This window comes from Cibotium barometz, chromosome 13 (assembly GCF_041138505.1).
Source record: "Cibotium barometz isolate CiBa-2024 chromosome 13, ASM4113850v1, whole genome shotgun sequence".
NCBI lineage: Eukaryota > Viridiplantae > Streptophyta > Polypodiopsida > Cyatheales > Cibotiaceae > Cibotium > Cibotium barometz.
The window spans coordinates 58,415,030-58,703,387 of NC_141058.1; the positions used below are offsets into that span (position 1 = coordinate 58,415,030).

The 288,358-nt window shown below is 43.4% G+C and overlaps 2 protein-coding genes, 1 long non-coding RNA gene and 1 pseudogene across 7 annotated transcripts; 1 reads left to right on the forward strand and 3 right to left on the reverse strand.

Annotated features, from left to right (window-relative positions):
- Positions 1-92,803: 92,803 nt before the first annotated feature.
- LOC147632877 (uncharacterized) lies at positions 92,804-220,123 on the reverse strand. 5 transcript variants are annotated; one of them, XM_086807784.1, is made up of 10 exons: positions 219,818-220,122; positions 219,398-219,444; positions 161,776-161,830; positions 161,569-161,663; positions 161,244-161,351; positions 161,060-161,124; positions 160,753-160,943; positions 109,758-109,844; positions 93,220-93,324; positions 92,805-93,135 (listed from the first exon to the last, which is right to left on the reverse strand). In XM_086807784.1, exons 1-10 carry the CDS (start codon positions 220,085-220,087, stop codon positions 93,073-93,075), a joined length of 1,086 nt encoding a protein of 361 aa, XP_086663910.1. In that variant the 5' UTR covers positions 220,088-220,122; the 3' UTR covers positions 92,805-93,072. The 5 variants fall into 5 exon arrangements, with proteins under 5 accessions (XP_086663912.1, XP_086663910.1, XP_086663909.1 ...); XM_086807783.1 differs by having other exon boundaries at positions 161,060-161,115; positions 161,196-161,351; XM_086807785.1 differs by having other exon boundaries at positions 161,060-161,115; positions 219,818-220,121.
- Positions 104,007-106,007, reverse strand: LOC147632878 (uncharacterized). Its single transcript, XR_015267244.1, has 2 exons — positions 105,500-106,007; positions 104,007-105,314 (listed from the first exon to the last, which is right to left on the reverse strand). It is a non-coding gene; the product is annotated as an uncharacterized LOC147632878 (long non-coding RNA).
- Positions 220,124-231,542: 11,419 nt separating the features above from the next.
- Positions 231,543-232,723, reverse strand: LOC147632879 (photosystem I reaction center subunit IV, chloroplastic-like). The gene is made up of 3 exons (XM_086807788.1): positions 232,307-232,723; positions 232,151-232,216; positions 231,543-232,036 (listed from the first exon to the last, which is right to left on the reverse strand). Exons 1-3 carry the CDS (start codon positions 232,520-232,522, stop codon positions 231,935-231,937), a joined length of 384 nt encoding a protein of 127 aa, XP_086663914.1. The 5' UTR covers positions 232,523-232,723; the 3' UTR covers positions 231,543-231,934.
- A 51,061-nt stretch (positions 232,724-283,784) lies between these two features.
- Positions 283,785-288,358, forward strand: part of LOC147632880 (uncharacterized) — a 7,210-nt pseudogene continuing 2,636 nt past the window's right edge.

Here is a 288,358-nt window from a genome sequence, read left to right on the forward strand (position 1 = left end):
GGTGCTTAAGAGGCCATGGAAAATCCCACTCTTCCCCATACCATCGTACCCAAACATGCTCGGATGGTGACCAAACTTTGCAATAATGTGGAGGGGACCCACCCCCACCTGCTTGCAAAGTTTAGTCCCCATCGGAGCATGTTTGGGTTAGCAATTAGCATCCAGTGTGGATTTTTCAAGTCTCTTAGTGCTTGAGAGGCCATGGAAAATCCCGTTCTTCCCCATACCATCGTACCCAAACATGCTCAAATGGTGACCAAACTTTGCAAGCATGTGATTGATACATCATAGGGGCAACTCATTATTACACAAAATGGATGGAGGTAGGAGCTCTTTAGGATAATCAGACAAAATCCGTGGCTAAATTTTTGGACGAGATGATTATGACCGGATTGGATGACCCATCGAGTTGGTTCGTGATCAAGGAGGACACTTTCTCAATAAAGTTATTCGGAGTTTAACAAAACACCACATGGTCATTCATAAGAAGTCCACGGTATACTATCCTCAAGCTAATGGTCAGGCGGAATCCACCAATAAGGTGTTGCAGAAAATTCTGAAGAAGGTAGTGAACAAGCATCACATGGATTGGGATCAAAAGATACACTCGACATTATGGGCTTTTCGAACAGCATATAAGGTGGCTACAAGTCTTACACCATTCTCTCTAGCATACGGGCTAGAGTAATCGTACCTATGGAATTCATGGTCCCCATTCTATGGGTTGCAGTTCAAGAGTGTCTTTCTTTAGAAGACTCCTTGGTGCACCGGTTGGACTAACGTATGGTACTAGATAAGCACAGGATGCAGAGCTCTTGGAGTGCAGAAGTCATCCAGCAAAGATGGAAGCTTTGGGTAGGTTGTAACACTAAATACAAAATCTTTTGATATTGGTGATCCGGTGTTGCTTTTCCATTCCCGAATGGGACCTCGCTAAGTTGGGCCATACTAGATTGTGGCAGAGCTAGACAGTGGTACATTTGTTTTGGTCACCCATGATGGTGTGACCCTACCCAAACCAATTAATGGATTTCAACTAAAGCCATATTATGGACACATGCACGATGCTCACGAATGGGCAAACATTACATCCGGAGGTACCACTCCTATCAAGAATCCGATATGCCTTTTGATTCGAGAATGCCTAGCATCTCACGCGATGGCCTTAAGTCCCTGGATAAAGCCCCACCAGCATGTGCCAGGTCACCATTTTAGTCGTGTCGCTTCCACGTTAGCATCCTTTGCCACATGGCATTTGCAGGGAGCTGTGTGGATGGCTTGGCAGCTGTGTGCCAACGTTTTTGGCTAACCAAAGGCCTTAGTGGTCGATTTTACAATTTCCTTACGGGAACTCTCGAGAAAAACTATGATTGAATATTTAAAGCCTTGGGTTCTTCTAGGAAGAGTGATGATAATTCGGATTTGTGGTTGGATTTTGTGTTAATTTCTCCGAGGGTTTGCATTCTCATGATATGTGGTATGTCACACATTTATGTAAGAGATGTAAAATACCGAGATGAAGAGACTTTTCTCTCCATACCACTCTAGTGAGTCTTCCTTATGAATTTTATTTTATTTTTTAAGGCTCTTTCAATTTGTTTTAGTATGATTGATTCAAAATTTTCACTTTTTAAAGCCCCTTATGGATTTGGATTTAACACGCTCTTTCTCTTTCTCTCTCTAAATCTAGTTGGATTTAATTTTAAAATTTTGAAAACCCTCATAAATTTGACAATCTTTGGCTCATGCGCACGCACACACTCACTCTAATTGGAATTTGGCACAGGACATCGTGGACTTGTTTGTGGTAGAGGTCGAGGCAGTTGACGATGATAGCCCACGTGTGTCAGTCTTGCAGTGGGTAGTTTTAATACGTAATTTTATCATCAGAAGTTAGGAACCGACACTTGGAGAATCATCAAGATGTGAAGTCTTGTACACCAACACCTCGGACCGCTCAACGAGACGATCTACACAGTAGGCGAATGCCTAGGCTACCACTGTCTCTACTCATGGTCCCCGCGTGGTCCCACCCTGCATCCCAAGTCACATCGATGATGGGCATTCTCTCCTTCTATCGTGGACAGGTCGGCGAGTTTGACAAGATTGCTCGGTACAATCCTCACACACAATCCAACAGACGACATGCCTCAGCTCTATTTGCCACGAGCATGGGCAAGGGGGATCCATGGTGGAGAAGGTTTGGGGGTCGCATCTTGATGCGAGGGGCGTTGATCCTGGTAGCGACGTGCAGCAAGCGCAAGTTGAGTAATCTCGGGCCCAAAGTAATCTTGGACCGAAAAGTAATCTCAGGTTGGGCAGGCGGGGACGGCGAATCTTTTTGAAAAATAAAGAGAATTGAATGCATTGGTATAATTTTGAAAAATTTGAAAAGAGTGTCCATATTTCTTTAAATGATATTTATTAAACATCATTACAAGGACCATAATGCTAGCCGCCACTAATAAGTAATCTCAGGACAATAGTAATCTCGCGATAAAAGTAACCTCGGCCCATCGTAATTTTGGAAGGACTTCATTGACATTATAGTCTCTCTCTCTCTCTCTCTCTCTATAAATACAGCCAATACATTACAGAAAGTAGAGAGGAGAAGAACATTCTATTATCTTATTGGAACTAAAGTTCAAACTACCACTTGCATTAATCTGTCAAGAAGGTATTTCTCTTAGCTTGATCTTTCTAATACATTGAGCTATACTTTTGGTTACAAGCATTGCCAAAAAAACACTTTGTTTTGACATGATTTGATCTCCAATGTGATGTGCATTATCTTTAAATAATTTATAGTTTAGCATATTGATCAATTTAATAATGAAATTCTTTATTTTGACATGATTTTATCTCCAATGTGATGTGCATTATCTTTAAACAATTTATAGTTTAGCATATTAATCAATTTGATTGTGTATGTATTGATAATGTAGTCTTAAATGTCCATAGCGATGGATTGGCTAGTTGGAGATGAGGATAGTGTTGATGCAAGTAGTGATGATGCAAGTACTGATGATCTAAACATTGAAGACCAATGTCAAAGTGGTAACAACCATGACACAACAAAGTTGGTGGAGCGGCTATGACAATATATCAAATACACTCTCTTGGAAGCTCGTATAAATCGATCCATTTTGGATTTAATTCATACACTTGTGGGCGATTAAAAGATTGGTAGTCACATAGGTGGAACCTTACTTGGACCAAAATGTTGCACCAAGCGCATTGACAAACCTTACACCAAGCATCTTCTCATGACATAGTAAAGGATCTGCAGATTGTACTTGCCTTGGGCTAGTGGATCCAGCAATTACTTTCACAGCCCGAGATTAAGTAATCTTGGGTTGTGAAAGTAATCTCGGACTCCCAAGATTACTTTCACAGCCCGAGATTACTTTGTACACAACATATTGAGCATCCACTTTAATACAAACATATTGTGATCACTTATTGGCATAAGAGTACTGTGAGATTCCTTGGTACTATGAGAGTACTTAAATCTCATACAAAAGATGTCGAATCTCATATAGGAGATGTAGAATATCATAAATAAGATGTGGAATCTCAATGACCGTCTCCCCAAACACTTATGGAAGAATATAAAACCCAAAACCATAACTTGCTTTTGACAAGATTACACAAGCCATGACTCATACAAAAGATGCAAAATCTCATACAAAAGATGTTAATCTCATATAGAAGATGTAGGATGTCATAAATAAGATGTGGAATCTCAATGACCATCTCCCCAAACACTTATGGAAGAATATAAAACCCAAAACCATAACTTGCTTTTGACAAGATTACACGAGCCATGACTCATACAAAAGATGCAAAATCTCATACAAAAGATGTTGAATCTCATATAGAAGATGTAAAATGTCATAAATAAGATGTGGAATCTCAATGACCGTCTCTTTTACAACACTTATGGAAGAATGTAAAACCCAAAACCATAACTTGCTTCTGACAAGATTACACAAGCCATGACTCATACAAAAGATGCAAAATCTCATACAAAAGATGCAAAATCTCATACAAAAGATGTCAAATCTCATATAGAAGATGTAGAATGTCATAAATAAGATGTGGAATCTCAATGACCATCTCTTTTACAACACTTATGGAAGAATATAAAACCCAAAACCATAACTTGCTTTTGACAAGATTACACGAGCCATGACTCATACAAAAGATGCCTACTATCTCATACAAAAGATATCGAGTCTCATAGAGAAGATGTAGAATGTCATACAAAAGATGTCGAATCTCAATGATCATCTCTCCATAAAACACTTATGGAAGAATATAAAACCCAAAACTATAACCATAACTTGCTTTTGACAAGATTACACGAGCCATGACTCATACAAAAGATGCAAAATTATCTAGCAACATATGACCGTCTCATATAAGCACCCACATCATCATCTAGCAACATATGACCATCTTATCTACTGTCGCATGGCCGTCTCCAACATACAAGTTTAGATCCAGGAAGAGGAGATGTTTAGTTTAAAGTTTAAAATGATAGACCTTAGCATTATGCATTTCTATTTGGGGATTGATGTATGGCAAGAGTCAAATGGAATCTTTATTTTTCCTAGCAAAATTATCCAAGAGAAATTTTGAAGGCGTTTGGCATGGCTGAGTACAAGTCAATGGTTACACCCATGGAGGTTGATACGGAGTTATCTATGGAAAGATTCTTCTCCACTTGTGGATATGGAGTGCATGAAGTTACTGGGGATTTTGATCTTTCTTTGCAACACACCACCTATAATATCATCTTTGCAATTAGTATCCTTAGTAAGTTCTCAAATCACCCCCAAGAGAACTAGTGGAAGGTAAGGATATGGGTGTTTAAGTACATCATATGTACCATTGGGGCAAGTATGGCATCACTCATACATCGAGAAATACCTTGATTAAGTGTTTACTGATGAGTGGGTTTGGAATTATATCCTAGCTAAGCAAGAAGTAGCCTAAAAAATGGCCAACCTACAATGGCTAGCCTATAGTGACACTTTCTTCTACAGACAGGCTAAAGGCATCATGCTTTGCTTTATGTGAAGTAGTTTGGTTGAGAAGGATTTTTGGAGACATGGGTGTTACTCAAAAGGGAGTGACAATGGTGTTGTATAACAAACAGAGTTACATGGCAATCACCAAGAACCCAACGTTTCATGCTCCCACAAAGAACATTAAGATACATTATCATTACGTGGATGGAGAGGTAAATCTTGTCTACTACCCAATGATAGAGAATTGTGTAGATATTTTCATAAAGACTCTTGGGAAATATTTGTTAGAGTGCCATCTTCATTGACTTAGTGCTATACCAAAGATGTAGTTCACATCTATAGGTGAACATTGAGGAGTGTTGAAAAAGAATTTTCTCAATGCTCCACCCTCGTGTTGTTATTGCAGGTGATGGATGTGCTCTATTTTGTAAGGCTATCTATATGAGGAGCAGTTGTTATGGTGATCACTTGGGCACCCAAGCCATGTAAACTTAGAACTCTACCAAGTAGGATGCATACTTGTGTAGGCATGATTGCATCAACTCCCCATGCATGGGCTACATATTTTTCAATGTGGATGTCTTAGCCTATTCTTAGTTAAGATGGACAACTTCCATGTCCTGATCTCACAAGTTACCTACAAGATTGATGTCCTCCCATCATTTGTCAAATGCATACTATTGGGACCTCCACGGGTGGCCATGAACTTTGTTGTTTCTTCAACCCAATAAGGAATTGAGGCTACATCTCACATGGAGATATTTTTCCTTGGTCATGTAGTCTCTAATGGAATCTCCATCCTCTTTTTTGAGGTTATAAATGACTCCATCTTGTTCTATTGGGACATTGTTCTCAAGTTGCATGGCCCATTTGAGGGTCTAGATGAGCTAAAAATATAAGCTTCTCGGGTATGGTACCAATGGATAGATGCTTTCTTTATAAGTATTGGCCTCTCTAAAATCCCATCAAGCATAAATTTGTATATTTTCTTTGCAGGTACATGATCCTATATGTGGATGACCTCATTATGATGAGGAACCATGAAGAGAAGATCCAACATACATAGAAGATGTTGAGTTTAGAGTTTGAAATAATAGATCTTGGGCTTTTTCATTTCTATTGAGGCATGGAAAGAGTCAAATGGAATCTTCATACACATGCCCAACATGTGCATAGAAGATCCAACATACATAGAAGATGTTGAGTTCAGATCTGAAATTATCTTATAGATTATTGTTATCGTGAGGTTTGGGTCATTGTACTTGCCTTGGGCTAGTGGATCCAGCAATTACTTTCATAGCCCGAGATTAAGTAATCTTGGGTTGTGAAAGTAATCTCGGGCTCCCAAGATTACTTTCACAGCCCGAGATTACTTTGTACACAACATATTGAGCATCCACTTTAATACAAACATATTGTGATCACTTGTTGGCATAAGAGTACTGTGAGATTCCTTGGTACTATGAGAGTACTTAAATCTCATACAAAAGATGTCGAATCTCATATAGGAGATGTAGAATATCATAAATAAGATGTGGAATCTCAATGACCGTCTCCCCAAACACTTATGGAAGAATATAAAACCCAAAACCATAACTTGCTTTTGACAAGATTACACAAGCCATGACTCATACAAAAGATGCAAAATCTCATACAAAAGATGTTAATCTCATATAGAAGATGTAGGATGTCATAAATAAGATGTGGAATCTCAATGACCATCTCCCCAAACACTTATGGAAGAATATAAAACCCAAAACCATAACTTGCTTTTGACAAGATTACACGAGCCATGACTCATACAAAAGATGCAAAATCTCATACAAAAGATGTTGAATCTCATATAGAAGATGTAAAATGTCATAAATAAGATGTGGAATCTCAATGACCGTCTCTTTTACAACACTTATGGAAGAATGTAAAACCCAAAACCATAACTTGCTTCTGACAAGATTACACAAGCCATGACTCATACAAAAGATGCAAAATCTCATACAAAAGATGCAAAATCTCATACAAAAGATGTCAAATCTCATATAGAAGATGTAGAATGTCATAAATAAGATGTGGAATCTCAATGACCATCTCTTTTACAACACTTATGGAAGAATATAAAACCCAAAACCATAACTTGCTTTTGACAAGATTACACGAGCCATGACTCATACAAAAGATGCCTACTATCTCATACAAAAGATATCGAGTCTCATAGAGAAGATGTAGAATGTCATACAAAAGATGTCGAATCTCAATGATCATCTCTCCATAAAACACTTATGGAAGAATATAAAACCCAAAACTATAACCATAACTTGCTTTTGACAAGATTACACGAGCCATGACTCATACAAAAGATGCAAAATTATCTAGCAACATATGACCGTCTCATATAAGCACCCACATCATCATCTAGCAACATATGACCATCTTATCTACTGTCGCATGGCCGTCTCCAACATACAAGTTTAGATCCAGGAAGAGGAGATGTTTAGTTTAAAGTTTAAAATGATAGACCTTAGCATTATGCATTTCTATTTGGGGATTGATGTATGGCAAGAGTCAAATGGAATCTTTATTTTTCCTAGCAAAATTATCCAAGAGAAATTTTGAAGGCGTTTGGCATGGCTGAGTACAAGTCAATGGTTACACCCATGGAGGTTGATACGGAGTTATCTATGGAAAGATTCTTCTCCACTTGTGGATATGGAGTGCATGAAGTTACTGGGGATTTTGATCTTTCTTTGCAACACACCACCTATAATATCATCTTTGCAATTAGTATCCTTAGTAAGTTCTCAAATCACCCCCAAGAGAACTAGTGGAAGGTAAGGATATGGGTGTTTAAGTACATCATATGTACCATTGGGGCAAGTATGGCATCACTCATACATCGAGAAATACCTTGATTAAGTGTTTACTGATGAGTGGGTTTGGAATTATATCCTAGCTAAGCAAGAAGTAGCCTAAAAAATGGCCAACCTACAATGGCTAGCCTATAGTGACACTTTCTTCTACAGACAGGCTAAAGGCATCATGCTTTGCTTTATGTGAAGTAGTTTGGTTGAGAAGGATTTTTGGAGACATGGGTGTTACTCAAAAGGGAGTGACAATGGTGTTGTATAACAAACAGAGTTACATGGCAATCACCAAGAACCCAACGTTTCATGCTCCCACAAAGAACATTAAGATACATTATCATTACGTGGATGGAGAGGTAAATCTTGTCTACTACCCAATGATAGAGAATTGTGTAGATATTTTCATAAAGACTCTTGGGAAATATTTGTTAGAGTGCCATCTTCATTGACTTAGTGCTATACCAAAGATGTAGTTCACATCTATAGGTGAACATTGAGGAGTGTTGAAAAAGAATTTTCTCAATGCTCCACCCTCGTGTTGTTATTGCAGGTGATGGATGTGCTCTATTTTGTAAGGCTATCTATATGAGGAGCAGTTGTTATGGTGATCACTTGGGCACCCAAGCCATGTAAACTTAGAACTCTACCAAGTAGGATGCATACTTGTGTAGGCATGATTGCATCAACTCCCCATGCATGGGCTACATATTTTTCAATGTGGATGTCTTAGCCTATTCTTAGTTAAGATGGACAACTTCCATGTCCTGATCTCACAAGTTACCTACAAGATTGATGTCCTCCCATCATTTGTCAAATGCATACTATTGGGACCTCCACGGGTGGCCATGAACTTTGTTGTTTCTTCAACCCAATAAGGAATTGAGGCTACATCTCACATGGAGATATTTTTCCTTGGTCATGTAGTCTCTAATGGAATCTCCATCCTCTTTTTTGAGGTTATAAATGACTCCATCTTGTTCTATTGGGACATTGTTCTCAAGTTGCATGGCCCATTTGAGGGTCTAGATGAGCTAAAAATATAAGCTTCTCGGGTATGGTACCAATGGATAGATGCTTTCTTTATAAGTATTGGCCTCTCTAAAATCCCATCAAGCATAAATTTGTATATTTTCTTTGCAGGTACATGATCCTATATGTGGATGACCTCATTATGATGAGGAACCATGAAGAGAAGATCCAACATACATAGAAGATGTTGAGTTTAGAGTTTGAAATAATAGATCTTGGGCTTTTTCATTTCTATTGAGGCATGGAAAGAGTCAAATGGAATCTTCATACACATGCCCAACATGTGCATAGAAGATCCAACATACATAGAAGATGTTGAGTTCAGATCTGAAATTATCTTATAGATTATTGTTATCGTGAGGTTTGGGTCATTATCAATGTTTGGTAATTTTATAAAGACACGGGCATACGTTATACCATTGAACATTAGTGTACTCCTCTTTCAAGTTCTTTGAAGAATGCATGAAGTGAGATGCTGAAGTCTTCTTTTGATCCATTCCATCTATCACTAATCCTAGGCATACTTCCTTGTAATCCAAGAACTTTTTTTCATGTATCTTACAAGTTTTTATCTCTCTATGCGTTGTTGTTCTTAATGAATCTTTAAAGCATGTTGAATGGGATCTGTAAAAAAAATATCAAATACTTTACACATATTGAATAATATAAATGTCAAATCAAAAAGTCATCCATGGCCTTTGCATTCTCATGCCTTGCCTTTAGTTTCGCACAAATCTGATATACACCCATCCTGGACTTTTTAGGATTTTTTAAGTGTGAAAAGTATTTTCTCCAAATACAAAGAAAAGATAGAAAAGAGAGAGTGTTCTCCTAGGGTATCTTTGAATGTTTTTATGTACAAATTATATACTTCCTTCTTAGTGAAAGTACCAGGAAGATGATGAGTGAAGCTAGAATTTGGGATTATTTCTCCATGCAACATCACAAAATTACCCAACCATTGTCACATGAAACAAAATCATGGAGTTTCATGTGAAACAAATACGATGCTTAAATACTCAAAACTTGAAGATGTTAATGCTTTTTGAATCCTTATGTTCCTAATTGCATAAACTTTTAAAAATGCATCTTCAACAAACAGTGATGGTAGAAATAGTATACTTTGGTCAAGAGCTACCAAGTTATATAGATGTTTTCAACAACATATTTTGTTGAGCTCTGCTAGAGAAAACAATATTTACCTTGCATCCCTAAATTTTGAATATCTTGACTTTCTTAAACAATTCTTCCCACAACAAAACAATTTATGTGTTTCTTATTGACTACTTTGATAGCATGCATTGCTTTCATGATTACAGTGCTTCATTTTTCCCCAAATAGCTTCCTATTTCATCTTCTTCATTGTCACTTTGTGTTAGATGAGAAAGCCTCATACCTTGATGATTCTTCCTATGCGAAGTTTGGTTAGACTTCATCTTCTTCTTGTTAGGTGAATTTGAAAGGAGAGAACCTTATTGACTTTGGGACTTCTAAATCTGATTCTAAGGATGAGATGAATGAAACGTAAAGATAATATATATTAGAATTGATGTCATGAATGAATTCCAACCATGCCATACCACCTTGAAGAGTGTGTTTGGGGACATAACTTCTTACTGTGAAAAAAACTCTACAAGCTTGATGTAAGAGATCTTCACTCAGTTTTGAAATATTGTAAGTGAAAGAGACACAATGAGTAATTAAAGTATAAGGTTTTCTCAAAATTTAATTATCTAAATATTAATAATTATAATTATAATAAACATTTTAAACCATTACAAGCAAGGACAAGGCTTTATTTTCATCACTCACGAGTGGAGTATTGAGCTCAGTGGGTTCACTTAAAAACATGTAAGTCTACTACGTGTGATCATTAGGAGGGTTTTTTAAAACCAAGATTTTACATAAATCTACTTACATAAGGGAGTTTTAGATGACATTTTGAAAAAAACCCCATAAATTTATAAAGAAACACGAGTCATTTTATTAAGTCAAAATTCACCAAATTAAAAAAAATTTAATACAGCCCCTCGAGGTATTGAGCTCTCAAGAACTCTAGAGCTTGTGTAAGGTCATCTAATCTATTTCAAGCCTTTTCAAAATTTTCAAGTATTTAAATTTTTTAATTTAAGATTTTCAACCTTTAATAAAAGTTTATTTTTTAAATGTATTAAAATTATTTAATTCATAAACTTTTCACAACATTGAGTGAGATCAACATGACTGAGGCGACTGAGTTACCTTTGGAAGGTTCTAATGAAAACCCAGACAATCAGACGAGCAATAGGAAGAGGGTTTGCAAGTTAAGTTTTCCCTCCTTTAGTGTCCAATCTGAGAGAGAGATATGGTGGCTTGGGGCATTTGAAGTGTCGAAGGAGACACATGAAGTGTTCGCTTGGATGTTTGATAGGATACCATGGATTACCAATGTCATGGTGTGGAGATGAGGGAGTTTGGAGGAAGATGCGAGAAAGTTTATACTAATATTGGATGGCTTAGAGATGCCCTAGAGCAAGCTAAAAAGGTAAGAGAGGAGATTACAAAAGAAGAATGGAAGTATGCAAGGGGATGTGACTACCATGTAAGAAAAGATATTTTATTTTACTCATATATATAGTATTTTGATAAAGTTAATAAAGTTTTTTAAAAAACTAACATATGAAGTGTTTTGATTGTGTTGTACCATAAAGTATATAACACAATGTGGTCAAAAGGTTGACATTTCCGCACTTAACATGTGGACTCTAAAATAATCACATTTGATTGTGGTGTAATTGCAAGTTTTGAACAAGATAGTCGAGCTAGTAGAAGAGATAAACACATTGTAGCAAAGAAACTACTTGACTATTGTGGAAATTCAAGACATCTTGGAGAGCTTTCAAAGTGTTCATTTTTTATGTCAAGTGGTTCAAAGTTTGGTGTATAGAGGTACTCAAGCAACCATGAAAAAGCATCCAAGTGGATTTTTTTATAGCAATTGACTCGACCAAGTTATGGCAAGATGCTAGAGATACATACGTTCTACCCACAACATTGGGAATAAGTTTGTACTCCTTATAAAATTGAGATGAATTTTGATACTAAAAATGAAAGTCTTAGATATTTTTTAAATATGTTTCGTTTGTTTTTTTCTTTCTAGATTGTATTTCATCCCAACCAAAGAGATCCCAATTAGTGGTATATAATACAAGTTCGAACCGAATATTTTAAGATCTAGATATAAGAAGAAATACATGATAGATCAATGGAATATGCAACACACAATGAGAATGAAGGGGTGAACCAAAATCATTTAGAGTTTGAGGAATGCATAACAAATAAAGATCTTCTACCTTTGATTTTAATAAATGAAATAAACGAGTCAATATGCAATAATGATGATGATGATGCATCTACCTATTCTTCAACTAGTGGAAAAGGACTTTACATTAATATAGGGGCTATAGAAATAATGGAATTAGAGATAGAACAATAGACATGTACGGATTTATTGCAAGATGGCATTGATGATGGTACTATGCAAAGATATAAATCACTATATACTTTCTACATATTGATCGGCTTGCAATATTATGCCTTTTGTTCTTTATTATAAAATGTAATAAAGCAATAACTTTTAGAATAGGTTTAGGAGCATGGTCATGGACTCAAGTATAAAAGGGGGGGGGGGTTCATGGACCATTAGGGTATCTTTTGGACATATTATGATATTTGGTCATCTTGACTCTTAGAGCCTTATGGTTTTCATACCTTGGCTTATGGAAGGCTATTTCCATCCTCTTGGTGAGAGGTTAACTCACTTAAGCATCATGGTTATTGTATAAGATTATCTCTTTAATCTTATATTAATCCATGGTGATTATCCCATATCTTAGCTTTATGATCACTCTATTTTATTAAAAAATTATGTTTGACATATTTATATGATAAATTTTTACTAAATGTCTTTGTGGACTTCATTTGGAATATTCTATTTTTTTTCCAATAGCACTTATAGCGGCGATGTTTGTAAATGTTGCTTGCTCAGTGGCACTTATAGTAGTGAAACGTAAACCATCACTGAAACTTCAGTAATAAGCACCACTAATCCCTCATCTTGTTGTAGTGAGAGAATGTTCGGTCTATGTTTGTGATTCTTTATGGCTTGAAATGTGAATAAGGTAGAGGGTCAAGATTATGTGATAGACACTATTTCAAACGGATTGATTTGTGACACTTTTTTTTATGGTTTTGAACATATAGAAAATCCTCAAAAGCATCGATATGCACGTCGAAAAAAGCGTCGATGTCATACCGCTCAATGAGAGCGTCGAAAATATCTTATTTTTTCGACACCTATATCGACGCTTATTTCGACCACGGGTTTCTATGAAAGCAACAATGCATTTTCATATGCTTATTTTGACACTCTTAGCGACACATATTTCAATGTGTGTTTCGACGATGATATCGACAAATGTAGGTATTTTTTTATAAAAAATAATGGTACACCCAAGTGCAGTCTTGCAACTGGGTGTACTTGTATACCATTATTACAAATTACATCTATATTCTGTACTGAAAAGTTATGAAATGGCAATTTCTATTAACAAAAGTTACAACGCTCATAATAGAGACGATCAAAAGTACACAATTTAAAGAGGCATAAAGCCGACAAAAAGAAGCACGCCACTGAGGCCCGACTCCCGTACATAGCTCCTAATCATTAGTGTTATCCTCAGGGTTTGGCACTGGCCCCTGCAAAAGAGTATTCAAGAGTATGCAAATGAAAAGTAAGGAAAAATTAATTGATGAGTGAAAAATGGAGATTTACCAAGTTCACCACATTCGTCCAATTCATATTCTGGCCCTCTCACTCAAGTTGCTCAAGGAGAGCATACGTCCCATACACTAGGGCATACCTTTCCTCCGCATCAGTTTGCAACACAACCGACCACTCATGATGAGCAGGCTGAAAGTATGAAGCATGAGTACTTATTTTTTTTAAATGAGATGCCCATTATTCCACAAAAAAGTGAGTGATATGTGTATTAACATTTACAATGTAGGTGTGGAAAGCATCCCAACCACCGCTTCCAAGATGGGAGCTCCCTATGCTCTCCATTTGCTTCGCTGTGGCCTGCTCCTGCTGTTGCTTGTATCTTTGGAGATTTACACGGTGCTTTCTACACTCCTCTTCCCAAATATCTTATGAGCAATTCCAAATCTTTTCTCCCCCTGACTTTACCTTACGTGTGATGTCGCTGCGCCAGTGCTTCATCACATTCATCGTGTGATCTTTTATCCATCTAGGATGGACCTCTTCACTATGTGGTGCTGGGAAAAACTCACTTTTGACTTGATTCACGACTCATTCCTTCTTGGCCTTATCAAGTTTATGCCATGTAGTCATGCAATCATGAGAAAAGGCTACATGGCATAACTCATGGATTCAATACTTCATCTCGTTTGCCAGCATTGTCTAAGACCACATTTTCATCCACTACTTGATAGCGAGAACAAGCTAGATTGGGGGTACCTGGATTTGTGTCGAAGCGACGAGATGAGAATGAGCGTGGTGTCCCCTCACTAACTGGTAATGGGTGGGTGCTCTAATGCGCTGAGGGGAAGAAGCATCCGTGGAATCACCACCACGGCAACAACCCAAAGAACAATCTTGTCTACAATCTCCTATTTTTTTGGATGATGATCTCACGAGGATGCAGCTTGAGCATAGGAGAACTTGCATGCCACGAGTCTTACACGCGAGGAGAGAAGGCAAGAAGGCCTTCTATCGAGATGGTCGGGTCATCATTGATGGCCGGCCCATGGATTAGTGGTTTGGGGCCTATGGTACATAGACCAGGCCACTGACAGTGATACACATGGCAGTATGGAACTGTAATGGTTCACTATGGGTGCAACTTGGGATGACTGGAGCATGTTATGGTGGGGAGAGACATCATACTTCTAACAGAGACACATCTGAGCCCAGAGAGAGGGCTACCTCCAGTAGAGGGATTCCAGTGGGAGTCGGCATACAGGAGGACCACACGCCAGGGTACCTCGAGAGGGTCGGGAGGAGTAGCAGTTCTATTCAGACGGGAGCTACAGGGGAGACTGAGAGTGGTAGCACAGGATCTAGAGGCCAGATACATGTGGATCAGCTTACAGCTCTCACAGGACAGGGTTATATACATAGCTCTATGTTACTTTTCTCCATCAGGATCCTCCTATGTCATTACAGAGGACATGCCACAGGAGGAGGAGACAGGAGCCTCGCCATACACTTGTCTGTCAGAGGAGATTATGCATTATTCTACACTAGGGGAAGTATTTCTTACAGGCGACTTCAATGCCCACACACAGAGCAGACAGTGTGAGGTGTATGACTATGATGACATGGAGATCCTCCACCCTGTGGATCCAGAGGAGATGGGGGCTAGTCGAGCATCAGAGGACACTGGACCAGACAGAGGACATTATGGGGACCACTTACTAGAGTTGGGAGCCAGGCATCGTCTCGTTATTTATAACGGAATGCTACAGTGGCCGGGATCAGGAGGGCTGACATGCTTCCCACATGGGGGTCATACACGGACCAGAGGCACGGTGGTGTAGTCGAGTGTGCTGTGGGTGGGGTTTGTGTAACCTACCGTGGAGTATCCGAGAGCGTGGCCTGTGTAGTGGTGGGCTGTGATGGTTGTGTAGAAGTGCCAGCGCCTCCCCCAAAGTAAGCTTGCACCACCATAGCCCTTTGCTTAGGGCTCATCTGTGACATGAAATGGTGAAATTGCTATGGGGACATCAACTGTGGTGTAGGGAAGTGGAGAGGTTGGGGCTATATGCGGGTGTGTTGCTAGGTGTATGATCCATGGTCTACACAAACAAAACAAGAAGAATGTTTAAAGCTTAAACAAAAAAGGCAACATGTAGCATAAGGGCTTATGCGTAAGCCTATGCATAAGGTCTTATGCATAAGTCTATTGGATAATCCTATATGCATAAAGGCTATGCATAAGGGCTATACATAAGGACTACGCATAAGGGCTATTTCATAAGCCTATATGCATAAAGGGATATGCATAAGGGATATGCATAACCCTTATGTGTAAGCCTATTGCATAACCCTACGCATTGTTAAAAATAATCCAAACATAAACCCAATATTAAAGCCTAAGGTTCAAAGGTTATTGACCATGTAACTTAAGCATTGTAAAAGGCACAAGAATCCACTCAAAGGGGTGAGAATTAGGTGCTCTCCTCTATAGAGAATCAAATAGAAATATGAGGGCAGTGCCCACCTACATTCTCTCCACCTCTCCACATTCCTCTCCACCTCTCCTAAAATCAAGCCACCTCTCCTATATTCAAGGATGTACTCTTGGCCTATAAAAAGGCACCTTTGGGAATGAGAAATCAATTCAAGTGTTTTGATTCATACCCTCTTCATGCTTGTGTAATTAGTTTAATCATATTGTTAATCATCCTCTAGTGATGGCATACATGTGCTTTGATCCACCATAGTTACATGATTCTTTCAATTTTCTTTCATGGTATCAGAGCTAGGCCTTCCCTTGGTACCTTAATTACACTCATCTAATCACCCTTTCACAATATCATCAATAGATTATTGAGTTTTTATCATAAACTTAATCTAGCTCCTCTTCCCACCACAGCACATACGCTGCTTGGAGGCCTTAGATCTCTATGCATACTTGATCATTTGCTGATCTACAACTTGGAGCCTCTTCCCCACATCAATGTGCACAGGCGTGATAGCTCAATTGGTGTGAATCCTCACGCGCGGCTGTAGCATTCCCTTCATGTGCATGTTTTCTGCATAATACCACAGTAAGAGAAAAGTTTCAATTTGCTCAATTAATCTTTGTATAATTGGTTTTTTGAGACATTCAAGCTGCAGATATTCAATTCATGTGTTGCTAAAGCCTCATATAGCCTCACATCAAGCTTTCCCTCTTATTTGGTACTCTATTTGAGCACTCCAAGTCAGGGTACCCTCTGCACATGCCAATAGTGAGCTTATCTCAAAAAAACTAGTAATTAATCCTCATAATTGAGGTGACCATTGCTTGGTCTAAACCAACATTAGAGAGTTGCTATTGATGTTTATGCAAACTTTTTTGACTCTTACTCTCATTCCTTACCCTACTTATACCCACCAAAAACATATAGTTTTCTGCATACAAAACAAGATGCTTATCTCAATGTAATTGGGGTTATGGGATAATTAATCTAAAATTGTAAGAGATTAGACAATGCTCTGGGTTCATCTCAATGGTAAGACCTTCTCATGGCTTCATCTAAAACTCCATATAAGTTTAATGGCCAAGTTTTCCACACTTGGCAAACCAAAATTAAGGGGCATTTAATGAAGAAGAATCTATGGAGCCTTGTCAAACCATAACCTGATGGAGATGAATCTTTTGCTGTTACTACCAGAGAAACCACTGCTGCATTGCAAGCCAAAGATGAGCAAGCATTAGGCATCATAATCATTGCACTTGATGATGGTTACATTCATTACATTGATGATGATGATGACACTGCTGCAAAGGCATGGGACACACTTGAAAAGATCTTTGGTGCTAAGGCTAAACACTCCAAAACTAGCCTTAAAATGCAATTATACAAGCTTAAAATGGAAGATAGTGAAGGTGTGGCTTCACTAATCAATAGAATTAAGAGTCTTATGACTCAACGTGTGTATACGAAGGCTCCAGTCTCACTGAAGAAGATGCCATTCACATACTGTTAAAGGCTATGCCTTCAAAATTCAATCAAATAGTCATCGTGCTTAAAGAGAAGTAACCCATTCCTTCTTTGGAAAGTTTGATTAACTCCTTTCAGGAAGAAGAGAAGATGTGGGTCAAAGATGAGTTTGGAAGTGCCTATTCTGTCTCCTCCAACAATGTGAAGAAAAAGTGTGCAAGCTATGGAAGAACAAATCATCTTACTAAATACTGCTTCACCAATAATCCATGTGTGTATTGTGGAAAGACAAACCAGCCATCTCAAAGGTGCTACCTCAAGAAGGATAATAAGAAAGGAAAGGAGAAAGTCAACATTGTTGCATAAGAAACCAACCTTGCTCAAGTGTGTGAAGATGTGGATGACTCTTATGCCTTTTAAAACATTATCTAAGTCTTGTAATGGCTATGCCTTATGTTTGTGGCAACACTAGTTGTTGAGTAAGCCTTGTTGTGTTGTTGGCTTAACTCTTTATTGTGTATACCCACTAGTTGTTAATCCATACCTTGAAGTTTGTAAGAGAAGAGTACACACATCCTATGCTGTGATTAAGGGGGAGACTCTGTCTCGTTGTATCAAGGAGGATTTGTTGTTAGGCAAAGTCAGTCATAAGTCATTATGTTCATGTTTGCCTTATAGGGGGTGTTGGAAATAAGTCATTATGTTTTCCTTATAGGGGGGTGTTGGAAATAATCCCAACATAAACCCAATATTAAAGCCTAAGGTTCAAAGGTTATTGACCATGTAACTTTAGCATTGTAAAAGGCACAAGAATCCACTCAAAGGGGTGAGAAGTAGGTGCCCTCCTCTATAGATAATCAAGGAGAAATATGAGGGAAGTGCCCACCTACATTCTCTCCACCTCTCCACATTCCTCTCCACCTCTCCTAAAATCAAGCCACCTCTCCTATATTCAAGGATGTACTCTTGGCCTCTAAAAAGGCACCTTTGGGAATGAGAAATCAGGTCAAGTGTTTTGATTCATACCCTCTTCATGCTTGTGTAATTAGTTTAATCATATCTTAATCATATTCTACTGATGGCATACATGTGCTTTGATCCACCATGGTTACATGATTCTTTCAATTTTCTTTCATGCATAAGGGCTATGCATAACCCTACGCATAAGGGCTATGCATAACCCCTACGCATAAGGGCTATGCATAACCTAACCCTAATTCCCGACACCCAAGGATGCGAAAACACAAAAAGAAGAAGCATATATAAAAAATAAAAAGAGGGCTTACCTCTTCTTTGAGAAGCCGTATGAGTCCGATAGCCTAAACGCTTGATAGTTCAAGGAGTTTATAAACCTACAAAAAGAGAAGAAGCATAAGCCTAAATACTAAACCCTAAGCCTTTACATAAACCCTAAACCCTATTGCATAAGGGCTATGCATAACCCTATGCATAAGCCTTGTGCATAATCCTATGCATAAGGGCTATGCATAAAGGCTATGCATAAGAGCTATGCATAACCCTATGCATAAGGACTATGCATAAGCCTATACACATAAGGGCTATGCATAAGCCTTGTGCATAATCCTATGCATAAGGGCTATGCATAAAGGCTATGCATAAGAGCTATGCATAACCCTATGTATAAGGACTATGCATAAGCCTATACACATAAGGGCTATTGCATAAGCCTATATGCATAAAGGGTTATGTATTAGGGCTATGCATAACCCTATTGCATAACCCTATGCATAAGGGCTATGCATAACCTAACCCTAATCCTAGCACCCAATGGTGCAAAAACACAAAAAGAAGAAGCATATATAAAAAATGAAAAAAGAGGGCTTACCTCTTCTTTGAGAAGCCGTATGAGTCTGGTAGCCTAAATGCTTGATAGTTCGAGCGTTTATAAAACTAAAAAAAGAGAAGAAGCATAAGCCTAAATACTAAACTCTAAGCCTTTACATAAACCCTATTGCATAAGGGCTATGAATAACCCTATGCATAAGCCTTATGCATAAGGGCTATGCATAAAGGCTATGCATAAGAGCTATGCATAACCCTATGCATAAGGACTACACATAAGCCTATACACATAAGGTCTATGCATAATGGCTATTGCATAAGCCTATATGCATAAATGGTTATGCATAACCCTTATGTGTAAATTGCATAACCCTACGCATAAGGGCTATGCATAACCCCTACGCATAAGGGCTATGCGCATAAGATTATGCATAAGGACTATGCGTAAGCCTATTGACATAAGGTTATGCATATGCCTATATGCATATGCCTATATGCATAAAAGGCTACGCATAAGGGCTATTGCATAAGCCTATATGCATAAAGGGCTATGCATGAGGGTTATTTCATAAGCCTATATGCATAAAGGGTTATGCATAAGGGCTATGCATAACCCTTATGCATAAACCTATCGCATAACCCTATGTGTAATCCTATATGCATAAAGGTTATGTATAAGGACTATGCATAAGCCTATACTCATAAGGGCTATGCATAAGGCTATACTCATAAGGGCTATGCATAAGGCTATGCGTAAGCCTATTGACCTAACCCTAATCCCTAGCACCCAGGGGTGCAAAAACACAAAGAGAAGAAGCATAAGCAAAAAATGAAAAAAGAGGACGTACGTCTTCTTTGAGAAGCCGTATGAGTCCCGTAGCCTAAACGCTTGATAGTTCCGAGCTTGAATAAACCTATAAAAAGTGAAGAAGCATAAGTCTAAATATTAAACCCTAAGCCTATACATAAACCCTAAACCCTATACCTATACATAAGCAAGAAACTTGAAGCTCTATGCATAAGCTTCAATCTCTTTGTCTACGCTTGAGCCTTTTGCATAGAGCTTAAGCATAATGCTTAAGCTATGCACAAGCTTTAAGCTAGATGCATGCATGCTTAAATCTAAGCTAATTCTAACCCCAGCACCCAAGGGTGTAATTATCAACATCAAAGCAAATGAACAAACAAAAACAAGAGAAAAGTGAAGAGCTACCTGGAATCTCAACAAATTAGAAGCTGCAAAACAAACATACAATTAGAAGTTGCATATATTACAGACAAAAAAAAAACTATAACTAGAGATGGATGGGGGAAGGGAGAGGATACAATTAGAAGCTGCATATTACAGAAACAAGAAAGGGATAGGGGAAGGGGAAGGGAGAAAAGTGGGTACCTTCAATTTTTTGAGAGGAAGGGTTCCTTGTAGTTTTCGAAAACACTAATAGTAGTGAGGCGCCGCAATTCTGTTAGAAATCCCTAGCATCGATATAAGCATCAATATATGTGTCGATTACAAGTGTTGGTACGCGTGTCGATACAAGCAACGCAAAGTTTCACAAAGTTTTATTTTGACGCTTATATCGATGCCCGATTTCAATGCGGGTTTCTCGATGTCTATTTCGATGCTTATATCGATGTAGATATCGATGCCCACTTAAGTTCATTTTTTAGATCCTTTTCACATTCAAATTTTGAATTCTTTGCAACCCACCAACTTTCCATAAAAAACAAGAATATACCGATTCATCCATGCATGAAGTATAAAAGAATATCCACCTCCCCCTCATTTTTACCCAAATTCACATGCATATTCAAGATACATGGAACCTGTGATGCGTGCTATGAATCTTTCAAATTTTGTTAATTTAGAGAGAAAACATTGTGCCCATGCAATCATTGTTGCAAGTACCAAGTCACCCGACGTCGAAGAATTTGCAACGAGTATTCCAAAAAATGGGGCATATTTCTAGTAGAGCACTTGCAACATCTACTTATTGGCCTCAATGTTCTCTCAGACACAACAATGAACCGGTGGATATACAACCTAAGCGGAGCAAAAGAGCAAGGCAACCTCGATGGGATTGGAACACGAGCAAGCTTTTATGGACTCAGATCAAGTTATAGAACATGACATGGCCGACATGATAGATGCCATGCACGATACAAGCCACGGAGTAGACGATCATGAAGTAGAAGACATCAGACGACGTGTGGAGTGTGCTTCTCGCATCGAGAGGAGAAAGAGCTACGTAGGCTTGTCCGTCTACCACTTTACCATGGAGCACGTGTTTCAGTTCTCCACACTTGCCTCTCTATATTGAACTTACAAAATCAATATATGGGTGGTCTAATATACGAGCGTTTTAAAACTTATGGGGTATGTATCCCTTCCCCTCTCTATGTTTCACATGCTTCCATGAATGAATGTCTTGTGTTTCTCCTTTACTATTCATTCAATTATATCATATAGGTTATTGAAGAATCAAATTCTACCAAAAGACAATGAGATGCCTTCGGACCACCGTGCACAAAAAAAATCAATGTTGCACTCCATAGACATGGAGACTAACACACACCATGCTTGTCTAAATGATTGTATTCTCTTTCAGCATGAGTATGCCAATCTTCACGAGTGTCCACAATGTGATTCATCGAGATATAGGCAAGATGTCCAAGGACAAAGGGTCCCTGCTAAAGTCTTACGACACTTCCCTATCATCCCACATATTCAAAGAATCTTCAGATGCAAATCCATTGTATCTTTAATGACTTAGCATCGGAACATATCGAAGAAGAGAAGTGGGTGGACTTTGGGAAAGAGCCTCATCATATTCATCTTGGACTAGCAATGGATGGAGTCAATCCATTTCCCTTACGAAGCTCATCATGGAATACATGGCCCATTTGCCTCGTGAACTATAACTTGCCACCATGGGCATCTTTTACTTTCCTTGATAGTTCCAGGGAAGTATAAGGTTAAGAACATGGACGTCTACTTGGCTCCATTAGTTGACGAGCTATGCACGTTATGGGATGGTATCCAAGTTCATGATGCATCTAAGCATTTTGGAGAAAGAGATGTAACAGTGCGAGGAATACTTATGTGGACCATGCATGATTGGCCGGGCTATGGAGAGTACTCTAGTAAGTTAATTATTCTAAGATTTTGTCATCTGATTTAATTTCACGATTTTGATCATTTTGTATTATTTGCATATCTTATCACAATGATTAGCATGTTTGGCAGGGCTTCCAATACCTGGTTATAATGCATGCCCTATATGTGGGCCTGGATTAGAGGCTTGGTACTCAATAGCTTTGAGGAAGGTTGTCTATGAGCGAGGGCCACAAAAAGTATCTCCCTGACAACTATGAGTCGTGAGACAGAGATTTCTAGGGAGGCCTCCTCGTATGCTAAAGCCAAGTAATTGGAGGAGGGAGGGCATGGGAAGTGGATCCAAGTTGTTCACCCCCCATAATGAAGCGACTATCCATCTTGCATTTACTCCCATACTAGAGTGATCTTTTAGTCAATCATCTTCTTGACCCTATGCACAGTTTCAAGAACATAGCTGATATGCTTTGGAAAACCATCACAAGTGCTAAAGAGAGCAAGGCACAAAGGGATGATCTACAAGAGGTGGATCGCATATGCAACAAGTATGGGCACAGAGCAGATCTGATAAGAAGGTGATTCTCCCTAGAGTACCTTGGGTCTTAACCAAAGAAGAGTATCAACATGTAAAGAAGTGCATAAGTGAGTTTCATACTCCCACTGGTTGTATGCATTGCTTGAAGGGAGCTCACAAAGGATGAAGAGCTTAGTGGCTTGAAGTCTCATGACTAGCACAAAATCTTATAGTTTGTGCTACCAATAGCCATTAAGGATTCCCTTGGCGAAGACATAAGAGCGACAATATACACGATTAGTGCAGTGGTACAATGGATATCAAAGAAGGAGATCAGAAGAAATACGTTGGAAGCAGCTCATCTAAACTCCATTGAAGTAGTTACAATGGCGAAGAAATTCTTTCCAACAAGTTTCTTGACCATTCAATTGCACCTACTTGTTCATGTGGTTGACGACGTTGCTATAGCAGGTGTTGTTCATAGTCGATGGATGTTTTTCCTCGAGAGATTTATGAAGACACTGAAAGGTTTTGTTTGTCAAAAAGCTCGACCTGAGGACAATATGGTAATGGGATGGCTTGTTCAAGAATTTCTTGTATACATAACATAATTTCTTAGTACGTCAGAACCTGATATGCCACGATTGTGAACACAAGAAGAAGAGGATGATCGGCTCGTTCTAGGGAAGAGCCTCAAGGACCATGGCTTTAGAGAACAATGGATATGGCATTACAAGAGAAAATTAATAAATTTTTCATCCCCAACTCAAGTGCTATGGAGAAATGGATTGAGAGATATAGCCTAGTAAAGAGGGAAAGAGACCGAGATTGTTTGAATTTTAGAAAGAGTCAACAACTAGAGCATTGCCATACCCAGATTCACTTGCTCAACTTCTAGAATTTCCTTCTAGTAGATGGCTTCAGCAAATCATACAACAAGCAAAATAGAGTGGCGAGGTTATAAGCGACGAGGAGGAGGAGCTTACATATGGTTGTGATTACCATGTAAGTGAGTTTTTTATATGTACACAAGAAACCGTAAGACATAGTTTTGTATAAGTTTTTATTCTTGATACAATCTCATGATCTTCTTTTGCTTTTCGTAGTATAGCAAATTTGGTGCACTTTGGTCACGCAGTCAGTGGAGCGAATAGATAAGAAGAGAACAACATTTGATTGTAGTGTGAAAGCAAATTTCATGCGCACGAAATTCGTTCAAGTGCAAGTGATCTAAGTAGTGAAGTTGGCATGCTTGATTACTGTGGAACGATACAAGAAATTATCAAGATTGCATTCAGAAAGTTTTCTATGTTCATTTTTGATGTGAAGTGGTTCAAGAGGTAGTGACTCAAGGACCACAAGCAACCATACGCAGAGATAAGAGCGGATTTGGTAGACTCCACAAAGATATGGACAAACCAAAGGGACACATTTGTGCTACCAGAGCATTGTGAGCAGGTCGTCTTCAAGGTGGACCTAAGAGATCATAGGTGGTTGTTTGTAATCCAAATTGAGCCACGCAGTAAACAAATATTTGAAGATATAGAAATTTCAGATGAAGTAGAGGTTGAGGAACCCACTCAAGAAGCACAAGAAACAGATATAGATTGAGTTGAACAACTAAAAGAAAGATCAAATGAAGGTATAGTAATTCAACAATTACTAGCACTTGTACCAAAAGCAAACACAATAACTAATCTGGAATTCAAAGAAGAGATAAAAGAACAACTTTCAACACACAACCACCTCTAATGCTGCCTGAAATAGAAGAGGATGATCCGAAGGCTACACCTATTGACGAAGATGCAAATGGAGAGGTATTTCTAGAAATAGATGTATTTGGAGCCATGGATCTAGCTGAGGATGAGAGAGTCGATAATGAGCTATAACACTTTATCTCAATTTTATTTACCAAGAAATACTTGGTTCTTGTCAATGTTTTCTTTTTTTGCACAATTATTTTTTAAAGAATTTTAAAATTAAAAATTTAAAAAAAATCAATGCCTATTTCAACGCTTATTTCCAACACTCATTTCAACATTTTCTTCGACGTTTATATCGATGGCGCATAAGCTCTTGATATCAAGCGTCGAAAATGGGTCATCCTGTAGTAGTGAGACAAAGCTAAAATGATAGCAATTGATGTGGTAGCACTCATGATGAGAGTATCATATGTGAGAAGAGAGGGATGATCATGTCTTGATCATCACAACTTTGACAACCATAATAATGATGTGCAGCTACGTGTGCGCGACAAACTTTTTACCTTAGAATTATACCCATTTAAATATCTATATATGTTTTGTACATCACACACGCATACACACACATATATACATGCACACAAGCATACATACATGCATGCATGCACATATACATGTATGTGCATACACACGCACACATCACACACACGCGCGTATGTGCACACACATGCATGCACACACACACACACATGATGCATGGTTGATGTACAAAAAATAAATATGTATGTACATTGGTAAATTGTGTGCCAAAAAGTAAAAATGTGTGTGTGTGTGTGTGTGTGTGTGTGTGTGTGTGTGTGTGTGTGAGAGAGAGAGAGAGAGAGAGAGAGAGAGAGAGAGAGAGAGAGAGATGCTTGTTGTTTTGATTTTTCACACTTCTTGTGTACAATGGGTTTCAAGTTTATCTAGGACTTAATTTAAATGGTTAAGGTTGTTTTCATGATGTCACTTCACATCTTGTGTGTGTGTGTGTGTGTATGCGCGTAGAGAGAGAGAGAGAGAGAGAGAGAGAGAGAGAGAGAGAGAGAGAGAGAGAGAGAGAGAGAGAGGGTGAGGGAAAAAAATGCAAAATTGACATTCTAATCATAGATCACAACCCAAAATAGATGAGAAACTATTAGGAGCATGAGAAAGTTAGAAAGGGGAGAGTGTGAGAGAGATGGGTCGGCAACAAGAGATTCATAGTTGTAGCAAAAGAAAGTGTTAGCAGTCGCAATACGGCATTTATAAAGATTGATGGAAATTTCTCATATTCATTATGTGAATGTGCTTAGAACTAGGCCTATAGTTAATAATCAAAGGTTCATGAAAACTTTGCAAGTCCATTAATGGCATAGTGCTCGGCCTTAATTCAAATTGCTTTTGAAGGGCAATAGAGCTAGGCATCCACTTTGAAGGGTAATTCCAAATTGCTTTTGAAGGTTTAATGCACCTTGTTGTTGCAGCTTAAACACATACATTTTCTTTTTCTTTTTCTTTTTGAAAACTTGGGTCCTTGTTTGATTGGTGATATTTTCGGTCACCCTTTGTGTGAAGGGTAAATCCTCCTTCAAGGTTTGCATGAGGAAGTTGGAACTTCTCATGTAGCCCTAAAATGAAGGTCTCATATTATTAATCATACATTTTTAATTAAAGAAATTGGAAGGATTTGTTGTTTTGAATATGCACCCAAAACATTTTTCAATAATTAATTAGTTTGGGAGGAAGCACAAGGAAGATGGGAAATGGAAAGGCTAAGGTTTTTTGACATTAAGAGATCGGATTTTGTAGGTGGGGGGATTTCGTGAAGGCACACATGGTAATTAATTCTTTTTTTGGAATTTAATTCTTTTTTCGGATTTGACGTTCTCTTTACAAGTTTGTGTCTATCTGTCTCTTTCTCTTTTTTTGTCTAGTTTTTTTTGCACGCATCCGTGTAGGAAGGGCAAAGAGGGGTTCTCTCGCGCGTATACCTGGCATGCAGCATTCTCTGTCTCTCGTTTTTCTACAACGGTTATCCTTGTATCCTCTGCTGAGGTGTGCAATAAGGGTGGAGGGGGGGTGCGATGAAGGGCGAAAGGGGGTGCAGTTCACTGTAGAAGGGACGATCCCTTAACCTTAATGGAGGTAATATTAATTAATGCCCATGCGTAGAGGGCATTAATTAATACACCATGAATAAAAGACTGAATATACACCAAGAATAAATTCAGTCTTTTATAAATACACCACGAAAAAAAGGGGGAAGGAAATTTCTTGTATAATGAATAGAAAGACCCTTCGATTTTTTTTATAAAAAGCGCAGAATTATATTATAATGTAAAGGAACCAATTACATGCTTCGAATTTCAAAATAGAAGGTTAGAACACCTTTGTTTCCACCATGTGGTGGTGGTTGGTTCATGTATGTGCAAAGTGAGTGTGAACGTCATGGGCCGATGATCTGGTTCGTGTAATGAGGCGCGAGGCCTGTACATGTACGCCAAACCGACAAAAAATTGCAACGGGTAGCTATAGGCTATAGCTATATATATATTCTTCTGGCTTGGCATTCATTGGGCAAGTTGTTGGCCCCCCCGTCTCTCTCTCTCTCTCTCTCTCTCAGAGTCTCTCTCTCTCTCTCTCTATCTCTCTGAGTGTCTGCGGCAATGAAAGGGTCCACGCAAAGGCAATAGGGACGAAACACGCCGACGATTTTAGGTCCTGCCAACCCTCAGCCAATCGGGCGGCCGCGTCAGGGAGGGAAGCGGGTAGCTGTAAAGCTTCAGCCAATCGGGCGGCCGCGTCAGAGAGGGACGCGGGTAGCTGTAAAGCTGCTCGCTGCACCCGCACGAATGGCAGTAGGCCACGTCAGTGCGGACAACTTGGGCAGCATCTCCGCCGCTCGTTGCTTAGAAGCTATAATTTCTGATGATATAATATGATCTCAGATAATTTCAAAAGCACTGGCACTGCCTAGCTGCTGCGCTACACTTTTTCCTCTCGCGATAAAACTAGGAGTGGGTACGTGCATAGATCAATGTAGCGCTGCAGATCCACGACGCTCTCCCGTGAGGCTGTGCTTCTGCTAGGCCTCTGAAGGACTTTTGTCTTTGCCAATGGTCGTTCGAGAGTTTGGAAGTTGGTCCCGGTCGCGTTGTGCAGCCAAGGATGACTTGCCGATAGCTCTGCATATGCAGGCTGTGTGTAAAATGTATTATTATGAGTCTGCGGAGTTGCTTTGTGGGCAAGTTGTGCTTGGCTACACATCCTGACTGAACCTGCTTTTCACCTCTCGAACGTGTCGCACCTGAGACTGCCGAGTATATGCACCCCAGGAGACGTGCCACGGGGGCGCCTCTACATGCACTGTTTCTCCGCCAGTCCTCGCCTACAACGCTTCTGCAACGCTCCTTTTGTTCGGAAAGTGTGTATGGCCCTACCCTAATCTCTTACGAAATGAGCTTAAGAGCATGCCGATTTCCTAGTCTTTTACGTCCTTCTACTAATCGCCGATAACCATGTGCATGCATTTCCATCATGCTGCGGTAATATAGTTGCAGGTTTTGAAGTCAAAGGTCCTTGCTGGCTCATTCTAGAACTTGGAAGTCTTGCCGCTCACTAAGCACTCCTACAATGATGTTCTTAAAAAACCAGAAACACTCATATCAAAACGACGTACGGAAGGTCATCAAGTTGAAGCCATCGCCAAATTAAAGGCCAATAGTTAACATATTTCGTATAGATTATGGCAAGGGTTACAGGTACTAACCCTCAGGTAGGAACTTGTTTTCCTCGTCGCTTTTTGCCAAACGCAGTTGAAGGTCTACGCTAACTTTCAATTTGAAGGCCATATAAACTATGTTGACCCTCAATATAAACATATGTATATATGTTTATCTCTGAAATTCTGAGAAATTTTGAAAATAGTGGCCTTGTTTATTTTCTAAGTGGCTTTCTCTAGAAGGTTTGAAGGGTCTGAAGGCTTCAAATTTCAGCATTGCTTGTGTGGGATTATTCTCAGAGCTGTTTCCCAGCTGAATATATGTATTAGATACATATATGTATATACACATTGTGTATCTAATACATGTGTGTGTATATATGATAAAATATATATGTATATATATCAACGTTTATGTAATATATACATGTATACACACACACACATATATATATCCCAAAAAATTAGTGGCCATCAAGGAACATGATAATAAGTACACTTATGTTGTCATGCTTGACTTTACAAAATGTGTTATCCGTTATTCAAAGGCTCAAATTATATCTACACGTACCTACATCAAGGAAAAACCCATTGACATAAATATAAAAACTTGGATATGGAAACACGTGTTGCTTAGATATGGAAGTACTTGTTGTTGCCTAGTCATTAGATGAGTTAATAGAGCTTTGCTTAGAGTGTCTTGACACTAGTTTGGTAATAGGACAGAAAACTGTCCGTGGACATATTTATGTCCTCATTATTGACCAACTTTATGGAATCATTTCGAACACACGGATAGTGAAAATCAATGTTTTCTTTTTTCATATCATCAAGTACATATAGTGAAAGAAAATTGGGATTTTTAAGGATCACATTAGTTACCTCTAGGCTTTTCAATTTCTTAAGAATTCATAGGCTAAATTACAATCATAATGCAGAGCTATTTGGACTATATTTGGATCAAACGCTTTAATTAGCCAATTTCTCATTGCTTTTCAAAGTTTTTAGATGTGCATTGCTTCACAAACAGATATATGGTGTAATACAATCCTTCTTAGACTTTAAAATTAATTAGAACTCCAAAATTTAGGTCTCAATGAAAATTTTAAGGTACTTAGCTCTCTTTATAGAAATATTAACTTTGAGGATTTTTACATGTTTTATAATATTATGCTTTTTGGTGCATTTTGTGAGAGCTAATCACATATACACCTATCCTTTTAGGCACTTTGTTTTAGATAAAAGTTTACAAATTTTGAATTATATTCATTACTATAGAATAAGAGACCACTTCACGCATGTTTAAACATCTCCTAAGGCTTTAAGTGGAATATCTAGTCATTTTATATAGTAATAAACATAATTTTCATAAGTTTCTCACTAGATAATCCAAATGTAAGCAAGAGTTCATATATGGTGTTTTGTTATTAATGCAGTTTTGAAAGTTAAGGCCATCACCTTGTTTCTAACTAAATTGAAATGTTTAAATATGTATTCTTGATGGATTATTTTAGTGGAGATATTGATTTATTAGTATAACTAAAGTAAATTACCATATAATCTCACACTATTATTGTATTTTGGGTGTCAAAGACTTGATAACTAAAAAGAGATTCTAAGAAGGAAATTTGAAAAATTAATTATTAATGTAGTATTTTTTTTATCATCATGAAAAATTTACATCTCATCTCTTAAACACTATGTAAGCTTGAGGAGAAATTTATAATGAGTCGAGATTTTTTTTTTCTTACAGGTATGAACCCACTTTGTAAATTCATAACATGTTTGGATTATAGTGCTAGATATACCTCTACTTATAGTGATTTTTTTATATTTAAATTTATTTTAGTAATTTTCTAAGGTTTGCCACATTCATGATGACATGCCTTAGAAGAGAATCGCTAAATACCACTCCCATCAGAAGATATGATTTTTTTAGCAAACCCCTGAAAAGACATATTTATGTCTTGCTGAGCTACCAAACTAGTGTTAACCAAGCATCCATATTGTAGTTGAGCCCTTTATCATAAGGCTGAGTCTAATTTAAATATCAATTTATTGGTTGTTTAGGTGGGCGGATATATTGAAGCATATCTTTATCACTTTAATTCAAAATAAAAGATATAATTATCAAAAACATATGGAATGACCACACATTAAACCTAGAAATTTGTGTGTGAAAAGTGTACAAAGTGGATAACTTAGCATCGCTTATGTGTAATTATGTATGTTTCAAAGAAAAACTTATCATGCTAGAATTATGTATTAAATCATTTAGTACAATGTGGAAATATTTGAAGTTATTCAACATAATGTTCCCATCATACAAGGAGCATGACTAGTGAGACATTATCATTATCAAATGAACTCAAAGTATTTTTAAGGAGGAGATGTATAAACTTGGTGTTCTAGAGATTTCGTCTATGCTATTGAGCACAATGATGCCAAAGAAGAATGGAAAGCCACCAACAGCTTATGTGTATTTGAAGAAATTCAATATCACTATACAAAAAGAGATGTAAAGAGATAATTATCTACTTCCATATGAAAACATGTGCTAGAAAAGAAAAAAGGAAAAAGAAGCTTACAACTTCTAAGATGGCTTCCTCTCCAATATAAACACTTGTATCCATTGCCTTAAAGATCAACATAAGATATCATTCTCACTATAATTTGGGGAACATATAGGGTTGTGTATTTTGATACAATGGTATGACATACACGATTACAATAGGTATGCCTATAGTTGAAACATGCCACATACAATGTTCCACGTTCAAAGTTAGAAGCCTACTTGTTGGTAATAAAATAAAATCATAATGGTACACTCGCATAAGTACAAGCTATACATTATACTCTTCCAATGGTGGTTCCATGGACATTTCCTAATGGTACACATATGATTGAAATTGTATGCTACAATGAACTAACTAAATAGCTCGCTAAATAGTATGTAGTAAAACTTTCTATCTATCTAATAGTCAACATACCATTATAAAAGCGGGGCTAATGGTCCATGTAAAAATACAATGGGACACGCACGATTGTAGGAAAATTTAAAACTGGGCTCCTAGAATATAAAAGTGGACTCGTCGAGGTGTCCTAAGGAATGTTGCATCTGACATGTCATAACGCAAAATTTTTAGTGACAGTAAATCACTTAGACATTATAATAACATATCGTCACAGATTTTGATTAGCAACACTAAAAGTATCACAAGAGATATAAATTGTGTCATTAAGAGTGACATTATTAGGCACTAAAAAAGAAGCCTACACTATCTTACAAGGCATTTGTTTATGGTATTTCGATATAATCTCTCTCTCTCTCTCTCTCTCTCTCTCTCTCTCTCTCTCTCTCTCTCTCTCTCTCTCTCTCTCACCCATCATCTCTCTTCCTTGTGCTCTCATTGTTTGCAAGCTTAGGCTCTCTCATTCACGATAGGCTCTCATCAACTTTTCCTCTCCATGGAGGTGGCTTTCTTTATAATTACATGCACTTTATTTATTAAATGACTAAGAATTTTTGTTGATATAATGAAGGGATCTAACCAAGCTGAGATATGGGAATGGATCTAAGACATAACCATGAGAAGCCATGTGTTAATCCACACATGAGGGATCACAAGCCAGCTCCTATGAAAGCCAAGGTCCACTCATCATAGTGAGTAACATGGAAATACTACCACCATGAATCCACCAAAGAAGCACGAGCTCTAAGAAAAGGATGATCAAAAAATAATCAAACGTAATAAGGTGTCAAAAAGATATCAAGTACATAGGCCATGTGCCTATTATAGTCCCAAGGCCATATGTGCCCTAATCCCACATGTATAGAGATGTCCTAAGCGTACAATGTGGAAATATTTGAAGTTATTCAACATAATGTTCCCATCATACAAGGAGCATGACTAGTGAGACATTATCATTATCAAATGAACGCAAAGTATTTTTAAGGAGGAGATGGATAAACTTGGTGTTCTAGAGATTTCGTCTATGCTATTGAGCACAATGATGCCAAAGAAGAATGGAAAGCCACCAACAGCTTATGTGTATTTGAAGAAATTCAATATCACTATACAAAAAGAGATGTAAAGAGATAATTATCTACTTCCATATGAAAACATGTGCTAGAAAAGAAAAAAGGAAAAAGAAGCTTACAACTTCTAAGATGGCTTCCTCTCCAATATAAACACTTGTATCCATTGCCTTGAAGATCAACATAAGATATCATTCTCACTATAATTTGGGGAACATATAGGGTTGTGTATTTTGATACAATGGTATGACATGCACGATTACAATAGGTATGCCTATAGTTGAAACATGCCACATACAATGTTCCACGTTCAAAGTTAGAAGCCTACTTGTTGGTAATAAAATAAAATCATAATGGTACACTCGCATAAGTACAAGCTATACATTATACTCTTCCAATGGTGGTTCCATGGACATTTCCTAATGGTACACATATGATTAAAATTGTATGCTACAATGAACTAACTAAATAGCTCGCTAAATAGTATGTAGTAAAACTTTCTATCTATCTAATAGTCAACATACCATTATAAAAGCGGGGCTAATGGTCCATGTAAAAATACAATGGGACACGCACGATTGTAGGAAAATTTAAAACTGGGCTCCTGGAATATAAAAGTGGACTCCTCGAGGTGTCCTAAGGAATGTTGCATCTGACATGTCATAATGCGAAATTTTTAGTGACAGTAAATCACTTAGAAATTATAATAATAATATCATCACAGATTTTGATTAGCAACACTAAAAGTATCACAAGAGATATAAATTGTGTCATTAAGAGTGACATTATTAGGCACTAAAAAAGAAGCCTACATTATCTTACAAGGCATTTGTTTATGGTATTTCGATATAATCTCTCTCTCTCTCTCTCTCTCTCTCTCTCTCTCTCTCTCTCTCTCTCTCTCTCTCTCTCACCCATCATCTCTCTTCCTAGTGCTCTCATTGTTTGCAAGCTTAGGCTCTCTCATTCACGATAGGCTCTCATCAACTTTTCCTCTCCATGGAGGTGGCTTTCTTTATAATTACATGCACTTTATTTATTAAATGACTAAGAATTTTTGTTGATATAATGAAGGGATCTAACCAAGCTGAGATATGGGAATGGATCTAAGACATAACCATGAGAAGCCATGTGTTAATCCACACATGAGGGATCACAAGCCAGCTCCTATGAAAGCCAAGGTCCACTCATCATAGTGAGTAACATGGAAATACTACCACCATGAATCCACCAAAGAAGCACGAGCTCTAAGAAAGGATGATCAAAAAATAATCAAACGTAATAAGGTGTCAAAAAGATATCAAGTACATAGGCCATGTGCCTGTTATAGTCCCAAGGCCATATGTGCCCTAATCCCACATGTATAGAGATGTCCTAAGCCTATGTGGTTAGAACCATGCCCTAGTGCATGTGCACCCTAAGTTGTTGCTTCATTACAAATCATCCCCTCCTACTACAATGATTTCATCCTCGAAATCAAAGGGTGGTCGTGTACAAAAGAGACATATATAAAAGGCCATATTTAAAAGGCTATATGCAAAAGCCAAAATCAACCATACTGGGTGTTGATGTCAAAGAAAATGGATGCCAAAAACATGAGTCGTGCGATGTTGACACCAAAGTCATATGATCCCTAGAATCACATGAAAAGGGACCTCTGGGGATCATATGGAAAGGCAAGTGGTAGGCCGTTAAAGATGAGGCTAAGGATATGCCACACCTAGATCGAAAGGAAATCCAAGCCGAGAAAAATCCAAAGTAATGGCTCTCCAACTACCTGGGTTAGATGGAAAATTTAGAGAACCAATATCACGATGATGAGGCTAACTTTGCTCCTTCTTGGATCAAAAGGAAATCCAAGGCATGTGAACTCCAAGACAATGGATCCATGATGATCCAGATTAAGATAAATAACCACTATAAATTATGAAGCTAGCCATGTGTGAATACAGCGCACTGAAGATATCCACAAAATGAACTTGTAACTTGTAGCTGGAGTGTCAAACCATGCTAGCACAAAAGAATCCTCATGTAGGTAAAGACTTGAGTATATCGTAAGTTCATTTGAATGTCGTACCACATAATCATCTACCACAAATCTCAAATGACATATGATACACCCAAAAATGAATGTCCCGGCTTCAAAGAAAATAGGATCATGTTGACAATCATGGAAGCTAAAGGAACATATCTTAAGTATAGTCAATATCATGCAAGAGCAAATGTGAACTAACACCATCATCTCTACTGTATTAATTTGTGTCTTAGCATGATCTAAACCATGCACCAAATCATGGTGTAAAAATCCCTCTATGTGTGTGTGATCCTCTAAGGTAAAAATATGATCAACAAGATCACCATAAGTGTCATCATCACTAAAGACAGACAATGTATCCATGAGAAATAAATGAAATCACCCATGAAATCACTAACCATGGAATCCCCAAGGTTACTTAAGTCATTCTCATAACTATGCTCTATCTCCATCAATAATCGATCTAAGAAAATGTCTAAGTCAAATGCAAAACTCTCTAGATCCAAATGTATAATCCTGCCTCCCCTACAAGGTCTCACCATAGTAAAGTCATCACTAACCTCATGGTTAATACCTAACTCCTCAAATATATGCACTATATCCACACATGATGTCACGTAAACCATGAGAGCTAGTAGTAGTGATATCATGAATGTCCCCACATGTGAAAGTCCTATAAGAATAGTGTAACACATCTAACACAAGAAACTCATGTCTATGCTCATAGATATTCCATGATTCCCCATGCAAAGTATCACTAACCCCGTGAGCACTAATGGATGTAATGGATGCAACACTAATCTAATGTTGGTCCGCACAAAATCATCAAATGCATCCCTATGATCCCCAAGAAGATAGGAAGGCCTAGGCATATCAAAACTCATAATGCTCAATGTCATCCCTACTTTCAAAATCATGCCCACATGATCTAGCTAACACACATCACTATCACATACATCATCATGTGCATATCTATGACTATCATCATGTGCACTAATGTGTGATACATCAATATCATCGTATGTTTGTGTGATATATCATCATGTGTATGAGTATACAATACATCATCATCATCATCATCTAGATCCGTGTTGATGTAATCTACACCATCAGAAACATAGCCATGGTGGTTCAAGAGTGTAGGACACTCATACAAGTCACCAAAATAAAGCTCATCCTATGTGAACAATGCTAAACCATTTGTGTCAAGGTAACCAAAAAATGAGTCGATGAAGTCGTTGTGTGTAGACCATTTGGCACATATGTCCTCATTAAAAGAATGCCTCAAATGACTAGGCAACAAACCTGCAATCTCAAATATCCAATAATGGCATGAGTATGCCACCTCATCATAGCATGAATTAGGCAAGAGGGTCTAGACGTCTAAGCCTCGAAGTACCAAAAGTATGTGTGAACTTGGTGAAAGATATGTGAACCATGACACAAAATGGCAACTCAAATATCAAGCATAGAGCCATGAAGTAAATATATAAGTGACCCTCCTAAGATCAGGATCTGAGATGGTAACATAGTGATGTCGATGACGATGATGGTGTTTAGTGTGTCGATCATAAGGAGAATAGAGGTAATAAGAATAACCCATTGTGTGTGAGAACACCACCCAACACATTCAAAATGTATGAAAACACCACCAAACACAAAACATGTGAATGAGGTCTACAAAAGCCGCCAAAATGTGCGAATCAAACTTGCAATGCACTAAGCGAGGATAAACCCTCACACCACACAAAGGCGAAGCTACGTCTGACAACATTTACTATAGAGGAAGTGTGAAAGGATAAGAGAGAGGGGTTAAATGTGAGTAAATGGTGGTGGGGCTAGGGTATGAGAGACCAAATTTGGCAAGGGTTTGAATGTGTGAATTGTGGACAATAAGTATGAACAAACCCAAGTAAACCCTAAGGCCTAACGATTTTTAAAAAAAATTGTTTTCCTTCATCTTCGTTCGTGTAGTGGCCACTTTTGAGAGCTCAATCACTACGCTCAATTATGCGTGTGATTGAACGGTTTGAGAAAGAAGTTGTGGGGGTGATGCGCCAGCATGTGACGACAGCACCAAGTTTGGTTCTTTGGCCATGCCTTCTTCTTTTTCCCCCCCATGATGTCGTTGCCAGAGAATTAGTAGTGTCTCCTGTTACAGTGTTAAGAGATCCGTTTGAGAAAGAAGCTACTGTGATGGTCGATGTCTCCTCCCCTTGCGCTCACCCGCCACGCTGCTGATCGTTGTCTTGCCTTGAAGTGATATTGTTGATGACTCTTTTTTTTTTTGGTATTAAGCTTTTATGTAAATTTGATTTTGCAACTCTGCTACTAACACTTTGTGTGCAGGTAGGGAACCCCGAGCAACACTGGTTGTGCACTACTGCGTACACCAAAAGGGTTGGGTTTAACTCCCAACAAGGTTGACAACTGTTTCTGCACTAAAATCTGTCAATACTGCACACTTGTATCAAAATGTCTTTCAAATGCATTTTGCATAGCATTGTTTGTAGTGTGCTTGGTATTGTTGATGAATCCTTTTCTCATTGCTTACTCTATTTAGTATCAAGCTTTAATGTAAATTTTCTCCCATAACTTTGCTACTAAGACCTTGTGAACAGGTAAGGGACCCTGAGCACCAGTGCACCGGGGCACCGGTTGTGCACTGGTGCTTACACCAGAAGGGTTGGGTTCAACTCCGAACAAGGTTGGTAACTATTTTTGTACTAAAATGTGTCAATATTGCACACTTGCATCAAAATGTCTTTGAAATGCATTTTGTGTACCATTGTTTGTACAAAACTGCTCTCTTAATTGATAACATGCACCAAACACTATTCGTCCATTGTTTTTGTCCTTTTTGAACCTTACTTTCGTCCATTGTGTTTTTTCCTTTTTGAACCTTTACAAACTTCGCTTATACAACAAAGTTGTCTTTGCAAGGAAATGAACAAAAATTGTAAAAGAATGGGAGATTGATCACTTACTACTATAAATTTTCACAACACCCGTGTCTAGGTAAAGATTTGTAATTTGATCAAGCTTTCCATTACTAAAACTATTGTAGACTATACATCTATTTTCTTGACTTTTCTCTTCAAGAGTTGTAGAAAAAGCTCTAAGAAACACCAAGAAAATCTTCGTGAACTTTCTTTTTTCTCTCCATCACTTAGATTTCTATCAAAACCTTGTACAACAATCTTCTTCTTTCAATACTTCTCCAGAAGCTTTAAGAAAATGTTGTTTAAGCTTTTTTATTACAGTTTGTCCCAAGATTTAATTATTGCACTCTTGCCACCACCATTGCAAATTTTACAGTTTGTCCCAAGATTTAAGTATTGCACTCTTCTTTTTGCAATGCTTCTCCAAAAGCTTAAAGAAAATGTTGTTTAAGCTTTTTTGTTACAGTTTGTCCCAAGATTTAATTATTGCACTCTTGCTGCCATTGCAAGTTTTATATATGTACACCCATCTTCTTGTAAACTTCACTTTGCATAGTAAATTTTGTTAAAATCTACAACAAGACTGTCAACTGCACATAAATCTACATAAAATCTTCAACAAAATTGTAATCTTCACATAGATTTGCTTAAATCTACAACAAACTGTAAACTTCACACATTCTTGATAAACTTTGTATCAAGATTTGTAGAGCTACCACCAATTTCTTACGAACTGTCAAGAATCTAAAGAAACTAGGAAAATGTTGAAGAAACTTTAGGGTTTATATATAAATTTAGCAAGAAGAAACACTAATCCAAGTAAATCTTGCATTATTGTCAAAGATTAGGGTATTAAAATTTGTTGTAAATCTATACTCAAAATTAAGGTTTGCTAATCAAGATTATTACGCCAATGTTAGTAAAGAAAATTAGCATAAACTCAAAATTTAAAATTTGTTATAAATATATACTCAAAATTAAGGTTTGCTAATCAAGATTATTGAGCAAATGTTAATCTAAAAAATTTAACATAAACTTAAAATTTAACTTTTGTAAACTAATGTTAACCCTAATTCTAAAATGATTAACCTAATCAACTCTAATCAAATATCAAAGATCAAGAACACTCAAAGAAATGAATGTTCAAAATCTATAGAAACCCCAATCTGAAAATGATTTTAAGTACTCTAATCACTCTCAAATCAAAATACCAAGATCAAAGCCAAAAGCTCTGATACTAATGTAATGAAAAGAGACATGGGAATGGATCTAAGCCATATCCATGAGTATCAACCAAATAAGCATGAGCTCTAAGAAAAGGATGATCAAAAAGTAGTCGAAGGTAATAAGGTGTCAAAAAGGTACCAAGTACATAGGCCATGTGCCTATTATAGCCCCAAGGCCACATATGTATAGAGATGTCCTAAGCCCACGTGCCTAGAACCATTCCCTAGTGCATGTGCACCCTAAGTTGTTGCTTCATTATAGTTACATTATTTTTCAAATATATATCCATAAATAAGATCTTGTTAATATGTACAAAAAAATGAAAGAATATAGGGCAAGGAGCACATTGACTATGTGTATATGTATATATAGAGCAAGGATCACACTGACTATGTGTGTGTATGTGTGTGTGTGTGTATATAATCATGCAAATATATATAATATCAGTGGGAGCCTCTGATTTTATATTCACGTGATCACAAAATTTTTTTTGTTAATAACATACACATAATATTTGTTAGTTTGTATTTTTCCAAATAATAAACTTGTTAATTTATATAAATATGTCTTTTACCCTAGTATTAGAAATAAACTAGAGATGATCATATTACTTACAAATCACGTAATGAAGTTGCGTTTTACCACCCTTACCTAAGTGGCTAATAATACCACTCCTCAGTCTCTCCTCTACCACTCGCTCTGTTGATTACTATGTAATTATTTCCTCCAATACTAAAGAATAATCCCACAATAAACATACGTGCATAATTTGATCATATACCTAAGGTGCTATCTTGAGTCCATGTTGTGAGAGCTATACTCGTAACATGTATCCGTGCAGAGATATGTCTTGAATCTCATCATAGTAGAGTGAATCACAAGCATAATATTTGGTAATAATGCATTTTTTAACAATACACTTGCTAATTTACATAAGTATGACTTTTAATTTAGTATTATAAATATCACAGTAGAGTAGGATCACAAGCATAATATTTGGTAATAATGCATTTTTTTAAAACAAAACACTTGCTAATTTACATAAGTATGACTTTTAATTTAGTATTATAAATAAACTAGGGATAACAATTTTACTTACAAATCATGCGATGAAGTCGCGTTTGACACCCTTGGCAAGATGGGTGACAATATCCCTCATCAACCTCTCCTCCACTGCTCGTAGCCTGCTAATGAGTCCACCTTTTCTTGCACTTGAACTCATCTCTCATATGCCTCCATGTATTGCTCTGAGATCAAGGGGACATGTCATGACCTTCTTCTTTTGAGCATTCTTCCTAATTCAACAATGATAAGATTTTATGTTAGTATTATGTTAACCGTCCTCACGACCGAGGCGACGAAGATAATGACAAAAGCGTTTCTCTGCTCGAGTCTTAGAGATGAACCGTCCGACCGAGGTGATGAAGCTAATGACAAAAGCGTTTCTCTGCTCGAGTCTCAGCAGAGATGAACCATCCTCAACGACTGAGGCGAAGAAGCTAATGACAAAAGCATTTCTCTGCTCGAGTCTCAGAGGTGAGCATGCTCATCTCTGACCCTGGCTCAAAAAACAAAACAAAAAGCATTGTGATTAAAAAAATAAACTATAAATATGCTCGTTGAGTATTGTGAAAGCAACACACAATGTGAGCAAAAGAATTGTGCCCAATGACATGAGTATCACTCACCCAATGAGACAAGTTTAAGCCTTGATGGAAAAAATCTTATAAGATCTCTGAGGAAGATTGTTGTACGGATATATACTCAAATTCCTATTGATATTTTTCATCTTATATATACTCGGTAGATTCCTATTTATCTTTATTTTATTTTGTCAACACATTAACATTTCATTCCATACATTACTCGAAATTTTTTTTTAAATGTAAAGATGTGTGAGTTTTTACATGTTGTGTGTGTTAAAATAGTATGCATGTTGAGATTCATATGTGTGGTTTGAAAATGTAAAGATGTGTGAGTTTTTACATGTGTGTGTTAAAATAGTATGCATGTTGAGATTCATATGTGTGGTTTGAAAATGAAAAGGGCATACAACATTTTTCTCCATGACATGAAACACACATTCATCTCCATGCATTATTTCCTGCATAACATAAACTGTAGTCCACTCTTATTTAAATGAACCCCAAGGATGGCTTCACTTTCACTATTGTCTTCCATGAGCACCCAAGTGGAAGTTAGTCGTAACTACATTCATAAAAAGATTCCACTCCTACGAGCTCAAATAGAGATAAAAGTTTTAACATTTAAAAGAGCGCAACAACGGTTTTGAAATCTCTAACTAAACTATATTTTTATTGTGGCATACGTGAGTTAATTCCAAGGCATTCAATTGGTGAATTTACATGAGAGAGAGAGAGAGAGAGAGAGAGAGAGAGAGAGAGAGAGAGAGAGAGAAAGAGAGAAAGAGAGATGTAATACAGGTATCATGCCTACGAGTTGGAAGATTGGGCTTGTACATTTATTGCCTAAAGTTCCATCCCCAGTTACGCCAATGGAGATCAATCACATTGATGGAGGCCATGTATTTAAGATATTTGCAAAGGTCTTGGCCAACATATTATAGCATTTTCTTCCTACTTTGATTCATCCAAGGAAATATGGATTTATTAAAGGTTGGAATATTTTGCATAATATACTGAATGTACAAATTGAAATTGATTATGCAAGGGCTTCAAGGCAAGAGGTGTTTATGATTCAACTAGATATTGAAAAGGTTTATGATCACGTTAGCTGGTCTTTTCTTTCACTCATAGCTTATGCAAGATATGGGATTTGGCCCTCGCATGTCTTCTTTGATTTATACTATTAGCCAAGATGCAGTGGCTAGGGTTATGATTAATGGTGGGGTGACTAAGCCCATTCATTTCACAAGATCGATCAGGCAACAGGGATGCCCACTTAGCCCTCTCTTGTTTGCAATTGTTACACATCCAATCTTATCTCGATTAGATAAGCTAGTGGTGGATGGTGAAGCTCTAGGGCTTACTGTTCTAAGTGGAGAGCAGATGGTCGGCCAAACATTGGCAGATGATTCTTTCATGTTTCTTAAGGCTCAAAGAGATAATGTTCAGAAGGCTATGGTTGTTCGGGATACTTTTGGTCTTGCTTCAGGGTTCTACATTAATATGCATAAATCTACTCTGATAAGTTGTACCAAGAGCGGTTTGCTTGGTTTGGGATGGAATGGGAAGGTCATACAAAGGGGATGCACCACACACCACTTGGGTTATCTGATTGGAGTTCATGTTGATTTACAAGCTTTGTTGGCATGGATTTCTACAAGGATAAATGATAAGTTTGTGTATTGGAAATCTCAAGGTTAGCCTATGCATGTTCGGCTCAAAGTGGCACAATCCATTATGATTAACATGATATCTTTTTGCTTGCCTTTATTGCCATGGATAGGTAAAGCTTTGCATCAAATACAACATAAAGAGCAGGAAATAAGCCAGTGCAAATGTGGATTTCTTGGGAACATGTTACTACTCCGAGTGGAGGGGCAACCCTATTAGATGTCAGATTACATATGGTCGCTATTGCAAGATATGTGTGTATCTTAAGAGCCATGGGTGGTAATGGCTAAGGCCCTCATAGAGGAGGTCACACTTGTGCATGGTAATACCAAGATTTATGCTACATGGTGGGATGTAGTGAATGGTTCCCATAGGTTCGAGTGGTGGCTTCACCTCTCCTTTCTCATTTGATGATCTCATGGAAGGAACTGTTGGCACACACTAAATCGAAGCCTTTAGATCAGCGGGTGGTTGCAATTGAATTCTATGGGCAAGTGAGGTGCTGGCTACTTCACGACTTCTGGACTGGCTTGAAAAACTTGTTGAGCGGCCAAAATTCAATAGAATGGCTCGATTGGGACTAGTGAGGAATATGGATACTTTGTTGCCACACGTAGAGACCGCTTATTGTGTTTTCAAAACATCCGTCTCAATATTTTCGGGTTCCACATGGATATGTATAGTTATGGGAGAAGGTGAGGGCGGGACTTACATCGTTTAGTGATATTCCTCAGTTGGAGGATCAACAACCTTGGTTAGATTGGGCATTTAGAAAGCCTCAAGATATTGTCCAGCGTCGTACAGCAAATAAAGTGTACCAAATGATGGTGAAAGATAAGCGATATCATTGAGAAGGCTAATAGGGTATGGAACATTAGGAAAAGTAGGGCGTGGTGGAAGGAAGTAATCTTACAGGGATGGTGGTCTAAGATTCCATATCAAAGGAAGGTGTTCCTATAGTGCATGCTAGTTTGTTAACCCATGGCGGACATTGCGACATACTATATTTTACGTCATTAATTTAAATATTCTGAGTCATGGGCCGGGCTTGTCGGCACCATATGTTAAGGATGAAGGGATTGGGTGATCGCCGATGAGAGGCGCACCTTGGATATCAGTAGGATAAGGGTTAGGGTCGGCCGGCCATGTATGGGCGCCCAAGTGTGAACGGCCAAGTCACCTATATGAGTCAAATGTAACCCTAAAATCCTCATTCTCATGTGTTGTGAATAGAAGAGTGCTCTTGCCTTATCTCCTTGGTTTCCTTCTCCTGCGTGTGTGTGAGAGAGAGAGAGAGAGCGATCAAGCGCACTGTGTAGCGGCACGGCGAGACGGCTGAGAGGCGGTAGAGCGGCGACGGCGGCTCCTACTTCACGGCTGCGACGCGGGAATCCTTCAAGGCAGCAGTTAAGCGGTGAGTGACACACCCTTTGGCATTCTGTTTGAGCTTCCTTCCCTGGTTGTATGCTTGTAGCCATTCGTGGCTCGCATACGGTGTCTGGCAAGTCCCCAGCTACGACCTGTGCGGCAAAAGCGCACATTTTTGGCGCCGCTGCCGGGGAGTTGCCCTGCACCAAGCTCCAGTTTGCAGCTCGGTTGCTGCTGCGTGAAGTTTAATTTACACTACTGTAGGAAAGGTGTCTGTGTTGCTGTTGTGGTGTTTCTGTGGTTTTCAATCTCTGTTTCTGCAAGTTTTCTTCTGCATTCCTGTTTCTTTTGTTATATTTTCGCTCCGCGTGTGGGCGTACGTTCTGTTATCTGGTTTCTGCGTGTGAGAGGGATTTCTGAATCCCCAGATCTGTGCGGTGTGTGCGAACTGCACCGCGGCCAAGGCTGAACCCTGAGGAAACCCTAGGAAACTTATCTCACAAAAAAAAAAAACAGAAAATAAAAAATAAAAAAATTATAAAAAATAAAAAAAATTAAATTTTATTTTCAAAGAAAGAACCAAACATGTGGAGAGGAAAGATTTTCTAATTGGAGAAAAAAATTTTGAAAAGAAAGAACCCCAATTGACCCACGACCCACGACCCACGACCCCGGCCCCGGCCTCGGTCTCGGTCTTTTGATATATATATATAGGAGAGTGAGCCTCCATAGCTTTCTCTCAAGTGAGAGCTTATGGGAAGTCGTGCCCTATATGTAGCCCACTCCCCAAGGAGTAAAGTGAGCATGTGGGATAAAGCCCTCACCCTTTCCTCCACAAACAAATAAGCTTTTGCCCTTTCCCCCCAAAGGAAACGGACTATTTTGAGGATTACAGGAGCTCTAGATAGGCGAACACGGTGCTGTAAAGCACACTAGGACCCTTTAAACGATACGCTCGTTTCGAGCTATCACACGCCCTAGTCCAAGTTCGACCGTAAGTAAGGGGGTCAAAAACGGGTTAAAAACAACACAAAAACAAGTAAAAACGGGGTGCGAAACACCTAAGAAACCACTTGTGTGAGTTTCAAGGGTAGTTACCAACGCACGTAGGGTACCCACGTCACATGTATCTACGTTCTGGTCGGGTGCTAGAGCCTGAACCACTAGAAAGCGTTTCAGTCTACGCAGGCTCACACCATCCCTCCACGTTGGCATCTTGGCCTTCGGCTGGAACCCAAGGGAGTGCAACCCAAGATCCACGAATAGTGGATAGTGACTCATCCTCCGACTCAGAAGCCATGGAAGGGCACCCTACCAAGAACCCTGAGGAGACAAGCCAAAACATGCCAGTGTGGGTCCCACAGCCCGAATCTAGCATGTTTAGTCGTTTAATAGAGACCTTTAGTAGAGCTACACGCTCTGAGCATGCGACAAGCGAAGTAAATGAGGAAGGAGGGATAGTAGATTCGCCATTCACATCTTATGTGGACCCTACCCTCCCAAAGAGTGTCCATGTGGATATTCTACCCACTTCGTTCAATGAGGGCCCTACTGAGCTACCACATTCCGATGCTCCTCCTAAAGTAGAGGTTCCTAGGAGCCAATCCATAAGAAGTGACATTGCGTCCACTTCAAGAGAACCGTTTGGCACACCAAGTCTGGATGGGATATTTCTCAATGAAAATTGGGAATATGATCTACACACAGAGACTCTAACGGACCTATACACGGGTTACACATATCATGTAGGTTGGTTAGAAGTCCTACGATCTACATCTAGCGCCACTAATCTAGAGGAGCAACAACACATGATATGTGAGGTGATTCATAGAATTATCCAAATTGAGAGGCAAAATAGGGGAGTGAACTTAGTTTCCACTGGCCCTATGAGATTTTTGGATACGGGCAAGGCAAAACAACCAACCCTATCACAATTGGAGACTCCCTCGGTGAGTCCCATAGACCCTTCATATGTTGTTTCGCCTGGAGTCTCAATGCAGGTTGAGCCCACGAGCAGTAACTTTAGCTTTCCAACCTTGGCTCAACTTTCCATTAGGGAATCTGCAATGCCTACCCCAATGATGAGCATAGCTGAAAGTGCACCTGTTGCCGCTGTAGTTAGTACGACACCGCTACCTAGTGGAACAGTACCTACAACAGTGCGTGCCAGTGCCTATCGGCCTTATGTACCTATTGTTACTCATGCTCATGTAGCTCCTACGCCTCCTAGTATGCCAATGGCGTATGCTCCAAGACCGCCTTATCATAACCATTATCCAAGGGGAGCTAGGCCTAGTCACATATCATATCCTACGTCATTTGCCAACCTACTCAGACCAACGCCAACTCCTATCAGCCAGGCTATCCCAGAAGTGCCTCCACCAACTATGCCTGCTCACCTAGGTGATCTCGCAGCGTTTGCTCAGACGATCGGACGATCTATTGCGGAAAACATGCGGGGTATGCCTGAGAGAGAACCTAGAAGCAAGGCAGTACAAGTGGCTAAGCTCACTCAAAACTTCAGTGGTAACGAGGATGTTAGGAAGCACATTGAAGTCTTTGAGCACGTGTGTGATTCCTTGGAAGAACACAATGAGCTGCATAAGTGTAAAGCCTTAGGCTTAACCTTGAGTGGGAAGGCCGGAGATTGGTATCGAACCTTAAGGGTTGAAGAGCGCACTCACTACCCCACTCTCAAGAGATTGTTCTTGAAAGAATACATATGTGAGGGTGTGCTTTGGGGAGTAGCATCTCAACTCCAAAAAGCTGAACGCGAGGAAGGGGAGTCAGTGAGAGACTTTATAAGTCGATTGAAGCATCTAAATTCTCGCTGCACTCCCGATGAACGCTTCAATAACAACCAACTCCTCGATAGATTCATCCGAGGATTGCGCCACGAGGACATTTACAATGGCCTAGTCATTAGAGGTCTTACAACGTGGGAAGCAGTCACTGCCAATGCAATCCAGTTAGAAGACAACTTGATGATTGCAGGTAAAAAGGTGTCTTCAGAAACAAAATCTGTTAGTTCGCAAGTATCTGGGCACGAGCCAATGACGGTAAAACCTATTGCCAAGGAGCCCAAGATATCTGAAATGTCTGTGACCGACCTTACTAAGGCTCTCCAAGAATACTTTAGGGGTAATCGAGCTCCTCAGAATAGCCATATGTACCCAAGGAGAGAGCAACAATGGTGTTCGGTGTGCTTAGGACCACATAGCACGAGTGAATGTCCCACATTCAGAGTCAAATTCAATGGGAATTGCAATGCATGTGGTAAGTATGGCCATCAATCTAAAGATTGCCTAACACTTAAGCGAATGTTGGCAAACCAGGCACCACTAGCTTGGTCAAACACACCTCAAGTACCCGCGCTAATGCCTGCACAACCTATCGAGCAACCGTCACAGCACATAGTTCCAAGGAATCCGAATGTAGTCCAGTCTGTGCCATTACCACCGCCAGTGCTAGGACCACAACCTCCACATCCAAGGATTACCCCTGTAAACCAGATGGGTTGTGAGTCACATAGTGCATGTGGGGATTATGAAGAGGAGATAGACCCCACTGCTCCATACGGGATTGATACGTTTGAAATGATTCCCCAGTACTACATGGAGGATCATTTCGGGCAAGTCAAGCCTGTATATCAAGCGGCTGCTCTTGCCACAAGAGGGCAAAACCTTAATACCATGGCGAGGAGACCACCTCTTCAATGTTATGAGTGTGGTGGACCGCATCGTGTAGCGGAGTGCCCTAATAGGTTACAAAAGATCGCTACTCAGATGCAACCAAATCAAGGGAGCACATCGGGAATGCCGGTACTTACATGTAATTGTTGTGGCATAGATCATTTGATCGCTCAATGTCCACATAATCCTAATGCACCCAAGATTACGCCATTGAATTTGGTTGAGGTCACCAACCAAGCACGAAGAACCACACCCGTTGTACCCGCGAATGTAGTTACACGGTCAATGCTTCAAAATCAAAACTACATTCTTGAAGAGAGGGATACTGCATCAATCGCTCAGGCAAAGAAAAAGAAAACACGGCGAAAGAGATCGCTTAATGCCACAAGCTCCAAGCCCAGTTCAAAGACTAACATAGGGACAGGAGACGACCCCGTGTATATGAATGATCCTGAAGACGATTCTGATTCAATAGAAACCATGGGGACCAAAGCCACTACCTTAAGGGAGGAACCCACACGGGAGCTCAATGAAGGAGAATCAAGCGAGTACATAAATAAGGGGAAACAGAAGGAAACTTCCTCGGCCCCACAACCAAGTCAGTTAATGCCCTCTCGACCACCCAAACTGACTGAGACTCCCCAAGACAAGCCACGTGGGCCAAAAACCCTCAAGAAAAAGATTGGAACTTACCCAAACCCAGTTGAGGAGATTGAACAAGTACAACACTTAAGGGGTTTGGTGGAAGAAACACAAAGAGAACTGGAGCCAAAGCCGAGAAAAATCAAAATTCCAGACACAGTGTTTCCTACGCAAGTTCAGCCTCACCGGAACCATAAACCGTTAGCTATACCTAGTATCATTCGGGAAGAAAGTGAGGATAGGACATCTGGAAGTGGGCAAACACCCTTCTTGCTGGAAAGAATGTTTAGTGAGGGAATGCCTGACCCCATCGAAGAGGAAGTGATTCCATCTTCACCAGTCCCTAGTCAAGGGGCGATGTCTCGAAAAGTACCGTTGAATGTGTCTAAGCTAATGGATTTCATGTCCTCTGAGATCAGAACCACGATCATATCCAAATTATACGGAGATCCTGAGCTATTCTTAGCTCTTCGGGCATTTCTCAATGGAGAACTAAAGGCGGGGCTACCACAATTTGCAAATATGGATAGACCCAACACACTTCAAGATGAAGGGGAGCATTGGGATCTACAACCCAACTTTGATGAAGATTCGGTCGTGGAAATACCTGTGAACAAGTTGGGACAGTACTTTGAAGGTGATGAATCTAATGCCACCCTCCCCATTACTACCAAGGGATTAACTCTAAAGGGAATCCTTGATGGTGGTGCTGGAGTGAGCATTGTGACTAAAAACTGTTGGGAATCTATGGGAAGGCCTCACCTCGAAGTCACAAACATAGTGGTTAAGATGGCAAACGGAACCATAGCTAAACCTATTGGAATGTTAAGGGACCTTAAGATCAAGGTCTTGGGATACAAGGTAAAACATACCTTCATTGTAATGGATTTCTCCAAGCATCCTATGTCATATCAAATGATCTTAGGACGTCCTTTCATGAGGGAAGCACAAATGGTGCATGACTGGTCGAAAAACCATGTCTACCTACAATTCCAGGACTCTGTCATTCGAGTTGATCTTGAGAATGGTCGTGCACATCCTTTAGGAAGCAAGGTTATCATTGATAATCGATCGGATACCACTATTCACTCCGCCCCATTAAGGTATTGCTATACATGCAAAAAAGAGACTGATGATGGGAAAGATTCTCCTTATATGGATGTCCTACCGGGTATGACTGAGTCGGATAACGTGGATTGGGTACACCTAGCGGCAACCATAGACACATGGGGAAATAGAGGCACAAGTTGGGTAACACCTGAGGGGCAAGATATGCCACCGTTAGTGCCAATAAACATGATAGGTGTTATGCACATGACTCCTGATGGCGAGAACGTGGAAAACTCCACCGACACTGAAAGTAGCGAAGACTCTGACCAATGCAACTCTGAGTATGAATCTCAAGAAGAAACTGACCCTGAGCCTGATGGAGAAAATGAATCAAATATTCACCCAAATGTGGAAGCAAGGTGCTCAAGGCCTAGGACAGTGGCCTCCTGCAGTTCATCCGAAAGTGAAGATCGACCAAGTGAGTCCGAATCGGATAGAAACAAAAATCAAAAACTTGGTAAGAAGAAAACGAGACATAAGCGCCAACGCTATCGAGCTAATGTACGAACTGCAATAAACAAGGAAAGATCCACTGCAGAATGGCTTAGTTATGTAGGAGCCATTGATGCTCATCGGAAGATAGCGGATAATTGGGGACAATACCTCCAAAGTGTCATGTGGTGTATTCCGCAACCTCATGACGTCGCCCAATTAGAAATCGAAGAGAAGCCGAAACTAAGTCGTACTGCAAGAAGGCGGCAAAACCAAGAGTTGGCTCAACAACAAAAGGAAGCGGAATTGAAAGAAAAAAGTCTGGCACAACAAGAACCAGTAGACTTACACCCCGCACCCGAGCATTTCAAATCATTCACCACAGGGGAACGTAAAGTAGTCTACACAAAAGCCCAACGAACGCCTACCAATGGGAGTAGCGGTGTCTACGATGGCCCTGCGGTAGTTAAGGAGATAGACTTAGCAGATCCGGGTGATGAGTCTAAACCAGTTTATATTGCTCAAGACCTCACCAAGGCGGAAGAAGCTGCACTTACGAAGCTTCTTAAAGAATTCAAGGACATATTTGCTTGGACATATCATGATATGAAGGGTGTTCCACCCTCGGTGGTGCAACACACGATTCCAATGATTAGCACTACTAAACCAGTCCAGCAACGTCCCTACCCAATGAATCCTAAGTACGCAAAGATTGTACAAGAGGAAATTGAAAAGCTGGTAAAATGTGGATTCATATACCCAATTGAGCACTCAGAATGGGTTTCTCCGATAGTCATCGTGCCAAAGAAGAATGGGAAACTCAGAGTGTGCGTTGATCTCAAAAAGGTTAATGCAGCCACTAGAAGGGATCATTACCCCTTGCCATATTCTGAACATGTGCTTGAAAGAGTGGCAGGCAAGGAGGCATATAGCTTTTTAGATGGGTACTCGGGTTACAATCAGATCACAATTGCAGACGAGGACCAAGCTAAAACAACATTTATCACGGAGTTTGGAGTGTTTGCCTTTCACGTCATGGCTTTTGGCCTGACCAATGCACCTGCAACATTCCAACGATTGATAAACACGGCCTTTAAGGAATATCTAAGGGACTTCTGTGAAGCTTTCTTAGATGATCTTTGTGTTCATTCCTCTTGGGACGAGCACTTGATGTGTTTACGAAAAATATTTGAAAGGTGTAGATTATATCGAATCTCCTTGAATCCTTTCAAATGCCAATTCTGGGTTAAACACGGAGTTATCTTAGGGCATATAGTGTCCAAAAATGGGATTTCCACTGATGAGAGTAAAATCAAGGTCATTCTGGAATTACCCCCACCCACCAACTACAAGGGAGTCCAACGCTTTATGGGCCACGTTGGTTATTATCGAAGGTTTATTCTCTTCTTCGCCGAGATAGCTCGACCATTGTATAAGCTTCTCATCGAGTTTATTTGGACCGAAGAATGTGACCGTGCCTATGAGCTATTAAAGAAGGCCTTGGCGAGTGCTCCAATCTTGAGAATGCCTAACTGGGATTTACTCTTCCATGTGCATATTGATGCATCAAACTTTGCTATTGGGTGTGTGTTAACTCAACCTGGAGAACACAAGCTAGACTACCCCATTAGCTTTGCCAGTCGCCAGTTGAACGATGCTGAGATGAACTACACCACTACGGAGCGAGAAGGGTTGGCAATGATATATGCAGTAAGGAAATTTCGTTATTACCTCCTTGCCACCAAGTTTGTTTTCTATGTGGATCATCAAGCATTGTTGTATCTGGTAAACAAACCATGCTCCACAGGAAGAATCACACGATGGCTATTGATTCTTCTTGAGTTTGATTTCACGGTTGTTGTGAGACCTGGCAAGAAACATGTTATGGCTGATCATTTGTCTCGCATACCTAATGGTGAGGCTCCTACGGGGGTTGATGATGACTTACCTGACACTTCCCTGTTCATGGTGGAGACAATGCCTGAATGGAGTGAGAAAATTGTTAACTTTTTGGTTAATGGCTTTCCACCCAAGGAGCTTCGTAAAGATCTAGCTCGGAAGCTGATCAAAGAATGCGAACCCTATTGCCTGATAGCCGGGACTCTTTATAAAAGAGGAAAGGATGACGTTCTTAGGCGTTGTGCCCGAGAGGATGAGTATCTATACATTTTGCAAGAGGCACATATGGGCGTAGCCGGTGGTCACTTCTCTGGAGACTTAACTGCGCGAAAGATCTTACAATCAGGGTATTGGTGGCCCACTATGTTCCAAGATGCATCACTCTTTGTGAAGGGTTGCGATGAATGCCAACGATACAAGAAACCCCAGAGGAAAGACCAGATGCCCCTACATCCGATCAAAGTAAACCAACCATTTGAAAAGTGGGGTTTAGACTTTGTAGGTCCAATTAGCCCAGCGGCCCGAAACACACAATCTCGCTATATTATTGTGGCCACTGACTATATGACCAAATGGGCTGAAGCGAAAGCGACACGTAAGGCAGATGCAAGGACAACAGCCAAGTTCCTCTTTGAAAATATAATCACACGATTCGGTTGTCCTTTTGAACTTGTGAGCGACAATGGTACGCATTTTATAAATGAAGTGATTAAGGAGCTCACAACAAATTTCATGATATCCCATCATAAATCTACTCCTTACTATCCGCAAGCGAATGGCCAAGCCGAGAGTACCAACAAGACTTTAATCTCTGTTTTGACAAAGACAGTTGAAGCTCATCGCACGGATTGGGATCTAAAACTTACGACAGCTTTATGGGCCTATCGTACTGCGTACAAAGTGGCTATTAATTGTACACCATTCAAAATGGTATATGGCCAAGAAGCAGTCATGCCGTGGGAATTTGTCATTCCAAGTCTTCGTGTTGCTACTCAAGAGGGTTGGGATGGTAATCCCTTAGCAGAACGTCTGTATATCCTTGAGCGGCTAAATGAAGAAAGACAATTGGCTGTATACAATGCCCTTGTGGAGAAGGATAGGAGGAAAAAATGGTTTGATCGCCATCTAAAGGACAAGGACATCAAGGTTGGGGATAAAGTCCTGATGTATGGAGTGCGAAACGAAAAGAAGAAGCTCAAATATGCTGGTAAGGGACCATATAGAGTATGTGAAATTACCCCGCAAGGTACCATCAGAGTGGAGACTCTCGACGGAGTTGAAACCATTGGATTCCTTAATGGGAGTAAATTCAAAAGATACTATGACCCCCTAAGCCAGGAGGAGTTACATGCAATCCATCAAAAGAAGGCAGCTAAAGAACAAGCTGAGCTTAAAAAGATACAAGCGAAAGTCGAAGCCAAAGAACGTCAACAGCGTGCTAGGCGACAACGAGAAGCCAACTTGGGAATTACGCAAGTATTTTTCGAGGAAGCAGAGGAGGATGCACTGGAATCTGACCCACCTCTAAGATACCCAATTGAGTTACAGAGTCCTTACGGGGAGGTGCTGTATAATGCATTATTGGATACAGGAGCTCAACATAATTTGCTATCATATGGCGTGTGGTGTCAACTAGGAAAACCACCTTTAACCAAGAGTTCTATCCAAGTTCAAGGAATCAACAAGAAGAAAACCCCTGTATCAGGAATTCTGCACACTCCGGTTGCCTATGACAAGGGAACCATAATTCAAAGCTTTTTGGTTATGCCTACTGGTACCATGGGAGGGACTGTAATCTTAGGGCGCAAATGGATGATGGCCACCAAGTGCAATATCGATTGGGCAACCAGACAAGTCACAACGCAAGAACCAACACTAGGTCTGACCGCTCAAAATCCCGCACCTAAGTCATCCACTCAAATATTAGATAACGAAAAATCACAAAGTCCAGTGGCAAAACCATCTTTGATTGTTGGCCACCCCTCTAACGCTTCAATGCCAAGAGTGGAAACAGGCAAGGTGGTCCCTAAAGCTTCACTTACTATGCCAAAGAGTACATACAAATGGGTCCCCAAAGCTTCGTTAACAGCTACTTCCCCTGCTCAATCTCGTTCAGCCACCAAGAAGCCTTGTAAAAGGAAAGCAGCTACCCACCCGAGAAAGGGCAATGTAACATCGCGATGGATCCCTAAAAAATTATTAGTAGCCCAAGGGTACTACGAGGGGAATGACCAGATTTGGGTCCCTAAACATAAGGTGAATCCCTCTACATCACCTGTAAAACCTTGCAAACCAATTGTTGCCACCCCAATGACAATTCAAGACCGTGGTAAGGGAAAGGTAACAGAGTGCTCCGCACCACTTCCAGAGTTAGTTTGGATTCCCAAACGATATCGATCATTACCACCTAGCTCAGGAAGGGGGGAGCCACATGAAGCTTCTAGCTCCTCATGCCAGGCACACACTCATATAGAAGTTTCTACATGCTCTACACCTACTCTTGTCAACACCCAACAAAAAACCGATGAGCCTACATCTCCCCTTGTAATAGTATCGATGGAAACCATTTCCTCCATTCGTCAATGGGAGCGTACACTACCATCTTTGCAATTGGATGTGGCCACAAGGGTCATAAAAAGCTATCTGCCCACATCACAACCTATGACCCGCTGGACAAATTGGTTCCAAGAGGCTGCAACATCATTGCAAATAATATGATCTACCCAAGGAAAGGGGGAGCATGTACTCACGCTCGACATTCTAATGCTTCCTCCTTAACCTTCTCCCCTGACCATGTAATTGCCAAATTCAAGGGGATGTATATATATAGCTTCATACATTATAAAAAACAAAAAAAAAACAACACAAAGAAAAGAAAAACAAAAAATAGTAAAAAGAGCAAGAGCACAAAAAGAGGATAAATATCCGTATACAATCAAGAACTAGATTGACCTGTCTCACAAACCTACTGATGCTATATCTGTGTTTGCAGATATGGCAGATGCACGATCATCATACACTTCATCCACTCCCGCCTTTGATGAGAGGTATCATCTGTACCTTTCTCAGATATTTCACTTGTGCTATCCTGTAATTGAAACTGAATGGGATCATATAGATGTATTAGCCAGAGAGGAAAATGTTGAGGAATTAGAATGGCTAATTCGCCTATTAACCATGACTGACCCCTACTCCGTAGAGGACATATCCCCGATAGCCCAATGCTTTCCTTTTCCACAAGATGACTATCCTCGCATGGTTACATTCTTGATGAGTCTATGTGGATGGGAAAATGAAAAGGAAATATCTGACAATGATGAATGGACGGATGAAACTCATGGCACTACTGAGGTTGATTTTATTTATTTGGATGATGCGGATAGAGGCTTAGCCTTAGGACTAGAGCCAGGACTCTACAACATCCTCTTACCGTATCCTCAGTAGTAGTGTGGTGACTGGTAGGTAGGTTAGTGTTTTCAAGTTTTTTCTAGTTTAGATTCTTTAAACGAGTCTTGAATTTTCACACTGATGTGCCTCTCGAGGTATAGTGCTTGTTAGTTGATTGTACAGGTTAAAAAGTTTGAGGTGGGTTTGCTTCCAAGTCCAGAGACTGCGGCAACGTTCATCAAAATGTATCTACATCAAATTGCAAGCTGTCTCGTCAAATCAAGGAGATCTCCAATTACAGGTGTAATTCTTCCATACCCACTCTCTTTCGTTTTTACTGTTCAATCAATTGCATAAACTATAATGCATGACCACATGGAAATTATCAATGTACTACTTAGTTTTTGAAGTTGCTTGCATGCTAGTGTAAATCATTAATGAGCTTAACTTTATTGGAAATATTCCTAGGCAGCATGACGTCTTTAGTTAACCTTGGAATACGATTGTCTTAGGTCTAGGGTCAAACCATCTTAATGTTTGAACACCTGGCTGTGTGTGTGTTGACCTCTAGGACATAGATTTTACCCCTTGTCGAAAAGATGTAAGAACACATTTTAGTTCAGGAGCGAAGATCAAAACAAACTTTTTAAAAAAAAAAGCCTACAATAAATGGCAATACAAGTCTATGATGTGCTTTAATGTTGGCCTATCGCCTTATTGATACTTGGTAGGCGAGGAGTATTCTACTCCAGACCGATGCCTTGGTTGGTAGGGGGTAGCCTTGCCTAAAGTGAGCTAATAGATTCCTGGATAATGCCTTGTGTTAAACATGGTACCAGGATCGATGTTAGTTTTGCCTTAGGAAGGTCGCCATTGTGTATAAAAATTGTCATGTGCAAAAAAAAAAAAAAAAAAAGGCAAAAGGCTCCTGTAACTCTGATGTTTCTTGTGTCCCTAGGCTCGTGGTAACTACTTGTTCTTAGAGTAGACATAGTATGGTCATCTGTTTATTTATTAAGCTTGGTTATTTTCCTTGACTTAGGCCAGTTATAAACCTTGATTAACCTTTGACACCTTGCTAACTCTTGAATTCCTTTCAATAATTTTAAACTCCTATTAATTTGCTACACTAGCTCACTCATGTACCCTTAAACTAAGTTCTAATAGCATCATCCATTGTCGTCTCACACGCTTGAATTTATACACTTTATATCTTTTGAATTCCAGCATACCTTCACTCTACTTCCCTGTTTTGCAGACGGTCTACCACAACAACCCTCTCGAGCTTACCATACCATAGCTTCCGAGGACGGAATCTACATCAGGAAGGGGGGCATGTTAACCCATGGCGGACATTGCGACATACTATATTTTACGTCATTAATTTAAATATTCTGAGTCATGGGCCGGGCTTGTCGGCACCATATGTTAAGGATGAAGGGATTGGGTGATCGCCGATGAGAGGCGCACCTTGGATATCAGTAGGATAAGGGTTAGGGTCGGCCGGCCATGTATGGGCGCCCAAGTGTGAACGGCCAAGTCACCTATATGAGTCAAATGTAACCCTAAAATCCTCATTCTCATGTGTTGTGAATAGAAGAGTGCTCTTGCCTTATCTCCTTGGTTTCCTTCTCCTGCGTGTGTGAGAGAGAGAGAGAGACAGAGAGAGAGAGAGAGAGCGATCGAGCGCACTGTGTAGCGGCACGGCGAGACGGCTGAGAGGCGGTAGAGCGGCGACGGCGGCTCCTACTTCACGGCTGCGACGCGGGAATCCTTCAAGGCAGCAGTTAAGCGGTGAGTGACACACCCTTTGGCATTCTGTTTGAGCTTCCTTCCCTGGTTGTATGCTTGTAGCCATTCGTGGCTCGCATACGGTGTCTGGCAAGTCCCCAGCTACGACCTGTGCGGCAAAAGCGCACATAGTTGGAGGACCATTGGGGGACCAGTTTGCGAAAGTGGTAGATTGCTTCTAGTAATTGTGTGTTTTGTACTACATGCTTGGAAACATGCCCACATCTTTTCATTTCATGTCCGGTGGCAAAGAAGGTGTGGGATTTCCTTTCTCGTGTATGGATTCCATTGACAGATAAGCCCGTAATAAAGAATAAATACTGGATTTTTGGCAAGATTTTGAATGGGTCGGATAACCCAAAACATTCAATTTTCTTTCATTTTCTCAGGTGGATAGGTTTGTAGCATATTTGGTTAATTAGGAATGCCTTTATATTTGATGCAAAAGTTAGTATTACAGCTCACATAAGTCATATAAAAGCGCTACTATTGTGGCAAGTCTCTTCCTTGTGGTCAGCTCATTTGGTGGAGAATGACATGGCTATATATTGGATGAGGGTACTTTGAGCTAGACCTGTGGTTCAAAGTAATTAGTGAGGGAAAGCTACTCATCACATGGCAGCCATGTGGCCATTTGCAAAGTAGTTTTTGGTAATATATCTTCTATTACGAAAAAGAGAGAGAGAGAGAGAGAGGTATTAATGTCGGTAGAATGCAACACGAGGGCATATACGACCAACGATGGGACTTAAACTCGGGTGGATCATGGCCTTTATAAGGGCCCTCGCACTAGCCAATCTGCCCCACTTGTGGGTGGCAGAAAGGTAGTGTGAGAGTCCTCTTTTATTACACACACACACACACACACACACACACACAATGGGAGAGAGAGGTATTAACATCTGTAGAATGCAACACGAGGGCATATACGACCAACGGTGGGACTTGAACTTGGGTGGATCATGGCCTTTATATAAGGGCCCTCACACTAGCCAATCTGCCCCACTTGTGGGTGGCAGAAAGGTAGTGCGAGGGTCCGCTTTTATTACACACACACACATACTATGGGAGAGAGAGATGGGAGAGAGAGGTATTCACGTCCGTAGAATGCAACACGAGGACATATACAACCAACAGTGGGACTTGAACTCGAGTGGATCATGGCCTTTATAAGGGCCCTCGCACTAGCCAATCTTCCCCACTTGTGGGTGGCAGAAAGGTAGTGCAAGGGTTCTCTTTTATTACACACACACACACTATGGGAGAGCGAGGTATTAACGTTGGTAGAATGCAACACAAAGACATATACGGCCAATGGGTGGAACTTGAACTCGGATGGATCATGGCCTTTATAAGGGCCCTCGCACTAGCCAATCTGCCCCACTTGTGGGTGGCAGAAAGGTAGTGCGAGGATCCTTTTTTATTACACACACACACAAACTATGGGAGAGAGAGTTATTAACGTTGGTAGAATGCAACACGAGGGCATATACGACCAACGGTGGGACTTGACTCGGGTGAGAGAGAGAGAGAGAGAGAGAGAGAGAGAGAGAGAGAGAGAGAGAGAGAGAGAGAGATGTAATTTTATTGCTTTTGTTTTAAATGTTTATGAACCAGATGATATAGATGAAGTAGTCTTTAGAGATCTAGACCCTCATCATAGAGAGAGAGAGAGAGAGAGAGAGAGAGAGAGAGAGAGAGAGAGAGAGAGAGAGATGTAATTTTATTGCTTTTGTTTTAAATGTTTATGAGCCAGATAATATAGATATCCTGACATCAGAATGCTTATCGAGAATACTAATCAACATTCTAGCAGCTTAGCATATTGATTAGCCAAAATATTACAACATAGGGATGACATAATAATTAATATGGTGTATGATTATATTTTTGATAGCCACAAAATGTAAAACTTAAATGGGATGAAAACCAACAAACTTGGTTTAAAACTATGAGCTAAACTAAGCAAAAAAGAAAGTGAGGCCGATAAGCATAGGCATGACCTTTAATGAAGAAAGCCTCAACACTTGTTTTCAAAAACATGTCAAATCAACTTAGGCAGTACCATTAATGAAGCAAGCTCAACACTTGTTTTCAAAAACATGTCAATCAACATAGGCAAGACCATTAATGAGAAGAGAGCCTCAACTCATATTTTTTAAAATGTGAAACTCTCAGGCCAATGAACACACTTTTAGAGAGTACTCTATTTCGTGACGGTATGAGAATGGCATAAATTCTTGAACGTGAAAATTGAGATCTTTTTACATATTCCCATCAACAAGATTTCAAAATGTGCATGGGATACATTCTTAAACATGAAAATTGAGTCTTTTTATAGACACCTATCAACAAGATTATTGCCGAAAAACAAAGTGTTACCAAAGTCAAGATCTAAGTCAAAGTTTAAATGTTAGAGGTACACATCATCGTCGCCTCTACTGAGACAGAGAAATCAACTGAGCGCTCAACTTGAGGGAGAGAGAGATGAAGAGTCCTATCAACAAAACAAACAGAGCCAAAAGCACACTACAATGAATGACCATTTTATAAAATGATCCAAAATTCCTATCTCATGGGCCTTCATCCCTATTTATAGGTTTTCTCCAACTAAATGACCATATGCTACTTTTTACAAGCTTTTAGTGTATTATTTAACCCTTCATTACAATCCATCCCTTCCTACAAAGATTTTGTCCCCAAAATCATGACACTTGCAAATGATACAATTTCCAAAATCATATAAAAAGATTCTATGCCAACCACCATAGCCATATGCCCATGACCAAGGCAACCATTCCATGTAATAGACTACCAAAGTAGTAGCTTATCTCATCACTTCCAAGTCCCTTAAGCATGTCTTCTAAGCTTCATGTGTGCCCACATTCATAAGCTCTTCATGTGTTGTAATTTCCTGCACACCCCAAAACAACATCCAACTAGAAGCCATAAAGCGTGCCTATGATCATCACCACGAGGATCACCATCAGCCAAAACCCCAAATATATGGTTGTAAATCCCATATACCCAATCCTATATGAGCATAAAAAGAGCTTAAAATTGCATGTGTATCATCTATGCATCCTACCAAGCCATCTCTTCATGATAAGCATTCAAATAGAAAGCATGTGTCTCCAAATGTGAACTTAACAAAATTTCCAACGAGTTGCCAATTCCTGTAAACGCCTCAAAATCACTCTAAATCAACAAGAATGTGTCAGAATACGTAGCGGAGATGATGACCAAATCCGGGAACACAAGAGCAAAAACACAGGCAAAAAAACAGCACAAGAGAGAGAGAGATGTAGGCGTGTAACTCTGCTCTATATACACAAGAAGATCCCGAGAAATGATACAAATAGTGGTATGGGGCTGGGGGCCTATATATATGCCCCCACATCAGCAGCCGGCCTGCTCTGTAGGGCAGCCGACTGGACACAGGAACCTCACGACTGGATAAAACATAGTCAGCCAGCATCAAGATAAGTCGGCCAGCAGTAGCAGGAGAGTCCCACAACTCATGAGGTGCAGTCGGCTATCTCACAGATGCAGTCGGCCAGGCTCAGTGTCCACCTACCGCTACAGGGCTGCCTCCCAAGCCATAAAAAAATGGGAAAAAATAGGGAAAAAATGCGAGGAGTGAGGAAAAATGATAAAACACCTGATAAGGGCGGGCACACCCACAACAAAGGCCCTAGTGTATAAATCTAGACAGGAGATGACTTCTAACACCCCCTCTCAGCTCCTTGGCTGTGTAACCAACCAGTGGGAGCTGGGGTGCCACTTGCCACCTGCCTGGCTTTCCGAAAGGTCCCCGTGGAAAGAACATCCTCAACAACTGGAAGTTCTATGTCCCGAACACTATGAGACATCAGAGCATAAGTGACCTGTTCAGCTTCCTCTGACTCACGAACACAAGAACTACCAACATCAGTACTAGAAAGTTCCTGCCAACTGCTGCCATCTACTGGTAAGCTATCCACCATCTGGTCTCGGAAAGCCTGTACCTGCAGCGTATCCACACTTAAGTGGCCATTACCAGACTGCCACTCATCACAACCCTGAGGACCTGGGAGAGAGAGTGCTGAAAGCCTGTGAACTCCATTCTCCACTCCACCTTCCCAAACCACTTGGCCTGTTACTTTGTCTCGGAGAGCAACAAAATGCTCATCAAACTCCACCCATACGCCAGTCTTGCAAACCTGATGCACTGACAACAGATGAAAACCAAGTGCCGGAACATACAACACCTCGGAGGAATGCTTCCCCCCTCTGCCATCGGGAACTATCTCCATCCTGCCCTCACTGTGAACTGGGATAGTGGACGTATCCCCAGTAAGAATATGACCAGAAAGCCTGCAGAGATCCTGTAAACCGGAATGGGAAGGAGTCATGTGCCTGGAAGCACCACTATCGAGAATCCACTCTCGAGTATCCGTTGTTTGCAGAGAGTCCTCCAATCTCCTCCCTGCCTGAAGAAAATGAAGCATCGGTGTCCATCACCTCCAGGTGCACAAAAGCCGGAGTCTTCATGATTGCTGCTGAGGAGTCTTCACCCTTCTCGTTCTTCTGTTTGGGACACTGCCTCTAGTAGTGGCCTTTCTCGCCACAATCATTACAGGTCCTCTCTGCCTTCAGTTTCTCGCGGTCAGCGTCGGACTTCTTCTCAGATGAAGAAGACTTCTCCGATGAAGCCTCCCCTTTGTCAGAGTTACGGCCTTTCGACCGTTGGCCAGTTAAGGCCTCCGAACCTCCACCCTGAGGAGGGTTCGTGAATCGTTCCTCTTGGTCCAGGACCATGGGCACAAGCTCCTCCCACGTGATGGTGCTGAGCCTGCCACCACTGGTAATCAACGACGAGTAAAATGCTGAGTACGAAGAGGGCAAATGTGACAACAACGTGATGGCCATGTCCTCTGACGATATCTCCTTCCCAGCCTGAAGAACTTCCTGCTGAAGAGCCTGCAGCTTGTTAATATGCTCCCGCATCGTCGACGACTTTGCAGGGCTCATAACCCGTATCTGTTCTTCCAAGGAAATCCTCTTCATGGCCGATACCCTGTTGTAAAGTGAGGCCAAATGCTGCCATATACCTCTGGCCAGTGTCATGTGCTTGACATGATTGATTACCTGTGGTGTGCAGTTGAGGAAAATAAACGAACGGACCCTGGCGTTAACACGATCCCACATCTGTGTCTGAGCCTCCCAGTCCTTTCGGATCGATGGTAACTCTCCTTCCTCTACTTCCGGCCGTGGAACACCAACAACGACGAAATCGACGAGGTCGTAAGACTCCAGAACAGATTCCATCATCACCTTCCATATGCCGTAGTTACTCCCATCCAACTGACAGTCCACCGGGAATGTGGGGAGTGTCGAGATCTTCACATGTCTCTCGGCCATCTCAAACAGATCTGCCATTGTGGGGATGTACTCTCAAAAGGGTGGGTGGGTGGGAACAAAGAAGAACTGATACCTGCAAGTGGCTGTCCAGCAAATCAGCCCGCCTTCCTCTTGCTTCTCCTCTTCCCGAATTGTCCAAAACAGTCCACCAATCAGCCACAAAGCAGTCCCCCTCTTGCTCACACAAATCCCAAGACCTATCTAGAGCCTAGGGCTCTGATACCATGTCAGAATATGCAGCGGAAATGATGACCAAATCTGGGAACACAAGAGCAAAAACGCAGGCAGAAAAACAGCACAAGAGAGAGATGTAAGCGTGTAACTCTGCTCTATATACACAAGAAGATCCCGAGAAATGATACAAATAGTGGTATGGGGCTGGGGGCCTATATATATGCCCCCACATCAGCAGTCGGCCTGCTCTGTAGGGCAGCCGACTGGACACAGGAACCTCACGACTGGATAAAACACAGTCGGCCAGCATCAAGATAAGTCGGCCAGCAAGAGAGTCCCACGACTCATGAGGTGCAGTCGGCTATCTCACAGATGCAGTCGGCCAGGCTCAGTGTCCACCTACCACTACAGGGCTGCCTCCCAAGCCACAGAAAAATGGGAAAAAATAGGGGAAAAATGCGAGGAGTGAGGAAAAATGATAAAACACCTGATAAGGGCGGGCACACCCACAACAAAGGCCTTGGTGTATAAATCTAGACAGGAGATGACTTCTAACAGAATGAGCACATGCTCTTGCACATAAGCTAAAGATTTCCATGTTGATTCATATTTAGGTAAATCTTTTCACTTGATGAGGAATTCTTCAATGGTTCGGTGCCTCAAAAACTTGTCTTTTTCCCACTACCTTCTCTGGTATATATTGGATCCCTCCCTCCTCATCCACAGGAGACAACTCCTCTACTGCTTGAAGATCTTGTCCCACATACCTTTTGAGGTTGGATACATGGAACACATTATGCATCCTTGTAGAACTAAGTAGTTGGAGTGCATAAGCCACTTCTCCCACTCTCTTAATCACCATGAAAGGCCCATAGAACCTACGTGCAAATTTGTCGTTAAGTTCACCTTTGAGAGATTAAGGTCTTGACTTAGGCAATTTCAAGAAGATAAAATCTCCTTCTTTGACTCCTCATGCCTTCTATGTACATCGGCATAAGACTTCATCATATCTTGTGCCTTCTTCATGTTATCCTTGCATTGTTGCAATAAGCCTTGCAATCTCTCCAACTCATCCTTGGATTGAGGATTGACGTCCTCTTTCACCACCATTAATGGCACATGCACTTGATATCCATAAAGGGCATCAAAAAGTGACATACCAATGCTCAAATGAGAGGTGCTATATTAAAGCCAAATTCAACCAAGTAAAGCTACTTATCCCAAGTAGCTTCATTATCATGGCAATAATGCCTCAAGTATGTCTCTACCCATTTATTAACCCTCTCCATTTGCCCATCGGTTTGAGGGTGTTAGGCGGTACTTGGGGTAAGCTTTTTAGTGCTCATGCTCTCAAACAAACTTCTCCAAAAAGACCCCATGAATTTTATCTCTCTATCACTCACAATTTGTTAAGGCATCCCATGTAGCTTGAACACATGTTCCATAAATTGATTGGCCACTTGGGAAGCTAAAAACTGGGTGTTGATTGGAATAAAATAAGTGGCTTTAGTAAGCATATCCACCACTAGATATATGTAATTCCATCCATTCCTAATAGGAGGCAAACCGGTGATCAAGTCCATAGCGATGTGAGTCCATTTGCCTTGCGGAATAGGCAAGGGATAAAGTAAACCACTTGGCTTACACCTTGACATGACTCCCATAGATGTATTGATTCCACTTCTTAATTGCATGTATGATGGCCAACATCTCTTGCTCATAAACATGGAAAGACCTTTCTTTGTTGGTGAGCTTCAAACAACCCCAATTCCACTACAACAAGGCATACCAAGATAGGGGTTGCAGTGAGGATTTCCTTAAGTTCTTGGAAGAATCTCTTTTCTACTATTGCATCCCAAAAGAGGGCCTTTCTTGAGCCTATCGATGTGAGCGGAGCAGTAATAGATGCATAGTGCTCAATGAACCTTCTATAAAAGAAAGAAAGCCCCAAAATTCCCTTCAATTGAGTAGTGTTGGCTGGAGTAGGCCATTCCTTGACACATTTCACCTTCTTTGGATCCTCCTTGATGCCTTCATGACTCACAATGTTCCCCAAATACTCCACCTCCTCCTCCATGAAAGAGCATTTACTCTCCTTGGGTGTCCTTTGATGGAATTCTTATCCAACACATAAATGCTCCTTCTTAGTCTTATTATAGATGAGAATGTCATCAAAGAACACCAACACCCATTTGTAGAGGAAGCGCTAAAGTGCCTTATACATGAGTGCTTGGAATATGGCGGGAGAATTTAATAATCCAAAGGGCATAACCATAAAATGAAATAGCCCTCTTTCAGTGTAAAAAGATGTCTTGGACTCATCTCCTTCTCTCATTCTTATTTGGTGATACCGGGATTTGAGATCTATCTTGAAGAAGAACTTGGCTCCCTTGAGCTCATCAAGTAGATCATCAATTCTAGGTCTAGAATAGCACTTTTTTATGGTAATCTTGTTAAGATCTCTATAATCAATACACATCCTATATGTTCCATCCTTGGCTCCCTTGAGCTCATTAAATAGATCATCAATTCTAGGTCTAGAATAGCACTTTTTAATGGTAATCTTGTTAAGATCTCTATAATCAATACACATCCTATATGTGCCATCCTTCTTCTTCACCAACAACATGGGAGAGGCGAATGGAGATTGACTTGGTTGTACAAACCCCATCTCCATGAGTTCTTGGACTTTCTTAGCAACCTTCTCTCTCTCAAATCTAGAGAGCCTATAGGTTTGTTTATTGATCGGTTTGGCATTTGGCTGGAGATCAACTACATGATCAACATCCCTCTTAGGTGGTGAACACTTGGTGAGCTAAAATACATCCTTATACTCCTCCAAAAGGTGAGTTATCTCTTTGTCAAGGGGTTGTCAACCTTGACTTTTAACATCCTTGATGAGTTGCAAAACATAAATAGAGCTCATACTCTTCATTTCCCTCTTTAATTGCTTGGAAGTGATGAGGGAAATCTTTGAAAATCCAATTCCCTTGAGTGTTACAAGATGATCACCCCATCATGCCATAAATTTCATGCCCATGTGAGAGAAGTCTAATGAGATTTCCCCCAAAGTGCTCAACCAATCACACCCCAATATCACATCAATAGGCCCCAATTCCAACATGATGTAGTTGGCTTGCATAGAATATTGGGAAGTGAAGATTATGGAGATAGAAGGGCAACACATAGTAGCAACATCATTCTCTCCATTTGCCACTTGAACTCTTAATGCATATGGAAGTTCCATGGGCTATAATTTCAGATTTTGGATGGATTCTATATTAATAAATCTTTGTGTACTCCCCAAACCCAGCAAAATATGGACCACTCTTCCAGTGCTAGTAGCATGTAACCTCAAAGTAGTGGTTGGCTCCCTTGCATCCTGCAAGTAATTCATGTGATATGGAATATATGTGGGCTAATTCACCACCATGGTCAAATGAAAATTCATGATCCTCCATAGAAGGAAACTCTTCCACCACCTCCTCATTGGCAAACCACATAAGCATCCTCTACCACATCATCATTTTTAGCAATGCCTCTTCCATAGAAGGAAACTCTTCCACCACCTCCTCATTGGCAAACCACATAAGCATCCTCTACCACATCATCATTTTTAGCAATGCCTCTTCCATAACAATCATGTTTACATTGGCCTTCTTGCCTTTGCACACATGGTTTTTACTCCACTTTTTCTCGTATGTAAAACATAGCCCTTTTTTCCTTAACTCTTAATATTTGAAGCATCCAATTGTCTTAACTTATTGGGAGTGTATGTGGCCTTCTTGTCATGGCCCCTTTGTGCCATCAATTTGACCATGAAAGTTGCCTATTCTTGGATGCCCAACCGCATACACTATTGGAAACTTGGGTATGAAAGAGGTTTGTGTGGAAAATGAGGTCTTCCCATTATTCCATGTGGTAGTAGATGGCCTTTGGAAGCTCTTGTTGGCTGAAATTTGTTAAGCCCACATGTACTTAGGCTCGTAAAGCTCTGTAAGCCTCATTACTTCCTTCAAAGAGAGTGGTGTTTGCGCCATCACATTCGCCTTGAAGAGAGGATCCAATCCATGGGTGAACTTCTTCAACTTCATATGAGCCTTCACCACTAAGTTCTTCCACATACATGGAAAGCTTCATGAAGCTCTTAATATAATCCTTTACCATTCCACTCTTTTATGGGAGTTCATACCATTGTTCCTTGTATGCATCAAGAACCAATGGTGAAATGAAAACTAAATTCATCTCCTTTTTCAACTCTTTCCAAGAGCTTGGTTTGTTTCCTTCCTTCACCATATGCCTCCACCATTGATGTGGGCATAGTCTTCCATGTGCAATGACGCAAATTGTACCTTGTCTTCCTCACTCTTTGGGCAGAGCTGAAAATAGGTTTCTATCTTCATAACCCAAACCTCCAACTCATTGAGGACAGAACCACTTCCCTTGAATTTAGAGAGTGTAATTTTATCATTTATGTCCTTTTTGGAGTATTGGAAGAGGGATCATCCTTGTGGTTTGGAGACTATTTTGCCATTAGTTGAAAGGGGATAGGAATTGAGAAAAATCTTTGTATTCCTTTTTTATGTAAAGAGGTAGCTCCACCAATGAGCATGGGCAACCCTTTGCATATTTATGTTCTCATTGGATTGCAACCCATCACTCCCCCCAGAAGCCTCCTCTTCAACATTTATGGGTTGATTTGCATTATGTAAAGAGGTAGCTCCATCCAAAGAGCACGAGCAACCCTTTGCATATGTATGTGCTCATTGGATTGCAACCCATCAATGGGAAAAATATTTGTATTCCCTTTTTATGTGAAGAAATAGCTCTATCCAATGAGCATGGGCAACCATTTGCATATGTATGTGCTCATTGGATACAACCGGTCACTCCCATAAGCCTCCTCTTCAACATTTATGGGTTGATTTGCATTAGTATGCATAGGAATCCTCTTTGCTGACCCAATCCCCAATCCATTGCCATACGATTCATTAGATGCAAAATGTGGCCTCCCATTCAAGTATGAAGGACGAGACTGAAATGATACATTCTTTGGAGCTCCCACACATGGAACTTCCTTACATCCACCATAAAGCCTCTATGTGGAGTTCCTTCATGGTAGTCTCATGAGAGGTTTACACCCATGGCTACTTGCCTTCCCTTTGAGTAGTTTGACCACCATCATGTGTAAGCATCTTGCTCTCCATAGTGTCAAATTTTCTTGTCATAGTAGCATTCATGGTTTGAATGCTATGGTTGAGGGCATCCAATTTATCAACTAGCATATGCATAAGCACCTCATTGCAAAGGTTTGGAGAAGGATGTTCCTCCGTGCACATCATCATCAATGTCTCTTGAAGCTTGTGTCAATGCATCCTTATGCAACCATGGTACCATATCTTCCATAGTGTCCTTCTCTTAGTCTATAATCCCTCATACTCCATATCATCAATGGAGTGGAAAATCTTTCTTAGTCTTCCTTTTGTCTTGTCAACCATGGACATATTTCAATCAAGTGTATGAGAGTGTATGGGAGAGTTGTCACTGTAGCACTTGTGCTTGCCAATCTCTCGGCCAAGACTTCTCACCCCCTTACCAATGTTTTCTTCCGATGGCAAGGGTTGAGGCTAAGTCTTCAAACCAATGTGCCTAATCCCCTTCATTACCACTCTTCCATGGCACTCATGGCAAGGAAGGTTCAAGCAAACACTCCCCCTTGCCCTCTCCTCCAATTTCCAAGATACATCTTACACATTCACCTAGATTATATTTAACCTAAATCAATGAATGAATTGCAAGAGTATGGTAGGGTGACTCACCAATTAGTCACAATAATATTATAGTGTAATGGAAGTACCCAATGGAATCAATATTATAGCGTAATAGAAGTATCCAATGTGCTTAATTCAATCCAAAAATCCTAATTTTTGCGAAACTCTAATTTTATGCATGAAGGCCAATAAAGTTTATGCGTATGAGGGTGGATTATAGCATGGTTAACACCCTTATGAAGGAGGTTCAATCCAATTTAGTCTAGAATCCTTAATTTTCACAAAACCCTAAATTTCTTTATGAAATTGATTAAAATCTATGTACATAAGAAAGAGAATGGGATCATGCTCTATGAAGGAATTTGTCCAATTTGAAGGAAAAATGCATAACCCCCAAATCTTGACCTAAATTCAAGAACTTCCAAGAAACCCCTAAATCCCATTTTTCTTCATGCCTTCATAGGGTAGGGTGTTAGAAGCATATAGAGGCCAATGGGAATGAAGATTTAGGAAAATGGTGAGCAGAAATCCTAATTTTAGGAATTCTTTTCTAGAATCTTGAAATCCCTTCACCATATTGCTCTATCTTCAAGAATAAAGCATGTATAAATAGAGGAAAGCATGGAGAAGAAGATTATGGTGTTAAGTTTGTCCAAAACCAAGTAGAAAACCTAACTTTTTATACAACACCCAAATCTTGAAAGAGACATGAAATCTCACCATTGAAGTTGGCATTAAAGTTGGTAAAGCACTTCTAGAGGTTCCAATGTATTGATTAGAAGCACCATTCTTCATCATAGATCATGTGGAGCACACCAACATCACTATACTCCCACAGATTTACACACGCAACGACAACCTCAAGGGTGGAAATTGATGGTCTTTCAAATCACCCTAGCCATTCTTTGTGTTGCTTAACTCTTGCCCAATGTTATGTGCACATTATATGTGCATATACTAGGAGGCTAGCCCACCCTAGGCATGTGAACATGGGAGCATGGGAACATGCTCTAGTGGGGCAAGGGTCAGGTCTAACCTTGGATTGAGGTTAGGGTCAGGCAACCAAGGGTCACACATGGAAATGGAGAGTCAAGAGTCACTTGAGGACCCTCCTATATATAATAGGGACATGGGGCATTCTCAAGGGATGTTCTCTTGTGTAGAGCATTGTGTCTACTCTCTTGCCATTTTAAGCTATAGCCAAGTGTTGCTAGAGTGAAGTCATATCTCTTGGTGGTATGGGACACTAAGGTAAGATACGTGATACTTCATTGTATTTATGTGTGCACCCTTAGGCTCGGAGGTGGTTGGGTGGATGAGTATATACCTGGTTCATGCATGTTTATGCATAGTTATTAGCTAGAGAGATCTTTAGGGTTTTAACAGTGGTATCAAAGCTGAATACTTGAGGATGGGTCAATTATACCAAGTAAGTCTCCTTGGGGTGCACCAGTTCTCTTGGTTAAGAAAAAAGATCAAGGTACCTGGCAAATGTGTATTGATTACAAACGTCTTAACAAAGTTACAATTAAAAACAAATACCCATTGCCTAGATCAAATGATCTTATTCATAGGTTGCAAGAAGCTAAGTATTTCATAAATCTTGATTTACGAACCGGTTATCATCAAATCCGTATTGCAGAGAAAGATGTTCCTAAAATTGCCTTTAGGACACGTTATGGCCATTATGAATTTTTAGTGTTACCCTTTGGTCTCACTAATACACCGATAAAATTTCCAACAGATAATGAATTTTTAGTGTTACCCTTTGGTCTCACTAATACACCGGCAAAATTTCCAACAGATAATGAATGATATATTTCGAGATCTATTAGGAAAATACGTGGTGGTTTTCTTAGATGATATTTTGATATACAGTAAAACTTTGGCTGAGCATGAGAATCATCTCTTAAAGAGGTTCTAAGAAGGCTCAGGAAGGAGAAACTGTATTGTAAATTATCTAAGTGTGATTTCTTTAAAAAAGAATTATTATACTTGGGTCATAAGATCTCTCGAGATGGCTTAAGTATAGATTTGGATCGCATCCAAAAGATTTTGGAATGGTCAGTTTTACGTACAGTCAAGCAATTAAGATGTTTCTTAAGTTTCGTGGTATTTCTTCAAAAACTGTTAAGGATTATTTAAAGTTGATAGTACCTTTTACAAACCTTCTTATTAGGGGTAAAAATAAGAAGTCTAATTCTCCGATTAAGTGAAATGGAAAGCTACAAGAAACTTTCGATACTTTGAAATATAAAGTTCGAGATGCTCCTATGTTAGCCTTACCAGATCCTAGTAGACCTTACATTGTAGAGACCAGACTAGATACCCTGTTCAGGAGAAAGAGCTGTATGCAATTATTTATGCTTTAAAGACATGGAGACAATATCTCTACGGGTTTGAATTTATGGTCTTGATAGATCATCAGTCTTTACAGTTCATTTATGATCAACTGGTCTTAAAAAGGTAGAAAGGCTAGATGGGCTGAATTGATGCAGGACTTTGATTTCATGATTAAATATAGAAAAGGTAGCTTGAATAATATTGCTGATACATTGAGTCAAATTGGTGAAGTTAATGAACTTAGCTTCACAAAAATTACTTCTAACTTGTACAATTCACACAAGGAAAAATGCAATACAGATATTTTCTTTGAAAATATTAGAATTTGGCAAAATCAAGGTCCAACTCTCACGTAGATTAAAACCTGGTGAAACAAGGAAAAGCCAACCAATTTTTTTCAGAATGGTCTTTTATTCTGAAATAATAAGGTTTGCGTACCGGATGTGTCGGGAATTAAAGTGAGGATCCTATTTGAGTGTCATGATGCACCATCGACAAGGCATCCGGGCATACAATGTACCTTGGCTTTGGTTAAAAGGACTTTTTATTGGCCAAAATTGAAAGATTTTGTTCAGAATTATTTGGTCAAATGTCATCAGTGTCAGATTAATAAGGCAGAGCGCCTTAAATTTGCTGGGCAGAGCACCTTAAATCTGTTGGGTTCTTACTTCCACGTACCAGCAGGGGTCATGATGCCATGTCAAGGAAAAGCCAACCAATTTTTTATTCAGAATGGTCTTTATTCCGAAATGATAAGGTTTGTGTATCGGATGTCCCGAAAATTAAACTGAGGATCCTATTTGAGTGTCATGATGCACCATCGACGGCAAGACATCCGGGCATACATCGTACCTTGGCTTTGGTTAGAAGGACTTTTTATTGGCAAAAAATGAAGGATCTTTTTCAAAATTATGTGGTCAAATGTCATCAGTGTCAGATTAATAAGACAGAGCACCTTAAATGTGCTGGGTTCTTACATCCTTTGGATGTTCCATCTAGAAAGTGGGAAAGTATTTCCATGGATTTCATTACGGGACTTCTACGTACCAACAGGGGTCACGATGCCATTTGGGTAGTCGTGGATAGATTGACAAAGATGGTTAGATTTTTTTCCACAAAGATAAGAGTTAAAGCTTCGGAATTGGCTTATGAATTTGTCGAGCAACTGTTTAGACTATATGGTCTACCTTCTGATATTGTGAGCGATCGAACTAAGTCACGGCTCATTTTTGGCAAGAAGTTTTCAAGAAATTGGAAACTACATTGAGTATGAGTTCCTCTGATCACCCGCAGTCTAATGGGCAAACAAAGCATGTGAATCATATTGTTGAGGATATGCTTCGTGCATGTCTCTGAAAAACCATCGAGTTGGAAAAAAATATCTTCTAATGATGGAATTTGCCTATAATAGTTCTAAGCATTCAGATATTGGTTATAGTCTGTTCATGCTTATATATGGGTATCAACCCAAGGCACCTGTTGATGTCAGTCTTAAGGGCATCGAGCTTGATGTATTGAGGGATTTTAGCACCGTTTTATGCTGATAGGGAACGCTCACCTCAGTATTTTGAGCCAGGGACGTTGGTTTATTTGAAACTTCCTAAAGATTCTCAAACTTTGTCAATAAGAAAGTGCTTAAAATTATCTCCTAGATCTTGTGGTTCATTTTGAGTTATATGTCGGATCGGCACGGTTGCGTATGAATTAAAACTACCTCCACATGTTAGAGTTCATCCAGTCTTTCATGTCAGTAGACTGAAAGAGAAGCTAGGAGGTGAGGATAACACAGTTACTCCTCAAGAATTCGTTGAAGTCGAAGATTTGTCTTATGTTCCACATGAACCTAAAAAGGTACTTGAATTCAGGAAAAGGAAACTTCGTAGTCGCCTAATCCCTGAGGTTAAAATTAAGTGGAAAGACAAGGAAGTTGAGGATTCGACTTGGAAGTCAGTTGAGAACATTCAACGCAGTTTTTCTTTTCATTGTTGCAAGAGTGCAATGTTTTGAGAGAGGGGAAGTATGTTATGTGCACATTATATGTGTATATACTAGGAGGCTAACCCACCCATGTGAACATGGGAGCATGGAAACATGCTCTAGTGGGGCAACAGTTAGGTCTAACTTTGGGTTGAGGCTAGGATCATACAACCAAGGGTCACACATGGAAATGGAGAGTCAAGAGTCACTTGAGAGCCCTCCTATATATAATAGGAGCATGGGGAATTCTCAAGGGATGTTCCCTCTTATGTAGAGAGCATTGTGTCTACTCTCTTACCATTTTAAGCTAGAGCCAAGTGCTGATGGAGTGAAGTATCTCTTGGTGGTATTGTGACATAAAAATTATCTTTTATTTTTAATTTTGTGCATATTTTGATGGTTTCTCAATGGTAATAAGGTGGAAGCTTGTCCAAGAAGATTGCGGCGCCCACAATGGAATAACGGCGTGGTGATGCGGCGGCTTGGCGGCTACCCCGATAACAACATTCTATCTTCAAATATAATGGTTTTACTGGATTTAGGGTGCACACATTGTAAATGCCACAAGTATGCTTGATAAATACTTTGGTATGGTAGATAGGCTAGTGATGTGGAAAATAAAAGTGGGCCTTCATGCTCACATGGATTTTAATTGTATTATTAATATGGTATTCACCATAAGGCTACAAGTTGGGGAGTGTGGAAGGCATGTGGAGGAGTGTGTGTAGGTGCATAATTGGGAAAGATTCTTCTAGAATGCCTACATGGAAGAGGAGAATTCCGCCATGTGTAAGTGGGATCTCCACCTACATGCCACTTAGACTTGGCTATTATCTCATCACACTCTCAAAGTCAAAAAGTCTTCAATTTAATAATCAATAGAAGACTTAGCCTAAGAGGACAATTGATGGTGATATCTACCCTTATGTCACTGAAGAGTTGAAGTTTTTTATGTTATAATTTGTAACAATGGAAGAGAGAGTGATTCTCCACCTATAAAAGGAGCCCTCCTCTCCCTTTCAAATCAAGGAATGAGCCTCCTCAATTGAGCATTTTGTGTCATTGCCATTCTCTTATCTTTCAAACCCCTATTCAAACACTCTCTTTACATGTGAATGTCTCATTTAGCATTAGCTCCTCATGCTTAACCCAATTTTGGACCTCTTTGATGATTCATGATAAGTGGGATAAGAAGTTATTATCTTAGCGAGCCTGTGACTTCTCAAGGTAGCCCTTGCCTTATTGCCGCCCTCCTTTGGAGATACCAATGGTTTTAGCGGTAGTGAGCATGTGGAAAGACTTTGGGGAACATAGGTAAATCTTTACGATTATCCGCTGAGCAATGTTAACCCTTACCCTCTAGCTTGAATCATGAAGGAGATGAAAGGCAAGAGGCTATGTGAAAATTGAGGTTTCATGCAAAGAGAGAGAAGTGCAGTTTTTGTGGTCCAATACCCAAATTTCAACCGGTAATTACTCATCACTCGGGTGTTGGTTTCTTAAATTGATCATATGGCTAGGAAGCTCTTTCTATGCTCTTTCCACTCATGTAACTAATTTCTTAATCCCTTACTTCATTGATGATCAGAATTTCTCCCAAAGTTGCTAATTTTTAGGTGAATTTTGGCAGTTTTATAGTCTTGTAGTAAAATGCTCATAACTTTTCACTCGGTTGCCCGTTTTTGGAAGTTTTTATATGGACGCGAAGCTCTCTTCAAGCTCTACGCATCTATATAATCCTCTCTTGCACAGCCTATATGGATTTAAAACTGCAATTCTCTATGCATCTCTGTTTTTATAGATTTTGGCCATTATTTCTTCTTAATCATGATTAATTCCTCCTAATCTCTTATCAAAAAGCAAACCCCATGTGTCTTATCCTCTTGTAAGTGATTGCTATATTCATTTTCTTTAATATGTTCCGTCCAAAAATCGCCCAATTCGAACGGATGAACCTTACCAATATTCCTCGTATGTTTCCGTTCACATAATCCTGAGTCGGAAGATTTTCTTCCAACAAAGAATCGCCCTCTTGTTTGGAGCTGCAAGACTGGTAGAAATTCTTGCTTCTCCGGAGCCTTTCATCTTTCCTTCCATGAATTATGATCTCACCTTTGATGTGTATATCTTTATCTTAACTTAGGGAGAGAAAGGGAGGTGAGGAGGCTGTGAGATTTCATACAAGTGTGTTTTGATTCTGAGAAGTGACCGAAGTCCAAACCCCAACTTCGTGTCACAATATGGGACACTAAGGTGAGATATATGATACTTCATTGTATTTATGTGTGCACCCTTGGCATCGGAGGTGCTTGGGTAGATGAGTATATGCTTGGTTCATGCATGTTTATGCATGGTTATTAGCTAGAGAGATCTTTACGGTTTGAACACCCAATCTTAACCATGATGTTTGGCAAGTATTTAGAGTGTGTGTGGTGAGCTATGGCCATGGAAAAATCATGCAAAAGGAGGGAGAAGATGAAATGTGAGAAACAAATCTCAATTTTTGGTCCATTATCTCAAAAATTTGATCCCTCGTCTCCCAAATTTAATCCACAATTTGCCATAATGGTTTAAATCTTGCCCAAAGACTCAAGAAAACATAAGGTAAGATATGTGATACTTCATTGTATTTATGTGTGCACCCTTGGGATCGGAGGTGGTTGGGTGGATGAGTATATGCCTGGTTCATGCATGTTTATGCATGTTTATGCATGGTTATTAGCTAGAGAGATCTTTACGATTTTAACACCCAATCTTAACCATGATGTTTGGCAAGTATTTAGAGTGTGTGTGGTGAGCTATGGCCATGGGAAAATCATTCAAAAGGGAGGGAAAAGATGAAATGTGAGAAATAGATCTCAATTTTTGACCCCCTACCTCAAAAATTTGATCCCCCGTCTCCCAAATTTAATCCACAATTTGCCATAATGGTTCAAATCTTGCCCAAAGACTCAAGAAAACATAGCAAAATGACTTACCATCAAATCTAACCACAATCCCCAAGATATGCCAAAAAATCCAAGAAAATTCAAAAACATGTGCAAAAATCAAGAAAGTCTAAGAAATCACATGCATATGCTCATTTGTTAAAAAAATATTGCCAAACATGAAAAGTAAACTCCCATGATCAGATTCAAAGCTCTGATACCAATGTAGCCATGAAATATTAAGAAAATAACTATGGAAAAGAAATACAAGGAAACCATAACCATGTCTAACATTTGCAAGTGCAACCATCATTATCATGTCTCGTGATATGCCAGGAGAACCAAACAAGAATTCAAATTGGATCCCCATCATTAATTTTTCACTAAAGAATATTCACTTTTGCACACTTCATGCATTCATGAGAATCTTTGATCGATTGCTTAAGTGCCATATCGATTATGCATTCACAATGCCTACACAAGAGAGGAAAGTTGCTGCCCTTGGTAAATTAGAGCATCTTTTGAATTCTCTGGACTGCGATGGCGAAAATGTGAAAATTGGAGTGAATAAGCAGGCCTCTGGTATGTCATACGAGGTTGCTCAAAAGGTCTCCCCATGACTAGATCAAAGGCAAGGAGATTTCAGGAGAAGCCAGCAAACATAGAGAATTCAAATAAGACTTGGGGACTCTAGAGAGACCTGGTGCAATCACCACAAATGTAGATTGTCCAATGCCAGCTCTTATAAATATACGCAAACAGCTTTGGATAAATTTCAATAACATGGTTCGCATTATGAATCAAAGTAGCACAACTGCCCAAGAACGAGCATCATTCCAACAACATATCATAGAATTCACCAAAAGTGTGCTAGGTGCTTAGGGAGAGAGTAAAGTAACACACTATATGGTAAGTTGTACATTGAAAAAATAAACTGGTGTTTTAACCTTGACTTTTTCTAATTAAATTCTATTGTCATGTATACAGCACATAGTTTATGCGCATGGTGCGTATTTCATGAACAAGTATGGATCGCTCGACATGTGGAGTACCCAAGGGATAGAGAAATCACATTATAAAGCAAGAGGGGTTTATTTCAAAAATACAAGACATGGAGGTGGAGCTTCTGTAGGAGAAACACGTACAAACTATCTACAAGAGATGTTCAATTAGTTTTATCGCACAACCTTTGGAAGGGTATTGGTTAGGGAGCGGGCCCAACAATCTAAGCTTGCGCAAGAGGCACGCAAGGCTGCAGAAAGTCATGCTCGGCTTGAATGGTTACAGACCAATGCTCCCCATAGGCATGGTGCTTGGCGTGCACAAATGAAGAGACAAGGGAGGCGTTGGGTTGTGCACGCACCAGCATAAATCTAGATGTAATAAGGCTAAGAAAATAAGTTTAGTTAGATTTTTTTTTCCCTTAAAAAAAAACTATTAATAGTTCCTTCTCTCACTTCATTTCCATTTCACTTTTTTAGAGAGCTTGAGCTCAAGATCTACGTAGACACCCACGTAAGGACACCAACACATCACCACGTTAGCATAGTCGTACATGGATATGGCACGCACCAAGAACACCACATGTGTTACCATGCCTTCACAAAACACAGTGCAAGGCACCCAACAACCACATACTGCCGACACCACAGAAGAGAGTGACCCCTTGGATTCTAGGACACGCCCAATGGGATCACCAGAGTCCAACCCTCCTCCCACACAGCAACACCAGCGCACACACATGTAGGCCCTTTTAGTGGGAGGAAGCATGTGAAGAAGAACCCACAATGCAGCCACCAAAGAGATCAAGACAGAGAAGCCAATGATGAGCAGTTCGACAAGGTTGGTGAAAACATTCCTACATTGCGCAGCACCATAGGTGGCAAGACCCTACTACCAGGACAGGGTCCCCTACCTACTCGGGAGGAACTTAATACACAGGTACCACAGCAACAGGAGGAGGAGGATTCAGACTATGAGAGAGACCAAGAGGAGGTTCCTGCAAGTGCGCGCTAGTGTAGAAAGGTCAAGCTCTTCAAGCCAAGGAAGTCCCAACCTCGCCAACGCACTAACACGACACAGAGAGCTCCAAGGAGAAGGATGCGCCAAGGGCATAGGGCTCTACAAGAAATCAAGTTTTATCAGAGGAACACTAAGTTGCTCATAAGAAGAGCCCCTTTTGCTCGCATAGTGAAGGAGATTCTCCAACGATATAGAACAGAGTTCCGTGTGCAGGGGATTTCCCTTGAAGCATTGCAAGAAACCTCCAAGGCTTACCTTGTTGGGCGTTTTGAAGACACCAACCTCCTTGCAATACATGCAAAGAGGATTACCATATCTGCCAAAGGACATACAACTAGCTCGGTGCATTCGAGGCGAGCGAGACACGATCTAGAGATCTTAGATGTTAACCTTTTTTTTGAAGCAACTCTTTTGTTTCAAACCTCCCTTTGTAACAAGCCTATCTGGCTTTCATTTGTAACCTTTTGATAATTAAAATTTTAAGTTTCTCTTACAATGTCTCGGCGTCATCATGTTTGTTTAACATGGAGTGTCTATCATGTGCCAGTTTGTCACCCAAGGCATCAAAAATACTCTTGGAGGGCTAAGGAAGCTGCGCCGCCAGAACAGTGCGAATTTGGCCTCTGTAAAACGGCGATGTAGGCTCAAAATTCGCACTATTCTGGCACTTCACCCCTAGCCACTCAGAATCATTTCTGATGCATTTATAATGAAGTTGAGCACACTAATTGTGAGAAACAGTAGTTTATAAAATAAAAACACCTTTAATCATGTGTAAAAATATAGTGTTTATCATCCAATGCATCAGAATTGCTCCTGGAGGAGGACTGAGGAAGCTATGCCAGAACAGTGCGAATTTAGGCTCTGCAAACGACGGTGCAGGCTCAAAATTTGCACTGTTTTGGCACTGCTCCCCCAGCCACTCAAGATAATTTCTGATGCAAGTTGAGCACACTAATTGTGAGAAATAACAGTTTATAAGATAAAAACATCTTAAATCATGTGTAAAAATATAGTATTTATCATCTAATGCATTAGAATTGCTCCTGGAGGACTGGGGAAGCTATGCCAAAACAGTGCGAATTTAGGCTTTAAAGCGGCAGTGCAGGCTGAAAATTCGCATTGTTCTGGCACTGCTCCCCCAGCCACTCAGGATCATTTTTGATGCATTTATAATGAAGTTGAGCACACTAATTGTGAGAAATATTAGTTTATAAGATAAAAACACTTTTAATCATGTAAAAATATAATGTTTATCATCCAATGCATCAGAATTGCTCCTGGAGGACTGAGGAAGTTGTGCCAGAATAGTGTGAATTTAGGCTCTGCATCGGCAGTGCAGGCTCAAAATTCGCACTGTTCTAGCACTGCTCCCCTGGGCACTCAGGATCATTTCTGATGCATTTATTATGAAGTTGAGTACATTAATTTCTGATGCATTTATTATGAAGTTGAGTACATTAATTATGAAAAATAATAATTTATAAGATAAAAACAGCTTTAATCATGTGTAAAATTATATTGTTTGTCATCCCCAATGCATCAAAATTGCTCCTGGAGGACTGGAGAAGCTATGCCAGAACAGTGCAAATTTAGGCTCTGCAAACGGCGGTGCAGGCTCAAAATTCGAATTGTTCTTGCACTGCTCCCCCAGCCACTCAAAATCATTTCTGATGCAAGTTGAGCACACTAATTGTGAGAAATAACAATTTATAAGATAAAAACATCTTAAATCATGTATAAAAATATAGTATTTATCATCTAATGCATCAGAATTGTTCCTGGAGGACTGGAAAAGCTATGCCAGAACAGTGCGAATTTAGGCTTTGCAGTGGCAGTGCAGGCTGAAAATTCGCATTGTTCTGGCACTGCTCCCCCAGCCACTCAGGATCATTTTTGATGTATTTATAATGAAGTTGAGCACACTAATTGTGAGAAATATTAGTTTATAAGATAAAAATACTTTTAATCATGTAAAAATATAGTGTTTATCATCCAATGCATCAGAATTACTCCTGGAGGACTGAGGAAGTTGTGCCAGAATAGTGCGAATTTAGGCTCTGCATCGGCGGTGCAGGCTCAAAATTCGCACTGTTCTAGCACTGCTCCCCTGGACACTCAGGATCATTTATGATGCATTTATTATGAAGTTGAGTACATTAATTTCTGATGCATTTATTATGAAGTTGAGTACATTAATTTCTGATGCATTTATTATGAAGTTGAGTACATTAATTGTAAGAAATAATAATTTATAAGATAAAAACAGCTTTAATCATGTGTAAAATTATATTGTTTGTCATCCCCAATGCATCAGAATTACTCCTGGAGGACTGGGGAAGCTATGCCAGAACAGTGCAAATTTAGGCTCTGCAGCGACGGTGTAGGCTCAAAATTCGAATTGTTCTGGCACTGCTCTCCCAGCCACTCAAGATCATTTCTGATGCAAGTTGAGCACACTAATTGTGAGAAAGAACAGTTTATAAGATAAAAAAATCTTAAATCATGTGTAAAAATATAGTATTTATCATCTAATGCATCAGAATTGCTCCTGGAGGACTGGGGAAGCTATGCCAGAACAGTGCGAATTTAGGCTTTGCAGCGGCAGTGCAGGTTGAAAATTCGCATTGTTCTGGAACTGCTCCCCCAGCCACTTAGGATCATTTTTTATGCATTTATAATGAAGTTGAGCACACTAATTGTGAGAAATATTAGTTTATAAGATAAAAACACTTTTAATCATGTAAAAATAGTGTTTATCATCCAATGCATCAGAATTGCTCCTAGAGGACTGAGGAAGTTGTGCCAGAATAGTGCGAATTTAAGCTCTACATCGGCGGTGCAGGCTCAAAATTCGCATTGTTTTAGCACTGCTCCCCTGGACACTCAGGATCATTTCTGATGCATTTATTATGAAGTTGAGTACATTAATTTCTGATGCATTTATTATGAAGTTGAGTATATTAATTGTGAGAAAAAATAATTTATAAGATAAAAACAGCTTTAATCATATGTAAAATTATATTGTTTGTCATCCCCAATGCATCAGAATTGCTCCTGGAGGACTGGGGAAGCTATGCCAGAACAGTGCAAATTTAGGCTCTGCAGGCGGCGACGGTGCAGGCTCAAAATTCGAATTGTTCTGACACTGCTCCCCCAGCAACTCAAGATCATTTCTGATGCATTTGTAATAAAGATGAGTACAGTAATTATGAGAAGCAATAGTTTATAAGATAAAAACAGCTTTAATCATGTGTAAAATTACATTGTTTGTCATTCAATGCATCAGAATTGCTCCTGGAGGACTGAGGAAGCTATGCCAGAGAACAGTGCGAATTTAAGCTATGCAGGCAGCGGCGGTGCAGGCTCAAAATTCGCACTGTTCTGGCACTGCTTTCCCATCCACTCAGGATCATTTCTGATACATTTATAATGAAGTTGAGTACATTAATTATAAAAATAATAATTTATAAAATAAAAATATCTTTAATCATGTATAAAAATACATAATTTATCATCCAATGCATCAGAATTGCTCTTGGTGGAGGACTAGGGAAGCTATGCCAGAACAGTGCGAATATGGGCTCTACAGCAACGGTGCAGGCTCAAAATTCGCACTGTTCTAGCACTGCTCTCCCAGCCAGAATCTTTAATCATGTATAAAAATATCTTTAATCATGTATAAAAATACATAATTCGTCATCCAATGCATCAAAATTGCTCTTGGTGGAGGGCTAGGGAAGCTATGCCAGAACAGTGCGAATTTGGGCTCTACAGCAACGGTGCAGGCTCAAAATTCGCACTGTTCTAGCACTGCTCTCCCAGCCACTCATAATCATTTTTTATGCATTTATAATCAAGTTGAGTACATTGATTATGAGAAACAGTAATTTACAAGATAAAAATACCTTTAATCATGTGTAAAAATACATTATTTATCATCCAATGCATCAGAATCGCTCCTGAAGGACTGGGAAAGCTATTCTGGCACTACTCCCCCCAGGCTCCCAGGGTCATTTCTAATGCATTCATAAAAACATTGATGATACAAACTAAAAAAAACAATGATATACTTAATGAAAATAAGTTTACAAAAATTGTATTGTATTCATAATAAGAAATGATACATCATCTTTACAAAAGCTTTCTTACAATATTGAGCTTTCTTCTCTTGTTATTGGACAGAGTGTGCTCAAGGAGTGATTGGACTATTTCTTGAGGATCCTCTATGCTTATGCTTTTGGCTATACCTATACGAGCAAGAAGCCCTAAATCCAGAACCAAAAACATCGAAGGCAAGGGATTTTTTAATTAGAACTAGACATTTGGTGCTCTGTGCACCTTAGAGAGGGCTTTCAAAAAGAAGAGAGTGAAGGCAGATTGAGGGGTGTAGTCCCTATGGATAATGATGATGGCATCCAACAGGAAGTCGACCAAGATAATGTGCCAACGCAGCATCATGTCCATGGACCTTGGCCTGGTCTCTGCTACCGCCGCCTCTCCCAGCAAATGCGTCAATTTTAACCACCCTCTGCAATCAAAGAAAAAATCAAAATATTTTCCTATACATAATTACAAATGTTTCTAGGTTGTAAAAGGTCGATTATTACCTCTTGCTCAATGTCTTCTTTTGCCAAAGTGTTGGTGGGGATAGAGAGGTCAATCGAGGACTTAGCCTCATCCTTTTTTGGTGCTTTGGTCTCCTCCATTGCTCCAGCAGCAAGGGTATCCTTTTCTGCCTCTAGCTTGTCTTATAAGGTTGTGAATTCCTCCTCTGGAACTAGGGCTTGCTCCGCGGTCTCAACCACAGTTTCCTTGACCAAAGCAACTATCTCTACGATAGATTCTCCAAGGGGTAATATAGCACTATCTAGGTGAGGACCGAGGTTGGACGTATCAAGGTCCACCTCACATCGTGTGCATATAATGTCCAAGCATTGATCCATTCTCAAGCCAGCTGTCTTTTCAAGGTCATGAAGAAATGAGTATTCTTCACCTTCCACCACAATGGTGCTCAAGAGATTGATCTCAAGCTCTGGCAGCACCTTGCTCTCCTGTTGTGGGGAAGATGGCCCTGCATCTTCTACTACAATGGGTTGTTCAGCTGTAGATTGTGCACCCTCTGAAAAGTGCTCTGATGCAAGCTGCTCTTCTACACCAGCACTCGTTCCTACTGCCTTCACTTCCTTGTCATCCCTCAAATACCCTGTCACAACTGCAATGCAGGCATCTCTACCTCCTCATCCGAATCCTCATCTCACTGATGAGGAATGCAAAAGTGGCGAGCCACGAGAGGAACCTAGTTCCTAAATTGCCCTTTCTTAACCTCTTCACCTCTTGCTTATTGAAGGTGCAGTAAGCTCCTGCGAAGATGCAGATGTCGATGAAGCGTTCAAGGCGCTGGATGTAGGCGTGGGCATATTGTTGAATGTACTTAAGCAGCTCAACAGGCACCCATCGATCATTGGGGTAATGGGGAAAGGAGATGGAGTGGAGAGCCAAGTATTGCTCCATGTATGCAATCTACATCTCATAATGTTGGGACGCAAGGGCGAACGACTTTTCAAAGTCGACTTCACGAGAGAACATGACAAAGAGCTCGCTCTTGCCCACCCACGGGGTAGTGGAGAGGAACTCACAGAAGTTGTCAAAGTGGGTAGCCATATGAATGCAAAGAGATAGTGTGAGCTTGTGCTTGGTTTCTATCGTGTGAAAATGAGAAAGAAGGCACCTTTGGCTATTTATAGTTAAAATTTAAAGTTTCGTCTTTTCACACTAGACCGCTAGACAAAAAAATTACAGTTTGCAAAAATATTAAGATTTCAATTAAATAAAGATTGGTTAAAAAAGAGCCTGCTACAAAATTACATGCTTGTCATCTAATCTAAAATTGTTATAATGTCTTCATTTTTTGTCCCTCTTGTGACATTCTCTTCATGTTGATCTCCATCTCCTTGTTGACTTGAAAGCTTGTCATTGCCTTCACCTCGATCCTGAAACTCTTGCCCCTCACGTGCATCAAAACAGAGGCTATTTTTCCATATACTCAGTTCATCTTCAAGCTCTTCCACATGCCTTATATGTGTTGGTAGGGCTATGCACCTTGCTGCTGAAAATTCAAGGTCCCCCATTTGCCACGATTCTAAGACCAAAGTTGTCTCCTCCTTACGCTTCCCAATCTGTAAAAATATAGAGTGGCACAATAACCAGAAAGTGTAAGGGTTAACTCTAGACATGTAGTGGAATCAGATATACCTTTCTTCTCATCAACTTGAAACTTGACTCTTCCACATTGTCAAAGCCCATGATGCTAAAGTGTTGACGCAGGTCTGCTAGGCTCTAATGCTTTTGCTTGCCTGCCACTCGCTCAATCCATCCATTTTGCATCATCACAGCTACCTCAATAGGCATAATTTCTTCTTCTGAGGCTTGAAGTGGGATCCATGTCCCATGCTTTTGCGTCCATCTTTGGTAGTGCAGACGCATGTATAAAATAGAGCGTGCCTTCAAGAACCTGAAAGACACTATAGAATCTACTACTTTGCACTCGTACACATCACCTTGATGTGACCCCTCATTAACCTCCCAACCCTCTCCTAGTAATCCTTGAATGAGGTCAGACCGTACCTCCTTACAAATATACAGTATTTTTGTTTGGTGCATTGACATGGAATTGAACATGTGCATAAAAACATGTAAAGGACAAAACCAATTTAGCCCTACTGACTTACATGCCTTTGAAAACTTGAGTGATGTCTTGATATCACTTACTATCTTAAACTTTAAGCATAAGATGGTCCAAGCATCCGGTTTGGGCCATTCGGGATTGTTAAGAGGGGAGTTGGGGATCTCTTCTAGCTTGCCAAATAAACCTGGTTTTTTATCTACAAAATATGAGTGAGAAAAGATAAAGATTTTGTTCTATACAAGATCACTTGGGCTTTGAGATACAAACATTGCCTCTCCAATGGATGCATGCATAGCATAGAAAACTCCAGTAAGGCTTTGTAGTGGTTAATCCTCAACATAATTAGAGGAAAAAATATCTGCAGAGAGACATAAGAAAATGGAGAATCATAAGAAAATTTGAAACAAAAAATCAATATTAGCATGTTGTTAAAACTGTGTTTATGTTACACTGACAATTTGAAGTGAATGTACAGGTCTCCAAGGGTATATACATGTTACACTATGGCAACCAGTCCTTCCTTCTTAGTATGCTTGAAGCCTTGTAGCCGCCCCTTCCAATGATGTAGCATATTCCCCAATTGACTCACTCGATGTGGTCCCTTAGAGCTTGGCTACATGTAGACCCAAGCCCCAACCCTGAATCTTGTTGGAGCCCAAACTCCATTCTCATCTCTTGTGTTATGCAGCACAAGCTCTTCCACCTTCTCCCTAGGTCTTCTCACATTACTAGAAGAGGCCATGGTGATAAAAAAAGAGAAGAAGGGAAAAGAAAAGCTTGTTTTACAACAGAAGAGTGGAGAGGAGAGAAAGTTCAGGGTTTTCAGTGCAGCAATGGAAAGCTTAAAAGAGGGTTAGAGTTTGAGAATAAGCTTCTTGAATTTAGGGTAGACTAAAGGGAGATAGAGTTTTTGCAACAATGGAGAGGGAGGGAGCTTGAGAGAGAGAGAGAGGGAGATTGAGAGGGAGGGAGCTTGAGAGAAGGAGGGAGTGCTTGAGGGGATGGAGTTTCTACAGCAATGAAGAGCTTAGAAAAGAAAGAAAGAGGGAGAAGGAGCTTCACAAGGAGGGAGAGCTTGAGAGGTATGGAGTTTCTGCAGCAATGGAGAGCTTAGAAGAGAAAGAAAGAGGTTCAAAATAAGCTTTCCAAACCTAGAGTATATTGGGGGGAAGTTTGAGAGGGAAAACACACTTTTGGAAAAAATTTGAAAATTTTCAATTTTAAGGGTTTTTCATCTGCGCGATTCTAGGTGGGGGGACCTCTAAGTTTGGGCCCAAGAGGTAGGGGGACAAGAGTAATAATTAGGCCCCATTAGCAAACCAAAGCCTAGGCCCCCTAGGGTCAAAGAAGTCAAAAATGTGCACCCAACCCTCTTCCTATTGGTCCATTCCTAATCAAAAGTTAATCCAAGAGGCCCTCTTTGGGTAGAAAAAATTCCTAATGAATTATCAATCCATTGGGACAATCGTTAAAAGCATGTTTTGAATCCGCACTTGTAATATGTGCCTCTAGATTAAATGACAATGGGATTTGACCTAGATTCAAGAATAGAGTTAGGTTATTTGGTACGATGGCTCTATGAGGACATTCAGCAATATGATACACACCCTTACAATGAGAACATTAAAGAGGTGGCCTATGTAACATGCTATTGAAAGTCTCTCACTCTCTTTGTTGCATCATAGCTTCGAACAAGGAACCATAGTCAATGAATGGGGATTAGTTTGGATATCCATATGAATCAAATTGCTCATATGACTTGTAGCCCTCCTGTCTGGACACTCGGATCCACTCACAAAGTCACTGAGTATGGTTGAATCAGTGCGATTTCAAGAGGAACCAATATCAAAGGTGGGTACGGTTGTAATGAAGGCATCTAACCAAGCTGAGATTTGGGAATGGATCTAAGGCATATCCATGAAAGGCCAAATGATAATCCACACATGAGGGATCATGAGTCAACTCCCATGAAAGCCAAGGGTCCACATCATGGAGAGCTGTAACCTAAATATGAAAAGACTACCATAATTCAACCACCATGGAAGCATAAGCTCCAAGAAAGGTCCAATGTATAATGTGTCAAGTGATATCAAAAAGGTCATAAAGTACAATAGTCCTAGGGTTAGTCCTAAAATCCCCCTTCTAACAAACCATCCCCTCCTACAATGATTTCCTCCTCAAAATCGAAGGGTCATTGTGCACAAAATAGACGCATATAAAAGGCTATATACAAAAGCCAAAAACACCCATAACTAGGTATCGAAGCAACGAGGGCAGATCAATGCTTTACGAAACATGAGTCATGTCAAAGTCGCATGACCCTCGAAATCAAATGGAAAGAAAAATGAGCTGCCGTCAAAAATGAGGCTAAGGATATAACCGCCCGAATCAAACGAAAACCCAAGCCAAGAAAAATCCAAGGTAATGGCTCTCTAACTACGTGGGTCAAATGGAAAGTGTGGAGAACCAATATCGATGATGAGGCTAACTGCTCCCGCCTAGATCAAAAATAAATCCGAGGCATGCGAACTCCAATACAATGGTTGTGTGATGATCTGAATCACATGGGAAAGATAAGGAACTACCGTTGATTGTGACGAAGATAGTCGTGTATCCTCCAAGATCAAATGGATAGGCATGGTACACATCAACAGACTCTCAAAGTTGATGTAATGGTAGTTCTCAGGTCGAAATGAATGCTTGAATCTAAGGAAAATCTCACTAGCCCAACCTTTTTATCATAGTGAAAATCCATATCCCAAAGTACCCACCAAGATAGCTCAAAACCCGTGATCAGAATACTGACAGATCCAGACTCAAAAGAATCACTGTGTAAGCCAAGACTAGGATGTATCACAAGTGTATCTGAATGGCATGCCACATAGTCATCTATCATACACTTAAATGGCATATGATGCACCCAAAAATAAATGTCTCGCGGCCACAAAAAAATTAGGATCATGTCGACAATCATGCAAGCCAAAGGAACATATCTCATGGTCGACCTTGTGCAAGAACAAATGTGAACCAATACTGTCATCCACCACTATATCAATGTGTGTATGGGCACGATCCAAACAATGCACCAAATCCTCATGTACAAATCCCTCTATGTGTTTGTGATCCTCCAAAGTAAAAATATGATCAACAAGATCACTATAAAAGTGTCATCATCACTGAAGACTGACAATGTATCCACACATACGAGATAAGTAGAGGAATTCCCAAGTTCACATCCTCATAAGAAAATGTCTATGCCAAATGAAAAACTCTCTAGATCCATTTGTAAAATCATGCCTCCCCTACGAGGTCTCAACACAGTAAAGTCATCACTACCCTCATGCTCAATGCCTGACTACTTAAATATATGCACTATACCCACACAAATCCTACTAGTTAAGCTATGAGAGCTAGTAGTAGTGATATCATGAATGTCTTCACATGTGAAAGTCCTAATAATAGCCAAACACATCTAACACAAGAAACTCAAGCCTATGCTCATAGGTATCCCGTGACTTCACATACAAAGTATTACTAACCTTGTGTGAGTACTAATGGATGTAATAAATGCGTCACTAATCGAATGCTGGTCCACATGATCATTAAATGCATACCTGTGATCCCCAAGAAGGTAGGTATGCCTAGGTGTATCAACACTCGTAATGTTCAATGTCAACCTTGCCCTCAAGATCATGCGCACATGATCTAGCTCACAAACCACTATCACATACATCATCATTATGTGCATATGTATCGATGTCATCATGTGCATATGCATCATTATCGTCATGTGCACGTGTGTGATGCATCAATATCAACATATGTGTGTGTATCATACATCATAATGTGTATAAGTATACAATACAATACATCATCTGAATATCATCTAGATCCATGTCTATATAATCTATATCGCATCAGAAACATAATCATGGCGACTCAAGAGTGTAGGACACTCATACAAGACACCATAATAAAACTCATCCCATGCGAACAATGTCAAACCATCTGTGTTGAGGTAACCAAGCAATGAGTTGATGAAGTCTCCGTGTGTGGCACGTATATCCACTTCATTAAAAGAAATGACTTAAGTGACTGGGCAAAAAACTTGTAATGCTCGATGTCATCCTTGCCCTCGAGATCATGCCCACATGATCTAGCTCACATTCGTAATAATGCTCGATGTCATCCCTTCCCTCAAGATCATACCCACATGATCTAGCTCACATACATCATCATGTGCATATGTGTCCATGTCATCATGTGCATATATATCACTATCATCATGTGCATGTGTGTGTAATACATCAATAGCATCATATGTGTGTGTAATACATCATAATGCGTATGGGTATACCATTTGTCGTCATCATCCATATCCATGTCAATGTAGTCCACACCATCAGAAACATAATCATGGTGACTCAAGAGTGTAGGACACTCGAACATGTCACCAAAAGAATACTCGTCCCATGCGAATAATATTGACCCACATCTATGTCGAGGTATCCAAGCAATGAGTCAATGAAGTCACCATGTGTGGAGACCATTTTTGCCATCTTAAACATATCTCCACCTCACCGAACAAAGCCACGAGTGGCTAGGTATCAAACCCTCAAGCTCGAACATCCAACAATGGCATGAGCATGACACCTTGTCATAGCATGAAATCGCCGAATGAGGATCGAAGGGTCTAAGCCTCTAAGTGCTAAATGTGTGTGTGTGAACTCGACAAACAAAATGTGGTCCAAGATACAAAATGGCGAGTCAATGTAGCGAGCATGTAGCCATGATCATAGAGCATGAGCACGTCTCCCATGATCTCAAAGGTCTCAAAATGATGTCAATGACAATGATGGTGTGTAGTATGTGGATACAATGATGATCTTTGTTGCTTCTTTAGCACCATATATCACGTGCAAAAATGCAACAATGCAAGCCAACTTACTTTCAAACTTTTCTTCAAGATGTTTTTGCATGACTTGCCACCAAAGCCTAAGAATACACTCTTCACTGACCTTAAAATCTTCCCAGTCAATAAGACCTTCCATGCTGTTGTGGTTTCCCAACAGGATCAGCATTCTCATGCACAATAGCAATAGGCACATCCACCTTCTTCAATCTACGTTGTGTGTTGTGCTTGCTTCCTGTACCCATGACCCGGCTAAGGAGGCAGCCAACTTCACTTCTTAGGTTATCAATCTCTTGCATTAATGGCCTCTAGAACACCTTTAGACAAGATGAAGCCTTTACTTTAAACTCAACATCTTTTGTTTTTCATTTCTCTACTTAGCCAAGCAACATAGTCATGGCAATGACAACATTACCTTTTTATAGTGGCCTCAACTATGCAAAATCTATGGCCAACAATAGCCTTTTATGGCAACCTCAACTATGCAAAAGCTATGGCCAACAATAGCCTAGAGCTCTTAAGCTCAATGATGGTGCAAATCTGACAAGCGATGGTGACTCCTTTCGATGAAGCTTCTTTGTTGATGCTCTTACCACCACCCTGCTCCTCCAAGAACAACGTTTGCTCATTTAGATGCTTATTATGAAAATCGTTTATTTGCTTGCTGATGATATTGAAATATATGTATTAGAGGTTCTTGCTCAAGAGCCAAGTGTTGTATATGGATTTGTTGTTGTTGTAGAAGCTTTTGATAAGTTGCCTTTAACACAAAAGAGAGATGTGGGCACTAAGCCTCCATCTGTAGAAGCTTTTGCTCAGTTAAATGAGATTGTTACTTCTTCAACTCCCTTATGATTCAAATCGACTGATCTCTAAATCAAATCCTCTTTGCACATCCTCTAGTTTGATTGCCAAGAGTTGTATCTTGTGGCATAGCCTAAGTAGCCTTTGTGTTTGTCATCCTTTGCTTATTCTTTGATGGTCTTGGTCCCGATTCAGGATGTGATAGTGTATGTTTATCCTCCTGTCTATCAATTCTTCAAGTCAATATCGCTATAATTGAGCAAGCCAAGGATTCCTTACAGATAGGGTAAGAAGAAATTCTAGCTTAAGTTTGCAACTTAAACACCAGTTGAATCAAGTTTGAACACATCTGCACAGTAATCTTGTTGTAAACTAAAACAACATGTAACTTCTTGAAGAATTTTGACACAAGTTGAACATTTCTATATATATCTTCAAGATTTACACTACACCAAAATTTGTCAACTATACACACTTGCACCATGATTTCTTTATGACAGATTAGAGTTCTAAAATCTGTTGTAAATCTATACTTGAGATAAAGGTTTTCTAATTAAGATTATTAAGCAAATGTTAATAAAAAAATTAACATAAACTCAAAAATTTGACTGTTGTATATTATTTTTAATCCTAATATAAGAATGATTAACCTAATCAACTCTAATCAAAGATCAAATAACAAGAACACTTAATGAAATGACTCCTCAAAATCTGTAGAAATCTTAATCTAAGAATGATTAACCTAATCAAGTCTAATTAAAGATCAAGAACACTCAAAGAAATAAGTATTCAAAATCTATATATAAAAAACTTAATCCGAGAATGATTAAGTACTCTAATCACTCTCTAGTCAAAATACTAAGATCAAATCCAAGAGCTTTGATACCAATGCAATAAAGGAATCTAACCAAGTGGAGATTTGGGAAGGGATCTATGCCATATCCATGAAAAGCCATGCGATAATGCACACATGAGAGATCATGAACCAACTCTCATAAAAGCTAAGGATCCACTCATCAAAGAAAGTAGTAACCTAAACATGGAAAGACTGACTCAACCTTAGAAGCATAAGCTCGAAGAAAGGTCCAAGATATAGTATGTCAAATGATATCAAAAAGATCATAAAGTACAATAGTCTTAGGGCTGGTGTCTCTTATAGTCCCAAGGCCCAAATTTCCCTAACACCACATGTGTAAATACCCCTAAGCTCCATCTGTCTACGCCCATTCCCCATGTGTATATGCATCCTGAAATCCCTGATACTAATTGACATGAAGATGAGATATGAGAGATCAACATGAAAGCTTGCATGTAATTAAGATGATAATTAGATACAAATCCATAGTACCTAAATAATTTAGCCTCTCACCAAGAGAATGGAAATAGCCTTCCATAAGCCTAAATCTATGTAAAAAGGCTCCAAGATTATCCAAAGAACCAAAAGATGAAAAAATAACAAAAGGTATCAAAAGGTACAAAGTACATAAGCTATGTGCCTTTTATAATCTCAAGGTCACATGTGCCCTAATTTCATATATATAGAGATGTCTTAAGTCCATGTTCCTAGAACCATGTCCATGTACAAGTGCATCCTAAGTTCCTAAGTTGTTGCTTCATTACAATGGCATTAGTGGCGGCCAACATATATCTCTCAGTCAATGGTTTTGATAAATAAGCATTGGATTATGTGCCGGTTGGTATAGACAATTAGTCTGGTGTCCTTGACTAGGACTCTACCACAATAACACTCATCAAAGATATAGTGTCTAGAGTTGTAAAGATGGTCATGAAGCCTCTTGTTCTTAAGACCGAACATAAATCGATAAATGAGCGGTAAGACATCCACGGACTGGTCTCATGTGGATATACATGGTTCTAACAATGTAGCCGTGCATTGTTTTACCCTCCTCTTGCTTGAGGTTATAGATATGCTCCATCTCGCTCCATTGGGCTAGAGTCCCGCAATGACGGTGTATCTGAAGACCTTATAGCTGGCCTTTTCATGTGAATTTAGAGACCAAGCCGTCTTCTACATATGCAGTGGAACATAAAAAAATGGGTTGCACAAATACCTCTTTTTCAAGGTTTGAAAAATTTTGCCCCATGGGATCGGATTGTGTGGTTTCCAATGGCGTTTATTCCATGCCAACGTGACTGTGAGGCCGTGCTACCCTTAAGTCGAGGTCCTAGGACCAAAAGGATGGGTTGGTGTGGTGGGTCCAAATAGGCCTGCAATTCTAATCGTCAAGCTGGAACGATCGACAAGGTGCTATGAAGTTATCTTTGGAGCTGAATGCGAGTGAAGATTCTAAGTGAAAATCGTTGCCTCGAAACCCGTCTCACGACGTCAGGCGGAAAACAACACAGCCATCCAAGGAAGTAGGCATGATGCGATGGGCATCTACCGTAGTAGCACAGGAAGGAGGAGACGGGGCAACCCGCAGGGCCCCCTTCCAACCAAAAAGGTCTCCCAACGAGGTACCTGTTCTACGTCCAAGGGAGGAATAAGAGGCGACTCAATTAGGGAAAGCAGCGAATGTTTTTTGGTGAGACTAATATTTTCGTATTTTTAACCGTTCTGTTTTTGTTTAGTCTCTCAAGTGAAAAAATGCTAATGTTTTTTTTTTTCCTGGGGAGGTTCCTCTAGATGCTTTAAATGTTTTAAAATTCTGATAACTGATGTGTCAAAATTCTATGGCTTTTAAATTCTAGTTGTTGCAGATGTGCTAGAATTTTATTAGTTTTTTTTATTTTTAATATTCTAAATCCTGAGTTGGCATAGTTTTTTTCAAAGTAGTGATGATGTGTCAGAACCATATTCATCACATTATTCCTTCAAAATAATGATTTGCTAATTGAATGACCCTAGAACAAGCAATTGAGGGTAGGCTTCGCGGAGCGATTTTGCCATGGAGTCCTCCAAGCAAGGACAGACTAGAACATGCTCGCCGACCCCCCAATACATGTGCCCCTCCTTTCCTTGCTCTCGCCAACTCTTCTCCCCTTGCTCACCTTGTCCATCTCGCCTTGTGTCTGCCTTGCTATCACCATTCTACCCACCGCCCCTATAGTCCCTTCTGCCCTTTATTGGTACCTCAACTTCTCGCTGCCTTTTTCTTCTCACTTTCTCTTCCTGCCCTCCCCCCCTTCCTCTTACATCATTGTTTCGGGGTTAGGATTGCTCTTAAGGGTAGTGTGATTTTGATGCACAGCCCATGCAAAATTATGGGCATGATTGATTTTCAAAGTACATTTTAATTTTTTAGATTTCTCAATTCAAAATTACACATTGACTTTCAGTGTACCGAAAGTTTTGCAATTTTTAATCCAAACTTTGTCATATACATTGATCAATGCCAATGATGGCTTCTTTCTCCTCCCCACCCCCCCCCCCCCAAAAAAAAAAAAGAAGAAGAAGAAGAAGGAAGCAGTTGATTCATGTGAGTGACGCAAATTGAAGTCCACGCGTCCTTGAGATGGAGGTTGTTACCCCAAAAAGTGAATTATCGATAATAGGAAGGTGTGCCCTACAAGACCTTAACTCTGGTATATAATGCTGTCTGAATTAAAAAATCATGATGCCAATCATGATGCCCTCACAGTTCTCGAGTCTGGTGAAGAAAGCTGCTATATGATAGCTGAGTATCCTTAATTTCAATCACAATGCAATGGTTGCACTTATTACGTCAACCCAAAGCATGGCTTCCTCCAATTGTTTCTTCTGACTCACCAACAACAGCACTACCTTAGCGACAGACTCTATAAGCTGATATGCAACACCAAAATGAGCAGGAAAGCCACAAACCTGCTCCATTGTATTCTGCAGGGCTATAACGGCAGCTGCTCGTGCCTCCTGTTGCTGTATAGAATTAGCTCCCCATACTGTTCCAATATGTGTTTGTTCCTCATCCTGCCAGTACATGCCATCAACCTTTATCTCATATCTACAAGTCATAAGCCACTTTGAGACAATCAACACGCCATTTAGGCAGAAAAAGCATTCCTCTAATGTCAGAGAACTCGTGTAACCTGTAAAGAACATGGTTTGATGTGGCCAACTTGCTGACTCCTACATCAAAACCCTGATGCCAACTTCAAAACAATATCCTCAAACGACAGGCCCCTTAGCAACTAACTCATTCTGCAGGTTTCTCAGCGGCCATACAAAAATCGCACCCTAATTATAGTGTGAGAATCTGCTCAGTACCATTATTAACCAAACCCTTATCCAGAAAAGTCCTGCACTACTTCTGGCCCGATTGCCCTCTGCAGACAGACAAGACTTGTGACACAACCCCCATGTTTGGCTGAAACCGGCCTCTGATAGAAAACCAGAGTGCGGTAAGAGCTAACACCCGTCCACTTGTAGTCTAGATGAAAAACAAAACACAGATTGGAGCTAGAGTGCCCAAATCTGAATACACAACGACACCTGTTGGCCCCAAAGCTTGGCGCCCCTTGCGGTATTTCTTTATTCCATTAAAATAATATGTATGGCTGAGTACAACACAAAAACCAGCCAAGAGTTTACACCTGTAGTCCAATCTGACTGCCCACAAATCCTTCTCAGCACAGAGGATCTATGCACACAGATCTGTGTCTTCAAGCAACACACTGTGCCTCCCTCTGATCAGCCAAGTTCACAAAGCAGGCCAGCCATGGGCATACATCTGGCATAACTCATAAGCATGATACATCTTCTCAGCTCAACATACATATGCTGTTCAATCCCTGTCTTAATCTCTTGTCAATCTGCCATACTCCTCCTCTCACAAGGAGCCAGATAACACATACCTGTAGCAGACATCAAGCAATAGAAAGAGAGATAGATGAACAGAGTCAAGGCTTACCAAGTTCAGCTCGTGAAACAACACTGGAGGAAGCAACAGCACCAATCTGTGCCTGCAGGCACTTGAATCCACAATCCTGCTTCACACGTGTGCTTGCACTTGCCTGTATCTTCCTCCTGATGCTCACTCCTATGCTGTCCTTGTAAAGTACAGATCTGAAAATCAGCACTGTACTTGATTGTACCGCCTCGGGATGCGTGCCAGGCGTTGTACTTGCAAAAACAGCCTGCTGTCCACTTCTGTACCTGCCTGAATCAGCATGCACAGGTCTGTCCAGCACCTGTAAACACTTCTGCAGCAACTGTACCTTCTGTACCTTGCTGCCCGTACACTGTACGGCAGCCGTACCAGGTGTACTTGCTGAAAAACAAACTGTGCAGCCTGCACAGGTCTTCTGCGCAGCCCAACCAGTAGCTGTCCTGTGCGCCGACAGCAGCAGAAGAGAAAGAGAGAAAGAGAGAGTGTCTGGCCCTGGCCGTACAGTGCTGTACGGCTGGTTCCACTCAGAAAAACAGCAGCCAAAACTGTTCTACAGCAGTCGCCTCCTCCTCCTTGCTTTTCCACGCTTGTTCATCATGCGCATGAGGGAAAGCTCCCCTTTTACTACACGATTCCCAAAAAGGGAAGAGAGAGAGAGAAGAGAGAGAAAACCTCCTTCCCAATTTAATCCCTAGGGCCCCAACTTAATAAGTTCCCTAGGGCCACTAAGGCCTAGGGGCAACTTTAATAAACATTAAAAGTTAATGTTTTAATGTTCCCCCTTCACACCTAGGGTTGTCCACACATCTTTAAACACTGTCCGGGCACCCCCCATGTGAATCATAAAATATTCTGACCCTGCAACCACCATGCCCACACTTGTCCTGCTCCATTTTCACAGGGCCATGACATACCCCCCTCTTGAAAGATGGCAAGCGTCCTCGATTGCATTCTGGTGATGCATCAAAATATCCAAAGTGAAATATACAATATGGCAAGATCAGCGTCCCAATCTCTCTGAGCCATACACATGTATCAATATTCACTGCAAACCAATGGCATAGTAATAGTCCAAGTTGTATACCACTGTGAACCATACATATCCACAAAAATTTCCGTGTGACTAGTACACATATATCATAGAAGTCCCATAAACAGATGTACTGTCAGCCTCAGTACCTTCGGATGAGATAAAATCTGCACCAAGCAACCTCTAGATGTCATCTGAGCCTGTCTGTATCAAGGGAGTGGAGGTGCTACCCCCCTCTTGAGCATCAGGTAATGCTCCAGACCCATGCTCTGCTGAACCTGAATGAACCACAATAAGAGTCGGCTCTAACTCAAAGGCATCGAGATAAAGCTGCAAAACCTGAGGTGAATCTGTTAAGTCACCTTCCTCCATCCACTTCGCATCCATCGGTGAATAGTTCTTGAACTTCACAAGATAGCGACGGGAAACTTTACCTCGTACCTTCCTTTCTTTATGTGCCAGTATCTGCTCTGGAATCAGAACCTCATCAAGTTCCTCAACTTCCGGCTGAGCCTCATCTGATACATCCTCAGGCACATCCCCACGGAAAGGTCTAAGAAGACTCACGTGAAAAGCATTGTGAATCCTCCAGTGATCTGGTAACTTCAAACGATAGGTTACCTCACCAATCTTTTCCAAAACCTGAAAAGGCCCATAATATCGCATGCTCAACTTAGGGAATAAGCGCTCTTTACCCTTCATCTTCTTGAGTCTAGCCTTTTCAAAACGCAAAAGAACCCAATCACCCAATGCAAACTGCAAATCACGTCTGTGACGGTCTGCGGCTTTCTTTTGCTTCTGCTGAGTTTTCTGGAGGGCCAACTTAACTCTCCGATAAGCTTCATCCAAGCTCTCCACATACTGATCAGCCTCAAAGATCTTATCCTTTGTATGCAAAATGGGCGGTACCTTCTTCCCTCCTTCTACAATCTCAAAAGGCGCCTTGCCTGTCGAGCTATGTACAGTGTTGTTATATGCAAACTCCACCAAAGGAAGATACTTTTCCCATTGTTGCTTGTGCTCTGACACATAACACTTGAGAAGATCCAACACTGTAGAGTTAGCCTCTTCTGACTGACCATCTGTCTGTGGATGAAATGACGATGAAAACTTGAGAGTTGTACCCATGTTGTCAAACAACCCTCTCCAAAACAAACTCGTCATCCGTGGATCACGGTCACTAATGATAGACGTAGGCAAGCCATGATACTTGAAGATGTTCGCCATGAACAACTTCACCATATGATCCACTTTAATTGTCTTCCGCACGGGAATGAAATGTGCCTGCTTACTGAACCTGCATATGATAGTCTAGATGCCATCATTTCCCGTTTGTGTCCGTGGAAGATCAAATACAAAATCCATGGCAATGCTCTCCCAAGGTCTATCCGGAATAGGTAAAGGCTGTAATAACCCTGGTGTCTTCTGACGGTCAAACTTTACCTTCTGACATACGATGCATTGCCTCACAAAGGCATCAACATCTCTTCGCAAGGTTGGCCAATAAAAGAAAGTCTCCACTGCTTTGACCGTGGCGTCAATACCTCTATGACCTGCATACGGTGGAGCATGACTTTCAATCATAACCTTGAGTCGCAATGGCCTGGTAACACACAGTCTGCCATGCATCAATAAAAACCCATCTCTGAGAGTGTAATGCTCATGCCGCTGACCCTCAGACATCTGATCATACAACCTTTCAAAGTCCTCATCATGGGCATACTGCTCTTTCATTTCATCAAGCTCATGATGATAAGCAAGTGAAACTGCAGAGACCTGTGGCTTGCGTGACAAAGCATCTGCCACTACATTCTTTTTGCCTTCCACATGCACAATCTGGAAGTGAAACATTGACAAAAAGTTTGCCCAACGCATATGCTTCTCTGAAAGCTTAGTCTGCGTGAGGAAGTAACGCAAGGTCTGATGATCTGTCTGTACAGTGAAATCAGCCCCAAGCAAGTAGTGTTTCCATGTAGAAAGAGCGTGAATTACAGCCAACATCTCTTTCTCATACACCTGTAAATGCTTCTCAGCATCTTGCAAAACTCTACTCTCATAGGCTATCACATGTCCCTCTTGCATGAGAACTGCACCAATGCTACTTCCACATGCATCACACTGGACAACAAAAGCCTTTCGGAGGTCCGGTAACACCAATACTGGGTCCGAAGTAAGCTTTTCTTTGAGCTTTTTGAATGCTGTAATTTCCCGATCAGCCCATCTAAACGGAGTTGCTTTCTTCGTCAAAGCATGAAGAGGTGAAGCAATTTCAGCAAAGTGCCGTATGTAACGCCTGTAATAGGAACACAATCCTAAAAAGCTGCGTCCATCATGCACGGTCCTCAAAGCTGGCCAATTAAGTATTGCTTCTACCTTGGCTGGATCCATACGGACTCCATGACCAGACACAATATGCCCCAAGAAATGTATGTCCTGCAAGAAAAACTCACTCTTCTTGCCATTAACCACCAATCTATGGTTTCTGAGTTCTGCAAACACAATGGCCAAATGCCTTCTATGCTCTTCCTCAGTTTGGGAATGCACAATCATATCATCAAAGAATGTGCCCACAAACTCTCTATGAGGCCTGAAAATCCTGTCCATCATTCTATTAAATGTGGCAGGCGCATTTGTCAAACCAAAGGGCATAACCAAGAACTCATACAACCCAAATGTGGTTCGGAATGCTGTCTTATGCACATCCTCAGGTCTAATGCGTATCTGATGATACCCGCTTTTCAAGTCAATACGACTAAAAACTGTGGAGCCCTGTAAGCGGTCCAAGATGTCATCGATCCTCGGTATGGGGAATCGATTCTTGATGGTATTCTTATTCAGCGCCCTGTAATCTATACACATGCGCCAAGAACCATCCTTCTTCTGCACTAAGAGCACAGGTGAGCAAAAGGGTGATGAGCTAGGCTGAATCAACCCCTTATTCAATAGCTCCTGCACCTGACTCATAATCTCTTCCTGTTGGGCTGCACTAACACGATACGGCGGTCTATTCGGTGGAGTACTACCAGGAATCAGATCTATGGCATGATCTTCTGGCCTCTCAGGAGGTAATTCTCCTGGCAATGACTCGGAAAAACAGTCTTGAAACTCACTTAAGAAATCAGCCCTGTCCTTATCTAACATTGACAAATTAGACTTAGACTCATCATCCTGTGCATCCTTTACATAAATCAAGTACGCGGAAAGATGCTTTTTCATTACTGATGAAATCGCCGAAGCGGATACAATAGGAACAGATTCCCCTTTGAGTTTTACATCCAATACATGCTCTTTCCCTCTATGAGTCAGAGTAATTTTCCTGTTGTAAGTATCACCGCATGTACCCTGTGGCACCATGGCATCCCCAACAAAACATCACAGCCATCCAAAGGCATGATGAAGAACTCGCTGTCCACATAACCCTGCAAATGAAGCCGAAGCTTCCCAATGATAGGAGTAACGGGTTCTGCATACCCTGGACAAGCCATATTAGCCTCATGTAGCGGCCCCATCTCCTCTGCGCGAATCCCCAATCGGCCAGCCAAATCTGGTGAAATGAAGTTGGCTCTAGCACCTGTGTCAAAGAAGATCAAAGCATTCTGATCTCTCACTTTGCCCCATGCCCTGCACAACTCTGTAGCTTCACCACTTAGCTACTCCCCCACAAGATCAGGAACTAAGCCCGCAGAAGGCTTTTGTTTCTTTGGCTTGGGCTCTCCTTTATTGTCAGGGTCCTTCTTGGACGTTCTTTTGGGACAATTGAATGACATATGCCCCTCTTCAGTACAGTAAAAACACTTTTGAGCATCTCTCAAAGCCTGTCTTTCCTCAGAAGTCCTTTTGGGCATTGGCAACTTCTTATACTTTGTCTCTGAAGACCCTTTAGCATCACGAGAAACATGCCCAAATTTTTCAGCTTTCTTGCCCAATTTCTTACTGCCCTTAAACCCAGATGAACCACCTGTGAGTAACGCATTAGCTGTCATAGCATTTTCAATCATCTGTGACATGTTCGTTACTCTTGTCTTTATACAGTAATCTCGTACCTCCTTGGGCAGCCCACAACAATACTTCTCAACCTGCTCAGATAATGGCACGGCACGATAAGAAGTCACTGGGAGTAGAGCTTCCCAAAACTTCTTGTTATAATCCTCCAAACTATCACACTTTGAAGCATCTAGCTTGTGCCATGCGGTCATAACATACACCTCAAATGTAGATGTGAGCCATACGGAAGAGAAAACCTGTTTGAATTGAACCCATGTGGTGGGTGCTATGCCCTGCAAAAGAAGAGTAGACCACCACTGCAAAGCATTGCCCTTGAGAAAAGTGGCAGCTTTCCTCACCTTGGAGGACTCTGTGTAATTCCCACCAGAAAAAGCAGCATCAAACTGCTGTAAAAAGGTAAGTGCCTTCAATTTATCCTTGGCCCCACTGAAAGTGTCAAACTTCACTGCAGCTCCCCCTTCCTTGTAATCCTTCGCCTTTCCCATAGGCGTTAGATTATCATAGGGAAGTGGTTTTGTAAGATTGCTGCCCCCAACATTCATACCCATCATTGGGTCAACATTTCCCATTCCAACACCAGGCATACCATACATCCCAGCCATGTTTCCATACATTCCACTATGCATACCTGGCTGCATGCCACCAAACATATTGCCTTGCATCCTAGGTTGCATGCCTCCAAACACATTTCCTTGCATACCGGACTGCATACCACCATACATATTCCCTTGCATGCCAGGCTGAAAATTGGCTCCAAAAGGCCCATACATACCCATGCCTCCCTGAGGATAACCCCCAGTCATGGATTGAAACACCGAGCCACCACCAAAGTACCCTGGATGCATGTTCTGCTGAGGAATAGGTGGCTGTCCATAGAAGGAACTCTGTGGGTTAGCACCAAAAGCATGCTGCATGTTCGGAAACTGGGCAGGAGATGGATCCTGTGGAGTGGTACCACTATGACCTTGAGAAAGATTCTTCGAACGAACCTTCTTCTTCTTTTTCTGGGGCTCTGTGCGAGGCTCTATGCGAGATCTCATAAATTCAGCAAATCTCTCACTCTGAGTGAGCTGCATAAAAGTATCCATAACACTAGCCAAGCGATCTTTGAACCGAGCATCATCATCCTCTTTACCATGCACATCTTCTGGCTGTGTTACATCCTCATAAGGCTCAACATCTGCAGCATGTTCTCCTGCAAAAATATCCTCAGATACATCTCTTTCAGGAGAAGTCTCTTGCTCTTCTTCTTCTTGATAGAAGTACTCTTCCTCTGTATCAGACATGATTGCTGAATTTTCAGCGATGGCTTTCTCCAAAACAACCACGAGCTCACCCCCTTCGGAAAGTTGATGATTGGTCCCGGCAACGGAACCTTGAAACCGGCCTCTGATAGAAAACCAGAGTGCGGTAAGAGCTAACACCCGTCCACTTGTAGTCTAGATGAAAAACAAAACACAGATTGGAGCTAGAGTGCCCAAATCTGAATACACAACGACACCTGTTGGCCCCAAAGCTTGGCGCCCCTTGCGGTATTTCTTTATTCCATTAAAATAATATGTATGGCTGAGTACAACACAAAAACCAGCCAAGAGTTTACACCTGTAGTCCAATCTGACTGCCCACAAATCCTTCTCAGCACAGAGGATCTATGCACACAGATCTGTGTCTTCAAGCAACACACTGTGCCTCCCTCTGATCAGCCAAGTTCACAAAGCAGGCCAGCCATGGGCATACATCTGGCATAACTCATAAGCATGATACATCTTCTCAGCTCAACATACATATGCTGTTCAATCCCTGTCTTAATCTCTTGTCAATCTGCCATACTCCTCCTCTCACAAGGAGCCAGATAACACATACCTGTAGCAGACATCAAGCAATAGAAAGAGAGATAGATGAACAGAGTCAAGGCTTACCAAGTTCAGCTCGTGAAACAACACTGGAGGAAGCAACAGCACCAATCTGTGCCTGCAGGCACTTGAATCCACAATCCTGCTTCACACGTGTGCTTGCACTTGCCTGTATCTTCCTCCTGATGCTCACTCCTATGCTGTCCTTGTAAAGTACAGATCTGAAAATCAGCACTGTACTTGATTGTACCGCCTCGGGATGCGTGCCAGGCGTTGTACTTGCAAAAACAGCCTGCTGTCCACTTCTGTACCTGCCTGAATCAGCATGCACAGGTCTGTCCAGCACCTGTAAACACTTCTGCAGCAACTGTACCTTCTGTACCTTGCTGCCCGTACACTGTACGGCAGCCGTACCAGGTGTACTTGCTGAAAAACAAACTGTGCAGCCTGCACAGGTCTTCTGCGCAGCCCAACCAGTAGCTGTCCTGTGCGCCGACAGCAGCAGAAGAGAAAGAGAGAAAGAGAGAGTGTCTGGCCCTGGCTGTACAGTGCTGTACGGCTGGTTCCACTCAGAAAAACAGCAGCCAAAACTGTTCTACAGCAGTCGCCTCCTCCTCCTTGCTTTTCCACGCTTGTTCATCATGCGCATGAGGGAAAGCTCCCCTTTTACTACACGATTCCCAAAAAGGGAAGAGAGAGAGAGAAGAGAGAGAAAACCTCCTTCCCAATTTAATCCCTAGGGCCCCAACTTAATAAGTTCCCTAGGGCCACTAAGGCCTAGGGGCAACTTTAATAAACATTAAAAGTTAATGTTTTAATGTTCCCCCTTCACACCTAGGGTTGTCCACACATCTTTAAACACTGTCCGGGCACCCCCCATGTGAATCATAAAATATTCTGACCCTGCAACCACCATGCCCACACTTGTCCTGCTCCATTTTCACAGGGCCATGACATTGGCCATAGTGAAGCATTGGTTAGAAACCGATCTTATTGCAAGTCACTCCATGTAGGTTTAGGATAGTGACCATTGCAATTACACAACTGCCGGTTCACTTTACATGTTGACTGCCAATGAACAGCCTATGGGCACTTGTGGGAAACGGGTTGCCCACACTCAACCGCCAGATAGTTAAAAAATCGAAGTGCGTTAACGGCTAAAGTCTTTTGGTTCTTCAGCTGTTCCATCTGCCTCTCAATCATCATGCAACATGTGATCCTACGAGGAAAGATGTTGAGTGTTCTACTGTGATAAACACAATTCTTTTAATGTCGCTAGATCCTCCTATTTCCAAGAAATGGTGAAAGTGATCGCAAACTTTGGACCCTCTTATACTCCATCTTTAAAGACCTTGAGGACCTCTTTGTTTGTCAAGGAGAAAAGAGTTCATTGATGCAGCTGTACACACTGTTATATTGGGTTGGGGAAACAATGGGTCTGTTATATACAGAAGCTTAGAGAAATCTTTTACTTGTTAAACATGCAGAGATCACAACTGAATTTCGCAAGAGAGAGAATGACACAGGATTGGGTCCCAATAGCCCTCACAAGGGCCCCCACCCTGTATTTTCTTGTATTGATGTATGAGAAATGTAAGGACTGACCTTAGGGCTGTAAACCCTGATTTGTACTGACCATAGGACTTGCATCTAACCAAAGAGGAGGAAGGGCTGATGCAGGCCAACCTCATGTAGCCTCGGTAAAACAGGTGTGGGTACTTGCGTTTTTCTCCTGTGGGCTGTGAACACCTGCATTTTGGTATGGGCTCATTCATTAGGCTGGTCATGGAGTAGAGAAGACTTCGAAAGGTTATTAGCTGGGTCCGCGCCACACGTGGCCGATTCCCCTTTAGCCTTGGGCACCCTGGCCCCCTTTTTGGGTGGCCAAAAGGCTACCCACAAACCTTTCCATGCACTATGCCCAATGTGTGGTGTGAGTAGTGTACCATATAAAATGGGTTTGTACCCACCAAGACTCTAACTCTTGACAATCACCAGGCACGCAGGACGCTACGACAACATTACATGATACAAGAGGGTAAGGGCTGGCAAAGAAAATGTGACGCTTCATTATTTCGTATAAATATTTTTTTTCAAAATTCATGTTGTAAGAAATGTGTAGAATGCTTTGTTAGGACATCTAACGTGTTTTAACAAAATTGTGTTGCAAGAATTGTTTTGGTTTTAGTCATGTTCAGGTAGTTACCATTTTCGTGGGTGAGTTTTGATTAGGTTAGAGATGGAATTAAAAAAAGTTTTGTATGAGAGAGTTTTTTCATTTTATACATAAAACAACTTTGCTCAAGTGAAAATTTTGTGATTCTCATTATTTCACATCCGTTTGGTGACTCCAAAGTGGTCTTTGAGTGATTTTGTGCTAAAAATATGCCTACGTTTTCGTGTCGAGACATTGCAGGTCCTAAACAGAGGTCAACGACAAAGATTTAGCCTCGTATGAACAAATACAAAGCCAAAGAGGAGGATGAAATGTTCGAGATGAGCTATTGAGCATCCTCATTCGGATCACCGAGGCACGAATGGCGTACCATGAGAAAGGATTGTTTTCCCATTGTTTTTTTTTTTACGTATCTCATGGGAACGATGATCGCGTGTGAAGAAGGCTCCCCGAACACGCTTTTCTTTTTTAAAAAATGAAGGGCTACATCGCCAAAAATATGGCATACGGTTCAAGAAAACTCAAGCAATGACTAATTTTGGCTTTCCGCGAAAAGAAGAGGAATACACAGAAAACCGAAGAAGAAGAAGATTGAGAGTGCGAGTGAGAGTGTATGTCTGTGTGAGTGTGAGTGTGAGTGCAAGTGCGAGTTTTTTATGAGTGAGAGTACGAGTGAGATAGCTCGGGGGTGGTCGGGTGGTTTGAGCTTTACACAAGAGTCCTCCTCTTGTTCTCTATTGTATGAAAGACATATATAATCTAAGACTCTATTCTCTCTATTTGTGCAAGTTCTATATTTCTTGAATTGTATTGAAATATTTGAGCCGAAGCCTCACAGAAAATGCCTGGTGTCTGACACTTGTTTGGTGTAGTATGTCCATGGCATCCAAGTGCCGGATACATGTGACATCTCCTCCTACTTAGCTTATTTATGGGACTGTATTGCTTCCAAGTTTTGGGCTCCCCAATATATCCACGGCCGGCCGTGTATTGTAAATATGAGGCCATGTATATAAGATATTTTGGAATAATGAGAAAGATGCAATTCTGAAGGTCACTCTGAGGATCACGTGTGATTCCTCGCCGCTCTTCACATTATTCCTCAAAGCAAGTGTGTCCACCAAAAATAGAAAAAGGAATATTTGATCATAAATTAGCACAGTATGGATTTGGAGAACTAACCGTTCTGTGATTCTACTCAAATCACTTCCTCAAAGTCGCCTCCACTCATGAAGGTTCTTTTCTTTTTTCTTTGGAGCACATACTGACTGATTCACTACAATGTGCACCTGGTAGTTGGAGGGGGCTTGAAACTTAATAAGTGAATCCTGTTTGAATTTAGGCTCTTCAATGAATACCCCTGAGGAATTCCATGATAACTAGTAGCCCTCTTCTAGCAAGAAAGCAATGGCCACCTCTCTTGGAGGAGGCCTAAAACTTGATAAGTGAATCCTATTTGAATTTAGGTTGTTCAATGAATACCCCTAAGGAATTCCATGATAACTAGTAGCCCTCTTCTAGCAAGAAAGCAATGGCCACCTGATATTGAGAACCTAGGTTATGATACCACTGTAACGGCACGGGCACCCTAGTAGTACCAATCCTAGATTGAATACACTTGCAATTGAATGAGAAATTTTACACTGAAGAAAAGCTAACCTCTCTCAACACATCACTGGAGCCAGAACGAGCCACCCCTCCCTTAGGACAAACTTCATTCCAAGGAGTATTTCTTTGGTACAACTACTAGGGTGCTCTTGCACCAGATTTCCAATACATGCATGAAAACGATAACAAACACTTTCCCTGTTCCCAAACCGTCAGTTACGGAAGAGAAGTAAATATTCTCCCAAGTCCATGACAAAAGGAAAAGAAAATCAGCAATATATCACACCTGAGAGGAACTCACAAGACCACATGCCAGTCTTTCTCGTTGTAATGGAACCAACCATAAGCTTTTGCCTGCTGTCCTTCTTTTCAGCAACAAGTCCCCCAAATCCTCAAAATCTGCACCAATATTACACGAGCTCTTGACAAGTAATGGAACCAGTCGTACAACAGGTACAGAATGGTACAACAAGTGCTGAAACACAGCCGTACAGAAGGTACAGATTCATCTAGAAGGCGGCTGGGATCCACCGTACAGCTGGGCCCTTGCAAAGAGAGAATGGATCGCACAGAAGAGTCGTTACCAGGAGGCAGGTTCACAGGTACGTATGACTCTCTCTCTTTCTCACCACCGTCCACTTTGTTATGCTGGCTGTTTCCTTGCCTGTGCTTGCTCACAGTCACCGTGTGATGCTCTCTCTCCTTCCTTGTGTTGCAGTCACGGCTTGGCCTTGTCATGTGACGCCTCCACCTTGAGTTGTCGGGTGTACAACGACTACAACGTTGTACAGCAGATACAGAATGGTACAACAACCAGGATAGGGCCGTAAAGCAGGTAGAGAATGCTACAACAGGTACTGAAAACAGCCGTAGAGCAGGTACAAAGGATGGAGCAGTCCTACAGTCGGCGGGCCCTTGAAAAGAGCAAGGAAACGCACACCAGAGTAGTCGCTAGGGAAAAACGCCGTACAACAAGCTTCCGTTTCATCATGGCGAGAGAAGGCCCTGTCGACTTGTCGCTTCACCAATTGCTCTACCGCACTTCACCAATTGTTCACCAATTGCTCTACCGCACTGTCTTACTTCCAGCTCTCACTCTCATCCGTAAAGACGCTGCTTGGTACAAATAAAAAAATCTAGCATTACAAAAACAAAAACAAAAAAAAATTCTTCTTTTTAGATGACGGCTGGCAACTTCTCCACGACTCCTTAATGTTAATTTATTAGCCCACTGCCGAATATTGTTAATAATGTCCACCTTCATTTGAATGAATGTAAACACAAAAGATTTTAACTTGGTCACCTAAAAGTATACCAACTTTGGCCTCATTTCACATGCTTTAATCCTTGAAAAATGGCATAAATTTGTCAACAAACAACGGCACTGCATTGGGGATAAGAAGTATGCAATGCTAGGCGTCCCCGGCACTACCAATCCCTTCGCACATCCATGCAAACAGGACACGAAAACACGTCATTCTCTAGCAAAATCCACTAATGCATTCACATGCATCCATGATTTATGCATATCCATACAGGATGGAAATCCCCCATTCTCAATACTTGTACTCTTTTGGACACCCTGGAATCTCAGAGTCGTTTCACACTGGAACATGCCCAGATTGGTGACACAGCCAAGCACGGGCAGCCAGTGCTGCAACATGTACACGTTGGGCAGCATATGCAGACCTGGCAGATTCCACCTGGGCAAGGGGTGCACAGCCACCAGCTGTGGGCAGCACACATAGGCTGTTTCGGGCAGAATAGCCTGCCTATGCAAGGCCACTAGACAAGCCAGGGGCCACCTGTTATGGGAAAAGCCAGGAGCAGCCTGTTATGGGCACAACCAGGAAGGCTTTTCAGGTTGGCAGTTATGTTGCAGCGCATAAAAAGCAGCACAAACCACTAGATGGCTGCATGTGTTGATGCACAGGGTAGCTGGCAGCAAGCTCAAGGCAGCGGGAAGTGAGCTGAACAGTGGGGCTGAGACCTGTGCACTACTAGCTGGAGGCGGCAGCAGGATCTTGAAAAGCTGTCCATACAGGGCAGTGCTCTAGAGAGAAAGCACATGATGGAGAAAAGCTAAAGCCAAACTTGGAGTTGATCAAGTTTAGAGAGAGGTTTTTTTTGGTGTTAAGTCGAAAGCAATTGGATCTTTGTAGCATGATCTAGAAGAGGAGTCTTACACTCGACTAAGTAAGAGGCAGTACACTCGACTAGATGCTATGGATGGATATCCAGATCTAGGGATTTCCTTACATAGGCTTGTCTTCTTATGCATTCACGAGGACCTGAATTGAACAAGGAGAAAAGTATGTGACATCTCAACAAGCATAGGATTAGGGCTAGGGGCATGTGCTAACCTAAGATTAGCATTTAAGGCTTAGTCAGGGCGTGGGGACCTAGAGGCTAGCAAGAAGAGTTCTAGATTGACTAAGAGCTTAAAATTAATAGCCTAGGGCTAATAATGGCTAAAAGCTTATCAATAAAGTATGAAAGCTTTTTTTTTTTAAAGAAAGCGCCAATAATACCAGGTTATTACTATATAAGTGCCCTTGGGATCACTTATTAGACATAAGAGATCAAGTAGTCACGCAATGGCCTAAGGCTACCACTGTTGGAGCACACAATAGGGGAGGCGTCCTGTGCGTTGCATGTTCGACAGTTGACAAACCGCTTTGAGATGAGGGCGATCCAGGACAAGAAGGAAGCGTGTAGAATCTCGCAGCCATGGAGCTGCAAGGTGGTGGTTCAGCCTAGTGATATGGGACGCTAGGTTGGGGCCATTTGTACCAAGAAGGCTTGCGGCAATTAGACCTCAGGCTCGGGGGCAGTTCAAGGCACTCAACCTACGGTTGGGTGATGAGTCCCTAGTCACAATCCATCACGGTCATGCGATGCATATGACGATGTCGGGTCTATATAACCTCGTTGGGGTTTCGGTTCTAGGTCACATAATCCTTGGGTGTGGTGTATGGAGACCTTAAAGTACAGTCTGAGTGGGAATTTGGAAAAGTATCTTCCACAGATTGAGTTCATTTAGAATAGTCATAAGCAAGTGACTATTGGTTTTAGCCCATTTATGCTTATGTAGCGTTATCAACCGAAGTCACCCCCATTGTCGTAGGGCTACGAGGATCAAGTTGCAAACCACAGTAGATTTTTGCAAGATATGCGAGATATGCTGAAAGTTGCAACGAAAAGCAGAAAGAGTGCAAGGGATCGCGCTGAGCATTACACTAACCAATGACGCACCCCGAGAATTTTACAGGAGGACATGTGGGTGTATCTTATAGTCCCAAAGGACTCTTAGATGCTAAGGAGTGGCAAGTATTACAAGTTATAACAGTAGTAAGCATGCGACTATTCGTTTTAGCCCATTTATGCTTATGTATCGTTATCAACCGAAGTCCCCCCATTGTCGTAGGGTTACGAGGATCAAGTTGCAAACCGTAGATTTTTTGCAAGATATGCTGAAAGTTGCAAGGAAAAGCACAAAGAGTGCAAGGGGTCGCGCTGAGTATTACACTAACCAATGAGGCACCCTGAGAATTTTATGGGAGGACATCTGGGTGTATCTTAAAGTCCCAAAGGACTCTAAGATGATGAGGAGTGGAAAGCATTACAAGTTTATCTTCTCGATGTTGTGGTCCTTACCAATCACAAAGAAGACCAGTAATGTGGCTTACAAATAACCACTACCTCTTGAAATCAAGATTCATCTAGTATATGCTTAATTGCACAGGGCCTGTTAGCCTGAGGGCTTTATAGTGCCCTCTCTCTAGTCACTCTTCCTAGGTGTCTGGTGCCAAAAGGAGATAGAGAGAGCAAATGCCTGGTGCAGAGAGCAAGAACCATGCTTTCAATAACAGACAATATATAGGATGAGTCAGCAAGTTTTTTCTTTTTAAGTTCGGGTAGATTCTGTGGAGAATGTATGGAACTAGTTGTATGGACAATACAGAAACGATCTTACCACTCTGTACGGTAGAAAAGTGGAGTAACAAATTCTCTCAGTCTAATTACCGAGCCATTGGAAGCTGCATCTCGTGTTTCACTTGAGCAATCCTGTGGTAAACCATGTGCAAAAGTTACTTTTTCTGCCAGATGGGAACGAGCCTAAGCTGGTAGATGATGGAGGTAGGTCTACTAGAAGCTTCGATTCCTTCCTCGTGAGTTTGAACAAGGATCTCAAGAGAAGGACCTTCAGTACCTTCTTAAATTCAAGGGGCATCCACTACAACACGTCATGTGGTTGCACAGAGAGCTTGTACTCTCAAAAGTGTTACAGTTTATATATATATATACCTAGATGAATCCAGGAACATGCCCAAATTCACCTTATAAGAAAGTGCAATTTATAACCTCATGGTAGTTATCCACAAGACAATAAACCATCAACTCCATCATGCATAGTATGGACTAGATACTACGACACCCCCGCTAACGTCATCAGTGCCCAATAGTGGGTGTAGAACTTGGTATCAATATATGCTCCCATACACACCCCCCACGCACACATACAACAGACATTCATACATAGGTATTCGAGTGTGATTATGAATCTTCTCTAGTCTTCCATTGCTTCTACCTCTCTATTATTCTCGTGCACCTCAACAAATAGACCTTACACTGGAGTATAAGAACATTCCAAAGTGACTTTGGCAAATGTATTTCGGCCTATACAGTTTTGAAAAAAAACAAAAACCAAAAAAAAAGGCCGAGGAAAAACACTTGGAACAGTGTATAAAGTTACGAATATCTAGTTCATGACCACCACTCTTCTCGCAAAAAAAAGACCATTTAAAACGGATACAATACATTGCTACATATCTCACTCACTTCAAATGCTGGCAAATAATACTCTAGCTGGCACTGCAAAGCCTTCAACTGCAGCGACCTTTCCTTGCCATCAGCAGCATGTTGTGTCTAGCAAGAAGCATCAAAAAAATTAACACATAAGAAATAAGGGAAAGATATTGTAGACATCGTACTTGTATTAGTACTATGGTATTGCCTGCATGAGGCTCCATGCATTGAATCACCAAAATATCAAATTAAAGCATAATCTACATAAATAACATCACTTGTCTAAAGATCCCAATATGTGCACACACACACACAAAACCACATATCACCAAAATATCAAATAAAAGCACAATCTACATAAATAACATCACTTGTGAAGATATCAAGATGTGGCATACACACACACGCGTGTGAGCACACATGCACGCACGCACTTTTTTTTGTGAAAACAACGCGCACACGCACACACACACTCGTGTACATCTACACACACACACACACACGCACACACTTTTTCTTCATAATTCTTATTTTACCAGTTGGAAACCTCGTTGCAAGGTGAAAACCCACAAACAAAACATCATGATACAACTGAGGTCCCTATATAGGGCCCATGGCATTGACTGCCTAGAAGCAGTCAAAGAAGGCCATGTATTGCTGATCGTCTATTTGATGCAAGTTTCAGCAGTCGTGTAGAGACTATCTCAACAAGCGTCAGAAGTAGGTGTATTGATCCAGAGGAATACGTCCAAAATGCATCTGATTTCTTTTTTCCCATATTGTCCACAATGCCTAAAAATTAGTCCACACAAAGAATATCCCAAAGTTGGTATATCGTTGTGGAATCCAAGCAAAAAGCCAGAATGTCTTTCCAAAATGAGCTCTTGGGAATCGCGTACGAAGACGCCTTAAGAGTTTGTCCAAGAGTGTTGGAAATTGGAATTAGGGTTAGGGTTGCAACAATGCACACACACAAGATAGAGAAGCTTGAGAGCACACAAACTCACTAGACTAGAATGAACAAATGTGTGCCAGATACAAAAGATAAGTACACACCCCAAAATGAGTAGATAAGAGGGTGTACATATGCACGGGTTAAAAAACCTCATAGTAGTGAGGAAAAAAGTACCCCAGTGGTCCTAAGTGTGTTCACACACATCACTATCATATAATGCTAAAAATCACCCCTGGAGTGATGATGTGAACATGTACAACGTATGGCCGATCAATCCTGAAAACGCAGTAAGCCCAAAGCTTTACGAAAAGCTTCGAACTTTTCACGAGGAAGAGCCTTTGTGAATAAATCTGCCATGTTGTCATGTGTAGGCACATAGACCAAGATAATCTCTGCTCCAAAATGTTTGTTCTGTCATAAGGTCAAGTTTGATCGACAAACACCACCAAGATTATTGCACCCACTGAATGATCTATGGGAGAATATTGCTATGGATTTTATCTTTAGATTGCCAAAGTCAGGGAATGATGGTATATGGCCCTTTCAGGATACCAAGAAGATCAACCATGTATATCATCACTTGGACCTTTCAGATCATTGGAAGATATATAATGTTTTCCATGACAGTTTATTGAAACCATGTGCAGGTTATCCCCACATGAACTTGTTTTGAAGAATCCACCAGGGGTGGAAGAGCCAGAACACATTGTGTTTCATTCTGTGAGAAAAGGAGGAAAGACAGTGGTCAGAAAGTTCCACTTGGAATTCAAGAGTTATTCGCTGTTGGACGTGATATGGATGCCAGAGGAGTACTGCTAGGACTATCCAGATATACTTCGAGCTTATGAGCATTGAGGAAGTGGTTGGTCCAATGTATTTGAAGTACAGATATGGATGTCTTGTGATAAAGACAGATTCAAGAGGGAGGGATTGTGCCTCTAGCGCTCTTCACTGTATATATATTGGACTGGAATTGATCATTATTCTGCTTATAATGGTTATTTAGACACGCTCTAGTTTGGGTGGCAACGATGCCCTATAGCCCAAGGAGCAATGGCAGATATATTGGACTTCGCAGTCGGATGGTCATTGCGACCAGATGGCCGAGATGGCTGTATTGGATTTCACAGTCGGGCGGTCATTGTGACCAGATGGCCCAGATGATTGTATTGGATTTCACAATCGGGCACTCATTGCGACCATATGGCCCAAATGACTGTATTAAATTTCATAGTCGAGCAGTCAATGCCAACAGATGGCCCAGATGACTATTGATGAACTCTCGGGCGGTCCTAGTGACCAGATGGCCTTGAGGATAGTCCGAGCGGTCCTAGTGGCCAGATGGCTCAACACGGTTTTTTTTTTTTTTTTTTTTTCCGAGAAAAGATCCTTTCATTAGTTATGTAAAAAACGCCCGTAGGGCTACAAAAGATCTCTCCTGCTCCTAAGAGAGAGAAGAGCAGTGAATACATCATGGCAGCCCGGGAGACTCTCCCTAGGTGCTGCAAAATACAAGCATCAGTCTAAAGAACTGAGCGGCTAAATCATACAATAGGGGGGGGGGGGAGAGCCAAACAGGTGGCCTGTAGTGCCAACGGGGGGATCCCGTGTGTAGGGTGTAGAACGGGCCGCAGCGCCAAGTGGTGTGAAAGGCCTGGCGCCGTAAGATCGCCTCATCCGAGTCTCCCCGGATGCGGTCGTACTGTCCTCGCAGGGTGTGGATCAACTCCTGCCAAATCCCCCGAACAGTCTCTGCTGGTGGCTCTAATCTCCCCTCAAAGGCCGTAAAGCACCGGGCCCTCCAGGTGAACCAGATGGTGAGGCTGCTGAGGAGCTCCCATCGTAAATCCCTCTCCTGTGTCCAGCTGGCGGACGAGAAATCCGGTGCCGGAACCAGGCGAGGCTGGCCCCTAATAAATCTGATGGCCTGACTGCCCTGCTCCATCTCATAGCCCATAGCAGGCCCTGACGAAGTCGACCAAGCAGCGGCACCCCACGTAAACATACCCTCTGGAGAGAGGGGGGCCAGAATACGCAGCATCCGCAGCCAAATCTGCTGTGCCTGAGGGCAGTCCCAAAGGCAATGTCTCTGTGTCTCCATAGGGTGGCCGCATCTGACGCAGGCCGCCGGAAGACCGCTGTAAACAAGCCAAGTGCCAACTGCTGAGCCCCTGTGGGCGACCAGCCACTGAAAAGCCGAGATCCTGCGGGCCTGTCGACTAGCCCAGAGCCGAGCCCAGAAATCCTCCAGGAACTCCTGTGATAGTCCCTGCAATCGCCAATGCCCCGCTGCCGCTGGAGTAACCGTCCTCCTCGCCGTCAAAATATGCCGTCCCAGCCGAACACTGTACTGGAAAAATGTGATCTCTGTGGCCTCAAGGGATGCATAAGGATCATGCCACTCGTACTCTCCGGGGTCCCACTGTAGCCGGGCCAAGGGGCGCGCTGCATATGCCCATATACGCCAATCCGGGAGCACGTCAGCAGGGTCGGGGTCAATATGCCACTTCCGAGAAGCGGCAGCCACTACCCGAATCCTCTGAAAGGTGCACTCTGCAACCAAAGGCGACTCCACCTCCACTCTCTGGAGTCGGCCCTCATCCTGAATCTCATAATAGAGGCATCTGCCATCCTCAGTGCTAGCTCTGACAGCAATCAGGATCTCCAACTGTGTGAAGGCACCCATCCACCGTGGGGCCACTGGCTCGAGAGGTGTGAACCACTCCTCTGTAAGTGCCTCCTGAATATCATCCCTCATAATCAACCCCCCTCTGAAGTGACTCAGCCTCTCCACCTGGGTCTCCTCTGGTAGACTGCAGAAAGCCTGCCAGTCTCCAAAACTACGAGCTGGGCCTGCCGCTAAAGGTCCCCAGGCTAGACGAGGCCGAGAACCCAGCATATGACCCTGCTCTGTACGAACCGCTGGGCTCCAGATGAGCGGCTGCCTGGCCCGCTCCTCAACACAAGACGGAGGCCGCTGAGAGAGCCCCGGTCTCAGCAGCTCCCAAGCTCTCAGGATACTCAAAGCAAATCTGTCCTCCCATCCTCTACTGAGGCCTGTCCTCCTCATCTCTATGAATATCCAGCGAATCTCTGGTGCCCAAGTACCCCCTGCAGGAGGCGCCCGGGCCTGCAGTCGCTGCAAGAGGAGCTCTTTCCAAGGCTCAGCGCCTGGAAGCAACCCCCGAACAATAAGCTTCCCCAATAAGGCTCTACTCTGATCGACTGGATCTATAATGCCCAAACCGCCCTGAGCCAGCGGAAGTGTAATAACTGCCCATGCAACCTTTGCCCGAGCTGGCTGACCGTCCCGCCCAGACCACAGAAAGTTCCTGATCAGCCTCTGTACCTGGCTGATGCAAGAGCTCGAGAAAATCCAGCAAGACGTAATGTACCACATAGTCGCTAACAGCACCTGATTTGCCACCACCACCCTTCCAGCCAAGGATAGTCGAGCTGTACTCCAATACAATAGCTTCTTCCGAATGCTCAGAAGAAGCGGGGCAATCTGCTGCTCAGGTGACAAATCGAGGCCAATCTGGCATCCCAAATACCGCACTGCTGTGCCGGGAGGAATCCATCTAAAACCGGGGTCCGGACTCCATGCCGGAGTGGGAGCACTACTGATCCAAAAGGCCACTGTCTTGCGCCAATTGATCAATGCTCCCGAAGCTGCACTAAAAACCTGGAGCGACTGCTCTGCCCGAATAAGATTGGCCTCTTGGCCATGCAAAAATAAGCCCGTGTCGTCTGCAAACTCAGTATCAAGCAAATCCTCCCCCCGGACTGGGAGCTGAAGTCCTCTCAAACCAACCTCCTCTGCCGTCAAATACATACTCATAGCCTCCGCAAAGAAGAGAAAAAGGAAAGGGGCGAGAGGACACCCCTGACGGACTGATCTGGTCAGCTCAAAACTCGGCCCCCGACCTCCTGCAATCAGCACCTGGCTGCGAGCTGTGGAATACAAAGCTGCCACCCCTCTGATCCATCCTGGCTCAAAGCCCAGGCGTAGCATAGTGCCCTCTAAGAATCCCCAATCAACTCTATCGTATGCCTTCTCAAAATCGAGAAGCATCACGACCAAGTCCTCGCCAAGAAACCTAGCTCGGGCCGTCGCCTCCCAGAAAGTAAAGATGTTGTCAAGGATACTGCGCTCCTTGACAAATCCTGTCTGAGTAGCATGAATCAACTCCCCCAGGAAGGGCTGGATCCTCAAACTCAAGGCCTTTGCCAAGACCTTGTATACAGTATTGAGGATCGTAATAGGCCTCCAATGCCGAATGTCATCCGATACTCCCTCCCCCTTGGGGATAAGATAGATCAAGCCCTCTGAAAAGCTCTGCGGCATCACCCCAGTGTCCAAAACATGCTGAAAGCCCCTGCGGAGGCCTGGCCCCAAAAGGTCCCAATAGCGCATAAAAAAGGCCGGCGTCACTCCGTCCTCCCCTGGGCAACTATGTCGCGGCAGGACCCTCAAGGCCTCGGCAAGCTCAATCTCTGACAGAGGCGCACCTAGAACTGTGCGCATATGGTCTGTGACCCTCCTCTGCACATGGGCCCACACAGTCTGTCTGCATACATCTCGATCCTCAGTGGCTGGCTCCGCTGAAAGCAAGTCACGATAAAAGGCAGTGGCAATGGCTCTGATCTCCCCGAGCTCAGTAGCTATCGATCCATCCGGTCTACCAAGCTGGCGAACCCCTGCTCGCGCATGACGGGGTCCAGTGATCTCAAAAAATTCCCCAGTCACTCTATCACCAAGCTGCGTCCATTGAGAGGCCTGACGACGATAGTAAAACTCATGTCTCTGCTCCTCTGCCTCTCTAACCTCCTGGCGTGCCTGGCTCAGCTGGGACGCCACCCACTCACATGCAGGCTGCTGCTCCTGAAGGCGCTGTAGCGAAGCAAGGCTGCGTCTCAGCCTTTGCTCCCGCTCGCGAATCTCTCCCAGTCGTGTCAAAGCTGCAGCGTGTAGAAAAGAGCTAAGATCAATGAGTCCCTGGGCACACTGGCCCGCTGCATCCTGGTCAGAGCACTGACTATCATGCCAGATCCTCTCAATGTCCTCAGCGAGACTGGGGTCTGCAAGTACCCTCTCTGGGATCCTCAACTGCAAGCTGGGCTCCCGTGTCCCCTCCTCCAAAGTCAGTATAACTGGCGCATGATCTGAAAATGAGGTGCCAGCAAGAATGCCGACGGAGCCCCCTCGCTCCCCCAACCAATCGCCCACATAAAAGCGATCAATCCGAGATAGATTAGTCCCTCCCTGCCGGCGATCCGACCGAGAGAAACTAAGACTGTCCTGAGACCGGGAGAAAGCCCCATGCTGCCATGCATCAGTGATCCTCAGTGTCATACAAAACCGGTCCCAAGCTGCAAGCTCCGTGCCGTGCACTGTAACATGACTGCCTCCCACCCTATCTGCCGGGTCCTCAAGCATGTTGAAGTCTCCCCCAACACACCAATGTGCGGCCTCTGGCAATGCATCCGTAACCTGAGTCCAGAACTCTGCTCTGGCACTAGCATGATTGGGCGCATAGATGTTGAGCACACCCAATAGCTCATCATGCATCCTCAGAATGACATACTGTGCTCTACCAGGCACAATGATCCCTCGATCCACAATGGCCTGCCGCCATGCATCTGCAATAACCATGCATACTCCTCCCTGTCCACCCAAAGGACCAAACCCTGCAGACCAGAAAGTGTCCCATCTACCAGGCATCACCGAACCATATCTCCGGATCCTGCTCTCACCCAAGTGGTGCTCCTGCATCATCAGAATGTCAATGCTGCCACCAACCAGGCATCTCTGTAGCTCCTGCCTCAAGCAGCCTCGATAGCGTATAAAGTGTGCTCCGCCAAGGCCCTGTACATTCCATGAGATGATCCTCATGGATGTCCTACTGAGGTGGATGCTGTCTCAGCCGTACGGCGAGCCTTCGCAAGCGGCTTGGATGGAGAGTAGTCCCCATCCGAACGGCTGCGAGTCTGCCCACCCGGTGTACTGCAAGAATCCCGGATCAGGCGCCAGTGGCTGTGACCCATGGCGACTGCCTCCTGCTCTGACATAGTAACCTTGTGAATACTCACATATCCTGGGTCGCGTGCCAAATCTGCAACTATGCGCACGACCAAATGCCGAATCCCGGATGTATCCACACCCCCGGGATCCAAGACAAAATGAGCCAACTCCCAAAGTCGGCCTAGCACATCTGTAACCTCCAAATCGCTCATGTGATGAGAAAACTCAACTGCCTGAGTCTTCAACGTGCTGAGAGCGAGCTCTAGAGTCCACTCCCGGTCACAAGGTCCACATAGAGGGAACGAGAAGGCCACCGCTGAGTCTAGTGCCTCCTCTCCGCGGGCCGGAGGTATCACTACATGCACTCGGATGGGTGCTGGCTCATGGGGGCCCTCTGCTCCAAAAAGCCGTGTGAAGGTATAATCAAACGCCGCCGAACGCTGTCGAATGCCGAGGCGACTCAGCCGACTGCGGATAGATGAAATCCGTGAGGCCCTAATCGGCATAGGTCTCCTCTGTGATGCTCGAGCGAGGTCAGTGCTCAGCGCCCTCCGGACTGCAGGTGAGGGAGCTGCCAGGACCTCCCGGGAAGGCGAGGCGGGCGGAGGGGGAGGAGGGGGAGGCGAGGGAGGAGGAGAGGGAGCCGCTGCCGAGACCGGAGCGGGGGCGGGAGGAGGCGATGGTGGAAGCGAGGCGGTGGGAGGGGATGGGTGTGGGGGAGGTGAAGGAGGGGGAGCTGGCATCTCCTGGTCCTCGGTCGCTGCAGGGGTCTCCTCCTGAAGGGGAGCAAATCTGTTCCTCACGGGAACCCAGTGAGGCTGAGACTGTGGCTGCTGCTGCTGCAGCGGTACCTGGGCGTGCTGCTGTGGCTGTCTCCCTCGACGGCGCCCCTGTCCAGGCTGCCACTCCGAGGTCTCTGTGGCCTGAGCAGGTGTCCCTGAGGCAGCCTGCCGAGCCGAATCTGTGGGCGGGCCATCCGTGGCCTGCTGCTGTGGTGAGGGCCGAGGTCTCCTGCGAGGGCAGGCCTTGGCCAAATGAACAACCTGCCTGCAAATGAAGCACTGGTTCGGGAGCCCCGAGAACTCCACTCTCTGATCGATCCACCCCCCCCCTATCCTAGGTAGCTGAATGACCTTAGGAAGGGAGGAGATATCAGATACCAACACTCTGACCGAAGGTAGCCCAGCTGCTCGGGCCACCACTGAAGCTGCTGAGGGGCCCGTCTCAAGAACCGAGCCCACCAATGCTCCGAGCCTGGAGAGGAGCGGAAGATACTCCCGGCGGAGACCAGGGAAACAAACTGTAATATGGAAGAGGCGCTCTCCCTGCTCCGCCGCAGCTGGGTCAAATCCATGCTGCCAAGGCCTGAAGAAAGCCCGAGCACCCCTGATATCCAGAGGACTCATGGCAAGGACCTTGGCAACGCTCTGGGCGGCCTCGAACTCGATCTGATAATGTCCCCGGCCCAAGAGCTGTACATCAAGGATCTTGCCCACATCTGCAAGAAGGCGAGCCTGAAGTAGATCCCTGATCTCCCCTCTGCTGGGGCGAGTGCCGACTATACGGCAGATGGTGGAGTGAGCCTGAAGGCGTTCCACCTCTGCGGTGAGGCTCGCTTCCTCTTCCGGCGAAAGAGAAAGCCTGATGGGGATGACCTCGGGGGCGGGCGAGGGGGCTGCGGAAGAGTCCCTCTGAGGCGAGGCGGGAGGAGTCTCCATCAGAGTCTGAAGCTCAAGTGAAGGCGAGGCGAAAGCGGAAAACCTGCAAGAAGCGGGCTGCACACCAAGAGGCGGAAGAACGGATGACGAAGAGGAAAAAAACAAAAAAACCCCCAAGGGGTGAAAAGCAGCACGACAGAGGAGGGAGGGGGGGGGGCGGCGAAAAAAAATGGGAGGAGAGGCCCAGATGGGGGGGGGGGGCGGCGACAACGCGAGCAGGAGGGGGGTGGGGCGCAGCTGAATGAAGGTGGGCGAGAGGAGGCGAAGAGGCGGGGGGGCCAACAGGCGGCAGCGGGGGGGGTGGCGAGCAGGCGGCAGCGGGGGGGAACAGGCGGCAGCGGGGGGGGGTGGCGAACAAGCGGCAGCGGGGAGGGGGTGGCGAAATGGCGAAGAGGGGAGGGTGGCGAATTGGCGAAGAGAGGGGGGGCGCAGCAGCGAGGAGGGAGGGGGGGGCGGCGCAGCAACGAGGAAGGAGAGGGGGGGCGCAGCGGCGAGCAGAGGGGAGCAAGCGGGGGGCGGAAGGAAGAAACAAGGCGCAAGGAGGGGGGGGAACGAAGGTGCGCAGAGCAGGGGGAGGCGGGAGCTTCAGCGAGCCAGGCAACAGCGTATGTAGCATCAGGCCATACTCATCCTCATCATCAACACCACCATTATCATCGTTATCATCATACCAAGCAAAGATAGAGAATTCGAAGAGGAAGCTGAGAGAGAGCTACCAGCGAGAACAACTTGCCCATGTTCATGCCACTAGCACTCGAAACATGACTTCACATGTTTAAACTTGAAAATATGGAGAAAAAGCAAGCAACGGCTCAACACGGTTTCGATGAAACCAGACAGGATAATCCATGAACAAAAGGATCATTATTGGTGCATTGCATATTGATGTATGTTTGAATTTCTTTGACTTTGTGTGCTGTTTTTGATGTATGGACAATGCTTGGATTTATGGCATGTGATAGTCCACTGGGCTCCAGACTACCTGGCCAGTACCTAGAATACCCAATAGACGCGAATGATGCATACTTGTTTGTTGACTAGCTTGTGTATTGTTTTTGCAGGAGGTAAGTATGCATTTATTTTATCTAACACATGTGATAGGCCATGAAGATGTACCATCAAAAACAAGGACATCGGTCAAAGAAAAGGCATTGACATATTGCCAGATGAGCAGATGACACCACAGATATGGAGAAAGACCAGATGCATAAGCTCACCAGATGGGGCTAGTACCTTCAAACATACGGAAGTACTTCATGTTCTTGGAACACACCGATATACATGGAACATATGGATGTGCTTGGAACACTTGCAGTCCGCAATTGAGGACAACTGCGATGTAAGAGGGAGAGAATGTAACTATTTGGCCCTCCTGGCTCTATTTCACATAATGAAATCCATGCCCGAACACCAGACAGGTGGAAGAAGACATGGGGACAAGGTCCATAAAGATTGATTAAGAAAAATCACCATTCTTAATCAAAAAGCAAGAAAAAGCAAAAAGTCAAACATGATTGACCATGAGCCAAGGACACCATTAAAAAGAGGAGACTAAGCCGGACCAAAAAGCTAAAAACCACTTTCTCAAAACATGGCTCTAGGGCCAAAAAGCAAGGCCCTGAAGTTGTAAAAGCACAAATCAAGAACTTTGGCTATTATTAATAATATTTATCAAAAAGGCAAAAGAAAAGCAAAAGCATCACTTTTTGGCAAAAAACAAGGCTTCCCCAAGTATAAAAGAAGCATGAGCCTCTCTTGAGCATCAAGTTGAAGAAGAACCTCTTCATCACGTTGCCATCTTCGTTCAAGCGTGGAGATTATCTTCTTCATCTATAAACCAAATCATGGAGTTTTTCATCGCTACCCGCTGATTTCAGAGCGCCTCAAGCAACTCCAGTGTCACGTCTCCATCTTTTCGTGCGACTGTACGGATACATACAACTCTACGGATCGTACGGACAAAAATTTTCAAAAACCCTAAAAATTCCAAAAACTGCTTTTTGGAGGTTTTTATCGCCCGAAAACCATTCAAACAAGTTTTATATCAGTTTTCTTGCCAGAAAGAGCTTTTCTAGGGTTTTCATCATTGACAAGGCTATGGGAGTTGTGGAGATTATTCATGGGATGAGCGAGTGGATTTAGAGCTTGCACATGGAAATTGGGCATAGATCTTGGACATGGAACATGAGGCTTGGACATGGAAGCTTGAACTTGGGCATAGACATGTAGAACTTGGACATGAACATGGAAGACAAAGCTTAGACATGGAGCTTGGATTTGGACTTGAACCTGGATATGGAACATAGAGCTTGGACATGGAGCATAGACATGGAGAACTTGGACATAGAGCTTGGGCATGGAACTTAGACATATAACTTGGACATGGATTTGGACTAGGTTTTGGATTAGATTTGGACTTGGATTCATTGGATTTGCATTGGTACTAGCCCGGTAAGAAATACTTGTAGGTCATCCCTGTGGTATGCACGGCATCAAAGATCTCGTGTCTCGACATCGAGATCGACTTGGATATCCTACATCGGCATATCTGTTTGTTTGGTATTCATTGATTGTATTGATCCTGGCCAACGTGCCCATGGATTGTTCCTGAATAAATTCCTAAAAGGGGGCGGGGCATGTTCCCCGCTCAATGTGGTGTACTGTGCAAGATCCCTATTCCCTTCTCTCTCCCCCCTCTCTCTCTATATCTTTTTCTCTTGGACACATGGTTGAGTGTGTCACGGCACGCCCCGCTGGGCTTGCAGGCTAACTTTTGGTGCTTGGGTGGAGACTTCAACATGATGGAGGCAGCAGAGGACAAACTAGGGGGTGGCACGGCCACAGTTTCAGGATCAGAGTACTGAGCCTGGGAGGAGATGGTTCTTGCAGTCACACGGGACAAGATCCATGGCATCTTCCAGAGTTTGGGCATAGCCCTAGGAGCCTTCGCTTTTGGAGATCGGATAGGAGCACCGACCCCAACCTCTCCAGACTCGACAGATGTTACGTGGATGAGTGGGCTTGCAGCCAAGGGGGTATGATTGGTACTTTGGAGAGCACTATATTTTCAGGCCACGCCCCGGTTATTGTAGAAAATATGAAAGCTAGAGCAGACTAGAAATGAAACAAGAACAAAAATGAAAGACAAAGAGTTACCTTGAGATGAGTGTAGACAAGACACAAGATTGATACTTTCATTGATGTGACACCCACAATATATAGGTGAGAAGTACAAGATAGAGTAGAGTGACTTATGGGACAATTATAGAGGTGCCACGTGGCATACACTGAGATGACCAAGACTAAAAGTACTCCTAGTGAGCACTTATTTCCAACACCCTCCTTAAGTGGACACTAGGAGGAAGACAGAAAGACAAGACTAGAAGACAGACATAAAGACCTATAGACTGAGAGACAAGACAGAAGACATGACAGACAAAGATCCTGAGACACCCCTCCTCAAGTGATATCCTCATATGGGTCCACAAGGATAGGGACAAGATGGATCTAAAACAAGACACAGTCAGATTGATAGACAGATAGACAGACAACAAATAGACAGACAGACAAGACTAGATAGACAGAAGACTAACTGTAGACAAACAGATGGACCTTGAAGACATCCCCTCCTCAAGGGCAATCTGTGCCTCTTGGGTAGGGACAAGAGAGAGGTCAAAAAGCATAATGAGTAAGACACTAGAACCCCTTGACCTACATCATCGGTGGTCAAAGTGGTAGACAAGAAAGGTGAAGTAATCAGAAAGCCCACTCCTCATCATGTGAGGAATGAACAGCAAGATCTGCTGATGTAGATGCTGCAACAACATGGGCTGAGGTAGATGCAGGGGCTGATGTAGAGGTTTTAGAATAGCAGTCCTTCTCCCAGTGATTATCACGGCCACAAATGGTGCATGGATGGGCCTTGAAGCAGTCCTTCTCCATATGATTAGTTTTTCCACAATGGGTGCAAGGCTTTCTTACCTTAGAACCTCCTTTCTTTGCTAAAAATGCAGTGTCAGTTACCTTTTGTTGTTTTGTTCTTTCCTCTTCTTGGAGAGCATTGATGATACCTTCAAGAGTAGGATTATTGTGATACTTGAAGGTAGTGACAAGAGTAGCATAGGTGTCAGGTAAGCTTTTGAGAAGCACAGGAATAGTAATATTTTCGGAGATGGGAGACTTCACTGATGCAAGCTGAACCATAAGACTGCGAAAATAATTGACATGAGAGGCTATAGTAGCTCCCTCCTGCATATATAGATCAAAGAATGAGATCATAAGTGCAATCTTCGAGTTTTTAGAGCGGGGTCCAAAAAGGGTATCCAAAGTGATCCATGCTCGAGAAGCAGACTGTATGTCGGAGATGTGATGAATGTAATCATCTCCAAGACCGAGCAAGATGATAGCATAGGCTTTGTCATTCTTGGCAGTGGGAGCATAAGTGATAACTTGCTCAATGTCGGAATCTTCGGGAGCAGCATGGTGAACAACATCCCAAAGACTTTCTTTCATAAGATGGCACTTGATTTTGATTTGCCAAGTATGAAAGTTGGACCCATTGAATTTGTCGATAGACATGAGAGAATGAGTAGAAGAGGCCATGTGGGAAGGTCTTACCTCTTGCTAAAATGCAAGGGCAGTGTCTATTCCCTTACAAGATTGCAGAAATGAATGAAAGAAGAGATCCAAATTGTTTTTAGAAGCCGGCTCTCTCACCACTTGTCAAGGCCATAGCATGTGACAGCCCATCGAAGCATGAGGAACTCGCAGTTTGCAGATATGAGGATAAGAAAAGGACTGACCAGCAAACTGAAGGATACAATGCACAGTACCTTGTAGACTCTTCAAGAGGAAACAATGGCAGAACTGAATGCAGCAAATAGCTCGTTAACAGGAGGAAAGTCGATCTGCAGCTGCTTCTAGATGATGCGCACCCTTGAGTTGATGAAGAAGGCAGCCAAAGCACCAACAGTACAGTGGGCTGTATGAGCCTGAACAGGGCGGACAGCAAGTTCAGGCTGACGGGTTGCTACAGCAGCAGGTCGAGTTATGTCCCAATGCTGTGAATCTGGCGAGGGCAGCACGTGCAGCAATAAGAGGCGACGTTGGACAACAAATGCAAGTCAACGCTACACAACAAGTGTAGCTCAACGCTGGATAGCATGTGCAGGTCTACGCAGGGCAACAGATGCAGCTAGGCGGCGGCTTGGCGGGCAACACATGGGCTGCGCTGAATTGAGTGGGACAGCTTGGAGAGAATGGCGAAAGCTCATAGGAAAAAAACAGGGAAACCCTAAAACCAATGCTCTGATACCATGTATAAAATATGAAAGCTAGAGCAGACTAGAAATGAAACAAGAACAAAAATGAAAGACAAAGAGTTACCTTGAGATGTGTGTAGACAAGACACAAGATTGATACTTTCATTGATGTGACACCCACAATATATAGGTGAGAAGTACAAGATAGAGTAGAGTGACTTATGGGACAATTATAGAGGTGCCACGTGGCATACACTGAGATGAGCAAGACTAAAAGTACTCCTAGTGAGCACTTATTTCCAACAGTTATTCTGTCCTTAGAGGACCCCTGGAGGCATGACACACAGATGAGCTCGAGGATCCCGGATAGCCTCATTCAAGACCCAGAGATTTGCAGTAGGATAGAGCAGATATGGGCGGGTTTGGATTTTCTTTCAGGCTCTACTACGTGCACAGTGGCAAGGGCTTAGGGGAGATCAATAGTTTCTTGTTGCAAGAGGCAACCCAGAGCCAGTTAAAGGGTTTCCGAGAGCAAGAGAGGAGTTTACGAAGGAGTCTTCCTCTCTACACTGGCTTCAGGAGAGGTCCCCGGATAGCCAGTGGATCGAGAGTCAACTTGTTGCCGCTTGCACAGAGATTAGATCCATAGTGAAGAGGAGGGTGGAGTACAAGTATCATGCCAAGGCCTCTTTATGGACTCAAGTAAGCGATACAGTCAAAGGGGATTTCTTTGAGATAGCCGGCCCCCACAGGAGAGGAGAGACGGTATTCACAAGTTGCGTGGCCACAATGGAAGTATTGTTTCAGAACCGCCCAACGCCCCCCCGCCCCCCTGCCCCCCCAAGTGAGAGCCATCACCACAGGCTTTTTTCGATCCCTCCTCACTGGTGCCACAGTTTTTCCACAGGTGGTGGACACGCGCGAGAACTTGGACATAGAGCTTGGGTCTAGCGGCATACAAAGGAGGTGATCTCCCCTCTCTTAGGTCATTCTTATTGACACTTTTACTGCAAAGGAGTTGGCGGAGGCAATGACGGCACTTCCCAGGGGAAAATGCCAAGGGGCGGACGGGCTTCGAGTCTCCTTTTTTCTTCGCCATTGGGACCTCATGGAAGGTGGCCTTCAAGCTGCATTCAATGAGATTATGATCACGGGTGTTATGCCAGAGAGGCTCTCAAAGGACTTGATCCTCTTGATTCCCAAGGAGGGTGGTGACAGACTGGAGATAAAGTAGTGGAGACCCATCACTCTTCTAGGGACGGACTATAAGATCTTGGCTAAGGCCATCAGCAAAAGATTACAACCTTTTCTCCCAGACTTGATCTACGACACTCAGACCAACTTTGGTCAGGATCGGAGCATTCTGGACATCTTCACCTTCTACGAGGCCATAGCTTCGGCCAGGATGCGGCAACAGGACCTCATTGTGCTACACCTAGACTTTGAGAAAGCTTATTTAGGGTGGATTGGAGCTTTTTGGAGCGCATTATGAGCCGCATGGGATTCCCCATAGAGTGGATTCGTGGAGTCTCAAGACTTTACTCAGCCTCACACAACCAGGTTCTCATTCAAGGACCCCGTTTTGACGACAGATTCCCCCTCTCTCGCTCAGTTCGACAAGGCTGTCCTTTGGCACCTAACCTCTTCCTATTCGTCGCCGAAGCCGTGAGTAGTTTCCTCTCCACCCAGGAGACCGGGCTTCAGGGATTGCGGCTTCCCCTCCGTACACAGGATGAGCTGTTGGGCTCAGAGTTTGCAGATGACACAGCACCTTCCCTTGCAAGAGATGTGAGGAATCTACAGAGATTTGCGGAGGTGATTGAGGTTTTCTGCCGTGCTTCACGACCACAGATCAACCTGCATAAGTTGTGTGGCTTTTGGGTAGGCTTAGCACCCACCCCGACTTGGCGATCGGTCAATTAAGGATTTTCAATAGATCCCGAGGGGAACTCCAATTCGTTATCTCGGTTGCCAGGTTGGCATTGATCTCTCTCCCCAGCAACAACTCGCCCCGCTTCTTCTGAGTATTCGGAAGAAGCTTTGATACTGGGGCTCGGCGAGAGTCTCCCTAGTAGGCATAGTGGTGGTGGCAAACCAGGTACTGTTAGCCACCATGTAGTACATCACTTCATGCTGGGCCTTTTCTCGGGCATGCATTGGCCAGGTTCAACGATTGATCTAGAACTTCTTATGGGCTGGAAATGATGGGAGGCCAGCCAAGGCCAAGGTGGCATGGCGAGTGATCATTCAGCCACGTAGCAGAGGGGGGATTGGTCTCATTGATCCAGCTATTCAGAGTCGTGCCTTATTGGGCAAGCTGATTGTCAAAGGACTCCTTCCCAGTGGTGAGCCCTAAAAGGATTTCTTATTGGCCCGGATTTCAACCCGCACTCCAAGCCTTGGGGGCCCGTGGCCATAGAGTACCCGATGGATCTTCACGGAGATGAGAGACCCGCTTTAGCCCACCTTTTGAGGACAGATTTGCAACCAGCTTACTTTGGGCTTGGGATCATCTAAAGCCTGCCCTCAGACAGATTGTTCTAGTTGCCTCAGAGGAAAGACTCCGGCAACCTTTGGTCTGAAACTCCTTGATCCGTTTACCCAGTGGCCACATGTTGGGGGCCCGGCCGCATGTATCTTGGGGAGCCTTGAGCACAGGACCAGCCAGGTCTCTTGGAGATTGGATAGCATACAGGCAATTACCCTTGGAGGAGGAGAGAGGCTTGACAAGGATTCTGGGTCGAGATAGGCTCAGCATCGACATTGACTGAGCTATCCCTTAGGAGTGGCTGATGCCCATTCCAGACCCGACTCCCCCTGTGTAGTTAGGAGTGTTTACCAGACACGATATCCTTGTGGCGGTCCACCGAGCTCACTTTTTCAATGGGATCCTAGGGCAAACTACAGAGATCAGAGCTTCCCTTGGAGGATTTCAGAGGCTGCACCTTGCAGAGGGTGAGGGTGATCGGTTTTCGGAAACAGGAATGGCACATAGATCCAGCACCGGCCAAGGAGGCCGGGGAGAGACTATGGTGGCTATGGATTTGGCAGTGCCGACCTCTCACGCGGCTACAGTGGGACTCGAGAGAGTACTTGGCATGATCCCGTAGATCAGGAGGAGACTCTGGATGCCCCCTTCTTTGCATATACAACGTGGCTTAGCCGCAGGATCCAGATGCCTGAGATAGATGGCACACCGGCAGTAGCAGTGCACTGGCAATCTCAGGGCCTATCACAGGACTTCCTTTCAGATTTCTGGAAGAGGCTTTGGGACAGTTTTCGGCCAAGGAAGATCACTCTCTTTCTTTGACTGATGGCACACAGAAGTTTCGCGGTTGGTACTTGGCTGTCAGTTGGAGATCGGTCAGCAACTTGCCTGCGGTGGAGTCACCCCTAGGAGCCTCAGCGACATTGCCTTTCGGATTACCCGAAGGCTCAGTAGATTTGGCAAGGATTCTCCGCATCTTTGCAATGGACAGGGCATCAACCCGGATCATCACTTGGGGTACTCTCGATTGGACAACCAAGGCTAGAGTGGTCAGGACTTATGAGGAAGATGGGGGAGGACCATAGTAGCAACGAAACGGGAACGGGAACCGAATGAAAGCACCACCAAGGGAACGCGAACAGGAAAAAGGGGGAACGCGAACAGGAAAAAGGGGGAACCGGAACGAGGGGGTACGAAAACAGGGAACGACCTAGATAATTCCTAGAAATGACAATAAATCTTAACATACAATGCTCATTTATATAACCAAATTAATGCACCACACAATTTGCATGGCTAGATACTAACACTGATCAGATCTTTCGTGCACATGCTTTCTCCTCTTCACTTGGGTACTTTGCCAAAAGCTCTCTACGCATTTCAGGTGTTGTCCCTGGGCATTTGTTCACTTGTGCTTTTTCATTGTTTACATGGCATAGATGTGCTCTCACACGGTTTGCTCCTCCTGACTTCTCTCTGTTACATTGCTTGCATTTCCATCGTCTTGCACCTCCCTTTGATGAATACCTTTCTAGCCTTTCAACTTCGTCCCACCAAGTAGCATTCAAAGCTGATCGCTTTGAACCCGAGTAAGCCATGATTTTTGCAAATTCAGGCAAAAAGTTGAATAGACTTTCAAAGTCCTTCTATCTATTGTTTAATGGGGAGAGACTGTGCAGTCCAGACTGAAGTTTGAACAGTGACATAGGTAATTTTTAAAAGACCAAAAGTTCAAACTTCAAACAGAGAAAGAGGGAGAGAAGAAAGAGAAAAGCTTGTTGCCTTGCCTTGTAAAGATGTAAACTTGAATCTTGATCACTCTGTTGCACAAGGCCCACGCAGGTTGCAGTGTGCATTGTTGCTGCTTGCAGGCTGGTACTAGGCATGGTGCTTAAGCCTGAGTGTCGTATGTTTGTAGACTATAGTGTGTCACCACACAGCAACTTGCAAGGGCGGGGGCCTGGAGGCTCGGGCGACTCAAGAGTCACGACTGACTGCAGTTGCACTGTGCAAGTCGGCTAGATGCATTGCTTGGAGGATGGTACATAGCAGTACGTAGTACGAGCACTAGGCGGCGACAATACTGCAGTTGGCAACAATACGCAGTATGGACACACGCAGTCGACAGCAGTACGCAGGTCGCGGGCGACGACAATACTACAGGCGGCGAAACTTGAAAGTACTTCGGGCAGCCTGCAAGTACGGGCGAACCGGTGGGCAAAGAAGAATGGGCATTTTGTTTTTTTTTAAGCCATGTCATCGTTCCCACGTGAGGGAACAGCAGCCTAACGTTCCGCCCGGCGTTCCACGATCGTTCCCTGGCGATCCACGGCCGTTCCACCACCTGCACGTTCCTGAGTGCCATTTCCACCCGTTCCCTTCTTGTTGGCTAGGGGGGAACGCATTCCACCCTTCCCCAAGGGGGGAAACAAGGTTCCCCTACTACTATGGGGAGGACTAGCCCTGCAGGTCTCCCACCATCGTATTGCAACAGTACTAGTCATAGCCCCACCGACAAGTGATCGGCAACCAGGCTCATGCCAGGGATGGGAGATTTACAGTAGCATAGCAACCTAGCACATTTGGCGTGCTAGATGCAGTGAGGCCATCGAGGGTATACACACTCCGCCAGCTAAGACCATCAAAAGCATATGGCTTAATATCATTCACAACCTCCCCCCCCCCCCCCCCCGAAACCGGTCTATGGACACATAAAGCGGTAATTCATTCACAAATAACCTGGACTTACTCAGACACACAATCACAGAATCCTCGCTCCCTCGCTCAACAACACATTGGCCCCGAAGTCCGGCGCCCCTTGCGGTATTTCTTTATTATTAAAAGGTTGGAAATTACAAAGCACAAGTGCAACAAAGCACTCTACTTGCATCAGCTGAGTTTTACAAATTCTGGGAGTAATTTGCCAGCATAACTGCACTAAAACTGTTCCATAACATCTCACAATGAGTCCCAACTGACAGGCTCACTTCCATAGGCATCAGGCTACCCAATGGAGTCCAAAACATCACAATTCAGCTTGCTGTAATTTTCTGCACAGACCTGTTTTCAGCTCTGTTTTCAGCCCAAAATAACCCTTGTACTGTCCTGGAGGACTTTAGCATATCCTACTGCATTTTGGCATCAACCGGGCAACATTAGAGCCCAAAAACAGCACCTAAACAGTGCTGAAACAGCATTGTATTGAAGAGGTTATCACCCTCTTCCGTCCCTGCTTTGGTGTAGAAACCAACTACACCTGTTCCTGTTCAAGGAGGCAACTAACCTTTGCATATAAGCATGAAATTCACACAACTGTACCTGATTTTATCTGATGAGAGCATTTCCATAGTCTGCAAGAGAGAGAAAGAGAGAGAGAGGCTGTGGGGAGCAAGCTCAACCCTCAATTCATGAGTTGTAGGGCAAGGGAGTGCACCACAAATGTTGGTTTTCCTGCAACAAAACTACACGATGGCTGCAAATGAGCCTCCTCTTCCCAAATTCCCACGCTTCCCTCTTCTCAATGAGGAAAAAGCACCAAAATTTGACACTTGGCACATTTTTAAGCCTTTTCCACATGCAATCTTCCAGGCTAAAAATCTCCTGACTGGTTCACATTCTCACAACAGTCCTTTGTCATCTTTTGGTCCCCTTGACATTCCACACAAACTGACGTGAACACTTTTCAATTCCGACACTGCCAAAAATAGCAATTCCCTAGATTTTAGGGATGATGTCATGTGCATTCCTTCTGGTCTCCTGACCATCTTTGACCACTATGGTCACTTCAGAATTTGCTTAGAATTCAAGATACATTCACATTTCGGTGGCGGCCACTTACTAGTGTAAACCGGCCTATGCCCTCATTCAGTGGCCATGTCCTGGACACTGTCATTCATCTTTCAGTGCAGTTCTCAGGCTTAGCCAACCACTGGTCCAAAGTCCCACTGGCTGACCCATTCTGACATTGCAATGGCCCAAGCCCTTCCAAGAGATCCCGGGGAAAAACAACAGCAACCAAAGAGAAAGAAAAGAAAAATATATATTTATAAAGAAATGTAAATAAAGAAAACAACTGCAAAAAGTTTCACCTCCTGGTGACATACCCCCCTCTTGAAAGAAGCAAGCGACCTCGATTGCAAGTCCACATGCAAACGGATGACACAGGACGATCACAAGACTCCGCAGGTGATTAGTGTCATCGCATGTATCTCCTGCCAACGGATGACACGGGGCAATGATAGGGATTCCCCACTACCATTTGTGCCATCGCAGGTTCAAGCCTTTCAAATACATGTTTCCGGATGCAACACAGGGCGATAGCATATATCTTGTACTATTAGTGTCACAACATGTAAATCATTCATTTGAAGCGTAACAGATACAACTTCAAAACACTGAAAGTTCATTCATTGATTAAGTCATTGACAACAGACGTCAAAACTGTACATTGCCAAACATATAATACAAATGTACAGGTCATTCAAAATTCAGGTTCAAAAAGCAGAAATAACTGGGACAGACTCTCCTTTTAGCTTCACATCCAGAACATGAGTCTTGTCCCTATGTACAATTGTGATTTTCCTGTTGAAAGCATCCAACACTGCATGTTTCCTATGACACCATGGAATTCCCAATAGGACATCGCATGCTTCCAAGGGCATGATAAGAAACTCCTATGTGTCGACATAACTCTGTATATGCATGCGAAGTTTGCCAGGTATAGGAGTGACAGGAACTGAATGCCCAGGGCATGCCAAATCAGCCTGTCCAACTGGTCCCATCTCTTCAGCACGAATTCCCAACTTGGCTGCCAATGCTGGTGAAATAAAGTTGGCTCGAGCACCAGGGTCAAAGAAAATCAGCACTGTAGCATCTCTGATTTTACCCCATGCTCTGCACAATTCTGTCGCATCATCACATGGCTGGTCACCAACCATGTCAGGTATCAATCCTGCACTCGGCATTGTCTTCTTCTTGGGTGGCCCTTGTTTATCCTCCGCATCTTTTGCTGGCTGTTGTGGACATTTTGCAGCCATATGCCCTTTCTGTTCACAGATGAAACATTTCCCAACTTGCATCAATGCCTTTCTCTCTTCAAATGACTTGCCATACAGTGGCCTCTTCTGTCCTTTGTCTTGAGGGTCCTTCTTCACTCTGCTCTTAAAGCCACGTGAACCTCCTTGTAGCAATGCATTAGCCATGTTTGCATTCTCAATGAGCTGAGTCATATTAGAAACATTGGTCTTAATGCAATAATCCTTGATTTCTTTGGGCAAACCACAGCAATACTTCTCTATTTTCTCTGACAATGGCACTGTCCTGTAAGAAGTTACTGGCAAGAGTGCATCCCAAAACTTCTTATTGTACTCTTCCAAATTTGCACAATTAGCTGCATCCAGTTTGTGCCATGCTGTCATCACATCCACTTCGAAGGTGTTTGTCAGCCATGCAAAAGAGAACTGCTGCTTGAATTGGACCCATGTAGCAAGTGCATGTCCTTGCATCAACAGTGAGGTCCACCACTGCAATGCATTACCTTTCAAGAAAGTAGCAGCCTTCCGCACCATAGAAGACTCTGTAAAGTTACCCCCAGTGTATGCTGCATCAAATTGCTGAATAAAAGTCAGCGCTTTCAATTTGTCCTGCATCCCACTCAAAGTCTCAAACTTTACTGCTTGACCTCCTTCTTTGTAATCCTTTTGCACCTTTTCTGCATCAGTCCTTACTGCTCTTTGTCCACTAGGTTGAGGAAATTCAGCCACACTGACAGGTGCTGCGGGCCCCAAAGCTGGACTAAAATAAGTTTGAAATCCGGGCTGCACACCTATATTGGCATAAAGAGGGTTCACAGCTTCCATAGGCATCATTCCTGGTGACCCTCTTGACATCAGTCCTGGCAAAACTGTGGGCGGCCTAGCCATGGCCTGGAAAACAGACCCACCACCAAAATAGCCAGGCTGGGAAGCAATGAATGGAGGAATGGTTGGCATGACCCTTTGCACATTACTGCCCTGGCCATTAAATGCCTGTACCTGTGCCTGGGTAACATGTTGCACTGGATCAGCTAGTATCACAGGTGCCTGCTCAACATGCTCTACCCTCATTTGCAACTGTTCTTGTGCCCTCTCTATTGCATGCTGGGATGCTTCAACTTGGGAATCCCCTGTACGTGACTGCAAAAATTTCTTCATTCTGGGATTCTTAACTAGCTGCTGAAAAGTTCCAAGCATGCTAAGAAGCTGTGCCTGAAACAAATCCTCCTGTTCCTGTTCTTCCTCTAACAAGGTTGGCTGTACTACTGGCTCCGTCCGAGCAGAGGCTGACACCTGGGCACCTGTCACCTCTATACGCTGTCTGCGAGGGAAGAGGAACTCTCTTTGGCAGGGAGCTTGCCTTTCCCTTTGTCTGTCATACTGTCAACTGAAAGTTTAAGGGAACCTGTATCCAAAGAAAGAGACCGTACTCTTTCTCACCTGTAATCAGTTGTACCTCACTATGTGTGTCTCCTGTTCACCCAATCCAATCCGTGTCCGGGCTCTTGCAGAAAAGAGAACCCTATCCCGGCAATGGAACCATGAAACCGGTCTATGGACACATAAAGCGGTAATTCATTCACAAATAACCTGGACTTACTCAGACACACAATCACAGAATCCTCGCTCCCTCGCTCAACAACACATTGGCCCCGAAGTCCGGCGCCCCTTGCGGTATTTCTTTATTATTAAAAGGTTGGAAATTACAAAGCACAAGTGCAACAAAGCACTCTACTTGCATCAGCTGAGTTTTACAAATTCTGGGAGTAATTTGCCAGCATAACTGCACTAAAACTGTTCCATAACATCTCAGAATGAGTCCCAACTGACAGGCTCACTTCCATAGGCATCAGGCTACCCAATGGAGTCCAAAACATCACAATTCAGCTTGCTGTAATTTTCTGCACAGACCTGTTTTCAGCTCTGTTTTCAGCCCAAAATAACCCTTGTATTGTCCTGGAGGACTTTAGCAAAGTCCTATTGCATTTTGGCATCAACCGGGCAACATTAGAGCCCAAAAACAGCACCTAAACAGTGCTGAAACAGCATTGTTTTTTTTTTTTTTTCCGGAAAAAAGATCCTTCTATTAGTTAATGAGAAAACGCCATAAGGCTACAAAGCTCACCTCGCAAGGAGGGATAAAAACACAGTGAACTCCTGAGCTCCACCCCCGTGGCTGGCCGCTCTCTGGGGGGGGGCTACCTAATAGTACATGTGGGAGGTGAGAAAAGCCAAACTGGAGGCCTGTAGTGCCAAGTGACATCCTCGCCCCTCGCGGTGAGGAAAGGGCCAGGCTGCCAAGTGCGGAGGAAAGCCTTGCGGCGCCCTCTCATGCGGTCCGAGTCGCCCTGGAGTTTCCCCCAGTGTCCTCTCAAGGTATGAATGATGTCCACCCAGAGGGCCTGTATGACCTCCGCCGGTGGAGTCGCCTAGCGGTCAATGGCCTCCGTGCATCGGGCTCTCCAAATGTGCCAAGCCGTCATGCTGCTGATCAACTCCCATCTGTGCCCGACCCCCTCCTGAGGGGCAATCTGGCGTCGGAACCACCACCATCACCCTGTCAGAGACCTGGATGGTCGCACTGCCAGGGACGTCCTCATATCCAAGGGCCGGGCCGCTGTCCGTGGCCCAAGCCACCGCACCCCACGTCACCAGCATCTCACCTGGTGAGCCTGCAAAAACCATCCTGAGAGCGCGCTGCCAGACCTGCTGTGCCTGTGGGCAATCCCATAAGCAGTGCCGCTGCGACTCCTGTGCATGGCCGCACCGAGGGCAGGACCCTGGGTGACTGCCGAAAGCTAGCCAAGCCCCCACAGCCAGTCCTCTATGCGCTGTGAGCCAGAGAAACAGCGTCACCTTCCGGGGCCCGAAGCTGGTCCAAAGGCGCTGCCAGAAGTCCCTAAGAAAGGCAGGGGAGAGCCCCTGTCGCCGCCAATGCTCGGCCGCCGCCGGGGTGCTCGCTATCCTGTGTCTCTGAATCCGCCGCCCCAGCCTCGCTGTGTACTGAAAAAAGGGAATGCCTGGGCTGGTAGGGGCCAAGTAGGGATCTCGCCAGAACCACTCACCTGGATCCCACTGAAGGCAGAATAAGAGGCCTGCTGTCCCAAGCCCATAATCTCCAAGAACAGTCCTCCCCTATCGAGGCCGGTGAGGGGTCTACATGCCACTGTCTCTGATGAAAGCCGACCACCCGCACCCTCTGAAGAATACATCCCTGGAACCCATCCAAATCTAGTCGTGTCCTCTGAAGCTGGCCACCCTCTCCCACCTCGAAAGTGAGTGGGGCGACTCTCTCCGCTGTGCCGCAGACCGCTAGAAGGATCTCATGCCGAGTAAAGACACCCATCCACTGTGGAGGTGGAGGGTCCTGTACTGGGGTCCGCCACTCCCGGGGGATGGCCGCCTCAATGTCCTGTCTCATCAACTCTCTGCCCCTCATCCCACTGAGTCTCCTCTCCTGAGCCTCTAGAGGCAGCTGCTGAAAACCTATCCAGTCGTCTAGGGACTGGGCTGGGCCAGAGCTCAGCGGGCCCCACGACACGTGAGACCGCGATCCAACCATATGGCCACTGGGGAGACGAATCAAGGGGTTCCAGATCAAAGGCTGCCTCAGGCGCTCCTCATCGGTGCCCGGGGGAGTCTGGAAGAGTGACGGCCTCAGATGCGACCAGGCCCTCATAAGGCTAGCTGCAAAACGCTCCTCGAAGCCAAGGCCCACTCCTCTGGATCGCTGCTCTGTAAAGATCCACCTGATGCTGGGGGTCCAGGGGCCGCTAAGAAAAGGGGTGCGGCTGAGCATCCTGGAAACAAGAAACTCCTTCCACGGCTCAGCGCCTGGCAGGAGGCCACGAACTACCAGCTTGCCAAGCAATGCTCGGCTTTGGCAAATAGGATCAACAATGCCCAGGCCGCCTCTCTCCCTCGGCTGAGTGATCACCGCCCATGCCACCTTGGCCCTGGCGGGCCGCCCGTCGCCACCGGACCAAAGAAAGTTCCTGATGAGCCTCTGCACCTGGCCAATGCACGCCCGAGAGAAGGCCCAGCAAGAAGTGATGTACCACATAGTAGCGAGCAGAACCTGGTTGGCCACAACTACTCGGCCAGCTAGAGATAAACGAGCGGTACTCCAATACAGAAGCTTCTTCCGAATGCTCAGAAGAAGGGGGGCTATCTGCTGCTCCGGAGATATGTCAATGCCCACATAGCATCCCAAATAACGCACTGTAGTGCCGGGGGGGCAGCCACTGAAAACCGTCAACTGGCCTCCAAGTCGGGGGGGGGCATAGAGCTGACCCACAACCCACACGACTTGTGCCAGTTGATCAAAGCGCCCGAAGCTCTGCAAAACCTGTCCATGGCTAAGGCGAAGCGGCGGAGGTTCTCCTCACCCCCCTGAAGATAGACAGCAGTGTCATCCGCAAACTCCGAGTCTAGGAGCTCCTCCGAGGTGCGGATGGGAAGCTGGAGGCCCCGCAAACCTGTATCCTGTGCCGTCAAAAAAGTGCTCATGGCCTCCGCCACAAAAAGAAAAAGAAAGGGCGCCAAGGGGCACCCCTGCCGCACCGAGCGCGAGAGCTGGAACCTCTCTCCGCGCACGCCCTGTATCAGCACCTGGCTATGAGCCGATGTGTAGAGTGCAGAGACCCCACGGATCCACTGAGGGGGGAAGCCCATCCTCTCCATAGTGCCTTCCAGGAAGGCCCAGTCCACCCGATCATATGCCTTCTCGAAGTCGAGAAGGAGCACTGATAGATCCTCCTGTCGAAATCTAGCCAGAGCCGTAGCCTCCCAGAAAGAGAAAATGTTATCCAGAATGCTCCTATCCTGGATGAAGCCTGTCTGCGTGGAGTGGATGATGTCCGGAAGGTGAGGCTGAAGCCGCCTGCTGATCGCCTTAGCTAGGACCTTGTAGGCCGTGCCTAGCAAGGTGATCGGTCGCCACTGTCTAATCTCCAGTCTGTCTCCTCCCTCTTTGGGGATCAAGTGGATCAACCCCTCTGCCATGCTGTCCGGCATGACTCCTGACTCCATAATCTCCTGGAATGCCACTCTGAAGCCCCTATGTAAGAGGCCCCAGTACCTCTGGAAGAAAGCCACCGAAAGACCGTCCTCTCCAGGGCATTTGCCCCTAGGTAATGCCTGAAGAGCCTCCTCCAGTTCCGTATCCGAGAAGGGGGAGAGAAGGGAGTGCTGCAAATGGGCCGGCACAACCGGTCTCGTGAAGCTCCAGACTGCCTCCCGAGCCTCTCTCACCCTGTCCTCTGCTGGCTCAGCAGAGAGAAGATCCCTGTAAAAATCTGTGGCTATAGCCCGAACCCTGGGGGGATCCACCACAACCTGGCCATCAGCCTGCCGAAGACGCCTGAGACCCTCTCGTCTGAAGCGAGGCCCTGTCGCCTCAAAGAAATCTCGAGTCACTCTGTCTCCAGCCTGTGTCCAAAAAGACGCCCGAGCATGGAATCGGAACTCCACCCTCCTCTCCTCGATGGATCTGATCTCAGTGCGAGCTGTCTCCATCTGCTCTGAGATCCAAGGGCTCGTAGGATCCCTCTCCTGGAGTCTCTGGAGGGACGCTAGACTCCTCCGTAGGCTCCTCTCCTGCTCTCTGAAGGCCTCCAGCCGGTCCAAGGCAGCCTGTCTGAGCATCTGGCTGATCTCCTGCAAGCCACTGGCAAGATCGCTGGCTGCCGATCCTCTCCTGAACTGCAGCTCCTGCCAGGCCTGCTCAACTCTGATCGCAATCTCGGGCTCCTCTATGAGACAATCTGGAATCCGGACGCTCTGGCCCTGCTCTCCTCTCGTGGGGTCCTCGATCTGGAGAAGCACTGGAAAGTGGTCTGAAAACGAGGAGCCTGCAAGTATGCCCACTGTGCCACCTCTATCACAGGCCCACTCATCAATGTAAAACCTGTCGATGCAGGAAAGGTTAACTCCTGTGGCCCGTCTATCCGAGCGCGAGAAAGATAGACTCCCCTGCAACCTGCCAAACTCCGGGAGAGTCCACGGATCCTGGCCTCTCACCTGTAGCACTAGTTCCTCCCAGGCAGCGAGCTCCGGCCCATGAATGGTCTCCTGGCTGCCCCCCATCCTGTCGTCTGCATCCTCCAGCATGTTGCAATCCCCTCCGATGCACCAGTGGTCTGCCAAGGGGAGGGACTGCCTAATGGTGCTCCAGAACTCGGCTCTCCCGGTCGCCCCATTAGGGGCGTAGAAGTTGAGGAAGCCAATGCGGTCTTCCCCAACCCGAAGGATGATCCACTGCGCACGACCCTGGACCAGAATGCCAGAGTCCACAACCTTGGATAGAAGCTGCTCGCTGACTGAGATGCATACTCCACCCTGGTTCCCCTGGGAGCCATATGCCGGTGACCAAAAAGTGTGACTCCTGCCTGGCAAGATCTTCCCGCAGGTGCGGGTACACCCGGCAGAAAGGTGGTGCTCCTGGATGAAAAGGATATCTATGGGTCCTCCAACGAGAGCCCTCTGGATCTCCTGACGAAGTCTGCCCCGACCAATGTAGCAGCGATGTCCACCGAGACTCTGGATGTTCCATGAGAGGATCCTCATGGATGAGCTATGGCAAGTGAAGCAGCCTCCACTGGCTCACCCCTCTCAGCCGGCCCGGATGATCTGCCCTCCACTCTGTGAGTCTTGGGCGCCGGCTTGGAGGGAGAATAATCACTGTCTGTCCGGGTGCGGAGTCTCTCCAAAAAGAGGGTGACCTGTCTCTGTGTCCAGCCCCACTCCGCCTTCGCCCTGTCCAGGGCATAGGCGTGAGACCAATCCTCAGCATATATGTATCTAAAGGTAGGCTGCACCCTCGAGGCGGCATGCAGGAGAATCAGAAGCACCGCCTCAACTGAGGTGTGGACCGGATCCGCCCGCCAGTCTCCTATACCAAACAAGCTCATGCGGGCTGAGTGTAATCGGGTCTGCAATAGGTCCGTGAGCCCCAAGTCACTGAAGTGGTGGGAAAACTCCAGTATCTGATCACGCAAAACTTCCTCTACAGAGTTGCAATCCCAAGCTGTGTCTGGGGCAACACTGAGAGGAAAGGAGAAAGCCACCATGCTGCTCACCACAGAGGGAGAACGAGAGGGATGGCACACCACGCAAACTCGCAAGGGCGCGACCAGTGTCTCGAAAGGGCCAGCATCCAGCTGGAGGCACCTGAAAAAACCGTAATCCACTGGTAGCCCCATCACTCGCGGGGGCCCCCCAGGGAGGCTGGAGAGAACTCTGTGGCGGGCGAAGCAAGGATCGCCATCTCCACCGGCCCGGAGTGGCGGTGGAACAGCCGCTGGACTGAGCTCTGGCCTACCCAGCTGCGCTGCCCCGGGGCAGTGGGTGGTCTGGCGAAGTATCCTGGAGAGGCCGAGGGAGGGATGGGGGCTCGCGGCGAGGAGGGGGGAGAGCGAGGAGACGATGGAGAGGCATCTGCCAGAGGATAGGTGTCAGGGGGGGCCGCCGGGGGAGGAGGGAGGGGGGGGGGCTGGGGGGGGGAGAGGGGAGGGTGGAAGGAGTGCTCTCCGGGTGGGGGGAAGGGGAGCCGGGGGGCGAAGAGTGCGGCCCGGGATCCTCAGGAATCTGCTCCAAGGAGGGGGCGGGGCCCCCCGCGGGGGGAGGCGGGAGCGGGGTCTCCACGTGGGAGGCTCCACCAGCGGCCTCAACGGGCACTGAGTCTGAATCCTCGTCCATCGGGGTGGGACCTGCTGGCCGCCTAACCCTGACAGGAGCATAAGTGCGGGTAGGTGCCTGTACGCCACCCGGAGTCGCCTGTCCGCCAGCCTGTGCTGCCTGCTAGCGTCTGCGACGGTCCCTGCGGGCCGAGCGTTTCCGCCGGCGAACCTCCTGCCATCCACCAGCCTCCTGGGACTGCGCGGCATCCTCCGCCGGGGTCTGCTCGTCAGATGATGGCGCCTGCTGTGGCGAGCCAGGGATGTCCGGTCTCTGAAGTGGATGGCCACCCCTCGGGGCTCCTGCAGGGGGTCCAGAGGCGGCATAGCGTGAAGGATGAGTCCCCTTGCGGGGACAGGCGCGTGCGAGATGGCCCATCTCCCGACATGTGTAACACTGGCCAGGGAGGCCCGAATACTCCACGCGCTGTATCATATGACCTCCAGAAAGACAAGGGAGAAGGATCGTCTTCGGGAGTGACTCCGGTGACGGAACCACAACCCGAATGGCCGGGAGTCCTGTTGCCCGAGCAATCACTGAAGCCGCTGTCTGAGGCGTCTCCACCACCTGCCCGAACGCCTTGCCAATGGATGACAAGAGGGGCAAGTACTCCCTACGGAGTCCAGGAAAGCAGATAGTGACGGGGAAACCTGTCGCGCCTGCTAGCGGGTCAGAAGCGGGGTCGAAACCATGAGTCCATCGCGCCAGGAACGCCCGGGATGAGCGGAGGGCAATGGGGCTCCGAGCCAGCACCATCTGAGCTGCCTGTGGGGACTCGAAATCCACCTGGTAGTAGCCACGTCCCAAAAAATCTACGCTGACGATCTTGGCGGGCACGCCAACAAGGCTGCCTTGTAGAAGGTCGCGAAGCTCTCTCCGCATCGGACGGCTACCCACTATCTTGCAGACCAAGGAGGAGGCCTCAAGAGCGGAAACTGTGGAAACAAACAACTGAAGATCTTCAGCTGTGAACTCCAGACGGAGACCGGAATCGGCAGGGTTAGTCGGAGCGGCTTCCATGGAGTCCTCCAAAGGGAAAAAGCCAGAAACCGGGGTCACCAACGGGAGGGACACAGCCCTGCGAGGAAAAAAGGAGGCGGAGGGCTACAGGATAGCGGGAGCGGGGCGGGGGGGGGGGCTATGGCGGGGAGGGAAGAGAGGCGGAAGGGAGGAGAGAGACGGCGGAGGGGCGAGAGGAGGGGGAGAAGGAAGGGAGGAGAGAGAAGGCGGAGCGGGGAGACGAAAGGGAGGAGAGAGAAGGCGGAGGGGGGAGAGGAGGCGGGGGAGAGAAGAGAGGCGGGGGGAGAAGGAGGCGAAGGGGGTTAGAGAAGCGGAGGAAAAGAAGACAGGGGAAGGAAGCAAGAAGCGGCGGGGGGAATGGCTGGGCCGGCAACGGGAAGGTGGCGAAGGAAGAGAAGGCGGGGGGAAAGAAGGCGGAAACGAGGAGGGAGGCGGGGGAGTGGAGGCGGGGGAGGACGTGAGGCAGAAGGCGGGGGAGAGAAGGCGCAATGCAGGCGGACTGGCGGGGGGGAGAGGGGGGCGCGATGGCGAGAAGCAGCGGGCGGGGGGGGGGAGAAGCGGGGCTCGCAGGCGATTCACAGCAGTCGTCGCTCATTCACAGCCGAAAATGCATACCTTGCTTATGCATACAACTTGGCCTTTGCACACTGAAACAGCATTGTATTGAAGAGGTTATCACCCTCTTCCGTCCCTGCTTTGGTGTAGGAACCAACTACACCTGTTTTCCTGTTCAAGGAGGCAACTAACCTTTGCATATAAGCATGAAATTCACACAACTGTACCTGATTTTATCTGATGAGAGCATTTCCATAGTCTGCAAGAGAGAGAAAGAGAGAGAGAGAGGCTGTGGGGAGCAAGCTCAACCCTCAATTCATGAGTTGTAGGGCAAGGGAGTGCACCACAAATGTTGGTTTTCCTGCAACAAAACTACACGATGGGTGCAAATGAGCCTCCTCTTCCCAAATTCCCACGCTTCCCTCTTCTCAATGAGGAAAATGCACCAAAATTTGACACTTGGCACATTTTTAAGCCTTTTCCACATGCAATCTTCCAGGCTAAAAATCTCCTGACTGGTTCACATTCTCACAACAGTCCTTTGTCAGCTTTTGGTCCCCTTGACATTCCACACAAACTGACGCGAACACTTTTCAATTCCGACACTGCCAAAAATAGCAGTTCCCTAGATTTTAGGGATGATGTCATGTGCATTCCTTCTGGTGTCCTGACCATCTTTGACCACTATGGTCACTTCAGAATTTGCTTAGAATTCAAGATACATTCACATTTCGGTGGCGGCCACTTACTAGTGTAAACCGGCCTATGCCCTCATTCAGTGGCCATGTCCTGGACACTGTCATTCATCTTTCAGTGCAGTTCTCAGGCTTAGCCAACCACTGGTCCAAAGTCCCACTGGCTGACCCATTCTGACATTGCAATGGCCCAAGCCCTTCCAAGAGATCCCGGGGAAAAACAACAGCAACCAAAGAGAAAGAAAAGAAAAATATATATTTATAAAGAAATGTAAATAAAGAAAACAACTGCAAAAAGTTTCACCTCCTGGTGACACCCCCCCCCCTTTCCCCCTCCTTATGAGATAGCCTTCTCCTCATAGAGCGGCTAGTCGAAGGAGAAGCATCTCTTTCCCTTATGATCACTTGTTTCCCGCCCTTATATGAGGCGAGGTTGTAACTAGCCCATCATCGTTGTACTTAGCCATTTGTGGCTGTTTTTTCATTAACTAATTGAAGGACTTTTTTGTAGAAAAAAAAATACTTGCCAAATGGCAATAGAAGACCACGAAGGGCACCTTGCCAGGTAAGATGATCCATATATAGAAGCAGAGGATGAGTTGCTATGGCATATAATAAGGCACTCAAAGGACTTGACGCCTGGACTTACCCAAAGACCACGAGTGAGAGAGTTCACCATCAAGAATACATGATGCCTCACTGCCTTGATACAACCAATACATAAGATTGGACATCTTAATTCCAAAGCCCATTTTGCACATGGTCGCTGCAATAAAATCCCATTGCACTGTGTCAAAGGCCTTCTCTGTGTCAACTTGCAAAATAAGCACATCTCGTTTTGTATATTTTGCATATTCAACCCCAATGAAGGCATTTGAAATGTTATCCGTTATATGTCTACGCGGGACAAAAACATATTGTGCCTCGTATAAGCCTACATAAAGTACCCCTTTTACCCTATTGACCAACATTCTAGCGACCGATTTGTATACTACGGGCATTAGAGTAATTGGCAGCAGCCAATCAGCAAAGGTCTCACATCGGCTTTTTTTGGGAGAAGTTTTACAAGCCCTTCTTTCCATGATTTGGGCATTTTCCAAGTACACCAAGCATCATTTATCATGAAAAGCAACGCATGTTTGAGATCATCCCAGAAATACAAGAAGAATTCCACAATTAAACAATCCCAATCTCAAGATTTCCAAGTGCCCAATTGTTTTACTGCCTCTTGCAATTCTTCCTCTGTGAAGCATTGTTCCATATCGAGTGCCTTTTCCCGGGATACTATGCATGAAACATGAGAAAGCAACTGATCCCTGGTGACCTGAACTTGGGCATTCACGCACACAAACACACATGTACCTATACACCCGCACACACACGTGTGTGTGTGTGTGTGTGTGTGTGTGTGCGCGCGCGCGCGCGCAAGGGCAAAGAAAGGAAATAAACCACTACAAAGTAGATGAGCAAGCATTGCACCAACAAGGCAACTGAATCAAGAGGAAGAAGAAAAGCTTTTAAATGCACGATATATGATAGATTCCAACAATCAAAAGAAATTGAAATAATGGCAAATATGAGCTAGGCAAAAGCCTTTACAAGCTAAGAGACAAAACCAAAGTATACATCGTGTACAAAAGACTGATGGTCAGTGGACCAACAATGTAAATGATCTTGAAAGGGAATGTGTGGCACATTTCCAATCAGTCTTTGCTACACCAGGACACTTCTCACGAGCAGAGTTGAAAACGAAAGTCAGGATGCTTATAAATGTGACCAATTCTTAAATCAACAAGAAGCTACACATTTGGAATCCCCTTTCACGAACATGGAATTGCAAAGTGCTCTTACCAAACTAGGTGAGTTGAAGTCACTAGGATGGGATGGATTGACTATGGAATTTTTTCAATATTTTTGAGAGGAATTGGAAGACATTTTATCGGCAATGATAAATGTTGCATGGTTACAAAGAGGGATGCCTGATTCTTGGCATGAGGGCCCAGTGAAATTGGCTCCAAGAAAGAATGTATGCCTAAATTTGATTGATTAGAGACCTATCACTTTAATGCCAGTGTTATACAAATTGGTGACAAAGATGAACTCCAATAAAAAAGCCAATGTGCTTAGCAAAGAATTGCATCCTGCCCAATATGGGTTCATTCCTAGACAACAAATAATAGACAATATATGTAATGCTTATGTGGGAATGGAGTATGCCAAATATATTGATCAAGAGGTGTTGTTACTACAGAGAGACATTGCCAAAGCATTTGGTACACTGCATTGGGACTTTATTGTAGCCACTATGAAACGTTTGGGGTTTGGTCCGCAAATGACAGAAATAATTTACTAGTTGTATGCAGGCAACACATCTAGATGCATCATTGGGCAAGGATTATCATCATCCGGGACTTTGGGAAAATAAGTTAGACAAGGCTGCCCACTAAGTGCAATGCATAGTTGTAAGGTACGTACGTTATGTACAATACAGTACGTTTAAGGTACGAGTTTCCGAAGACCCGGATTTTTCAAGTACGTTAAAAAAACACACAAAAAAAAATATTTTCATACTTTTAAAATTTAGGAGTCTAGACAAAGATGTCAATAACAAAATTTTCATTGAAAACAAAACTACAATGACCATACAAAGAGCATAAGCCTCAAAAAAAGGCGTGACTCATGAGATTAGGTAATAGAAAGTTCAAAGTACAAAAAGATTTGGGGGATGGCAAGCCTACGGCTACAAGCACTAGGAAGTGAATGCTTGTCCCCTTTGATCATTGTAGTTGATGAGCTGCTAATGGAACTTAAATTGACCATCATTGGGCACTACTCGCTAACCGCGTCATGGAGGGATTCTTTAACTCGATCTTGCAATTATCGCGGTAGATAGCGAGCGCCTTCACCTTTTTCGTAAAGAATGTCACAATGGAGTTCGCTTCTTCCATTATGACCTTCACCCATCCCAACTTGCCCATGTCCTCCATGAGCAAGTCAATACAATGAGAGGTGCATGGAGTCCACACAATGGAGGAAAACTCCACCTCCACCAAGTGCCCCATCTTGCGCAGTTTGATGCGTTGTCAGTGATGGGAGTTTTGTAGTAGCATTGCAGCCTGGCACAAATGGAGAGCTCGATGCAGCAAAGCCATCAAGGGTACCCACACTCCACCTGCGGAGTCCTTCAAGAGCAATTGGCTCGACATCATTCATACCCTCTGCAGTCAATGGAGGAAGTTGCAAGGTGGCTCTGACCACATGCGGAAGCGGCACGAAGCTTTGGCGGCATAGCCCTTTTCTCACAGTTAGAGGTGGTGATCCCACTTGATACTACAGACCACCTCTATGGTTATTCCCCCCCTCCCCTTGTATGAGATTGCCTTCTCCTCATGAAGCGGCCAGCCTGAGGAGAAGTACATCTTCCTCCACCTTTGATTCTTTGATCACCGCCCCGTAAATGGAGGTGAGGTTGTATCTAGTCATTCATGGTTGTATTTAGCCCTTCGTGGCTGTTTTTTGTTAACTAATAGAAGGATCTTTTTCCCAAGGAAAAAAAACCATGCACCACATTCGTGGAACCAACCTACACGAGTAAGCACCGACAAGTCATGAGTGCAAAGTGGTGAATGTGTTGGAAGATTACCTCCCCCGAGGTTTTTGCTCCACCCTTTCCCGTATCAACGCCCCGCAAAAAGTAGCTACGAAGAGGGCATGCCACAAGAATATTGATGATGCCCCTCCTCTTTCTATCACTCCATCCATCAGATAGAATTGTGCAACCATATTTCGACCATCCTGCTGCACGACCTTGCATGCTGCAATGCCATGTCCACCTAACTAGGGTACATGGGCAAGGAGGCAGCTGCTAGAGCTAGTGTAGATTTTGTTGCAATATCTACATTGCCATTTCCTAGAGCCAAACTGGTCACCCGTCAATACAATGCTTGCATGCAACTCAAATGCTTCATTTGCATGCCACATGATGGAGAAACAAGAAAGAGAGAGCTTCGACGGAGAGAGAGAGAAAGAAGAAAGAAAGAAAGTTATATTAACGTCCACGGGAGGCCGAATCCGACCTATGGGACAGATCAGGTACATCCATTTACATTCCACTCTGGGTATCGATGCCAAAGAGGCATAAAACTGGAAAAAAAATAACTCAAAATGAACTCTTAAGACTCTTAAGAGTTTAAATTACAATGGGTTCTATTGCATCTAGTTCGAAATTGAGGTTCAAAATAAAAATAGCTATATTTCATCCATGGATGGATTTGCCCTTGAGGGGGGTGGGGTACGGAATTCTTTAATGATTGCTTGTCCTCCTCTGTATATTGCCCATTTGCCATTCTTTCTTGCTTCTTTAACTTTATTCAGCTCTGCCGATTTGTTCTTGAGTTGTAGCGGGGTGAGTTCATCAGCTATCCATACCTTTGTCCCTTGGAGAGACCTTGTTTGCTTCATCACTGCTATTTTCTCATTGTTGTCCATATAGGAGACTTTTGCCTGTGTACCCTTTACTATAATAGAGATAGGGTCTCCTAAGTCCACGAAGGGGACTACTTTGCTCAGTTGTGCTGTAAGTACATCTGTATCTAATATGTAGTCTTCTCGAAGCTCTTGAGCTATGTCTGCCCTATCCCAGCCTTGAGGAAGACCACCGACTCTGATTACCTTTTTGTTACTTTCCATTCGTTCCTTTTCTTTGACCGCTGATATGACTTCTTTAACAAAATCTTGTGAGTTAACTGAATTTACCTTTGAAACATGGTTTGTCATTTCTGTTTGTAGTGTTGTAGGTATGGGTCCTTCTCGTGCTTCCTCTTGCTTCGTCCTCATGGCTTGCACTTGTACTTTCAGTTCGTTGATTTGTTCATCTTTCTTGATAGTCTCGTGTTTCAGTGCTGCTAATTCTCCCTGGAGTTTCTTCAGTTCTTGCATGAGGTAGGCTTCCCATGGTGTCGGCTTTCTCACGGGTGGAGGAATGGGCGGTAATCGTGAAGCGGTGACTGAGGCAAAAGACTTCTTACTTTCCATGTGTTGCTGCTGATAAAGGAGAGGGCTGTTGGTGGAAGGAGTCCCCCCTCAAGGGTACCCTCTCCCCTTTGGGGGAGACTCAAAAAATGCGACCTACAAGATGCTCAGCTACAGGTGCAGGAGAGAGTTATGTTGCTGCCTTGGGGGCCTGAACAAGGGTGGGTGGGGAAGGGCAGCGAAATGCAGAGGGTGGGTGATGCGAAGAGAGAGAAGGCCGGTGGAAAGAGATAAGCGAAGAGAAGGGGGGGGGGGGGGGGGGGGGGGGGGCGAAATGCAAGAAGGGAGCGAAATGCAGAGGGTGGGTGAAGCGAAGAGAGAGAAGGCCGGTGGAAAGAGATAAGCGAAGAGAAAGGGGGGGGCGAAATGCAGGGTGGGTGATGCGAAAAGAAAGGGGGGCGAAATGCAGAGGGTGGGTGATGCGAAGAGAGAGAAGGCCGGTGAAAAGAGATAAGCGAAGAGAAGGGGGGGGGGGGGCGAAATGCAGGAAGGGAGCGAAATGCAGAGGGTGGGTGAAGCGAAGAGAGAGAAGGCCGGTGGAAAGAGATAAGCGAAGAGAAAGGGGGGGGGGCGAAATGCAGGGTGGGTGATGCGAAAAGAAAGGGGGGGGCGAAATGCAGAGGGTGGGTGATGCGAAGACAGAGAAGGCCGGTGGAAAGAGATAAGCGAAGAGAAGGAGGGGGCGAAATGCAGGAAGGGAGAGAGAGAGAGAGAGAGAGAGAGAGAGAGAGAGAGAAGAAAGAAAGTTGTATTAACGTCTACTAGAGGCCGAACTCGACCTATGAGACAAATCAATGTCCAGAAAAAAAAAAGGACAAAATGAACATGAAATAAACTATGAAAGTATTCAGCTAGTGGGGGGGTGTGATGGATGGAGTACTACTGCTAGAGGCTCAGTATGCAACCTATATGCGCAGGGTATAGAAGAATGCAATGCAGATCTATCTAGCTCCAACCAGTACCATAATGGGGGTGTAATATGTGATACATAGGCGATGGCGAGGCAAAAATACCTCGGAGCATAATCTCCGGTTGTGAGTGTAAGTGAGCTAGCCGCTCCTGGATATGGTGCTGATGTCGAGCCCATATCTCTATGATCTCCCTCTGATGTAGTCTGGGAGGCTGGTAGCCTAGTGCTCTCGGTCTCCGTTTGGCTGGGAGGTCCGTAGCGCGCTGAAGTGTAACCCCCTCCTGTGTCAGGATAGGCACTGGGATAGATCTCTGGAAGAAATCAGTGAGCTAGAGCTATCGCCCACCTCTCCTTGTGGTATCAGTCCGTAGCAGTGTCTCTCTGTCGCGCTGTGTCTCTAGCAAGAACTGGCCAAATCTACGCTGGTCTACGGACTCCATGATCTGGCGGAGTGAGGGATGTCCACTGAAGATGGTGGTGTATCTCTCTCTAATGACACTATATGCTCTGCATCTGCATACATAATGTTCCTCACTCTCAACCTCCTCCTAGCATAGTTTGCATATCCTCTCTGCTCTGGGGATCCGTGCTGCCCTACCTGCCTCAATCTCAAGCTGGTGTGATGACACTCTGAGTAGGCCAATCACCACTCGAGCACTGTGAGGCATGTACACATCCATGTATCCAGGTCTCTGTATGAATCCATCTGCTGAGATACGCATAAACTGATCTCTGTAGTATAGCATCTTCGGCGGTAGAGGCTGACTAGGTGTAATCCAAGTCTCTTGAGTGTACCGTTGCCATAAATCCTACCGAAGGACTCTGTTCCTCTCACTGTTAGAGAGTTGGATGTGTTGTATATCATACTCGAAAGGTGGCAGGTGATCTATGTCAAGACCATGCTGAGTGAGCCACTGTATCATCTGTGAATACCATGATCTCCTATCTCCACTCTCTGCGAGCTCCCTGGACGCCTCAAAAGCTCTTTGTGAGAGTCGATCTAATGGCATATCTCTGATCCTCTGTATGAAGAGGATCGTCTGGAAGAGGGCCTCTACTAGCATAGGAGGTGCAGCAAACTACGTCCGGACAATGTCATGTGGGACGGAGGATTTGCTACGGATCATCCGTGAGAGCATGAGAATCTGAGGCCTCTCTATCTGAGACCATGTGGAGGTGGTGAGCCCAGGTGCCCATACTGCTGCAGCATACATCAAAGCAGGGGTGACTAGTGTGTCAAACAACCACCCCTTCGTGCGGGGCTCCTGGAAGTGTGCCTGGTGACACTCTCTCTCTAGCATGGCCAGAGCTGCATACCCTCGTGTGAGTCTATCCCTGGCTGCCTGTGCCATAGTAAATCTTCCTGGCGGAGTCATAAATGTAATCCCCAAGTACACATATGAGTCTACCACCTCTACCTATCCGCCTACTACTGTGAAGATGGCATGTCGTCGAACCGGCCCTGAGGTGTGGAAAATCATGGCCTTGGTTTTCCCAAGGTTCACTGTAAGCCCCCTCTGTGTGCAGAAGTCATCGAGTACATGGAGATGGTGCTGTAGTCCCATCCGCGACTTAGAGACCAGAATAATATCATCTGCATATAGCATAACGTGGACTCTGGTACCTGAGATGTCTACCCCGTCCCCACCATCGTGACCACCAATGAAGTCAGCCACCTCATCGATGTATAGCCCAAATAGTGTAGGAGAGAGTGGGCATCCTTGCTTCACACCTATGGTGCTAGCAATAATATCAAATAGCCCCCCGGGGCATCGTATGCGCCCGAAGACCTGCTCATATAAAGCATAGATGCCCCAAACCATCTCTAATGGGATCCCCAAGGACTGTAGGCGCTCGAAGAGTCTCTCTCGTGGCACCGTGTCAAATGCTTTGCGGAAATCCACAAAGCAGCAGTATAATCTCTTCTCCCGCGCCCTAAATCAGACATCTCAGAGTGAATATATGGTCAATAGTGGAGAAAGCTCGTCGGAATCCAACCTGCCCTGGTGCTCGCAGTCCCTCCTTCTCTGCATATGAGCTCAACTCTGGCTCGAGCACTGCGCCATAAAGTTTGGCCAATGTATGACCAATCATGATAGTCCTGTAGTTGCTGGGGTCTAGCATGTCTCCCGCTTTGTGGAGAGGCACGATGGTGTGCATAGTCCACTCAGCTGGTAGGCCCTCCACTAGTGCCCTATTAAAGAGGTGAGCAACAAAGGGTCCCAGTGTGTCAGCTGCATAAATAAGATGCTCACTCTGTATACCTATGTGGTCAGCCAATCTCCCATGTTGTAACCGACGGATAGCTCTCTCTACCATCGAGGCGGTAAAGAGAGTAGAGGTGGTAGGGCGGGATTCCTGTGGCTGTGGTATGGGCGGCTGTTGAGGGATATGGTAGAGGCTCTTTGCATGTGTGTGCCATGTGTGTGGATCCTCAATCAGGGTACGAGGGCGAGGCTCTCTCATCCTATGCCATGCAGTGGCTGCATCTCTGCTCATGAGTAGGTGGTATATATCCCAGTACTGTGCCTCCTCATATGCACGCCTCTTACGGCGTGTGAGGATCCTCATCTGTCGGCTCGCCTGTCTCTGTGTAATGGTCCCCAGTGCTCTCTGGGCACGGAGGTGTCTATATAGCTCTTTGCACTCATCATCATACCACCGATTTTGGGGCATGCTCCCAGATCTATCTGTGTGTGCAATGTGTGTATGATGGGGAAGCTGCGGGTGGCGGCCGTATGTAGTAGAGATGACAACTGGGTGGTGAGTGTGTCTAGAGGTGACAGGGGCTCCATCTAGAATAGCCCGTCATATACATGATGCTCATATATGTCTGCCAAGTCATGGGTGAAGTAGAGAGTTGTATGCGATGCCTGTGTGGGCTGTGTGGGTGGTGGTGTGGAGCTCGCCAATGACAGTAAGAGGTACCTGTGATCTACACCAATAGGACAGGGGGGGATGGTGAAAGATGTCACTGCCTGTGTGGTCTCCATGGACCCCATGATGTAGTCCACTGTGCTTACCCCCCTCCCTCCCCTCCCCGCCCCCGATCATGGAAAGCATGTCAGTGCTCCCGAATCCTGCCACTGTCTCATCCCGTTATAAATAACGAGATGGTGTCACACTCCCAGCTCAAGTAAGTGATGACCATATCTGGTGTTATCCAGCCCCATGTCCTCAGACACCCTGCAAGCTCCCGTGTCCTCCACCTCTAGTGTGTGCATCACCTCGGGGTGCTCGAAATCATAAATGTCGCACTGTCGGCTCTGTGTCCGTGCATTGAAATCCCCCATTAAGGAGAGAGAGAGAGAGGACTTGAATGCTTGAGAAATGAAATGAAATAAAATGATATATTAACGTCTCTAAGAGGCCATAATGGCCTATGAGACCAAAACTAAGAGTACATCTAAATTTATTGTCCCATCAAAGAGAACAACCAAATGAAACTGAAAAGTACAATAAACTGACTATCTTCCAATTATAAGAACTAAGTAAGACTCCTAGATGATACTGAGTAGAAAATACTGGAAAATGTATATCAAGTAGATCCATGTACGCTGATCAGTTGAAGTCCTGCCGTCTCCTCAGATCAAGTATCTCCGCCATGGGGCTGTCTAGGATGGAGACGTCGTAGAAGCAAGGTAGGCGCCTCCGATGCCCAACAATAGTGGCTCTGATCCGGCAATGGTGAGGATGCCGTGGTCGGGATCCTGGTGGGAGTGTCCAACGAGCACGACATCAGACCACTGCTCTATCAATGGTGACTCCCTGGAAGCGAGGCTGGTGTCTTGATGGCCCGATGGAGGAGGAGGTATCAGGAGGTGTGTGCCCGATGGAGGAGGAGGTATCAGGAGGTGTGTGGGTTGGACTGCTGGTACTGGTGCTAAAAATCTGTCAGGATCCTCTCTGTAGGTACATCATGGCTTGGTCTCCTATCTGCCAAGAGAGTCTCTCTGTGTCTCATGAGCTCAAGTAGGAACAATCCCAGGCATCTCTGATCCTCAAACTCCATGACCTTGCGTAATGGCCCAGAACCCTCTCAGAAGAGGCAGCAATATCTCCCTCGGATATCATAGTAGACTGTACATCAGCAAATGTAGTGCTCCTCTGTCTCTGCCTCCTGGTAGCATAGCTGACAAATGCGGTCATCCAAGCTCTGATGCACATATAATCTCCCCCTCATCCTGTGCTGATCTTTGCAACCCTACATCCTCTGCCGTGATCTCCCGGTACATAGCCTCCTAAGTATCATACAGCTCTATCTGCTCTGTGACTGTACATGCATTAAAGTCTCCCAATAGTATATATATATAACTAGATGAATCTAGGAACATGCCCAAATTCACCTTTTAGGAACGTGCATGTTATATACTCATGGTAGTCAACCCACAAGACTATATAACTATCAACTCCATTATGCATAGTATGTACTAGATACTACATCCCCACTAACGTCATCAGTGCCCAATAGTGGGTGTATAACTTTGTATCAAGATATGCTCCCACACGCACTCCACACTCTCCCATGGTGGCAAACCTCATGATATCATCATATAGTGGAGTATAGGGCGACTCTCCTGATGGTGCAAACCTGGAGTGGGTTGGGGGAAAGTAGCATACCACCACATATAGCTCACAAAGCCCCTCTCTGCATACTCGGACCCACATGTACCTCGCATCTGCATCTCTATGTATCACATGTATTTTGTCACGAAGCTCCTCCCTGAAAACTACTGCCACTCCTCCAAATCCTCTGGTACCTCCCTCTGTGCGTGGCTAAGGGCGGAACACTGATTCCCATCTATAACCCCGCACGTTAGGAAGCCTCTTGTTTGTGCACTGATGGGTCTCTGTATACATAGCAATATCATTGTGTCTAAAAATATCCTCAAAGTATCGTGCATCTATTCTAAGGGCTCCATTGCAATTCCACACCGTGAATCACAAGTCTCATAGGCTGCGCACCGTCAGGCGGGCCTCCTCTCTGTAATGATGACTTGGCCATCTCTGTATACCGCCCATTTTCCCTCTTTCCTTGCCTCAAGCACACGCTGTATGTGTTCCTTCCAGTGTGCTATCTGTGCCGGTGTAAGGTCCTCATCCAAATAAATCTTTTCCCCCTTAAGGGCCATCCTTTTGGAGAGGAAGGCCTTCTTCTTCTCCAAGTAACCAAACCTGATGATGATCAATATCTTCACCATGGTTTCATTTCTGCCTACTCACCATGCTCCAGCAATGGGTACATCAGTGGCTCCAATTTTTGTTGCAAGAGCTTTTGCATCCTCTTGAGGATTCCCCTTATCTTCCCAACCAACAACGCGTACATGTAAGACACGTGCCCGTCTCTTGGCTTCCTCTTCCAATGTAGCATTCATCACCTCTACTTTATTGACTGGTGTATCTTCTGCTTCTTTACTACTTCAATCCATGGGCTTACTTCCTCAATTTGTTTCTTTGTGGCACTGGCTATTTCAGCCCATGAATGCATTTCCTTCTCACCCACAGCCACTTTTGCCTTACATGATTCCAAAGCGTTTTGCATTTCTGTGATGTCTTTTTCGCAGTCAGCCATACATGTCTTCAAGGTGCCTTCATACGATGAAATTGTTGTGCCGATCTCCCGGAGCATGTCATCCTTCCATTTCTGCATCTCTTTTTTCATTTCCGTGTGCATCAAGGCTTGGGCTAATTCCATCTCAACTCGTACTTGGGCTTGCATTTCTCCCTTCAATTCGGCATATATCTCTTCCTTCGATGTTTCGTAATCACTTTCTTTTGGGCATGCATCTGCTCAATCCATTCCTTTTCAAGCTCTTGTCGCATGGTGCTCATCTCTGTCCTTATGTGCAGTTGTATCTCCTCATAAAGGGCCTCATCTCATCGAGCCATCTTTGCAAGCCTTCGTGAGCCAGGGGACATTATCCCTTCCCTCATTCTTCTACGGTAAGCATTTGGTGCCTTCATGGGGGTGTGAAAGACGGTTTCACCATCCTTCTCTCCCTCCTATGATTGAGACATGTTTCCCCCTAGTTGCTGCCTTGGGGGCCTGAGCAAGGGTGGGTGGGAAAAGGGCAGCAAGGGTAACTACCTACGCACAGAGCAGGACAAATGGCAGGCAGGCACGCTGCGCGCAGGTGGGTGCGCACAGAGCAGGACAATTCAGATGGCGGGCGGCCAAGCAGGCAGGCAGAGGGCGCACAGCGCTGGTGGGTGTGCACAGAGCAGGACAGATCAGATGGCGGGCAGGCAGGCAAGCAGAGGGCACTGCACACATGCCAAGCGGACAGCCACACTACATCCATCAAGCGCATAGTAACCATCAGGCGCGCTACATCCATGCGAGAGAGAGAGAGAGAGAGAGAGAGAGAGAGAGAGAGAGAGAGAGAGAGAGAGAGAGAGAGAGAGAGATATTAACGTCTACGAGAGGCCAAAGTCGGCCTATGAGACAAAAAATAATACAACTGTATTCTTCCGGTCATCGGAAGAAAAGAAAAAGAAAGAAAAGGAAAAGAAAGAAAAGAAAAAGTGTGCATGTGTCTAGATACAACTGTGAAGCATCATGGATCGGTGGAGCCCATATACAAACAATATAAAGGGGGGTGGGCATGTGGATGGAGTGCTAAGGCAAGATGCATCTCTATATGCTGAAGGGGTAGTACAAGCATGCTATGCAAATCTATGTCTAACTCCATCCAGTGCCATAACAGGGATATAAGATATCATACATCGCCAATGCTGAGGCTGTGAGTGGCGTGAACATGTACCCTGAGTTTGAATAAAAGCGAGCTAGCCTCTCCTGTGTCTCCATCTGGTGTCCCATCCGGATAGCTGCTATCTCTCGGTGACGGAGAGAGAGAGAGTGCTTGAGGCTTGAGTGCTTGAGAGAAAGAAAGTTGTATTAACGTCTTCAAAAGGCCAAAATGACCTATGAGACCAAAAGGTTACATCATATCCATGAGGTACATCATCTTGGGTACAAAATAGTAATAAAGAAAGATAACAAAAATCTAGAACTATAAAATCTGATCTAGGTACATGGGTAGAGAGCTCTCATATCACCCTAATACATCCCTCATGGGCCGCTGTGACATGGTGCTGGTAAAACGGAGCGCGAAGAGCCTTGGAGAAGAAGGCCCAAATCGAGAATTCGAAGCCTTCTTGCAGGCTGCCAACGAAGAGAGAAGGACTATGGTTGGGGAAAGCACCAAGCCTTCATTGGACCAGCACGCTTCAGTGGACGTCTCGAAATTCTGGGGTCCATCGCCAAGCAAACACGATCGTCGCTTTGTCTTTTGATCGCGATTAGACTAGCTGGCGCGAGAAGGTCGTGCGATGATGGGAGATGATGGCTCGGATCCTCCTGTGGTGGCGTGGCCATGGGCGAGGGCCATGGGGTCTGGGGCGTCGAGCTTTGCATAACTCAATGGCTCTGTCGAGTGTCACATCTCTCGGCCAAGTTCCTGCACTAGCCTATGGTCTGGGTATGATGGGTGGATCGGCCTTCCGAGTGCTAGTATGGAAGAAGTCAGTGAGAGAGCTCTGTGCTGGTCCTCAAGCAAGTACAACTGATCTAAAACTCACTAAGGACTCCCTGTGTCTACAGAGCTCTAGAAGAAAAAGTCCCATGCATCTCTAATCCGGGAAGTCCATGATCTTGGAAAGTGGTCCGAACCCAACTCGGAAGAGGCAGTGGAACCTCCCCAGAATCTCATAGTATACAGGGCATCGGCATATGTAATGATCCTCTATCTCGGGCTCTGTGTGACAAGCTGGCATATCCTGTCCTCTGGTGCGGCTGCCCTAGGCCCATATCTACCAATCTCCACTCTACGCTGGTGGGAAGAGGTGCGGATCCGGCCGATCGCACATCTCACCCCAAAGGATAGGTGTGTGTCCATGTAGCGTGGGCGGATGATGAACCTATCATCTGTCAGGCATAGGAGGTGATCTGTGTAGAAGGCCATCTTCGTCCCCAGTGGACGACTAGGTGAACTCCATGTCCTTTGAGTATCCAATCTGACAATGTCCTTCCTGATAACCCTGCTCCGCTCTGTGCGGCTAAGAACAAATGATGAGGCCTCTATGCTTTACTAGAATGGGGGGAGTGCCTCCATCTGCATACCATGCATGCCAAACCAAGTGCCTACCTATGCATACCAACACTCTGTATCTCCCTCAAGTGTCAACTCTCTCGAGGACTCCAGGGCTAGCCGGGGGTATCTATCAAGTGGAAGCTCCCATAGCCTGTGCCAATATGTCACTGTCTAGAACAGAGCCTCTGTCACTATCGGTGCAACCTCCATCTCTGCCCACACAATCTCATGTGGCACTGATGGCTTACTCCTAATCATGCGTGAGATCATCGCCACTAGGGGCCTCTCCATCAGCTTCCACCCATCATATACCTCCTCTGTATCTGTCTCCGCCGGCTCTCTCCTCTGTCTCCTCCTGTGGTATAAGCTAGGACCCCAGATGGAGGCACCATACAATAGTGCAGGTGTAACTAGAGTATCGCTTGATGAGGAGTCCTCGGATGATGAGGAGACACATGGACTTGCAGATCCTGGTCGGATGGGGTTGAAGATTTGGATGCTGCAGATGTTGGTCTTGATGATATGGCTTTCTTGGATGGCATAGATGATAGTCTCCTTGATGGCATCATTGGCAGTAGCCATGCATGATATCCCCTTACTATTTGCATGTCACCTTGAGGCTTGGACTCTGGGCTTCGTTTGTTTCTTTTATCTAGGCCATGGGCCACATTTTGTGCTTTTTGTCACTTATGTCATGTATGATGTCACATGTAGGCTAATTTATTTTGACTTGTGAGATATGTTCAATGTTAGTATCTAGCCATGCAAATTGTGTGGTGCACTAATTTGGTTATATAAATGAGCATTGTATGTTAAGATTTATTATCATTTCTAGGAATTATCTAGGTCGTTCCCTGTTTTCGTTCCCCTCGTTCCCGTTCCCCCTTTTTCCCGTTCCCGTTCCCATTCTCCTGGTGGTGCTTTCGTTCCGTTCCCATTCCCGTTCCCATTCCGTTGCTACTATGCTCTTGAAGCCTGCCTGCCCCGGTGCTCTGAGTCTCTGCTCCTCGGACAATCTACTAAGCTCATGCTCCAAAATCGAATCATAAATCTTGGCCAAGGTGTGACCAATCATGATAGTCCTATAGTTGTTGGCATCCATGGGGTCACTTGCTTTCAAGATAAGTACAATAGTATTCGATGACCAACTGACGGGGAAGCCCTCACATAGAGCCCTTTTAAACATGTGAACCAGTAAAGGGGCTGACGTGTCCCTAGCATGGGAGAAATGCTTGGTGAGAAGTGCATCATGATCCTGTGCTCTCCCAGTCTGCATCCTGTCAATAGCATCTCCAACCATGCTGAGGTGAAAGAAGGAAGAGTGTGGGGGACGATGTTTGGGTGGATGGGGGAGAGGTGACTGCTCGGGGGCATGGTAGAGAGAGGTGGCATAGGTGTGTCAGATGCTGGGTGAAGTAATCGGAGTCGGAAGGCGATCATCCTGGAAGATCCTCCAAGCCTCCTTACAATCCCTTCCAAGAAATAGCTGGTATAGCTCTTGCTCAAGCCTGGCTAGGCACGCTCTCTTCTTTCTCTGTGCGAGACGTCGAAAGATCAATCGCGCTTGCTGGTGAGTGGTGGATCCTAGCGCCATCTCCTGATGTAGACGGGCTCGGGTATCACGACATTCCTCGTCGTACCAGTTGTTCAGTGGGACAGTCCCTCCTGGTGATGTAGGGGTGGCTCTGGAGTGCGCGAAGGCGACTACAGCGGACTAATGGAGGGTGGCTGAGAGGTGTGTGGTAAGCTCATCAAGTGGGATGTGGGGGTCGAGGTCAGAGAGGATGCAGTAGACGTGTTCAGAATAGATGGAAGAGGTCTCTCTGGTGAAGTGGTATCTCGGACGGTGATGGGGCAAAGAAGGTGGTTGGATGGTGTATCAGCATGTGAGGGAGAAGGCTAGGTATGCATGGTCGGCTGCAACACCGATGGAGCGAGGTGAGATGGTAAACTCCGGAATGAGTGGGATCAAAGAGAGGGATCCCATTAGATAGTCCACTGTACTAGCTCCATGTCCGAAGGGGTAGGAGGTGAAGGACTTGGATCTAGGCCATCTAGCCAGGTCATCTAGCCAGGCCATTATAAATGGCTAGCCTATGAGCCCCACCGAGGGCTAAGAGATACTCTCCATATTTTGTGTGGACTGTTGTATCCTGTGATGTCCGCTCCAGATCCGTACCCACCATGTCAATCTCCTAGTACATGGGATCATCTGTCTCAAAGAAGGGTACCTGTGCACCTACGGTGTGGGCATTGAAGTCTCCAGCCAGGAGGATGTCCCCTAGACTGGAAAACTTCATAATGTCATCATAAAGGGGCAGGTACGGGGACTCTCCATGGGTGGCATATTTAGAATTTGAGGGTGCAAAGTAGCACACTGCAAGGTAGATGTCTCGGGCCCTCTCTATCAAGATCCTCACCCACAAAAACCGTGCGGCCTCATCCCATCCGACCACCTGTATCACATGTTGAAGCTCCTCCCTGTATAGTATAGGACCCCCCACCCCCCCCCCCGATCCCCGGGTGCCCCCTACTGTGCGTGGATGTGGGCGGTAAACAGACTCCCATCTGTATCCTCTCACCTCTGGAAGCCGGCTCCCTTGGCACTGATGTGTCTCTGTGTATAAGACCAAGTCTCTCCCTCTGAATGTCTCCTCGAACAGACCTGCATCTGTCCTCAAGCCACCATTGCAATTCCAAACCGCAGTCTCTAGCTTGGTCTCATAGGTCTCGCACCATCATTGGGCAAGTCGCTCAGTGACGATCCCCCTCCCATCTCTGTACACTGCCCACTTCCCTGCCTTCCGTGCAATCTTCTCTCATGGTGGTCAGGCATGTTTTGATATGGGGGTCGCCGATCTTTTGTGTGCTCGCCCAAATCGAGTTTTGTTTCCTCTCCTTCTCACCACTAGTCCTTGTTGCCGACGAGCTGTCCATGTTGGATTGAAGGGGTCCCCCTTCTAGTACTGATTTTGGTCCTCAGCTGGTGGCTCCCATAGATGGCCAGCTGCAAGTGGAGAGGCAAGTAGCAGCAAATAGGATTATGTTGCTGCCTTGGGGGCCTGAGCAAGGGCGGGTGGGGAAAGGGGGGTGAACAGAGAGAAAGATGCAGACGGCGAAGAGTAAGAAAGATGCAACAAGAGAAAGAAAGAAAGCTCTATTAACCCCTACTAGAGGCCGAACTCGACCTATGAGACAAATCAATGTACAACTGTCAATGTCTTCCGGATGTCCAGAAAAAAATGAACATGAAATAAACTATGAAAGTACTGAGCTAGTGGGGGGGTGTGATGGATGGAGCACTACTGCTAGAGGGTATACAAGAATGCAATGCAGATCTGTCTAGCTCCAACCAGTACCATAAGGAATATGTGATAGAGAGAGAGAGAGAGAGTGCTTCAGAGAGACTTGAGAGAGAGTGCTTGAAGGCTTGAGTGCTAGAGCCTAGAAGACTTATGCAAAAAGTTCCAACAACCATAAACGGCTGAAAAAACAATTTAAAAAATGGTCAGAATGCCCATCAGTCCAAAATGATCAACAGCCATAAACAGCTGAAAAAACAGTCAAAAAAAGGGTAAAAAACGCTCACCACCGAAAAAAAAAAAGAATTTGAAAAAAAAATAAAATCCGTACCGGTGTGGTCCGGTCCATACCATACGAACCTGGACCCCGATACAAGGACCGGAAACAACCATGGTGCAATATTGTATGCAATTGCCACTCGTACTCTACTCATGTATATGGATATTCTTACTCGGGAAGGAAAATTAGATGGACTAGTACAGCCAAGCAGTTTATCAATGGTTGCATAGGCACATACTCCAAGGGATTTGACAATGATTATGGATGTTTTGCAATTGTTTGGGACAACAGCGAGGTTTTGTGAGCACCCATTCAACTGTTTCTTTGAAAGATAGGTTCCAACCCAAAGGGTATCCGAAATGCTTGGCTTGGGGGTAGTATATCTCCTGGCCAGAGTATACTATGCTAATCCGCCTGTTTTAGTGGTAAGTGCTTCGACTTTCTAAAGTTAATGTTCAAGTTAAAACAAAAGGTTGATTACTAGCACTTGTCTACATAGCCTTTGCATGTCAGGTTGCGAATAGTACAATCCATCATAATGGCTTACATACAGTTCTACTTGTAGTCGATTTGTGACAAAAAATCGACTGACACATTCATGTCATCAACAACGGAACTATTATGGAAAACTAGCTCTCATAATAAGGCTTTGAGGCTACCAAAAATGGAGCATGTTTGCAGCCCTAAAATGTATGGCAGACTAAATATCTTGAATGTGCATTACCATCTAATGGCTCACAAAAGTACCATGATAATAACTTTCGTAGAAGGACAACCATGGGCACGGATACTGGTTGCAATGAGTACGTGTTACAAAGTTGATTCATTTCGGCATTGGAATCTTTCCTATTGGGATATTTTGGTAAAAGGAAAAATCCCAAGCTGCCCCTACTTGCATCGGAGCAGAGCATTTGATACGCCATTGGTTGTCGGTGAGTTGAGAAAAGCTTATTTTTTAGCACGAAAAGGAATTTGCAAGGTGGGAGATGTCATATCAACTGAAGGCAGACCATTGTCATTTCCACAAGCACAAAGACGATGGCATTTGGGAGCCCATTACCGCCTTGTATGGAGACTCGTCATTGATCAGCTAGCAGGACACGGAGATATGTCCTACATATCGGTTGGGCAAAGATAGGATGATTGGCTGCTAAAAAAACAACCGACCAAGTTATATTACATAGTTTTCTTTTTATGGACTGACAGCAACAAGGGCATAAAGATTACTCCTTCCACAACCATGGATAAAGGGACATGCGGATCGGATATGGCATATCAATAAAGTCCTTAGGTTGGTGGAAAGGTAATTTGGGAAAGATATGGCAAAGCAAATTGCCTTTAAGACAGAAGGTTTTTCTATGGAGATGTTTCACAAGTACACTCCCGATAGGAGAGTATTTGGCAAAGCGGAAAATTGCAGCTCCAAATTGTTTGTAGGGCCATCATCAAATGGAGAATGCTATTCATTTGCTATGGTTTTGCACTAACATAAGGGAGTTTTATAATCGTCTATCTTCGGATATGACAGTAAGATTCCCTGGGATGACATTTGGGAAAATGTTCTAGATGTTTATATATCGAAGAATATGCTCTTTTCTTTGGCTAGACAAGATATTGGGCTATATGGACAATATGGCTGGATTGTAATTATGATTGCACAACCTCAGATTGACAAGTATATTTACGTCATCGATCATTACGTCAGTCATTGCATGATAGTTTTGAGCTGCAGCAGATTGATCAGCAGAACTACACGTGTTTTTCCACTGTTCCTAAATATACTTTAATGAGAGCCTCTCATTTTGAGGGTTCTCCAATATAAATTACTGGTTTGCAACAAAACAAAAGAAAATGTGTGTGTCACAATCACTGTGAAAAGCCAGAGGATCCACAAACAATAAACTTTACAAACCAACCCCAAGAACAAATCTCCCACCACTAGAAGCCTAAAAAGAAAATATGTAAGAGATGGGGCTTGATGTTACCATTATATGGAGCAGCCTAGTCATCCATGGTACATCAGCATTACAAACATCGACTGCTCTTAAAGCACATTCACTCATACAATCCAACCTGGTCAAGAACTGTTGCAGCATTGCATTGCTGGAGCTCACAAGACTGTTGAGCTCCAACGATTGTTCAGGGGTATACATAACAGATTCTATCTCCCTTCCACCTGACAAAGGAGGCATGTTCAAGCAGCTATATGGTTGGTGGCAATTGAAAACAAAACAAACAAAAAAAGAACTTTGCTAGTGGATTGATAACTACACTAATAGGATAAGCATGCACCATGACTTAATGATAATCTCTCCTCTTCGAGGGCTTTGTTGAGCAAGTCCATGACACTGAAATAGCAGACACCATGAAGCATATGTAAGGCACATGGTCAATCGCTAGCATTTTTTTTTTGGAAAGAAAAGCATACCCGGTGGTTTCCTGGTTATTGTCGCATAAAGGTAAAAGCAGATTATACCCGAAGATTAGTGGTACGCCCGACTCATTGAATTGCTCCCTTGAGTAGATAATCATACTGACGTGTTTCAGTCTCACCGTCACATACAATGGCAAAAGTTGACAGGCACTGGGAGACAAACAAACCAGATGTAATGCGTCCGCCTGGTTGCCATGACTCCTAAATATTCATCTTTTAAATATGAACCCTACAGGAGATGACAGAAGCGTGTAGCCTCTGCGTTAGGTGATCTGGGGGATTGCTTCGAAGTGAGCCCCCCTCCCCCCCCCCCAACAAAAAAAAACCAACACGTGCTTTTCACAGAAAAGAATGAATGAACGCAAACCAGGTGTTCTCTCTGCTTGCATCTGCCAACACACAGCTCGACTCCCGACAAATCTTGCACCCTTGTTCTTGCTTCCATTTGGAGATCGACAAAACCTAATCACGAAAGACATCCTACCTTTTCATTGATTTGTTGATATGACACTTCCCTTTTTGAAAAATTCAGTGATTTGAGATAGACACACTGACTGGAAAGCCGAATTTATACCTGTTGGAAATCTAGAGAATAAAGGTTGGAGTCATCAAATGAAAGCACTACATCACTAAAAAAATTTGTAATTGTTACATATATAGTGAGTTGCTCTCTCTCTCTCTCTCTCTCTCTCTCTCTCACCATCACTAGATCAGAGCCATTATTGCTCGGCATTGGAGGCACCTACCTCGCTTCTACGACCTCTCCATTCTAGACAGCCCCATGGCGGAGATACTTGATCTAAGGAGAGGGCAACACTTCAACTGATCACAGCATACATGGATCTACCTGATATACATTTTCCAGTATTTTCTAGTATTTTCTACTCAGTATCATCTCGGAGTCTTGCAGTTCTGTTCTTATAACTGTAGGACAATCAGTTTATTGTACTTTTTAGTCTTGTTCTCTTTGATGAGACACCAACTTCAGATGTACTCTCAGTTTTGGTCTCATAGGCCATTATGGCCTCTTAGAGATGTTAATATATCATTTCATTTCTCTCTCCCCCAGAGAAATGGCAGCACTAAGTGCTTTTGTGAGTAGCTGGACCTCAGCGTGAACCTTGCCAATAGCAAGGTCATGACCTTAAATAGCTCACATCGGTTGACATCCAAACAGCACTTAACATATGCAGTGGATGTTGTAGATATTGTTACCTCCTACATATATATGGGGGTTACTTCCATTGGCCCAATCTTCACCATCCTGCACCCAACAGCCCAAGCTCAACTTGTGAGGCAATATGCTGCTCTATCTTGCCAAACTAGTGACTTGCAGCGATGTGTGGAACCCCTATTGGAAACCAGACCTTGGGGAGGATGATTGTAGAAGATGGAGGCTGCAAGGGATGATATTTTTGCACCACTATTATCCCTCAACAGCCAAGACATTAACCTGCTCATCCGCTCAGACCTTCTCCAACTACAGAATCACATCACATGGCTAGACCCACCGCAGCTTCCCATGAAGCTCTAAGCTCTAGTTCTATTGAAGCACTCTTTTTGGCGTCTGGAGTGTTAATGTCTTCAATTTGTCGTAATCCTTCATGACAAAAGTCTTCAAGTGGTTGCAAGGAACCTTGGGAAACCTTCCCCTATGGTTCAACTTGAGAAAGGAAGGCTGAAATTAGGGTTTTCAGCCAAAAGACGAAAAATTACAGCAAATAAGAGGGTCGTTTTGCTGAATTTGAGCCATTGGGAGTGTGTAGGAGGGTGAATACGGCCTAGAAACACTCTTGGAAGCTTGGAAAACACTCTTAACATGCTTGGATATGGTGTAGGGAAGGAGAAAGTGCAGAAAATACAGCCATAGGGCCTCTTGAAGTGGACGCCAACTTCTAGAGAGAGGGGAGAAGAGAGAGATGATCAGATGTCCACCTAAGGTGTGAGGCAGAGAGAGAGAGTGAGTAGGGGTCCAAGGGAAAGTGGACACTTGGCTGGTTGCTCTCTTTGTACAAAGGGGATAAGGTCTGGGTGGTGGACATTGAGCCTTGTCCACCTCGGGACATCAATGTGTGCGAACACAAGGCTGGTCATAATTTATAAGAGAAATTTGGTCGCCCAAAACTTAATGAAGTGTGTATAGATAGATAATGAAAGAATGTAATAAAAACTAAGGCATAAATGGACTAAGGGTTTTAAGATAGTACGTGAAGAAATCTTAAATTATCCATTCACGTTAGTGTAAAAGCCACCTTTCTACATAATAATAAACTTTTTATGTTCTAGCTTCCACATGCTTATAAGCTCTTATCTACTTACCCACTTGTTGCTAATTCTCATTGCTCTCTATTGCAAAATGCTCTCACTAGTTTGGAGGTATTATAGTGCTTTGGAGCCTCATAGCTCTCAAATAAGCTATTATATTATTGAGTTTGAGAAAGATTTAAGTTAATGGATGTTGGATTAAAGCTTTTCTTCTCATTGGTTGTAAAAAATCCCCTTTCTTAAAATATTACGTCATCAGTGAAAAAAAGCTACGCTAATAAGTTGTGGAAAAATTAAATAAAAAACATAGAAAAATTAGTAAGCATATGTAACAGATACAGGAGTGGAGAGTGGAGTTTCGATTTCTAGTGTAGTCCTGAGAAAGACCAATGATTAGTTTAAGCATAGCATTTGGAGTACAAACGAGAGTACAAAGGTGAAGGAATATCTATAAGATAGAAGATATCAAGAGTGAGGCTTTGCTAGGCCTCTTTCTAAGTCTAGTTTTCTCAAATTTCAGCAATACCCAATCATTCTCTTTGACATCAAATTGCCTTCTATGCCTATCGGCAGTCTTTTTATGTGTCCTGGGACCTTGCAATGGTTGTCCGCACTTGAGCAACCAAGTCTCTTACATGCTCATCAGCTCCAAATATCTCATCCTTGTGCGAAGGATGGGTGGCAAAACCACCTTACAACAAACAATCTCAAGCGGGACCTCTCCCATAGATACATACACCATGTTGCTCTGTGCAAATTCCACAAGCGATTAAGTACTTCTCCCAAGAAGCCTTTTGATCCACCACACAACATTTCAAGAGGTCCAACATGGATGAATTTGCAACCTCACTTTGCCCATCCGTTTGAAGGTGATAAGCTGATGAGAAGTCCAATTTGGTGCCCATATTATCAAACAACGCCCGCCAAAAGAGGCTTGTAGTCCTGGGATCTCTATCCTCTACAATGGACTTCGGCATTCCATGATGTTTGAACACTTATGCAAGATATATCTTAACCATATACTTAGCTTTGATGGTCTTCTTGACCGGCAAGAAGTGAGCATGTTTGCTAAACTTGGCCACAATTGTCCAAATAGCATCATTACCCAACTGGGCATCATTGAAATCCATCGTAATACTTTCCCATGGCTGCATGGAAATTGGCAATAGTTGAAGCAACCCTGACGCCTTTTGCCTATCAGATTTCACCCTTTGACAGGTGATACATGCACGTACATGTGCCTCTATGTCCTTCCGTATACCTAGCCAAAAGAAAAACCTCTTAATCATGTGCATAGTAAGAATTATGCCTCTATGACTAGCATGTTAGACACCACATGTAGGCAATTATCTTTCATAAGATAACCCTCCTAAGGTGATCTTGTTGGTCTTGTAAGCCTTGTGCGGATCAATGCCCGTATGCCAAGGCTTTCTAAGATATTCAAAGGCACTACAAGAAAGTTTTCGTAATCCAAATAGCCTTGAATGTGTATGTGCAACTTGCCAATGATTGGCGTAACCTGCAGTTATTTACCAACAAAGGCAGCCCCTACTTCAGTTTGAGAGCCCGTGTCCCCTACTTCAATACCCAAAGCGGTTGCCCTTTGTGTAGATAAAGTTCTCAATTACACAATCGTCAAACATAAACAAAGCAGACTGATCCTTAAGCTATCCCCAAGCTTTACATACAGCCCTAATTTTTCTATCATGTGAATTATTCCCCTGCACATCGGGAACCATATACACATTGAGTCTCAATGCATTCACATTATCATGCTTCTTTTTTTTTGGGCATGCTTTTGCTATATGCTCAATGCTTCCACAAGTAAAGCATTTGCCCTCACTCATATATTGCTCTTTCTGCTCAGCAGTGAGACCATAGTTTTTCACTTTGAAGGGAAAAGCATATAGCATGCTTTTGCTATATGCTCAATGCTTCCACAAGTAAAGCATTTGCCCTCACTCATATATTGCTCTTTCTGCTCAGCAGTGAGACCATAGTTTTTCACTCTGAAGGGATACTTCTAAGCACATTTATTTTCAATCTTTGGACCATTTTTGTCTTGGTTTTGGTCCTTTTTAGGTGGCTGCCCACTATTTTGTAGGTTTCGGACAGCCCTCTCTTTTTGCCTTGGAATGAGGATTTTGCCTTCTTGGATCGACTCAACTTAAGTTTCAATTGCTTGGTGGTAGTGGTGGGTGCGATTAGTTGTTGCAAGGTGTGACCAGGATACATTTGTAATTCCACTTTGTACACGGGTTGTAATCCCAATTGAAGCCTTCTCTTAGTTTCTGTCTCTTAAATATGCATACATGGAGACACCTCCAAAAGCACTTTCCAAAACTTGTGCACATATATATTCACAGTTTCCCCTTCATTCTGCTTCACTCAATCCCACTTCAATGTTATCTCATTTAATGCATTGGGAGGCAAGAACTAGGCATAAAACCTCTATTTGAACTCTTCCCATGATCTGACAAGATTTGGGGAGAGCTTCTCAATAAGCCACCAATGAGCAGCGGTACCTTTCATAAACATGCTTACATGCCGGATCATGGATTTCTGAGTGAAATCCTCATCACTAAAAGCAATATGAGACTCGGGAATAAAAGCAAGTGCCTTTGACACATCATATTCCCCATGATATGTATCAAACTTAACAGATTTGTCTCCGGCTTTGAAGTCATGAGACTTCGATGCATTAGCTTGCACTAACTGATCGGTCTACTAATAAATTAGCTAGTTTTATGACTTTGAAGTGATTCATTTTATCTATTGAAGATGCTTATGGAGAAAATGCAATTATTCCACACGTCTTGGTATCCCCACAAGTGGTTGAACAAGAGCACATGTCTGAGAGGATGAACCCTCGCACAATTAGAGAGGACCCATCGGCAATTTCACACCTTGTAGGTGTACCTTATGTAGCCTGTGAAGAATGCAATGTTTATAAAAGTGGTCAAAATGTATGTCAAATGTCATTGCCAGTTGAAAATGTGCATGCACAACACATGCAACATGGATTGCAATTTTATGTTGGTGCATGTCCATTGGGACAGCCCTTGTGACTGGCATCATTTTGGGAACAAAAGAGGATACATTGAGCATAGAAACATGTGCCATGTAAGCATGAGGCATGGTTGGCCCCTAGACATACATTGATGCATTATCACCCATAACTTCTCCCTTACGAGCACACTCGAGGACATTAGTAGCATGAGAGATACGGTTGCATGTGCAACTCTTGAGCTATCAATGCCATGGCTTGATCCATAAATGATTCAGATTTCTTGGCCTTGAAACAATCATGTACCAATGGATCCTCGCGGTAGAGCTTCAATTCTTTTTCTTGTGCATCAAGAAGAGCCTGCATACGGGTAAGTTCCGGCCTTGAGACTATGGACTCTCCTTACTGCATTCTCTTTACCACGAGACAGCTGTCCCACATGTTCTTGTTTCTTTGTATGCACCACATGAGTATGTTCTTCCTGTAAAGAATTGGAAGCAATGAGCATGCATATCATCGTCCTTGCCTCTTGTGTCGGCATCTTCAACATTCACTGTGCAATTGTCCATAGTGTTCTAAGTGTAGGAATAGCTAGTGTTCGCGGGGTTTCACAATAGAAGTGAAAGAGAAACATATGCTCTGATACCAATATAATTCCACCGGTCAGTGTGAAATGTTTGATTGAACACAATGCTAATCAATACACTTAAATACACTAAGATTTAATGGACAACACGCACAATACAAGATGTAATTTTCTGAATTGAGAAGAGACGCACAATGAGCCAGAATAGCTGGCCCCTCCCTCAAATAATGTATATTGAACTTGGGAGGAATCAAGTATATAGTGTCATGTGCATTTCTAACCAGATTTCCATACCAATGCATATAAATGTAGTATTGCAAACAATATGGTTGTCAGTGAAAATCTTCAACTCACACTACCGTCTCAAGTGCCTATGTTCCCTACCATCTGCTATCAGGTGGAGGTGACAAAACCATATGTATACTTGGGTATTACCTTCACTAGTAATGGGAGCCGTTTCTCCATGAGACTGGCATCACAGGACAGGCTCACCGAGGTTATGCTGCCCTTGCATTGATGGAGCGACAATGTCACCAGGCTCTCTTCCAGGAGCCTCGCACCAAAGGATGGCTATTTGACACCTTAGTCACCCCAGCTATCCTGTATGCAGCACCAATATGGACCCCTACCCTCTCCACACATGATTGGCATCGGATGGAAAGACCACAAATCCTCATGATCTCCAAGATGATTTGCAGCAAACCATACCACATAAGATCGTCATAGCACAGCTTGCAATGCCCCCCATGATTGTAGAGGCTCTATTTCAGACCATAGCCTACATCACACGCATCAGAGCCATGGGTCCACAAAGATTACCCCGCTTAGCCATGGAGTCGTCACAGAGTATTGCCATAGAGGGCCATCACCATCATGGTATGCTGCAGTAGATGAGTGGTTCTCAGCACATGGGCTCAACATGGACAGATTAACGCCCTTCCAGTATGATGATGACTCCCTATACTTTAGACTCTCCCGAGAGCAGAGGAAAAGAGTTTTGAGACAGGATTTGATCCAGATGCACACCAGGGAGACTTGGTCGAGCTTTCTTCCCACCAAGATGCAGTACTACAGAGATCATTTCCTTAGATTCACAGAGGATGGATTTGTCAGACGCCCAGGCTACATGGATGTACACATGTCTCACGCTATGAGGGTGACTATTGGTCAGATCATAGTTTCCTCTCACCCCCTGGAGATTGAGGCAAGGAGAGCAACATGGACCCCGAGAGAGAGGACAGAATATGCAGATTATGCCACAGAGAGGTAGAGTCAAAGAAGCATTACATATGTAGATGCCATGTATATTATGAGATCAGGGGGGAGATACCACTGCTTGTTCAGAGAGGGTTTTGGCCCACTTAGCCGCGTGATGGAGTATCCTGATCAAAGATGCTTAGGCCTTTTCCTCCTTGAGCTACACCGAGGTCCGACATAGAGAGAGGCTTCTACAGGTACAGAGCTAGAGATCCCAACCACAGATCACCAACTTCTTCAGGCCTATCCACAACCCACATCCCCCTCCCCTAAGCCTCTCCCTCCCTCTCCCTTTCCTTCTCCCGGGACCCTTCTCTCCTCTTTCACCATGACAGAAAATCATAAAGCCTTTACTTTGCATGCCATTACCTATGAGAAGAACGAGGGGAAGTTGGGGGCATGGAAGTGGACTTGCAAGTATTGTGGCAAGGCCTACACTAGTAGTGCCACTAGGCTTCTTGCACATCTCTCCAAGATGGGGGGGCAAATTGCACCTTGCAAGATGATCCCTCAAGACATTTCCGATGGCATTGTGAAGAAGTACTCCTTGCTTGGCAAAGCAAGTGAAAGTGGAAGAGTCCCCCCCGCCGTTGCCGCCACTCAAGACGAAGTCATCCTGCCGGCATGGGATACATCCTCTTCATCCTTCTCCCCCTTCACCAACTCCGACCCCTCATCAAAGAGACCAAGTGAGTTTGAGGTTCCACACGAGGCAAGCCACTCTTGGAGGCTCCATTGGAGCAAATGTGGCCTCTCTCTCTCTTGGGTCCGAGCAAAGAAACAAGACGCAAATGTGGAGATTGCACACATGGTCATTAAGTGCAATCTCGCATTTCGTGTCCTCAAAACTCCTCAATGCAAAGGATGGTGAGGGCCATTGCCAAAGTAGGACCATGCCATGGCCCTTGGCATGGTATCACCTACAACAACATGCACACGAAGGCACTTCATGAAGAAAAGGAGAGAATCAACAAGACCCTCAAGCCCGTCCGAGCGGGATGGGTGAAGTATGGGTGTTCCATCCTCTCCGATGGATGGACCGATAGAAACAAGAGGGGCATCCTCAACATTCTAGTATCTTGCCCTCTTGGCACGTACTTCTTGCGGGCCGTGGATGCCGGAAAGGCGGGGAAGAAAACCTCGGGCGAGTTCATCTATCGCCACATTCAACAAGCCATAATCGAGGTGAGATACAATTTTAATTTTTGAGTTTGAAGTTTGAAAGTTTAGCCTTTACCTTTTACTCAACTATCAAGTCTTATTTATTTTCCTTTTTCATGCATCCATCATCCCTGTAGGTTGGCCCTGAAAATGTGGTTCAAGTGGTTACGGACAATGCGTCCAATTTCCGCAAGATGGGCTTCTTGCTTGAGGAGGAGTTTAATTCCATAGTATGGACTCCTTGTGCATCTCACTGCCTTGACTTGCTTATGGAGGACATAGGCAAGTTAGAGTGGGTGAAGAGTGTGGCGACACAAGCCACTCAAATTGTCATTTTTTTCAGTCAAAAAGTCAAGGCCCTTGCTATCTTCCGCCATCACAACGACTTAGAGATGAAGAAGCCATCCTCGACGCGCTTTGCCTACATGTGGCTTCTTCTAGAGCGCCTTTATGATGTCGTGCCTAAGCTCTAAGTAACAGTGGTTTCACCGGAGTGGCAGGAATGGATACAAGGTTCTCAATACCTTCACGTGTCGATGAGGCAAGAGCCATTCAACGGCTATGCTTCAGAGAGGAGTTCTGGCGCCAGGTCCGCACCCTAGTCATTGCGGTTACTCCCTTTCATATTTGAACATACCGTACCGAATCGAACTTTTTGTACCTGACAACTATGGTTGCAAGGGACCCTGGGGGGGAACCTTCCCCTATGATTCAACTTGACAAAGGAAGGCTGAGTTTAGGGTTTTCAGTCAAAAGACCAAAAATTACAGCAATAAAAGGACTGTTTTGCTGAATTTGAGCCATTGGGAGTGTGTAGGAGAGTGAATACGGCCTGGAAACACTCTTGGAAGTTTGAAAAACACTCTAACAAGCTTGGATATAGTGTAAGGAAGGAGAAAGTGCAGAAAATACAGCCATAAGGCCTCTTGATTCTAGAGAGAGGGGAGAAGAGAGAGATGATGAGATGTCCACATGAGGCGTTAGGCAGAGAGGAAAAGTGAGCAGGGGTCCAAGGGAAAACGGACACTTGGCTGGTTGCTCTCTTTGTACAAAGGAGATAGGGTCCAAGTGGTGGAAATTGAGCTTTGTTCACCTCAAGATATCCGTGTGTGAAAACACAGCAATGGTCATAATTTATAAGTGAGTTTTGATCGCCCAAATGTGTAGACTCACTTTGCTCGGCTATGACCGATACTTACCACCTGCCACATGCCACATAACCATGTCACTAGACAGCTTCACACGAACGATTCATGGGCGGGTGTCCCCTTACCCAAAACTACACATTGGTCAAGCAAGCATGAAAACAGAATGCAAATTCAATTTGCAAGCAAGCATAAAGATACTATGCAATGCAAATTCGATTTGCAAGCAAGCATATAAAGATACTATGCAATGCAACATTGGTATGGACAATCCCGGTTCATGAGACTATACCAAAATAGACGTGTTCCAGGCAAGTACACGAGGTACCAGACCAAGTGGAACACCAATGCTCCAGATATTTCCAGGTATGTACACACAGGCACAAGTCCCAGCAAAAAGCCAAATCCACAGTATCACAAGGCAGGCATCAATCCTCTGCATAACAGCCATGGACGCCAGTCCACTGTACACACATCATGAGAAAGCAAGGGTGCACCAGTTGGGTGGGACCAAATGGTGACAACAGTCATCATTCATTATCATTGTACAAAGTTCCAAAGAATTACAAGCAATACCTCTCTCTACTCTTCTCTCTCAAAGTGAAGGGATTGCATAAACTCACAAGTTTAAAGAAGGCTTTTTTGTGCGTTACGACGGTCAACCTATTGCATGCTACAGTGGTATCAAAACTGTAGGTTGCAACCCAACTTAGCTACCCAAGATAAAAATGTGGAAGTTGCAAAAAGGCAGCCCGTAGCTTGCTGAAGCTCCCGCCTCCACCCGCATTGTGCGCCCGCCTGCACGCCCCCCCCTCTCTCTGTCGCCTGTTCGCCTCCCACCTCTCCGCCTGTTCGCCTCTTCACCCCCCGCCTGCCTTCGCTCCCCTCTGCTCGCTGCTGCGCCCCCCCCTCCTGCCTCGCTGCTGCGCCTCCCCCCTCCTCGCCATTCGTCCCCCGCCTCTTCGTTTATTCGCCCCCATCCCCCTCTTCGCCTGTTCGCCCCCCCCTCCCCTTTGTCGCCTGTTCGCCCCCTCCTTTCCGCCTGTTCGCGCCCGCCCCCCCCTTCAGCAGCGCCCCGCCTCCCCTCCCTTTCGCTTTGTTGCCGCCCCCCCCCCCCCCCCCCCCCCCCCCCCCCCCCCCCCCCGCGGGCTTCTCCTTCGCTTTCCCCCTCTCCCTCCTCTTTCGTGTTGTTCACCCCCAGGGGGTTTTGTTTTTCTTCATTTTCATCCGGTCTTCCGCCTCTTTAGGTGCAACCCGTTTCTTGCAGGTTTTCCACATTCGCCTCGCCTTCGCCTGAGCTTCAGACTCTGATGGAGACTCCTCCCGCCTCGCCTCAGAGGGACTCACCCGCAGCCCCCTCGCCCGCCCCCGAGGTCATCCCCATCAGGCTTTCTCTTTCGCCGGAAGAGGAAGCGAGCCTCACTGCAGAGGTGGAACGCCTCCAGGCTCATTCCACCATCTGCCGTATAGTCGGCACTCGCCCCAGCAGAGGGGAGATCAGGGATCTTCTTCAGGCTCGCCTTCTTGCAGATGTGGGCAAGATCCTGGATGTACAGCTCCTGGGCCGGGGCCATTATCAGATCGAGTTCAAGGCCGCCCAGAGCGTTGCCAAGGTCCTTGCCATGAGTCCTCTGGACATCAGGGGTGCTCGGGCTTTCTTCAGACCTTGGCAGCATGGATTTGACCCAGCAGCGGCGGAGCAGGGAGAGCACCTCTTCCATATTACAGTTTGTTTCCCTGGTCTCCGCCGGGAGTATCTTCCGCTCCTCCCCAGGCTCGGAGCATTGGTGGGCTCGATACTAGAGACGGGCCCCTCAGCAGCTTCAGTGGTGGCCAGAGCAGCGGGGCTACCTTCAGTCAGAGTGTTGGTGTCTGACATCTCCTCCCTTCCTAAGGTCATTCAGCTACCTAGGATAGGGGGGGGGTGGATAGATCAGAGAGTGGAGTTCTCGGGGCTCCCGAACCAGTGCTTCATTTGCAGGCAGGTCGGTCATCTGGCCAAGGCCTGCCCTCGCAGGAGACCTCGACCCTCACCACAGCAGCAGGCTACTGATGGCCCGCCCACAGATTCGGCTCGGCAGGCTGCCTCAGGGACACCTGCTCAGGCCACAGAGACCTCGGAGTGGCAGCCTGGACAGGGGCGCCGCCGAGGGAGACAGCCACAGCAGCACGCACAGAGACCGCTGCAGCAGCAGCCACAGTCTCAGCCTCACTGGGTTCCCGTGAGGAACAGCTTTGCTCCCCTTCAGGAGGAGACCCCTGCAGCGACCGAGGACCAGGAGATGCCAGCTCCCCCTTCTTCACCCCCCCCACCCCCGTCCCCTCCCACCGCCTCGTCTCCACCTTCGCCTCCTCCCGCCCCCGCTCCGGTTTCGGCAGCGGCTCCCTCTCCACCTCCCTCGCCTCCCCCTCCTCCCCCTCCACCCGCCTCACCTTCCCGGGAGACCCTGGCAATTCCCTGGCGCTCACCTGCAGTCCGGAGAGCGCTGAGCACTGACCTCGCTCGAGCATCACAGAGGAGACCTATGCCGATTAGGGCCTCACGGATTTCATCTATCCGCAGTCGGCTGAGTCGCCTTGGCATTAGACAGCGCTCGGAGGCCTTTGATTATACCTTTACACGGCTTTTTGGAGCAGAGGGCCCCCATGAGCCAGCACCCATTCGAGTTCATGTAGTGATACCTCCGGCCCGCGGGGAGGAGGCACTAGACTCAGCGGTGGCCTTCTCGTTCCCTCTATGTGGACCTTGTGATCGGGAGTGGACTCTAGAGCTCGCTCTCAGCACTTTGAAGACTCAAGCAGTTGAGTTTTCTCACCACATGAGCGATCTGGAGGTGACTGATGTGATAGGCCGACTTTGGGAGTTGGCTCATTTTTTCTTGGATCCCGGGAGTATGGATACCTAAGGGATTCGGCATTTGGTCGTGCGCATAGTGGCAGACTTGGCGCGCGACCCTGGATATGTGAGTATACACGAGGTTTCTCTGTCAGAGCTGGAGGCAGTCGCCATGGGCCACAGCCACTGGCGCCTGATCCGGGATTCTTGCAGTACACCGGGTGGGTAGATTCGTAGCCGTTCGGATGGGGACTACTCTCCATCCAAGCCGCTTGCGAAGGCCCGCCGTACGGCTGAGACAGCATCCACCTCAGCAGGGCATCCATGAGGATCATCTCATGGAATGTACAGGGCCTTGGCGGAGCACACTTTATACGTTATCGAGGAGCTTCAGAGATGCCTGGTTGGTGGCAGCATTGACATTTTGATGATGCAGGAGCACCACTTGGGTGAGAGCAGGATCCGGAGATATGGTTCGGTGATGCCTGGTAGATGGGACACTTTTTGGTCTGCAGGGTTTGGTCCTTTGGGTGGACAGGGAGGAGTATGCATGGTTATTGCAGATGTATGGCGGCAGGCCATTGTGGATCGAGGGATCATTGTGCCTGGTAGAGCACAGTATGTCATTCTGAGGATGCATGATGAGCTATTGGGTGTGCTCAACATCTATGCGCCCAATCATGCTAGTGCCAGAGCAGAGTTTTGGACTCAGGTTACAGATGCATTGCCAGAGGCCGCACATTGGTGTGTTGGGGGAGACTTCAACATGCTTGAGGACCCGGCAGATAGGGTGGGAGGCAGTCATGTTACAGTGCACGGCACGGAGCTTGCAGCTTGGGACCGGTTTTGCATGTCACTGAGGATCACTGATGCATGGCAGCATGGGGCTTTCTCCCGGTCTCACGACAGTCTTAGTTTCTCTCGGTCGGATCGCCGGCAGGGAGGGACTAATCTATCACGGATTGATCGCTTTTATGTGGGCGATTGGTTAGGGGAGCGAGGGGGCTCCGTCGGCATTCTTGCTGGCACCTCATTTTCAGATCATGCGCCAGTTATATTGACATTGGAGGAGGGGACACGGGAGCCCAGCTTGCAGTTGAGGATCCCAGAGAGGGTACTTGCAGATCCCAGTCTCGCTGAGGACATTGAGAGGATCTGGCATGATAGTCAGTGCTCTGACCAGGATGCAGCGGGCCAGTGTGCCCAGGGACTCATTGATCTTAGCTCTTTTCTACACGCTGCAGCTTTGACACGACTGGGAGAGATTCGCGAGCGGGAGCAACGGCTGAGACGCAGCCTTGCTTCGCTACAGCGCCTTCAGGAGCAGCAGCCTGCATGTGAGTGGGTGGCGTCCCAGCTGAGCCAGGCACGCCAGGAGGTTAGAGAGGTAGAGGAGCAGAGACATGAGTTTTACTATCGTCGTCAGGCCTCTCAGTGGACGCAGCTTGGTGATAGAGTGACTGGGGAGTTTTTTGAGATCACTGGACCCCGTCATGCGAGAGCAGGAGTTCGCCAGCTTGGTAGACCGGATGGATCGATAGCTACTGAGCTCGGGGAGATCAGAGCCATTGCCACTGCTTTTTATAGTGACCTGCTTTCAGCGGAGCCAACCACTGAGGATCGAGATGTGTGCAGACAGACTGTGTGGGCCCATGTGCAGAGGAGGGTCACAGACCATATGCGCACAGTTCTAGGTGCGCCTCTGTCAGAGATTGAGCTTGCCGAGGCCTTGAGGGTCCTGCCGCGACATAGTTGCCCAGGGGAGGACGGACTGACGCCGGCCTTTTTTATGCGCTATTGGGACCTTTTGGGGCCAGGCCTCCGCAGGGGCTTTCAGCATGTTTTGGACACTGGGGTGATGCCGCAGAGCTTTTCAGAGGGCTTGATCTATCTTATCCCCAAGGGGGAGGGAGTATCGGATGACATTCGGCATTGGAGGCCTATTACGATCCTCAATACTGTCTACAAGGTCTTAGCAAAGGCCTTGAGTTTGAGGATCCAGCCCTTCCTGGGGGAGTTGATTCATGCTACTCAGACAGGATTTGTCAAGGAGCGCAGTATCCTTGACAACATCTTTACTTTCTGGGAGGCGACGGCCCGAGCTAGGTTTCTTGGCGAGGACTTGGTCGTGATGCTTCTCGATTTTGAGAAGGCATACGATAGAGTTGATTGGGGATTCTTAGAGGGCACTATGCTGCGCCTGGGCTTTGAGCCAGGATGGATCAGAGGGGTGGCAGCTTTGTATTCCACAGCTCGCAGCCAGGTGCTGATTGTTGCAGGAGGTCGGGGGCCGAGTTTTGAGCTAACCAGATCAGTCCGTCAGGGGTGTCCTCTCGCCCCTTTCCTTTTTCTCTTCTTTGCGGAGGCTATGAGTATGTATTTGACGGCAGAGGAGGTTGGTTTGAGAGGACTTCAGCTCCCAGTCCGGGGGGAGGATTTGCTTGATGCTGAGTTTGCAGACGACACGGGCTTATTTTTGCATGGCCAAGAGGCCAATCTTATTCGGGCAGAGCAGTCGCTCCAGGTTTTTAGTGCAGCTTCGGGAGCATTGATCAATTGGCGTAAGACAGTGGCCTTTTGGATCAGTAGTGCTCCCACTCCGGCATGGAACCCGGACCCCGGTTTTAGATGGATTCCTCCAGGCACAGCAGTGCGGTATTTGGGATGCCAGATTGGCCTCGATTTGTCACCTGAGCAGCAGATTGCCCCGCTTCTTCTGAGCATTCGGAAGAAGCTATTGTATTGGAGTACAGCTCGACTATCCTTGGCTGGGAGGGTGGTGGTGGCAAATCAGGTGCTGTTAGCGACTATGTGGTACATTACGTCTTGCTGGATTTTCTCGAGCTCTTGCATCAGCCAGGTACAGAGGCTGATCAGGAACTTTCTGTGGTCTGGGCGGGACGGTCAGACAGCTCGGGCAAAGGTTGCATGGGCAGTTATTACACTTCCGCTGGCTCAGGGCGGTTTGGGCATTATAGATCCAGTCGATCAGAGTAGAGCCTTATTGGGGAAGCTTATTGTTCGGGGGTTGCTTCCAGGCGCTGAGCCTTGGAAAGAGCTCCTCTTGCAGCGACTGCAGGCCCGGGCGCCTCCTGCAGGGGGTACTTGGGCACCAGAGATTCGCTGGATCTTCATAGAGATGAGGAGGACAGGCCTCAGTAGAGGATGGGAGGACAGATTTGCTTTGAGTATCCTGAGAGCTTGGGAGCTGCTGAGACCGGGGCTCTCTCAGCGGCCTCCTTGTGTTGAGGAGCGGGCCAGGCAACCGCTCATCTGGAGCCCAGCGGTTCGTACAGAGCAGGGTCATATGCTGGGTTCTCGGCCTCGTCTAGCCTGGGGACCTTTAGCGGCAGGCCCAGCTCGTAGTTTTGGAGACTGGCAGGCTTTCTGCAATCTACCAGAGGAGACCCAGGTGGAGAGGCTGAGTCACTTCAGAGGGGGGTTGATTATGAGGGATGATATTCAGGAGGCACTTACAGAGGAGTGGTTCACACCTCTCGAGCCAGTGGCCCCACGGTGGATGGGAGCCTTTACACAGTTGGAGATCCTGATTGCTGTCAGAGCTAGCACTGAGGATGGCAGATGCCTCTATTATGAGATTCAGGATGAGGGCAGACTCCAGAGAGTGGAGGTGGAGTCGCCTTTGGTTGCAGAGTGCACCTTTCAGAGGATTCGGGTAGTGGCTGCCGCTTCTCGGAAGTGGCATATTGACCCCGACCCTGCTGATGTGCTCCCGGATTGGCGCATATGGGCATATGCAGCGCGCCCCTTGGCCCGGCTACAGTGGGACCCCGGGGAGTACGAGTGGCATGATCCTTATGCATCCCTTGAGGCCACAGAGATCACCTTTTTCCAGTATACTGTTCGGCTGGGACGGCATATTTTGACGGCGAGGAGGACGGTTACTCCAGCGGCAGCGGGGCATTGGCGATTGCAGGGACTATCACAGGAGTTCCTGGAGGATTTCTGGGCTCGGCTCTGGGCTAGTCAACAGGCCCGCAGGATCTCGGCTTTCCAGTGGCTGGTCGCCCACAGGGGCTCAGCAGTTGGCACTTGGCTTGTTTACAGCGGTCTTCCGGCGGCCTGCGTCCGATGCGGCCACCCTATGGAGACACAGAGACATTGCCTTTGGGACTGCCCTCAGGCACAGCAGATTTGGCTGCGGATGCTGCGTATTCTGGCCCCCCTCTCTCCAGAGGGTATGTTTACGTGGGGTGCCGCTGCTTGGTCGACTTCGTCAGGGCCTGCTATGGGCTATGAGATGGAGCAGGGCAGTCAGGCCATCAGATTTATTAGGGGTCAGCCTCGCCTGGTTCCGGCACCGGATTTCTCGTCCGCCAGCTGGACACAGGAGAGGGATTTACGATGGGAGCTCCTCAGCAGCCTCACCATCTGGTTCACCTGGAGGGCCCGGTGCTTTACGGCCTTTGAGGGGAGATTAGAGCCACCAGCAGAGACTGTTCGGGGGATTTGGCAGGAGTTGATCCACACCCTGCGAGGACAGTACGACCGCATCCGGGGAGACTCGGATGAGGCGATCTTACGGCGCCAGGCCTTTCACACCACTTGGCGCTGCGGCCCGTTCTACACCCTACACACGGGATCCCCCCGTTGGCACTACAGGCCACCTGTTTGGCTCTCCCCCCCCCCCTATTGTATGATTTAGCCGCTCAGTTCTTTAGACTGATGCTTGTATTTTGCAGCACCTAGGGAGAGTCTCCCGGGCTGCCATGATGTATTCACTGCTCTTCTCTCTCTTAGGAGCAGGAGAGATCTTTTGTAGCCCTACGGGCGTTTTTTACATAACTAATGAAAGGATCTTTTCCTGGGGAAAAAAAAAAAACTTAGCTACCCAAAAGTGAGAGCATTCCATGGATGGTAAAATTGTGGTCAGGAAAAACCACCCAAGCCTCCATAATGTTAGGAGAGACTTCTTCATAAAGCTGCAAAGAAGACATGCAAGGATAGATCAACAAAGAAGACACCACCACAGAAACGCTTCCGCAATTCAGTGAAGGTTTCGTCAAAGCAATTCATTGAGGCTAAAGAAGAAGCAGCAGAAAAAGCCAAAGAAAAAAAAGCTAAAGAGAAGACTGAAAAAGCCAAGAAAGCAGTTGAAAAGCCAAAAGAACTCTCTGAACTTGAAAGATTCTTCCTCATCAAGGAGCAACAAAGACAAAAAAAAGAAGCCAAAAAGGTTGAAGAACGAAGGGCCAAAGAAGCCCGACGTGAGGATGAATGAAGAGCCAGGGATGCCAAACGCAAGGCTAAAGAAGACCAACAACATGCAGACCAAGCAGCCAGAGAACACCAACCAAAGCTTGAAAGAGATGCTATGCAAGCAAACATATTGTCATAGTTCTCAGGTTCGTACGATACGATACCGTACGGTTCGTACGACACGATACCATACCGGAAAATACGATACGATATTAAAAAATTTCTTATCGTACGATAAAATGCGGTTTTTTTAAAAAATACTTATAAGCTTACGTATTTCCAATTCCAGATATGGAGTATTTTATAAAGAAGGGAAGCATCATAGTACAGAGGAAGCTCAAACATCCACAGATAAGGAAAAAAAAGACCATTACCTCCCAAAAAATTTAATTTTTTTTTGGAAAAAAATATATATTTTTTCTAAAAAAATCCATACGAGCCCGTACGGTATCGTACCATACGGTATTCCATACGATAAGCCGTCATATGCCGTACGGAAACAACCCTGCATATTGTCAATTCTCCCTATCCTGACACAACAAGGTGCGAGTTCCTCCACCGCCCCAACCACCATGCTCAACCAAATTTTAGTAAGTATGATGGTAAGCGTGATGCAATTTATTCATCAATTTGTGGCATACTTTCCTTTGGCTAAGCTTTTGATCCTCAAGACCGAGTCCACCTGGCAACACCTCATCTCTCTAGCAAAGCACTTACCTGGTGTCAACATTGGTCCAGTCTACATGTAGACCTAATCACAGGGGCTGCTCAGAATATATGGGACACCTTCATGTCTGACCTCAAAAACGGTTTCTTCCTCCCAAAAATACATGACCAACGTTGAGGATGAGTTTTACAAACTCACCCAAAACAATCTCCACTATTGACATATACTCTAACAGAGTCATCATGCCAGTGGTTGGGGATATCTTTGAGGATAAATTGAAACACTTCATTAGGGGGTTGGATATGAAAATTAGGTTCACCGTATGTAATTTTGACCAATAGTCATATGACACGATACATACTCTCGCTCAAAATCAAGAAATGATGATGAACAGAGGTAACCCAAGAAGATCCAAGCTAGCTCCAAACCCCAGTAGCAGTCATCCACCACTCACTAGTCATCATCCTAGTTGAGGAAGGGAGCTTAGAATAGCAAAGATACAAAGAAAGATTCCCAAAACACCTCGAGAGGCAAGAAAAATAGGGAATTCAAACCTAAGAAGACACCTAAGGAAAAGGCCAAGGAGGACATTACTGGTGGACATCTCCAACCAAACAAGCAAACACAGTACAAGGGGGAAAACAGCTGTTCCTTCTACCACACCGTGGAGCATGGTAAGAAAGATTGTACCACAACATCAGCCACTAATGCCTTCCAACTCTTACCCACCTTAAACTCAGTACCCACAATGGTATTTCATGATAAGCAAGAGGGTGAGGTTGAAGGGCAAAAGAAAGCCCTCATTCGTGCGATATGGACAGCTCTCAAGATGTGATTTCTCCTCAGTTGGCTAAAAAGATGAGTTATACACTTGTACCCCATCATCTGGACATAGATGGGTTCACACCCGATCTTTGTACTCACATTTCCATAAGGCTCAATAATTTGAATTCAAGGTTCAAAAGGCCACATTTCAGAGAGACTTCATTGCCCAGTTGTCGGGTACGATACCGTATGGTTTGTACAACACGATACTATACGGGAAAATACAGTACAATATACATTTTTTTCTTATCGTGCAATAAAATACGGTGTTTTAAAAAAATACTTATAAACTTACGTATTTCCAATTCCAAATATGGAGTATTTTAAAAAGAAGGGAAGCATCATAGTACAGAGGAAGCTCAAACAGCCATAGATAAGGGAAAAAAAGACCATTACCTTCCAAAAAAATTTGAAAAAAAAAATCGAGAAAAAAAAATTCGAGAAAAATCCGTACGGTATTCCGTACGATAAGCCGTCGCATGCCGTACAAAAACAACCCTGCTTCATTGTGTCACCTCATTTGGAGTGTGATATGATTCTCGCCATTCATTGGTTTAGGGAGTATGCACCCATTCTTGATTGGAGGTAGGCATAGTTGCAATGAAACGTGTTTCATTCACGTTTTTTGAAACGAAACGTTTCATTCAGGTTCAGATGTTAGTAGTACGATTTAGGCCTTTTTTTATCGAGAAAGCTCTTTGTGGAAACCAACGAAGTGTCAAAGTCACGCAGCAGCAGTACGTACACCACCCTAGGACACTGGGCAACGTCGATGGCTAGGCTCCCATCTCCTAGCCGTTGCTCCCCTCCAAAAACCTGGCCGGAGGAGATATCTATGACAAGGTGCCACCACACCCTATATATGGCTCTTCGACTTCCCATGCTCTTGCATATGGGATAATCCACCACAACTTCTAGTCATGCGATAATCCAAGAGTAGCTACGAGAATTGCCACCTCCAACACCCTCCTTCAATTCGAGCACCTCGATCAAACAGAGGTTAGGACCACCCAAGACCACACAAGCCGAGCTCTGATCCCATGTCAAAGTCACGGAGGAGTAGCACGTACACCACCCTAGGACACTGAGCAACGTCGGTGGCTGGGCTCCCATCTCCTAGCCGTTGCTCCCCCCCCCCCCAAAAACCCGGCCGGAGAAGATATCTATAACAAGGTGTCACCACACCCTGCATATGGCTCTTCGACTTCCCACGCTCTTGCATATGGGATAATCCACCACAACTTCTAGTCATTCAATAATCCGGGAGTAGCTACGAGAATTGCCACCTCCAACACGAAAGAGCTCCTGCATTGCAAAAATCAGTCCCTTCCAGCTCCTCCCACACTTCTCAGCTTCCCTACCCACCATCTCTCAAGTTGGTTGTGCAAATTTACAGACTTTGAAATTTGGGGGTTTTCATGCCATGGTACCAATCTTGCCCTAGCTTTGTAAAGATGCCTCGCACTAGGGATGCCATGTGGGCCCATGTCACTCCTGTATCAAGTTATGGTGGTTTAGGCACCCAAGAGTGAAAATGTAATTTTTGCGGAGTTTGCTCAAGAGATACCATAATCCGTGTTAAGGCCCATTTCTCATGTTTAACCGAGAAAGGCATCGGTGCATTCAAATTGGTGAAAAAGACAGTAATTGGTAGGATGCGGTTATGCTCTACCTGAGGATATTGAGGCTAGTGAGGATACAGGTAATGCATCAAAGAGAACACGGTTGGGCTCAGAGGAAGATGCACAGAGCCAAGCAAGATTTGGGGGTGCTGGCAATTCCACACCCATAGCAACACGAAGCCCTTTGCCTGCAAGACCTAGAGCCTCTCTAAAGAGAGCAAGCATTTAAGAAAGCATACAAAAGCAAGCAATTAATGATGCAACTAGGAAACTCACTAGGCTTTTCATCCAATGGGCTTTGTCTTTTCACATTGTGCACAATCCACGATGGAAAAAGGCCATGAGGCCAATCAAAAGCAGTGGATGTGAGTGAGAGAGACCCTCCTATGAGACCTTGTGCACTACAGAGCTCAAAAGAGAGCAACAAGCAGTGGAGATGGAGATGGAGATGGAGATGGAGCCATTAAAAGCCACTTAGACCAAGTATGGTTGCACATTGTTATGTGATGGGTGGTCACATATACGCAAGAGGAATGTGTACAATGTTTGGTGTCCTCTTGCAAGGGCATTATGTTTTTGCATGCCATTGATGCATCTATGCCTAGGACAATGCTGACAAGAGAGTTTATATGGTCACACCTCCGTGAGGCTATCATGGAGATAGGCCCACAAAACATAGTGCAGGTGGTCACTGACAATGGTAGCAACTATGTCTCTATGGGACGGATGCTAGAGGATAAGTCCCTGCGGATTGTATGGACTCCATGTGCATGAGTTGGGCCACATCCCATAGCCTATAGTTGCTCATTGAAGATTGCAAAGATTGGGTGGATTGCTGACATCTTTCACACTGCGCGTAGCTTGGTGAAGTTTGTTACCAAGAGACCCAAGTTTGTTACCACAAGAGGCCCAAAGTCTTGGCAATGTATCGTGCCAATAGTGACCTTGAGCTTGAAAAGCTCTCACAAACCAGGTTTGCATATATGTTCATTGTAGTTGAGAGGGTAGTAAGAGTCCGATAGGGACTCATGCGCACAGCAGTCTACCGAAAGTGAATGAATTGGGAGGCACATGAGCACCCGAAGGCAGTTGCTTTTGCACGCAAAGTGATGCAAGAAGACTGGTGGAAGGAGGCAAAGGCTTTTGTGAGTGCTCTTCGATCTAATCTACAGTGTTCTTCGCATCACTGACATGGAGAGCAGCACAATTGGACTCTTGTACAAGTTCATGGATCGGATTGGAGAGGCTCTAACCGATACATTCACTTGACAGATGAGAGGTACTCAACATGCCAAGTGCCAACTTCCAACTAGTTGCCTTCTTGTTGTAACTTGTATCTTAGGCTTTAGCTAAGAGCTTTGATCATTCGTGGCTAATTTTCAAGGTTGAGAACATTCGATGGGTTTGGAACGACCGGTTGGATTGGTTCCATAGACCAATCCACGCGGTTGCTCACATATTGCACCCTCTCTAGCGGAGTGACGTGCATTATGTTAATGAAGAGTTGAAAGACGGATCGCAAGATTACATTCAGAAATGGCGATGTGGAGCTCACGACACGCTGGAGGATGAGCAGCTAGTGTATCGGAATGCCAGCCACGCATTTGGTAGACAAATTGATGTCATGCGGAGAGACAGCTTCGGCCACTCTCATGGTGGGAGAAGTATGGGATTTGTACCCCTCACTTGGTGAGTACAACTCTAAAAGATGAGACTGTTATTTCAACTTATAAGTTATAACATGAACATAATGTCAACCGAGGAGGCTAATGATGAGGACATCGAGGATGTTGAAGATTAAGTGCCCAGACTCTAAATTGAGGACTCTAGTCTTTGGGGCTATCAGGCTCCTCTAGTTTGTCATGCATCTATCAGCATGCTTTACTTTGTGTATTTCACACTTCGGTTTTCTTTTTTTGTATCAGCTCACAATTCAGACTTTTTGTAATCACTTCAAGTGCTCAGTGGACTATGTCACTCTTACCTGCAAGCTGCTTTATATATTGTTTCTTGAGTTTTGAGCAATTGCCATTATTGATGATGGAATCCGGATCTTGATTCTTGATGTTGCCGGTTTATTTATGCCAATTGGTCGGTTGGGTGCCCACTTGTTACATGCACTAAGTTTGATCGTGATAACGCACAACATGGCCTTCTTTATACCTTTATGTGGTGAGAACCTTAGCATCCACTTCAGACATTAGAGAGGGAAGATAATGAGAGAGTGAAGTAGACGACACCTTATTGGGTCCCAACTACCCACTCAAAGGGCCCCCCCCTACAAGCAAGAGTATTTGCTTATATTCTTCTTTGGAGAATGTTGTACAATGCTTGAGAAAACAAGCGATATGAATGCCCAACGCAAGGACAAGTAAGACCGTACGTTGGCTGAGTACTCTTCGGGCCACTGATGCAAGTCCAGATAGTTGTAGGACTACACATAAGCTCGCTGAATGCTAAAGAGGATCTTCATTGTTTGCCTAGAGATGATTGGATGCTCGACTGTTGCTTGTACTTTGCTGAATTACTGAATGAATTATGGGGAATGATGTGCTTGGCTTTTATATGACCTCATGATGCTGGTCGGCCAACAGAAGCTGTCGGCCACTATCATATTGGACAAAATTGCCAAAAGAGAGAGAGAGAGAGAGAGAGAGAGAGAGAGAGAGAGAGAGAGAGAGAGCATTAAATGCTACATAAAATGATGCGCAAGGATTTAATGCTGTTCAGCCCACTATTTGATTACCCCAGTCTGCTACCAGCAACCCTCCTGTACGCTGGCCGACAGATGCTTCCTTGCATCCTGTACTGGTCGACTGCCTACATAAGGCTTCTAGAGGCTATCGACAAGCTCTGTCTGTTGTCCAAGGCTGTGAACAGCCCTTGGACAAACTGATGACATCATGGGCTGTCCCTTTGGCTGGCAATGTAGGAAATATGAAAGCAAGAGCAAAACTAGAAATAAAACAAGAACAAATGAAATACAAGAGTTACCTTGAGATGAGTGTAGACAAGACACAAGATTGATACTTTCATTGATGTGACACCTACAATATATAGGTGAGAAGTACAAGATTGAGTAGACTGACTTATGGGATAAATGTAGAGGTGCCACATGGCACTAGACTCAAGACACAAAGACTTAAGTGAAACTAGACTAGAAATAGTACACCTAGTGTGCACTTATTTCCAACACCCTCTTTAAGTGGACACTAGGAGGAAGACAAAAAAAACAAGACTAGAAGATAGACATAAAGACTGATAGACTGAGAGACAAGACATGAGAGACAAAAAGATCCTGAGACACCCCTCCTCAAGTGATATCCTCATATGGGTCCATAAGGGTAGGGACAAGATGGATCTAAAACAAGACACAGTCAGATTGATAGACAGATAGTCAGACAACAGATAGATAGATAGACAAGACTAGATAGACAGAAGACTGACTGTAGAACTGACTGTAGACAAACAGATGGACCTTGAAGACATCCCTCCTCAAGGGCAATCTCTGCCTCTCAAGTAGGGACAAGAGAGAGGTCCTAAAGCAGAATGAGTAAGACATAGAACCCCTTGACCTACATCATCGGTGGTCAAAGTGGTAGACAAGAAAGGTGAAGTAATCAGAAAGCCCATTCCTCATCATGTGAGGAATGAACAGCAAGATCTGCTGATGTAGATGCTGCAGCAACATGGGCTGAGGTAGATACAGGGGCTGATGTAGAGGTTTTAGAGTAGCAGTCCTTTTCCCGGTGATTATCACGGCCACAAATGGTGCATGGATGAGCCTTGAAGCAGTCCTTCTCCAAATGATTAGTTTTTCCACAATGGGTGCAAGGCTTTCTTATCTTAGATCCTCCTTTCTTTGCTAAAAATGCAGTGTCAGTTACCTTTTGTTGTTTTGTTCTTTCCTCTTCTTGGAGAGCATTGATGATACCTTCAAGAGTAGGATTATTGTGATACTTGAAGGTAGTGACAAGAGTAGCATAGGTGTCAGGTAAGCTTTTGAGAAGCACAGCAATAGCAATATCTTCGGAGATGGGGGACTTCACTGATGCAAGCTGAACCATAAGACTGCGAAAATAATTGACATGAGAGGCTATAGTAGCTCCCTCCTGCATATATAGATCAAAGAATGAGATCATAAGTGCAATCTTAGAATTTTTAGAGCGGGGTCCAAAAAGGGTATCCAAAGTGATCCATGCTCGAGAAGCAGACTGTATGTCGGAGATGTGATGAATGTAATCATCTCCAAGACCGAGCAAGATGATAGCATAGGCTTTGTCATTCTTGGCAGTGGGAGCATAAGTGATAACTTGCTCAATGTCGGAATCTTCGGGAGAGCACGATGAACAACGTCCCAAAGACTTTCTTTCATAAGATGGCACTTGATTTTGATTTGCCAAGTATGAAAGTTGGACCCATTGAATTTGTCGATAGACATGAGAGAATGAGTAGAAGAAGCCATGTGGGAAGGTCTTACCTCTTGCTAAAATGCAAGGGCAGTGTCTATTCCCTTACAAGATTGCAGAAATGAATGAAAGAAGAGATCCAAAACTGTTTTTAGAAGCCGGCTCTCTCACCACTTGTCAAGGCCATAGCATTTGACAGCCTATCGAAGCATGAGGAACTAGCAGTTTGCAGATATGAGGATAAGAAAAGGACTAACCAGCAAACTGATGGAGACAATGCACAGTACCTTGTAGACTCTTCAAGAGGAAGCAATGGCAGAACTGAATGCAGCAAAAATAGCTCATTTAGGAGGACAGTCGATCTGCAGCTTCCTTGAGATGATACGCACCCTTGAGTTGATGAAGAAAAGAAGAGCTGCAACAGTATGGCGGGCAGCAGCAGCTCCAAGTGAGAGAGCAGTAGCAGCTTCACGAAAACAAGAGAAGTATGCAGCAGCTACTGAAATCAGGCCGGCGGAGGTTGGACAGCAGATTCAAGTCGGCGCAGCCTGTGCAGAGTGTGAGTAGGCTGGTCCTACAGGCTGAGCGCAGCTAGGGAGAAGCTATGGCAGGCAATACAGGGCAGAAGCAGCCTGCTCTGATACCATGTAGGAAATATGAAAGCAAGAGCAAAACTAGAAATAAAACAAGAACAAATGAAATACAAGAGTTACCTTGAGATGAGTGTAGACAAGACACAAGATTGATACTTTCATTGATGTGACACCTACAATATATAGGTGAGAAGTACAAGATTGAGTAGACTGACTTATGGGATAAATGTAGAGGTGCCACATGGCACTAGACTCAAGACACAAAGACTTAAGTGAAACTAGACTAGAAATAGTACACCTAGAGTGCACTTATTTCCAACAGGCAATGCATATGCAAATGCTATTTAATGCATCCCTACTGCTAAGGCTGACTCTACATGCACTTATCTGATGAATTCTTCAAGTGGGTTAAGAGGACCGACTCTCGATTGACCTCTAAGGCTCACAGACTGACCTATGTAGCTCGTGCCTAACTGTCCTTGGATTGAGGGCTCACAATGGGGTCACGGCATACGACAAATATTCCTATAAAAAGATGCTACTTCTATACAAAATGTTGATCTGATGATCATGCCAATGTGTCACTATGTACCCCAATGCAAGGTGCACATGACATTCCCTCCTGCTTAACTTGGCGGCAACCGAGTAGTCGGCCAACAACTAGGGATACTCCTGAAAAACTCTTCATCCAACCATACTGCTTCATGGGTTCCTCGTCTTTAAACTTCGTAGTACGGGTCCATGCTTCCATATGTGGAGGAGAATTTGCTCTGGCTCCATGACTTTGGCTTCGTCTATCATATCTGGCTGTTGCTCTTTTGATATATCCTGCAATGCTAGACCTACATATGGCTTCAACCAAGAAACATTAAAGACATTGTGCATAGTCCAACTTTCCAGCAATTTTAACCTTAAAGAGACATCACTTGACTTTTGAATGACGGGAAATGGGCAGAAACTTCGGAATGAAAGTTGGGAGCAACGCTTGCCCACTTGCTTTAGCCGATGTTTCATAATGCGGAGATATACCCAATCCCCTTCCTTAAAGTAGACATCTCACTTGGATTTGTTGGCTTGCCGGGTATATGCTTTCTAAGCTTTGGCAAGGCGCTCCTTAACTGACTCAATGATTTCCGAGAATGTCTCGGTTGTTTTATTGGCCTCAAGAGATCGTGATACATGTCTCGTCAAAAGAGATGAGAACCAACGACCAAATGCTGCCTCATACGGCGTCCAACCAATACCCGATGAGTGAGTATCGTTTAGGATTGCATGAACCAATGGAAGATATTGTTCCCATTTTGACTGCTCGTCATGGCAGTATGATTTGAGAACATCAAAGGCCAATTGATAGTATTTTTCTATTTGGCCATCTATTTGTGGATGCAAAAATGGGACGAGAATTTAGGATCTCTATCTGATGTGATTGTTCGTAGCAAACCACCATTGGGTTACCAAAACCGAATAAACAAGCGAGCTATGTCCTCGACTGTGGTTGTCTGCTTGCATGGAATGAGCATGCAAAACTTACTGAATCTGTCCACAATGGTCATACACTGGGTGTTTCTCGACCCACAAATGAGGCAAGAAGGCGGCCTACGAAGTCCATACTGATGTCGTGAAGAGGTCCCTCAAGAATAGGCAAAGGTTGAAGTAACATTGCCTATTTTGTATGAGGAACTTTCACCTTTTGACATATTTGACACGATTGGATGTGTTGGTAGACATCCCGTCGCATTTTAGGCCAATAGAATGACCTCTGTAACTTCTCCAAGGTACTGTTGATACCCATATGACCTCTGACAAGAGAATCATGGGCATCATGGAGAAGGACTTGATGCTTTTCTTTTAGAGTACACAACGACGGTTCTTAAAAAACAACTAACCATCCTGTATATTGTAGTGGCCTAGTTCTGAACTAAGGGCCAACTAATATTGAGTCTCGAACTCTTCCGAATCCGGATATTGTGCATTCATGTTGTCCAAGTCTTTGCCTTGAATTTCGAGCACAAAGGACTCTTGCAATGTGTAGATTGTGCCTCTTCCACTACGAGCATAGGGACATATTTAATCATTCCCCCAAATTGTTGGAACAATTGACTCCATATGGACTGTAGGTCACTCCATTCGACACTAGGCATTGTATGCAACTATTTATATGCCTGGAGATCTGTCTTAACTGTGAAGTCCCTCTCGTGAAGGAAGTGCTTCCAATGTTTAAGAGCGGTCATAACTCCAAAAAGCTCTTTGTCATACACTAAATAGTTCTTTTCGGTGTTATTCAACTCGTGGCTATAGTAAGCCACTAGACTAACATCTTACTGTAAAATAACTCCAATGGCAAGGTTACTAGCATTGGTAATCACCTTGAAAGGATCATCCCATGATGCCAACTTCAAAACTGGTGACTCACAGACAACTTTCTTCATTGCCTGAAACCCGTGACGGACACTTTCTGATGACGAGTCTTCACGCCCTTGACCAAGTCGATGAGAGGTGATGCAAGGTCAGAAAATTTGTCCATGTGTGTGTTGTAGGCCTCACAAAGACCCACAAATGAGCAGATTTCTTGGGTTGTAGTGAAAACATCCCAACAGAGAATGGCCTATACCTTTTCAAGAACGAAGCTAATACCTGATGAACTAATGTATCCCAAGTAATGTATTTCCAGTACTCCAAACTCACTCTTCGTGGCATTGATAAACAATTCCTTGTCCTGCAAGAGTTGCAATGTCACGTGCACCCATGCACAATGGTACACGATGACACATTGGTTCATCAACAGTGCAAGAAATACGTACAGTAGTACCTTTTTTAGGATATTTTGTCGTATGCCATGACCCCTTTGTGAGCCCTAGTCCAGGACATGTCAGGCACGAGCTACGTAGGTCAATGCCTTCCATAAACTACTTCAAAGGGCACTTTTCCTGTAGAAGAATGAACAGTGTTGTTGTATGCAAACTCCACAAGAGACAAATACTTCTCCCAAGTTGCTTTCTTTTCACCACAAAAGCACTTTAAAAGATCTAAAATCTGTATGTTGACATTTTCACTTTGTCCATCTGTTTGGGGGTGGTAAGAAGAAGAAAAATCAAGCTTAGTTCCCACATTCTCAAAGAGGACTCTCCATAATAAACTGGTAGTCCTCGGATCTCTGTCTCTCACTATGGACTTTGGAAGCCCATGATATTCGAAGATTTGAGCCAAATAAGTAATGGTGATCTGTTCAGCTCCAATGGCTTTCTTTACTGGAATGAAGTGAGCCATTTTACTGAACCTATCCACAATTGTCCATATGGCATCATTCCCTATGGGAGTTTTTGGCAATCCTGTAATGAAGTCCATGGCAATGCTTTCCCATGGTTTGCTTGGAATAGGCAAGGGCTGTAGTAGGCCTTGCGACTTACCTCGATCAAACTTCACCTTTTGGCATGTGATACATTCACGAACAAATGCCCCAATGTCCTTCCCCATAAAAGGCCAATAGAAATATCTTTCTATCATCTGTGTGGTAGGGAGAATTCCCCTATGACCAGCAAATGGAGGGGCATGGCATTCCTCCATAACTCTTTTCCTTAAATCTTTCACTATGCATAGCTGATCCTTCATCATTAAGAAACCTTCCCTTAGGAAGAAAGGCATCCTAATGTTTCCTTCTTGTAAGCAGTGCCATATCTGAGAAAAATCTGCATCTATAGAAATATTACTATGAAGTCGGTGTGGTAGCCAATAGTGATGGCACCAACTTCAGGTCTCCTGGATAAAGCATCAGCAACCAAGTTGTTTTTACCCTTCATGCTCTCCACTATAAAGTGAAACATGGACAAGAAATTTGCCCATCTCATCTGCATAGGTGACAGCTTCTTCTGGGTAAGAAAGTACTTTAGACTTTGGTGATCAATCTTGACCACAAAAGTAGTACCCAAGAGATAATGCTTCCAGATGGTCAAAGCATGAACCACCGCAAGCAATTCCCTTTGATAGGTGTAGTAGTTCTTTTCAGCTTCATGCAACTTCCGGCTTTCATAGGCAACCGGTCTTCCTTCCTGCATTAAGAAAACACCAATGCTACATCGGAAGCATCACAATGTATTACAAAATCTTTATTTAAATCTGACAGATACAAAACAATATTTTTGCTGGCCTCTTCTTTCAATCTTTTGAAGGCAACCTCCTCTCTTTGAGTCCACTTGAAAATAGCCCTCCTTTTGCACAAGTCATGCAATGGTGTAGCAATGTGTGCAAAGTAGCGCACATACTGCCGGTAGTAGGAGCAAAGTCCAAGAAAGCTTCTCACTTCATGGCCATCCTTCGGAGTTGGCCACTCCACAATGGCCTTGACTTTGGCTGGATCCATCATTCGCACACCTGCTCGAAGAATGTGCCCTAAGAACGTGATTTCTTGCAAAAAGAACTTGATTCCTTGCAAAAAGAACTCACTCTTCTTTGGATTTATATACAACTTATGTGTTCTGAGTTCTTGAAATACTATAGCTAAATGCTTCTTGTGTTCCTCTTCATTTTGTGAAAAGCCAAGAAACTTCCACAAAATTTTCTCTGTTTATTAAAAATCCAACCCATCATTCGGTTGAAGGTCGCCAGAGCATTAGTGAGACCAAAAGGCATGACCAAGAACTCATAGAGACCAAAGGTGGTGCAGAATGCAGTCTTTGAGATGTCCTCCAGTGCAATCCGAACTTGATGATACCCACTTTCCATATCAATGCGGCTAAAGATTGAAGCTCCGCTGAGTGTATCCAAGATATCATCGATTCTTGGAATAGGGTATCTATTCTTCACAGTGACCTTGTTTAGGGCTCGGTAATCCACACACATGCGGAAAGAGCCATCCTTCTTTTGTACCAACAAGACTGGCGAGCAGTAGGGAGAGTGGCTAGGTCGGATCAAGCCCTTCTCCAGCAGTTCATTTACTTGTCGCATGATCTCCTCCTGTTGTGAAGCACTCACTCGATAAGGAGCTTGATTCGGGGTCAAGCTTCCTGGAATGAGATCTATCTTGTGGTCTTCAAGTCTTTCAGGTGGAAGTTCACCTGGAAGAGACTCACTGAAACAATCATTGAATTGTTGCACAAAAATCATATGCTCAACATTTACATCATTTTCAATAACTACAAATGGAACTTTTCATTGCTTTCTTAATCTGTACATGACCAACAAGAGGAATGGAGTCTCCCCGAACTCCTACTTCTAATGCAATATTCTTTCCTTTATGAGTAATCTTGATTTTATCTTCATCTGGGCCGTACACAAGTACAGTTTTGACCTTGCGCATCCAAGGCATTCCCAGCATTACATTACACCCTTGAGTAGGGCCTATGAGAAAATGCACATGATCCAAGTAGTTTCCTATGTGAATTCACAGGGACAACTTGTGCTTGTTGACCAAAAAGTGTGTCAGCAATAGTTGGTATACCTTTGTCTTCCTCCATTAGGCCAATGGATCTGGCCACCTCTTCAGAGATGAAGTTATGAGTAGACCCAAAGTCAATCATAACTACCACAGACTGATTTCTCAACTCACCAAATGCCTTCCATGGTTGTCTTTCTTTGGCGTCGTGGCTGGCTTCTGGAACTTGCACATCAGCTATGGTACCAACCTTAGGTTTTGATGTTTCTTCTTCGGTCCTCTTCTTAGCATCCTTCTTTTTGCATTCCCAGGCCATGTGTCCTTTCTATCCACACTGGAAGCATCTTCCTTCTTTGATGTGTTGCTCTAGCTTCTCCTTTGACAGCTTCTTGAAGATTGGTTTAGGCTTTTTGGTTTGATCTTTGGAATTGAATGATTTGGAGGTTACATAAGGCTTCTTTTCTGGCTTCTCTTGGTTCTTTGCCTTCTTTAAGTGTGGCTCCTCCGAAGAAGACCCCTTCCTCTTTATCATCCACTTCATGTCACGAGATTCTGCATTCAATGCAGACTTCATGCAATCCTTCAGAGTATCTGTGCGTGAAATATGCACGAGAGAATGTAAGAGAGGATTCAAACCTCCAAACTTGCGGATCACTTCACTATCATTGATGTCAATGTAGCTTTGAGGTAGACCTCCCAAAACCGATTAATGTACGTTTACACATTATCTCCTTGCTGATCCAACTTATCCCATTCTATGCACACCTTCTTCTTGAAGTCAGTGGGCAAAAACTGAGTTCTAAACATCTCCTTGAACTCTTCCCAAGTTTTTGGATTGAGATTCCTGGTAACAAGTGTTAGATACCAATTACTAAAAACTTCTTTAAGATGTATAGCTACCTGATGGAGTTTAGATTCTTCTGAGAAGTTCCGGTTGTTGAAAGCCAAATCAATTCCCGGATGAATGCTAAGATCTTTGAGATGTCACAATCCTTCCCATCAAAGTATGGCAGTTTCACACTTCGATCTCCCAGTTTGCATGTCTCTTTCTTCTCTTTCTCCTTGGTATCTTGAACAGCTGCCTTTTTCACCATCATGGATGACTCTGTTGGTGATATATTAGAGGAAGCTATGATGTAGGGCTCCAAGAAAACAGCTTGCCCAGATGGATCGGGACTAATGATTCCCTTCTTATAGAGGTATTCCTTTGCAAGGAGCATAGGATCACCTAAATCTGATTTCTTCACATAATCTTCAAAATGAGATACCTTGGAATGATTGATGGCCTTCTTTGACACCACCGCTTGCACATCTGGATCGGTCAGCAAATCCTCCATTTCTTTGATTCGGCAAAGGAGCGCCTCCTCACCATAGGCATGAGAATTATGCCGTATTTCTTCATTTTGGCCAAAGGATCTTGAAGTTCGTAGAGAATCACCACTTTGCCTTGTTTCCCTGTCAGCACCACCACCTCTTCTTCTTGAAGAAGAGACTTCCATTGACTCAATAGGATGAGCTAGCGATCTTGATCTCTCTTTGTGGGTTGAGATCTTCTTCTTTAGCAGCAAAAGGCTTGTTCCCAAGAATTGTCTTCAATCACCAAAAAGCTAGGGAAGATAACACCGCTCTAATACCACTGAAACTCACTGAGGTTGCGTAACAAGCTTATCACTGCTAAATCACATTAACCCACTTTTAACCATGGCTGAAAATTGAAGTAAAACTTGTGAACTTTCAGCCAACAATACTTGAGCCAAAGAGATGGAAGAAAAAATGAGAGAGAGAGAGAGAGAGAGAGAGAGAGAGACGACACAGCATAGACCCGGAACGGCCCGGCCCCTTCACAGAAATATGAATTATTCCTCCAAAATTTTACAAGTGTATGGGCTGATTTGAATTAGCATGGTACCGCCATCAAACAAGATAGAAAACAAAGCCTTTGGAATCTCCTAGTTTGTATGTGGTGGCCTACCACACACACACAAGTGTTGAAGAAACTCACCGTCTTTGTGCCACGCCAGTGGCCAATGGATCACACAACCGGTTATCTTCTCTTGTGGCAAGGATGCTCACAAGAGTGAAGTCCTTTGATGAAGAAAATCTACAAGCTCTTCTTCAACTCTTCAAAGCCTCTTCTTAAGTAGCACCTCCATCTTCACATGATAGCCTTCTCTCTTGAAAAATGGTTCTCTACACTTGGCAGAGAAGAAGCTAGTCTTCTTGCCTTCCTGCTCTCAAAAATGCACAAGTTTACATGAACTCTCTTCTTCCAAAATGAAGGGAATCACCTCCTTTAATAGGTGAATTCCTTTCTAAAAAGCTTTCTTAGTTCAAAATAGAAAAAGATTACACATGTTAGGTTGCATGGAAAACTTTTACACATGTTTTAGTTTGCATGGGAAACTTTTACACATGTTAGTTTTGTATGGGAAACTTTCCTTTGTCAATAAATAGAAAGAATTAGTTCTCTTTTCCTCTTTGCAAAATAGAAAGATGCTTATAACTCAAGTTCTAAAACGAATTTGCATGTGCAACTGAAGAGAGAGTTGCTGAGATGGCCTGGGCGAGTTGCCACATCACCTCAAAAAAAAATATAAATTTAAATTTTTTTTTAAAAAAAAATATTTTAATTATTTTTTTTAACTTAAAAATTTACCCGGGGAATTTTTGACCACTCTGATTCCAATTCCAGTCTCTGTTTTCCCAAAAGATGAAGGGAAAGGCCTCAAAATCGACCTCCAACTTAAAAGGTACATATCTTATAAAACTATCAAAATTGAAAGTAGTTTAAGTAAGAAACTTACTTAACCTCCTGCAAAATACAAGTCGCTAGATCAGCAATCAATATTATGCACAAGTTCGATGCTTTAAGATGAATGCCTAAATGTTCAAGCATTCTCAAAATCAGCATCCAATGCAAGATCTTCAAACAGCTTATTGTGCATGTGCCTAAGGTGAGTACCATCTGTTCCATACACTTGTATCCATCTATACGCTCTCCCATAATGATAAGAGTGCATAGCCCATCATGCTTATGAAGCATGTCCAATCATACTTCCCTACTTTGGAATGGAAGCATGTCCATTCATGCATGCAATATTATGCTCTCCTATTTCAGACTAGAAGCATGTCCAATCATGGTTCCTTGGAAAAGAACACATGTCCAATCATGAAGTCTCCCATGCTAGGTCAAGACAACATGTTCAAGTTTTATTAACTTCAAAATTCTTGATACAAAATTCCCTGTAAGCTAATAAGGGTTTTGGATTCGGGATTTCTCACAATTACAGGCGGGTGAATAGCCCAGCTCTTTCTCAGACATTGGTATCCAGTACGTGGTTTGCCAACCACGGACCATTACTTCAAATCGAGATCCAAAGTTTACATCTCAATTCTGGCGAGCTATATTTGATAACTTTCGTACCAAATTGCAATTCTTCAGTGCATTCCAACCCCATACCAATGGCCAAACCAAGATTTACAACCAGTTGACTTTCGATGTGCTTAGAGCGTACTGCCATGATCAGCAGTTGAAGTGGGAGCTTCATCTCCCGTTGGTGCAAGCAATTCATCTCCAGTTGGTGCAAGCAATTCTCAATGCACACACTCATCAAGTGTTGGCAGGACTTCTTATGAGACAGCCTTTGGTCAAAGATTTTCATCCCTTCTCCCGCGGATGAAATCTCCTTCCTTGGAAGCCAACAAGACATCAGAAACATTTTCAGCCATCATTGAGATAGTCAAAGAGCGCCTTACCAAAGCTCAGGAGGCTTATACTAGACAGGCAAACAAGTCACGGAGAGACGTCAACTTCAAAGAGGGCAATTGGGTATACTTAAGGATCATAAAACAAAGACTCAAGCAAGCGGGCAAGCATTGTTCAAAGTTATCATTCAAGAGTTTTGGTCCTTTTCCCATCATCAAGAAGTTAAGTGATGTCGCCATGCAACTCAAATTGCCAGACAGTTGAACGATGCACATCGTCTTTCACGTCTCTTGGTTGAAGCCTTATATTGGACCTTCATTGCAAAATGTCCCAAAAGAGCAGCAGCTAGAAATGGTTGATGAAGCAGAAGTAATAGAGCCCGAGCAAATCCTTCTACATCGTTGGAAATATGGTTCCAGATGACGACTTCGGCAATTTTATACCAAGTTCAAATATCAAGGGACCCATGAAGCCGTTTGGCTAGATGAAGAATTCTTCCTCCAATATCCACAGTTATTGGCGGACTACCTCGAAGCCATGAACCTACGGCCAAGCTAAGCAAGAGGGAATGTCACATGCACCCATGCACTGTGGTACACACCGCACGATGACACACTAGCTCATCAACAATGCAAGAAACATGTACAAAAGGACCCAGGCTGTGGTTAACCCAACCCGAGGATGTCACAAAATTCCTTACAGCTTCTATTTTTTTCTATTGTTCATGTGTGGCATGTGGAGTCTGACATGACATACATGTATGGCTGGTGTAGCCTGACATGACATGGTGTGTCTGTGTGGCATATGGAGCCTCACAGAACAATACATGTATGGCTGGTGTAGCTTGACATGATAGTACATGTGTGGCTTGTGGGCCCTGACATGGTGTACATGTATGGCCATGGAGCCTGACATGATGAAAGTCTCTGGGACTAGCTATCTTGGAGATCTTGTGTATTTATGTTCTGGGAAGGTTCCAGAAGGATCATGAGCCCTAGACATTTTATCGGATACAATTGAGCAGATGGGTGTTTCTTCCAATATATTTGCACTCGTGTGTGCATGACTTTGATTTTATCTTTGGATGACTTGTCTTGTTTGCCTGGACAATGCTTGAGATTTCTGCCTGTGTTGTCCATAGGGCCAGGGACGCCTAGGCACCCTGTGGACGTGCATGTGCACACTTGTTTGGGACTGACAGGTGGTTTACATGTGTTTTGCAAGTGGTAAGTATTCCCAAAAACTCAATTTACAGCTTTATGCGTTCACATGTTAATAATTATGGGTGCAGGTTCACACTCACTTATAAGTGACCGGACAACTTATAAGTGAGTACACATTGAGCAGGACTTATTTAATACATGTGGCGGCAAAAGACCGGGCACTGGACATTATTTGGACCTCCTTCATGTAGGCACCCCTTTCTGGACCAGAAAAGCCCACGTGTGGACTATTTTCAGCGGGGAAGCCTCTATTATTGACAAAAACTACAGATTGGAGGGGGGGGCATGCTTTTCAGGGTGCATGAGGGCTGGTCGGCTGGTTTTCAGCCTGTTGGCAAGTTTCTACAGTCATCCATCGCGCCTGAAGTTCACCGGATGCATGGGAGAAACTGGCCGACTCCTTCTGCATGTTCTCCACTGCTGGCCGGCAGATTTACAGCCTGAATAGAGGCTGGACAGAGGTTAAAAACAGGGAGGAAGAGCTGGTCATGGGCTTCTAGACAGTTTTCTTTCCAACCGGAGGTTTGCAGGCTTGTGTACAACTACTGGTCGCTTTCTTCTGTGGCTACTGAGGGCCGGTCGACTGCTGAAAACAGCCTTTCGGGGCTGGTCGACTTGCTCTATGAGCCAGACAGGATGAAGATGATGATGTTGAGTTGTCCCGGGCTGATGTGGGAGTGCTATGGGCTGTCCCAAGGTTGTTAGAGGCATCAGAGGCGTTTGGTACGAGGCGGGTATGGTACGCGCCTCGAAAGACTCGTATTTTTTAGAGACGTTAGAGGCGTGTTAGAGGCGTCTGTTTTATATATATATATATATATATATATATATATATATATATATATATATATATATATATATATATATATATATAGTGATAGATAGATATAATATATATAGTGAAAGTTGAGAGAGAGAGAGAACTGAAATGAAATGAAATGAAATGTTATATTAACGTCTTCAAAAGGCCATAATGACCTATGAGACCAAAAAGTTACATCATGGTGGATCTGATACAATGTCTGGATAAAAAAACCAGAAAATGAAAAATAAAGATGATACTACTGGCACCTAGAAAATGAAACCGGAACTGGAAGGTAAACAGAAACCCTTATAGGTGTGAATATAGTGAGGGGGGGGGTACGCTATGGAGGTGAGTGGAGTACAGTGAGGGGATACAATATCATGTGGGATGAGGGGGTACACTATGGAGGTACCTCCATCTCATAATATGTGCCGCATCGGACGCTGGCGGATCTCCTCAATATCCTCTATGGTCAGCACCCTGACTCGGTGTCCCGCATGTCTCGCAAGAATAATCCGAATCCGCCGCTGCAACCTCCGTAGTCGTGGGCGTCTGGACCACCCAAGCTCAATCGCACGATCAATCAGTGTACCGCTGGTGTGGGCGGTATCCATGTCCTGCTGCTGCTGCTGTGGTCCATCTGGCACAGTGATGGCTGGACTAAAGAAGTCTGTAATGTGCCTCTGAGTCTAGCTCTCTGTGCGCCTAAGCAGGCTATCTCTATATCTCCGCAGCTCAAGCAAGAACAATCCCAAACACCTATGGTCTTGGTACCCCATGACTCTGGAAAGTGGTCCAAAACCCTCTCTGGAGAGAGAGAGAGAGAGAGAGAGAGAGAGAGAGAGAGAGAGAGAGAGAGACTAGCGTGTCTATGTATGAGCCTTGAGGGAGGGAGAGAGAGGGTGTGTATGAGAGAGGGAGAAAAAGTGTGTGTCAAAGAAAGAAAGCTGTATTAAACGTCTGCAAAAGGCCAAAATGACCTATGAGACCAAAATAGTCGATCCTCATCATCTGGATACATCATCAAGATTCAAGGGTACAAAGTAAAATGAAATGAACCGGTAGAGTATAGAGAGCTCCAAAAGTGGTTATAAAGAACATCATCATCCTAGTGTGTTTGAAGTTTGAATTTTGAATTTTGGGTCTTGAGAAAGGCTTAAGGGAGGGAGGGAGAGAATGAGGGAGAGAGAGTGTGTGTGAGAGGGGCTGCCTTCTTAAAGCCCCCGTCTAAAGACTCAACCAGCCAACCAAAAAAAAAAAAAACGCCTCGATCAGGCAGTCGTACGCCTCGAACTGTTAGAGGCGCGCCTGGTAACAACTATGGGGTGTCCATAGTTATCCTGCATGTGCTTGATGCCGGGAATGCTCACTTGTGCTGAGAATTGTCAGAAAAATCAGATTATGTGATGTTTTCTTGTTTTCATATTGTATTGAAAGAAACAGGTGCAGCCAGTGGTGAACCCTGGGCACCCGCAAAGTTGTATTGGAAGCAGACTCCTTTTTGGTAAATCTAACCGTAAAGGGGGGGGGGGGGGGGGTGGTCAGCCCATCTTCTAGCCCCTAGTGTGGTGTACTGTGCAGATTTGTCATCTTGTTTTATCTCGCATGCTTATGTGTATTTTCAGATTTCATGATTGATTATATTTTCCGTGTTCGGTTGCCCCTTCTGTTTACATTGGTATCAAAGCCTTGCTTTTTACACAGTTGTGCCTAATATGATGTTGGATATGGCTGTAAGGTGTCATTATCCGTGAGAGAAGGTTGGGGTTCTGAGGTAGCCCACGTCTTATTGTCGCGCCTCGAAAGAGGTTACCTTTGATTTAAACGGCAGTGAGCGTGTGGAAAGACTTCGTAGCCCTCATGTCTATGTAGGGGCACTGTTGCACCCTTGCAATCTATTCGGTATCATACTTGGGAAACTCGTAGAGAGCGATTCCGGGACACGGAAAATTCTTTTCTTTTTGAAAAGCTGAAAGATACATTATGGCCAGCCAGTCTTATCATTCTGTGGAGGACTCTATCACCCATATTCGCCGCATGCAGGAAGAAGATAGAGACAGGGATCATGTTGGGGCTTTGGCAGGTAACAATCCACCGTTATCTGCTAGGGCTGGGGATCAGTAGGATATTGATCCTTGATAAATGAGCTTGAAGAGCTCCGTGCTTTGCAAAAAAATCCTGATGTACAGAGGGTCATAGAATCAAAGTCTCATGTCAAGGCTGATGTGGTCACTTTTGATGCAATTGCCCAACAAATGGGAATCGACAAACCTTGAGAGTTGGCTGTTGCTTATTAAAAAAGCCGTGGCAATTTGTTTCTGATGATGAGGGCAAGTGGGTCTTCACACGGCAGCCCCGCAGGCTATCCCGTGAAGGCAATTCCAATGATGTTGTGAGTGGGCATGCAGCCCGCACCAGTGATGTGAGAGGGCATGCAAACCGCATCAATGATGTAGGAGGGCATGCAGCCCGAGCAAGTGATGTAAGTGGGCATGCAGCCCGAGCAAGTGTTTTGAGGGGGCTTGCAGCCCATGCAATAGATTTGAGGGGGCATGCAACCCGAGGAGATGATGTACATCGACATGCAACTTGTGGGAATGATGAGGGGTTTTCAGTCCATTTGAGAGATGCAGAAGATCTTCATGCATTGTCGGTTGTATCTCCACCTTCTAGGTATGTTCCTGCTCCTAAAGTTCCATCCAGAGTGGAAGGTGCTACGCGGGAAATCAGCCCTAGATCTGGGCATCGTCGCCAAGGAAGGCATGACAAGGAGGATGATGTATTAGAGCGTCGGGATGCACGTCATGGCAAGAAGGCCAAAGAGTTCAAATCAAGGAACAAGGACATTAAATTCGAGAGCTATAATGGAAAGTTGGATACTACCGAGGCACTTTAAGGCAATTTGAAATAGCCTTTTGCAATGAGGAATTTACCAAGAAATCTATGCTCAGGCATGTGGGTATGCATCTTAAAGAGACTGCAAGTGTTGGTGGATAGCAAAGCTTTTGGATAGGACAACTGCCCGTACATGGAGTGCTTTCAAAGAGCAATTTTATGATCAGTTCCTTCCTCCTCACTTTGAGAAGGATGTACGAAAGGAATGGGATTGGCTAACACAAGATGAAGGCGAATCCGTTTCTTCTTATGTTTCAAAGTTTTCGCGGATTCTTCTCAAAGTCACACCTTTCATGACAAAAGAAAGTTTAAGTCAGGGCTGCAACGAATCATTCAAAAGAAACTTGTAGTGTACCCCCACAACACTTTACAGGAGCTCATATACTCAGCAACTATTTCTGAGGAGTTGCATGGCAAGGGAGCATCAAAAAGACAAGAATTCAGCTCATACAAGGGAAAATTCAGAGCTAGAAATGAGCAGAAAAAGGGTGGACAGCCACCTGAGTTTATGTCTCATGAGTCCAAGGATGCAAAAGGGGGCTCAAAAAAGAAGCCGGGGGGTAAAAAGGATGATCCTAAGCTGTCCAGACACACTGTCTTTGATTGCATGAGAGAGGGGAAGTGCTTCTCATGTGGGAGCAACGATCACATGAAAGCTCAATGCCCCCAGAATATCAAAAAGAATAATGTGCAGGATGCCAAACTGTAATGCGCGGAAGCTCTGAGAGTCTTCTTTCAGCCCTAAACACTCTTGGAAACCATCTGATGCAAAACGCAGATATAGAGAGAGAGTAGAGAGAGAGAGATGTGCTGGAAATTCAGTATATTTCATATAGTACAAAAAGGGTACTTTGCTACAGCCCTAGGCTGCCTTCATAAAAAGGTGGTAAACACCCTAGATCTAGTCCCTACTTGGAGCCCTAAGACCCAATCCCTAGAGGATTGAATGAGTACAATGATGAGCATCCATGCTATTTATAGTCACTTGGGAATGTTGGGCTACTGGCCGACTACTGGTCGGCCAACCGACTGCCCTCTTCATGTCCATAATCATCGCCGTCTGGTCCTCATGCAGCCGACAGCACTCCTCTACTCCCGACAGCCTCCAACGCAGCCGACAGTCCTTCTTCATGCCTTTGCTCCAATCCGTACACTGCCAAACAGCACTCTGTGCTCCATGTCCTAGTTCTAATACTCTTTTTCTTGGCTGCCCCTTCTGGATTTAGCCCTAAAAATGTCCATGGCATTTATCATGCACATGACACAAACTGAGTGTGAATGTTATACCTGATGTTCAGGGTAACACTACACATTCGCATACGGATTCAGGGATATTTGGATCATGAAGACTTCCTCGTGGCACCACTTACGGGATGTGATGTGATACTTGGGATGCCTTGGCATTACCGATTGGATCCCAAGATTTTGCAAAAAGATAAGAAAATTATGTTTACTCATAGGGATAGGGAAGTTTGTATTCATGTGGGTACTACTGGGAGTACCATACCCGTTGTAAGCCATATATCTATTTCAAAGGCAATAAAGAAATCAGCTTGTTCTTACTTGGTCTTTGTACGTAATAATGTTTGTTAAAATACAAGTAAAGTGATGAGCTATGGTGGATCAAATGCAAGAATCAACATCATTAACAAAGTGATTAGATGATGATTAAGACGAGATTAGTGAGCAATTAATTGATAGCTTAATGTAGGCATGGATAATCAAAAACCAGCAAATTCTCATTAGGCCAATGCCTAAATTTATAGAGTTTACAAGATGCCAAGCATCTAATCCCACTGATCTCTCCTTGATTCACTTCACCTCTTTTGCTTGATTCTCTCCACCTCTTCACTTTTCCCAGAATATCTCCACACATCCTAGACCTTCTCATGCTACCCTTTATTCTCTCCCAGTAGATACCTCTCACCTTTTCACTGCTTCTCACTCATTTACAGATTCTCTTTTACAGCCTCTTATTAAGGGCTTGTTCTCGCACACACCCATTCACTTGTATATTTCAACACCTCCCCTCAAGTGAATAATCCTAGCACACCTGGACCCTATACCAAGTTTCCCTCTTACTTGGTAGCCCGCGACCAGTACCTCAAATCCTTACTCTCATAATCCTTGACACTCTCTCTCTCTCTCTATGTGTCCAAGGCTTACTACAAGTGCCCGTGACCTTGACTAAAGTGCTCACACATACATCTACCACATGGCCTACATCATCGGTGACTCAAAGGTGGTTTTACTCCGTTGGGGTTGGTTACATTGGGTTGTGGGGTTTCTCTCTCTCTCTCTCTCTCTCTCTCTCTCTCTCTCTCTCTCTCTCTCTCTCTCTCTCTCTCTCTCAAAAAAAAGATGATCTGACTCCACTTCCTTAGGAGTCTCCATGAAGTTGGCCGATGTCGTTCCTTCTCCACTGGGTTTGTTGTAACTGTGTCCTGGCTTCCCACAGTTGTGGCAAGTGAAGGTCCTTCCTCCTCCTTTGCCTCTTCCTCGTCCTTGTCCTCGTGAGAATCCTCCTCGAGTAAAGAATGCTTTGCCCATTGTATCCCTGTGATGTGGTGAATAATTTCATCATTTAAACTGAGTACGATGAGTCCTAATGCTTTCTCATTCCTACTCTAACTAGCCCCCACAGATTTTTCCTCATGAGCAAATACATGGTTTTTGTTTCCTCATTTAAACTGAGTGCGATGAGTCCTAATGCTTTCTCATTCCTACTCTTCCACTAATTTTCTCCGCTCACCCCTGGGCATTCATCTCTTCCCTCAACTAGCCCCCACATATTTTTCTTCATGAGCAAATACATGGTTTTTGTTTGCCATGGATAAAACTGCTCCACATTAAATTTGACTATCTCTTGTGCGGTGCTCATGATGATGTGAAGGGGGTCTTACCTCTTGATCCAACTTCAAGATTCAAGCACAGTGTCTACCCTTTTACAACTCAATCTGGTGTTTAGGTGATGATTACAACAGATTTATGAGCATAAATTCACCAAAAATTACATAAAGCCAAGTCTGTACTGAATGGTTGGAGTATCAAACCATCTCCGAATTGTAATCTGAAGTTATAGGGATCTATATCAGATACCCAATGGTAAATTTGAACCCTCAATTACACCAAAATACAGTGATTAGTACTGATTAATCACTTATTAGTAAAATAATCCCCTGTTTTGTGTGCAAAAAACAGAGTGTGCGGAGAGGCCAGATCTGGAGCCTAGTTCAAATGAGCTCAACTCCTTTCAAAGCCATCAATAGCAGTTAGTCTAGTAGAGAATCAAGCCAAGAAACAAAAGATTTGACCAAACATTGAATGCTTAATCTCTGTTTTACCAAAGTCACTTGCAGATTTGATGCAGAGCTTGATGCCACTTCTCCTTCAGGAATTTCACAAATCTGACATCACCAACATGTAGAGCATCCTTGAAAACCCCTGGGGCCAAGAGGAATTAGACCAATTGCTTCTGTGGAAAAGAAGATCTGTAGATTTCTTCATAAAACTAGGGCCAGCGAATTCGCAGATTTCTGCAGCTCCCGATGGCAGTTTGGCGATTTGTCTTGATGGGCTGAAGCGTGGGGAGTGTAGCTATGTGTGGCTAAGAGGCTATTGCCTAATGTTAAGCCTAGAGGGAAATCAAGCCCCTCCACCAACTGGGGGTGCAAAGAGCTTGTTGAAAATTGACTAAAAATTTGATTATCTCCTAATCTTAATTAACTGAGTGATTAGCAAGATAATGAGCTCATAAATTGGATGGATTCTAAGCTAGGCTTTGATACCATGTTGAAATACAAGTAAAGTGATCAGCTATGGTGAATCAAATGCAAGAATCAACATCATTAATAAAGTATTAGACGATTAAGAAAAGATTAGTGAGCAATTAACTGATAGCTTAATGTAGGCATGGATAATCAAAAACCAACAAATTCTCATTAGGCCAATGCCTGAATTTATAGAGTTTACATCCACAAGATGCCAAGCATCTAATCCCACTGATCTCTACTTGATTCACTCCACCTCTTTTGCTTGATTCTCTCCACCTCTTCAATTTTCCCAGAATATTTCAACACATCCTAGAACTTCTCATGCTACCCTTTATTCTCTCCCATTAGATACCTCTCACCTTTTCACTGCTTCTCACTCATTTACAGATTCTCTATTACAGCCTCTTGCTAAGGGCTTATTCTCGCACACACCCATTCACTTGTATATTTCAACAATGTTGAGCATGATGCTGTAGCTCCCGTAGATCAAGATAAGATTGATTCCTTAAGTGAATATGCTTATTGTTTTGCTGATTCACTACCAGGACAGTTACCCCTAGAGAGGCCAGAGGATCATTGTATTGACATAATCCCTAGGAGCTCTCCTCCTAACCGACCTCCTTATAGGATGAGTACTGCCCAACAAGAGGAAATCATGACTCAAGTAAATGATTTACTTGAGAAAGGGTTGATAAGGCCAAGTTTTTCGCCTTATTGTTCTCCAGTTTTACTTGTGCAGAAAAAGGATGGGACATACAGGATGTGTGTTCATTATAGGACCCTTAACAAGATTACTATCAAGAACACGTTTCTGATTCCTCGAATCGATGATGTTCTTGATAAACTTGAGGAGGCTGCTTGTTTCAATCGCATTGATCTTAAGAGTGGTCACAATCAGATTCGAGTGGTACCTCAAGATGTGCACAAAACGGCTTTTCGAACATCATTTGGATTATATGAGTGTTTGGTTGTGCCATTTGGACTTACGAATGCTCCCGCCACTTTCAATAGAATGATGTACAAAATTTTTAGACCTCACCGCAAGTTCACGAGAACTTTCTTTGATGATATTATCATTTTCTCAAAGAGTGAGGCTGAACATAAAGAGCATCTTGCCGTTGTTTTTGAAGAGCTAAGGAAACATAAGCTTTTCATGAATGGGAAGAAGAAATTCTTCTTGTCAGAAATTCACTATTTAGGACACATTGTTTCCAAGGATGGAGTACGCATGGATCCCGCAAAGATTCAAGCAATCAAGGATTGGCCAGAACTGCAGAATGTGCATCAAGCTAGCAGTTTTATTGGTTTATGCTCGTACTATAGTCGATTCATTTGACACTTTGTTTCTTAGCTTCACCGTTACATAATCTAACGAAGAAGAAAGTAGCATTCCGTTGGTCGAAACCCGAAAAGACAGCTTTTCAGAAGTTGAAGGATGCCATCATATCACGGCCAGTTCTCATTATTCCAGATTTTCATAGACCTTTTGTGGTCGAGTGTGATGCATGTGGAGATTGTTTGGGGGCTATTTTGAACCAAGAGGGAGATGCAGTGGCTTTTGAACGACGCCACCTGCAACATGCGGAATTGTATTTGCAAGTTTATGAGAAAGAGTTGTTAGCCGTTATTCATGCCCTTCAAACATGGAAGCATTATCTTTTGGGGACTGAATTTATGGTAAAAACAAACCACCAGAGTTTACGACACTTTCTTACACAACCTAAACTCTCGGAAAAGCATTTAAGGTGGACAAACTTCTTGTCCATGTTCCATTTTCAGATTTTGCATAACCCGCCGTTCAAGAAGAATTTGGTGGCGGATGCTTTGTCACGCAGGCCACAAGTGCATACCATAACTACCGCCTACCATCAGGACTTATCAGGGATGCCAGATATGTATGCTTTGGACACAGATTTATGTATACTTTGGACACAGATTTTCAGCTTATTTGGGCTAATTTGAATCATGGTACTACTGTCCAATCTTATCCGATTAGAGATGGGTTTCTGATGATGCAGAATCATATTTGTGTAGTGCGTGAATGACGCCAAAAGGTTATGGAAGAGTGTCATGCTCCGCCATATGCTGGTCATCATGGTATAGTGTGTCAGAAAGTCAAGTTTGACAGACACAAGACACCTAGTTTGCTTCAACCCTTACCCATTCCCCAAGAACCATGGGAAAGCATTGCTATGGATTTCATTATGGATCTGCCGAAATCGGCACATGAAAATGATGCTATACAGACTATTATAGATCGTTTTAGCAAACAAGCACACTTTATTCCTTTGAGGAAACATCATGGCATGTTGAAGTCTATTGTGGGGAATAGAGATCCTCGGACTACCAGTTTATTTTGGCGAGCATTGTTTGATAATATGGGCACAAAGTTGAGCTTTTCATCAGCTTGTCATCCTCAGACGGATGGTCAGCGTGAAATAGCAAATTGAGCTATGCTTGACTTGCTCAAATGTTATGTATCTGAGCAGAAGTCAGATTGGGAAAAGTATTTACCATTGGTTGAATTTGCATATAATAACACAGTGTATTCTTCAACTAATAAGGCTCCGTTTGAGATAGTCTATGGCAAGGTGGTGCTTCCACCTATCTTACGAACAAAAGATGAAATCTTTGCAGCAAATGAGTATGTCCGTGATTTGGATACTACATTTGCACAGGTTCGGACAGCCACAGAAAGATCTCAAGCTAAGCAAAAAAAGGCAGCTAACAAATACAGGCGAAAGGTGGTTTTCAAGGAAGGTGTTTGGGTATTACTAAAGTTTGAGAAAGCACGTCTTCGGAAGTGGCCAAGTAAGGAAGGCCGGTTTCCTAAGCTTTCAAACAGGTATTATGGGCCATTCAAAATTTTACAGAAAATAAAGGAAGTGGCATATAGATTGGTATTGCTCGATCACTGGAAAATACACAATGCCTTTCATATCAGTTTGCGGAGGACTTATGTGGGGCCGCCTCCTATGAAACCAGTTTTGGAAGATCCACCTGAAGTGGATGAACTTCAAGAGGTATTGCAACCTGAGCAGATAGTTTTTCATAAAGAGCGCAAGCATGCAGGTGCCAAGCTAGTGCACAGGTATCTTGTGAAGTTTCAAAACTATTCAGCTATGGATGCAAAATGGATGGACGAGGATTATTTTGCGGATTATCTTGAACTTCTGAAGGCCCACTTGGAAGCTTTTCAGTTGCGGTCAACTACTTAGAAGCAAGGAGGAATGTCACAAAATTCCTTACAGCTTCTATTTTTTTCTGTTGTTCATGTGGAGCCTAACATGACATACATGTATGGCTGGTGTAGCCTGACATGGTGTGTCTGTGTGGCATATGGAGCCTGACATGACAGTACATGTATGGCTGGTGTAGCCTGACATGATAGTACATGTGTGGCTTGTGGGGCCTAACACGGTGTACATGTATGGCCATGGAGCTTGACATGATGAAAGTCTCTGGGACTAGCTATCTTGGAGATCTTGTGTATTTATGTTCTGGGAAGGTTCCGGAAGGATCATGAGCCCTGGATAATTTTTCGGATACAACTGAGCAGATGGGTGTTTCTTCCAATATATTTGCACTCATGTGTGTGCATGACTTTGATTTTATCTTTGGATGACTTGTCTTGTTTGCCTAGACAATGTCTGAGATTTCTGCCTGTGTTGTCCATGGGACCGAGGACGCCTGGGCACCCTGTGGACGTGTATGTGTACACCTGTTTGGGACTGACAGGTGGTCTACATGTGTTTTGCAGGTGGTAAGTATTCCCAAAAACTCAATTTACAGCTTTATGAGTTCACATGTTAATAATTATGGGTGCAGGTTCACTCTCACTTATAAGTGACTAGACAACTTATAAGTGAGTACACATTGAGCAGGACTTATTTAATACACGTGACGGCCAAAGACCGGGCACTGGACATTATTTGGACCTCCTTCATGTAGGTGCCCCTTTCTGGACCAAAAAAGCACACGTGTGGACTATTTTCAACGGGGAAGTCTCTATTATTGACAAAAACTCCAGATTGGAGGGGGGCGCAATCTTTTTAGGGTGCATGAGGGTTGGTCGGCTGGTTTTCAACCTGTTGGCAAGTTTCTGCAGCCATCCATCGCGACTGAAGTTCACCGGATGCATGGAAGAAGCTGGCCGACTCCTTCTGCATGTTCTCCCTTGCTGGCCGGCGGATTTACAACTTGAATAGAGGGGTTAAAAACAGGGAGGAAGAGCTGGTCGTGGGCTTCTAGACAGTTTTCTTTCTGACTGGAGGTTTGCAGGCTTGTGTACAACTACTGGTCGCTTTCTTCTCTGGCTACTAAGGACTGGTCGACTGCTGAAAACAGCCTTTGAGGGCTGGTCGACTTGCTCTATGAGCCAGACAGGAGGAAGATGATGATGTTGAGTTGTCCCGGGCTGATGTGGGAGTGCTATGGGCTGTCCATAGTTGTCCTGCATGTGCTTGGTGCCGGGAATGCTCACTTGTGCTGAGAATTGTCAGCAAATTCAGATTATGTGATGTTTTCTTGTTTTCATATTGTATTGGAAGAAACAGGTGCAGCCAATGGTGAACCCTGGGCACCCACAAAGTTGTATATTGGAAGCAGACTCCTTTTTGGTAATCTAACCATAAGGGGGGGGGGGGGGGGGGGGGGGGGGGGCGGGGGGAGGTCAGCCCATCTTCTGGCCCCTAGTGTGGTGTACTGTGCAGATTTGTCATCTTGTTTTATCTGGCATGCTTATGTGTATTTTCAGATTTCATGATTGATTAGATTTTCCGTGTTCAATTGCCCCTTCCGTTTACAGAGGGTCTTAACCCTGGTTAGCCTTGGGACGTAACATACTTCCCCCCTTAAGAAGCATTGATGTCCTCAACAATGAATTCGGGGAATCGACTCTTTAAACTACGCACTGACTCCCACGTAGCCTCGACCTCAAACCATCCCTTCCACTTGATCAAGTACTCTGAATAAACGGTATACCGAGACAGTTAAGTACGTTGATCCAGAACCAACTCGGGCTCTAAGGGAATATACCTAGTCATATCCTCAAGGTTAGAGATCTCCTCCATTGTGATAATCTCATCACCTTCACCAAGACGTTCCTTTAAACGACTCATGTGAAAAAAAAGGTGAATCTTGATTCCAGAAGGAAGTGCTAACCAATAGCCTACCTCACTAATCTTCTTTGTGAACTCATAAGGACGACAACACCGAGAAGACAGCTTGTAAACCTTACCAGTTCTCATCGTTTTTGAGTCCTTTGGAACTTTAAGATACACCCACATACCCTCTTGTAAGGCTCTAGGGGTTCGTCGTTGATTGGCATAAAACTGAGTGCGATCTTGAGCACTCTTTACGCTTTCCCTTGCAATTTTCAGCATGTCTTGCATATCTTGCAAGAAGTTCACTGTTGATTGTAATTTGGCTCCCCTTAGCCCAACGGCTATGGGTGACTTTGGTTGATAACCATACATAAGCATGAATGGGCTATAACCAGTAGCCGCATGCTTACTGCTATTATAAGCAAACTCAATCTGTGGGAGATACCTTTCCCACTCAGACTCTTTCTTGGAGACATACGCCCTAAACATATCCTCCATAGTCTGGTTAGTCCTCTCCGTCTGACCATCCGACTTAGGATGATCCGAAGATGACATACTCAAGCGTGTTTCCAATTTAGAAAATATGGATTGCTGGGATTGTGCAGTGAATTTGGGATCCCTATCAATGAATCTCCTCAGGAAATCCATAAAGCTTGTACAACTGCTCCATAAAGAGCTGAGCCAACTAGTGACTCTTCACCGTGAACTTAGTAGGGATAAATCTTGCCATTTTCGTCAATCGGTCTACAACAACTCAAATTGAGTCATGGCTCCTATTAGTCCGGGGTAATCCAACCACCATCGAGATACTTTGCCATTTGTTCTCAGGAATTTGCAAAGGATGTAACAACCCACCAGCTGTAAGCCTTTCAGCTTTGTTCAGCTGGCACTGGGAACACTTCCGCACATAATCCTCAACAAAGGACTTCATGCACGGCCAGTGGAAATGCCGGCCAACCAAGGCTAAGGTTCTATGTAAGCCCGGGTGCCCCGCACTAGGTGCGTCATGGCACTCATACAATATCAAAATTTGGACGTCCAAATCACCGGGCACACACCTTGATATCCTTGAACAATAATCCACCTCTAATGGAATACTTTTCCAATATCTTTCTCTCAACAGCACTCACAAGAGTGTCCAGAACACTCGGATCTCGCAAGCTGCTTTCGGCCTGGACCAATTGCCAGACTCGACCAAAATGGGAATCTTATTGGCAACGCCCTTTGAGAGACAGATAAAAGTCAGTCATTATCTCAACAAAAGAGATAGCATTGACCTCCGGGATCCTACTAAGGGAATCAGCAACCCGATTGGTTGTTCCCCTACTGTAATAAAGTAGGAACTTTATTCAATAGGGTTAATAATGGGACAAGTCCATGTATAAAAGAGGGGACTTGGACCATGGTTGTAACTTTTGATGATCATTTTTAGAAATGGAAACTTATGTTTCTTGGAGCTCATGGCTTCTCTCTTGGCTTGTGGAAGGCTATTTCCATTCTCTTGGTGAGAGACTAAACACACTTAGGCATCATGTTTACATGGTGATTACTCATATTTTTCATGCATTACATCCCTTCATTCCAATTGGTATCAGAGCTCTTGATTTTGATCATGGGCATGCATGGGTTGTTGGGAAAATTTGCTTGAAAATTTGAGTTTCTTTTAATTTTTTTTCTCATTTTCTTGTAATCCTTGAGTGATTCTTGACAAATCTTCTCTAATCTTGCTTAATCTCATGGATATGGTAAGCATTTCATGAAAATTGCTTGAATTTTGAGTGATTTTGGCCAATTTTGCCATTTTTGGACCAAATTTTGAACCTCTGGACCAAAAATTTGGGGCAGTAGGGCCAAAACTTAGGGCAAGTGACTAATTGCAATTAATTTTTCTGCTAATCACGTTTAGTAATCATCTTCTTCTTCCTCAAGCTTTCCATAGCCATGGGATGCTCTTCCTTTACCCGTTTTGATGCCAAACCTTAGGGTTTTTGTAGAGCTTCTTAAGATCTTTCATTTGAGCCTCTTTCTTGCAAATTTTTTCTCAAGATTTGGGAGCTTGTGAACCTTTCTCCATGGCTGAAAGTTGAGCTTTCATTGCCAAGTTCTACTCAACATAGATGGCTGCAAGCATCATATTATGGTGATTTCTTCTCTCAATGAGCATGGAGACTAGCAATGGGGCTGAATTTTCACTTCCACGTTGAATTTTTGGGCTGATTTTCGCTGATTTTCGTCGCCTCTTCCATGCCTCCTCCAAGCTATGAAGCTTAGCCACAAGCTTCATGAAGGATTGCTAAGTGTTTTAGCCCTTTTTGGTGAGATTTTGGGGAGCATTTCATGGCCAATGGAGAGGGAGAAATGGTGTTCTTTGGCTGCAAATCAGGAAGCAAAAAGAGGCTACGTTTTTCTTCAACAAGAGGCTTCTTCAACATTTTCTACCATTGAAGCTTTCCGGATGACATTGGTGACTGGTTTGATCAATTTCTTGCAAGTTTGAAGCATTTGGTGGAGCTTGGGAATGGATTAGGGTTGGACACATTCAAACTCCCCTAATTTTCAGAAATTAACCATTAAAGCTTGACCATTCACATGCCAATATTGCTTCTCCATGCATTATTGATGGCAATGGTGAAAGGAATTGATTCCACATGAGCTTGGCCAATTCATAGATCACATTTTGGGGGATTTTCTTCATTATGTCTCATTTGGCATGCCATTGATGGAATAGCAAGCTTATGCAATGTTTTTGGAGTCCCTCATGCTCATCTTGATGCCATATGGACACTATGGATGCTATACATAGCCATGCCAATGCTATGTTTTACACATGGGCATAAGAGAGCATAAGTTTTGGAAGCATGCATTTGTCAATATGATGTGAAAGGGATTGTTGGAATGCAATTGCAAATGCCTTGATTGTGGTTAACAAATGCTTATGCAAATGCCATGGTGAGGGCATTGTGAATTGTTGGTTTGTGTTGGAGCTTTTGGATGATGGATTGAGGCATGAGTCCATGCTTTATTGATGAGTTCTAAATTGTAAAAGGGCATGAGTCATGCTCAATACTTGTAAGCCAACAAACTTGTTCTATCATTTGATATTATCCACATCATTTTGTACCTACACTCACCATTGCTACCACTTCAAGTTTCTATAGAATCTAGCAATGTGTGAGGGTACCTTGGCATTGGTTGGAGAGGCCAAGGGGAGAATGGCTTGAACTCTTTGTGCCGTGATTGCCATGGTAAAGTGGTACAAAGGGGGATTAGGTACACCGGTGTGAAGAAATGGCCTCAACCTTCACCTTGGAGGAAAACTCGGTGAAGGGGTGAGAAGAGCTTGGCCGGGAGATCGGCAAGCTTCAACGCGCGTCCTCAACAATCCTCACCATCGACTTTGTGGATGCATTTGGGCAATGGGGCCCCTTTTCCGTCATATTGTGCGGATATTGCAAATGCTTTGATGGACAAAGAGTGCATATGATCTTTCATGACATTGTGGGATACAAAGAGTATTGCATTGTGATTTGAGAAGTTGCATTTTCATTTGAGATTTGATTCCAATTACAAAGGAGACTCTGGCGGAATTTTTCCAACAAGGGAGCCAAACAAGCTTATTGATTGGAGATTTACCCCATGGATACACTTGAAGAGTTATTCACAACTACCAAGGGGAGAAACACCAATCATTTGTAGCCGGATTGAGCTTTGGGACCGAATTTTGGGAATTTCTGGGATTTTACAAAACCCTAATTCAGTCCTAGGGTTTTTGGGATTAGGTCCGAGTGATTACACGACTCTATTCTACTCCTTGAGAGTTTTCAAATGAGCCATAGAACCCCTTAATCGGATATCACAATCTCGGTCAAAGTAGTCATGTTGACTTTCTGGTCAAAGTCAAACAGAATATACTTCCACTTTGACTGAATCAAAATGCTTTTAGGGGTAGGTTCTATCTTCCGTTAGCTTTCTATAGAGCCGTCAAAATCCTAATTCCGACATATATTTTGCGTTTTAGAGCCAAATTATTACTTTCAGCTGTCCTGCACAAACCCTAAAACAGAGAGTACTTACCCACACCTAATTCTTACTGTGTTCATTTGGGAGGATAGTAGACACCATTACCTACCCATAGAACCTTCTTTTGTCCAATTCCGACATCATTTGGGCATTCTACTAACATCTTGCATTTCTTCACTATGCCGAAGGGAAGACCACGCAAGGGTGGGGATGTTGTGCAAGAAATGATCATTGGTGATGAGGACATGGAAGGTAATATGGATGCAAGGGATGCATTCATCAATGAAGACAATGGGGGCAATGTACATAATCAAATTTCTCAAGGGACACAAGCGGCGGTTAACCATGACACCCTCATGCAAATGCTTGTACAACGGTTGGAGACCTTAGACTCCAAGCTTGATTCTCATTTTGAAACATTATCCTCACGGATTGGTGTGATGGAGGACAAGTTTGGGAAGTCTCAAGCACAAGAAAAGCATGGGAATTATGGTGACTATGAGCAAAGAAAAGGCAAGGGCATCTTGAATGAGGATTCCATGAAGGCCGTACAAGAGGATCCATTGGGAGCATCCACTCGGGGATTCATGGCGGATGCACGGAGACCTCTTGTCAGGGACATGTTTCCTCCTTCTTTTCATTCGGGTTTGTCTCACCTCAATGCATCAAAGGGTCCTACCTTTTCTAGGGCAATGCATTCAAGGGAAGAGGATGAGGTGTTTGTGAATGATGAGGAGATTGCACTCGATTGGAATCAAATGTCCTTTGCCCAAAGACAAAGGGATGCTCACGAGAAGTGGATGGAATTGTCGAATATCATCAAGAGGGATTACAAAGACTTTGCACAATTTATGGAGTCATACTCGAAGATGCAAAGATTCAAGCCCTCTACCCAACATGATAACCCATCCCACATATCTTCCAAGGATGTCAAAGACAAAATCTCACTATCAAAGTTCAAAGGTGACGGGTCATCTCCGCAAGAGTTGGAGGAGTGGGCTACCAAGCTTGACACCTATTTCCAACTTTACCCAAAAAGTGAGCGTGATATGGTACAATTTTCCTCCTTACATCTTGAAGATTATGCTCATCAATGGTGGAGGCACTTGGTCAAACAAGGAAACACGCCATCAACTTGGGAAGGATTGAAGCGGGAGATGAACTTGGCCTTCATTTCACCCTTAGTGCTCGACCGATACCATGAAGAATGGTATGAGCTTTCTCAAAAGGGGATGATGGTGAGAGGTTACATCAAGAGATTTTTGAAGCTTTCAATGTACGTGGAAGGCTTAAGTGAAGACATGAAGATGAAAAAGTTTGTGCATGGGCTTGAACACTTCATCAAGGCGGATGTGTCGGCTCAAAGGCCTAGCTCTCTCAAAGAAGCTATGAGGTTAGCCGAACTCTATGAGCCAAAGTACAAGAGGTCTCAGCCCATGACCTTCACCAAAGACACACTCAAACCAACCACTACTTCTTACAATTTTGGGAAAGGTCCTACCTCTACATTACCATCCTCTAATCCAAGAACTCCTACATCATTTGGGGGTGGACAGCCAAAGAATGGGATACATCAATTTGATGCCAAAAAGAGTAGTGACTTCATGAAGAAGAAGCCCTTTCAACCCTTCAAGAAGACTCAAAGAATGGATGATCCAAAGATTGAGGAGTTGAGAAGCAAAGGGCTATGTTTCAAGTGCAAAGAGAGGTGGTCACCCGGGCATGTGTGCAAATCAAAGAAGATTGTGGCCACTATGATCCTCATGGATGAGGAAGAGAACAAGGATGACTCTCATGACATTGAGGAATGGGAGGATTGCAATGAAGAAGCACATGAGGAGTCACTTGAAGACCATTCTTTCATCACGGAGGATGGTGAGTTTCCGTTTGATCCGGGAGGTGGAGTTAAGGAAAGCCTTGTGGACGGAGACATGCCTACCAATGCAAAAATTTCAGCTTGCATATGCTCTATCTCACAAGAGTTGTTGGCGGGTTGCAAGAACCCAAGCACACTAAGGTTGGTGGGGACCATCAATGGGAGGGTTGCACATATTCTTGTGGATTCCGGGAGCACTCATAGCTTCATCAACTCTAAATCCATCAACTCTCTCAAACTCAACACAAAGAAGACACCTACAACGTTCCAAGTGCAAGTGGCAAATGGGGAAAGTGAGAAGACTAGCTTGGTTTGCCCTTCTACAAAAGTGGTTTTATCCTCTTCATACACTTGGGAAGGTGATTTGGTGGTTTTGGATATGGGTCCCATCGACGTTATCATGGGGTGTGATTGGTTGGCTTCACTTGGTGACATTCACATGAACCTTCAACAAGGTTTCATGAGCTTTCTACATCATGGGCAACAAGTGGTACTTGCTGCAAATACACCTAAGAAGCTCTCTTTGATCACTCCAAGGCGACTCAAGAAAGAGATTAAGGCTTTTGGCACTATCTATGTGTTACATGTTACCCAAGAGGGGATGGAAGGCAGTGGACAGCACATAGATGAGGAAATGGCAACTCTTCTTAAGGAGTATGAAGATATTTTGCAAGTGCCAAAGAGTCTACCACCTAAGAGGGAGATTGACCATGCCATAGTACTTGAACCGAATGCAAAGGTTGTCAACAAGCCTCCTTACCGTTTGTCTAAGGTAGAAAGAGAGGAAGTGGCTAAGCAAGTGCAAGATTTGCTTGCTATGGGTCTTATTCAACCTTCACAATCTCCATTTGCATCTCCCGTTCTCTTGGTGAAGAAGAAGGATGGATCCTTTCGCAAGGTGAGATCATTTATGAGCCAGAGAGGGTTATTGGCAAGAGGACAAGAGAGTTGAGGAATCGGAATATTGATGAATACCTTGTCAAATGGAAGCAATTACCCATGGATGAGGCTACTTGGCAATCATTGGAGTATGTCCAACAACATGGCTTACTTGTGGATGACTTTCCGTGACCAAGTGGTATGGTTTACTTGAGCAAATTGGGTAATATGAGGAGAAGTATACATGCTGTAATTTCTGGACAGCTTTGGGAAGGTCTACTATTGGGCCTATTTTTCTACTCCAACAAGCTTCATGGCGTATCCTAATGAAAGATTATGATGTGGGTTACATATGGCTGAGTGTACATATCATTTTCAGCCCAATATATGGAGTCTAAATGAAGGATTTTCAAGGGTCTTCATCGACTAGAAGGGCTGTCATAACAGTCCCACTCATACACTTTGGGCTTGAAGCTTTGTGGACTTGTATACATCCGGATTTTCATTGTATATGTGCTTTGGATGTACTTGAGAACTCTTAACCACTTCCCATTGATTACATTAGAGTCTCATACTTTGAGATTGTACATGTTATTGATTTTGAGGACAAAATCTTTTGGAAGGGATGGTTTGTAATAAAGTAGGAACTTTATTCAATAGGGTTAATAATGGGACAAGTCCATGTATAAAAGAGGGGACTTGGACCATGGTTGTAACTTTTGATGATCATTTTTAGAAATGGAAACTTATGTTTCTTGGAGCTCATGGCTTCTCTCTTGGCTTGTGGAAGGCTATTTCCATTCTCTTGGTGAGAGACTAAACACACTTAGGCATCATGTTTACATGGTGATTACTCATATTTTTCATGCATTACATCCCTTCATTCCACCTACAGTAACGGATCTCAAAGTCAAACTCCTGCATGAGATCAACCCATCTGGCCTTCCGATCCCTCAGGTCAAACTGATCACAAATATACTTCAACGAAGGGTGATTTGTCCAGACTACAAATCGAGATCCATATAAATAGTCTCCAAATTTTCATCGCATGGACAATAGTCAAAAGTTCCTTTTCCTAGGTTGGGTACCTCATCTGTGTATCTAAAAGCTTTTTACTTTCAAATGCTACAAGCCTCCCATCCTGGAATAGAGCAACACCTATTGCATAATCGTTGGCATCCGTTTCAACCACAAAAGGTTTACTCGGATCCACAATCAACAACATAGGCGCCGAAGTAACAAGCTTCTTCAGTGCTCTAAAACACTAGTCCAACTTGTCACTACAAACCACCGGAGGACTTATCTTGCCTTTCTTGCTTCTCAACCCCTTTAAGAGTTCAGTCAAAGGGGCAGCAATCTTGGCATAAGCCTCGATGAACTTCCTGAAAAAGCCAGTGAATCCCAAAAAAGATTTCACTTGCCTAATCGTCTTTGGAATAGGCCATTCAAGGACCTTCAAATCTTTTCCGGATCAATCTTCACACCGTCAACAGTAATGACATGACCCAAATACAAGAGTTCCTGCTTCAAGAAGTCACATTTTGACTCCTTTGCATACAGCTTCTCTCATCTAAGAATCTCTAAGACAACTTTGAGATGCTGTATGTGTTCTTGCAATGACCTACTGTAAATCAGTATGTCATCCAAGAAGACAACAATCCACTTCCCCAGATATGGACGAAATAAATCGTTCATCATCAGCTGGAAAGTAGCAAGAGCATTAGACAACCCCAAAAGTTAGAGATTGCGAGGTTGTGTGACCTTGATTTGGTTTTGATTGTCTTTTGTTCCACAGAGACAGTCCTGTAGAATCAGTGGCTTGTGATTATGCTGGTTCCTATATAGGTAACTGCGTGGGGAAAGATCAGCCATATGTGAACCTTTTATTGGAATCAATTGTCCGATGTGGCTGGACTTTCCCAGATTCATTTCTGAGAGTGGAAATGTCTTAGGTGGGGAGGTATGTTATGTACCTAACGCTAACCACATGGTTAGTGGGGCCTAATCACGGGTTAGGGGACCCTGAGGAGGCTGTGATTACTTGGTTAAGGGTTATAAGTGTTATCCCATAAGTTATAGCTATTTATGAGTCAGCAGCTATTTATAGCTTGACTGAGGCTATATAAGTGGGGTGAGCTATTGGGTGGACTACCTGATTCTTTTCTATCCTACGGTGTACTTTTTATGCTGCTTATGTGTCCACGCAGGCTGCCCACCTGGTCGCCAATCCCATTCAGTTGATGCCAGTCCCTTGTATGGCCTATACAGCCTGTTCTGTCTCTGGGCTGTGCAGCCCTGCTAAGGTGTGCCTGCTATTTCCGTCTTGCACAAACCGATTGTCATGTTTGGTCCTAGACTTGTTCACGCTATGTCAAGCACCACCCGGCTATTGCTGTCCAAACACTTGTACAACTAATAAACCCCAATGGGTTGTATCTGTGTGCCAAACAATGCACTCACTGTGCAGGACAAGGCATTAACTGTATGGGAAAACACACCAATTGTTCTAACCTGATGGCAACCGGTGAGACCAGTCCCTAGAATATTGGCCTAATAAGCTGTCCAAACACTTGTACAACTAATAAATCCCAATGGGTAATGCACTCACTGTGCATTGTTCCACACACAGATACAACCCATGGGATAACACACCAACTGTTCTAACCTGATGCCAACACCGATGAGAGTCCCTAGACTCGACAAGGATTCACAACATGCTAAATGCTCATCCAAAAGATTCCTAACTGTGCACCCTTTAGTAAATGACCGCGTGGCACCCTAGTGCAACAGGTGCACCGGAGCGTGGGAAAAAAAAACAAGTGGCCGTTTTAAAATTCTAATGGTCACACTGAAGACTTATAATGAAGCTTTCCTAGATTGTAGCTCACATAGGGCAATGTTTTTAATTATAAAATAGTAGTATCAATGATGGAATTATACAGAAAAAGGGAACCTGCTAATTCGTCCAGACCCCTTGTGAGTCACCCCCAGCTTCAACACCTAGATGAGCCAAGTTCATGTATATCACGCTTCAGTTTTTGTTACCCCCCCCCCCCCCCCCCCCCCCCCCCCCCCCAAAAAAAAAAAAACACGCGCGCACGGTAAAAATCAAAAAAATAATAATAATAAGAACTCTGAAAATGCTACCAGCAGTTGAAACAGACCTACAGTTCGAGATGAAGTGAAACAACACAGGCGTCCTAAGCCAGTGTGCATAGAAGTGAAGCACAAGAAGAGCAAGCATACGGAAAGTAAGCATAAGATGAATTGGCGAATGGGGTAGGGCTGCTCCTACACCTAATACTCTCATGCCCATCAAAACCATTTTCATGGCTAGTGCAGATTTTCCATGCCAAAAAACAGTAAGGCTTACCAACTGTGCGGGATCCAGGGGGGGAGATTGAGCAGAGAAGAAGAGGTGAGCTGCGTCTTCTGAAAGGGCTTCATCTTCATCGTTCTCTTTGCATTCTTCTTGATTGTGTGCGATGGTGTAGAAGGAAGTAAACCCTTGGAAGAGCCAGTTCACGTGGGTACACATGGCGAGCTCGCAGGAAGAATCCTCGGAAGGGGGAGGGGGAACATACGGAAGAAGCCATGACTGGCACTTCAACCATTCGAAACGATCCATACCAAGCTGAATCATAGGTCGCCATTTCAAATTTTAAAGTATTCCAAGTGTTCAGAGTCATCGTGACGCTAAAAGAAAAAACAGATGTCATTAAAAACTCTCACACAACATTTCTCTATTATGAAAAAACTATTGCAAGAGACCTCAAGCTGCATCCATTTAAAAGAGTTCAAATCATCTTGATTCACCAACTGCAAGCAAAGGTCCCTTGTATCCCTTGGCCCCAACTAATAATATGTAGCAATTTCCACCTTCCAAGAGAGGAAACCTCGAGAAGCACTCGTTGACACCACCATTCTCAGGCAAACATATTCACCAAGATTTAAAAATAACATAATCACTCCTGCGTTGGCAAGCACACCACACACTCACACACACACACATATGCATGCATGCATGCATGGACACACAACATAGATCTTTGTATGCAACCTAAGAGACAAAGAGACATAGAGACAGAGAGATTACCTCCATTTATCAGCCTACCCAGCAGCTCTTTCACCTTCTCCATCTCTTTCTTTACTCTGCTCATCACCTCCTCAAAAAACACCCTAATAGTGCCCTTGCTAAGTACCATGAGTGCAATCCGAGAGAATATATCCTTGCTTTTTTGCATGAAGACCAACACATGAAGGTCAGTCTAGTTTGGTAAGAGACATCTCTGCAATATTCTATTTTCCAACAAGCATTGTCTAACAATCTCATCCTGGTTTGTTTGGCTATTCCTATGCTTCCACATTCGGGTCACTGCATTTAATGAAAGAGCCTCACAAACAACTCTCTCTCTCTCTCTCTCTCTCTCTCTCTCTCTCTCTCTCTCATGTTTATACACGCATACAAAAATTGCTTTGCTTAGGCGATCATGCATGTGTGTGTGTATATGTACGTACACATGTGATCCCATGGCTTTCAGCCCTGTACACTTTAGTGTTGAGGATGGGAGGGTGCAATTGTGGTAGAAAACACTTAGAGAGAAAGAGAAGTGCCTTCACTTGAGCTTTCCTCTCTCTAACAGAAAATCATACATCTATCAAAAACCATCATACTAAGAGAGAGACATACATCTCTCTCTCTCTCTCTCTCTCTCTCTCTCTCTCTCTCTCTCTCTCTCTATCTATCTATCTATATATATATATATATATATATATATATATATATCAAAAGGAACTTAGCATACTTCTCACCTTTTTCGAGTTGTGTGCACTATTTAAATGCCTAATGGTTTATCTGTTTTGAGAGAGATACAACAACATGTAGGATCATGAACTCTTCTCTTCTTAGATATAGTATAGTATAAATTACAAAACTTTCAAGAACACACTTCAAGAAATTGAAAAATCCCTTCCAAATTATATAGTCTACTTCGTTTGGGTGCCCTATTTGGGGAGTCGGGACCTAATTTTTCTTAATGGGAGGGTACCCAACTTACTTATCTCATGGGTGGAAGTCGTCAAAATTCAAAACCAACATGACATGTAACATATATACATATACACATACATCTACGATGTCTATCCATGTATATTTACATACACACACATATATGCCTACATATATATATACATATATATATATATATATATATATAGTTTTTGAAGGGTCAAATGAGCTTAAATTACTCAACTGAAATAACCCAAATAGTATAATGCACATTTAGGCATGAACCCAAAGTAATCATACTGCCCAAAGCTCACTGCAGCATGGTGCCTGGTTCAGTGTGGTGACGGCCTCCACCAACTCCATTTCCGGCCACCATGCTGCTCCGACGTGGTCGCCATGTCCTACATCTTTCTCCTTGTAGTTTTTGCTGGCCTATCTGACGGGTCACGGCCTCCACCAACTCCTCCACCTTCTTTATTTTTTCGGCCACGATGTTGTCCCGTTGTGAATTTTTTTTTTGGGGTCTAGAGGGAAATTCGAATTTCCCTCTTTTTTTGGAGGGGTCTAGAGGGAAATTCGAATTTCCTTGTTTGGGAGGGATATTTTTTGAATTTTAAATTAGAGAGATATTAGCATTTTCTCAAAAAGGCAAGTTGGAATTAAAAAAAGTCAACCCTTCCTCTCCAGTTTTGTGAGATGAACCTTGCCCGAAGCTACATGGTAGCCGTAAATCTATCGAGGTGGTGAGTTGGGTCGATGGATAAAGTCAAACACTAACTGTTAACGAGGGTGCCCATAATAGATGTGCCAGCCTTTGTTTATCTTTACATCCTCAAAATTTTCTAGGAAAATCAAAAGAGTTGTGAAAATTTTGTAGGTCACCTGCACATGAAAATATTTTGAAATACGATGCTCTTTCAAAAATAGGCTCATCACTTTTTTCTAAATCTGGTCCTCATATGGAAAGGATGGTAGCTTCGAAAAGTTTACCAAATATTCATTGTATTAGAGATTATCTGAATACTCCCTCTGATTGTATATCCTGCATATAGGCATGTACTAGGAATCAATCTTGTGGGTAGTAGGGGGATGTTGATAAGTGTCTCGTAAAGCCAGGGCTTGCAAAACCAGGGAAATCATCAACTTGGGCTAATTTTATATGGTGCCCGAAGTATAGATGTTTTCTTTTATGTTGGTCATGTGAAACCAACCCTCATGTGCTCTTGATTGTTCTCTCGCCACTCTTTCTAGGCTAATTTTATATGGTGCCCTAAGTATAGAAGTTTTCTTCCGTGTTGGTCATGTGAAACCAACCCTCATGTGCTCTCGTCGATTGTTCTACTGCCACTCTTTCCATCTGCTTCTAGATAAACCTTCAATATTGGCATGTCCATCCGGTATACATGGGGGGTAGCTTCTGTTGGCTTGTGGTAGGACAGCAATTGCACATATTAACTTATTATAGCTCGTGATGGTGTTATGCCATAGTGTAGCATGTTCTGGTGGGGGCTCATAAACATCCTCCTCCGAGGGTTTCTCATCATCAGTTTGATCCTACTCAATGGGAGAGGGAGCTTCCAATGTGTCATTTTTGGACATTGATCCTATTAGGTTTTGCTATCTAAATCTTGGATCTCTTGTTCTATGGGTTAGGTGGCAAAGAGTTATTTGTTATCATCTTTGGAAGGGTGTCTTCTCCTTATTCCACTTTCCCTTTCCCTATGAGTTATTTGTCTTATGCTCTTCCTTGTTTTTCTTACCATTTACAAGCTTCTTCTCAACTTCCTTGGCAACTTCTTTATTCTCTAGTTTTGGCCCACTGCCCCCATCCTTCTTAGAGTTATTTTCTTTGTCATCTTTTCTTGGCTCTGGGCTCCACCTCTTATCACCCCCCTATGAATATTTGTCCTTCCTTGGTGGGGCCATTCTCAATTTCTATCAGCAAATCATCAAGATTCTTATGCTCATCCTAGCAATGGGTAGGGATGCTAGGATTTCATGTAAAGCTGAAGAAGAGGTTGGATTTTCTTGTGAAGCTATTTAACGACTCTTCCATAGTCCATGTGTGCTCTATCTTAGCTTCCCCTTATGTTGTCTTTTGGGCATCCATACCTGCTTTGGTGTGACTTGTTGATGCACGGTCCTTAAGCATGAATGATTTTGTTAACTCTTCTTATGTTGCTCTAAGAGGGATATGCAACTTCATGCAGATTGTAGCTTTAACACCCAAATTTGTCTTCTTCCTTAGCCTTGGGTTATTACTACTAACCTTTATGTGGTCACACCTCCCTTTGTGTGGTCACTCCTCCTTGTGCGGCTAGATCACTGTGTATGAGTTCCAATTTTATGTTGGCTTCGCGATCAACAAAACCTTGTTCATCAACTTTTGGACGGCATTTTGGGGAAACTTTTTTTGGAACCCACACTTGTTATTTGGCTATTTATTCTTGGTCTTTGGCTATTTTAAAATTATTGACTGAATATAAATGATAATGCATTTAAGTTAGAGCTACCTTTCTAATTGGCAATTCACATTTGTCCTTTTGAGACATTTTAAAGGACCTCTACCTTCTCATCCTATATTAGAAGAACCTCCTAAATTAGTAGATGAAAAATAACATCGTATACCTAAGTTTATCATTGACCATGAGACCATCACTACGTGTATAGAGGCAACACTTATGTTAAGTATCTGCCAAAAAAGTTCTTTTGTTCTTACCAAAATCTAATCCACTCATATCATCCACACAATTTAAGGTCAAATACAACCCGAGCAAGAGGGAATCTATGGAGATGCCCATTATTTTATTTAGAATATTTCGAGGATATTTAATTTTGGATGTACCTTTTATTTATATCATTTACTAGGATTAATGAATTTAGTTAGCTGTGTGCACTAAGATTAATGTGTTTAATTGGTTGTGTGCATTAACTAATATTATTTTAGATGTAGACAAATTGAGTGGTTGATTATTTGTTAATTACGGGTGGAGCACTAGTTGAACCACAATGAGATATTTGGGAAGACATGTGAACACACATTATGGTTACATGTTTTCTCCATATTTTGGCATTAATATTTTTGGAAGACTAAGGCCTCAAACCTTTGTATATGCCGATTAGTATTTATACCTTTGATAGGCCTCAAACTTGATAATTGTTGCTTTCTATATTTTTGGAAGAGCTTTTATGCTCAAAAACTGAAACATCTCTTATGCTTTTGATTTTGGGATTGTTTTTGTGAAAAGCAAGCTTTTAATACATATAAATATGGATGAGTGGTATGATGGGCCATACTCATCCAAGGGAGATTCAACCAAATCTTGTGTTGACGGTAATGTCTTTCTTGTTTTCAAGCTCTCTTATTTCTTTTATTTTGTTTATGTAAGGTGAATGCTTTTAATTTGTTCCAAGTCTATGGTTTGCTCTAATTTCTATGTGATGAGAAATAGAATTCTTCTACAAGAGTCATAAAGATCTTGACATTAATCTTCAAGTCAGTATTCATAATGGCCATGATATGATATAGACAACATGTTCACCTTGATTTCTCATACATAGAAAATATCCAAAAGATTTTCAGAAAGGCCATTGACTAACATAAAAGAAATAGTATATATGTGTTTAGCTAGGAATTAGGCATCATTATTTATTAGTGTCAAGATATCATATCTTAATGGCTATGAAAATTTATACCAATTCTTCAATCATGTGTGAAGACACTTCACTATCAATGATCCAAGAATAATCGTGTCCATTTAGATGGATTACTTTTACATGTATTTCTTTCACTATCAATGATCCAAAATCAAGGAATCCAATTAGATGGATTGCTTTTACATAAATTTCTATCATTTGCACAAAGAGCTCCAATGTGGATTTTTGATGGGCTCCTTCTTGGTGGGCTTCAAAGTACACCATGTTTATCATCTACTTATTATATTCTTTGTCGAAGAGGAGTTATTCAATTTTTTACCCTTTCATTGTTTTGTGCTTGCAAGACGTAGGCTTAATCCCCACCATCTCCTGCCTCTTGCTATATCTCCTCCTCCATAAGCATCATATTAAACTTCTCAGTGGGGTAAGAGGAGGGTTTACTGACCTATTTATTTAATGAACCAACGAGCTCATCATAACTTTGAGGTAGGATACTTACACATCTACATGCCAAACCTTTGGCTTTCATGATGATTCCAACCCCAACTATTTAATCAAGGACACCCATGATACTTCTAATAAGATGTTGTTCCATCACTTTTATAGGTTTTTAATCTTGGTTTAAGTAGTGGTCACACACTAATTCCTCAACTAATTCATTAAGACTAGTGGTCTCACACTTATTTCTTAGAGCTACTTTAAGCTTTAAGAATCAACTAATTCATTAAGACTAGTGGTCTCACACTTATTTCTTAGAGCTACTTTAAGCTTCTACAATCATAGGTCCATGTTGATTGGTTGTCTCATAACGTAATCATTGGTGTTGGTAATGTTGGAATATAGGTTGTCTACATCCATTCACCCACGACACTAAGACTAGAGCGAGATTTAGCTACATTATTGCCTTGGATTAGTATCTTTTCAACCTTAAAAACAATTTCCTTTACCTAGTGGGAAGACGAGACTTCTTTCATCCGGAATTTCCAAAGGGTGTACTTGGTCTCATCCAACTTTCTTTTAGAGCCAAATGAAAGTGATAAGCCACAATAACAAGTCAAAGGGTTTAGTCAAGAACATGCACTCTGATGCCATGTAAGAAAATACGACTTTTGCATTTACAACAATCTTCACACGAAAGGATGAACTAAACACAACTTGCAACTAAAATTCGGGCAAAAAAACAAAACCTTACTATTGCAAAAAAACGATTACAATAGATGGCAAGTGTCTCGAACCTTTGACTTTGATAGAGTTTGGAAAAAAGATACTGAGACAAAAGTGTAACAAGGGCACTTCCGTAGACATCTCTTGGGCTTTGCATGGAACGGCGAGAAACAATGATTTTAGGCATTTGCCTTAAAGAAAGGCATCAGTCGACCTGCAATTCCACGTACGTCGACAATTCGGACCTCTTTAGTTTAAACATGGCAGTATTAATATAAACTGCTGCATATTTGAATTACTTCGGTCCGTAGGAGTAGCACACTAGATTATGTGCTTTTCAATTTGACGAATTTGGCCATTAGACTTCTTTCGAATGCCGTAACTTCTCACAGCTAAGAAACAAAGAAGGCTGGCTGCGCTTGACAAGAAAAGTGCAATCATGTAAGTAGCTGACGCGTCCTCAAATTATCAGACCTATTCGAGGCACTATCCTATCATGTGGAGTAATTAAAACAAAGAAGGCGTATCTTTGAAGGTGTGGATGAGACTCAAGCAACTCCATACTCCATCTTCCAAGAATTGAAAGGTACAATCCATTGAAAATATTTGCTCTTAAGAATCTATAGATTAAAAGAGTACATCCTGGCACCCTCAAGTTCTAGTGGAGATTGACCTCGAGAAACCTTTATTAATTGTGGAGAATTCACTATTACACAAAAAGTCCTGCATAAACATCTCCCAAATGCCTCCTTTCATTGTGGAATGAAAGGCCACATCATCGAGGAATGCCCCTTATAAGCTTCTAATAAGGGTGTTGCTCAACAAAGAGTTTCCGAGTAGAAGGAAAGACCGCCTACCTCAACCAAAGAAGTCACTGTGTCTATGCCCTCGAGATGACTTCATCCCCCTTCCCAAAAAGAAGACTTTCAAACAAAAGAAGAATAACCCTTATAAACTTCAAGCCAACTTCTATTCACTTCTTGACAAGCCTGAAATTTTTGATGAAGATGAGGAAATATTAGATACAATTCAAGAAACCCAACTTGATATAAATAGATTGACATCTGAGCTCAATCATCTTGATGATCATCCCGGGGAAGATACAACGATTCATGAAGCTGAAGATCATCCTCAGAGGCTTGCTGCAAGTGAGGATCTACATCAAAGTCAATCTGTAGATCAAGACATGGAATTGCTTAAAGAACTTAAGCGAAACCACATCCAAGTGGAGATCCCAACAAAGGGAGGCAGCAACAGAAGCAGAAGACAAAAGAAACAAACCCAACCCAACATCCCATGAAACTTCTATCATTAAATGTCAAGGGTCTCTCAGATCCCACCAAGGGTAAGAAAGTCAAAAGCTGGCTTAAGCAACAAGGCAATTTTGATGCTCTGGTTCTAATGGAGATTAAGATTAGTGAAGACGATCTCATTCAAAAATTGAACTCTATAGATAAAAATCTCATCTGGATATTTACTACCCACCCTCAGGGCTCTGGTGGAGTTACTTGTGGTCTCCACCCTAGATGGGAGAACCAGATTAGAGACATTCAGATTGACCTTTTTGATCAATGGGTCGCCTTTGAACTAGAGGAACTTGTTCTGATAGGAATGTATGCTAATTGCCCTCAAATCCATAGAGCTCGGATATGGGAATCTGTAACTCACGAATATGACGAACCCATAATCTTGATAGGTGATCTTAATATGGTTAAAATTGCAGAGGATAGATTCAAAAACCTTGGCAAACTAGTGTCAGGGCCAGAGAAGCAAACCTGGAATAAATGCAAATAGCATTTTAATCTAGTAGATATTGGCAGTATTGGGCATTTCACATGGCAAAATTATTGAATAGGTGACATGCTAAGAAAAGCTCGACTAGACAGATGCTATGTTAGCTAAGAAATCTGTTCAATGTATGTTACTGTGGAATGCAAAACTTTATATGATACAAGCATGTCAGATCACTACCCCATCTATGCTCTTTTTGATAACGCAGATTAAAAAAGGGAAAGCAAATGGTTCCATACTGACCCCGCGCTCTTCAAACTTCCTATAGTACAAGAGGAAGTAAAGAAAATTTGGAACCTTTTCTTCAACTTGGGGCTTACCCCAGCTAAGGCCTGGACCTTGGCAGTCAAATTGACCCAGTCCCTTCTAATTTGTACAAGGAAGGGTGCTAAAAAGATAAGAGAAAAGAGAAAACAGGAATGTGTCTAAATTACACGATCTTGAGATGAGGGTCAACTTGGGAGATGATACTGCCCAGAAGAAGCTAAGAGGTACGAGAGCTTGTCTTAACCGAATGGAAGATAGAGAGCTGGAGGAATGCTCAGTATTCTTTAGAGAGTGGTGGGCTGGCCAGGTAAATAGACCCACGACAAAAATGTTCCAAATGTTAAAAGTGAAGCATGCCGCAGATACCATCCCCCTATTAAAAGATGGAAATGGTATGCAAATATGCTCAGAGGAAAATAATAAATGTTGGATTGCGCAGCATTTTCAAGCCATATTTACAGAAAATGTAAATGCTATTGATGAACAAAAGAAATACTCTCAAATCATTAGACAGAGCAGGGCTAAAACGGTACCTCCTCAACAAGCGCAATGGTTGGAACAAAACCTCACTATAGAAGAACTTGCAAGGGCCATTGACGATCTAAAAGATAAAAAATCTCCAGGAAAGGATGGCCTTCCAACGAAATTCTTCAAAACCTTCAAGAGCCATCTTTTTAAGCCCCTGAAGGAAGTCTGGAAAGAAGCTTTGCATCATAAGGCCCTTCCTCTCTCAATCAACGAGGGCATCATCAAATTAATACATAAAAAGGACGAGAAAGATCTCATCTCCAACTGTAGACCTATTACCCTGCTCAACTGTGCATACAAAATATTTGCCAAGGCTTTGGCTCTGAGGCTTAGAGACCACATGAAAGACTGGATAAGTAAAGATCAGAAAGGCTTTATCACAGGAAGGTTTATTTTAGATACGATCATCACGCTGTGGGAGTCCATGGAATAGGCAGAGGAAACTGAGCAAGACTACATATTCTTCAAAATTGATTTTGACAAAGCTTATGACAGACTAAGTTGGAACTACATGATAGAGGCCTTACAGCAAATAGTATGTGGCTCGAATTTTTGCAATAAGGTCAGAACCCTTCTTGGCAATGCAACAGCAAGAGTAAGTGTCAATGGAGAACTCACAAAAGCCTTTAAACTATCAAGATCCATTAGACAAGGATGTCCTCTAGCACCTTTTCTCTATGCTATAGCTGCAGATGGACTTAATTGGCTCCTACAAGACAGAATGAATAACGATCTACTGAAAGGAGTCAAGCTTGGGAATGGAGAACAGGTATGCATCGAAATGTTTGCGGATGACACCAATGCTATAATGAATAATGACAAAATGAGTATCAAGAATTTTTGGGGCTGTCTACAAATCTATTGCAGAGTCTCCGGTTCAGTAATCAATCATAACAAGACAGCTATTAGATCTTGCATACAAAAGCTTCCAGACTGGCTTTTAGCAGAAGGATGCAAACTATAACAAGATAAAGAAAATATGCGAATACTAGGACTCCCCATGGGTTTCAAAGTCTCCCTCAAGAAAAGACGGCAGTGGGTAACCAATATAATTGAAGGGAAACTGAAAAATTGGCAAAATAGACAGCTCAATATGGCAGCCAAGAAAATGGTACTAAATCATTGCATCATCCCCACAATCATTCCTCATCAGCATACCGTCCCTCTTATACATTGTATCCTCAATCAGAGATGAAAAATTCTTTGGGATAGGAAGCAACGGTACTTTCAAATTTGAAGCTCTTTGGGGCAATTATGTGGAACCCAAGAAAGCGTGCTTGGCATGGCTCATCATGTATAGAGCCATATGGTCTCAAAAAAAAAGCTCTTACGCTAGGGAAGCGTGATGGGAAATGTGCAAGGTGCCAACAAGAAAAAAGATGATCTACACATCTTTTATCTCTGCAAGGACATCGTCTCATGGATAGCGAGAACCGACGCGTATGGAATTAGCTGGGGAATATCTTCGCTATCTTGGAAACATTTACTTCTTGGGAAATCCAATGGTTGCTCCACTGAATTGTGAACAGTGCTTATAATAGAAATTCTTTGGTTCTTTTGGATAGAGAGGTTAGCAGAAACTTTCAACGGCAACACACGGAATACTGGCACTCTGCAAGAGAACCTAGTGGAGGCTGGAGAAAGATTCTACCAAAAGAAGCTTAGGGCCATTAACTCTAAGATTTCAAGGATACAGGAGAAGATATATAGGAAGCTTAGAAAAGAAAGACATAGGTTAGTCCTCTATCACCTTTATGAGAAGAACCATCTTTAAAAAGTGGATTTCAGCTATGTGTTACTCCATTACTTGTAATTCGTCTCGTCTTTTTTTATTATTATAAAACTACCTTATATTGAAAAAAAGCTAATGGTACAACCCTCCAGCACCAGTGGCAGGATGATATGTAGCCTGTGACAAGGCTCAAAACGTAAGTAGAGTAATGACTAAGACATTCCTTCGGTAGCAAAACGCTCCGGGCCATAAAATTTCATCTGTAGAATATCTAGAATATTCAACGTCCCTCCCTGTGGTGAACTTCTGAAGAATCAACACGGGCATAAGTACCGCCTTTCTACAATCACATTGAATTGAGCTAGTCCCGAACACCTTGACAGTAAGGTAGGAAAGAGGAGACATAAATATACATACAAGAAACAGATACACAATCGATAGTGAGTCGGAGTGACGTGCCAAAATTAACCTTCATGAACGGGACATCAACACGCCCTGTACATGATTGCCTCCTACGCAGACTACCTACTATAGCTTACAACTCACTCTTTATACAATTTGTTTTTTATTTTTTAAAATAACCTTCAACGTAGGGCTGGCTGGGAGATGGAGGGGAGACTTCCTGTCCACAAGTCGACGTCGCGGGTGGTGAAACAGAAATTCCCCCAGTAGGTAATAACATTGCATTACATCCCGTATACTGGGACATACCGTATTTAAGCAGTAGCACTTAGCAAACTACCTATTGGGCCCAGTAAAGCAATTGATGCATGACAGTACACTCCTACGAGATAGTATTCTACATCAAGGCACGAACTAACCAAGTCATTTGATAAACCATTGGTGCACGTGTACACGGTTGCGGCTGAAACTCAACATAACAAACCCTATTCTTCATGCGCAAAATACTGACAAATAGGTGACCCGCACACAGTTGCAACCAGGCCAAGCTTGGAAAATTAAACTTCCATTTAAAGTTCAAAGCTTCTTAAGGGACACAGCTAGCAGTGATGGATGCTAGACGCTCAAAGTTCGCAGCTTGCATCTGTCGGTGAATCAAAACTCTAAAGATATAAGGAAACTTTCGCGTCTGTTGGAACAAACAAGGTATATGAGGTAGGTAATCTGATAGGCTTACAAAAAGTGCCAAGTGAATAAAGCCTAATTATTCCACAGTCTGGGTAGTCGGACGGCATTCGAGACATAGGTAAACCTATTTGTACATAATCAAGCTAGCAGACTCAAACGCAGCCACGAAGACATATAATAGCCTAAATCGAGGTCACAAGATGCAATGACTAAGTGTAAAAATGCCGGCCGAGAATTCCCCGCACAGAACCTCCTTAGACTTGCACGATCTCATCCAGGGCGTAATTGTTGGTGGACACATTAGCATAGTTAACTTTCTCGAACCTCACCACAACAGGGTACCTCACTCCGGCAGCCTGCAAACAAACACACCCACACAAAGGAGGCTCTCATACCGCATTGAGCAAAGCTAATGCACGCAACAACTCTAGTGCCAGAAAGTTGGCAAAGCTCAAGAGCTGGAGACAAACCTGATCAACAGCAACAACCGTGCCGACTACATTAAACCAGTAGGACTCGGGCCTCAAGATCTTCACCTGCAAACGCGACGAAGGTATGCTCCGTGAGCTGAGAAGAGAGGTAAGGTCAATCGACCGAGCTAAATTAAGGTGACGACAAATGCAAACCTTGGAGCCGCGAGGGGGGCCAATGGGCTTCGGCTTCTCAGCGGGCATCTCGGCGGGGGCAGCGGCGGCGGAGTCGGCGGCGCGCACGCAAATGCGGGAGGGGAAGGCGACGGCAGGGCGAAGGTAGACGCGCCCCGCCACAGCGCTGCTTGGGGGGCACACTGCAGAGATGCTGGACCCCAGGGAAGAGGGGGAGGTGGCCAGAGGAAAAGCCATAGCTCGTAGCGGCTTTGTCGACTGCAAACGCTAGGGTTTTGAGCCTGGCGCGCGAAGAGATGCAGAAAGCACACGCCCTCTCGTATCGTGTGACACGCAGGGAAGACGTGTCAGCTTAGCTCAAGATAGCTGGTCATCATCCACAACGCTCTGTTTTCATTGGGTGGCTAACACTCCACCCTCTATCCTCTCCTATCCTCCTTCAAGTATTTCCTAAGGATGTTTACAGACTACCCCACCCGTGGGCATGCCCATAGATTATGGACAGGCAAGATTGCCCGCCCACATCCAGCCCACGGCACAGATTCATTCAATGCACCATGGGCGGGTGACGTCTGTAAACGTCCTTATACCGTTTATGTTTTCTACCGACGATTTGTTAGGCCCTTTTCCTACGAACTCGGCCTTAGCTTCGCGTTGCATGAAAACAAAAGAAAAACAGCATTCTACGGTTTTAAAACCGGCATTTACTAGAGACAAAAATGGGAGCTGTCCTTATTTTTGATTGGTTGAAAAATATGTTCTTTTTCCGTGTGCACTTGTTGCATTCATCCAAATTCAAAGTCTAATTAAAGGCAAACATGTTCCTCTTAATTCTTCCACAATTCTTTTTCTACTATTTTAATTTTTGAGCCCTTTGCCAATGCATACTACCTATGCGGTTGCCACTGCCCCCCACAAACCTCTTGCCATTCCTCTCCCTCCTCGCTAGGACGGCCCTCACCCACCCTCACTCATGCCTCTCCCCTCAACTCGCGACTAAACACAAAGCCAAGAGAGCAAGAAGCCTATTCCGTTGTCTATATACTAAGAGAGAGAGAGAGAGAGAGAAAGAGAGAGAAGAAGAAGAAGAAGAAGAAGAAGAAGAGAAAAGGAGGGAAGGAGAGGGAGGACGAGGGGCCATATATATATGTGTGCGCGCGCGTGTGTGTGTGTGTGTGTTACTATGTGTACGATCCACTCCTCTGAGAGAGACTGAGAGAGAGAGAGAGAGAGAGAGAGAGAGAGAGAGAGGCCTTAGTTGTCCCCCATGAGAGAGAGAGAGAGAGAGAGAGAGAGAGAGAGGAAGGATCCTAAGTCAACTCCCCCCTCCTCTGTCCCAAACCATATGAGAGAGAGAGATAGCATGTGCACATGACTTCTCTCTAGCCAACTTCGTCCGACCCAAAAGTGACCTAGCCGAAGTTGGTTCAACAAAGGTATGTGTCACACATGAAGGGAGAAATCCGATCTATGAAAATTTTACAATCGCATCCTTGACAGCATGCATTGAATATTATGACCTGCAGAATTTTTTTTAAAGAGAAAATTATTATGACAACATGCATTTTTTTTAGAAATATTATGATAGCATGCATTGAATATTATGACATGCAGAATTTTTTTCTTTGAAGAGAAAAATTACCAGTAACATGGCAAAACTGTATTTGTAGTCGGGCCAAGCGCCGAGGATGTCGAAGTGTCCTTGAAGATGGCATTTCATTGAACGTGTAGGCCCTACGGTATGCGTTGGTGTTGGGGACCGCCTACATGTGCCACAAAAAGCATCGTAGATGCAAGCTGCACCAGATATCAAAGCTTCATGTGTGAACCATGCGAGAGGGAGACAAACAGAAATGAGCACTTATTTAGCCAAACCCCCTACTCTTTTTCTCATGTGTGGTGTCAATGGTGAGGATCGAGTGATAGAGAAGAAGATACATGCGGGCTAAACCACACACATCCAGATTTCCATAAAGAGAAGATTTGATTCTATATCATACCAAATAAATCTTTGAAATCATTTTTGAGATAGATAGGCTACCAAACAATTTAAAACTTGGAAATCACTTTTGAGTGAGATAGGTTACCAAATAATTTAATTGTTAAATCAGAAAAGTAGCGTTTTGGTGCCCTATTCATTAAAGTTTTTGCTTATTTCAAATGCCCCAAGTTTTTTCTTATTTCGGCTAGTTTCATGTGACTCCATTTGTCCCCCAAGGAAAAGACTCACATTTAAGAAATGTTTGGCCTTGCGAGACATGTATAACCTAAAAGGCTTTGAAAATAAGATAGAGGGCAAGTTAACCTCCAAGAAGTTTCATAACAAGTTTAAGAACCACGAAATCAAGCCCGGTTTACCAATCCTTGGGTATGTAAATACTCAAGCTAAAAAGTGACCAGAATCACGCTCATCCCTAGATTTCTCAAACCACCATTTCTCTGAGAAATGGTGATGAGGGTTTAGAATGACCTTAATACTATTTTTTGTTTCTATTCTCTTTTTCAAGTCTATTGTTTGTTTTTGAAATTTAGTTTTAGAAATTTTAAAGGTATAGGGACCTTGAGGGATTAGGAAACGGATGTAGGTTTTGTACCTTGAAGAGTTTCCTATGGTATAGGAAAATGAAACTTTTTAACATTGTAAAAGCAATGGAGGAACTGAGGTTTACATGGTGGAAATACAATAATTAAACAAGGGTTTTCATGTGTGTGCCTTTTCTTTTCACAATCGTACTAGTAGTGTATCCAATTATATTCATCATCACAAGATAGAGTAACGGGTGGTTTGTGCAAAAATTACAAAGTATTGAGTTGACAACAGACATTGCTATTCATAATTATTTTTTTTTAAAGAAAAACTTAGGAGTTTAGCACTCACTCATAATAGTTTTGAAAAAAAAATCTTAGGAGTTTAGCACTCACTCATAATAGTTTTGAAAAAAAAATCTTAGGAGTTTAGCACTCACTCAAGTGATATGTTGTATTAGAGTGACAATAGTCAATGCTCAAATTCGAAGTAAATTTATTGTGCATGGTGTAGCTCAGGATTGTTTAACTAAGCACTAGGAAACTCATTATGATTGATGTAGAGTATTAAGTTGACACACATAGTGATGTAGAGTTCTATCATTAAATACCAATTTAAATAAGCACTCATAGACTTATTATAATTCATGTAGAGTATAAAGTTTACATAATATAGTGATATTCACAATCCAAAAAGACTCACCTTACTTAAAAGAAAGTGGTGTGATATATTATTATAACTAATAAATTTATAAAATTTGATAAACTTATTAAAATGGATGTAGAGTACTAAGTTGACAGAATATACTACTATTCTCAATTTTTATCAATTGATAAACTTATTAAAACGGATGTAGAGTATTGAGTTGACATAATAAACTACTATTCACAAGACTAAAGTTATGCACTCACTTACTTGTAAGATGTGATGCAGTGCATTGCAAGGCTAGCATGTGAAATACACAAACCAACAAAGACACACTATGCATCTACTATGGTCTAGCTTACCATCCTACTTGTCTTCCTTGGCATGGTTGAGGTATTACTCCCCAGTCTCTAGGTGGATCAAACACAACTAGAAGCATGGTCTTAACATAATCTAAGTACTTATGAAGATTAGTGAAAGATTAACAAAATTGCACAATGGGGATATGAATCAAAAGCACACATCTTGCATTAGATTGAGCCTCCTTTTATAGGCTTGATACAAAGTGATTAGCTCCATTGCTAGTGATAATCATCCACCTAATCATGCTTAATTTGCTCCTAAATCCAATCCCTAGAATAATCTAGCCTCCATCTCCCTAGAATCTAGCCTCCACATCCCTCTCATAAATGTTGATGGAGACTTTGTACACCCCCACTTGCCAACTTGTAGTAGGCACCTAGTTCTAATGAATTCTTATCCTTCTATTACCTCTCTTGCTACATTTACATGTCTTTTGACCTTTTGGAACAACCCTACCACATAAGTATTTATGGTTCACGCTCCCTCTTGCCACACAAATGTTGCACACGTAGCACATTAATTACCAACACTCCCCCTCAATGTGATGAGGGTCTATCACCTTACATGCTAGCTAGATCCTTATATGGTAGATTGGGGACACCTAAAATATCATTGCTCTCATTACATGCATTCATTGGACCTACACTCCTAGTTATTGCTAGAGTGGTCCCTCTTAGTAGCGCAATCGACTACAAGTAGGCTTGATTTGACACTACACACACACAAGGATAGGGTTATAACCAAAGGTGAGGGCCATACCTTTCATTTCTTAGAACAATTGGTCTACTTCCATCTTGGCAAGTCTTGTCTTCATCCTTAATCATTACATTTGTTGCTTTTGTCTGTTTTATGTGCCAGTAGTCTTTCAGGCCCACCTTTTTTTAGTAGTGGTAGGTCACCTTTCTCTTTAGTCCTTCTTTGTCCCTTGGTCATGGTCCTCTTGAGAATAAAGTGTTTTCTTCTTCAGATGTAGCTTGTGATGTCTTTCCTCGGATCCTCTTGTCTTCTTCCGTTAATGATGCTCTTCTACACCATCAAGTGTTGGTTCTGAGAGACTTTTTAGTGTACACCAATGGACTAAACTCATCTATGGTCATACATAAAACAAAATGGCTATGGCATCTTCTTCCTCCACACGGTGCACCAATGCTAGCCAACTGTTACATGATGCATTTAATTTTATTAAGGTGTGTTGAAAGTGAATAACTATCTTTTATGTCCAACCCAAAGAAATGAATTTTCAAGCTTATATTTGTGTTCCTTTATTTAGCCCCAAACAATTTTCCTACCTCAGCTTAAGCACACTTGGATGTATTTTTCAAAGCAATGTGATGGATAAAACTATCCCCCAAGCCTAATGAAATTATGGCTAAGCCCTTCTCATCCCTACTCAACCAAAGACTCTTTTTATTCCCGTCAGCTTCTAGACATTTTTCCACCCCACTTACAATTCCCCATAATGCATCTTTCATAAGCAAAAACATGACCTTCAGGGGCCATGTATGAAACCCTTCTCAATTAAACTTCTTTATCACAAATGAGATGATTTTTAATGAAGTGGGAAGGTCTTAGTAAAAGAAGAGTCCAAATACCAGTGTCTAATCCCTTATAATGGAGATTAATGTAATGATGATTACTCGAAATCCAATTAGCTCATTTGTCACTCAGAATGGTATCCTGATTTGGAGTTATTAGTTGAGATAGCAAAATAAGGGGCAAATTTAATTTGAGCATATATAGAGTAAGAGAAATACTCAACTTATAGATTTGATACTCCAATTACTCAAAAACCTTTTATGAATGGTGCTAATTATTGTGATTAGCAAAAAATCAAAGTTTGCTCAGTTTTTGTGTAATGTGAAAGATTTAAGGCATCTAATGAAGTAATAAAATGTAGTAAAAGCATGCTCACCAAGTAGAGAGTTGTATCAAAGACTTTATTTCAATGCAAAAACTCCCTTTAATGCTGCTTCTACACCATCAAGTGTTGGTTCCGAGAGATTTCAAGTGTAATCACCAATGGACTAAGCTTATCTATGGTCATACTTTTTAACAAAATGGCTATGGCATCTTCTTCCTCCACAGGTGCACCAATGCTGGCCAATTGTTGCATAATGTTTTTCATTTGATTAAGGTGTGTTGAGAGTGAATCACTATCTTTTATGTCTAACCCAAAGAAATGAATTTTTGATATTATATTTGTGTTCCTTTGTTTAGCCCCAAACAATTTTATACCTCATCCAAAGCACCCTTGGATGTATTTTCTAAAGCAATGTGGTGGATATAATTATCCCCCAAGCCTAATGCAATTATGGCTAAGCCCTTCAGTCATGGGACCTCATGTCCTTCTTAAAGAATTAATCAAACTCACATATATATCAATGAACCAAGCATAGACTTGAATTGAATTGACAAGATTAAAGCATAGCATAGAACATGAAAATAGAGTAAACATCACCATCAATACACTACTGGGTGCAATCTCCCCCGTCATATGTGCAACTCCACTTTCACAACATGAGTAGTTTAAGAATTGTATTCGATATATAGCCCAAGGAGCTAATAATATTTGTGCGTACAAAAAATAGGGCTTGCTTTTCCACTTTTACAAAAATAACTCAAGCACTAGAGCTTGTTCACACACGAAGTGTAAAACAACGAAAACTCCTCTAACACGTGTTAGTAATACAGCAATGCCACACACAAGCACGCATAAATAATATGTACAATCATTTGGCACATGGCCAACAAAATAACTCATATGAAATAATAATAATTTGAAATGATATAGATAAGATCCTCCATGTGCGACGACACACGCACTACTCATCACCTATCTCATAAACATAAACACATTAGTTGTTCTAATTAATTGTTATCTCAATAATTCATCCCAGTATGAAACATTGATAGGCATAAACACAACATACACTCACCACTTGTTACACTTTGATGAGAGTATCATTATACATATCATCTAGCATGGCATGTCTTTTACCACTTGTTACACTTCAAAGATCATATCACTGTATACATCATCTAGCATGGCATGTCTTTTGCATAAACCACTTGTTACACTTAGACCGTGTAGTTGTCTAGCGTACTCTACTTGTTTCACTTTGACAAGTGGAGTTAGACCGTGTAGTTGTCTAGCGTGCTCCACTTGTTTCACTTCAAAGATCATATCACTATATACATCATCTAGCATGGCATGTCTTTTGCATAAACCACTTGTTACACTTAGACCGTGTAGTTGTCTAGCGTACTCCACTTGTTACACTTAGACCATGTAGTTGTCTAGCGTACTCCACTTGTTTCACTTTGACAACACACAGTCATCAAAGCATGGCACTACTTGTTGCACTTCAACAACATACACCCGTCAAGCATGGGTTCAAGCTATACCAATAACACTAGGTAACTAGAATTTAATGCGGGGTCACCCACCATACCAATTCACTAGCATGGCACACTAGCGTTTGGGCATCCCCCTTTAGCCAAAGGGTGGACATTATGTACAACCTTCTCATCCCTACTCAACCAAAAGATCGTTTCATCCCCATTAGCTTTTGGATATTTTTCCATACCACTTACAATTCCCCATAATGCATCTTTCATAAGCAAAAACTTGACCTTCATCGGCCATGTATGGAACCCTTCTCCGTTAAACTTCTCTATCACAAATGAGTTAACCAATATTTTTAATGAAGTGGGAAGGTCTTAGTCCAAATACCAGTGTCTAATCCCTTACAATGGAGATCAATGCAATGATCAAAACCCAATAAGCTCATCTATTCACTACAGAATGGTACCCTGATTTGGAGTGATCAATTAAGGTAGCAAAACAAGAGGCAAATTTAATTTGAGTACATAGAGAGTCAGAGAAATTCTTAAATTATAGATTTGACACTCCAATTACTCAAAAACTTCTATGAATAGTGCTAATTATAGTGATTAGCAAAAAATCAAAGTTTTCTCAGTTTGTGTAATGTTGAAGATTTAAGGCATCCAACAAAGTAATAAAACATAGTAGAATTATGCTCACTAAGTAGAGAGATGTATCAAAGGCTTTATTTTGATGCAAAAACTCCCAGTTGATTTGACACTCCAATTACTCAAAAACGTCTATGAATGGTGCTAATTCTAGTGATTAAAATGAAAGTTTTCTCAATTTGTGTAATGTTGAAGATTTAAGGCATCCAACGAAGTAATAAAACATAGTAGAATCATGCTCAGTAAAAGTAGAGAGTTGTATCAAAGACTTTATTTTGATGCAAAAACTCCATTTTTTAGCTGTCTTAAGACTTTGAAGAGATTGAATTTATTGATGATCTACTGATAGCAATGGCCCCCATAGCTTCCATTTGGAGTAAATGTCTTCAATCTCTTGATATGGGCTGATTTTTAGTAAGGTTTAGAAGAGGAAAAAAGCACAATTTTTATGCCTAATGATGTCTCTAATTTTGTTAATCCTAAGGCTTAAGAGCCTAAGGGAGGTGAATTTGGCTTTGATATCAAGATAAAATTCATGGATTTGGAAGCTCCAGGTGGATCAAATGGAACTAATCTAAATACTAATGAAGGTTAGTGAAATATTAACAAAATAACATGATGAGGATATCAATTAAAATCTTGCATTACATTTGGCCTCTTTTTATAGGCTTTATACAAAGTGATTAGCTCCATGGGTTAGTGATAATCATCCACTTGATCATGCTTAATTTTCTTATAAATCCAATCTCCGTAATGTAGGCTTTAACCTCCCTCTCATAAATGCGGATTAGAGACTTTGCACACCCTCACTTGCCCACTTATAGTAGGTGCCTAGTTCTGAATTCTGGATCCTTCTATTACCTCTCTTGCTAAATTTACGTCTTTTGCTAAATTTACATGTCTTTTGACCTTTGGAACCAAACCACATAAAGTACTAAGGTTCATGCTCCCCCTTACTACACAAATGTTGCACCCTTAGTTCATTGGTTCTCAACATATCTCTCTCTCTCTCTCTCTCTCTCTCTCTCTCTCTCTCTCTCTCTCTCTCTCTCTCTCATGAGACCTAATGAATGCAACCACATTAGTCTTCACCCCATAGTGAAAATTTTTATGAATCATTGAGTAATAGATCATCTATTAAGAACCCTCGATGATACATTTTCAATGACAGTGGATGGCATCCATCCATGTCTTACCAATGTAAATATTAACAAAGAACTTAATGAAGGAACATGGAAGCTACTGCTAAGCTAGATTAGAAAGCAGGAAGAACTGAGCAAGGCTAAGCTAAGGCGGAAAGAACACAAAGACAAGCATGATGAAGAAGCTAACTACTCAGACATAGACTCAAGTTCAGTTAGGCCACAAGATTGAGACTTGTGTTCATAAAAAGACTTGAGAGCTTGCTGGATAATTTATTCATGATAGAGACCTCACTTATATAGAAGTGAAGTACAAGTGTTACGATGACACCCAACTATATGGGATAATAGAAAGAGTGCCACATGGCAACTCACACACAAAGACTAGTTCCTAGTACACACTAGGACACCTTGACTTCATGTTCCAACACCCTCCCATGAAGGAAAGGTGAGTGATATCATGAGTTTATAAAAGATGCAGTTCCTTGATATTCCCAACAAATCCCCCCTCAAGGAAATGCCTCATACTGCAAGGATAAATCATAGGCTCATGGTCTCTCATGCCAGGGTCTCTGGTCAAGGATAAATCCACGGCTCTAGTCTCTCATGCAAGTTGGACATCCTTGGGTAGGTACAGAATATGGGATATACCAGGACAAACACACAAAATATAATAGATACCTCTGAGAGGTTTAAAACAGATAAGACAAGATACCTTTGCATACTCATAGCGGTTGCAACAGGTTTACAAAAATCCTTTTTGGAAACATGATCCAGGCAAGGAAACCCCTAGAAACAGAAATCTTTATCATCTACCATATATGCTTTTTCATCACTTGTGTCCTCCACCATATTTGCTGAATTTTTCTTTGAGAAACAGTTACTTTCAGAGTGGCCATTCTTGCCACAAATCCCACATGGCTTGATGCGAAAACAATCTTTCTCATCATGATTGTTTTTGCCACAATGTCTACAAGCTTTAAAAAGAAATCCTTTTGAACTTGGTTGCCAAAGCTTGTTCTCCCTCCACTTGGTGATCCTTTCGCTTCTCCCGCTTCCTTTCATCTTCCTGCAATGCACTTATGATCCCTTCAAATGAAGGATCGGGACCATATTTCAGTGTCATGACCAAGTTGTCATAATCTTCAGGCATGCTTTTGAGAAGCACTGCCATAGCATCATCTTCTGTTACCGGAGAGTGAACGGAAGCCATTGATTCATTAGGCTTCGCATTTTGTTGATATGAGCATCCAAAGGTGCTCCAGGTTTTAGATCTAACTCAAAGAATTCAATCTTGAGTGACAACTTTGAATGCTTGCTACTTGCACCAAATAAGTGATCAAGCACTTTCCAAGCGTCAGCAGGGTCTTCAAGATCAGAGATGTGATGCAGATAATTGTCTCCAAGACCCAATGCAATGATTGCGAATGCTTGCTCGAGACGTTGAGGTTCCTTTTCCTTCTCCTTCTCGTTTGATGAAGAAGTTCCCTTGACCAGATTCCACAGATTGTGCTTCATCAAGTGGAACTTGATCTTCATTTGCCAGGTGTGGAATCCTTGGCCATTGAACTTCTCAATGGCAGCATGAGTATTCATCATGATGAATCAATCTGAGAGATATCTCAACTCGAAATGAAGATTAGCTATACGCAGCTCCCATACACGCAGACAGTGAACTGAAATTGGCGGGCTGATTCATGGGAAGATGCTGAGGCAGATGGCTGGAAATGTGGCGCAGATTTTGGGGCAGAAATAGATGGCAGATCTCAGGCAATGTGGCGCATATGTGGGGCAGATTTCCAGCGGATAATGGCGCAGATCTGGAGAAGAAAATGGCGCAGATCTGGGCAGCTTATGGCTGGTAGAATGCAGGCAATGGCCGGCAGACTTGAGGCAAAGATGATGAGGCTAATGGCGAGGCAAGGAGAAGAGAATCAGGGCAGCATCAAGGCTAGAAGGAGGAAGACGAGGCAACGTGACGACGAGGGTATCGTGGCTCTAATACCACATGAAGGAACATGGAAGCTACTGCTAAGCTAGATTAGAAAGCAGGAAGAACTGAGCAAGGCTAAGCTAAGGCGGAAAGAACACAAAGACAAGCATGATGAAGAAGCTAACTACTCAGACATAGACTCAAGTTCAGTTAGGCCACAAGATTGAGACTTGTGTTCATAAAAAGACTTGAGAGCTTGCTGGATAATTTATTCATGATAGAGACCTCACTTATATAGAAGTGAAGTACAAGTGTTACGATGACACCCAACTATATGGGATAATAGAAAGAGTGCCACATGGCAACTCACACACAAAGACTAGTTCCTAGTACACACTAGGACACCTTGACTTCATGTTCCAACACTTAAGATGTGAAATTTTACAAACCACATGATGGAGGCTCTTGTTTGTTAGAGAAGTCGAGGCTAGTGGCTTGTTATGGCCGGTGATAATGTTACTATGGGAGAGGCCGAGGGTTCTTATTATTTTGAGAGGTAGAGGTGAGGGCCGATGGCTTACATCGATATGTTAACGATCTTATCAATGGCAGTTTTTGTCTAGGGGGGTTGTTAGAGAGGTTGAGGTTGGGGTTAGTGTAAAGGGAGAGGTTGATGAGATGATGTTGAGGAAGACTGTGCCCCCCTCCCTCTCTCTCTCTACAATACCTTGAGCCCTATCTTACTTCACAACTAGTCTTAGATCATGAATATTACATCATTAAAAATTTGGGCACTCACTTTAAATATAGATGCACTACAGATCATGCATGTACTCTCTCTCTCTCTCTCTCTCTCTCTCTCTCTCTCTCTCTCTCTCTCTCTCTCTAACCAAGCTCTCCACTACACCCACATACTCTCTCTACACTCTTACTCTCTCTCTCTCTCTCTCTCTCTCTCTCTCTCTCTCTCTCTCTCTCTCTCTCTCTAACCAAGCTCTCCACTACACCCACTTACTCTCTCTACACTCTTACTCTTAAGCTATCTTCTCTTTCTCTCAATCTCTCTCCCCTTCTCTCACACTCTTTCTCTCAATCTCTCTCTCTCCTTCTCTCACACTCTTACTCTCAAGCTCTCCTCTTTCTCTTAATCTCTTTCCTTCTCTCATGCCCACATACTCTCTCTACACTCTTAGTCTCAATCTCTCTCTCCTTGTGTTACACCCACATACTCTTTCTACACCCACATACTCTTTCTACACTCTTAGTCTCAATCTCTCTCTCCTTGTGTTACACCCACATACTCTTTCTACACTTACTCTCAAGATCTCTTCTCTTTCTCTCAATCTCTCTCCCCTTCTCTCACACACTCTTCTCTTTCTCTCAACCAACCTTCTCTAGACTTTGAGAATCAATATCTTGCTCTCTCACACACTCTCGCAAGCTCTCTTCTGTTTCTCTCAACCGTTAGTCTCTAGATTTGAGAACCAATCTCTCGCTCACTCTCACACCCTTCCACCACTCTTATCTCACGAGCTCTCTTCTCTTTCTCTCAACTGGCCTTCTGTAGAATTTCTATCAATCTCTTGCTCTCTCTCTCTCTCTCTCTCTCTCTCTCTCTCTCTCTCTCTCTCACTCTCACACACACTCTTCTCTCACACTCTCTACCTATTTTTCTCTCAAGCTCTCTTCTATTTCTTTCATGATCTATCTCCCCTTCCCTCAATCTCTCTCTCTCTCTCTCTCTCTCTCTCTCCCCTTCTCTCACACTCTCTTTTCTCTCAATCGGTCTTCTCTAGACTTTGAGAATCAATCTTGTGCTCTCTTTCGCCTTCTCCACTCTCTTTTCTCTCAATCGGTCTTCTCTAGGCTTTGAGAATCAATCTTGTGCTCTCTCTCGCATGCTTCCTCTCTCTAGTCCTCAAGGATGATAGTTAGTAGACATATATTCAAAAGACATGGATGAATCTAGAAACTATCCCATCTAAAATGAAGTGGATGAGATATACTCCGTGGACCATGTATGGCAACAAACAATAATATTTTTCTTTGACAAATTTGTTACCCCATTTCTTTGATAGAAAGTGAGATTGCTAACTATCGCACAACTCACTAGTGCTTTTCTAGCATCTCCTTTAACACAAAAGTTTAAAAGACCTGAACAAGTTCAACTTTGGCAACTAAGAAAACTCTACAACGACCACCTTAGATGCCTCTACTAGTTGTCAGAATGAAACCAATTGCAATTTGTTGTGCATCATTGGGGAGAGTTCTCACTTATTATTTAGGGAGTTTGAGTGTTCATAGAAAAATCGTAAATTATATACAATGCACTTGCAAGGTTTTTGATTTCACACGTGGGCATTATTTTTATTTTTATTTACTGTGAAAAGTATAGGAAATTTATGAAAAGATGCAGGGGGGAAGAGAGCTTGAGCTCTTGCAAGCACACACACACACACTCACAAAACCCTAATAGAGAACACACAAGGTGAGAGGCTGAAAATCTTCTTCTTCTTCACTCAACACTCAACACATACAAGAATAAGAGTACTCATAATATGAAAGGTACTCAACCAATACATACACGGGTTCTCTATAGTGTGAACCCGACTAAATGAGCTGGCGCTATAACTATGCCAGTCTCTAGAATGGCTGTCACACAGCCTGTCATCCCACTGGCCGCATATCACCCAAGATCTCACCAACCATGCCAATGGTGTAAGTGTGAGGTAGGCTATCCCCCAGGCGGGTCATCAGTGTCCACCGCCTCACTAGACGAGCTCGATATCTCAACACTCCCCCTCGAGCTCAACTCCATCTCATGTACACCAAGCGAAGCTCTGAATCTGCGGAGCTTCTCTGTACCCAATGCTTTGGTGAATATGTCAGCTACCCGATCCTCTGTGCTGACATAAACAAGGTCAAGATCTCCTGCCAAGACCTTCTCTCTGATGAAGTGGTAGTGGACCTCTATATGCTTCATACGAGCATGAAAGACTGGGTTCCTGGCCAACTGTATACTGCTAATGTTGTCACAAAAAATGACAACTTGTCTATCCACTGATAGACCCAAATCTGAGTAGCTTTCTCAACCAAGCTACCTCACATGCTGCCATAGCAGCTCCTCTGTACTTGGCCTCTGTACTGGATAGAGCAACCGTAGGCTGCTTCTTGCTTCTCCAAGTCACAGCAGCACTCCCCAAAGAAAACATGAATCCACTGGTAGATCTTCTATCTGAGATACTACCAGCCCAATCAGCATCTGTGTACCCATGTACACATATCTCTGTCCCAGTCTCATAGAATAGTCCACAATGCAAAGTAGACTTCACATACCTCAGTATGCGTCTCACTGCATCCAAATGCGGTTTCCGTGGAACCTGCATAAACTGACTCGCCAACCCAACAGCATAGCTCAAATCTGGTCTGGTGATCGTCATGTACATCAAACTTCCTACTATGCTCCTGTACATAGTAGGATCCTCCAAGATCTCTCCTGAATCTGCACTCAACTTGCCATTCTGATCCAATGGCACAGAAATAGGCTTACATCCTGTCATACCATACTTGGACAACATGTCCAAGCCATACTGTCTCTGTAGTAATCCAATACCATGTGGTGACCTAATCACCTCAATGCCCAAGAAATATCTGAGCTCCCCCAGATCCTTCATCTCAAACTTCTGTCTTAGCAAGATCTTTACATCAAAGATCTCTGCATCATGGTCCCCCGTAATGATCAAGTCATCTACATAGATGATAACAAGCACAACTCCTCTATCACCATGTCTCACATACAATGAGAAATCTGCATTGGCTACATGAAAGCCAATAGTGACAAGATATTCAGAAATCTTGTCAGACCATGCTCTTGGTGCTTGCTTTAAGCCATACAAGGCTTTCTTCAACCTGCAAACATGCTCGGGGTGACCCACATCCTCATAACCAGGTGGCTACAACATATACACCTCTTCCTGCAAATCCCCATGCAAGAATGCATTCTTTACATCCATCTGATGTAAAGACCATTGCTTTGACGTAGCCACTGCTATCACAACTCTCATCGTTGCCATCTTGACAACTGGGCTGAAAGTTTCCTCATAATCAATCCCATATGTCTGCGCATATCCTTTGGCTACCAATCTAGCCTTGTACCTGTTTATGCTTCCATCACTGTTATGTTTAACTTTGTACACCCACTTGCATCCAATGGCTTTCTTGCCTTCAGGCAATTGCACTAAATCCCAAGTTTCATTTCCATATAGTGCATCCATCTCCTCATCCATGGCTTTCTCCCAATACACATTTCCAACAGCCTCATCAATGCATGTGGGCTCAACAACCTGCACAACCTTTGCCATATATGCATAGTGATGTGCTACATAACCATCATAGGTAAATCTCTGCACAGGATTTTTCACTCTCCCAGATCTTCGCAGCTTCTCATTCATGGCTTCCATAGCCTTCTTTACACCAGGTGTTCTCATAGCTGGGATCCCAAGCTCCTCATCAAGGCTCATATCTGAACCACTAGACTCTCCATCAACATGAGAATGCCCTGCAGAAATGTCAGGCATACCAAGGGGCTCAACCACTTTCTCTTTTCCTTTACGTGATGTACTAATCACATTTGCAGGACTGGTATTATGACGCAGCCTGCCACTCCATGGTCTATCAATAAACCCACTAGATGAGGACTCTCCTGGTCCACTCAAAGACTGTGATTGTTGACTTGCATTCTATGCAACCACACTTTCACTCACATCAATCCCAACAGCTTCTTTTTCAGCAGCATACCAGCTGCTCATCTCATCAAAGACAACATCCCTGCTTACCCTCAACTCACGTGTAGCAGGGTTATAACACCTGTATCCCTTTTGCTCAAGGGAATATCCAATAAACACACATTTTTCAGCTTTCGGATCCAGCTTAGTTCTCAGCTCATCTGGCACATGCACATATGCAATGCATCTAAAGACTTTCAGATGAGACAAATCTGGTTTTCTGCCAGTAAACCTCTCCTCTGGAGTTACATCATGTATGGCTGCAGTTGGAGTCCTGTTCATGATGTATACTGCTGTAGAAACAGCCTCAGCCCAATAGCAATGCAGCATATTCTTCTCTTCCATCAATGCTCGCGCAATCTCAGCAATGTGCCTGTTTTTTCACTCAGCAACTCCATTTTGCTGCGGAGTGTATCTGCATGTAAACTGTCTCCGAATACCATTCTTCTTCAAAAATTCAGAGAACTCATTGGAGAAGTATTCTCCCCCTCCATCTGACCTTAGGCACTTGACATATTTCCCTGTTTGCTTTTCAACCAAAACTCTGAAATTCTGAAAGTGAGTGAACACCTCACTCTTCTCTTTCATGAAATATACCCACACTTTCCTTGTGTGGTCATCAATGAAAGTCACATAATACCTATAGCCTCCCATAGATATGGTCTTCATAGGACCCCATACATTTGAATGCACAACATCTAGTGCATTTCTACTCACATATCTGTTACGTGGAAACACATGCTTTGTTTGCTTCCCAAATTAGCATGCTTCACATATTTTCTGCATACCTTCCACTTTAAATTTTGGCAGCCCTGTCACAATTCCTTTTTTCTGCATAGACTTCAATCTCTGCACATTTACATGTCCAATCCTTTTATGCCAAATGTCTGTGTCTGCAATAATTCTTGAACCATTTGCAAACATCGCAGCACTCATTTCAGGCATGTCTACATTTAATGTAAACATTCTGCCCACTCTGTTGCCTTTTGCAACCAACCTGCACTTGTCTTTGAAATCTTCAACATAACACCCATCAGGGTTAAACCGAACCTGCAAACCCTGTTCAATCATCTGGCCAACTGAAACCAGATTCTTTGTTATGTTTGGTACATGAAGTACATCTGCAAGGTACTTCACTTTGCCATCCTGCATAGACAATGGCACATCTTCAACATGGGCAATTGGATGAGCAGTGTCATCCCCTGTTTCCACAAAACCTAGTCTTTCCAGGTTTTTCATCTCCTTGAACCACTCCCCATGACTCGTCATGTGGTTCGAAGCGCCTGAATCCACATACCATACATTATCTTTTTGTGCTGTATCAACATTTTCAGACATGGTATTCACGACATGCTGCATAACAAACAACCTTTCATTATCCTCATTACTTCTGCTTGAGGATGCATAGTTGTTTTGCTGCACTTTCCCATTTTGCATGTCAGCCTCCTTCTTATAACATTCTGCCTGCACATGTCCAAGCTTACCACAATAATAGCATTCACGTGCATCATTATACTGCCTTTGCCAATTTCCACGGCCATAATTCTGATTACCTGTTCGGCCACCTCCTTGACCGCGTCCACGGCCTCCTCTGCCTCGTCCTCTTCCTGAACTCGTGTAGAAGGCCTGTTGCTCTGAACTGTTTTTGCTTTGTGAAGACTGTTGGTCTTCACCCAAGCTCTTCTCTTCGATAATCAGCATAGACACCAAATCTGTAAAGTTGGGAATGTTTTCCCGAGTCTGAATAGACGTCTTAAATGCCTTGTATTGTGGCCCGAGACCACGTAGACAAACTTCCACCTTGTCATCATCATCTACTGACACACCAATAGATGCAAGGGATACCACAATACCCTTTATCTTCAGCGCATAGTCATTCACAGACATGCTCTTTTCTCCACAGTATGAAGTTCATTCTTCAACTGTATCTTGCGTGCCTTGGTATTTGTTTCATAAAGCTTTACCAAGGTGTCCCACGCCTCCTTGGGGGACTTGGCATCCTCAATGTGCCCAATCATGGTGTCCTGTATACTAATGGAGAGCCAATACATAACCTTCCTGGCTCCTTGGTTCTAGTCTTTAAACTCTTTCACATCTGCAGCAGTCGGGTGCCTCTTCATGCTCACCTTCTATGTAGTCCCAATAGCCTTTTCCCATCAGGAAATTCGTCAACCTGAACCTCCAAGCATGGAAGTTATTCTTATCAAGCTTCTCAGCCACAATTTGTGTTATGCTATCATTAGACATCTTGCCAAACACACAATTTTTACCAGAATCTGCACTCTGGTTTTTCCTGCACAACTGCTGTATTTTCTGCAGCGGTACTGTAGTACTCTCAAATGTCACAACCAGTGACTTCAATGTGCATACATACACCCAATGGCAACTGTAGACCTCTTTGCAGCATCCACAGTGTTTGCACAATCAATCTGTCTTCCTGCAGTTCTTAAAACAGAGTTCTGCAGAGAATCGATGACTTACCCGCAGTGCTCGAAATTGCCTGCTTTCTGAAAAACGGAGGTCCAGACGGGCCCGAAACGTGTTTTCGGCCCGAAAGTCTTAGTCCGATAGGACTGTATAGTTGCCCTATAGTGTTACTCCCGCAAAGAAAGCTCCTCAATCAGAGATCGTTTGCCGGTGCCTCCCGTAGAGCTCCCGACAAGGGTGTAGTCACCAACACAAATAGGGAAGAGTAGTTGAAGCTCTTACCCTCGTACTGCTTCCTGTGGTTCTCTTGCTTGCAACTCAGCCCTTAGCACGAACCAGGCTCTGATACCATGAAAAGATGCAGGGGGTAAGAGAGCTTGAGCTCTTGCAAGCACACACACACACTCACAGAACCCTAATAGAGAATACACAAGGTGAGAGGCTGAAAATCTTCTTCTTCTTCACTCAACACTCAACACATACAAGAATAAGAGTACTCATAATATGAAAGGTACTCAACCAATACATACACGGGTTCTCTATAGTGTGAACCCGACTAAATGAGCTGGCGCTATAACTATGCCAGTCTCTAGAATGGCTGTCACACAGCCTGTCATCCCACTGGCCGCATATCACCCAAGATCTCACCAACCATGCCAGTGGTGTAAGTGTGGGGCCTATCCCGTGTCCACCGCCTCACTAGACGAGCTCGATATCTCAACAATTCAAACAATATCAGCTAAAAATTTTATAAAACTTCTCTTTCTTTATATATATTACAGGCGGTGGCCTCAACCGATGTGGCACGTTTTTTAGGTAGTAGGGCCACCCCTCAAGCCTACGAGCCGCGTATGCCATGTAAAAGAAGAGGCCCCGTCTACGCCATGCAAAAGAAGAGGCCTCGTCGTTTGAAGGAATTTGCAGAAGAGGCCCCCACCATTTGAAGAAATTTACAGGAATTGATTGCGCCAACCGCCGCCTTCGTTTGTTAGCATGTTACTACGTCTAATTGCATGCAGTTAGCTAGCGCAGAAGACCTCTTTGGAGATTTGCATTGCGCTCCTCGGCCTTTTTAATTCGCCTCTAGCTCCTCTCCATCACGCTTTGATCGCACATGCACGTTACCTGGTAAGTTCTCTCTCTCTCTCTCTCTCTCTCTCTCTCTCTCTCTCTCTCTCTCTCTCTCTCTCTCTCTCTCTCTCTCTCACAGCCCGTGCTAGCTCTGTGGATAACTCGGTGGTGAGACTCTAATTCTTTTTTGGTTTTTCTATAGGCTCTGTGGTAACTCGGTGGTAAGACTCTTCACTCTCTGTGTGGATAATTCGATGGTGAGACTCCTCGCCCTCTCTGTGCGCTACTAACTCTCTACTTCAAGTCTTGATTGCTACTGCTAGTAAGTTTCCTCTCGCTCTCTGTTCACTGTCTCATTCTCGAGCGAAGGCGGCAGTTGTATGGTTAGACAGAGAAGGCAGTTAGCCTGCATGATGAATTTTCTCTCTCTCTCTCTCTCTCTCTCTCTCTCTCTCTCTCTCTCTCTCTCTCTCTCTCTCTCTCTCTCTCTCTCTCTTATTCGTGAGCGAAGAGGGGGTCAGACGGTATGCATGCATGTGTGTGTGTGTGTGTGTGAGTGTGTGAGATTCAAAAAACGGTCTACATCGTCAGACGGTATGCATGCGTGTGTGTGTGTGCGTGTGTGTGTGTGTGTGTGTGTGTGTGTGATTCAAAAAACCAAATACACGTAGGAGTGGTGTTATGTGTGTGTGTGTGTGTGTGTGTGGATGGAGAGAGGCACAACAACATCTAATTGCATGCATGCATGCCAGCGCAAAAGACCTCCTCGGCCTTTTGAATCACGCTCCTCGGCCTCTAGCTCCTCTCCTTCACGTTTTGGTCACCTGCACCTCACCTCGTAAGTTCCCTCTCTCTCTCTCTCTCTCTCTCTCTCTCTCTCTCTCTCTCTCTCTCTCTCTCTCTCTCTCTCTCTCTCTCTCTCTCTCTCTCTCAACCCCTGCTGTCTAAATCTTTTTTTTTTCTGCAGGATAACTCAGTGTGGTGAGCCTCCTCACGCTCTCCTTCAAGTTTTTTTGCTGGTCAGCCTCCTCGCACTCTTCTTCAAGTTTTGTTGCTGGTGGTTGCCTCACGTGCTGATGTTGCTTCTGCTACTGGTAAGTTTCATCTCGCTCTCTTTCACTGGCTCATTCTTGAGCAAAGGCGGCAATGTGCATGGTTAGACAGAGAAGCCGACAGCCTCCTGCAGTTTTTTTATTCTGTTCATAAACGCCATTTGTGTGTAATACTTGTGTGCTTTAAGTTTGTGTGTGACTAGGCCGTATGTGTGTGTGTGTGTGTGTGTGATAAAGAGAGAGAGAGAGAGAGAGAGAGAGAGAGAGAGAGAGAGAGAGAGAGAGAGAGAGAGAGAGAGAGAGAGAGAGAGAGAGAGAGAGAGAGAGAGAGAGAGAGAGAGAAGAGAGAGAAATAGTTAGGGCAACCTTTTATATTCTTTTTTAAGACACTTTAATATCTTCTTTGTTTAAGTGTGTGTGTGTGTGTGTGTGTGTGAGAGAGAGAGAGAGAGAGAGAGAGAGAGAGAGAGAGAGAGAGAGAGAAAGCTTGCAAATTGAACTACTTCATACGTTCCAAATAAAGACTAGCTTCTAGTTTGACATAGTGGTAAGGAAAGGTAAGTTTTCCATCTTGCTTTTGCACATCATATTTTTAGCTTGGGGGTTATACCACCACCTCCAAGCATGCACTAAGCATGGTTGCATGCATTAGTGGTGGGGGAGAGAAGTGAGTCATTCTATGCTTTAAGACTTTTCACCTTTATATAATTTTAGAGTTTTCGGGTGTCAACTTCTCGATGAGCTAGTTTAGCTCAAGGGTTGTAAGATCCTATTGTGGGGATCTTGGAAGTGATTGGGAGGTTGCAATAACTCAAATCAAGGCAAAGTGCAGCCATGGTAGCAAAGAAAGGCCACCCTAATGAAGATAAATTTAAAATCACTCCAAAAGAAATGGGTAATTCTCACCTCGACCTCCTAAAGAGAATGTAATCATATGACAACATAGTGTCTACACCTTAAACCAAGGCCTAATATATGGATATTACATTTGTATGAGAAATCATGACATTAGTCATTATAGATATGCACTAAAAGTTAAACTCACAAATGGAGCTTTGGCTTTACTTGCTTCTTAAAGGCTGCTTTTTCCTTACTAGTGCCATTGGCTAGAACTCTAAATCTAATAATGACTATGGTAGGAGGTGTAAGACCTACAAAGATGCTCTACTTGTTTTACCACCTCAACCTTCTCCACTAACTTACTCCACCAAGACTCACTTCTACGAATCTAATAATGACCTCCTACCATAGTGTAAGGCCTACTCCACTAACCTACTCCACCAAGGGTTACTCCCACAAATCTCCCATGAATCCATCCACATCATTCTCCATGAGATTACCCACTTTATCCACAATTCAATCCTTGAGCCTAGATCTTCTCCCCTAACTCAACCACCTCATCAACCATATCCATGAGCCCTCATCATTGAATCATTCCATGAGGGGTCAAATCTCAACCACCTCATCAACCATATCCATGAGCCCTCATCATTGAATCATTCCATGAGGGGTCAAATCTCAACTCAGGAAGAAGTCAGTGAAGATGATGGGAAGTACCTAGGGGTTTCCTTACATGTCCATAAACATCAACTCATATACCCACCCAATGTGCATGATCTCACCTTCCAAGGATAACTTCCATAATAGCCTTGATACTTTGCCATGGCCAAAATCTATCTAGTGAATCAACATATAAATCACCTATTTGCCTAGTGGAAGATTGACCACCCCCAACATAGCACACTAGAGGAGGCTAGCACTTTGTTATACTCCCACGGACTACCTAGCTCCATAGGTCACATAGGAGTCCAACCTAAGTGGAACATGGCCTAACTCCTCACCACCAAATGTGGTGAGTGTACATGGCCGCACCACAAAGAGAAGTTCACAGGTTCATGCCAATCAAAAGAAGGTGGCCATGGGCAAGCATAAGTTCTTATGTATGGACGACAAAGGGCATGTTTATAACTTCCCATACAATGATGGACCCATGCAACTCACCACTATAGAGATGTAGCTGCTTGTCAATAAAGAACTTTAATATGTGGAATCGACCATTACTACAAGGGTTTCCCTTTGCAATTATATTCTCACTCCACAGTCAAAGGCATGCCCTCCCTTAATGTGTTGAGTGTTCAACATGGGAAGATATCCACTGTCCCATTGAATGTGGTCACACAATTGTAGGCCACCAAGCTAAAGAAAGCCACATCCCAAAAGAAACAACGATCTAAGCATGTTGGCCAAGGTGACGATCAGGTTAGCATCTGCAGTGGCTCAACAAAGACCGCATCCTCCTCCTTCGGGAGCGATGATCGTACCAAATTGTCACTCCCCCATGCAACCCCCCAAAAACTCACCAAACGGTAAAAATGGCTAGCCACATATCCCAATGCTATCCTGAAGAAGCAACGCCTTTAGGAGGCCCATGCACTGGTAGAGCACTACTAGGCTGCTCAACTAGAACAGCCCCTCATTTTTGTGACCTTTTACCCACTACGCCATTCCTCATAGAACCTGAACTTCTGCACCAGGTAAGGCAAGAACCCCTGCTTATGCTCAAGGCCAAGGAAGATCTGTTCGCCAACATGACGTCGACAAACAAATATCTTGTCCCACATGTGCCTCCTCATCCTCTAATGCCTATTCCATAGGCGGCCAAGCCTACCTCCCACGTTCACATCAAACAACTTGATGCGAACAATGACACAAAGTTTGACAGAGACTCACGAGGTGCCCATACCAGATTCCCTAAGGTCTTTTATCCTCCTACGACACACAAATCTTGACCTCCACCCCCATCAAATTGGGACCAAATTGAACTTCCGTATACCATCGTTGGTCCACCTTATGATCATGGCCCCACACTTGCGGAAGCTCCTTCATCAACGTGACCTGGCCGACCTCTTAGCCTTCCTTTCCTACCAAATCCAAATGCCCATTTTGGAAACTTGTTAAAAGGTAATCCAAATTTACAGAATGATCTCTGGGATTGGATGGAATGAAAAACTCTAGGCTTCTGTGGTGGAGGAGGGAGCTAACTTAGATTCCTTGGATAAATCTAAGCCCCATCATCCTGAACTACTCCATCACCACAACCCACAACCGAAAGGTGCACCAACAATTCGAGTAAATGCGATGGGCCACTACTTTGAAGGTTATGACACAAACGCAGCCCTGCCCATTTCTTATAAAACGAACATGTGGTCAAAGGCATCTTGGATGGAGGTGCTTGCCTAAGCATCCTCACTTGAACATGCTGGGAAAACTGGGGCTAACCATGCCTTGATCCCACATTGGTGATGATAAATCTTGCGGGATGGGAAATCTACAAAACCCTTGAGCCTAGCGCATGACCTCAAGGTAAAAGTCTATGACATGACCTTCAACCTCACATTTGTAGTCATGGACTTTCGTAACGCCCCCTATGACAACATCCTAGGGGTAGACCCTTCATGCGACAAACACAACTGATCCATGATTAGGACACACATCATGTCTACCTTTGCAAAGGGTCTCAAATGCTCAAACTTAATTTATATACCTGGCACTCACATCCCATGGCCAGAGGTCCCTTTGTCAAAGACTCTATGACCACCACTAGGAACGACAATTTCTTTGTTTGTGATGCTTGTCATCAAGCCCTTGATGATGCACAGGTGCCATACACATTTGCTTCTATCAATAGTGACAAAGTCAACCACAAATGGCTGAAAATTTATGCTACACTTGATACCCTCCTAGATCGCAAACTCGGTACGTAATTTGTGCTCCCCAATGGTGGCCAGTCCCTTCATGAACCCTACAAGACCATTGCCTTGCTTAACACCCTAAGTGTAAGCGTAGCTCCCCAACACGAAACGACCACCCTTCGGGTATGGCTAGATTTCCCCTTTGGCAGAAATATGCAAAGAAAATGTGCCTTGCTGTCACCCCCACAACTAGCCACAATCTTTTGCCATGGGAAACCTAGGCAAACCATCTCTTAAAACTGCCCATGGGAAACCATCTCTTAAAACTGCCCATGCAAAAATTCAACTGCCCATGGGAAACCTGGGTCCCCTAGGCAAACCATCTCTTTAAACTGCCCATGCAAAAATTCAATTGCCTAGTGAACAATGTATACAAAGCCTTGGATCTTTTACACAAACTGTACATATTGTCTCTAACCCATTGGCTTGTAAGTTTTATGTGGTTCCCCATAGGTGAGATAAATCAAGCAGTCATCCTTGGAGGAAGCTAGGTTCAGAATGCTATAAGTACAATCAACTCAGCTGACACCCTCAAGCTTCCCTAGGGGCAAGGTAACGATGATCCTCTGGGAGGGAATGCATCGAATCCGATCCCTTGCCCCCACCAACTGCTTCCACAAAGGGTATTCTCACACTCCCAATAATAACTCGTAAGTCTTCCATTGCCCCTGAACTTCAACCAGAACTAAACCCACTAAGAATATGGATTGGACTCCCAACTGCAAATGGTATACAATGGCGGCAGCCCACATCTACCTTATGGGGTCCACACCAATCTCATATTCTTGGAGGTGTGGAAAAATCTTGGAAAACCCACACTAACAAAAGAAAACACTTACATCCAAATTTCATAAGAAATGCGTTTAATGAGTGTTGGGTATTTCATTCCTAAAATTTCTATAAGAAATAACCAGTTAGAATGCAGATTTCATGTCATAGATGTAGGAGCACTCCAAGGCCGAATAATAATTGGAAAAGAGTGGATTGATGTCACTCACTACCAAATCAATTGGTGCAAAGAAATGGAAATCATATTAATCAACGGCAAAAGGCCATAGTTCTCTTGTGTCCCCAAGGGGAAATCATCCACACACCCTCTCACTGTCAAATGCCCTTCCCCCTCATGCCCCATCCTCTCATCACCGACAGTGTCCCCTGTTCCCACAACCCATGCCTCACCAAAGCCAGTTGAAAGGCCACTATCAACACCATCCAACATAGACAATCAAGCTTCGTCTCGTCGATAATCCCTCTCAACTCCAAATCCTCAACCACCCACACCGCAAGCACCTTTATCTCTCACCTGGATCTCTTACCTTTATCAATGATGGGTGCCCAAGAATCTTCTTCAGCTCCAGAGGTTCTACGATGGCTACATAGAACTATGGATCCCACCAAACGGCCATCTCCGCCACCCAAACGCAAGAAGCCAACTAAGCTAACAAAAACCGACCCTAAGCCAAAGCTTCAATGTTGGCTAGTCCCTGACCGTCGCGCTTGTTTACAAGCACAAGGCTATTATATGAAGGCAACACTCACCTTTGGCCACCCAAGAACACTGCTTGTGCTCATCCACCACAACAACTCCCCAGGAAGCTACGACAAAAATCCCCACAGTCATCGGTTAGGCAACCCCAAGCACAATGAAGCCACCAATGCTAGGTACCTACCAACGTGCTCAAAGCTCAAGGCTTCCATAAAGGCAACACATGCTTATGGCTCCTACCAAAGCCACAAACAAAAGTCTATCCTCAGTGTTGACAACCTACTCCTAGCTCAAAGCCTCGTCAACGAAAAACTAAGAAGCCTTGACAACCACAGACCTTCATCACTCGACAATGATGGGTGCCCAAATGTCTCTTAGATGCCTAAGGCTTCAATGATGGTAACTCCATCATTTGTCTCCCAGGGCATACCCCTCAGCAGTTTGCCCAAACCACACCAACCAAGCCAGTACCTATCCACTCATCGTCCAATGGCAAGTTCCCTCTTCATCAAATAAATCCTATGGACTTTTCCACACCCACCCATGGGCACTCAAACACTCAATTCACCCAACCCTTTCAACCATAGGTTGTTCAGGATGCTTCACCCCACTCCTCGATTTGGTCCCCAAACCAAGGGGCAGTGCTACAAATGGCAGAGCTTATCCAACACTCAACGATAAACTCAAAGGTAAGCTCACAAATCTAGTTAGTACAAAACTCTCTTTAGGGGTGCTGACCAATAAACACATGTAAGTCCTCACCCATATGAGGACCCAAAAAGAAGAAGAAGAAGGCTCTTGGTGATTAGGAATATCTAGGTGATTAGGACCACAGGCACACCTTTTGTCCTCACCCATGCACATCTGCAATTCTCACTAGGCTTTATCCTATGCGCACACATCTGCAATTCTCACTAGGCTTTATCCTATGCGCACACATCGCACAAAGCTTCATTATCGAAAGCCATCCAGGTACATCTTTAGATGGGGGAACCATGGTGGGCGTAAGCTTGGTCAATGGTATGACCCATCGCCCGGATCTTCTTAATCACCCCTGCTTCACCCGAATAACTGTGCTTCATGTCTAATCCATCCTACCCATAACTTCTTCTTCGGCTCAACATCTCTGGATCCTCGCCATCGACTACCACTCCTATCCACACAAGATCCCCAGTTCCATGAGCTATAATGATAGAAGAAGTCAACCCACAAAAAGAAAAAGAGAGAACACTGCACCCTGATGACTCAACATCCACGGGAGCCAAGATACCCATTACAGTGTCTTGACAAAGATGCTAGAGCTTCATGTACATCGCCATCACCATATAACATCTCGGAGCGTAAGTAGTTTCCATGCATGTTGCCTCCTCGTCCCTCCGAAATTCCCCCCTCGCCACTTGCTTACTATAACACCATTGTTTTACCAACACCTCCTTAATAATACCACCTACCACTTGGATATTGGTCATTAAGTATTCCATGCTAGTCTACTCATTCAAGTACTCTGACTCCTGTAAAAGAGGATGTCTAGGCACCCCCGCAAAGGTGAAAAAAAAATCCAAAAACAAAATAAAGAGTACTATTGGGCCCATAAAAGAAAGTAAACTCATAAGAGCCCATCAGACTAGCTCGATACTTAATTGTCAGTACTCCACTAACTTCTTTCCATCTTACCAACTCCCCATCCCCTCTTATTTCCGGAGAGATAGGAGAACCAACCAAGTTGTGCAACCTTCCCAGCGTGCCTTGATAACCTCTTACCAATCACGAGGATTCGATCGAGTTTAGGAAGGGGAGTATGTTAACCACATATGTATTGGTTAACACATTCCTACCACAACTATGTCTACACACATAATGGGTACCAAAACTATATTGTAAATCCCGTCATTTGATGAGGGAAATGTCCTAAAGACACTCCCAAGTATTGAGCTTCAAAGGAAAAACAAGAGGATCTTGGTCAGTTGACCAAACCATAGAGAAAAGCCTTGTAACTATGTTTTGGATGCCTTGGGTCACTTACTTCTCCTGGGCGGCCTAGTGGGAAAAGGCTTAGAACTATAAAAGCCAATTTCTCTTGTTTGTAACTCATTCTCCCATTTGTGCAATATTGTTATTATGAATGATAGATTTTCCTTGATTTTATGAAGATGAAGCTTCTGTGTGTCAACCTAATGAATGGGGAACTGTTTCTAAGTCAGTGCTACTGACTGTCAGTATCTATTGGGAAGGTAAAGAGTCAGATTTGTTTCAATTGAGCATCAGAATAATCAGCTGAAGGTGTAGGGATCTTGCTTTGGCTTGTCTAAGATAAAGGGAAGTGATCCTGAGTCCCAACTGACTGTTAGGGGCCTGTCAAAAGTCAGTTGTCCTCATCAATCAAAAGTCTTTGTGATCCAAAAGGTGGTGGTGCAAAAGTGAGTGTTCACAACCAAGTGTCCACAAGGGTGGATCCATGTCTCGTTTGAGTGTTTTGAAGGTATAGAAGTGCTAGATGACATAGAGGAGAGAAAGCGTGCATTAGCTCAGTCAGTTGTGCAAGGCTTGAGAGGACAGTCAAGTTGGAGGTAGCTATAGTCAGCATAATAATACTTATCAGGAATAGGTGTCATTAGCTTAAGCACCTACATTAAGCCTCATCAACAACAACCATCTAGGTATATCTATAAATGGGGGGCGACCATCATGGGTACAAGTCTAGCCTAGGGTATGACCCATACATAGATCCTCCTCAAAATAGTAGGAACCTTTTGTGGAATCTTCTTTGACCATACAAACTATTGATACACATTGCCTCTAACCCCAATGCTTGATAACACAAAATCCCTTGAGCCACAAAGGCTATCCAGCTCCGTTGCAACTTTAGGCAAAGTCTACTGCCATACATTAACATCTCATGACCTTAACTCCCCAACAAAAGGGATGTCGAGTAAATGTCAAGGAAATTAGAAAAGAGGGTTAGAGAAAGTAGTTGAGTTAGAGAAATATTTAAGCTTGGAGGAGTACACACACAGTTTACACCTTTTGCCCATTGCCCATACATATCACCTTCATATTCATTGTGGACGCATCATAATTTTTCCCCCATCTTGCACCTCATGGAACGCACGGACACATGCATATCTCTTTAGTAGATGGGGGGATCATGGCAGGACTATCCCATAGTGTTGTAAACATAAGACCTAAAGGCCTAGATTTGGGAAGAATAAATTGAAAGCTAATCCACATCTCAAGGTTGATGACCAAACTGACAAAATTGGAGATCTCATTTAGTACCTAGACAAGTTCAATCAAGTTTGCAAAGCCATGGGAAGGATTGATGATCCCACCAAGATCTCTTAATTCAAAATTTGAAGGCAAAGTAGGCCAGTGATTTAGGGCAAACCCACTTGAAAAGGCAAACTATGAGGTCTTGAGACACACTTTCATCTGTGGGATTTTCATGTAGCGGAGCCATATGGAGCCCCATCGTTCAAATCTACACAACAATAAACAAGATGAATTTCATAACCTTAAGCAAGAGGAAGGTAAAAGACCATGTGGAACCACATTGCCAAAGCCAAGTATCTCCATAAAATGTAGTAGTCCCTAAGAAAGGTTAGATAGCTTATCACTTATTAATCGATTCATGATTAATCTTAAGAGAAAGACGCTTCATGACCATCTCTATAGGTCTAGACACTATGTCTTTGATGATATTGCCACACAAGATAGTGGGTCTAGTAGAAGAAGTTAGGGATATATAAGTCATCCACCCACTGAAACCAAGAGATAGAGTATGCATCATCCAAAGCCCGTAGACTAAGGGAGCCCATTCACTACAAAAAAGAGTCTTTATGAAGGATATGCACATAGATGAGCTGGAAAGCAATTTGCTTACTTGATAAAGTAGGCTAGCATTGGTAGGTGGTGACTCCTAAGGGCACACCCCCAAGGGTAACTTCAAGGGGATAACCCTAGCTAGCAGTTCCACAAGTCGGACACCCACACTTATTTTTGTGGAGAGATGATTTAATGTGAAATTTATTACAAAACCATATAAGCATGGAGTTAATTAGAGAGATAGTAATAGAATTGTACTCATTGTCAGGACCATGGAAACCATGATGTAACTCATGATACAACTCATTTTTGGTACCTAGGAAACCCAACATGGTGGAGTCTGGCACAACAACGTATGCTCCCCATGCCAAGGTAGAGCCCTTGGCCCTACCAACCCCACTAGTGCTTCTTTCAGCTGGTATAGGCTCCAATATCTACCTACAAGAGCCCGTCACCCGAGAGGTAACTACCATAGTTACCATACCTAGCTCCTTTGGATAAGGATAAAAGCTTACACCTATGCACCGAAAATCTAACTTATTAGGCTTTTCATAATTCATAAACATTACACGTACATGAAGTTGATCTCTGCAACCTTCCACAATCGTAGGTTGTAAATTCCTAGGAGCCTAAAGCTCTCGTCGTCGTCGTCGTAACTGTCTCGACCATACAAACCCAACAATAATCTGGGTTCTAAAAAGTGAAGATATTCTCTATTTTGCAAATGAATGTTTCAATAAAAATATAAAGTAATCAAATAAAACACAAAAGCTACATAAAATGGAAGTTTGTATATATACCATAAAACACCAGTGCTCTCTAACAGTTCGATAATTAGAGAAGCTGTTGCTTGGCCTTCCTAAAATGGAGGGTCTACAATTCAGCCACCATGAATATTAAATAAATCTTGAAAAATAATAATACCTAAATTATAGCAAACATCTAAAACATTTACCTTTAATATCTTATCCATCACCATAAACGAACAAAAATGATCTCCTTGCCACATCCATCCTAAGTAATATATCCCTGATATCAAATATAACACACACTCTCTCTCTACACACACACACACACACACACACACACACACACACAATAAAAGGACACTGTATATAAAAGCAATCCAAAAGTAAACAAAGACTGCACTTGCACATCTTCAATCGAATGCTTCCTTCATTACACAAAGATAGGTATAAATGTAGTCTCTTATATTTGCAAACGGCCATTTACATTTAAATTCTTCGATATGTCATTTGCAAAACCTCCTTGTAGACAACATTGATTGTGAAGAGTTCATTTGAACCTGTTGTGCCACTTTCATATTCCACAATATGCTTTACACACACTTTCACTGCATTGGATGATCTAACACGTGACATAGCGACGTATAGTTGTCCATGTGTGAATACTTGCATGGCCAGATAAAGTCCCAATACACTCAATGTTTGTCCTTGGGACTTATTTATTGACATACCAAAAGCTAACCTAATAGGAAATTGCCTCCTTCTCATGTCAAATGGCAATTGAAGCATAGGAGGCACAAATGTTATCCTGGGAATAAAGACTCTATCTCCAATGTTTGTACCTGTAATGATTTTTGCTTCTATCACCTTTGAGATAAATTGCTTGCATATCAATCTGGTACCATTACAAAGTCCCCATTCGAGGGTCCAAATTGCGGAGCAAAATGATAGGTGCATTAATCTTTAGAAGTAAGCGGTGAGGAGGGTAACCACCACCTAAGTTCAAACTATTCAAGTATTGAAAAATGATCATCATGTTGCTGGAGTCCTTTCCTAACTAGGACTATTACTATAAAGGCACGCAAGGTCTGGCCTTCGACATCAACAAAGGGCCCACCCTCAAGCAGATCTTCGGCTACTATGAGCGCATTATGTGGATGCCCGCTTGGCGCCTACAAACATTTGAACATATGATGGAGACCACCTTTTGGACGAGATGCACGGTCTTCCATCAAGCCCCCCCTACTCCAACCTCGTGCGTCGCGATTTCATCAGAACCTATTCGATCTATTACAGATAGATCCGGCTAGCTCTGAGGGACGGACTTGTTACCTTGTGTGTGTTGCTATACCTTTGTAATTTATCTTTTTGTAACTGCGCAAAGCATTCATTGTAAAAGAGACATGGGATAACCGAGCTTACGGCTTGTGTAATGCGTCGATCATGAGAAATAGATGTAAAGAGAGCTAGAGAAACTAGGAAGACTAGTTTTGGGTCCCCAATTGTACATGGACGGTCGGTCATTGTAATTATGAGCTTATGTATATGGACGGTCGGTCATTGTACATGGACGGTCGGTCATTGTAATTATGAGCTTATGTATATGAATCATTTTATGAAATATGAGAAGGGACAATCCCATTTGTCTCACTTGAGTTTGCCTTCTCTCTCTTTTCTCATTTTAGCTTATGGTTGCATGTTAGCTTGTGTTCTTGCTTGCTTGCATGTTGGATTGTTGGTGTATGTAAGTAGGGATGGTAATGCTCTCCTTTCTCTTCTTCTCTACCTTCTCTTTGCTATCTACCATGTCCCTTTTGCATGCTAGTTACATGAAGTAGAGGTTGATCTCTCCATAGCTCCCTCTTTCTTGCTCTCTACCTAGCATTTGGATCTCTTCTTGGGTGACATGCGAAGAGGTGGAGTGAGTCCCTAGTGGCTTCACATTGAGGAGTTAACTCTCATAGGGTTGGCCAAGTGCAACTCTCCGGACTCGACTCTTGCATGCATCTTTCTTCTCTTCTTTCTCTCTTGTATGTAAGGTAGCATGTTATCCTTAATAGTGGGTGCAAGCATTTATCTATTTTCTCCTTTTTTAGAAAAGGGGCTTCTAAAAATAGTTTTACAAAGAAAAAAAGCCACATACAAACACTATTCTATTTAATCAGCGCTTACTCTACTGAGAGAGTGAATAAGACGTTGCCAGCTAGCATGATTGTACTCTTTTGGATAGTCATTGTATCGCCAACTTTTTCTAGTTATACTGGTCCATCATTGTACTTTTCATAACCCACTCAGCGATTATCATTGATAATGCAATCCACTGCTACTTTCATTGTCTTATTATATTGTTCTAATTTCATTTTTATTATTGTTTATTGCTCAACATTATTAGTATACTTTCTCTTATGTTGTACAAGAACAACCCATATCTCTGGGTAGACTGACACTGACTGCTAGCACTAAAGGATACACTAAAACATTATGTACAATGGCTTGGTCAACCAGTATTACACAATATACTTTAGCTACACAGCGGACAGAGGGGCACAGGTGGGGATCTTAGCTGGCACGACGATGTCAGACCATGCACCATCGGTTCTTATTTTTGAGGAGCCAACACATGACGTGGGTCGCAAAGCATGCCGCATCCCTGACTGACTTTTTACAGAGGAGAATGTGAGAGCGGCCATTCAGGAGGTTTGGGTGGATGAGGAGTAGGTGTCCTCTCAGGTGGCACAGTGTCTGGCAGAGTCAGCTAGAGTATGCCAGGAGGCCACCTTGCAGAGTAGGAGCGCCATGCATGATCAGGAGAAGGCTCCAGTTCGTGACATGGCATTATAGTGCTGGAGCTTGTGCAGGAGCAGAGATCAGAGTTCATATTTCATGCCTCTTCAGCCTTTTGGACCCGGCATGGGGATCGGATGATGAACAAAGAGTTCTTCCGGACTCATGGTATACGTACCTGGGGAGAGCAGGTCAGGCACTTGTGTGACATCACAGGGGTGATGCAGTCTAGGCCAGAGGAGATTCTCCAAGTTCTACGCCTCGCTTTTCCGCGTAGAGGCCAGGACAGACCGAGTGGTACAGGATCGAGAGATGGTGTGGAGATGTGTGCCGAGGGTGGTTTCTGGGAAGATGGGACGGAGACTGCTTGCCCCTGTCTCACAGAGGAGGAGTTGCTTGCAGCTTTTACTGAGCAAGAGGAGCAGAAATGCCTTGGAGAAGATGGTATGTCATGGGCCTTCTTTCTCGCCTTCTGGGACGTCCTCAAGAAACCGCTCTGCAGCTTACCTTTCAGTGGATCTTCCAACCTAGAGTGATACCAGAGAGCATGTGTACCAGCCTCATTTTCCTTCTCTCCGAAGTGGGGTGATCGAGCAGATATCAGACTAGTGCCCCATTTTATTGATGTCAATTGCCTATGAGGGGTTGGCAAAGCTTCTCAGTGGTGGGTGCGCCACCTCGTGCCGGACATTGTTCATGATTCACTGACAGGGTTTGTCCAGGACCTCAGTATCCAGGAGAACATCTTTACCTTCTTTGAGGCGACCGTGTGGGCCCAGAAGAGCCACCAGAGAGTGGTTCTCCTCCTTCTCGACTTCGAGAAGGCTTATTATGGAGGGGACGCTCAACAGTATCGGCTTTCCGGAACCTTGGATCAGGGGAGTGGCAACTTTATACAGGACTACTAGCAGCAGAGTGATCATTGGTGGCTGCTTGGGCGAGCCTTTTGCCTTTGAGCAGTGCGTGGGACAGGGCTGCCCCCTAGCTCCCTACTTGTTATTGTTTTATGATGAGGCCATGGCTGTCACCATTTGGTTCCCTCACTCGTCTCGACCAGTGTTTTATACACTAGGTGGAACCAAAGTGTGAACGGGGATCTTGTCACACGAATAGGGGAAGTCTCGGAACCATATACTAGACCAAACACTTCAGACACCAACACTTCAAATACCAGATACAGAGCATGAAAACACAACGGAAGAACAATATACAATACAATAACACTACACTGAGCCGAAATGGCTGGCCCTCTGTAGGTATCTTCTTTATTCAATGAGAAGCTTTTTACAATAACCAAGGTGCGGGTGTGCACAACATCTTTCCACAAATATTTAAGAGAGAAACAACTCAGCTGCAGTTAGCTGAGAAACAGTCACCAAGAGATGCCCCTTAAATAGGCCTCAAATTAGCTTTTGGGCTTCACACGTGTGGACCACTGTTGCTGAACCCTGTATGACCAGTGTATGCATGAGGTGTTGTGTTGTACAGCAACTACTCCTCAGTACAAACCACCCCTTTGTTAATAGGGTGTGAAAACACTATCTCCTCAGTACAAACCACCACTTTGTTAAAAGGGTGTGAAAACACTATCTCCTCTCTTTAATGACAAAAATCCCATGGTACTTTTGCCTAGATGCCATCTTTCAAGCCAAAACCTTGCCAGTTAATGTTCCCACTTTCTTTTGTGGAAAGATCCCCATTCACATCTTGGTTCCACCTAGTGTATAAAACACTGGTCGAGACGGGTGAAGGAACCAAATAGTGACATCCCCTCCGTCTCTTATAAAGCAGTTGTCCGCAACTGTATAAACCTGATACCACTGAGATATCCTTCAAGTATAGCAAATGCAGTGCCAATCCATAATATTTTAGTGGAATGAAGGGATGTAATGCATGAAAAATATGAGTAATCACCATGTAAACATGATGCCTAAGTGTGTTTAGTCTCTCACCAAGAGAATGGAAATAGCCTTCCACAAGCCAAGAGAGAAGCCATGAGCTCCAAGAAACATAAGTTTCCATTTCTAAAAATGATCATCAAAAGTTACAACCATGGTCCAAGTCCCCTCTTTTATACATGGACTTGTCCCATTATTAACCCTATTGAATAAAGTTCCTACTTTATTACAAACTATCCCTTCCCAAAGATTTTGTCCTCAAAATCAATAACATGTACAATCTCAAAGTATGAGACTCTAATGTAATCAATGGGAAGTGGTTAAGAGTTCTCAAGTACATCCAAAGCACATATACAATGAAAATCCGGATGTATACAAGTCCACAAAGCTTCAAGCCCAAAGTGTATGAGTGGGACTGTTATGACAGCCCTTCTAGTCGATGAAGAGCCTTGAAAATCCTTCATTTAGACTCCATATATTGGGCTGAAAATGATATGTACACTCAGCCATATGTAGCCCACATCATAATCTTTCATTAGGATACGCCATGAAGCTTGTTGGGGTAGAAAAATAGGCCCAATAGTAGACCTTCCCAAAGCTGTCCAGAAATTACAGCATGTATACTTCTCCTCATATTACCCAATTTGCTCAAGTAAACCATACCACTTGGTCACGGAAAGTCATCCACACAAGTAAGCCATGTTGTTGGACATACTCCAATGATTGCCAAGTAGCCTCATCCATGGGTAATTGCTTCCATTTGACAAGGTATTCATCAATATTCCGATTCCTCAACTCTCTTGTCCTCTTGCCAATAACCCTCTCCGGCTCATAAATGATCTCACCTTCTTCATTCATGGGTGGAAGCTCTTCCATCTCTTGAGGCAAAGATCCCATAAACCTCTTAAGGTTAGATACATGAAACACATTATGGATCCTTGTCGAAGAAGGCAAATCCAATTTGTAGGCCAAATCACCAACCCTCTTGATAATCAAGTATGGTCCATAATACCTATGAGCCAATTTTGAGTTGGTTACACCTTTGAGAGTGTTATGCTGACTCTTGGGAAGCTTCAATAGCACATAATCACCCTCTTGAAACTCCACATTCCTTCTATGAACATCCGCATTAGCCTTCATGACATCTTGAGCCTTCTTCATATTGTCCTTGCAAAGTTGAAGAAGTTGTCTCATTCTTTCCAACTCTTCTTTTGCCAATGGATTGACCACTTTGTCTTCATGGAAGGCTATCGATGGCACATGTACTTGATATCCATAGAGAGCCTCAAATGGTGACATGCCAATACTCAAATGCTTGCTTGAATTATGGCAAAATTCAGCAAGATAAAGCCACTCATCCCAAGATGTTTGCATGTCATGACAATAGTGCCTCAAGTACACCTCAAGCCATTTGTTTGTGCACTCCGTTTGCCCATCCGTTTGAGGGTGATAGGCCGTAGATGGAGTGATTTGAGTACCCAAGCTCTCATATAATGACCTCCAAAAAGTCCCCATGAACTTGGTATCTCGATCACAAACTATGTTGAGTGGCAAGCCATGTATCTTGAATACATGTTCCAAAAATTGCTTGGCAATATGAGATGCTCCATAAGTGGTCTTTGAAGCAATGAAATGGGCTGATTTTGTAAGCCTATCAATCACCACAAATATTTGATCCCATCCATGCTTTGTCTTTGGTAGACCCGTGATGAAGTCCATAGAAATGTGAGTCCATTTACCATCCGGAATAGGTAATGGATGAAGTAAACCACTTGGGAGTTGATAGCTATCCTTATTCTTTTGACAAGAAGCACATTCCATCACAAACTTCTTCACATCTCTCCATATACCTTTCCAATAAAAACTCTTACTCACTTTATCATAGGTTTTGAGTACACCAAGATGGCCCGAAAGTGGTGAAGAATGCATCTCATGAAGCACCTTTGGTATGTAGAATGAGGTAGGAACCAAATACACCTTATCCTTGTACCACAAGAGACCATTGTGAAGCTTGTAATGAGGAAACTCTCCACCATCACCTTGCTGTAATTTGGTATAAATATGGGCAGCACCTTCATTGATGAGGTATTCCTCTTGAATCCCCTTGATCCATTCACTATATACCTCCATGATTGAAGTTGTAGCGCATGCCCACATTCTAGACAATGCATCCGCCACTACATTGTCCTTCCCGGGTGTGTAGGATATCTCAAAATCATATCCTTGAAGTGTGGCCAGCCATCTCTTTTGCTTTGGAGAAAGATTTGGTTGGGAGAGGAAAAATTTCAGCACCCTATGATCACTTCTCACCTTGAAATGAGCACCATAAAGATAGTGATGCCACTTCTTGATGGCATGAAGTATGGCTAGCATCTCTTGCTCATAAACATGAAGCCCCATCTCCTTTTCGGTAAGCTTTCTGCTTTCAAATGCAATGACTCCATGCTCTTGATACAAAACTGCCCCAATTCCTCTACCACTTGCATCCGCCCTAACATAAAATGTCTTTGCAAAATCCGGACATACAAGTATAGGGGCTGAAGTGAGCAACTCCTTGAGCTCATTGAAGCTCTTGTTGGCAATGGAATCCCAAAAGAAAGCCTCCCTCTTGAGCAAGTCGGTAAGAGGTGCCGCAATGGATGCATAATGTTGCACGAATCTTCTATAGAAAGAAGATAATCCCAAAAATCCTCTCAATTGAGTTGTATTGCTTGGTGTTGGCCACTCTTTGACACATGCCACTTTCTTAGGATCAGCCCTTACGCCATTCTCACCCACCAAGTGTCCAAGATATTCCACTTCATTGACCATGAATGTGCATTTGCTCTCCTTTGCATAAAGCTTGTGCTTCCTCAACACTTCAAACACTTGCTTCACATGACATAGATGTTCCCCTTTGCTCTTGCTATAGATCAAGATGTCATCGAAGAACACTAGCACAAACTTGAAAAGAAGGGGAGCCAATATCCAATTCATCAATGCTTGAAAAGTGGCCGGAGCATTTGTAAGACCAAAGGGCATCACCATGAAGTGAAACAATCCCCTTTCCGTCCTAAATGCTGTCTTCTCTTCATCACCTTCCTTCATCCTTATTTGATGATATCCCGATCTCAAATCAATCTTGGTGAAGAACTTTGCCCCTTTGAGCTCATCAAGAAGATCATCAATGCGAGGTATGGGATACCTATTCTTGATTGTGACCTTGTTCAAGTCACGATAATCAATGCACATGCGAAAGGATCCATCCTTCTTCTTCACCAAGAGAACGGGAGATGCAAATGGAGATTGTGAAGGTTGAATAAGACCCATAGCAAGCAAATCTTGCACTTGCTTAGCCACTTCCTCTCTTTCTACCTTAGACAAACGGTAAGGAGGCTTGTTGACAACCTTTGCATTCGGTTCAAGTACTATGGCATGGTCAATCTCCCTCTTAGGTGGTAGACTCTTTGGCACTTGCAAAATATCTTCATACTCCTTAAGAAGAGTTGCCATTTCCTCATCTATGTGCTGTCCATTGCCTTCCATCCCCTCTTGGGTAACATGTAACACATAGATAGTGCCAAAAGCCTTAATCTCTTTCTTGAGTTGCCTTGGAGTGATCAAAGAGAGCTTCTTAGGTGCATTTGCATCAAGTACCACTTGTTGCCCATGATGTAGAAAGCTCATGAAACCTTGTTGAAGGTTCATGTGAATGTCACCAAGTGAAGCCAACCAATCACACTCCATGATAATGTCGATGGGACCCATATCCAAAACCACCAAATCACCTTCCCAAGTGTATGAAGAGGATAAAACCACTTTTGTAGAAGGGCAAACCAAGCTAGTCTTCTCACTTTCCCCATTTGCCACTTGCACTTGGAACGTTGTAGGTGTCTTCTTTGTGTTGAGTTTGAGAGAGTTGATGGATTTAGAGTTGATGAAGCTATGAGTGCTCCCGGAATCCACAAGAATATGTGCAACCCTCCCATTGATGGTCCCCACCAACCTTAGTGTGCTTGGGTTCTTGCAACCCGCCAACAACTCTTGTGAGATAGAGCATATGCAAGCTGAAATTTCTGCATTGGTAGGCATGTCTCCGTCCACAAGGCTTTCCTTAACTCCACCTCCCGGATCAAACGGAAACTCACCATCCTCCGTGATGAAAGAATGGTCTTCAAGTGACTCCTCATGTGCTTCTTCATTGCAATCCTCCCATTCCTCAATGTCATGAGAGTCATCCTTGTTCTCTTCCTCATCCATGAGGATCATAGTGGCCACAATCTTCTTTGATTTGCACACATGCCCGGGTGACCACCTCTCTTTGCACTTGAAACATAGCCCTTTGCTTCTCAACTCCTCAATCTTTGGATCATCCATTCTTTGAGTCTTCTTGAAGGGTTGAAAGGGCTTCTTCTTCATGAAGTCACTACTCTTTTTGGCATCAAATTGATGTATCCCATTCTTTGGCTGTCCACCCCCAAATGATGTAGGAGTTCTTGGATTAGAGGATGGGAATGTAGAGGTAGGATCTTTCCCAAAATTGTAAGAAGTAGTGGTTGGTTTGAGTGTGTCTTTGGTGAAGGTCATGGGCTGAGACCTCTTGTACTTTGGCTCATAGAGTTCGGCTAACCTCATAGCTTCTTTGAGAGAGCTAGGCCTTTGAGCCGACACATCCGCCTTGATGAAGTGTTCAAGCCTATGCACAAACTTTTTCATCTTCATGTCTTCACTCAAGCCTTCCACGTACATTGAAAGCTTCAAAAATCTCTTGATGTAACCTCTCACCATCATCCCCTTTTGAGAAAGCTCATACCATTCTTCATGGTATCGGTCGAGCACTAAGGGTGAAATGAAGGCCAAGTTCATCTCCCGCTTCAATCCTTCCCAAGTTGATGGCGTGTTCCCTTGTTTGACCAAGTGCCTCCACCATTGATGAGCATAATCTTCAAGATGTAAGGAGGAAAATTGTACCATATCACGCTCACTTTTTGGGTAAAGTTGGAAATAGGTGTCAAGCTTGGTAGCCCACTCCTCCAACTCTTGCGGAGATGACCCGTCACCTTTGAACTTTGATAGTGAGATTTTGTCTTTGACATCCTTGGAAGATATGTGGGATGGGTTATCATGTTGGGTAGAGGGCTTGAATCTTTGCATCTTCGAGTATGACTCCATAAATTGTGCAAAGTCTTTGTAATCCCTCTTGATGATATTCGACAATTCCATCCACTTCTCGTGAGCATCCCTTTGTCTTTGGGCAAAGGACATTTGATTCCAATCGAGTGCAATCTCCTCATCATTCACAAACACCTCATCCTCTTCCCTTGAATGCATTGCCCTAGAAAAGGTAGGACCCTTTGATGCATTGAGGTGAGACAAACCCGAATGAAAAGAAGGAGGAAACATGTCCTTGACAAGAGGTCTCCGTGCATCCGCCATGAATCCCCGAGTGGATGCTCCCAATGGATCCTCTTGTACGGCCTTCATGGAATCCTCATTCAAGATGTCCTTGCCTTTTCTTTGCTCATAGTCACCATAATTCCCATGCTTTTCTTGTGCTTGAGACTTCCCAAACTTGTCCTCCATCACACCAATCCGTGAGGATAATGTTTCAAAATGAGAATCAAGCTTGGAGTCTAAGGTCTCCAACCGTTGTACAAGCATTTGCATGAGGGTGTCATGGTTAACCGCCGCTTGTGTCCCTTGAGAAATTTGATTATGTACATTGCCCCCATTGTCTTCATTGATGAATGCATCCCTTGCATCCATATTACCTTCCATGTCCTCATCACCAATGATCATTTCTTGCACAACATCCCCACCCTTGCGTGGTCTTCCCTTCGGCATAGTGAAGAAATGCAAGATGTTGGTAGAATGCCCAAATGATGTCGGAATTGGACAAAAGAAGGTTCTATGGGTAGGTAATGGTGTCTACTATCCTCCCAAATGAACACAGTAAGAATTAGGTGTGGGCAAGTACTCTCTGTTTTAGGGTTTATGCGGGACAGCTGAAAGTAGTAATTTGGCTCTAAAACGCAAAATATATGTCGGAATTAGGATTTTGACGGCTCTATAGAAAGCTAACGGAAGATAGAACCTACCCCTAAAAGCATTTTGATTCAGTCAAAGTGGAAGTATATTCTGTTTGACTTTGACCAGAAAGTCAACATGACTACTTTGACCGAGATTGTGATATCCGATTAAGGGGTTCTATGGCTCATTTGAAAACTCTCAAGGAGTAGAATAGAGTCGTGTAATCACTCGGACCTAATCCCAAAAACCTAGGACTGAATTAGGGTTTTGTAAAATCCCAGAAATTTCCAAAATTCGGTCCCAAAGCTCAATCCGGCTACAAATGATTGGTGTTTCTCCCCTTGGTAGTTGTGAATAACTCTTCAAGTGTATCCATGGGGTAAATCTCCAATCAATAAGCTTGTTTGGCTCCCTTGTTGGAAAAATTCCGCCAGAGTCTCCTTTGTAATTGGAACCAAATCTCAAATGGAAATGCAACTTCTCAAATCACAATGCAATACTCTTTGTATCCCACAATGTCATGAAAGATCACATGCACTCTTTGTCCATCAAAGCATTTGCAATATCCACACAATATGACGGAAAAGGGGCCCCATTGCCCAAATGCATCCACAAAGTCGATGGTGAGGATTGTTGAGGACGCGCGTTGAAGCTTGCCGATCTCCCGGCCAAGCTCTTCTCACCCCTTCACCGAGTTTTCCTCCAAGGTGAAGGTTGAGGCCATTTCTTCACACCGGTGTACCTAATCCCCCTTTGTACCGCTTTACCATGGCAATCACGGCACAAAGTGTTTAAGCCATTCTCCCCTTGGCCTCTCCAACCAATGCCAAGGTACCCTCACACATTGCTAGATTCTATAGAAACTTGAAGTGGTAGCAATGGTGAGTGTAGGTACAAAATGATGTGGATAATATCAAATGATAGAACAAGTTTGTTGGCTTACAAGTATTGAGCATGACTTGAAAATTAGGGGAGTTTGAATGTGTCCAACCCTAATCCATTCCCAAGCTCCACCAAATGGTTCAAATTTGCAAGAAATTGATCAAATCACTCACCAATGTCATCCGGAAAGCTTCAATGAAAAAAATTGTTGAAGAAGCCTCTTGTAGGAGAAAAACGTGGCCTCTCTTTGCTCTCAAATTTGCAGCCAAAGAACACCTCCCATGTGCTTGAACATAGCTTGAAAATCGCTCCAAACAAGTACTAAAATCTTTCTTGTGAAGCTTCCCTCTTGTGAGGTAGTAAAGCTAGGTAACCCTAGCTCTCTCTCACCCACGAAAATCGCGCAGCGGCAGCCTGCAACAGCCCGTCGCCCTCTTCTTTGCCTCCTTCATGAGATGATTAGACTACCAATGATGCCTATGAAGTGTGTAAAAGCTTAGCAATGAAAGATATGGTTCATGGAAGGTAGACTAAGCTCAACTTTCAGCCATGGAGAAAGGTTCACAAGCTCCCAAATCTTGAGAAAAAAATTTGCAAGAAAGAGGCTCAAATGAAAGATCTCAAGGAGCTCTACAAAAGCCCTAAGGTTTGGCATCAAAACGGGTAGAGGAAGAGCATCCCATGGCTATGGAAAGCTTGAGGAAGAAGAAGATGATTACTAAACGTGATTAGCAAAAAAGTTAATTGCAATTAGTCACTTGCCCTAAGTTTTGGCCCGACTGCCCCAAATTTTTGGTCCAGAGGTCCAAAATTTGGTCCAAAATGGCAAAATTGGCCAAAATCACTCAAAATTCAAGCAATTTCCATGAAATGCTCACCATCTCCATGAGATTAAGCAAGATTAGAGAAGATTTGTCAAGAATCACTCAAGGATTACAAGAAAATGAGAAAAAAAAATGAAAGAAACTCAAATTTTCAAGCAAATTTTCCCAACAACCCATGCATGCCCATGATCAAAATCAAGAGCTCTGATACCAATTGGAATGAAGGGATGTAATGCATGAAAAATATGAGTAATCACCATGTAAACATGATGCCTAAGTGTGTTTAGTCTCTCACCAAGAGAATGGAAATAGCCTTCCACAAGCAAAGAGAGAAGCCATGAGCTCCAAGAAACATAAGTTTCCATTTCTAAAAATGATCATCAAAAGTTACAACCATGGTCCAAGTCCCCTCTTTTATACATGGACTTGTCCCATTATTAACCCTATTGAATAAAGTTCCTACTTTATTACATTTAGCCATTAATCGAGATCCACATTCGGAAATAAGATACGGGCACAAGAGCCAACTATATCAATAAACAATCTTTATCCATATGCTGAATCAACAACTCTGATAAAAACCAGACACAGGCACAAGAGCCAACTGTGTCCCAAAAATCTATAAATCGATAAGCTGGATAACTAGACATAGGCACAAGAGCCAACTGTGTCCCAAATATCCATAAATTGAGAAATAGCTTTAAGTACTTGGAAAAATAAAGAAGCAGCATACATAGCTACAAAACATCTTGCCATGCCATTGGACTGCATAAGGGCATCACCCCTATGATGCATACGCATACCCAAGCCAAATATGCTTCACATGTCCAGATGGTTCACCAGGGTAACAACCCTTCCATGAAACCATACATGCTCACGTCAGGGTTTTCCCTTCCACAAGAGTTCACTCACTAGGGTCACCAACTCTTCTATAAGTCTAGATATTAACTCATTAGAGTCACCAACTCTTGCATGAGTTCACAAGGTCACCAACCTGGAGTCACTCATTGGGGTCCTTAACCCTTCCATGAGTTCATGAAATACTCACTGGACAGAGTCACCAACTCTTACATGATCCCATGAGTTTAGATAGGAGAGATCAAAGTCACCAACTCCTCTCACCAATTACACTTCCACGAGATTATATACTCACTCACTAGAGTCACCAACTCTTCCATGAGTGTAGTATATCATAAGATAACAATAAATCACAGGCATAGAGATCCTGGTTCTCCATAAACATGTTTGTGACATATAGTTTTACAAGCATTTCGGCTACCAATAGTTTTACAAGCATTTTGGCCGCCAATAGAAATCCATAGAAATATCCTCAATCCATGAGGTATCCATTAGTCTCTTAAGTCCACTACATCCCAAATAAAGGGAGCCAATAATATACTCCATCCAAGCAAAAAGAAGCCAATTATAATCATATAGATGTGCCAAACCATCGTATATGTATAAATCCTCAAACAAAGATATGCCAAAAACTTTGTCCATAGTCCTTGGACATATCCGTAAGAAAAAACATATAAACCAAGCTTTTCAACCATTATGTTTACCTGAAATAGTTTAAGGCAAATAAACAACAGACAATTTTCCTTGTATAGGCATACAAGGGTTAACTGTCCAAAACACTTACAATAAATTGCAAAAAGCAACAACTTTGCAAAAACTCAAAGTATACGTAGTTTTTCTTACTAGGTTCGTCGTGAAGCCAAAAGAAATATCTCCTCAGCACATGCATAAGATATCTTATGATATTGCTCCATAGAGCTTGCTCGTAAGGTTGATTTAGAATCCACAATAATCCATATGAACAGAGTGCTGAACAACATAAAACCAACTCCATATTCTGAGGATCCAATCTGTGAATCCATAAATCCTTAGACCAAGCTGCTGTCCTACTGCTCATGTTCAAATGACTGTTTCCATAAGCTTAATAGCAAAACTGTTGGTCATTGTAGTCCCCACTTATGATCTTTTCTCTTTCTCATTTTTGGAAGAAAGCCTCTTGCTTCCGAGAAAGCCTTTACTCTGATACCAATGTCACGAATAGGAAAAGTCTCGGAACCATATACTAGATCAAACACTTCACACACCAACACTTCAAATACCAGATACAGAGCATGAAAACACAACGGAATAACAATATACAATACAATAACACTGCACTGAGCTGGAACGGCCGGCCCCCTGTAGGTATCTTCTTTATTCAATGTGAAGCTTTTTACAGTAACCAAGGTGCGAGTGTGCACAACACTAGATTTCCACAAATATTTGAGAGAAAAACAACTCAGCTCTAGTTAGCTGAGGAACAAGCACCAAGAGAAGCCCCTTAAATAGGCCTCAAATAAGCTCTTGGGCTTCACACACGTGGACCACTGCCGCTGAACGCTGTATGACTAGTGTATGCAGGAGGTGCTGTGTTGTATGGTTGGTGTTCCACAATACAAACGGCACAGGCAAAGGAGAGGTGACAGCTTTACCCTATGTACGGCCTGCGCAAGAAAAAAGGGGCAAGGCTGTATGCTGTACGACCAACGCAACAGGGCAGGGGAAAGGGGGTTGCCCGACTGCAGCATAGTACAATTGCGCGCGCGAGAGAGCGAGAGAGAGAGAGAGAGAGCTTCCGCCTGAAGCTCCTATACGGCTGTAGAGGGGGAGAGAGATCTGCCCGACAGCTGATGAAACAGGCACGTCCCCCACAGAGAGAGAGAGAGCCAACCCCTTTTTAATGAACTTGGCCCACTATTCTTTGGAGTGTTGTTCCCCTTTATGCAAGTGGCTTTGCCCCCAAAAATAGCAACTTTTAAGCTTTTCAGCAAACTTGCTCCCCAAGCTTTGGAGTTAGGCTCCTTGTTTTGTCCACATATACCTGTCCAATAATAATAATATGTCCACCCCTTTGTTAATAGGGTGTGAAAACACTATCTTCTCTCTTTAATGACAAAAATCCCATGGTACTTTTGCCCAGATGCCATCTTTATGGTCAAAACCTTGCTAGTTAATGTTCCTGCTTTCTTCTGTGGAAAGATCTAGTGTTGTGCACACCTACAGGTTATTGTAAAAAGCTTCTCATTGAATAAAGAACATACCTAGGGGAGCTGGCCATTCCGGCTCAATGGGGTGTTATTGTATTGTATATTGTTCTTCCACTGTGTTTTCATGCTCTGTATCTGCATGCCCTTGGTCGTCATGGCCCCACGGAGGGTGGTATTGGAGTGTTCTTTCAGATTGAGACACTTCAGTTGACTTCCCAGCCACAGGAGGAGCTAGAGTTGCCCTGGCAGAGGACTAGAGTGGTGGGGCTGTGCGGCAAGGTTTGGTCCATCGACCCTTGCCCACAGACCTCACATTTGAGCAGCTGGAGGCTTTGGATGTGGGAGAGCAGAGCTCTGGGGGCCTTGGACTGGGACCCGGGAGAGTGGTCACTTCGAGCAGACCACGGCCCGCCGGAGTTCTTTCTGTACAGTGCTCAGATTGGGCGACGTGCTCTCACACGGCAGAGGGAGTGGGTGCCCACCTGGACTCGGCATTGGGAGGATGCAGGTCTCTCACAGGACTTTGTGCGCAGGTTTTGGTCTACATTATGGAGCACGTGGAGACCCCAACGGATCAGCTTCTTCATGTAGATGCTTGCTTATGGAGGATTGCCAGTAGGCAGTTGGGCTGCCCAGATGGGTCACACAGGTTAGTGTGGGTGGTGCTCAGCAGGAGTCTTGGAGACTCCTAAGCATAGTGGATGCTAGCTACTCCGACGGGTGGCCCTGGAGCTGGGATATTGTCACTTGGGGTGCCTTCTGTTGGCTGGCCACTGGGCGAGGGTGCCCTTTACTATATGAGGCAGCTCATGAGGATACTATTTTCCACATTCAAAGTGGGACTACGCCCGCGCGCGCGGGCTTGGATTATATATCTTTCTCTCATGTGCAGGGCTTTTCGACAGCCCGTCAGGAGATCTGGATGATCGTTGGGAGCCTCGTGGGTTGGCAGACCTGCTGCACAGTGGTCTACGGCAGCGTACTTCCCTCTACTTCTCAGATCCTGGCAGAGTTCTGGAGTGAGCTCATCCACATGCTCCGAGGAACTTGGAAGTTGGGAGTAGATGCAGGGATTCTCAAGGGCGAGAGAGGAGCAGCGGGCTCAGTTCCTTTGCACTTGGGAGTGCCAGAGTATCTTCTGCCATCACCGAGATCGGGGTCTACATGCCCCCTCCTTGGTTTTTAGCTCCCCTTCCGCCCCTGCTCTTTTACTTTTTCAGCCTCATGTGCTAGTTTTGTATCTTGACAGCACCATGCTAATTGATGTACTTTTTTTTTCCGTTAAAACAGCTGAATATATTAAAAAAGGGTAAGGTTACAAGTTCCCATGAGGAAGGTCCATGGGTAGACGCCTCGGACTGTTAAACCTTGCAGGTGAAGGGGAAAACTTTAAACCTTCTTGACGTTGGAAACAGAACTGAACCAGTAAAACAAAACTTGAAACAGAGTTTGATGAACCGGTTAAAGAAACTCGACATTATGAACATCCTGAAAAACTAAGATGCAGCTAGACTGGCTTTTATTCACTGTGGGGGGCTGATAAAACATTATGAACAGCAGACTGAGCCCTGGAGGGATTAAGAAACTCCTCATAAGCTTTCCGAAGCTTGGATGTAGAAATCAGAGTGTTGAAGCCTTCTTTGGCATTCGTGGGCCAGACCTTGAAGCATGCTTTCCTTTCTTTTGCAATGCGCGGAAAGGTGAAATTTTCTCCATGGTAGGTCCTGCCAACGATCAACCTCCATAGGAGCCCCTCTAGGTTGCAGCTGCTGTACAAGCTTGAGAGTGCTGTCAAGAAAAAGAAAAAAGTGTTGATTAGTTTTAGTAACGAAAAGAGCTTCATTACGTTGATTCCAAACATGCCATAAAAGAAGAAATCTGACGGAATGCCAAGTAAAGGGGTCAAGAGTGTGACATTCTCCGAGGAGGACTTCTTTCCAACTGAGAGGGGTGTTCCTGATTTGCATAAAAGCTTTGTTAAGAACACTTAAGAATTGACTCGTGTCTGGGCAGGAGAAGAACAGATGGGGGACAGTTTCAAGCTTGGTTTTGCAGCGGGGACAGAGACCATTTCCATGTCCAATCTTCAAAGCCTTGTCAAGGGTCCAGGTCGCTTTATGAATGACCAGCCAGGCCAAAAGGGCATGTTTCCTTTCTTGAGCGAAGGCCCAGATAAGCTTGAAGCGGAAGGCCCATTGATGCTTATTCCAGCCCAAAGACCATCTATTGTTAAGTTTGAGGACAAGTTTGCCTGTATGAAAATCATTAGGCAACTTGCTGAGGTTGCTGGACCACCCCCACAAGATGGCTTTAGAAAAGTTTTTGCAGTCACAAATAGGCCCCGGGGGAATGAAAACATTGAGAGAATTACACCTTTGCATGACAAGCTCAATACCACCCCGGGGCAGGCTGAATTTGTTACTGATTTGATCCCTGGTTAACATTCCGGAAGAATCACATAAGTCACCCCACGCCTTAATCCCAGCTTTGAAACAAGATAGGCTGATCTGGACCAGATCGTTGGAAATCGGAGCTATAAGATGGCCAAACCAAACCGAGTCAGCAGCATAGGCATACCTCCCTCTCTTAGTGTAAGTTTGGAAGCAAAAGATTTTTTTATATTTCATCCAAGACTCCCACATCCTGCAGCAAAGTTTGCTACCTATTGGGGAGAGATAGGCCTTCGAAAACAGAACTTCATTAATCGAGAACCCCTTCCAAGATCTCTTACCTTTGAGCCAAAATTTTCCAACATCTCTTTTGACCAAGTCAGCCCAAACATCATTGGAAAAGATGGCCCTTTGCACCCATTTAGCCGCGAGCTTTTCAGCCAGCAACCCAATATCAATAATGCCAAGACCCCCTTGCTCTTTATCTAAGCAACAAACCTTGAAAGCAACTTTGCTGATCCTCTTCCTGTCAAGGGACCCTCCCCACAGATAATTACCCAAGATGGAGTTTAGGGATTGAAGTTGGGTCTCTGACGGCCTCCAACAGGCCAGGAAGTAAACGACGGAGGGGATGATGAAGTGATTGAGGACAAAGGCTTTGGAGGCAACCCCTGTGTTAATGTGGCTACATTTCTTGACCTGCATCTTAAGTTTATTAAGCACATAGTCCCACCTTTGTTTAGCAGAGATGTTAAAGCCCATTGGGATACCAAGCAGTCTGAACACGACACCCTCGGGGATAATCTTACAGCCAGCGCGGCAAGAATCGAAGGAGGGGGCCCTCCTTCGAACACTCTGAAGAAGCTGGTCTTGGAGTGGTTTATTTGAGAACCACTGGCCAGGCAAAAGGTTTCAAGGCAGGACATGAAGTGGGCAGCTGTCTGCACTTCATTCCAAAGCAGCACATTTGTGTCATCAGCAAAAAGTTGAAGGCATAAAGGGTTAGGCCTGTTGGGAATCTCAATACCCTTAATATTGTTGCTGGCTATTTCCTTGTTAACCAACCAACCAAGAGCATCAGCAACAATGGCAAAAAGAAGGGGGGAGAGGGGACAGCCTTGCCTAATAGATTTCCTAAGAGGAAAGGCTTCAGTGAGAGACCCATTAACAGCAACCTTGGAAGACGCATTACCCAGTAAAGTTTGGATATACTTAATGAACTTCCTGTTGAGGCCAATATCCTGAAGGGATTGGAAGAGGAAAGACCAATCAATTCTATCATAGGCTTTATCAAAATCTATTTTGAGGAAGATGTAGTTCTGCCCAGAGTTTTCAGCATGTTCCATGCCCTCCCAAAGGCTAATAATAGCATCAAGAATATATCTACCCCTGATGAAACCCTTTTGTTCTTTGAGGATCCATTCGTCCATATAGGGGTTGATTCTACTAGTGAGGATATGAGCATAGACTTTGTAGAGGGAGGAGAGACATGTTATGGGTCTCCAGTTTCCAAGATCTTCTTTCTCATCTTTTTTATGGATCAATTTGATGATCCCCATATTGGTCCTTTCAGCCAAACCTCCTTTCTTCATGGCTTCCCTCCAGATGTTTAGGATGTGAGGGGTCAGCTCATCTTTAAAAGCAAGAAAGAATTCATTAGGAATCCCATCTTCACCCGGAGATTTCCTCTTTTTGAGATGAGAGATAGCCTCCTTGACCTCCTTCTCAGAGAATGGAGCGTCAAGCTTAAGAGCTAAAGCGGGGTTAACGACCTTTTTCCTAATTACAGCACCCCCAATCCTCTTGGCCCATATGGAATACTTAGTGGGCATATCAGTCAATTCAACCCAAACGGGGATTTTGGTGGGTTTGGGGCCTTTGGGATCAAAGGAGTCATACCATCGAAAGAACGAAAGGGGCGTGTTTCTTATAATCCACTGGCCGCTGTTGATAACAGAAGACGCACTTAAAATATCCTCAAAGATGAACATATAATAAGAGTTGGGAAGATGCTGAACAGAAGCTACCTTAATTCCTTTCTGTTCCCAATTTGATTTTATCCAGAATTTCAAAGTGTCGACAGGGGGTCTGGCCCCATGACAAAGACCTATCAAAGCATGGGAAGACAGATGGTCCTGCCATGCTTCTAACTCATCATTATCACAAATTACAGCGCCATCTGAATCAACATCAAACTCACCAATTTTTTCTTCAAATGTCAGGTTCTGCGACAAATTAATCAGATGATCAAACCTGGGGGGAATCGAAGCCTGACCAAGACCTGAGATCGACCGTATGGCTGCAGGGAGTCGGACAGCATCAGCAAAGGATGCCGGGTGACCGTTGACAGCAGGGCCAAGATGCCCCTGAGAGGCGACATCATGCTGCGACCCAACAGCACCTTCAGAGTCAAGACGGCCTCCAGAACCGTGTTGCTGATGGAGGGGCGAAGCAGACGATCTGTTCACGGAGAGTGAGCCACCGAGGAGCTTCACAGGCGCTTGATGGAGGACAAGAGACGAGGGGCCAGCACCTTCGCGTAATGCTTGAGAGGACGGAGCAGCACTGGCTCGGACGATGTCCTGAAGCGACATCTCAGTGCAGAGTCTCAGTGCAGAGTTCCCCCCTCTCGGGGGGAGCGGGTAAAGGGAAGAAGGGCACAGCAGGCAAACCGAGATGGAATACAGAGGAGGGGAGATGGAAGCTGTAGCATGCAGGAACCAGAGAGCATGAACGACACCTGGGTCCAACGGCTCTTACGCGTCGCTCATGCGAGAACCCTGTTCGGATTTTCCCCCCCCCCCCTCAAATTTTCAATAATTTTGATCATTGATGTACTTTTTGATGGAATATAATTAGCCCTGCTTTTTCTTCCAAAAATAAAATATAATAAAAAATATAATAAGGTAGAATCACTTCACCTTTTTAATGCATGTAAATGGGCAATATCTAAATTTACATATTTGATGAATGTAATTAGATAGGACATTATTAATTTTGTGGGCTCAATGTTGTAATTACAACTTATCTCATTTCATGCAAAGTCCCCCATTCAATTTTTGTGTGTGTGTGTGGAGGGGGTGAAATGAGATAAGTTGTAATTACAACTTATCTCATTTCATGCAAAGTCCCCCATTCAATTTTTGTGTGTGTGTGTGGAGGGGGTGAAGCAAGAGGAGACTTTGCATTAGGAGAAATGTGGACTCAATTTTGGGCCCTGTAAGAAGTGCCAACTCAGCTTAGAGAGAAAAAATAAAAAAAGGTTTAAAACATATCCAAATTTGTAATTCGGGTTATTTTTTTTAATATTATAATAATTAGTTTAAATATATTAAAATATACATATTCTTTCAATGAGGTTTCATCATAAGGTGCATTCTTTGTTGGATGCAAGTAAAACTTGTCAGAACCAAGATTTCACAGATTTGAGGTAGTTATGCATTTAATAGATTCGAGGAAAGCTTTAATCATCATCTTGATCGTGAGGGTTTTCCTACTAAAACTTATAAAAAAACCTCCTTACTAATCGAGTTAATTCTTGTTTCAATTCTTTAATATGTTTTATGATGACAAAAAATCCTAGCTTTACAAAATGAGAACACTAATCCAAATTTGGGGATTCCAATTAATCCACCTTCAACAACACATGGAGACACTCAAATTCTCAGTAACAATAGTAGAAATGGTGCAAGTAAAAGAACATATGATACGTACCATCTTCATGTAGACATACAATCTAAGTACCAGCCTTTGAAGAAACGAAATAAGAGATTTTTTTTATGTTATAAGCAAAAAGAGCAAAGGAGGAATAATGGAGAGCATCATCTGGACTTATGGACCGATGGGTCAATGTATCCCAAGGATCCATTTACAAATGCACCACCTCCATTTTATAACATTACAAACTTACCACATTTCACGGGTGATGGTAGACAAGGTTTGCTGGGTTATGGCCAACACTTGGAAACAAAAGTGATGGTTGCAGAACAACAGAGAGATTTTCTATAGATAGAGAACACTGAAATAAAAAAACTAAATGGGTTGTATGCAAAGAAGCTTATGGCAAACAAAGAAACAATTCAAGACTTGGAGAAAAAGATTGATGCTTTAAGGAGAAAGGACACAGCACTAGGGCCACGTAAAAGAAGAAGGCAACTTTGCAACAAAGAGAAATTTGAAAGTGGAAAGTGAGGGATAAAGAAGCGAGTATAGGCTGTAAGGTAATGTTAACTCTTGTTTCATATATATTTCTCTTTAAAGATTAGGTTATTTGTTTGAAACTAGACATAAGTAATCAGATTTGATGTTATTCTATTTTTAGATCTTGACTTCATCCAAAGTCCAAGGTACATTCTGAAGCTAGAGTGCATTACAGCCATTTGGTACCAAAAGGAATAGTGGAAGAGATGTTGTATCAAAAGAAGTTTCAAAAAAATCAATGAGAAGCATGTGTCTTCTTTTATGAACAAGTACCAGCTCGATGCAACTCAGGTGCAAGTAATGCTGGATGAGACTGGCATCTCTCAAAAAGCATATAGTATACTGTTTAAGGCACTAGCAAAGAAATGTCAAAGTAAGAAGCATAAAGGTTCATTACTTCCAAAACCAATGCAAGTAAAGTCTGCACACCAACATGTGAACTCAGAGATGTTTGAGAAGCTTGATTCACCAGTACATATTGAAGTAACATTTGTTGCGAAAGACAGAGAGGTACCCTTTAACCAGCACAACACTATTTTCTTTGATCTTGAAGCTTTGCAAATGTATAGAGTTTAGTTCTTTGAGATTAGTCAAGAAGAATGTGAAGGAGTTCTAAAATTTGTTTTGAAACTGGATGAGTGTGAGATTTTAAAGAACAGAAAAATGGAGAGGGTTACTATCACTCTAATGAACAGGGCCTTAGACACATCAATTACAAAAGATGATGCAAGATATTTCAGTGTTTAATCAGAGAATAACATATTGCCACTTAGATCTTTTGAGGTATCTTCTTTATCATTGAATATGACTGTGTATTACGTTGAAATAATCTAAACACAAAACTTGAATTAAACATGAGCTTCTTCTTAATGACAAAGGTGGATAAAAAAGACTTTGAAATTTTGCATTGGGTATTTCATCAAACTACAATTCCATCACTGATTAGTGAGCAAAGAAATGGAAGGGCCCTTCATATGCCTGGGTTCGGTGACTATAAAGTGAAATGGCACATGGTAGGTGATTTGAAGACTCTAAAATGCATGTATAACATAAGCAAAGGTGCAAATACAAAGAGTCCATGTCTATATTGCATATCAAGTGCCAAGACTTTAGATCATGTACTATGGAACAAAGCTCCTGACATGCATTAACATATAAAGATTTCAAAGCAGTGCTTGATATTCCTCTATCTAGAGTGCACATATGCACATTACATGCACTATGTAGAACTGTAGAGAAGCTAGTGTATTTGTACATATGCTTTGCATGGACGTTAAAGCCTAAAAAAGAATCTTTAAAAGAAATCAACGCAATAGAAAATGTGCTATCAAACATTGGCTTGCATGGGGGACATGTTAAAATTGAGGAGAACGACAAGCGGTCACAAGGAGGCAGCAAAGTACCAAAAAAATCCATCAATAGGTGGTGTGAAAGCTAAAAGATTTTTGTCATACTACCTCAAAGACTGTCGAGATAAAAAACAAGCAAAGATGTTTAATCGATGAAAAGATCTACATAATGCAGTCAAGGACATTGGAAATGAAGGTTCAATCCAAAATCGGAAGGCAGATGTGTGGATTTCACTTGACAGGATCTTTGTATTCATGGAGAAAAAGAGCTTGAGCAATAGTGAGATAAAATTATTTGAAAACATATTAGAGACTTGGAGGAAGGCATTCATTGCAGGATGGAGTGATTAACATGTAACTCATTACATGGTAAGAACTTAAAAAACTGCTGCAATCTCAATACTGTGAGACCAACTAATACATACATCTGATTTTTTTCTGTTTTGTCATTGATTGCAACATATACTATATAATCATACACCATGACATACGTTTCATTGTTAATATGGTCAACTCAAGGCATGGAAAAGTCACATGGCAAGAACAGGTTACTTTAAGCACACTAGACATGGTAGAGGCAAGAATCGAGCCAATAGTCTTTTAGAGTTACATCAATGGACTTACAGGAAATTGATTCACAAAGCAAAACAAAAACACACATTCAAGTCCTCATCATTGATACGTGCAATACAATTGATTAATAAAGAAAAGCAATAATGCGCTTAGAGAATCAATCAACTGCTGCGAGAGAGCGCCATCAGTTGTGGTGTCGCTCAAGAGTTGGGGTTGGGAGAAGGTGGTCTAGATGAGGTGGGCTTGATCTTCTTTAGTGGTCTTCCTTTTCCTCTTCTTCCTCTTCATCTACCGGGAGATCTATTTTTGGCATTTGAACTGTTGGAGGCAACAGTTCTGACCGACTTTTTCTTGTCCTTATTAGATATCTTTTTCCATATGGATGCAATGTGTCTGGGTCTGTAGGACCCCGCTACAATAGCATGCATTGTATATGACAAGTAGTAGGGGCATCTTAGTGCTTGGCAACCATACCCTTGACCAAACAAACGCAGTGCAAACTGTTTCTTAACAAGCACCATCTTCTCAGTATCATTTAAAGGCACTTCATGTCCACCACAAAACCTGGATAGTGCTTTGAATGCGAATAAAGGGAATTTTGCATTGTCTTTTGAGAACTCCTTGTGAAATATCATGATTTTCGTATTAAAATTGTAATCATCATGACTCATGTCACTGCGCTGTTGTCAATTTTAAGCAAGTGTTGTAAATTGCACGTATCTTTTGATGATTCAAATGTCTTATATATTGAGCAAGAGCAACATCCTTTCGATGACTTGTTGACTTTGAAGTGGAAGCTCCGGATGGTCTTGCGCCTCTTGCTCTCTTCAGGAAATCATCATCATATACAAAAACATGGTACCAATGTTATATGTTTAATTGATACAATCGACAAAGTCCACGTAAATCAAATTATTATAGTTTGAAAAATCTTCGGCTCTATTACTTGTTGATTTTCACCACCCTCAAGCATGGTTCTTGTCCAACAAAGGGATCGTGGACTTACTGTCTTCATGCACAATAGGTGCATGAAGGGATCGTGGACTTACTGTCTTCATGCACAGTAGGTGCAAAAAATTTATCCATATCTGCCAAATTAAGATGGTCGGCAATTGCTGCAGCCTTCTCCTCCTCGAAAGGCAATTGGGTTTCATATGTCCTAGCTTCATTGAATATCTTCTTTAATATCTCCTTGCTGTCGCCTAGGCAGGTACTCGGAGTCCTGTACTGCAGAATCAGCTAGTAGATAATTGTCAACTCCTTTCTCTATCCAGCCCATGTCTGCTTCACTAAAATTTGTTAAGGCAGCCAAGCAATATTCTTCACGAATATTGAAATGTTGCATAATGTCTGTTAATAATACATAATCAGCTTGGGCTACCATAGTAAAGCTGGGCAAGGAAGGTAGTGACAACTCCCTCTATTCATTCCCATTAGATTGATTGTCTTCCAATGAAATAGGTGCTGCATCGAAGGGGATAAGGGATGCACTAGCCTCAAAGGTTTCCTTTTCGGCCTCTGCCCTCTCCTTTGCTGGGTCTATAGCCACCTCTTCCTCAACCCCATCATCCTCGATTTGGCACTTGAGTGCTTGCCAAAGTCATTGTGTCGTCGGGCTATGAGTCCTCAGTAAGAAGATGCAAAAAACAAAGAAAATTATAACTAAATTGGAGCAGGCAACACTTCTTTGAGTGTATTGGGCATTTCTCATCTACTCTATTGCTGCAGCTTGGAATCTTTTCACGACAACGGCTAAGCCTCCTCTTCATGATTGTCTATTGTAAAATCAGATGGATGAACATATCGTTCTCACCATCGGACATAATGATATTGGTAGAAACAGTGTCTTCATAGGAGCTCACGTCACCGAGAACAATCCTACAAGAATTAATGACGTTCTCAAGAGAAAGTTCCTTGTTGAACATTGAAGACAACTCATGCAAACGCTCGTGGGCTTGTGCATTGTACAAGAACATAAACATCTTTTCTGCAAAAGACTCTTCTGCCTCATCATCTGATTTGTAGACAATGTCCAACTCTTTCGAAGACATGCCTTAAAAAAACATTTCAGTCAATTAGAACATGCACGCTTATTATGCATGGGGTCAGTACCTGGTGATAAGGAGACTGGGATGTACACATGCAAGTTCCCTGTCACTTGGTACTAGCACAAAAAAAAGAGGGGTCAGTACCAAGCGGTAGAGGGCTCACGTGGAATTCACGAGCCCATCAGGTCTCTTTAAATTTAAGTCTCTTTAAGTCCCTTTAAGTCTCTTTAAGTCTCTTCATTAAAAAAAAAACTTATTGACTCCTAAATTTTAGGGGTCAATAACTTTTTTTTAAATGAAGCCTTTATATATTAAATAAAAAACATACA

What these genes read in the sequence shown, in the direction of transcription:
- LOC147632877 (XM_086807783.1), bottom strand. Translation starts at nt 220,087, where the DNA reads ATGATTCAGCTTGGTATGGATCGTTTCGAATGGTTGAAGTGCCAGTCA. An exon ending in GGGTCTGGACGAATTAGCAG is followed by an intron (nt 161,831 to 219,397) that starts GTTCCCTTTTTC and finishes AAATTTTTTTAG; the next exon opens with TGATGTAGTGCTTTCATTTG. An exon ending in ATTCTCTAGATTTCCAACAG is followed by an intron (nt 161,664 to 161,775) that starts GTATAAATTCGG and finishes TTTCGTGATTAG; the next exon opens with GTTTTGTCGATCTCCAAATG.
- LOC147632879 (XM_086807788.1), bottom strand. Translation starts at nt 232,522, where the DNA reads ATGGCTTTTCCTCTGGCCACCTCCCCCTCTTCCCTGGGGTCCAGCATC. An exon ending in GCCCCCCTCGCGGCTCCAAG is followed by an intron (nt 232,217 to 232,306) that starts GTTTGCATTTGT and finishes TCGCGTTTGCAG; the next exon opens with GTGAAGATCTTGAGGCCCGA. An exon ending in CGGTTGTTGCTGTTGATCAG is followed by an intron (nt 232,037 to 232,150) that starts GTTTGTCTCCAG and finishes GTTTGTTTGCAG; the next exon opens with GCTGCCGGAGTGAGGTACCC.